Source organism: Ananas comosus, linkage group 7 (assembly GCF_001540865.1).
Source record: "Ananas comosus cultivar F153 linkage group 7, ASM154086v1, whole genome shotgun sequence".
NCBI lineage: Eukaryota > Viridiplantae > Streptophyta > Magnoliopsida > Poales > Bromeliaceae > Ananas > Ananas comosus.
This window is the reverse complement of record NC_033627.1, coordinates 749,271-1,024,690: the sequence shown is the minus strand read 5'-3', so window position 1 is coordinate 1,024,690 and position 275,420 is coordinate 749,271. Positions and strand designations below refer to the sequence as shown.

The window sequence follows — 275,420 nt, the reverse complement described above, 5'->3', positions numbered from 1 at the left end:
TGTTAGACCGTTTGTGGTTTTTGTGTTTTTAATTGTTTGTTATCCGTGTAAATTAGAATATAAAAGGTCAATCCACAATCCCGTCGTTTGCACCTTATTGAATTAAAGAAAAACACCCACACAAATGGTCCAAATTAATTGGAATAAAAAACCATTCATTGAAGTATAAGCATACAACTCAATCAAAGGAAAACGAAGGGATCTCTTCATTTTCTATTTCCCGGAAACAGTTCTTCAAAAGAAATCACTACTACAAGTGCTAGGCCTACCACAACAAAGCTGTCTGGGATTTATTCTTTTCATCAGCAGTAACTAATAAATCGTTCGATGGATGTTTCGTTGCCAAAATCAGCTTTACAATGCTCATGCTTCAACATTCACACCCAACATATTATTTTACTGGTGCTCATGGCTGGTTTTACCATTCAAACCGTGTATTAATCAGATTCAATCAAACCATCAAAAGCATGATAGACGCTATTCCGATTTAAGGGAAAAAAAAAAGAAGAAGAGGTCATCCAAGGCCAGAATGCAGAACAAGAATGCATAGATTTAGACAAACAAACAGAAGCAACACTCGATAATCATTAACTATTGTTAACAAGCAACAAAGACACTGAAGTCTCACATAGAGTTCTTGCAGGTGAACTGCAAACAAATATCCAGCTAAGGTACTATTTCCTTCTCTCTCGAGATGCCCGGTCACATAAATCCACTATGATCAAGCATCTGTAATGAGAAACAAAATGTTATTACATCACGAACAGAAATAAAATGCGAGTGACAAAGAATGCCAATATTCTGAACATATAATTTAATAGGAATCCTTCAAAAAAGCAAGGAAAGATCGGTAATAATGATATTTGGCAATTTGCTGCATTACTGCCATGTAGCAACTAAATTTCACCGAACAGCTGGATACATATTAATGAAGGTTTTATATTCGTAACTGTGGAACCCTCCTGGTAGTTTTCCTATATAAGATCCCAAAGCATCAGGAGAGCTCAATATGTTCTTAATGTTCTTATTGAATGACTATCGAGAAGTCCAAAAAATCTACATTGAGCCTATGTGCAAGCACATGAATAACTTGACTATGGATTGACAACAAGCTTTGCAACACATACATCTAGTAACTTAACGAAAACTGTGGAACACAATTAAGAAGGACCTTCAATCCTTATTTGATGTGTAAAAGGATCAAGTTCAACTAGGGAGTCATGCTATTTAATTTCATCTAAAATTATCATCAGTTCCTTTAGCATTGAAAACAATTTTGATAAAGCCGCCTAGTTTCCAAGTCAAAGATCTGTTGTGTTAGCAATTTACAAGCACAGTTCATATCATAGCAAATTTTGGTATGTTGAACTCCGTTTCAATTATATAGGGAAAAACAGTTCTCCATCATTACAAACAATAGGGACAAGAGCAAAGCCTTTCGTCCCAATTGTTTAGGGTCAGCTTTTAAGTATTGTATTCTTCTACTCAGCTATCAACAGGACACAAGCTTTGCCACATCCTTTCTTGTTATCTCTCACTCTGTAAATTTTGATCTTCTCCATCTTTAATGAAACTATTGCTACGTGCTTACCGTTTTTGAAATGTCCAAACAATTATAATAAATTGTAACATGAATTATCCTCTATAGCATGAAGGACAACATTTTTTAAAAAATCTTTTTCGTAATCCAATGGCCCAATATTCTAAATCATACTAAACGATGTTCTTAAACCCGTCTTGAGAAATTCTTCTTCTAGATTATGGGGTATACGAACAGGAATTATCGCAGACCACAAAAATGCACTTACTCTTTTTTAGTAACTCACTATATTTCTGTAGAGGCTGAGTTTTGATTGTCAATAAATTAACAAGGGCTACTCAACGAAATCACAATAATCGGTAGGCAAAGAATACGATTACGATTAAAGGTTTCCTCCTAATAACACGAATCATGATTGATGGTATCTTGTAAGGAAATAGAATAAAAGCTCCTGGATTATAACCAAATCACAAAATAAAATTCTCATAACAACGTCGAAATAAAGCCAAACAATGAGCTGGAATCATGAACCTAGGGTAAGAGAAGGAAAGGAAAGGACCTGAGGAGAAAGTGGGGGTGGGGGAGGTGATGAAGAAGATAAGGAAGGAGATCGCCATTAGAATTCGAACTTGAGCTCCTCTTTCTCCTGGGTGAGGAAGTGGAGGATGTAGGGGGTGACGCGGATAACGGCGATCCACGTCCCCATTATCGCCAGGTGCGTCTTCAGCTGCTTGTACGCCGTCGCCTTGTCCGGGCGCCGCGGTATCGCTCCCAGAAACATCTTCTTCGGCTTCGGCTTCGGCTTCTGCTTCTGCTTCCTCGCTCCTCAACACCCCAAAAAAACAACAAAAACCCTAGAAGCGCCCCGTCGACCGATCGGGTTTAGATTGGGTCGTTTATGTAGGAGAACGGGGATTAAAGACGGTTCAGTTGAACCGGTTACCACGTCTTTACTGTGCAGCAGCAGCACCACAATATTTATTTTGAATCAGCCACATTTTTCTTTTTGAATGAAAAGTTTAATATTAGTGCACCACAATGGTTCATGTTACTGCACTAATCTTATCGTGACATTTTTTTTTTTTTTTAAGAGTAATGCTATTTCTATACCTATAAATATGAATTTTATATCTCTAAACTTTCTATAGCTAAGATTTAGCAAATAGTCTGATTATTTTTCTTCTTCTACTAAAACTTTAAAAAAAAAACTTAAAAAAAAGTTGCTAAACTCTAAAATGCAAGTGTAAAATGTACACCCTTATATGTGCTATACAATTAGTAATCTTCATCTTTTTTTTATATTAAAAATTTTAAAAATTATATAAGTTCTTAGATCAGTGGGACATATAGTTTACAACACGCTTTTTGCTGTGCAGATAGTATTTCTCAAAGAAAAAAAAAAAAAAAAACTATGATCTCCATTTTGTATTTAAGTTTTTATTAGATCTCAAAGCCTTTAATTTTTGCAATTAAATTTCTAGCATGTATTAATTATTTCAATCAAGTCCGTCTTATAAAAAATGGCTAATTTCGATGGAAATGATCAAGTGATACACATTAATAATTAATAATTATCTATAAAACTTAAAAGTTTAAATACCGGCCACTCAATCAAAACACCTATCGCCATGACCTGATACTCACGAGAGAAATGGAACATAGATTTACTATCCTCTCCGGCCCATTAAAGGCCTAAATGCTTAAATATCACACCAGTGGGCCTCAGCTTAAAGTAAAAAACATTAATGTCGGAGATATTGCAGTTGGGGTAATATTAGAAAATTAATGTTATCACTTTATTTTGTGTGAGATAAGTAAAATACTATCTGCTTTATTTATTTCATTTAAAACTAAACTTAACTAAAAATATAAATCAATTAGAATTCAAACTTAAGATTTCGATTACCAACTACTGAGCCCTTTACCACTTAATATTATGGTTGCAGCAAAATAGATGATCAAATTCAATTAGATAATAATAATAAAATAAAATTAGCTACAACATTTTTAATGCGCTAATATTAAGGGTGGAGACACATGGCACTCCTTTACTGCTCTACAAAACGCAAGTGGTTGAAATTTAAATTAATTACCAACATGCAATGTAATCGCGTAATTAAGAGCTCGTATCCACCTGTCACAAATTTGTAAAATCCTCGGAACAGAATTCGATGATACGGTCTTGATAAACCCAAAGTAAGCGGATCTTAAATCTTAATCACCACCAGATTCGATCACCCACCCGTTTCCTATAAGTCACGTGAGCATCACGTGGCCATGACGACGCACTCAGGAGATAATGGGGATCGGAGGATAATAATAGCTTTATCGAACCCCTCCAATAAACGCGCCCACACCCGAGAGGCCCCCTCCTCCTAACTCCACTAATGCAGTGTCCCCCACGCTCAACCGCACATCCCACCCGTCGCGCGAATTTTAAAGCGTCCGAGCCGACCGACCAATGAGCTAGAGGCACGTGTACAGAGTGCGGTTTACTACGAATCTACCACGGAACGCGGAACACAAATCCTCCTCCCCACTGACCACAGTGAGAGAGAGAGAGAGCAAGAGAGAGCACGCGAATACTTAAAACGAAGGAACGAACGAGAGCGAGCATGGCGAAGCTTCGGGAGTCGTCGTCTTTCTCCACCGCCCTTCCCCCAACGTCCATGGCCTCCGCCGCCGCATCGCCGGAGAGCTCCGCCGCGTACGATTTCGAATGGGGCCCGTCTCCGGCGAGCTCCGCCGCGTCCCCGGCCCGGATCACCGCCGACCTCAGCCCCCCTCTGATCGCCATGGTCGCCGTCGTGGGCACCGCCTTCCTCATCGTCCTCTACGCCCGCATCCTCTCCCACCACCTCCGCCGCCTCCTCCGCCGCTGGAGGCGGTGGCGGCGGCGCCATCTCCTACGGCTCCTCCTCCGACTACTACTACTTCGCCTCTCCCTACGGCCTCGACGACACGGCGATTAGGGCGCTCCCCATCTCCCTCTTCTCCAAATCGAAGGCGAAGCACCTCGCGGCGACGAACCGGGAGTGCGCGGTGTGCCTCCTCGAGTTCGAGGACGACGACCCGCTCCGCACGCTCCCCTTCTGCTCCCACGCCTTCCACGCGGACTGCATCGACGTGTGGCTCCGGTCGCACGCCACGTGCCCCCTCTGCCGCGCCTCCGCGGTGCGGCCCCCGGACTCCCCCTTCGTCCCCATGCGCGCCGCGCGGATCCGCCCCAGCCTCGACGATCTCGTGCTCTTCCCGAGATCGCCGCCGCGTCCCCGCCGTCGATCCGCGGCGCTGCGCGCGACTTCCTGCTGAAGCGCTCCTACTCCTTCGGGTTCGAGCGGAGCCTCGCGGCGGAGCGTATGGTGCTCGACGCGTCCACGGCGTCGCCGTGGCGCTACCGCCACCGCAGCTTCTGGAGCAAGCGCTGGCCCTCGCCCTTCGGGAGCGGCGGGGCCTCCTCCGCGCCGCGCGCCGCGAGGGTCTTCTCCTTCCGCTCCTACCGCTTCGCCGCCGCCGCCGGGAAGTCGCCGTTCTCGCGGCGGCGCGGCGGCTTCTTCCCCCTGGCGTCGGAGCCAAGCGCGCGGCTCGGCGGCGCGGGGCCGTCGTCGCGGCGGAGCCGCTCGATGACGAGCCCCTCGGCGATATTCGCGAGGCCACCGGGCGCGGCGGCGGCGGCGCTGGGGTTTGGGTTCTCGTCGAGCCGGATGAGGTGCGGGGATCCCGAGGCGTTGCTGTCGCCGGAGAGGTTGAACCGGGGATAGGAGGTCGACGGCATGACGAGCTCACCGGGAATCACCGGTGGCAGAGCCGCAGGGGGAGAGGATAGGATAGGGGCGGGAGGGGCGCGGGGGCCAGCGTCCCTGCTCCCCGCCTTAATGGCGGGTCGCATGCGAGAATTTAATGTGGTGCCGGTGTCTTTAATGAGGCGCATGAAGAAGAGAGAGATAGAGAGAGAGGGGTCGACCTTTTTCAAACGCTCGTTTCTATAAGCTCTCTTCGGTTGGTGGGACTCATTAATTGGGGCTTCTTTTTTTTTTTTTTTTTTATCGAAAGGGCGTGGATAGCGGGAAAGCTTGAAACAGATGGATGAATCTAACGTCGTGTTGCTCTTTCCCTCCTTTTCTTTTCTTTTCTTGTTTTCTTTTATTTTTCCGCGCGCACGTGCGAGTCGGGATGTTTACGTAGACGGGAACAGGGGCAACACATGGGTCGACTTTATACTGCTTTTAAAATTTGGAAAATGACTTCTTGGTTGATATCCGAGATCCAAATTCGAATTCTAATTGGTTCATATTTTCAGTTAAGTTTATTTCTAAATAAAATAAACGAAGCGGATAACGTGCTATCTATTTCTAAAAAAAAAAAAAAAAATTATCATGTAAAAGGTATGAGGTGTTTTCTGTCTATCTATCTTAATTTAAATAATAATAATAATAATAATAATAATATTGCTTTATAGTTCCGGCGCATCAGAGGGCATGTATTTAAGAAGGATGTAGTTTTTTGTTGGATTTTTGATGATTTTTATGCTGCAAAAGGGTGCAGCAAACTATCTTTCTGCAGAAGTTTGAAATATGGAACAAAAATTTGTCGAGATCATCTGACTTCATAATTTGTTGGGACTGTTCTTTTCTGTCCGGCAGCAAGCGGTGGTGAACACTAGTCAATTTTTTTTTTGAGTTGCTTCAGAACTCTGTGACTTATTAAATGGTGACGGGCGACAACAATGTTACTCATATCTTGGGAGTTGGTAGATAATTTATTCTTAATGAAATAATTCTACGCGACTACGCCCCACATGAAGATGCATGCGGCATATTGTTTTGCTTTGCAAGGTTATAGAATTCTCAACCATATTTAGTGGTGAACATCAAAATTAGAATGTAAACTCCTATTTTTAATTTGAATTGTAATCTTCCAAGTGATAATTTGCAGATGAGCTTTAAGTCTGCAATTCAATGGCGCAGGACGTAAAGAGAGAGCTAACATTTCAAAGGATTTTGGCTATTTACACTACACCTTGTGAAGCTCAAAATTTTTGTTTGGAAGTGCTTCTTTCGTCTGTCGCGGTGACCTACGACGCCAACAAATATTGCTGTTTGTTTAGTTTGTGTTTCATAGACAGGCTAGGCTCTTTGGCCCATCACGCATATTAAACGGGCCTTGATAACTCTGTCGGGCTCAGTCCGTTTTGACAATATAAAGAATAAACCCGGGCTAAAAAACCCGTTATTTTCACGGATATCCTGAGAAGGTATAAGGTATGGGCCCTTGCATGTGGGCCGCTACTGGGCTCGTCATCACTCCTACGTGGCGAAAGTTACACGGGCTGCGCGCGCGCCACGACAACACGGTTTACTCGGCGTCGGGTCGTCCACATCCCGCGCACCTCGGGTCGGGTCGGGTCCGTCCGCATACCGCATACGGTCACCACACGGCTTCTCGCTCTTTGGACTCCTCTAACAAAGGGCTTTTTTTGCAAATAACCCCTGAGAAAATTTTATTTTAAAAATAGTCCTATCAAAATTAAAATTGCAAAAATGGTTCTGGCTCTGCCACCGGGCGCCACGTCAGCGCCACACGGGCAGGGCTGGAGCTAGGGTATTAAGTTGAACACGGTGAATCATTCATTTTGTCTAAACACAGTGAATGATTCACCGTATTTAGTACGTATTTTTGTATATTGAAAAGAGGAATGGAAAGTAAAGATGTCAATGGGTATGGATATCCGAAATATTATCCGAATCCAAATCCGAATAAATTATATATATATACATAATTTATTTTTATTTATTTATACAATATATAAAATATTTAATAATTTTTATTCCTTAGATCTTCATTCAACGGTATAGATTTTTAAAACTCGCTGGGTTTAGGTTTAGTTTCGAGTTTTTGGTCGGATATGGATATATTTTATATATTGTATAAATAAATAAAAATAAATTATGTATATATATATATAATTTATTTGGGTTTGGATTCGGATAATATTTCGGATATCCATACCTATTGACATCCCTACTTCCTATTTCTCTTTTCAATATACAAAAAATACGTACTAAACACGATGAACCATTCACCGTGTTCAATCGGTGAACCATTCACCGTGTTTGAATACGGTGAATGGTTCACCGTGTTCAACTTAACACACGGGTTCCAACCCTATCCGCGTGGCGCCTGCGTGGCAGGCCCAGGGTCATTTTTGTAAATTAAATTTTGACGGGACTATGTTTAAAATAAAAATTTACCAGGGGCTAAATACAAAAAAACAAATGATTGTACTGTGAGGGGGAACACAGGAGTCCTCCATCGTCTCCCTCCCCGGATCTCTCTCTCTCTCTCTCTCTCTCTCTTTCGATCTCGATCCCACTCGCCGGAGGAGGAGGAGGAGGAGGAGGAGAAGACGAAGGGAGGCGGAGGTGGATCTCCGCGCCGATCTCTGAGGTCGATCTCGTCTTCAACCTCCCTTCTTCGATCTCCATCAATGGCGAAGTCGAGCGCCGACGACATGGAGCTGCGGCGCGGCTGCGCCGCGGCCATCGCCGCCTCCGGGGCCAAGGAGGACGTCGTCTTCTCCATCCGAGTCGCCAAGGGCCGCGGCATCTTCGAGAAGCTCGGTCGCCTCGCTAAGCCTCGTGTCCTCTCCCTCACGAGTACGCATCCCCGATCCTTTGCTCTATCGATCCCTGAACCTCGTCTTCTCTATCTCATGTACTCTTTTGTAGCTCGAATTCTTTGACTCTGGCAACTCTGCTTTCTCTTTCATTTTCTTTTGGTTTCTACGCGGTAGATCCGTTTGATTGATGCTAATACGTGCTTAGAGTGCTGCGATCGATTGGTTGCGAGCAAGATTGTTGAGTGATTGGACAAATTGAGACCATAATCTTGACTACTAGGTATAGGAATTTGGTGGAGTTAGTATAGTACTCTGTCCCGCATATGAACTAAGTTTAACTTTTCAGGTTTAGTTGATGGGATAATGCTTACATGTTGGGTAGTGTGGCAGAATTTGCTTTGTACTTAAATGACAATTTGTGATGCAGAATAGACATAAGACGCTCATTGCTCTATTTAGCAGAGGTAGAAAGCAGTTGTTACGCATCTGTGATCGAGAGCAAAAAAATTCATGTAGAACTGAATTGCATTAATAGAGTTATGCCGTAGTTTTTGGAAAATAGCTGTGTTCTGACATTTATGTGTGACAATCTTAGCTTCAAGAGGGACTAATTGGAAGTTTGAGTATGTCATTGCTTGATGAAACACTGCATGGATAAAGAGATGCAAGGTGATCTTACAGTTGTTATAACATCTTTGAATTGTTCACTTGCAGTTTCTGGGGTCAGCTTAAGATTGTATTTCTTGGTCAGTATTTATTTGTGTCTGGATTCTAGAACTGGATCATTTGGACCGTATGGACACGAGGTTGCAATATGTTTGACTATGATGCTCTATGTCCATATCATGGGTATAGCTAGTGCTTGCACTGGAGCACTCTGAGTTATAGAGGTGCGAATTACATAAGGGATTGATCATTCTGAATCACGTGGATCATTTGGTCCGTAGCAAATGAAATAGTAGAAAGGCTATTCATGGTGTTTGGCTTATGCATTCTCTAGAATATTATTGCTATTACATTGTTTTCTGAAGCACTTTGAATGGGCTTATATGAATAGATACGAAATATACAAAGCTTATCTTGCTGTTGCTCGTTTTGGCCAATTGGTTCCAGCAACCGATGCTTAGATTTTCATTATCGTTCATAATATTCTTTATATGTTATGTCATTTAATTAGTTTTATTCATTGCAGCTAAACATTCACCCAATGGTGGGGAAAATAAAGCTTTTCTCCGAGTCTTGAAGTATTCATCGGGAGCAGTTCTTGAGGTTGATTTTTCTTTTTAAAGAATTATATGTAGATAAACCATTATGACATTGTAATTGCAAGATGTTGTGCGATGTAATTTCTGTAAGATTTCATGGCTGAGATTACATGAACACATCCCTTAGTATAATATGTATCATTATGCAAAAATTAACTTACCGAGTCAAACTTGGTTATCCATGGTTGTTTACCCACAGTTTTTTTTATTTTTTATTTTGTGATTGTGTACTAACTACCCATATTTAGCGTAGGTTGATCTTACGTTTTGTGTTTGTGGGTCTTCCAATACTAGCTTAGTGCCAGACCTTACATATTTAGCACAGTTCAGTTTCAGCAGCCTTTGGAGTTTTTGGAATATCTAAGTATGATGACTGGTAAACTTTGGTGCGGAGAACTTTTAGGATCAATAGATTTGCCAACTTTGTGAACCATACATAGCAACAAGAAAGCCTTTTCTTATAAATATTATATGTTACAACATGAATGATTTTCCTTTACTCAATTATCAAGCAAGGTCCTCTATTAAATGAGCTTTTATAATGCCTTTTCTGGCTAGCAACTTCTCCATTAGTTTTGGTCTTTCAAAGCACTTTCTACTTAATTATTTTGCTGTTCTTGATGAGTGCATCATGTAATTTCTGTTTTGGGAGATCCACTCTATCGCGGTCAATTTTAATGTGACTTGTCTTTTAGCGGACGAGGTAATGAAACTATTTCCTTTTTGTTTTTTTCAGTCCACCAAAGGATCATTAAGTCTTCATTTTAATGTCTTCAGTTTACTAAATATGTGCCTCATTGGCTCATTCTTAGAAATACGTATTTCAACTCCTTTAATTTCTGAGTTCCCCTCCGTTATATCCAGCTTAATATTTTGTAACATCTTCGATTCATCAACGGTATCATTGTTAAGAAATCTATACCATGAAATTAATCTTTAAACATTTTTAGTTGATTCATCTATAACCAATGCATACAAAGAAAATAATAATAATAATGCTAATGCAATTCAGTTATTGTAGGAAACTCATTCATTTCCCCTCGATCACCCCTCATTGTAGCTGTAGCTCCATAATGCATATCCTTTATCGCATCAATTATTTTTCATGGACCCAACAGTAGCTTTTCTTAAATCAATTATATTAAAGACTCTTTTTCTGTTTCCTACACTTCATCAATATTGTTGGTATCTTCTCTGTTCTATCTACTTGGCATGACAGACAGGTTTAAATTTTAAAATCCTTGTTTTGCGTCATAACTTCTGTTTTATTTTCCTCGCCAATATATATAGCATCAGTCTGCAAATCTGTACCATAATTCCTTTTATCTAAAATGGCCTGCACAGCTTTTTTTATGTTTTTTTTTTTTATAAAACACATAATTGCTGATTATTTATCTGAATAACCTTCTATGCATGCCCAGCCTGCAAAACTATACAAGCTGAAGCATCTTACAAAGGTGGAAGTTGTTGCAAATGATCCTACTGGCTGTACATTTATTCTGGTAATAATTGTCACTTTTCATTCCTGGATTCATCATGATTTTTGTGATTGCGTTTTGATATGGTAGTTCAATTTTCAAATTGCTAGGATGAATGCTAGGCATATTTAATGATCCTCTTGCTTTATGTTATGTCGTGCAGGGATTCGATAACCTCAGAAGCCAGAGTGTTGCCCCTCCACAGTGGACAATGCGGAATATAGATGACAGGTGATTGGTCTAAAAGTAAAGTACTTTATTCAATGTTTCTTGACAGTTTTCTTGCTGATATCACTTTTTGAAAATGCACTCAAACTCTCAACACACATGAGAGAAACATAAACAGGCATATATATGTAGGTTATATTCATTACATGGCATTTCTCCTTTCCTTGTTTTTGACTAGTTGGAAAGAAGAAAATAGTGAAGACTTCCACTTGACCTTTAATACATCTGTCTCGCTGTATGTTTGTTGATGAAGTTTATAAAGACGTCATCTGAGAGATTTCAACTAACCTCTGGACTAATCCTTTTTTTTCACTTTTTGCTTTTTATTTTTCTGTAGGAATCGCCTGCTACTTTGCATTTTAGACATGTGCAAGGAGATATTGGATCGTCTTCCTAAAGTTGTTGGAATTGATATTGTGGAGATGGCTCTTTGGGCACAGGTGCAATTTGTATTTGAATCTCCTCTTATTATCTCACTTTTATTTTATATTAAGGCTCTCCATTTATCATACAACACCTGTCTCAGGGTTAAACACTGGCAATACCTGATAACCATTCCTACATGTCAAAAATATGCTTATTTGTACTTTTCATTGGCTATCTTGTTTATGAATGTGATTCAGGAAAATACACCTACAGTTGCTAACCAAGTTAGCAAGCAAGATGGCCAAGAAGGATCAGTTGTACCAATTGTGACACAAAGGGAGTTGAAAGTTACTGTTGAAAAGGACCTTGTCTCACAAGCAGAAGAAGAAGAAATGGAGGCCCTTCTTGGCACGTATGTTTATTCTATGCAATTTCTAGCTAGTAACTTCAAGTTTCCTGCTATTTATATTATGTAACACTCCTTTTATTTTGGTGATTGGGGGGTGGGGAGTTATTGAACTTAATTTTACTTAATATTTCTGTGCCATTCTTCAGTGCCATTGTATATGTTTAGAATATAAATGTTAGGGAAGACTTAATTGGTGCAGGTATGTTATGGGCATTGGTGAAGCAGAGGCATTTTCTGAAAGAATGAAGCGGGAACTTCTTGCTTTAGAAGCGGCAAATGTCCATTCCTTGTTGGAAAATGAACCTCTAATGGAGGAGGTACCTCTATTTTTTGTCTTTACTGTCTTGTAGTCTCTCTTTTCATATGGGCTTATTGCAGTACATCGTCTTCTCCTCTCATGCCTATTTTATTCCATGAGATGATAATTTTAGATGTTTTGATGGTTCCCCTTACTATAATGCTGTGACTTTGAAAAGATTTTTGAAGTTTTCATCAAAATCTCCTAATTTAATTCAGTGAATCATATGACTCGTGCAGGTATTACAGGGACTAGAAGCAGCTAGTGCATGTGTAGACGATATGGATGAGTGGTTACGCATTTTTAATGTGAAACTCAGACATATGAGAGAGGACATTGCATCGGTATGGTTTTGTTAATCATTTTGGGTTGTCTTGGGTTGTCTCTCATGGCCAGCTGCGATTGAAGCATTGACTCTGTGATTGTGTATAATCCCTAATTTTATCGCCTGCATTATGTACGTTATGGATGAAAGCAGTGGCCCTGTCATGCCTTCCTATGCATACAGGTCCTAGTGGAGCAATATAACACCTGTGCTGAAGCCCATCCTCTTCTCTACCCATCGTTAATAGATTAGAAGGACATGGAAGTACAGGAGGGTGTTTTGGGGTTTGGGGGGGAGGGGTTGTTTGGGTGGGGATATTTTATTTGATCACCAACACCTTGTCCCTGTTTGTACATTGTTCTTTCATCCAAAAATTGGAAGCTTCATTTTTCTAGATGGCTGTATCTTGCAGATTGAATCCCGGAACAACAAATTGGAGATGCAGTCTGTTAGTAACAAAGCTCTTATTGAGGAGCTGGACAAGCTACTTGAACGCTTGCGTATCCCTTCAGAGGTATGAAGTGAAACAATGGTTGACAACTTTTTGTGTTAGCAATGGCTGTCACATTTAGCTTTTCTGTATAACAATTGTGTTATCTTCATCCTGCAGTTTGCAGCATCATTAACTGGAGGTTCATTTGAAGAAGCCCGCATGCTTAAAAATGTTGAAGCATGTGAATGGTTGACGGGGGCCATACGTAGTCTTGAAGTGCCAAATTTGGATCCATGTTATGTTAACATGCGAGCAGTAAGCTTCCTTTATGTACTCTGATTTTGATATTTCCTTTTGAGTTTCATTAACTTGTATAGTTATGCAGCTATATCAATAGACAATGAACTCATTGTACCAAGAACTTACTTTTTTGTTTTTTGTTTTTTTTTGGGTTGAAGTGTAGGAGAACCCTGTTGAATGGGGCCAAAATTAATGAAATTTGGTGTAAGGATGGTTTTGTTGAATAAGACAAATATATCAGGAAATTGTTGCATGTTTTATTTGTCTTTACGTCATCTATACTCTTCTCGTAGCCTGAAAATCTGCTCCAGTTTAAAAATTAATTCATTTGACATAATAACGGAGCTAGTAGTCAATCAATTATTGACCAAATTCTCAAGAGTATTCAGAAATGATCTTTAATTAGTTCATCTTATTCTCGTGCATTTTGTGTTCACTGAAAGTAATTTCTGCTTTTTAACTCTATACAGGTTAGGGAAAAACGAGCTGAACTAGAAAAATTAAAAACTACATTTGTTCGGCGAGCATCAGAATTCTTGAGAAACTATTTCTCTAGTTTGGTGGACTTCATGATTAGTGACAAGAGCTATTTTTCCCAGGTACATTAATGTCATTATTTTTTTTTCCTGCAATAATCTTGTTCTGTTTACTTAGAAGGTTTGCTTTAAATGAAAGTAGCGAGGACAGTTAAAAAGGCCCGATCATGCTGACCTGCGGTACAGATGCAGGACTTATGCACGACTTCTGCAGCACCTAAAGGTTTTTAACCTTCCGGAAGTTTGTTTTGAAGTGAAATTACAATGTATTTTATAGCAATATAATTATTTTTTAACCTTTGCTTTGTGATCTAATATTCAGAGTCTTGACAAGAATTGCTTGGGCCCTTTACGGAAGGCATACTGTCAGTCCCTTAATCTACTTCTGCGTCGAGAGGTCAGAATACTAATATTTTCTGTCCAACTGTTCATAAAGCTTTTTTTCATCTTTTGAATCTATATGTCTTTTGCGGTGCCTATTTTGACCTTTCAAGGTTTTTAGAAAACCCTTTAAAATAAAATTCAAGGGGTATTTAATCGGATATAAGTATAGCAGGGTCATTGGATGAGAATACAAATTTTGAACACAGTTTATCTTGTTCCACATAGAATCCATGAGCGTGAGAATACAATTCAGTTAGCATCCAGCGTTCATGTTAATGAACTTCATGCTCATTTATGTGATTCAGGCACGTGAATTCGCAAACGAACTTCGTGCGAGTACGAAAGCATCTAGAAATCCTACTGTTTGGCTTGAAAGTACAGGATCCAGTCAGACGGCAAGCAGTGCGGATACTTCTACAGTTTCTGAAGCATACTCGAAGATGCTTACTATCTTTATCCCTCTTCTCGTAGACGAGGTTATTCTTTTGCTTAATGCATGATTTTAAAATCTTAATAAGGTCTGTTAATGTATAAAAAAGAAACGGAAAGAAAATCTCATTATCACTTATTACTGTTTTGCAGAGCTCCTTTTTTGCTCATTTCATGTGCTTTGAAGTTCCTGCGCTTGGTGCTCCTGCTAATGGTATCAAAAGTGGATCCAATAGTATTGGTACAAATGATGATGATTTGGGCCTTATGGATCCTGATGCAAATGATATCAAACATGGTAGTGTGCTTTGTTTCTTATCACTGCTATCATCATTGTCAGATTCCTTTGGATAAAATCAGCAAATGATTCATCCTAGTAGTCTTGATACTAGCTTATCTTCCGATATGTTTTCCAGATAATAATATCACTGAGTTAGGAGCGCTTAATGAAGCTCTGCAAGAACTGCTTGATGGAATCCAGGTAGCTTTGATTTTGTCAATTGAGTTGCAAATCTTAAGATTATTCTGTTGACCTGCAGAAGTTTTTCTTTACCCTCTGAAGCAATTTCATAGAAGTCTAACATATACTTTTTGCAATGTTAGCTGCACAAAAGATTATATATTCAGATATTTTGAACTTAAATTTGATGCTTTGTAGAACTAAGAAATTTATAAGGCTGTAGATTTGGCAATCATTACATTTTTCTCTATTTTCTTTTTTTTTTCTGACTAGTAAAAATTTTGGAAGCATGTCTCGATCTTTAGCTTGGTTATGGTGTTGCCTAGGAGAAAAGCTTTCTAACTTCCATCTAGATGATGAATTCTCCTGCAAGGGTCTCTTTGTAACATCTACCATTTTAGGGAGTTACATTTGTTGTTTACGTTTTGACTTTGGGTTTTTGTTACAAATATGATTGATATCAATATAATTGAAATCGATATTTAAGGTATCACTGTGTTTCCTGCATTTTGGATAAAGTGTAGACATTTGGTTCTGAGGGCTGTAACAAACATAATGTGAATGAAAACCTGTTTCCTAAGGTTCTCATTGTCCTTCCAATTTGCATTGGAGGAGTTGAAACTTCGTTTTTTCTTCTCACATTCATAATGTAATATAGTATATGTCCCTCTTCGTCTTTTAGGAAGACTTCTATTCGGTGGTAGATTGGGCGTACAAGATCGATCCTCTGCGGTGTATATCAATGCACGGGATTACAGAACGCTATCTCTCTGGTCAGAAAGCTGATGCTGCAGGATTCGTGCGTAAGTTACTCGATGATTTGGAGAGCAAAATATCTTCGCAGTTCAGTAGGGTTAGTATTCTCTGCAGTTTACAAATATTGCATCATATCTTTAATATAAGGTAATGTTGCTTCAACTTGGCATATATTATCTGCTAAACTTGTTTAATTGCTCATATTTTGCAGTTTGTTGATGAAGCATGCAATCAGATTGAGAGGAACGAACGTAATGTACGTCAACTAGGAGTTTTGTCCTATATACCAAGGTACTCATCTTCTTTTAAAATGACTGATGCGCCCACAATTTGATTTGATTCGTCAGAGGTGTTCCTTTTAATATTCTTATGTTTGCATAAGTCTGTGATGACAATTTGGTTGGGTGAAACATTTATTTAGGAAACTTTTCTAAAGCTTCATGGTGTAGCAGCAAAGAATTGCTTTTTTTCCGACTAAAGTGAGATGTCAATTATGTTGATTTTTTTTCATGTTTAAATTCTCGTTAATAATGATAATAAAAGCTACTATATGATATGAAGTGTCACTATGTTGACTAATCTCCAACTCCGTAAAACTTTAGCTGTTCGATCTTTTGCGAGTTTTGTTCAGTGCAAACTTTTCCCATAATATTTAGATTTGTGACTCGCATCACGAATGGATCAAGCGTGAACTTTTTCCATGCTGTTTAGATTTGCAACTCTTGCATCACGAATGGAGCAGTACATCCAAGGGCAATCAAGGGATCTGGTTGATAAGGCATACACAAGACTAGTGAGTAGTTTTTCTTGACTGTGTTGGCTCTGTATTTTTTTTACTTTTTTCCTTCATGAATGATGCTAGCTCCAACTGGACTAAGCTACATAGTAAGCAACTGAACTATGCTCGAAGATCTTTGCAACAGAATGATACGGATGAACAACTTTATACTAATTTGGTTCCATCCTTTATCTTCTTATTGTTACTTGGAACTGGTTTGGCATTGTGGAACAGATTAGCACAATGTTTGGAACTTTGGAGAAAATTGCGCAAAGTGACCCTAGAATTGTGGACATTGTGCTATTAGAGAACTATGCAGCTTTCCAGAACAGGTGTTTTTCTTTTTCTTTATTGTCCTCTTTTTCATTATAAGTTTGTCATCATTTATTTTTTGTCCAAATTATTGGTGGGTTTGGATTGATTTCTTATGTTACAGAGCTATTTCACTTGCTATATTCTGCCGAACTAGTTTTGCATTTCTTGTAATTTTTACTAGTCATTTAAGTTTAAGATTCACTTTCGAACTTTTTTCTGGATGCAGTCTTTATGACTTGGCAAATGTTGTGCCTACCCTAGCTAACTTTTATCATCAGGCCAGTGAAGCTTATGAACAAGCTTGCACTCGTCATATCAGTTCAATCATTTTCCTAGTGAGCATTTATCTTCTTATCCTGCTACTTGTCTTTCCTTCTTATATATCATGGGAATTCCTAAATGAAACTATTTCCGTAATCCTTAGTACATATAGAACTGAAATCGTCTTTTTTTCTTTTCTCAGCAATTTGAAAGATTATTCCAATTTGCCAGGAAAGTCGATGAATTGCAATATACAATATCCCCTGAGGAGGTGAGTTAATTGTGTGATCTTGCTTCATTATAGTTCGCTTCTTGTGTATTTTGTTGCCCGTGAAGGCACATATATGAAATTTATTTATTTATATATTGTTAAACATGCTCCTTATATCAGAAACTCAAAGACTTAATGTTTGACGCGTAGGAGACTCAACAACAATTTACATTGCTACTTTTTTTTGCTATTTCAAGTAGTAGTAAAACATATTTTATCATGCACATTCGTCCAATGGTGACTTCGTTATTGGATTTTGGAGTTACCATTTGGCTTCCGCACAATTCTCAGGGATAAATTAATAAGGATTATTATGCACGTACAGTGCGAGTATAAATACAACTATGTGTACCCTAAGTTCCGGATTAGCTCTTTGTTGATTGAATCTACTTGAATATCCTTTATTTTGCTCAGTTGTGCTGTTCTTGCATCTAAAATCGTAAAAACTTAGTTGCCATCTTCTGATAAATGTGCTATTATCGGTCTTCGTATATACAGATACCTTACCAGCTTGGGCTATCTAATGCGGATCTCAGAAAGGTGTTGAAAACCAGCTTGTCTGGAGTAAGTAAAATTGCAAATATCATTCGCCTTTTTCTTCATGGTAGTTTACACTTGGGAAACTGGCTGGTGCGTTGCTCCTAAAAAGATAAAAAGATAAACTGACTAGATAACTATAAAATGCTGCGGAATCAGCTGGAAATAACCTCAGTTGCTTCACCAGTGGTTTCTTTGGCATTATCATTATGTTTCGTATATTCTTGTGGCTGTGATATTGTGAGCATGGATAATTATCTTACGTCTTACTTTCAGATTGACAAGTCCGTTACTGCCATGTATAAGAGATTGCAGAAGAACTTGACTTCTGAGGAGTTATTGCCTTCCTTATGGGATAAGTGCAAGGTATATACATCGTTGTCTTCTCTTACTTATCTACTAGCTTGGGCACGAAATTTGCTGATGACTTTACAGTGACTTCTGTTTCTAAACATTGAGAAAATTAGTTCATGTTCAAATGCTTCTATTTCTATACCTATGAATAGTTTTAAAGAAAGATGATTTTGCAACTACAGAAAGAGTTTTTGGAGAAGTACGACAGCTTCGTGCAAATGGTGTCGAGGATTTATCCGAAGGAGAACATACCTTCAGTGGAGGACATGAGGGCTCAGCTTGCTTCTTTGTAGATATGTGTGTAGAATGGTGTATAATTTCATGTTGAGATAGTGTAGTTCCCTTTCCTTGCTCTACTATGTTATTGTATTCATTAAATTCTTGTATTAGATTTTGCGCACCTCATTTCAAAGGTCCTTTTTCTGTATTTCGCTGGGGATTTTTACTTGGTCCTTCTATATCTGTTTCAGAGGTTGAGCTATTTGGCGCGCTGCTTGGAGGTATGTAAGTGATATGTTATGCAAGTTTTTTGCAATATTGGCAAATTTGTTATTTGCGTGAACATTTCTGTGCAGCTATTTTGGCGTATTTGCTTATATTTGGTGCTCGCAAATCTCTTGGATTAATCTAAAGATATTTGTGTTGAAAATTTGTTGGGATAATGGAAGATATTTTTGCATCTAAGGTGTCAGATGTATGTGCACGTAGCGAACTGTTAGGAGTTCTTGTTTATGCACTTCAAAAACAAGTGAGTCACTAATAAGAAACCCTCAACCCAAAAGGCTTATGTTGTTGTCGCGATCTATCGATAGTACCTATGGCCTCAGTAACCAACTGCACCGCCCCCCCTGGTCCATCATTTCTTGCATTTCTGTTAAGTACAATTCTAGTACCAGAAAGCAACACTGAGACAATCCAATATTGATATAGCGGGGTTAAGCTACTTAATTTGTTTCTCATGTAATTACATAACAAACCTCTCCTTAGAACAGTAAATGATTGATCCTATCAATAATATAATAACACCGAGCTACGCTGCGATGCAACAAGACTTAAAGCTTGGCATAAGTATCTTCTGCCTTCGATCACTTGCTATATTGAGTGGGAGGATATCCAAAAAAACAAAAGAAATAAAAAGAAAGGAAGCCTACTCTTTCAACAGCAATCTCAATTTCGACTCTAATGCTTCTCATGTCAATTTGCAATAACTCGAGAGCCCAACGAGACGACCATGTCAACTTGTTTATCAACTTGTCTATCAACAGCGATAAAACTTCGACCCTAATGTTATAATTCCTCATCCGTCTTTAGATTCCATCTTTGGGTGCTTATATATGAGAAAGCAGAGTCCCCAGTTGAGATAAGAGAACACTTCATAGGTGAAACGGTGCTATTCCTATCTTTCCTTCCTCCACAATGGTATCTCCTCAACAATGGTTCCTCCTATTGTAGTCTCTCTTGCAACGTCTCTAGGAAGAAGTTAAAAGAGAGAATTGTAAAGAGATGTTTGCCATATTTTGTGTGCTATATGAGCAGCAGCAGTTGCCTTTGTTTGCTATTAAACCAAGCTATTATAAATAGGGAAATAAGAATAGAATCCGAGGATCTATTTTAGTATTAGCAGTAGGAGGTTAGTCGGATTTGGTCATGAGGCCAATGAGTTGGAGACTCGATTTTGGTTTTATATCGCAGTTTTGTTTGGACAATGTTTGCATAAATATTTAGGAAAAAAATAATTGTTAAAGAAATAATACATCTGGGTCAAAGATTGGAGGGTCATTTTTAAGGGATTCATGGTTTAGAAAATTAGGAGCTAAATGACACGATAATCTGTCGTGTTCAGTAGTTTTGCAACCACTCTTATCCTCAAAGAGTTTAACCAAAAATAATGTTAAATAAATCTGATATAACTCATTACATCTGTTAAGAGGATTTTTAAATCTTTTTTTTTTTACTAGATCGTGAGTTCGATCGATCCCTACATAGCCGTATTTACAAGCTAAGAAATATTTGTACGACGTAGTTTTATCACCGGTTCAAATGTTACATCACCAGTTAAATTGTTACGTTACAATCGCGTGTAAAAAAATAGTGGACCATGTTTCTAACCCTAATTTCATAAATGCTCAATTCAAATTCAATGTAAAATTGAGTGAGTTTATTTAAAGCTGATCATCTTAGTCATTAGATTGTACAAAACGGCCCAAAGGTCCAATATAAACAGGAACGGGTTCTGACGAGAATTTGACACTACGCACGCCCACTTAACAAGAATCAGGGCCCAAAAAGGCCCATTAAAATTAGGCCACTATATTAAGTAATGGGCCCTTAAAATCCCTATATAGTTATTAAAAAAAGGGAAAGTGAGATGCAGCTCAAAAGTGCTTGAAGAGCAATCATTGTATTACCTTCCTCATACCAATAATTTTGATTAGCGAAGAGAGTTTCATCACTTTATCATCATCGCCGCATCAAACTTCCCCCAAACCTAATATTTTCAAACAAAAATACATTTACAGGAAAACAAACCAAGGCAAAATAAATACATAAATAAATAAATATATCCGTGATTTTCACGAAAATTTGTTTTTATAGATTAATACTTTCTTAATCTGCTGTGACAAAAAAAAATAAAAAAAATAGGTGGCATTCAGAATGAGTAGGAGGGTTTGGATTCATCAAAGATGAAAATCTCAGAACACCAAAAGCTTCATCACCATGCCCTTGCTTAAGCCAAAATAAATAATAATAAGGAGGTTTTTTCGGTAACAATTAAAAAAAAAGGATTATACTTTCAAATAAAATTTAAGAAAAACATCGAGTTGCGAAGAAAAAGGATTAAAATCGATAGGAGCTTTCTCTCAGACAAATGCCTCGATTTGTCCTCATAAGAATGGAATGGATTAGATCGGACTCGTCATCTATTTGATTTATTCATCATCGAGAAACGCCCCTTTATTATACAAACGAGATTACAAAGAAAAAATAAAAAAAAAAAAGAGAGAGAAAGAGAGAGAGAGAAAGAGAGAGAGAGAGAGAATTTGATCGAGTATACGCGAGAGAGAGCGGGGGTGGGGAGAGAGAGAGACGATTGCGATTGGATGCGAATGTGAGGAGGATCGCCGTGAACGGCGAAGTTAAATATAGATGGAGTAGGAAGCTAGGGTTACGTTTTTCCCATGTTAGCGAAATTACGAAAACACCCCTCCCTCCTTCGTGATCCAATCCACACGGGATTAGGTGCGAATGGATTGGGCCCAACATTTGTGTCAAGTGGACTAACAACAGACCGGTTAATATGTAGACCCGTAACTATTTATGGGTGGGACTCAAATACTGGGCCGGTTCTCTCGGTCTGGTTCGGTTCAGCGGGCATTTGAATTGACGAAGTTGTGATTCACCGTAAATTAAATTTGTTAATATCGGAGACATTTGTTTTGCCATCTATTATAAATGCACTAATCTGGTTGGCAGTAATAGGCGTGAACTTTTTTAAAAAATAAATTCTCTTTGAAAATGACTAGTTGATGAAAAGATTAATATTTTTATTTTCATTAAACTTGATTTTCAACTGAACTATAGTTAAGCCAATCCAAATTCCCCGAAGTACCCGGTTGGATCTGAACTTGTTAGATTGGGTCCAACAATCATTTAACAACTTATCGAGGATGCAGCATCCTCTTCGTTTGAGGAAAACAAGGTAGACCCCATGAACATTAGTGCAACTGGGACCTGCAAAACTAAAGAGGAAAACTACATGAAAGATATGTTTATTTCGACCAGTCACCTAGCCCTTATTTCATTAGCTTTTCCTAACGATTATGGGTCAAATGGAACTCCTCAACCTATCTAGGCACACCAATATATAAATTGCTTGGAAGTTTAGCATATTTGGAGCATGTCTAAACATTGTATTTAACCAAATCAGACTACATCAGTTGAACTACCATGCACAGCTACACACAGGACATCACCATAGCAAATTACTGGTAATACATTCAACAACAATTCAAAGTTCCATGAACATACTAACACACTCCACAGCATCTTCAACACGGCGTCGAGACAAATGGCAAACACTATACTAAATCATTATTGACAGTAGGGATTGGAAATGGCTTTAAAGGAAATACAGCACCAAGCGCCAAACAGGGTACGCGAACAGGAGGATGATACCAATAGTGTTTGACACGCCATGACTCTTTGTGAATGCATTTCTGAAGCCGCCAGAGGCCCGGATGTGCTCTTGAAGGAGGTAGCAGCCGATGAACAAGCATATGAAAACGCCGACCAAGTGGTCGCGAATAGTGTGGGCAAAGAAGTTGGGGGCGACCACAAGAAGAAGGATCAGTGCACCGGGCATCTCCAACCAATCTACTCCACAACATAATATTCATGTTAGTCACAATCGAGTTGCATACTGTTCTATTGTGTCGATTAAATTAACATGGATTTTTATTTTGTTTTGTTCAGACATTTTCTTAACTACAGTAGTCTGTGCATCTATGCAATAGTCACAAGATGGTGAACATGTGATTCAGGTTAGGCTAAATGCAATAAACTCAATACGATGATGACCTTGCTGAACTAGAGAAAAAGAATACATGCATTTGCTCACCATCATTCTAATCATCATCAAATTTAAAGAACGTTCAGAACTGTAGGACGAGAAAAAAGAAAAAAAAAACTGCAGCTTCAGAAACTTCCTTCTTACGATCCAGGTTTGAAAAGGAAAAGAAAAAAATAAAACAAAGCTTAAGCTACGATGATAAATGATAAGGGAAAGTGTTCCTGGACCAGGATTTAGGGATAACCACTGACATTGGCTCTTTAAGACAATGATTGTTGCGTTAACTGAAACAGGTTATTGGTTAAAATCGTAAGATATAGCATTTGTCTATTTATTTAGCATTATTGGTGCATAATACGAGAGTTCTTTATCAAGCTAGACATTTAGCATTCATGGTGAATAATAGGAATAGGAAAGTTGTTTATCAAGCTGGCCAGGAATCCAAACCATACCTGGGAAGTGCCGAGGAAAGAAGAGTCGCAGTACAACAACAATTAATGCAATCCATTTCCCAACCTCCCCTCTGCATTATTCAAAAATAATTAGGGCATAATCACAACAAAAATGAAATTTACATAGCCAACAAGTAATAATCACCAAGTATCTTCTCATCTGCTTCGAAGTTACTGAAACATGATCTATCTTCTAACTAGGGTCAACCACAAACCACATGTAATTTGATGATCCAATGACTAATTACTTTCCAAATGCTTATGTATGCATCACATGTTCTTTCTCCTTTGTTTGTTAGATACTCATTTATACATTTATCCTACTATAAGATGTTTCAGGGTAGTAAAAATGATCTAGAGTTATTTTTTCCCGCTAAACGAAACTGCAAAACATCGTATAGATCGCGCTGACCAATATGCAGGGAGAATCATATACAAGAGTATCTAAACATGGAGTTACTGAAGAAAATGAGGATTTACGATTAGAAAATAAGCAATTACCTAAAGAAAGAGAAGAGTACTGAGGGAAGGGTGAAGAAAATGTAAGGAATTAAAAGACCAGTCAGCATGTTCGTCCTCCAGTTCGTCCGATCCAATATCAAGAGGTATCTGCAGTCACAAAAAACCCCAACAGCTCAGTCATCTGTTCAACTAACAAGCTTTTTGTTTTTACCGACCGTTTCTAGCGCAAGTGGCAAAGGATTTGGTGGTTGGTATCCGAGATCAAAGTTCGAATCATAGTTTATTAACATTTTCAGCTAAGTTTATTTCTAAATGAAATAAACGAAATGGTTAGCATGCTACCTTTCACTCAAAAAAAAAAAAAAAAAAAAAGCTTTTTGTTTCCCCCCCAAACAAACATGCCTGAAAAACTGTTTTCATTATATGCCGAACCAAATGGTAGCAAAGATAAATTTTCTTCAACACTTCTTCCATCACGATGCGTTAGAAAGTAAGATCCTAAAAAGCTCCTTCAGAAAGGGACAGAAAGGTACTGCTCAATATAAGATCCCAAAAGAAGTTCAACAATCTTTTGCGAGAAACTTTCTATAGATATCTTAGAAAACACACTCTTTATACTTTTTTAACACAAACAAATTGCAGTTAGCAAAATAATGATAATAATAATAATAATTAAGGGATGAGGAGGAGGGAAGGATTGTTTGAGCTCACATTGCGGCGAAGGAGGCGAGGAATTTGAGGAAGGTGGTGCCGAAGCCGAGGCCGCTGCCGAGGCGGAAAGCGTGGTTAGCGAGCCTCCGCGCGGCGACGCCGATCTCCTTGAGATCCGACTCGATCAGATCGCCGTACACCTGATCCGACTCCATCGCCAAGTACGCCATCTTCCCCATCTGTCCCAAAACCTCTCTCTCTCTCTCTCTCTCTCTCTCTCTCTCAAATTTTACGAAGAAGAAGATGATGATGTATGTAGACTAATGAATTTTGCTTAGAAGGGAGGATTTAAAAGCATTTATAAAAGAACGGGGGAGTGAGAAGGGGGACAACGATTCAACGAAGTGGGCGGTGGTGAGAGAGGTGGAAGAGAGAGAGAGAAGAGTTTTGGAATAGCTCTGGACTTTTCCTGCTAGCCAATGGACACGTGGAGTTACGTATGGTGGGAGGAGATGACAGGGACGTTGTCGCCACTCTGCCCCACCCCCGCAGGCTTCGTTTCGGCACCCCTTTTACTCGCTCCGGCCTGCTCTTCGGGGCTCTACTGGAAAGGCGTGGATGATTATTATTATTGTTGTTATTATTTTACCATTATTATTAGCGGTGTTGTTTAGAATAGAATTTTTAAGAAAAATGCGCTACGTGGCTGTGCCTTGTCCAGTAAAGAAATGACAGCTGGACTGGACCGCAAGAATCTTTTGCTATCAGCGGCAGATAATCAACAATTTAATGAGAATAATAATGAATAGTTACGCAGATATGGAACAACTATTTTGTGATGGAGACAGTTTGAGATTTGAACAAAATCTGCTTCAATCTATTCTATCCAAATTAGGAGTGAAAATATATATATGGGATATTATGACTCGACTCTGAATTCGAAACTATATCATATTTGTATTATAATTTTGCTATCCGGCTCTTGACTCTTGAGTTTTTATATTCAGAAGCGGATTTTAGTACACATATGTAAACCGACCATTTCAGAGGAACCCAATACTGTACAGGATCTCATTTTATCCTCGAGGCAGGTGTACTAGCACGTGGAAGTCATTGTCTACGCACGTCTTTGGGATAATTCGAGTTAGAGAGTTTCGTATAGCTTCCCTCTCTTTCTTCATCCCTCTGCACTAACATGTTGTCAAGTGCCGCAGCAGCTGCGCATCCGCGCTTCATTTCAACCGCCGGGAAAGGCAATTCCAAAGCTCGTCGTTTCTGCGGCCCCTTCTTCATAAACAACTCTACTCCACAGCATAAGATCCCATCTCCATCTAATACAAATTCCATCTCCATTGCCCAAAATTCTCCGCGAAAGATATCTCGCGTTGATGGAACAAAACATCTTATGCATGAATTAGAAAGACTATGCAATGAAGGGAATGCAAAAGAAGCCCTTCGACTAGCAGAGCAAATGGAGAAAGAAGGTTCTCCGACCCACGTAGCCATTCTACCTCTTCTGCTACAAGCCTGCGTTGAAACCCATTCTTTGGCCTTCGTAAGAGAAGCCCACAAGCTCGTGTCGAGATCCCAATTGACAAATTCTAAGCTAGTTCTCAGTAGTTTAGCTTCTGTGTACTGTAAACTGGGAAGCATTGAAGATGCCCGCCTCCTGTTCGACGAAATGCCGCAACAGCCACAGCCAAATCGTACGAAAGTCTCTTCTAAACTAAAGCCAACTCAGAGAACGGCGGCTAAAGGCGAAGTGGATCCAAAGAGGAGAGAGGCATATGAGAAGGTGAGGGAGTTGCACAGGGAGATACGAGCGATAGGGTACGTGCCGGACACGAAGTATGTTCTGCATGATATTGACGAGGAGGCGAAAGAGAAGGCGCTGATGTATCACAGCGAGAGGCTCGCGATCGCATACGGGCTTATTAGCACGCCTCCGGGGACCACATTGAGGATCATGAAGAATCTCAGGATATGTGGCGACTGCCACAATGCAGTCAAGTTCATATCCAAGGCGGTGGAGAGGGAGATCATTGTCAGGGATAACAAGAGGTTCCACCACTTCAGAGATGGGGTGTGTTCTTGTGGGGATTATTGGTGACGTATGTATTGAACTGATAACTGTGTTTCTGTTCTATTTAGATAATCATCCTTCCGTACTAAAATTGAGCGTGTGATGCTGCATTAGTAATTTATTCGCCAGACCATTCTTTTTCTTCTTTTCAATCAATTCCTTTTCTTGCAAACAACCGTCCTGATGATTGAGAACATCCAGACTGGGGGTCATTTTTATCACTAAACAGAATGATGATTTTTGGGTACTTTCATCATTAATGAGGTTTCCGCTTTATTAATCATCAATCCGTTGTTCTTCTCATTCATGCTTTCCTTGGCGGTTTTCGTGAGAAGAGGCAAAATGACTTGAATGTGCTAAAAGCAGCTTTGCTTTCGTGCCAACGCCACCAAATTATTTGCTGAACCGTGTTCCAATGAACATTCCCATGAACAACCAGACAGGGATAACCTTTTCAACTTGCTTCGTAATTAATTCATTTTTTCCGCGTGAATTGGAATTTAAACATGAAAACAATTCTAAAATTTTTCAAAAAACTAAAGAAGAAAAAAAAAATCGAATTGAAGCATTCAAATCCATGAGGATGGGGAATTCTAAGGGCTCTGCTCGATCCGAGGCTTCTGCGGCGCCACCACGGTCCGCTGGTGTGAGTCGCACACCTGTGTCGGGAACCTGCACCCGATCCGCCGCGCCACGAGCGAGCCCCAGCTCCCCTGCGGCCGCTCCACCGTTCGTTCGGCTCGCCGCGGATCTATCTTCTCGATGGCCTTCCTCATGCTCGAGCACTCGCGCTCCAGCTCGTGCACTCTGCTCCTCATGCTATCCATATCCAGCCTCAGCACCTGGTTCTCTCTCACCGCCGCCCGCCACGTGTCCCCCTCCCTCCTCGCTGCGGGGCCCACCTCCTCCTCAACCACCTCTGCGGGCGCTGCATCCTCCGCCGCAAGGATTGTCCCCGCAATCGCCCGCCGCAGCTGCAGCTGCTCGAAGAACAGCACCTGCACCACCGCACGCAGCGGCAGGCGCTCGTTCTGCGCCGCGTGGGTGCACGCCTCCAATGTCAGCTTCTGGCAATCAATCACGCCGCTCACTTTCTCCTTCTCCTCCTCCGTCAACCCCGGGTGCGCCTAATCAACACACACCCCAAATGCACCGTTAAAGTTTTCAACCATAACGACAATGCAAACAAAACGCTTCCTAAAATGCAACCGTTGATCACCGTACCTTCAGATAGATATCGACTGCACGGTAGAGCCCGTCGTCGAACACGCGCGCGTGGTCCGGTAGAGCCAGAGCGAGGTCGCAGAACTTATCCGGCTTCAGGTTCGCGTCCGACGCGATTTCCGAGAGGTACGCGTCGATCAATTTCCCCACGATTTGTAGCGGGCGATTAATGTTACCGGGCGGTGCCCTCACCCCCGCTTCCCCCGCGCCCACCTCCTCCTCGACCGCTGTAATCGCCGAACTTTCGCCCAGGTTCTCTAGGAAATAGTGAAGGATCCGCTCCACGCAGTCCACGTCGTACAGCGTCTCGACGAGGTACGAATAACTCGGCATCAAAAGATCGTCGAGCGTGGCTTGTTCCAGCTGCGACGCGATCTTCCGCTCCAGGGCGGTTCTAGAAGCTTCGGAGGCTCGGAGTATATTAACGGTTCGGAGGAGGCCGAAGAGGAAGCGGGTGGTTGTGAGCCCCGTGGTTTTCTCTGGGGGGAGGTTCGAGACCACGGTTTCTAGAAGCTCCCGTTGCTCGGGCTCGGAAGCTAATGGGGCGGAGGAGTGGCGGCGGCGGCTCGATCGAGAGAGGCCGGGGATGGATCGCCTCGCGTAGGTGATGAGCGATCCCTCGATTACCTCGGAGCTCAGATCCCGGGCTCTCATGGCGGAGATAACGCGCTTGTAGGTGGGGAGGCTCAGGATCGCGAGGTCCTCGAACCAGGAGTCCACGGCGGCAGCGGAGGATCGGATCCCACTCTTGCGGCCGATCCCGTTCCACAGCGCAGCGGCGGAGCTAGGGATCTTCGTCTCTCCCTCGCCAGCGGCGACAGCGCCCTCCGTGATCGGCCACCCGAAGAGGGAGCTGAGATCAGAGGATCCGGCGCGCGCGGCGATAGAGTCGATGCACCGCTGCGCGAGGCCGAGGTCCTCGGCGAGGGGGGAGACGTCCTCGCAGGATTTGAGGGCTCTGATCGAGTCTTTGATGCTCCGGAGCACGGATTGGGCGAGGAACCGCTCGGTGCGGGAGTCGAGGTTGTCCTCGGCGAACTCCTCGGTCATCTCGAGGTACTCAGCGGCGCAGCGGAGGGGAACGGCGCTCCACGCCGTGATCTCGACCTTCACGCCGTAGCAGAACTTCGCCGCGGCCTCGAAGATCTCGGAACCGCCAGGGAAATCGGGGAGCGAGATGCAGTGTAAGCCCTCTTCTTCTTCTTCTTCTTCTTCCTCCTCCTCCTCCTCCTCCTCCTCGATCTCTCCCTCTTCTTCTCCCTCTTTGCTAGCTCCTTTTCGAACCCTAGGGTTTTTTTCACGTTCCGTTATCATCTGGTGAAGCTTCTTGCTCTTCGACATCAACGGGAACTATAAGAAAAGAAGAGGCATTGGAAAAGAGAAATCCCAAAATGGGGAGAAAATTCGCAGCGGATTCGAACTGTAGATCACCTTGTGGAGGTGAAAACTCATCTCCCCCACTTCAATCACCACATCGCTGGGCAATCCCGTAGTGCAAAACCTACACCAAAACATAGGTTAATCCACAGACACAGATCAGCAAAAAAGGGAAACGAAAATAGCATACAAACTACGAGAGAAATAGAGAGCTCACCATGCTTGGCCTTTCGAGCTGAGCTTCTCCAGCGCCATTCTTTTCCCACCAGAAACCTAACCCTTAGCTTCTTTCAAAGTTCTCTACAACCCATAAACACTCCTACCACCACATGATATTTCCCTACTTAGCACAACGAAGCAGTGGAGGTCCTAATCTCGAACTCGATCGATCGATAAAACCCATACAGAGGAAAGAAAAGAATCCGTTTGGTGGGAGTCGACGAACAAGAAAAGAAACCGTTTTTTAGGTCGGAGGGGGTGATTCCCAACAGGGGAGAAGGGACAAAGAGCGGTCCAACCATATTGTTCTCAAAAGTAGTTACTGGGTTTAATTTAATTCTGTGTAAATTATTTGTTTAATAATCCTCTCCTGCTGTTGTGATGCAGGCTTTGCTTAATAACCTGAGAAGTGAGATTCTCACTCAAAAGGATGAAAAGCACTGCTGCACTGGGCATGGTGATTTTATTTTGTGCTTGCCAACTGGCTTTTTTTTATTTTATTTTTTCTTTATCTCGGACGAGTTATTTCGATCTATTTTTGGAAATTAGCATCATTCTCATTATTGTATTTCTGGTACCTAATTGCTTATTTTCTATTATTTTTTTGGTTTCAGTTTGTTTTTTTTTCTCCTTTTCTAATTTATCTGTTGAACGTCATGAGACTTTTGCAGACAATTCAGGGCTCATCAATGCTCATCCACCATTGCTGTTGCGCATTAAAGGTCAACGGATCCTCTGCAACCCAGGCTGTATAGGCTAGCATGTGAGTATGTCAAATTTGAGAATATGTTATTCAAATGTACATTTTTGAATGCATAAGAAAAATTAAAATTTTATTTTAAATGTTGTTTCTAATATTTTAGATGACAGTGAGAATAGTCATCATCCCTATCCCGCGGCAGTTTCTGTCATAAATTTAAAGTTTTCCAAAAGAAAATTTTCTAATCCACTTCCAAATGTTCTAGATACTTCTTAATCACTGAAGCGGATAAGTATGAAGTACACGGTTTTAAACTAGATCTAAATTAGTAAAGTCTCTAAAATCACGACCAGATGTGTGATTCAATTTGCTTTTCAAAATTAGTGCAACCAATTGGATAATGCCGCATGCTTCTATTATAGCTATTTCATACAAGTTGGGTGTGGAGAACCCGCGAGTCGGCGACAGCATTAAGAAAGCGGTGACTGAAAGCCTGAAACTTCAACGGGAGGGAACAGCCGGAATGCATGAAGAGATGAGGCATGTATCTCTATATCTCCCAATTATAGAATTCCATTTCAAATTAAAGTTATTTAAAATATCTTTATCCTTGCAGCTTTGACTCTTTGCTTTGTACAGTAAGTGCTAAAAGTTGTGCGACAGTAATTAAAAGCCCTTTTTCTCGTGTTACAGTAACTTTACCATACCCCATAAATCTCCACATTGTTTCTCGTAGGATGAATGAGACCATATGAAGATGAATAATGGATGATAATATAGAATATATAGTACTATCATATATGTACGTCAAAAATACAATTACAAGCTGTCATTTTGTCCCTATCAAAATGGAGACATTCAAGTAGGTGCAAAAGGATATAAGGTTTAGAAGCACTCTTGTGTGGGAGCATTAAGTTTCTTGGGATAACCCCACAGTGCCTTCCGGTCGTGAGACTATTCATGCTAACTTGTCCCTTTGATTTTATATACTTGTACAGCAAGAGAGTGCACTATTCCGTTTAATCAAAATGCTAATTAACTTGCTAACCTGGATTGATTAAACTTGTCTGCATTTTATCAGATTGCCTGTGGTATGTGGATTTTGTAGTATAACAAAGCAAGAAAGACAAATGAGCTTACAAAATATTTAAACTTCAGATCTCCTACTCAAGTACTATTTAGAAAACAACAGTTTCCTTGAAAAACCCTGCTAAACTATATGGATTAAAGAAAGAGTCAAAGAGTTCTTTTATTAGCTCTCTTATTTAAATGTTGTCAAAGACTCTTCTCTCTTTAATTCCCAAAACATGCGCTGGGCCCTGGGTGATATAACCTTCAACCTGAACCTGTCGTGGGTGTGAAGTAAGATGATATACGAAAAGCTTCAGTTACCCACCAAATCAGCCAGGCGATCCCTTCCTTGCTAGGCACTTCACTGACTAACTGTAGAAATTGATTATTTTTTTTTTAAAAAAAAAGAGCCTCAAGGAAACAGTGTGTTACATAGTTTTTAACGCAGAGGTTTATTGCTTTGTTTATAATTATAGCCTTGCAATTGGATGCAGTATTAGCTTCAATATTCTCTAATCTTTTGAGTAAATCACCTGCTTGATGAAATGAACTTTTAAATTTGAACATGACTCAAATCGTGATTTTCTTCCCACGTCTAAACAAATTAACTAATAGTTTAGAAGCTATTTTTTCTATTATCAATGAACTAAATGATGCATTATAATTCAACCTACTACTACATTATGCATGCAGTGAGATTTCACCTATTAGATGGCGCTTCTCCAGTTTCCAGAATTGGTACCCATGGAGCAGAGTAAACCATATATGGGAAAAGAAAGGAGGCCGAGGTAACAGTAATTTTTCTTATCTTGGTTCTGTTAACTTCCTTGCTTAAAGTGCTCCTCATGCTGTTTTTTTCATGCAATGATGGTCTCATGCACATCATTTTGCCATGCATGAGTGGTCCATATAGCTCATTATAACTGCATTTAGTCTCCTTAATAATGGGTTAGGTGTTTGGGCCCAGAACAGAAACGGGTCGAGGTTCTTGAACAGTGCCAGAGTTTCCATTATCTCTTTGCAGCAGCTCATGCTGCCCATGCCACAGTTCTATACAGGTTGTACTCTGGGACCAATTAGAACGCAACAAATATATGGCTATATTTAGCTTCATGTCATGTGGAACTTGAATTCCCACATAATACCCTTAACCTCAATAACTATTCGTAGGTCGCCTTCTTAAAATTCAATTTGACCACTATTTGTGGTTACAATGCGGGATGGTTGCTATGCAGATAGGGATGGGTATATATGATAAATTTTTCTAATTAACAAGACTCTTATGAGTTAGTAATTGGGCCCCGAAAACAGCAGATATGGTACTTGATGCTTTTATTATTGACATAATACATCTGGACCCCCTGGCTAGAGTGTAACCCATTGTGCAACTAACGATTTTATTCGAACCAAAAACAATGAGAATAGGACCTTTTTTATGGTAAGGCACAAAGTGATTCTCTATGCAATTCTCTATGGTAAAGGGATGAGAATGTGACAATAAACTTAAGGGGAGAGAAATCTTTCAACCAAACACTAACCCGTATCAAATTGGTGGTACAGCACGCATGCACCACATTCTCTTAAATGGATAGCCACAAAATGGATGTGTCAGTAGAGTAGAACCGTGTGCATCCAACAATTATACCATGCATTTATGCCCTTGTGTCGCACTTGATTACGATTTAGGTATGAAAGGTAGTTGCCAGTTAGAAAAAGTGGCACTAGTAATAATGTTGGAGTGGCTTAAGCTATCACTCTCAATAAAAAATCAGTCCCAGTGTGACTGATCATCCTCTCAGACCAGCTACTGATCACTCTCAATAAAAAAGACACAATTAATCATGGTTCCATGCGAATAATTTGCATGAGCGTCTTCATAATTCTATTCTAGTTTCCTGTTTCCAAAAATGTGCGTTTATAACTTTGTGAAGCTCACCCTTTAGCTTATCTTAGACAGAAGACGAATTATCTTATTCATTTTGATCTGAGGCAAATGTTGTTGTTGGAGTCAAGGTTTATCTCTCTTAATATAATATGTTTTTAAGTTGGCATTTTACTTGGAGTACATGCTCATTTGACTGTTTCTCTCCTTTCTATATTCTATTAGCAATGTAAAAGATAGGTTTCTTTTTTCTTTCCTTTTCCCGCATTTATCAGAGAAGCTAATGATTGCATAAAGGTGCACTAGCAAACATTTCAAAATACTGGCAAACACTGCAAATAGGTCTTCATAACTTGGGAATATACCCTTCGGATTTAAACAACAACGTCAACTTAAATTGACTTGTTTTTCACTTGAGAATAGCTGGATCTCTTATTTTTCTATGACTCAAAAAAGTAACTTTATTGAAAACATTATTAGGCCCCTTTTTTGCCGCAAAAGGATTATTAGGTTCTTCATTTGCCGCAAAAGGATTATCAGGTTCTTCAAAGCTAGATAACATAGAAGAGATTTCCGTTGGCAATCCACTTCCTGCTCACTTTTAAGCAAAGCGGCCTAGGCATTCCATCGTCAAGCTTTGGTCTTATCCGCACGCATGTCATCATGAAAAGAAAACTAAAACTAGTTAAATTATAATCACGATAGACCGTGCACCAAAACATAGATTTTGAGAAATAAAATTAGAAATAATAATAAGATAACATTAATTTTGTTATTAAGAGATCAAAATTTTACTCCGTCACAAAAGATAGAGAATGACTTGGAGTAGTACAGCCTGAAGGCAACGAGGTGCCAGAGGGCGAGGGCAGGGCGACGCCCGGCCATGATCGGCACATGCAATGCTTCCCCTTCTCTGTGCTGTTGTAGACGGAGACGGCATGCTTGCCACAGCCTCCCCATGTAACCTTCCCGCACCGCTTACAATCTACTTTGTAACACATCTCTCTCTCCTCCTTTTAGCTCTTCCCTTGATATGCTTGCTGTGTGTATATATATATATATATATATATATATATATATATATAGAGGCTGTATCGCCTTGGAAGGTTATTTATTTCCAAGATGCCCTGCCAATGTCGAGCCAGTCAACTCTATTGGCTGCTCGGCGTCTGGACGAGTCAATTATGGATAAGTGTTTTTTGAAATTTTTATTAAACAATCCTATGCCTATGGATAAGATTGATTTACTTTACATTTCACATAAGATTTTGCAGAAAAAAAGGTAATATTAATAATAATAAAAAAAGAGTTTTGCTTAAGTATAACTGGGACGTCTTAGTAAGTATAAGTAAACGAGATAGTAGTATTATACGGCACTCTACGCACATGATTAATCATTTGATAGTAGTATTATGGGTCCCCACTCCCCAACATGTGGTTAGCAATACTAACATATCTGTTTTTACTTTTGTGTTGAGGCAAGTCAGAGCTAATAAATAATGACCACATTTAATAAATTTATTTACTGGCTGTTAGTATTTGTGTGCTGATATGTATAAGGTAAAAGCTCTAATTAATTCCTTCACACACTTCATAAAACTACAAAGGCTTATCAACTAATAAGCAACAGTGCACTTATTTACGGGATTCAGAGCATTTCCCTCCTTTCATTTAATTCCTTGACACAATCCTTACCTTCTCACGAATCTCAAAGACGACGCACGGCAGGAGATCGCGCGCACGAATACGGCGAAGGATCGAGTGGCTTCGGGTTGTTATCGTCGAGGATCTTCTCCTTCCTCCGTGCAAGCGAGACCCATGGCGCGCGTGGCTTCGGGCCCTCTCGGCCTTCTCCCGGGCCTCCGCCCTCGATCCACACCCCGCCTCCCAACTCTCCGCCACGGGGCCAAATCCGAACCCGCCGATCCCCAAATCGAACCCTCTCCTCCTCCTCCCACGGTCAGTGCTAAACCTCTCCTCATGCCCATCTGGATTGATCTTAAAAAATAAATAAATAAATAAATTCTGTATATGAACCTTTGGTTTGCGACATGACATGATTCGTTTGAGTAGTTTCGTTTTGTCAGGACGAACAAATTGTCGAGAGTAAATCGGTCGATGACAGTAGTCAGCCAGCTAGTAGTGTTTCCCAGAATGCCGGATTCGTAGAATTCCCGAATAAAGATGTTAACAGAAGGATTGCGCTGGCTTCGACTACTGCCGCAGTTGGGCTCTTCTTGTCCACAAGACTTGAATTCGGTGTTTCGTTGAAAGATCTAGCTGCTAGTGCTGTACCGTACGAAGAGGTCGGTTACATTTCCTTATCATTTGTGCTCCACTCTTCTTGTCGCCAGATTCTGATGTGAGGGCTTCTAGTCATCAAGATTAAACTGTTGAATACTGAATTCATCACTCGAGCCTTCTTCTTATCCACAGCTAAGCCAGAATTTAGGTGCACAACATGATATCGTGTGCTTTCTCTGTCTCCTATCTTTCTATCTGGCATTGTTCTTAAATCTACCCCCCATGAGAATTTCTCAGCAGGGGATAAGTTGTGGTACAAAGTTAATGCAGAGATAAAATGTGGATCTGGAGCTTTCGACTGCCAAAATATTAGGCGTAAGCTTCTTCTTTTCCCCCCCCTAGAGGGTATATCCTTCTTTGGTCTTCTGGATGATGGATAATCCTTGTTTCAATAGTGCTGTATGGCTGGAGCTCTGTTTAAGAACCTACTAAAAACTGCTAACAGCTTTTTCATTGAAATCTCTCCAGCTGCTTCGGCTGTGTTAATAGCAAAAGCTTCAAAATTGGGTATTTGGTTTTAGAAACAGAAGCTCATTCAGCTATTCCCCGAGTATAGAAGCCATTCCACAGCGAGGCAAAAGAAACGCTTTTTGAACTGCTTACTTTGAACTCTGTTTGGTTGGTTCACTCTTGCTAACCGTAGTCCGGGTGCTACAGGTCGCCATTCTAATAGCACATTTCTAGGACTGTTCGTTTCTGCTTTTTTCGTCGTCTCCTGATTGGCATCGGTGATCTGCAGGCTCTATCAAATGGAATGCCTACTGTTGTCGAGTTTTATGCTGATTGGTGTGAAGTCTGTCGAGAATTGGCTCCGGACATCTATAAAATCAAGCAGCAGTACAAGTAAACACTTTCGTATTCAATGTTTTCTATTGCAAATACCATGTGACAAGCATGACTTAATATTGTATTCTTTGATAAGATACATCTCATAATATATGCATCTTACACAAGAACTTGAAATTCCATCTTTGCATCAGCAGCATGTCTTTGATGACACAGCCTGCTTTGTTCTCTTTAAAGTTTAAAGTGAAAAGTGAATTACGTTCACAGCTGCTGCAACAGCTAAAAGACTAATCTTAATACGATCTAATAGTTTGTCTGGAAATATCACCTCAATTGTTTTAGTTTAGAAAAGAGTTCTTCGACAATAATGGTAGATATATTCATGGTGCTTTTTAAATTGTTAGATGCTTGTTTCAGATTCTACTTTTCTTACAGTGCATCTTCCATTCCAGGGATCGTGTCAATTTTGTTATGCTGAACGTCGATAACACAAAGTGGGAACAAGAGCTCGACGAGTTTGGAGTGGAAGGGATTCCCCATTTTGCCTTCTTGGACAAGGATGGAAACGAAGAGGGAAATGTTGTTGGCAGGCTCCCTAAGCAATATTTTCTTGAGAATGTTGCTGCCCTCGCTAATGGGGAGCCTACAATTCCCCACTCCCGTGTCGTGGGTCAGTACTCCAGTGCTGAGGCCCGAAAGGTCCATCAAGTTGTTGATCCTCGAAGCCATGGTTGAAGTTGCTCCATATAAGCATTGGCGACAACCGGTCGCTGTCATATTACACAAGTAGGTTCTTGACTCCCCCCTCCCCCCCGCCCCCCCTTCTTTTATTATAGATTATGTAGGCTAGAACTTAGAAGAATACTTTCTCAGATCCTGTTTGGCATGGCTGGGACATCAACAAAAGGTGCTGATTATATACTCTTTCAGACATTACATGGTTTTTAACGAAAGGTATTGCATTTAGTTAATCAACTCTAAATGCAGACCTTTCAAGCTATTGCACAATTTTCATTAGTTTCAAAGGAAACTTTTGGCTGCAAAGGAAAGAAACTACCGACAAAGTATTATAATAGATTTAGGAACAAGAACAATCTTACTTATTCTTTGTTTTCTCCTACTTTTATTACAATTTGTGGATATAATTGACTTCAGTTTCCTTTTGAGCGCTGACATGCTGATAATCTTTTCAGGCTCGCTCCGGGCTCCTCCTGATTTGCTGTTCGTTCTACGTGAAGAAAAAAAAAAATCTCATTGTGGATTAGATCGATTGATTTTGTAGAAATCCACCTAGAGATATTCTTTAGAACCCGGAATGTTTGTATATTTGTAAGTTTTATGTTAGCTTGTTAAACTCTCTCTCTCTCTCTCTCTCTCTCTCTCTCTCTCTAACTGATATTCAAGTAAAAATTCAATGACTTATTCCAAAAGATTAGAAGGACAATAAATAAAGCTGGAAAGCTTAATATACTTCAGTAACTGGCATTCAGGGATTATTTGATTTAAGTAAAAGATTATGTACTATATACTCTTTGCGCCTTTCTCAATTTTCTTGTAAAGAAATGTTTTTTTTTTTTTTTTCTTGAGAGAAAAAGGTAGTACGTTACCCGCTTTATTCATTTAACAGATAAATTTAGCTACAGGGCTTGAGGCAACGTGGCTTCGAAAAATATAGAAGACAACCAAAACAAAAAAAGACAAATAAAACTTAAAATAAAAAACTATAAAAAATTAATGCTTGCACTTCTCACTCAAAATCATTTAAAATCAAGACGATAAGAAAGAAATGTTAGTGTAGGTTATAATATTTTAGATGCTACATCCGACACTTAAAAATTAGAAAGAAAGAAATAAAATCGCTTGCAACACGGTCAAATAGATACTCGGCAACTTCCCCGTTTTTGATCGCTCAAAATCATTAAAAAAACGAAAAAACAGAAAATGGAGCCATAATATATCAACTTTGCATATTCGAAAATAGAGAATTGCGACCGACCGCAGGGGTAGTGTTGAGAGATTATAATTTTTTTTTTTTTTGTCTTTTCACAGCACGAAACGCGGCATGGATCCATTGGTGGAGGGAGAGGAGCTGTGCTCGCTGACCCACAACACCTCCTGCACCGAAACCGGCGAATCCACTCTCGCCTTCTCCTCCAATCTCACACCCCGGCTCCTCCTCCTCCTCCTCCTCCTCTTCCCCTCCAACTTCTCAACCGCTTCCGAGCCCGAGCCCAACACCTCTACAACATCCTCTTCTTCCTCCTCCTCCTCCGATGCGGGCGCGGGCGGGGGCGGGGGCGGGGGCGCGCTAAGCCTGATCCGCTCCAGCTCCTCGGCCACCTCCGTCATGCAGGGCCTCACGTCCTTGTGAAAAGCGAGACACCGGAACGCCAGCTCCGCCACCCTGCGTACGGAGTCCATGACCCACTCCCCCTCTCCCTCCCCCTCGTCGGCGGCGTCGGCGTCGGCCGGCGGAGGCGGCAGGTTGACCTCGGTGGGCGGCCTCTCGAAGTCGACCACCTTCAAGGCCGTCAGCATCTCGACCAGCACCACCCCGAAGCTGTACACGTCGCTCTTGTCCGTGAGGTGGAAGTCCTGGTGGTACTGCGGGTCCAGGTACCCCGGCGTCCCCTGCGGCGCCGTCGACACGTGCGACGACTCCGCCGCCACGCCCGCCCGCGACAGCCCGAAGTCCGCGATCTTCGGCCGCAGCTCGCGGTCCAGCAGGATGTTCGTCGACTTGATGTCGCGGTGGTAGATGGGCGGCTGCAGCGCCGTGTGCAGGTACGCCACCGCGCGCGCCGCCTCCGCGGCGATGCCCAGGCGCGCCCGCCAGGGGAGCCCTCCCCCTACGCCGCCGCCGCGGCGCAGGTGCTGCGCGAGGGTGCCGTTCGGGACGAACTCGTAGACGAGGATCTGCTCCCCGCGGTCGACGCAGCAGCCGAGCAGGCGCACGAGGTTCGGGTGGCGCACGCAGGAGATGAGCCGGATCTCGTTCATGGCGGAGGAGGACCGGGAGCTGGGGTCGCCGCAGCGGATGCGCTTCACGGCCACGAGCCCCTCGGGGAGCTTGCCCACGTACACGGTGGCGTAGGCGCCCGTGCCCAGCTTGTAGGCGTCGGAGAAGGCGTTGGTGGCGCGCTCCATGTCCTTGTACGAGTAGACCGGGACGGGGCACGACGCCGCCTCCGACAGGCGCAGCAGGTGCTTCGTCTGCTCCGAGGAGGCCGCCCATTTGCGCCGGCGAGCGGCGCTGCACAGCAGAAGAAGCAGGCCCAGCAGCAGAGAAGCTCCGGCTACGATCCCTGCTTCACACCATACGACAAGCAGCCATGCAACAAAACTATAGTTAAAAAAGCCAATCCATGACGACCGTCCCTAGCACAAGTGGCAAAGGGCTTGGTGATTGGTATCCGAGATCTAAATTCGAATCCTAACTGATTCATATTTTTAGCAAAGTTTATTTTTAAATAAAATAAACGAAGCGAGCGAGTAGCGTGCTATCTATCTCTCAAAAAAAAAAATCAATCCATCGCGTTGCATACAACAGACGCCCATCTCACAACTGGGCCAGAATATTACGTTGGGCTTTCTCGGCCCAGCTGTTTCCCAACAAGTGGCTTTCATGTCAGATTCTGCTGAATCACATATTGTACATGCCATGATTTTTTTTTTTTTTACTTCTTCTTTGCTAAATATTTTAACCAGTGAAAAGCAGAATAAAACAGACCCAAAATCCTTAATATACGGTAAATCCTGCATCTTTGGTACCTACGGACGTGTGTTTGGGCGCATGTAGGTGTTCGCTCTTTTACTATTCAGTAGCATTAAATTGGAGCGAGGAAGAATTGAGTACCTCCAATGAGAAGGCCAACCTTCGCACGGCCACCGCAATCGCCGAATTTCTTCCTGTTTGAAGCACCGCATCTCCCAGCCGCTGCAGCATTAAAACTAATAGAAACTAAATGACTAAAAAAGAAAAACAGTAGTACTCTGTTGAATTCCTATGTATATATGACGACATTATACTGTTTCAGTACTGATAAAGTCGCATATACATTTATTATACCTGTCGGAACTTAATTGTTCTGAAATTATGAACGTAAAGCTGCAAATGTTTACGCATACGACATACCCCTCTACGTCTTTATCATTAGAAACAACTCAATCTCCCCTCTATGAGAAAAGAAAAGAAACACCGATTCAAAGTTCATTAGCCAAGATGAATTTTGGGGGGGGCGTAGGATGAACGTCCCCATGCCATAAATACATGTGGTTGGTCGATGGCAGTTGACTCAGCTATCATCAGAATTTGTATCTCAGCGAGTAATCCCATCCCTTAAATGTCTTAACTATAACACCCACATGGCGTAGAATTTATATCATCACCTACATCGCATTCGATTTGTAACACCTAGTAACAGGTTAATCGAAAAGGTACATTTCAACATATGATCTTATAACATAACACTACTGGTAAAAGCAGGTTCAAGTTATTATTTAAGTATCGACTGGGTTATGAATCTGTTTTGCCATTAGTAACGTCAAATTCTGATAACACCACTATATGTTATCACAAATTTTAAGTGCAAATGGTGAGGAAATTAACAATAGTCAACAAAGTTAATTGATATGGCGCCAAAGCTTGATTTGGTACGGACGGGGGCAAAGAATCATTGGCCTCTCACCCCAACCACAGAAACGGGCCCCAAAATTCGGGTCAATTATTTGGCCCTAAAACATAATATAATACTAAAAAGATGGAGCAGTTCTTCTTTTTTTTTTTTTCTAAAAAAAAAACACAATAAATATGTTAGATCCATCATTTTGTACGTGAATTTTGAAATCATTTTAATTGTATAATCTTTGCTTACTCCTACTTCAGTTTCAAAATTAAGCGGTTGGTTACTAAGCCAGCCGCAAAGGAGGAGGCTCATGACTGACTCACCTCTGACGCAACCGTCGCCGTCGGCGAACCCGTCGCCGACGAACCCTGCGTCGCAGCTGCATCTGAACCCCGTGGCATTGCCCGGGACCGCCACGGGCGCGCACGTGGCGTTGGCGGAGCAGCGGCAGGGGCCATTGAGCCACCACCCGAGCTCGGCGGCGCCGAACACGATCGCGGGCATCTGCGCCCCCTCGTCCCCGCCGCCCGGCGAGTACAGCACCGACGTGAACACGTAGCCGCAGCCGCTGGCGGTGGCGTTACCGGGGGACAAGAACCCGTCGGTGCGGCCGCTGGAGTAGCAGGTGATGTTGTCCCCCTTCTCGCCGCAGCTCGCGAGGTCCTTCCGCTGGGATATCTGCGTCGCCAGCGAGGTCGGGAGGAGGCACCGCGACGCCGCGGCCGTCGCGGTGCAGTTGCGCAGGAACAGCCCGTTCCTCCACGTCATGGCGTAGTTGGGCCCGAAGAGGACTCCGATGGCGGCGCGGACGGGGCGGTCGCACGAGGGGGCCACGTCCAGGAGCAGGCTATCCGGGGTGATGTTCCAGACGGGATAAGTCTCGGCCACCAGGATAGAATTGGTGGAGTTGCAGGTTAGGCGGATGCCGCATCCCGCGGAGAAGCCGAACGGATAGGGGACGGTGGAGGAGCCGCAGGTGCGCCTGCAATTGGCGGCGGCGGCGGCGGCGGCGCCCGCACGAGGAAGAATAAGGTGAGAGAAAGCTATACAGAGGAGGATTCCAAGAAGCATTTCTTTTCTTCGGTGATAGCAAGTTGAGAATAAGATTAACTAACTTGGGAATAAACTGGATTAGATAATTAGAGGAGGCTGGGGATCGTGGGGGGGGNTAAGCAACCTATGGCGGCATCATGTTTACAGAACAGGGACAAATAAAATTGATCAGCAACAGATACGTTGGGTACGTCAGCGTTCTAATTCATTACATTCTAAGAACTCACATTGATTAGATAACGCAGTGAGCAAGAAACAGTAGCGTCCCATTAAGCTCCCCTCCTATAATTTTTTCCTGGAAATTATTTCTAGCTAGTAACGGGATAGCGTGGACGGTGGAACTGTTTTTAAGCAGTGCAGGTTGCGGAAAAGAAAAGAAACGTTAAGTAATGAATATCTATTAAGTAATCTTTCCATATTATTTACTTAGTCTACCTTGTCCCTTATTAATACGACGTTAATATCTTGGTGGTACCTCAGAAGGATAATAATAGTTTAATTAGATGCACTGATTGGAATTATTATTCATTTTTATTTACAATTAATGTAATAATACGTGGCATGATTTGACCTTAAAAAATATCCAATACATAGATAAATTCCCTGATAAAAGAATGGACAAGGTAGACTAAGTAAATAATATGGAAAGATTACTTAATAGATATTCATTACTTAACGTTTCTTTTCTTTTCCGCAACCTGCACTGCTTAAAAACAGTTCCACCGTCCACGCTATCCCGTTACTAGCTAGAAATAATTTCCAGGAAAAAATTATAGGAGGGGAGCTTAATGGGACGCTACTGTTTCTTGCTCACTGCGTTATCTAATCAATGTGAGTTCTTAGAATGTAATGAATTAGAACGCTGACGTACCCAACGTATCTGTTGCTGATCAATTTTATTTGTCCCTGTTCTGTAAACATGATGCCGCCATAGGTTGCTTAATCTTGATTGATCCAAATTTATTAGTTATAAAATTTATTTGTGCGAACTTGATCTGATACTTAGAGTTGAGTTTGATTAAATCCAAGTATATCAAATCCAGATTACTTAAATCTCGTATTTTAGACTTCATGGATTCTGATCCAAGGCTATTAAACCCTGATTTGTACAACCACAAAAAAACAAACCAATAACAACTACACGTGACCAACCATCCTAATGCAAGAGACAAAGGATTTAATAGTTTTTTTTTTTAGAGAGATAGGTAGCATATTACTCGCTTCGTTTATTTAATTTAAAAATAAACTTAGTTAGAAATGTGAATCAACTTGAATTTTAACTTAAAATCTCGGGTACCAACTGCCAAGTTCTTTGCCAGTTGTGCTAGAGATGGTCAGTCAAAGGATTTAATAGTTGATACACAAAGTCTCAAATTTGAAACCTAATTGGTTTGTATTCCCAGCTAAATTTATTTTTTAAAAGATTTAAGTGAAACGAATAATATACTAGTTTTCTCTCAAAAAATATATGATAACAACTAATAAGTTCATGATTTAAGGATGCCGAATATTGAAAGCGGATCCTATATATTTGTTTTCAATGTTTTGATGTTTGAACAAGTTCCTCAGTAATAAACTATCCATTTCGAAGATAGTAATTCCATAAGGAATAATGGAATAATGGAATTTCAATATCCACAGACTCCTACCCTAACTAATTTCACCGTTCCCAACTAAACACAACGGAATAACATCTAGAAATGAAGTTCTCAGATAAAATATTATCAAACAATCCTTGGAATCGGAATTCTCAGCCCACTCACTGCCTTACAGAGAGAGAGAGAGATGATAACTAACCAAATTTAATAATTTCTATATCTCCCTCTGTTTAAGCCTGCATGTCTAATTGAATGTCCAATCTCTCCTCGGTCAAAACCATTGAATTTTGAAGCAACAGCGTATCTTTCTTCGTCCTAGCCCTGTGGGTTCTTTAGCACATTTAGTTGATTATATGTGTTATTTTCTAACACAAAACGTAGACCACCAGTATAATTGTACGAACAACAAAGATCCAATTTCCTTATCTTAGGGGAAAAAAGAACAAAGAAAAAACTCTTATTTTTTGAACAGAAAAAAGTCCTAAACCAAACTAGGAACTTTCAGCGTTTGTTGGTCACCGTTGTCCCCTTGAGGGCGAAAGAGTAAACTTCAAAAAAAAAAAAAGGGGTTATCGTGTACGGAAAAGTCTCTTGTAACAATTATCCCTAACAATGAGATTGGCACATATCCAATCTCACAGAGCTTGAAAAGATGTTAAAGAAAATCTTGCTTCTTTTATTTTTTTTTTTTATTTTTCGTGTATTTTTTTTATTTTTCGTGCATGAAGCAATTAGATCTTAAACTTAAAACTCCAATTGCCAATCATAAAATGCTTTGCTAACTATTCTCATTTATATGTTAAAAAAGATTATCTCCCGATGCAGCACACCTACAAAAATGTGCCCCCTGGTTTAATTTGTGTTGTAAGCGTGCCCTAAAATTGCTATTTTGGTTTTGTACAAGAACCTCAACCTTAGCCTCGTTAGAACTTGGGTATCGATGGGGATTGGAATTTGATTCATGTTAATAAGTTTAGATTATATTTTGAGTGCCTTTAAAAAAAAAAAAAAAATCTATACTCGACTTGCAATCTATTCAAATTTTGGTTCTAGAGTTTAAAACGAAACATGATGCAGGCCGCCGAGTGCGGATCCAAAATCAATCAAAAGCCAAATCGTAACAAGATCAATAGAGAGATTCGTACTAGCCTTTTCTTAAGTTTCCACTACTGGAAATTCATCATTTCCTTCTCTCCGCGTAGTACCAACATTAACTTTTACCCATATTTGAAAGGAAACTGATATTTATAGAGAAAGCATTGTTACTCAAAGAGCAGTTAGATTTTTGTTCACTCAAGATTTCAGCCCTTTTTATTCCACGAATAGCACCATTACCTAGTTTTAGGTTACCGGGTCTCAACTAGATGAATCAGCTGGAAACCATGTCCAGCAAGTGTTCTCGTAGATAAGTTTATTCACTAATGTTGAAGGCTACAACTAATTAACGTCGTAGACATAAGATGGTTGCTATTTTGCTTCATCTACAAGCCTATTTACTACCACCTTTAATGGAATTCTTATACCATGATATATTACAAATAATTGCCAACATCATAAACAAGCTGTTCCTATCACGATTGCTTATATAATTGCACTAGCTTCCTAAGCGAGGGCCTACAACGGATAGGTACAGGTAACCTGCAAAATTAGCAGTTGACTAAATGATAATAGTGACAATGATCTTCTATTCTAATCTTCATTCCATAACGTGGAGCCCTATTTGAGTAACCTGTATTAAAAACCCTCCAAAGGTCTCTTTCTCTTCAAGCTGTGTTATCACCATTACCACTCAGCTTGTTCACTATCCTCCAAACTAAACTCGGCAATTTCTGAAAAAGGATCTCCGTATTGACTAACCTTCAACACGTCTTCATCAAATAACAAGAAAGAACCGTGTTGTTTAAGAAATCACCCTTGAGGAATTCACACTAGCCCTAAATGATGAGCACTTCCCATCACTAGCCCTCTAAGGTAGCTCGGCAAACAACTAACCGCAAAGTATGTTAGGAAAAATTACATCGGAGATCCTCAAACCTCCGTCCAAGTTTCAAGTTAGCTCTTAACCTTTCAGACTTTGGCCTCTATTGCAACACTTGCTCTCTCTGGACAACTTTGAAATGGAAAAAAATCCTCATGCAATCGCCCAGTAATAGGCTCTGGACCAAACAGAAAAGACTCTAAAAGGTGGAGGATACAGTGGACATATATACCCAAATATACTCTACGAGCAACAAATCAAGCCAATTCCGGTGTTACTGGTAACTTTGTCCAACCCTGAATCTCAAAAAACTTCAAAATGTTTGAACGGACGGGCTAAATGGAAATGTCTTAACTTCAAAGGAAATTATAATTACTTGCTAGTGGGTCATTTCACACAAACTTTCAAGAACGCATGACACGGAGAGGGTCCACACCTTCGCCATTAGTGGAGAGAGGATGAGTATGGGGACATCACTATGAAGTGGAAGTAGTTCCAACTTCCTTATTGGAACCCACCACTATGTTTGCATCATTCTCTGTCTCTTATAACTTTTTTCAGAATTTGCTGTACCTGAGCAATGAAAATAACTATCATTATAAACTCCAAATGGTGCTCCAATCAACATTTAACAATATAAAAAATTATTAGCCAAAAGGAAAAAAGGTGTTCTCTTGAGCTGCTTCTGTGTAAAATATTCCCTTCTTTCGGTACTTCTAGAACAAATACAAAAACTAAGATAGCACACTTAATTAATGAGAAAATTAGTTCCTACCAATTATTGGATTCTTGTCCGCTAGAAAGTAGATCATATGGTATCACGGATCAGTTCAGACTAGAAAAGCGACATATCAGGTGGTGGCCCATAAACTGTTGTCCATGATAGAGGAGTAATCCATCCACCCTCTTCATTACCTGAATAAATCCGAGCAAAGAAGACCATAAGAATGAAATGAAACAGAACTACCAAATTATAACCTCTGAAACCATACAAAGACTGGAATAAGTACAGAGGTATAACTTAGAAACCAGATAATATGACATTTTCTATAGACTTGAGTGGTAAAAAAGAGCTTGATTTTGCGGCATGTCCAGTCCAGGAATAAAGAAGAGGAAACTAGAATTATAAAGCTTTTTACCAAATTTACCACGAAATTTGTCCGGGTTCAGACCGAGAAGCTTGCAAGCTGCTGCAGCCAGCTGGAAGGAATCTGTTATATTATCCCCCTCCGAGCAGTAGCAAAGTAAACAAGTAACTCTCAAACCTTTTGCCTAATCAACAGGTTGGAAGTAAGAACCAAATAAGAACTGTAAGGAGAACAAAGCGGAAGTACTTTGGAGTAATGAATAAAACATGTGAAACCTTGCAGCAAGAGAATAACGCAGCAAAAGGCAAGCCCGGATAATAGTCATCTTCAAGCAACTCATCTTCATCACTGATCACGTCTTCTTGGGGGGTGGCACCTTCAGTGAGAGAAGTCAGATACTTCCAGCGTCTCTGAGATGGGTTATATTCGGCAAGCTTTTCAAACCCTAAGTTTTCACAATCAGTATCAGTTCCATCATCACTGACGCTTGAGATATAATATATCTGCATCCCGCTGAAAATGGGTACATGTAACATCACAAAATGTACATCAATGTGAAGCAAGCATGACAGAGGGAGTGAAATATTAAAGCAGATGGAGTAAGAAGTACAGCTTGTGCACCTGGAAGCATCAATGTTTTTCCTTCTACCAGAATCTAAACTTGAGAGAACAATGACATGCTGCTTTCCACTCCTGACTAAGAAGTTGGCAAACTTCTTTGCGAATGTAACCATCATTCCCTGTATAAATGCGCAGCCTGTAAGGTAGTTCCTATGTGACCAACGGACAACCTATACTAGAAAAGATCTCACATTGCAAAAAACCTTCATGGAATAAATGGGCAATGAATTATTCAGATCAAATTATTTATCTCATTAGTTGCCTAGATGATCTTCTTTCAGAATATTACATTTACAGTTGAAATAAAATCAGCACATACAGAAGAAAAGAGAAAAATTGCTCATGGAAATGCCACCTACCGCTGTCCCTATGACTACTGGAAAAACTATATCTGCACTAAGCTACTTTGTCACTCATCCACCAAGCAATCGAAAGACTTTTAAGTTCAACTCCTAATTATACTTTGTTCCCAGATTTATCTGCATATCAGGGAACAAAGGTACCAGCATTAGCAAAAATTGAAAAGCAAAGAACAGAAACCTCTTATGTGCCCGACCTTTTCTTCTATTTTCAGAACCTCTAGACCATGTTCTCTATTGTCGTCAGAACTCAGAAGCAAGATCATAGTACACAACAAGGCCAAAGCCATGAGGGTCTAAATCCGACATAGGAATCATGATAATTATTTTACCTGAACATGGGTATACATAATTAATGCATGTTGCAAAAGCACAGCAGAAGGCTCCTGAGGAGTCAAAGTCTTCAACATGACAAGAAAATTCAAAATCTAGAACACGGAAGTAACCCTACTTGGAACACCTTACAGAAGATCCATTGTCAAGAAAGATTGAATCTCTAACTTTTGAAAAACCTAAAAACTTGGAAAATCAGCACCTCAATGCCAGGGAGCAAACTAAAGAATATCACAATACTCCTCTTCCATTTCTAGCATCCGCATTTATTCAGATCAAACTATATTCTGCGCATAGATTTGCATTAGGAGTAGAACATGCAATTCTTCATTTCCAGTTAAGGCTTTTTCAGGAAGTGTACCAGGATATCTATAATCTCAAAGGAACAATATGTAGTACCGCCGAAAAAATCTTGCTAGTAAATCAATTGGAAATTTGGTGTAGACTTTATGCAAAATAATGAGTCTCTCAAATCTACTTTATGGTAACAAAAACTGACAACAGGCAAAGAAGTACTATTCTATTTGCCCTGCTCTAGTAAAATGCACATGGAATATCAGACTCCTACTTAATGAAAACCTAGCCTCTGGTGCAATTGATGATTCCTAACAATGTTAGGCCTGCCCAACGGCTCAAAAAAAAAAAAAAGATGACTCCCGACACAATCTAAAAACAAAAGAAAGTAGTAAACAAAAAGAGTTCGGCTATAATACTTTTAAAAGCACCAAGCACTTGGTGCTTGTAAGTTTTCCGCCGTTAGATCTCCTTTTAACCATTTCCACCCGATAGATCATACTATTCAACCAACCACCCACTCAACCCTAAGGGACTACTATCATCCTAACCGTACATCCCTTAATCCAACGGCCAAAAACTTACAAGCACCAATGACTTGGAACTTTTAAAAGCATAGGAGCTAAATTCAAACAAGAATGTGAACATGGTAAAAACACTACTAGGAGTAGAGAATTAAGGGTCTTACCTTGATAACTGGAGATCTTTGTTGAATAAGAGATATTGCGTGAAGCGGAGACTCATAAGCTGCGTTCAGCAAGCATGTTCAGTTAGTCTTAATATATTATGAATCATGAGAAGAAATGGAAAGCATAACTTCAGAATCCTCAATGCAATGAAAAGAAAGTCGTTTAATATGATTAACTAACTTGTCTGACTTGTGCTTCACGTTACTCGTGAAATTTATTGCTCTACATTGTGTGCTATTCCAAAAGAGCAAGAAACCAATGCTGAATGAAGTCATTAGACATAGAGTGAGACTCATTCGAAAACTAAAGCAGCATACTAACATACGAGAATACTATAAGCAGTTAAGCACAACAGCTTATCCACCAAGAAAGCAAATATATTACCAAGTTCTTCAGTTTTGTAATATATTGGTCCAATCCTCATATCGACAGTACTCTGAAGCAAATCCTAGATCAAAGTTTAAAGACATGAATTGATGAACAAGAAACCAATGCTAGAAACAACATCCGTGAATGAGGTCAAGAAGAACCCTACTGTGACAATTTGAAAACACCTCTACAGTTTGAAGCCAACTGAAAATCCCCTGATTCTCATTTTTCCACAATAAAATTCTGATAAATGTAGCTGAATCCCCGAATTAAGAACACAAATGACATTCGCTAAATGAAAAATAATATTCAAAGTACTCTTGCGGCTAATTTTACACGCTAAATTGATACTTAGAATACCAATCACATTTCAATCGTTGATACCGCACTCAAAAGGGAACATATGAATCAACAACGCATAACTCGCCATTGGGAACAATCAATATACTGAAACACTTTGGCGAACCCATCATAGACGATCCAAGATCGAGGATACAACAACGCAAGAGATCAAGCAAAGAGATTACCCTCGAGAGGAAGCGCGAGATCGCCCTCGGCGACGGGCCCGTACGCGTCGTTCCCGACGCAGGGCAACACGGACGGCGCATCGAGCCACCCAACTCTCTTCGCCCTCGTCGACGCGATCAAGAGGTCGACCGCCAATTGCCCTACGTTTCCGATCGAGAGCCCCGGCTAATCGAACACCGCAAACGATCCAAGCAACAAATTAAACACAAAATTAGAAGCTAAAATCTCGCAAAAAACCCTAGGAGGGAGACGAAGAACTAGGGTTTTGGGGTCGCGAACCAGGAGAAGAGTAGGGCACTCGGGGGAGAGGCTTCGGCCTTCGTCTTCGGGAGCGAATTCCATCCTGTTGGGGGCAGTTTGGTTTGAGAGTGAGAAGCGAGTTTGCTGAAGCTTTTGAGTCGAGGTAATGGTGTAAATGGGCCGTCTCGGTCCGGCCCATTTATAACAATTAGTACTTGCACTGTTCGGGATAGTTTGGTCACGTGTGCAGTGGGCCTGGTTATCATTTATCGACCCCCATTGGAGCAGAGGATTTTCACAGTAATGGGCCGTTTGGTGCGCAAAGGGAGTGTGGCTAATGCACAGCAATATATTTTTTTTATTTTTATATGAGACTACTGAGATTATATTTCAATGGAATTGAGCTCCTATACTTTTAAAAGTACAAGTTATTAATACTTGTAAATTTTCAACCCTTAAATTACGAAATATATTGTTAGAATGCCCTCAGGGTTAAGTGACTAGTTGTTGAATAATATAATCTAACGAGTATAAATGGTCAAGATGTTAGATTTAACGATGAAAAATTTACAAGTATCAAGTGTTTGATATTTTTACAAACATTGTAACCGGACTCTTTCAACTGAGGTATTATGATATTTAGTATGTAATGTAATTTATTATGAAAATAAACGGACTGAGCCTAAGCCCTCCTTATAATGATTAAATTTTAAAAAAAAAAGTTTTATAATTTCTAAATAGCTACTCCGCGAATGCTGGTGATTTAAGCAAGTGACTAGGTGTCTACCCAACATTTAGTGCAAACGATGCAGAATCCAGCAAAGTGAATGGAAAAGTATTACATTATTCATGGATTCCACTTACTTTGTTAGCAAATTAACATGGTTCCACTTACATAACCTCCCATAGGTGACATTTTGAATATTTTTGTACATAATATTTCTTACATGACTCCTATGAGGGTAGAAATTAAATTAGGAAATCCCTTATTGGAGCTTTTGATTCTCCCCACTTCTATAGTGGCAACTGGCAAGTATATATCAATTTTAACCTAGTTATCATTCAATAGATTATCATATTCGATCTCTCCTTTATTCCATGAACATATAAAATTTCAACATCTTGAAAATAATTAAGTACAATAACTTATCCACACCCACTTAACAAGCTCCTTGATTTTTTTAATTGTAGATATCTCTTGGTTCGCCCCGGAGTAAACTCCATTTTGTAATTTATAATATTCTATCACTTAACAAGAGAGCCAACATATAATTCAACACTAATTATATATTGCCTTGATATCTCTTTTAAATTTTATATGCTGTGAATTTGGTTCTCGCTTTAAAATATGCCCATATATATCTACCCCTACAGTACAATGCCCAGTTGGTATTTTACTTTTTTTTTTTTTTAAGAGATAACCCCTTGTTTTTTTGTGTGTGGGTGCTGAATATTTAGTTGTTTTTTTTTTTTTTTTTGAAAAATAGGTAGTGAACTATCTGCTTCATTCATTAAGCAAAATGAATTAGACATACCATATTATTAGGTTATGGATTTGTAACAAAATTGAGGTGCCATACATATTAATTGAAATTTATTGTTGGTGCTTCGTTTAGTATAAATAGCAAAGATAAGATGGTTTTGTTCCTTTAATAGACTTTGTATTCCAGCTAATCATTCTCATCTCAGACATAAACTAAGAAAGTATGGGTTCTAGAAGAAAATGCTACAGGAATATTAGACAAAAGCTTCGAAAAATGGAAAGGATTTGGACCCAAAAAAAAAATTTCAGATCAAGAATGAGATGTACTAATAAATAAATAATATTTGAAGATTCAATTTCATCGGTTATTTCAATTTTGCGCATCGCTCCAGATCACACCATTTGCATCACAGCTAGTTAGTACTACTTTGTGCCTTTTTTTAATCGCTTTAGTAATTAAGCCCCTCACTTATTAGTTAAACTCGGAGATTAAAAAAAAAAAACCAAGTATTAAATATGCTCGTAATTTGGTTCTCTGAACGAAGCTCGGGTCCGTCAATTGCACATTTTTTAAAGTAGGTCCTTTTTTTTTAATCATTTAATAAGATAATGATAAGAAGCCACTGGTATATATATACATTTAAATAACACAAATTAACGATTCATTAAACATGTAATTACTTAATTAAAGATATAACAACCATTTAGACAACTCCGTTGCTCTCTGATGAGGCCTCATATATATTCTACTAGCTAGCTAGACAATGTACAAAAAACGAACATGACCCGATCCGCACCCGAAACCGACCGATCACGGCGACGAGAAGGCGTCGTCGAGCCACCCGAGAGGTGGCTCACCGACGCCGACGTCCCTCTCGTGCATCAGAAAGGAGTGAAGTGCGTTACGGACACGGTTGGCGCGTTTACGGTGGCGGATGCGTTGGAGAACTGCATCCTTATCGAGCGACGTCGACCAACCGGATTCGGTCGGTTTGAGGTAGAGGCGGCTCGACACTGGGCTGCTGTTTTCGGCCACCGCCGCGGTTTCTTCGCCGCGGCGATAGACGGGAGAGGAGGGAGGGGAGGGGAGCTTCTTTGGAACTACAAAATCCATAATTTGAGTGTCTTAATTGAATTCTAAGCTGCAGGGCTAATAAATATGGAGAGGGGGGGGGNGGGATGTGGAGGGAGGGGGGGCAGTGGATCAGGGTTTTTATAGAAGATTTGAGTGGGCAAAACCATATGCCACAGCACGTGGTTTCTTTCTTTACTGATTAAGTGCCTTTTTCTAAGATCGGTGTAAATTATACATCTCACTTTTATTCTAAAAATAAAATTATTTTATTATTTGTATGGGCGGAACTAATAAAAATTACTGGTAAAAAAAAGTGTACATTATTAAGTGTTTCGCTTTTAAAACTTTTTAATAATATATTTTTTGTGGTGTCTTATGACTTGTGAATTAATGTTTTATTTTTCTTTCCTTTATAGTTATTCCATCATAAGTAAAAGCAATAGTTAATAAGGGATTATGGGTCAAAAACTTGGCCTTAATTATGTACACCTTAAGAAGGTGTAAAAAATGAAAATAAAAATGTTTAACTTTTTTTTTTTTGAGAGAGAGAAATAGGTAGCATACAACCCGTTTCGCTTATTTTATTTAGAAATAAACTTAGCTAGAAATATGAATCAATTAGGATTCGAATTTGGGTATCGGGTACCAACCACTAAGTCCTTTGCCATTTGCTCTAAGGACGGTGGGTTAAAAATGTTAACTTTTGAGTTAATAAAAATTGCGTTAAGATACCACCAAAAAAATCTTATTCATTTGAGCGCTGATATTTTATTACTAAACTTGTCAATCTAAAAGCAAACTTTACAATTTGCATGCTACTTTGGATGCACGAGTAACATCTCTTAAAACATTATGCAAAATTCAAATAGGTCAAATGACCCGAGTACGTCTTAAGCCGTAAGATGCGGCTTCTTCAACGACAAGTGATAAAAAGCCAATTAAGCTCCTACATAACTAGTACATGAACCAAACCGTGTTTAGAGATCGAGCTTAATTATAATTGTTAAGAATAATACAAAAATTAGACTCGTAATATATTACTACTGTTATTAGAGGGTTTTTTTTTTTTTTTAGAGAAAGGTAGTTATTAGAGGTTTTTAATCTAATAAGAGGTTAAATTCTTTAGCTGGGTCTGAGCATTTTAATTAACAATTATTAATTACCTAAGTAGGAGATTTTGTTTTTTATCCACGTAAAAGAAAATAAATTGAGAGGGTAAGAATCCATCGGTATTTAATACTGCGGGTTTTATGATGCGAATCATATCCGTTAGATATGAATAATAATGAAGCGCTTGTCTTCAACTGCTGAGATTAAAAGATACTGCCAAAATGGACGGTTTGAATCGTTTGATGCCATTAAACGCTCCACTTTACGAGGATAGAGTATTTATTGTTGGTGATTAATTTCTCAACTCTTTGTAATTGTACGTCGGTGTTCGTAGCACCTATAAAATTGTACGTATTTTGAATACTGTGGATATAACATCTGTATCTATCCATTCAAATACATATTTTTTTACTATTTTTATTAATTAATTTGTTTGAATACTAAAAAAATTGTACGTCCTTTGATGGAAGAGGTTACCAATATATTTTTTATAGTAAAAATTTAAAAGTATTTTATAAATTCTAGTGGAAAAGAGGTGTAAGATTTGTACTTAAATATAGAACGTGTATGTAGATTTTACTTTCAGATTAGTTTATTTTATGTGCTTCTCTTGCTTAGTTTGAATTCGCCTTCTATAAATAAACTTTTGTATATATATCATATTTAGAGTTTTAAAAAATTCAAAAGATATTTCAATTGTCGAAGTAAGTTTGTTCTGGTGTTCCAGCAGCTATTGGTTGATAAAATTAAAAGGAATCCGTTTGATAGGAAGCAACATATATGGCAAAAAAAATCATGTAAACCATATGCTGCCACTACAACAAAAACGGTCTATTAGCGACACTTTTAAATATAGGTACATGTTAAAAAAGTGCTGCTAGCTAAAATTACTGACACTTTTAAAAAGTGTTGCTATATGTGGAGTCGGTAGGTATATAGTAACAGTTAAATAGTGTCGCTATAACCTAAAAGAGTGCTGCTAATTTACCAACACTTATTTAAGCATTTAGCAACCGCCGAAACTCTATCTCGTTGGCTGTGGTGGTGGAGGAGGACAACAGTAAAGGCTCTTCGTCTAGAATTTCACTGGATTGAGTGAAGAGAGAAAAAAAGATGGTAATTGATTTTTCTTTTTTTTTTTCTTTTCTGTTTGTAATCGGATCAAATGGACTGGGTGTGGTGGGCTGAGTAGAGTAATCTTTTATTTTTGGTTGGATTGAGCTTTATATTTAGGCATTAGTAAATGTGTTTTTAAGTTTTAGTATAAATGGGACACTTACTCAAAAGTGTCCCAAACATGTGTCTCTATAACCTAATTCTGTTGTAGTGTGAGAATAAATTTAAAAAATAATAATATAGAGGAATATATAGGCCATGAATTGAAATTCAAAATCTCTTTGAATAAGAAGGAATTTGGACTAGCTTGGATATTAATTATGCAAGGTCATCTGAAAAGCTACTTTGAGTCTTTGACAGAAAAGAAAAATCAAAAACAGTTGTAAGTTTCGTTTGGGATTGTAGGAAATTTGCATTAGCTACAATTAAAAAGTATGATAAAAAAATTATTTGTTTTTATACATAATATTGAATTTTCGTTTTTTACAATAAGTATGTTATAATATATTTTTTCAGACCTACTAGAAAGCATGAAAATATATCTATATATATTTTTTTCTCAATTTTATTTTGCCCAGTAGAATTAGATGGGCTACAATACCAAACGAGCCCTTGGATGCTTCACAGGTGGTGCTTCGCACAAGGATTCCAATTCTGATGTCATGTTAACTATGGGCACTTATGCTGAAACCTGGGGCGCCTTTCATAACATGCGAACATGCGGGTCACTCTCAAAATCTCCATCCGCAAAGGTTCTATGCACCATTTCATTTTCGTACATTATTCTTTTTAGAGTATCCATCTTGTTTTTAAAAAAGTAAAATTAATTAAAAATATGAATCAAATGTTCTGAACTTACGATCTTAACTATCAATCATCTAGTCTTTTGTCATCTAGTCTTTTGTCACATGCACTAAAAAGCTGAGTCATTTCAAATATTTTTTTTGAGAGATAGGTAATACGCTAACCGCTTCGTTTATTTCATTTAGAAATAAACTTAGCTGAAAATATGAATCAAGTAGGGTTCGAACTTGGGTCTCGGGGCTCTTTGCCACTTGCTCTAGGGATTCGAACTTGAGTCGTTTCAAATATTGATGTTCTCCAACTAGGATGTATCAATTATTGCTATCAACAAGACACTAACCCTCAGCTTGGGCTGGAAATGGGCCTAATCAGGCCTAGTAAGTTAAGGCCTGTTTTGGGCCGCATGAGTGCCTTATCAAAGGATGTGGACTGGAATCAACTGCTTTACTCTGTCAGATATAGGCCCAATAAAGCAGAAATAAAAAGAAAATAAAAGAATAGAAAACCTTGGAGAAATATTATTCTTACTTATTGTTAACAAAACCAGATTATTATATGGTGACCAAAAACTGCGAGTTATATTTAACTCCAGGAATAGTGATGTGCCTCATTCAATTTCCTCTATTATTTTTTTTTCAGAAATAGATAGCATGCTACCCGTTTCGTTTACTTCATTTAGAAATAAATTTAGCTGGAAATGTGAATCAACTAGAATTTGAACTTGGGATCTCGAATATCAACCACCAAACCCTTTGTCACTTCCCCTATTATTACTCTGAAAAATTGCAAATCATTGATGTTTTCCTGCTGGTACCAAGGTGAAATAACATATTGACTAGTAATTTTATCTATAACATAGAAAATATTCTCGTGCAATTTAATTTTCAGACCAAATTGCAAATCAGAAACTGCAAAATTAATTCTGGTTTCGACTGTTCCGACATAGCATGAAAAATTAAGATCCAGATTCTATGCTATGCCAGTATAGATGCACCACGGTACCACATGATTATCACCTAAATGATCGATTTGGACCATAGGGGTTATATATTGGAGGTTAATTAGAACACAATTTTGATAAAGCCCATACATTACTTATAACAATTGAAATAATTAGTAAATATTAGATGTTGCTTTCCGATTAAACAAAGTGAAACAGAGTCAGCAAGACGACTTTCCTCATCAAAACTCTCTGAGGTTTGATTTACTTGCACGCAATAAAGGAAAAAAAAAAAAAAAAGTTGACCATACATACGCAAGAGTCCTTCTCTTCCCCTCCTACACAAAATTATTACTGCTTCCTCAGAAGTCAGAATCCAGCAAACTACATTAATTTTTCTTAAAAAAAAAAAAAAAAACTGTACACGCAAAAGGCAAAATTTATCAAGCTGCAGCACGTAGAGTATAATATATATGTATAATTAATTACAGATTAGATTAACCCCTTCCCCTTAATCTTAAGTGACAGCACGTGCCCTCAAGCGGCAGCTCGCACGTGCGCTCGCGTACCCCTCAGATCCTCCTCGCCCGCCTCCAACCCGTATCCTCCGCGGGGCCCAGCGCCGCTGCTCGGCCGCCACGTGTCCGGCTGCGCCTGCGCCTCCCCCAGCAGGTGCGCCGGCAAGCGCCACACGCGCGGGGCCGGGGCCGCGCGCTCGGGAGCGTCCCCCGCGTTCTCCCACACGCGCCAAACCTTGACCGACCGGTCGAGGCTCCCGCTGTACACCGCCCACCGCGGCGCCTCCCCGTCCGGCCCCGCAGCCCCCTCGCGGTCCTCCTCCAAGGCCACGCACTTGATGGGCCCCGCGTGGCCCACCAACACGGCGACCCTCGCGTGGGCCCGGCCCACCTCGTCCCTCCTCCACACGCACAGCGTTTTGTCTGCGGACCCACTGACGACCAGCCGCCCCGCGGCCGCGAGGCACAGCACCGCCATCTTGTGCCCGCGGAGCACCCCACCGTGCGCCATCCCCTTCCTACAATCCCAGTAGTTCACCGCCCCATCCGACGCCCCGCAATACACGAGCCCCGCCTCCCGCGCCACCGCCAACGCCGTCACCGCACTCTCCCCCTGCAGCAGCGTCTTCACTGCCACGTGTCGCACCACCTCGCGGCCGCGTGCCCCCTTCCCCGCCTCCCGCCTCCACACCTTAACGGTCCCGTCCGCGGAGCCCGTGAACACGAGCCCCTCGCCCCCAACGGCCACCGCGTTAACGGCGTCGTCGTGGGCGCTGATGGACTCTACGCACCTCGAATCCGAGATGCGCCACACCTTGACGGTCTTATCCCACGACCCGGAGTACAAGAGCCCCGCGTCCTCGTCGAGGCTGAGGCAGGAAACGGCGTCGAAGTGACGGATCCAAACGGCGTTGCGGTGGCGCCTCACCTCCACGTAGTTAGAGGGGTTAATGGAGCTCTTCAAAAAGTCCTTCATCTTGGGTAGGGTCCCTACGCGCTTGTATGCGGCGGGGTCCTTGGGGGACACTCTCCACACGCGTATCTTACCGTCCTGGTGCCCCGTGAATATCTTGTCGCCGTGTATGACTATGGCTTTGACCAAGCCGCTGCTCGACTTGAACCCGGCGAACTCGCGCCCGTTCTTCCACACGCGAATGTTCCGACTGTCCGACCCCGTGTACAGCAGATCCCCGGAGGCCGCGAGGGAGTACACGTGCCCCTCCTCGCGCACCAGCGAGCCCACGAGGCCCGTCGCGGCGGTGGGGCCCCCTTCCTCGTCCGACGTCAGCAGGCCGGGGAGGTGGGTCCAGGGGGACTTGGCGAATGGGGACGCGGCAGCTGGGTTCCACGGGGAGAGGCTACACGGGGACGTCCCCGCGCTGAGCGGGTTGCGGTCCGAGGCGTAGCCCGGGCTCGCCACGGGCGACGCCGCGCCCGCGTCGTTGCGTGGGGAGTCGTCCTCTTCGCTGTGGGAGTAGCGTAGGAGGTTCAAGAGCTTAGCGCGGGGAGCTGGGCTTTGAGCTCCGCTGGGGTCTCTCATGGTGGATAATTAGATGATACCACGAATACGAGCTCCAGTTGAGGAGGAGGAATCTAGCTATGAGAAAACCCAAGTCGTAAGAAAACCGAAAGGTCCAAACTCCAAAGTCGAAACTTTTGGCGAGAGATTAAGAATTAAGAAGAAGATGCGAAGAGGAGACAAATTAAAGCGAAGTATCGAATGAGAAATGTCGAGGTATTGGGTACGTGGGGACGGAAATATATAGCGGGAGGGAAATGAGGCGTAGTCCATGCACCTGTGCTCCGAAACGCGCCCTTGTAGCCGCCGCGTGTCGGTTAGATGGCTTATAGCACAAGGCATAGAATTAATAATAATAAGGACTTTTTTTTGCATATAGCCCCATGACAAATTTTTATTTTAAAATAGCCTTCTTAAAATTTAATTTGTAAAAATGATCCTGCGCCTGCCACGCAGGCGCCACGTAAGCGCCACGCGGGCAGGGCCAGAACTAATGTGTCAAGTTAAACACGGTGAACCATTCACTGTGTTTAGACACGGTGAATGGTTCACCGTGTTTACTACGTATATTTTATATGTTGAAAAGAGGAATAGGGAGTAAGGATGTCAATAGTATATATATAATTTATTCGGGTTTAGGTTCGGATAATATTTCGGATATCCATACCTATTGACATCCTTACTCCCTATTCCTCTTTTCAACATATAAAATATACGTAGTAAACACGGTGAACCATTCACCGTGTCTAAACACGGTGAATGGTTCACCGTGTTTAACTTAACACATTTGCCCTGGCCCCGCCCGCATGGTCCTGACGTGGCGCCTGCGTGGCAAGCCCAGAGCCATTTTTGCAAATTAAATTTTGACAGGACTATTTTTAAAATAAAAATTTTTCAGGGGATTAAATGCAAAAAAAAACCCTAATAATAATAATACGGTCGCCTTTGAAACGGGGAAAGTGAAACGGGAATGGGAAACGTATTTTGCGGCGACCGCCGACCGGACCGGTAATGAGGTGGCGTTTCCCCCGTTTCCCCACTTCGTCACGACGAGCGTTTGGTGACCTGCATTTACTGACGTGTCGGTTTCTTAATGAGTTGCAAATCGCAATAATGTTTTGATGAGGTGTCAGGTTATCGTATATAAGTTTTTTTTTAATTTTTTTATACTCAGTAGCTATTAAGCTCACCAGTAGTTAGGAGATTAATTAATATAATTAAATAGAGATTTTTGGGGATTTATTTATATATTAAGCGTATTAAAAATTAATGTATTTGTTTTCTCCTTGCTACATTTTGCAAAGATTATTCTAATCTTATTAGTATTTTGTTGAGAAAAATAAGCCGGCTAATTGTATATGACGTGTGCAGCATCCCTATAGTTTGGTGATTCATTGCGGGTCTTTTTGAATAGTAAAGGAGCAAGCAAATTGAAAGTGCGAGAAGTTTATCGAGTTTAATAATCATTTATGGCCACAAAAAAAAATTATTCATGGTGTTTTTAAAGATTAAAAATCATTTTATATGTTAATTTAGGACGAATCAAATAGCAAAATATACAGTTACTGTCAAAAATAATTATATCCTCTCTCTCTTCTCTTCTCATCCCATCAGCTATTCTTTTTTACAACACACTTCGTTTAATTTTTTTTAGAAATAAACTTAGTTAAAAATATAAATTAATTTGGATGTGAACTTAAGACCCGAGATACCAATCACCTAACCTTTTATAATTTGTGCTAGGGATAGTCGGTAGCATGAAGAGAAATATTATGTACATTAGTGCAACCAACTATAATGTTATTAGATTAGTGTTTTGTTATATGTTTTTTTGGACTATTATAATGTTTATTATATGCGTTTGTTAATATCCATATTGTTACACGTGAATTTTTTCCTATATCGAGTACATGAGGAGAAATTGAATCTGAACATTATCGGCTATGGCTTTAATTGGATCATACCTAAAACCAGCCGCTAATGTTTACTAAATTTACTTCCAAAAAACGAAAAAGAAAATAAATTGTACTACTCCACCAATGGTGTTTGCTTTTGTCTTCATTGGTACGTTAGTTTCATCAACAGTGTCTTTTAGCCAGGGCCAAGGAGATGTTTTCAACCTCTAATGAGGGGACACGTCACCAATCACGTAAATGCAATCATAAAAGCTGTGAGAGAGACACTGGCCACACTGAATCACACTAAATCAGATTTAATAAATTTGATCTGTATGTCAATAAATTCTACCGTTCACTAGAAAATTAGTTTTGTTTTTTCTTCCTTCTTTTTTATAGACATTGAGTATCTGAAGCGTGCGTCAGGCCAACTGATCAGTTGTCTAAATAACCGATCTTGTTTTTTAGACTACTTATAACCACTTAATTGTGTGGGCAATTTGCACATTTGAAACCCTTGATAATCGGGAGCATTGATAGGCAAGTTGAAAAAAATTTGTGGACCGTCCCGGAAATAAAAGCCGTTGCAGCTGTTGTAACTGTTACGCCGCCACAGTAAGACTCCAAAACCAACAAACGTGGGCGGTTCGTCAAACAAAATACTTCCCACACTATGTGCATTCATATATCCAAGCACCATCGCTTTATCAACTCTCCTTCATCACATAAATGTGGATTCCATATGGCTCACCGAGCCATCTTTTTTGCTCTAAAGAGACGAACAATTAGCTTAAAACTTAATAATTTAATAAAAATATATGATAGGTAGACAAAAATAGGCATGTACGGATGCACCGAGAGCAGGCAATAATTCCTCGCATGAGACGGTGGAGGGACTGCTACGGCAATTGTCCCATCGCGGAGCCCATTAATTCATGTTGAAGATCCATTCACCCAATTGGCTATTGTAACACTATCATATCTAAGAGTAAGATACGAGAACACAGACAAATTTTCAATGCACATGCAGGAGCCACGCATGTTCGAGAAGGGCGCTGTTTCTCCAGAATCTCCTGCAGAGGAAAAAAAAAAAAAAAATCTTGTGCACAGAATAATTTCACCACTCATCTATAAACAGTGTTTCTGAGCTTTCAGATTTCGACTGCTGTCGAAAGTACATACTACTATGCAACAAATGGATTTACGATAAGATCGTTTCATATGTGGTGGGGCTATTTTGTACACCCGAAAATTGCACGAATTGCTCATCTCATCTCATTTCGTTGGCAGCACAGCATTGTCTTTTCCAATTTATATTAGTACGAATCTAATGTTTCTGAAGGACAATGATCTCCAAGGATTAATCTATTTTTTTTTTTTTTAGAGAGATAGATAGCATACTATCCACTTCGTTTATTTCATTTAGAAATAAACTTAGCTGAAAATATGAATCAACTAGGATTCGAACTTGGAACCTCGAGTACCAACTATCAAGCCCTTTGCGCTAGGGACGGCTGGTGAGGATTAATCTATCGTATCATGACATATTTGTTGAATTGAGTATTCATGCACGTATGCAAGTCGAATATTATTTTAGGAATTTGGATCCTAACGAGTCAAGCACTAGTTAGCTAATCGATCTCAAACTTAAATGATTGTCTTGGCCAGAGCTTTTGTGAAAGTAGTACTGTTTATGCCGACAACCAAGCACTGAAGGTCCTCCCCGATGTCGCTTATGATATAGGCTCCATTTATGATTGGGGTCATGATTAAGAATTTTTTTGCTTCTTAAAAATAAATCTCTCTGCTGGAGAAATTAATTAAGCGCATAGAGCATGGCTAAAAAGCATAATATTTTATTTATTTCTATATATGAATAATAACGTGTCCTGCAAAATCGCGTTAGTCCTGTAATTTTAAGAAGCCCTCATTACCAAATTGATGCTTATTCGTATATTTAATTACATATATGTAGATTACTAATTGAACGTTTTACTGAGACATCAAGCTGTTCATTGAACATTCTCGAGTATTCAAAGAACATAAATAGATCTATATAAACTCTACTGAGATTACACAGGCATCAGGTATATTTTGTTTTTATCATTCTTTAAAGTAATTACCAATCATATCTAATATGTCTTAAAAATAATAAGACTTTTTCAAACTCCACACTACAACACCAGAGAAGTCAAAGTCAAACCTTCCCGTTGTGGTCATTAGCCTACCACTTATTTCCTTCTTCTTCTTCTTTTTCGAACGCGATTATTTAGCCCACGTATATATATTAATTCAACACGTTTTAAGAAGCTTTGGTGATGATGGGCTCTTTCCAACCGCACGTGATTATTTCCCGCCTAAAAGCAACGGCTGATAACGTCCTAAAACGCCACCTGTATTTAGAGACGTTGGATAGGTGGATAGGATTTTGATTTTGTGCGGCGGCGACGTTCGCCACGTAATTTATACAGGAAGATACGTACATGCAGTTGCTTGTAATGTTTCCTCTCATGCTGTACACACACAACATTTGTGGGTTCATGGACACGTATATACGTGCTTGGTAATAGGGGGTATACGCCTACGTACGCGTGTCGAGTGTAATTAAATATTTGATTAATAATTAACAAACGAAATCATAGTTTGATGTATTTTTTTCCGACATTGTCATGACGTGGTACTCTATTATTATTGAGGAGAAAATTGTTTTAGACAGATATTTTATATAAATACAATAAATATAAAATAAAAATTGTCGACCAAGAGGTGAGGGATTGGACCCCCCCCCCCACGCACATATACCNGATTAAATAAATTGACGGTTATTTAAGTGTATCAATTTGTTTTTAGGATTATATATAAATGTATCAATTTGTTTTTAGGATTATATTTAGAATTATGTAACCTGTTTGGTTTAGAGATATATGAACCATAACCTTTTTTTTTCTATGCTCTCGAAACTATTCACCCATTTCACTGCTACAAAAGTTTCGTTGGGTTTTTCTTCCAGTACGACAGAGAGCCCAAGGTCCTTATTTGGAATAAGGTACCAACCTTTTCTTAATTTAATTGCCCAATAAAGTCATTTTTAACCTTATTGGGCGAACATCGGATTTTTCCATATACACGCACCCCCCCCCCCCTTACTATTGCATATATTATTGGTTATTATAGATTTCTAATTGTATAAATTAATTTAAAATTATCTTACTTACTGCATATTGCACTGCTCTGCACAAAAAAATTATTATTTCTTAATTATAATTTTGTATTGTAATTATATTTGAAAAAAATTATATTCAAATTTATCAAGTATTGTATATGTATTATACAAAGAAAAAAATTCACTGTATATATACGGGTAAACTTGGCATTTTAAAATATTTCAATCAACTTTACTAATTATTCTTCTCTTTTTTCAAGAAAGTTACCCAACATCATTTTGTCTATTGCAGAGAAAAAGTAAAAATTTTACCAAACAAAAAATTACTTTCATTCCTCTCTATCCTAGAATAGCTCAATATTCTAGGAATAAAAAAATTTAACCCTGAAGAAATTATCCTATTACCAAACACGGCCTTAAAGTATTTATTTTCAACTTGTACGAAAATATTGAATATTTTTTAAGTTTGTATAAATACTTTCTATCATCATTTTAACTTAAAGTTATAATATTTATTTTTGGTTCGCTTTTAACATCTTACATGGCTTAGGCTTGAAACTCTTCTGGTATTGAGAATATTTCCTAATGCTACCGAGCCGAAAATCTAAATTGGGGTGCAAACACATAAACATATATTTTTTCAATTTTTAATAAAATCACTCTCATCATATTTTAATAGCAGTAGAGTACATGCATGATGAATTTTCATTATCAAAAATAATAGAACATTTTTCTATCAAGTTCTCTCACTTCACACACATATCGTGCCCATGTTGTCAAATGGATCCTTTGGTCAGAATTATACTGTAAAGCACACCTATTTTTATGTTTTAAAAAGCTAAATAAAATTTAAGCATTTAGATGCTTCTCTTTCTCTAATGGTACAAAATGAAATGATAATTATCGCCATTGTTTGAAAAAGTTTAAATGCTTTCGGATTATCTACGCTAATCAAAGTATGATAATGATCTAATGTATTTGAACACTGTAATTTAAACTAGGTCTTATTTAATGAAATTGGTGAAATACAAATCCTGCACAGAATTCGATATAAGAGACCACTTTCTCATTTTCAAGAGATCGAGATACAAATCCCACGAAGAATTGTATATAATATATAGCTCGCTTTCTCATTATCAGGAGAGATTTCATTTTCATTCTTTATGAAGAAAAGAACATAACAAACCAGCAAAGCTTATTTATTAGGTGCCAAGTGCCATGCATTCAAATATTAAGATGATATGACAAATTAAATTATGTGATACCTTTCCAATCTCTCGCTGTGCATCTGTCACCCTAAGAGTATTAGATTAGAGCTACAAATCACCTTTTCCTATATGATTTATCAGAGCTACAAATCTCTCATTTAACAAGAAACCTTTCTTTTTGCTTGTTTTTCTCTACAGAATTAGCCTAATGAGTTAATGCTATTACGATGCATTCAGTTGAGAGATTACATAGAATATTACTCCCAATTTAAATACAAATTAAAATTTTGATGTATATATATTATGAGAAATTTTTTTATCTATCAGTTTAAGCTCTCCGACTTGGCAAGCGTTTTTTTAAGACAGTATCAAACTCAAGAGAAATCAACTTAAATTTTTGTTAGGCCGTAAATAGATGCTATAGGCAAAAGTGTGGTGACTGGATATCACGCTGACGTTTGGCTACTTCCCATTAATTATAATATCTAGGATTAGCTGTTCACTCTATATATTATTTTTTAAAATTATCCAAATAAAAGAAATTAAATAGTAGCTAGCTATTCTTTAATTAAAGCACCAGCACTTTTCTCAAACAATGCTGCTATTTTGGCTGTATTTACAAAATAAACAATGCGACAAGATATTAATGACTAAGTCCAGTATATAAAAATACACAGTTTGGTAAGGTTTGATCATTAAAAGATCACACATGTATATAATTTATTGACCAGTTAATAAATTACACTCTACAATATATAATACAATCTAAAGATCTTCGGAATCACCGGCCCAAATAAATATCTGCTTATAAAGATACACTAAGATATTCGATCCACATGTTTTTCGCTAACTCAAACAAGTCATTGATTAAGCCTCGGGAAATCTTAAATTAAATAATGAGATACTAATTAAACATGATCAGGTAGATCTTGTGACGTAGCGTAAATACCATTACGTGCTATACAAATTTATATTGTAGTTGCTAGATGCATGATTTTTGGGGAACAATACTCTTTAATACCAACACATGATCCAGTAATTAAGTCAAGCAAATCAATTTTGTAGTTTTGGCTTTTTAATGACAGCTGTGGAATTCAAACAATTTGGATAGAGTAAGCTATAGAGACGTGGCACTAAATGTTGTATGTCATTTCAAAAGCATGAGAGTGAGTAATAAATTAATGTTTTCTCGTTAATATAATATTAACGGATGAACTATACTTCACTACATCTTCTAACTATAGACCATGCACGAGTAAACCTAGGAAAGAGTCTAGCATGGTACGTGTAACACTAAGAGGTATTAACGCAGCAAAGCATGCAACGCGTTACATTCTTTTAGGCGATTGAATTCGATGACTTTTTAGTGTACCTAGCTAGCTATATTTTGTGTTATTTGAACCGGGAGTACATAGCGATATTAACATAACCAAATTTCACCATTACATTATAAAAAAGATATGTTATTATTAATTTGTAATACTAAACTTATATAAGTACTTACGTATTGTTTTTAACTAACACGTAAAGTATTTAAGTTAAATTTCAGAAACTCTACGTTTTTACACTGCATAAAATAGCTGTTTTACTTCAAACACAGTTAAATTATTAAAACGAATAACAGCCTTTTTTTTTTTTGAGAGAAGATAGCATGCTACCGCTTCATTCATGAAGAGTTTGAATTTAGCAAATACGGGAAGCAACTAGGCTTCCACCGAACCGAAAAAAAAAAAAAAAAAAAAAAAAAAAAAAAAAAAAAAAAAAAAAACTAGATGCAATAGGAGTTCCACAGTTCGAAAAGAGATCGTAAATCCAACAACACCTGCCTCACAGTGAACTTCTTATTTTCAAAGATCCTCCTATTTTGTTCTAACCAAATCGCCCACCATGTAGCCAGTATGATTCCAGCCTCCCTCCTACCAGTTGCCCCCCGTTTATTGCTGCAGTCCTTCCACAGGTCGCATACTGATCCGCATGTCCGTAGACGGCTTTTGTTTGGTAACAGGCTACCTAGCAGCTCATGTGACACATAACAGTTCAAAAACAGATGGTCAATAGTTTCCAGTTCCTCTAGACATAGGGCGCACCTGACCTCACTAGACCATCCCCGTTTTAAGAGATTGTCTTTAGTAAGTACCTTCCGCATCAGCACAAGCCAGGCAAATATTTTAACTTTGAGGGGGGTTTTTGTTTTCCAAAGCATTGCGAAGTGCGTCTCTATTATCCCACCGTCCTATAGGAAGTAATACAACGATTTCACTGTGAAAACCCCTGAATTAGTCCATCTCCATCTAACCTCATCTTCGATATCCAATGGGGTAATAGTGTCGACCATAAGTTTCAAAGTTAGGATTGACTCTTCATCAACTGTAGAGTCCGGTGTAAACCCCTGTAGAATCCAGCCCCACCTCCAACCCTGAGTAGTGGAAACGTCCCTTACTCGATGGTTTTTCCTAATCACAGCGTTGAAGATATTAGGGAACATCGAAAGCAGTGGGATTTGTGCACACCATTTATCCCTCCAAAAGCTTACAACACTTCCATCACCAATTGTGTACTCTACCCCACACTGAAAGATGCTGCTGGTCGACAGCACACCTTGCCACCATTGAGAATACGGTCTGAATGAGCCCCTTCCCTAAGAGGTGTCCTCCTTTTGTAGTAAGCCCCCTTTAAGAAGGATCTCCATTTCGTAGTATTATCCGTTAGGAATCTCCACCACCATTTGGCTAGTAGCGTTACATTCACCATCTCCAGGTCCTTCACCCCTAATCCTCCGTCTCTTTTGCTCCTACAAACCGTCTTCCATCTGACCAGACAATAACCCCCCGCTATTGTACTCCTTCCTTTCCAGAAAAAGGCTCTTCGAAGAGTTTCAATTCGTTTAATTACCCATTTCGATGCTCGGAATATGGAGAAGAAATATAGTGGCAGGTTCAATAGAACAGCATTGACGAGGATTAGTAATTAGTGTTTTGTACTTAATTCTCACTTTATGGATTGTATATATAATACTGCAAATGCGACCTATTTCATGAATAAAAATAATCGTTGTATTTAAAAATTTAAAGTTTTTTTTTTGTACAAAACAAACCCACTACTCGTGTTAATCTTGGTGAACATTCTAAGATACATGTAGCTTAATTGTATGGAAAATGATAAGCCCGGCATGTTTCATATTTGTTCTTTTAGAAAAAGATAGCATGCTATTCATTTTATTTGTTTCTTTAGAAATAAATTTAGCTGAAATTATAAAATAAGTATAATTTAAACTTGAGACTTTGATCGAATACTAATCATCAAATTTTTTATCACTTGTGCTAGAAACGGTCGGTGACGTGTTTCATTTTCTTTATTGGTATTTCGTTTCACACCTCTATATATCCAAACTTCTTAAATTATTACTGTAGCTCGCAGGGCCAAAGTTTGTGAAAGAGTGCACGTCAATGCTACGATCGCATGATGCGCTCTTCAGCGACAAAATATGTAGCTACTTCCTACGCCATCAACTTATAGCAAGTCAATAAAGTTAAAGAGTTTCTCTACTTAATGTTTGCTTATAATATATGTGAAAGCAAGATAGAACGCAATAAAATTTATAAAAAAATTAAAAAATTACAATTGCGATGCATATATATGATAATTATATAATTTCTAAATCCTCACTATAGTGCCTGATCATGTGTAGTTATTTCATATCATTGAGGTAGGAATTTGTCAAGCTTAAGTAAAAATAGTTTCAAACGAACCATTTGAGGAATGTATATTTCGGTCAACCTAAAAAATTAATTCTCCTATATAACCCCTTTTAAATTAATTGAACTTCAAACTTGTAATCTTTGTTTTTTTTTTCTTTTTTCATAAGAAATTAAAAAGCATTAGGTGGTGTTTGGTTGTCTGTAAAAACACCCTAAAAATTTTTTTTCCATTGAAAAGTAATTTTTTCTTGTTTGGTTGCTTGTAAAAGTAGTTGCCGGAAAATTTTTTTTACGGATTCTGTGTAAAAACCTAACTTTTCGTTTTCCGCCCACCGCGGGCGGAAAACGAAAACTTGATCCCAAAGTCGGGGCTCACAGCGTTGAAAAGAACGTGGTCCACGAGAAAGTCTGATTCTCGTGGACCGCATGAGTGGTCCAACTGTGGACCACTCACTCACCCTCTCTCTCTCATATATATATATATATATATAGAGCAGGGCTGCTGTGCTCTCNTATATAATATTTTATTTATAAATTTGTAATTATTTATTAATATTTCTAAATATATTATATATGATGTAATATGTTTATTATAATTTTAAATATATTTAATATGTATATAAAAATTATAATAATATATAAAATATATTAATTATTATATATTAATATTATATAATAAAATATATTAAATAGTTTTTCATCTATTTTTTTCTTCCAACCAAACAAGCTTCATGGAAAACTATTTTTTTTCCAACAAACCAAACACTAACGACGTAAAATTATTTTTCTACCGAAAATTTTTTTTTCACCGAAAATTTTTTTTCCACAGTTTTACGTGGAACCAAACACACCCTTACCTTTTTTTTTTTTTTTTCCTTCAGAAATAGCATTATTTCATGTACTTCATTCTAGTTAGGCTGATGGATGTTTTGGTTGACTTCATCTGGTTACAAGCAACACCAAAACATGTACTGGATACAGGTGTACATGTTTGCTTCAAGAGGCCAAACTCTCAACCACTCTAGTCTTTTTTGACATTAGATGCTTATCTTTTCATTCATATATGGACTTTTAAAAAACCAACTTTTTTTTTTAACTAGAAAATGACATGGCAATTGAAGATCATTTTAATTAAGAGAGACACATCTTTCAATTAAATATTCTCATCTTATGGTAACATCAACTATATATCTTTGCCATCCATGGAAGTTAAAAAAAACTGAATTGCCTTTTCATGCAACAAAATTTGCCACTTTATTTGCCCTTCCATGACTCATCATACTTAGTGATATTCAGTACTACTTTAAATCTTATTTTTGTTTTTCAGAATATCATCTGTTTTTCTGTTTATCTAAAAAGTCAGTCATCAAGGTGACATAAGTTCCTAGAAATATTATGGGAGAGCTCTCATCATATTCTTTGATTAAGTCTATGCATGATCTCAATAATTAGATGCGTACTATATATGCTTCTTAATTTGATTAAGACTTATTTGCTTTTTTGCCCGAATATTTTAGAGATCCATTCACATTTGAACTAGCTAACTGGGAAGAGAACGCATCCGTGCCTCGACTAAATTTTTAACTCACTTAACATTAATTGTACTTCATGTGGTCATTTTCTCAATTTCCAGTGAAATAATTAAAGAGCATTATTGATAATTCACTAATTAATTTAATTTCTAAGAAAGATACTTTGTATATAGGATTTACATATATGTATGGAAAAGAATAGGTTGCTTAATTATTCGATGAATATATGTTGTTGCAGTGCTTATTGTTCACAATTTAATTTTGTTATACTTAATTATTTGCAATATGTATGTACAGTATTCATGCTAGAAGGTGGAATGTTCTTAACTTTGAAAAGGTTTTTAGTTATTGCAATGCTTAAACCATGCAATCTGTGTTAACAACCAATCATGCACATTGTCCATAGTAAGCATTTTAAAGAAGATTGTTTTTTAATTCCCCCATTGTTTCTAATTAGTTGGTGGTTGTACAAGAATTAGCACAATTTAATATCGATCAAACCTGCATTAGAAATTCGGTTTTGCGTACAATGATAACATTAATATAATTTTGGAAAGATTGATGGAGATGCAATTTCATTTTATCACATTAAATATGGGAGTTAACCTTTAAATTCATGCTTCGTGTAACTTCATTTGAGATAGTATGTACCTAACATTTTTGAAAGAGAAATAGTACCTAAGTACACCGACCCACTTTGTGGTCCTCACCATTTTATTTTGCCCCTCGACAAGCTTGATGTAATATTATGCAATTAAATTAGGGTGTTATTAGAGGGTATGTGAAATAATGAAGAAGCTCATCTTTTTTACCTGGTCATGAAGTAGATAAATCATGTGAAATTATTATTTTCAAATACAGTGCCTTATAAGTTCGACTAAGCATGCATAACTTTGAAATTTCATTATCTCACAAAAACACCCACAATTAGCATAGAAAAGTCATCAGTCTCAGCGAAAGAGGGGGAGCCATATATAGGTGATGAATTTCAAATTACAAGTTTGAAAAAGAGCATTAATATGTAAGATATAAATTGGCCAGTTATCCGTCAAACTTGCTTTCTTTATCCCATCTCTATTTTCAATCCCTGTACTATTTATATAAAATACTTTTAATTTGCAACCTACAATCTAGTTGGAATTAGGCAAAGTGGTGATGCACATAGAGTAGATCAAATCAAATGGGTGCGTGGTCGACGAGCAGATGATGTGATGGACACGATCCAGGTAATGGTCTCTCTTTAAGAAGATGTTGACGATTTTGCCTATGACTTACCACAAACATCTTCGAGCCATCAATTAATCATGGATATGTGGCATATCAAGTTCTCAATTTCGCTTTCATCTCTTTGTATCTCGATTCACAACCACACACTTGGAGGACAACAATTCCTAGCTAGTCATAGTATCTTTAATTTTAAGCTATCAAAGAGAAGAAGAGTAGTGTGTGTCAAAGCTCCTTTGTCTCCAGCAATTATTTGGGCACACCTCAGTGGTTTCTACTTGTCTTGTGCCTCCTCTCTGCGGCGCCTCCTATCAAACAAAAAGCAAACGTTACTTGTTTCGCGAGCACTCCACACTCCTGAGGAGAGCTTATGCAATGTGTACGTTTGTTGCTAAAACATTTTTGAGAGAGATAGGTAGCACGCTACCCGCTTCATTTATTTCATTTAAAAATAAACTTAGCTAGAAATGTGAATCAACTAGGATTTGAACTTAGGTCTCGGGTACCAACCACCAAACCCTTTGCCACTTGCTCTAGAAACGGTTGGTGTTTGTTGCTAAAACATGTAACATGTTGTGTGGAAGATTTATTAAACTCTCGAACTCACAAAACTGAAAGACCTAGAACTGACTAACCACCATTTTATTCGAAAGAATGATCTATTTTGCAACAAGTAATACATGAGCTCATCAGCACTTCACTAATCTTACACATATATTATTGTTCTTTTTGTTCGAAATTTTTCATAGCAAGATGGTGTGCTTTGTGCGTGCAGTATTTTCTACATTGGTAGCGCATGACCAAATTTAAATGCACCGAGCCAACAATAACAAAAGAAGGCATATTTTTTAACATTCTAACAAATGGAGAAAGCAAAAAATATTGTTAGAAATGAAATTTGTAGGAAGCATCATGAAATAACTTAGTAATCGGGGTCTCGCAAATCGTGCCACAGTAAGAATTTGGTTAAAAGTTGAAATAGTAGGCCCCAAATTGGGCCGTGTTGGTAATGTGGGCCCAATGCCTGGACCAAAAAGATAGTCTTAGTGCTCTGCTCCGTCACGATCAAAGAGGCCCATTAGAACCAGACTATTAATATGAACTCTCAGGCCGAAGCCCATTTATCTGGGTCTGGGCCGAGACCCATTAAGCCCAAAATAGCTGTTGGATAAATGCCACGTGTTACTCTGACCGGATCAACGCTTCTTCGCGGTGGGCCCCACGCGTCCCGAATCGGTCCACTGCGCTGAGAGATGCCTCGCGGGCCCCACAGGTCAAATCATCACCCACGTCACCCTGTTCCTCTCCGAAGTGGAAAAATTCTAGAATGCAACGGGTATATTAGTGACGTGGCGTAACAAACCAATCAAATTAATCCTTTTAAGAATATATGTCCCATCATGATTGTAAAAAAGTATTTTTATTGTACTTTTGTTTGAAAAGAAGAAATGTGATTGGCTTGTTATTGATGACGTGGTGCAAGTGTGACAGTGTAGAATTCCTCCTCCGAAGTGACCGCCCTATGCGCCACCACTCGGTTTCCTTTCCTTCCTTCCCTTCCTTTCCGCCCTTTGCTTCCTTCTTTCGTCCTCACTCCAAAGTCCCCCTCACTCGCGCGTGCTCAAAAAGTTAAAAGTTAAATACTTCCCCCCTCCCACCCACCCACCCACCCACCCATCCCTCTCCTTTCTCTAGGGTTAGGGTTTCCGCCATGGTCGCGCGTGGGGTTCCCGCAAACTAGGGTTTCGGGAGACGGAGGAGAAGCTCGGCGATGGCGGAGACCGCGGACTACTCATTCGCGGTCGAGTACCATGGCCCCCCCCTCCCCTACGACATCCCCAAGGCGATCCCCATCGAGATCGAGCGGATCCCGGTGGCCGCGGTGGCGCCGCCCTCGGCCTCCGACGCGGCGGAGGCCCTCCCCGTCGTGCACCCTCTCACCTCCCCCCTCAGGAAGGCGGCTCCGACCCCTGCGGTGGAGCACGCCGCCGCCGCCGCCGCCGCCGCCGCCGCCTCACCCACCTCCGTCATCGAGAACCACGCCGTCATGGACGGGCCCGACGCCGAGGCCGGGAGCTCCGGCTTGCTCGGCTCCTCCTCGTGCCTCGACCGCTCCGCCGAGCTCACCGAAGGGGGCGTGGAGAGCTCCGGCCCGGTGGGTTCGTCCTTGCCTGATCGGATCTCGACCGAGTCGGCCCTAAGCTTGGAGTTCGACTTCCGATCCTCCGCCTCCGAGAACGACGACGACGACGACGACGACGACGAGGGCGTCGCTCCCCACGCGAAGAAGGCCCTGGTGACTTTCCAAAGCTCGGCCCAATCCAGCGGTTCGGCTTCTCCCGCAGTGGGCTTAGCCCGCCAAAGGAGGGAGGAATTCGAGCTGAGGGGAAAGAAGGGCGCATGCTATCACTGTCTGAAAGGAAGCCGATTCGCAGAGAAAGAGGCCTGTTTGGTTTGCGATGCCAAATACTGCAGCGGGTGTGTTTTGAGGGCGATGGGTTCGATGCCGGAAGGGAGGAAATGCGTCTCTTGCATCGGCTTCCCTGTATTGGAGTCGAAGAGGGAAAGGCTGGGGAAGTGCTCTCGGATGTTGAGGAGGTTGCTGAGTTCACCGGAAATTGAGTTGGCGATGAAGGCGGAGAAGAACTGCGAGGCGAATCAGCTGAGGCCGGAAGATATATTTGTTAATGGGAAGAAGCTCACTCCGGAGGAGCTCGTCTTGTTGCAGAACTGTTCGTGCCCGCCCCCGAAGCTTAAGCCCGGTTACTATTGGTACGATAAGGTCTCAGGTTTCTGGGGAAAGGTGAGCTGAAAACTACCATGCACTGATTTGTTTCAATGTGTAACATCTAGTGTTGAATTCAGTTGGTTGAGTCTTTGTTGTAACAGAAAAAATGGCTGCAGAATAGTGTGCCAAAACACTTCTCCTTTCTGTGTGCCCCCCTGAACTTCAATTGTTAATCGTTTTTCTTTTTTCTTTTTCTAAACATGTTACAAACTTACAATTCCCTCAAGATTGCATGCGAGTAGATGGGAATGCATGGCCTCACAAACTTTCTTAGTCTACGCATATTTAGTTTTGGATTTTGCTATTTATTTATCTTTGCTTTGGTCATTCATGAAGCCATACATCTGGTGTAAACTTAACAGGAAGGACACAAACCTCACAAAATCATTACCGCACATCTTAATGTTGGCGGCAGCCTCGATTCTAGAGCAAGCAATGGGAACACCGGCATCTTTATAAATGGCCGGGAGATTACTAAAGCTGAGCTGCAGATGCTTAAGGTTCTTTGAATAAATCTATTGGATCTCTTTGATATTTGATACAGAATTAAGACTGTGTAAATGAGTTCAAATTGCAGTGGGCAGGAGTCCAGTGTGCTGGGAATCCTCACTTCTGGCTGAATGCTGATGGAACCTATCAAGAGGAGGGGCAGAAGAATATAAAGGGGCAGATTTGGGGCAAGGTTAGCCCTTATTGTTCTGTATTTGTGATATTTGCTTTCGGGTTTTGGGGAACATGTAAAAAAAATCTTTATGTCTTATGTTTGCCAGCCTATAATGAAGCTGCTTTGCCCAGTCCTTTCATTACCCACTCCTACTAAGGCTGCAAATTCTAATGGTGATGAAGTGATTGATATGGTTAGAGCTATTCCGGACTATCTTGAGCAAAGGACTGTCCAGAAAATGTTATTGGTCGGACTTCATGGATCAGGGACAAGTACCATAATTAAGCAGGTAACCTAGATACAGCCGACTGATGCACAAGCAAAGAGATATAACACACAAATCTCTATATAATTGGATTTAATGCATAGGTATTTAATGGTCAATAAACATTTGTTTGTTTAATACCTTTTCAGGCCAAGTTCTTGTATAGAGGTGTTCCTTTCTCAAATGATGAGCGGCAAGATATCAAGGTTATTATACAAAGCAACATATATAGCTATCTTGCTATATTGCTTGAAGGGCGTGAAATGTTTGAAGAAGAGAGTTTGGCTGAGAGAAGGAACAGCTGCCAACATTGTCCCTCAGGCACTATTACGATCTTCAGTTATTTTTTGTTAATAATTTTTCTCTTGCCACTTCATCAGTGATTAACCTATTTGTTATGTCAGCTGTTTTTCATTTCTTAAGATTGACCCAAAGGCTATTTGAATATTTTGTTTAATGCTATAGGAATAGCATCACATTTCATCATATAGTTAATGATTGTAATAATGTTTCCATCATATGTTTAGTACTTGCAGAATAATGACAATTAAAGTGAATTATAAATTTGGTTCAAATTGGCAACATTTGAAGTTGATGTGTGACATGTGTCTGATTTCTTATATTCTATTATAGCAGTAGTTCCTGAACGAAACCATGCCATATGTGGTTTCTACTTTAAGCTACATTCCTTTATCTTGAGGGGGCCACTGAAAAGTTACTAAACTAAGGATGGTTATCTTAAAAAAACACAGAGTAAAGCAAGTTTTTGGTGGAGCGAACTTCTTATGAATTTTCAAAATTGACTCTCCATCTAAATCAGACTATAAATTGCATCTGCTCGTCCATAGTGCAATATTACTTCTCCAACTTGGACGTTTCATTTATTTTCATTTATAATCTTAGACATACTTCTAAGTGAGAAGATTCATTTATTCAGATTGCCATTTTGATTCCTGTTGGAATGTCATTACTGTCATACTTGGTTGGCACTATGTTCCTTGAAAGTTCCATTGTTATTATTATTCCAGATCTTTCTTTAGTTAATGTCTCACTTTATTATTTAATTGCATGGATTTACTGGTCAGTTAATGTGTGACCAATGCTTGATCCTTTTTTTCCCCCCATTTTGCAATTTTTATTCAATCCTTAGTTTTTACAACATTGGGTAAAACCTTTTTTATTGGATTGAATGTCTCCAGTTTACCTTGTATAAATATGCAAACTGGATTTCATGTGGGGAGCTTTTGAGTCCATGAAAGGACATCTTAGTCCAAAAAAATTGCAAAGATAAATAGATCAGCCCAAGATGATATTTATACTAGATGAATTTTTACATATTGCATAGTTAGTTGCTGCAGTTCTGAGAGGAAACATGTTGGCTGCAGGCAATTATGAATCAGACGATTGCAATAGAGTGACCGACTATTCCTTTAGTCCACGGCTGAGAGAACTCTCTGATTGGCTTCTCAAAGTCATGGCCTCAGGTAACCTTGATACTAGTTTTCCAACTTATGCTTGCGAGTACGCTCCCTTAGTCGAGGAACTGTGGAATGATGCTGCTATTCAAGCTACATACAGACGCAGAAGCGAACTACTAATGCTTCCAATCACAGCCAGTTATTTTCTAGAACGGGTAATGTGCTTTTTGTATTATTCTTCTTGTGTTATTGTTATTGTTTTGACCCTTCAAACATGATTCCGTTACTGAAAATTCCATTTTGACGTTTTTCCCCAGTCAAAATGAAATGCTGCTTAAAATTTGCTTTCTAAGATAAACACTATAATTCAGGCATACAATAGGACCAGGAAGATCCTGAACTTCAAATATTTTTAAGGTAGAAATGTGGCATCCGGGTTACTGAAAAACTACGTCTCTTTAGGTTAAATAAATTAGAGCCATATGTTCTCTTTTCATGCATTGCATTTGACTTTTGGACACTAGGTTTGCAATTGTATTTGCTGCTTGGTTTTCAATCTATAATGTGCATGTTCAAAATTGATGACAACCTGGAGAAAAGATTGGCATGGAAACAATTAGATTCCAGGCAGAGCTAAGTTATTACGTGGAAGGAGAAATGAAATGCTAGATAGAAAATATTGTATTGACTTTGTCTATTCTTACTCAGTTTGCACATAGGCAATACTGATCATTAGCAATGAAATTATCTATACATGCGAGGCTCTAGTTGCTTTCGATTGAGATGTATTTACACATGAGTTACATTTATGATGTGTTTTATTATTCCTAGAAGAAGCATATCGGAACAGAAAACAGAAAGTATTATGTCTATTGCAGTAATGAGACAAGCTTTCAAGATCAGGTATGACTGAAAAGATCAGCTGCTACTGAGCATCTTGTCTTTTAGTTTCTTTGTTTGAGCTCAGTATTGTTTTGGACAGCTGGAACCCAAACTATTTGAACATCATGATGTGGAGAACACGAACTCGAAATGTGTTGGGTTGCAAACATATGTTAAATCAGACCTGAAGGACCTGAACTTGGCTTAAATTTAAAAGCCTCCTAGATAATCTGCAGTCAAGCCCGAGCACTTAGGTTTTTGGGGTAGTAGGCTCGTTTGCATTTCTTCCTAATATGGCTTTTAGGAAATATAATTGTTCTATTTTCTTGGATTCACTATTTTTTTTAGTCCAATTCCTTGCTAAAAAGAATTTTGTAACTTCTCAATAGACAATTTAATAAAGATACCGCACATGTTAGTTAAAAAAGGGTAATTTCAACCAAGGCTAAATTAATGCTGAGTTAGCTGAACACTATCCTTTCTCAATTAACCACGGTTAAATTGCTTTCACTGAGCATTAACTGTCGCATGTGATCAAGCCTACCTGGTTACAGGAATGTAAGCCTCGCTGAGTAATGGAAGCTATATTTTCTCAATGAGCTAGTTGAAAAATCCATATTTGGTAGTGAAAGATTGGGTAGAGCCGTAAAAGTCCCCCTCTAGAGTTTCCATTAAATACATAGTGAACACAATTACAAAAAACACCTTGTATACAGATTGTGTTAAACTAGATACTGTACAAGTAAGGTACAACTGGTAATAGCTTTAATCACATAAACATATAAATGATTAGACTCTAACATCCCCTCCGCAATCTGAATATCCCGAGGCTGGATGTGAAGATTGGTACGAAGCGTAGTAAGGCAAGTAGTAGACAAATGTTTTGTGAAGATATCAACCAACTGTTTATCAGAAGGAATGCGAATTAAAGAAAGATTACCTAGTTGTGCTTTCTCGCGCGGAAAATGATGTTCTAGTTAAATTATATGAAACAACCGTAATTCTCTAAAAGCCTAAGCTAGTAGAGAATAGTATTTTTTATATTTTTATATTTAATATTATCCCTTATGTCTGGATTTGAGAGTTTTTGATAGGCTCATGACGTGGAATTAAATTAAATGGTGGAAATCAATTATGCTAGGAGCCTGGCATGATTCGGACTTAGGACATTTTGCTTTGATACAATTTAAATCAAATGAAGCAATTGTAATTCTCTAAAAGCTTAAACTTTTAGAGAATGGTGTTTTTACATTTTTTTTATATTTAACAGATAGTATTCAATTAAAATAATTTCGAAGACTTTATGATTGATTCTTGCTATTTTCAGGTTGTTGACATATCTAGAATGGAGTATGAGCCCTCTGATAAGGATATCCTTTATGCTGATCGAATAACTTCATCCAATGGAATAGCGTGCACAGATTTCTCCTTCGGACCGCTGGCTTGTGATGGGCATGCCATTGATGGTGATCAGCAGGATATGTTGTTAAGGTAAGGTGCATATATCAAATTATACTTTCTGTACAATAATATGAACAAAATGAAAATAAATATCATGGACGAGCTTTCAAAACCCTTAAAACTTAGAATGTAGTTTGAATCGAGTATTTATGCCTGCTACTTTATTGACCCTTAAAACCTGGTATGTAGAATGCCCAACAGGATTCTTCTGCATGCAATTATATAAAAATATACAATAGGGGTTCCAAGTGCATGAGGGATCCACCTTGTAGATTCTTGGTAGTGCTAGGTGGTCATTGCTTTTAAATTTTATTACTTCACGTCTTGTTACCGGACGGGCTTTTTTGTCTTTCTGTGCTAAGCATTCATATGAGTTTTGCTTATTTTTGTCCTTCGGGTGAAGAGGGAATTTTGTGTAAATGCTCATTTTCGTTATTCCTCTTTAGATTTCTGAATATGCTAATGTTTACACTAATCTGGTGCTATAGGTACCAGCTAATCAGGATACATACGAAAGGGTTAGGCCAAAACTGCAAGTGGCTGGACATGTTCGAAGATATCAAAATCGTCTTATTTTGCATCGCTTTGAGTGACTACGATGAATACTACGAAGATCCAAATGGTGTGCTCATCAACAAAATGATCGAAAGCAAAAGGCTTTTCGAGAACTTGGTGACTCATCCAACATTCGAAGAGATGAATTTCCTGTTAATACTAAACAAATTCGATCTTCTAGAGCAAAAGATAGACACATCCCCACTGACCATCTGCGAGTGGTTCAGTGACTTCAATCCAGTGGTGAGCCGAAACCAACCCAGTAACACCCGGAACCCTAACAGTGGTGCGACAATGGCTCAACAGGCCTTTCACCATATTGCTGTTAAGTTCAAGAGGCTCTTCTCCTCTATTACTGGGCGGAGGCTTTACGTGACCTGGACAAATGGTTTGGCCCAGGATACTGTTGATGCGGCACTTCGATATGGGAGAGAGATTTTGATCTGGGAGGAAGAGAAGCCGATATTTGGGTCCAGCGAGTCGATTTATAGTACAGAACCAAGCTCCTATTCTAACTGATTGTATGAAGTGGGGAGCATGGTTTGTAAATAGATGTGCATCTTTCTTCATTTTTGCTTATTTGTTGCTTAGATTTGTCTACAGTGTGTATACATTATTCAAAATACTGGAATGAAAGAGGAAAAAAAAGGTATCCACCAGTGTTTATAGCCCTGTTTTGAGTGTTAAGAGGCAATTTATCAGTTGCTGTATTGTTTGCAGTTTCGCAAACGGTAACATTACCCGTTTTAAACAGTTGCTCTTTATGCTGTGACCGATGTCTGCTTGCGGGAATTTGCTTGATTAAAATTCATTGCTGTTGAACTGTTATGGATCTAGGTTAATGAAATAGAGATTTGTGTATTTTACAGTTGATTCCTTTAACTGTTGTCTTCTCACGGTGAGTTTTCGACCTCGCTGGTTTCTAACTGGATTTGTAGTGCAGAATTAGCAATTTTAATGTCTGTGCGCGTTAAAATTGCCTTGATTTGTAACAACGAATTCAATGATAAATTATGTCATTGAAATCCAGAAAAATAATAGAAGATCATTGGGTGCCCATTAGAAAACAGTAAAGTTCAACTTCTATGTCACACTGATATATTATCCAGGGGTTCGAACACCCGATTAACCTAAAGTAATAGTTTTTTTTTTTTTTCTTTACAATAATATCATACCATATACCATGTTAATTTAAAAAAAGAAACCACACAAAAACAGAAAAAATCACATATCTATATACATATATGAAAGCTCAGTTCTGAGCCACATGGCGGTGAAAGGAACGGGCGGCAAGCGCGGTCACGGGGGTGCGTGCGCGGGAGCGGGCCGTGGCGCGCGTACNCAAATAGTACATAGAAGAAATCAAACAATCTATAGAATTACATTCGATCCGCGATCGACAATAAACTGGCTCAGCTTGGCGTAAAGCGATCCATGATCAAACACAAACTGGTTTCGGAGAGAGTCTTGCATCTCTTCTTCTTTTCGCAAGTCTCTTCATTCTTATCTGTCCGAACTTTTTCATTCTCTTCCATTTTATCTCCTCCCCCTTCTTCTGTGCCGCGAGAACCGATCGACTCGACTTTGCAGCTTAGTGATCTCGAATTCCACTTTTCGGGCTTTGCGAACTCGCCGAACCAAATTCCCACGAAACTAGACATTCTCACCGCGTGGCTTTCTCCTGTAAAAGTTTATCAATGTAGGAGATGAAGGTTCCATGGGGTGGGAACCTTTTTCTTTATATAACGAATTTGTAACTTGATTGATTGGGTTAGCAGGAGGGAAACGCAAGCCAAAGGTTTTCTGTGAAACAGGGACTCTTCTAACGGTTTGGCGCAAATTACGTTGCATGGACCTGGCGTAGCAGAATATATATACATATACATATATTAAAAACAATATTTTTTCTTTAGTAATCTTTCCTATCTATGATAGTTAAAAGTTTTTGTTAACATGGTCTAGCCAGTAGCCACACATGATAGTTTCAGTATATCAAACAAAAAAAAAAAAATCCTTGGGTGATCGAAAAAAGTTATTATTATCACCGGTGGTTGTCGTCAAAATTATAAATAAATAAATTAATAGAATTTATCGGTGGTGGTCGAAAAAATTATACTAAAATAAATTAATAGCAGCTGTTACTTTTAGGGCCCGTTTGGTTCGAGTTATGTAATATTACAAAGTATCTCGATATATCCAGATATGTTGGATTTTGGCGTGAGATTACTATTAATGCTGCATTAGAGCGTTTGGTTTAATACAGTAATGTAATACTAGATTACAGTGTTTATAGCATTGATATGTTTGGTTCAGTTTATAAAATTTAGTAATCCTGACATAAAAGTATAGCTTTTTCCAAAATTGCCCATGTTGTAGTCATTTGAATATTGATTTTTGCGGAAATGACGAATGGAGGGAAGGAGATCGTGATGATTACTTGGGAGGACGACGCAATAGAAGATGATAGGTGTTCGTGCGCGAGAGAGAGAGAGAGACGTCGAGAGAGAGCGAGAGAAAGCGGCGTGCGAGAGAGAGGGCCGGGACGAATGCGAGAGGGAGATGAAAATAATACTGTTAATTAGATTTGGGTTTGTTGGAGGGTAAAATTGTCATTTTACATAATATGTAATATTAACGGGTTTCAGTAATGCAAGATACACAACCCCCCTCCCGTTAATATTTTTGATGTAATCCTGCTCGATTTGTAATGCTACATTAACGACTAGATTACATAGCGGATTAACCAAACACAGTTATCCTGGCAGGATTGCCTGTAATCCTGTCAGGATAACTCGAACCAAACGCACCCTTAAAGAATTTATCGCCTCTACTTAATGGAACAAGTTTTTAATTTGCCGAAAAAGATTATCTCATGCACTGCATTTTAGTTCACGCGATATAAAATTTCATGTACGTTTTATTAACTATATTTCTGAGTCTTTTTGGGTAACACAGCACTCGTCCCCCAAGATCGTAACATTTTCTGAATTAAATTTCCTCATTATATTCCACCGAGTAAATTAAATTTACAGACGATGTGGTAGACCTGGCTTAGGAAAGAATCTTTGGTTTGAGGAGGGCGAGTGAAAGGGAGAGAGTCCAAATTGTTTTGGTCGCCTTTATCCGCAAATGGCGTGTCCAATCCGATCGAGGGGTGCGACGCGATAGGTCACGGTCGAATTGGTCGAATTGTCGACAAATATCCGGATAGAGGACGTGGCTCCACAGCAGATGCTTTGTACCAAAGCAATAATAATTGTAGGCTTTTGGTCACTATCTATCTGTCTTTCTATCTTTCTCATTCTATGTTTTTATCTTTCGGCGTCGGAAATTGGCCCCGCTCGGAAATGCCGATGGCGCGTAGGGATGGCAGCACAGCAGAGCAGAGCAGAGCAGAGCAGGTTCGGAGAAAGGCCTAACAGTTCTCAGGAATTAAAATAAGGTTTCATACCCATGTAAAATCTAGTTTTCGTCAAACTATGACTATTTGATCTTGTATCTAATAAGCAAAATTTATTAAATAGCTGTAGTTCTTAAACATAGTTATAAGAATGAGGTGGGGGTTTAGAGCAGGTTTGGGATGGGTTTGGATGCGGTGTTCCGGACGAACTTCAAATCCTTTTATTCTGAAGCTGAAAATGTATAAAAACATATGCCAACTATATATTATTTTGAATTGATTATTCAGTTTTTAAATATTTTGATTTTATTATTCAACCTTTCATTCAAATAAATTGACATTGCTCTTTGGTAGAATGATTGATGACACAATATGTGGTTAACATCCTTCACCGTATGCTTGCACGTTAACCTCTCGTTTTGATGATTTAGGACCCAGGGAAACAAAGTTCTAACAATGGTGTGTGTACCTCTTTTGTTGGTTGTTTATGTTGTACATAAAGAAAGAATCTGCAGACCATGGTTCTGGGCCATTTGGCCCACACAGAGTCACATCTCTTTGTATGGTGCACTAATTTTTAACGATTGCAACATTTTCTCTATTACACAAGGAGAATAAAGCAATAAAATGCCCTTCACATCCGGACGAGCACAAAATGTACGATATAGTCCTTGAATTTTCTACTTTATTGTAACTCGTACGTCAATTTGAATTATTCTCACAATGCCATTCACATGCTCTTTATCTATATATCCAAAATTTCCAACATTCATTTGAATAGTGCTCTTTTTTTTTTTTGCTATTTTTCATAAACCAAAATGGCAATTTCATCTTTTCTGACCAATATTCACTGCACTTAACTGATATTAGGTAATCAGGATAGAAATAATCTAATTCAGCAATAATTTAAAATTGAGTACATTATTAGCTCATATCTTATGATACAACACGAACCACAGGATACAATTAAATCTCAATAGCCAAAACAATCGACTAGCAGGGACAAAAGGGCCTCTGAGTCAGGGCCCATGGGCTCGAAAGATTTGCCTCTCCCGGCCCATTTAGAAGTTGGATCTCTCGAATCAGAAGCCTCTTCGGGAATATTGGGCCGGCCCATATATTCTCTTGGGCCACAGTCGTTGTAGGCTACCACGGCTCGGCCCTTCTCGCGCAGCTTCTCTATCTCCGCAGTCCATATATCAATTAACCCAGACATTTCTAGAGAGAGAGAGAGAGCAACTAAGAGAGAGAGGAGGAGGAGAAGCTCAAAAAAAGGATTTAGGATAGAGTGGCACAAAGTTATTTGGTATTCGTGAGGTTTAGAGGGGGGGGATGTTTAANCCATATATTCTCTTGGGCCACAGTCGTTGTAGGCTACCACGGCTCGGCCCTTCTCGCGCAGCTTCTCTATCTCCGCAGTCCATATATCAATTAACTAAGAGAGAGAGAGAGAGAGAGAGAGAGAGAGAGAGAGAGAGAGGAGGAGGAGAAGCTCAAAAAAAGGATTTAGGATAGAGTGGCACAAAGTTATTTGGTATTCGTGAGGTTTAGAGGGGGGGGATGTTTAATTTATAGCGTCGAAGAAGATGTATGAATTTGATTATTACCTTAATTATTTTAGTTTTAGCCTCAATAGTGGGAAATATTGCATTGCCTGGACTTGGTCCACCACACCATCTATGAACCAGTTAACTTGTTCCATCGCAACTTAGAATCCACAGCATCTAAGTCCTAACATGGTAATGTGATGGCTTGAAGGTTTTTTTTTTTTTTATACTAAAAGGCCCAAAAAAAAAAACCTTTAATTTCTTTTTTTGACCACTCTAATTTCAGAATGATAGAGAAAGAAAGATTGTAAGTGCTTTTGAAATTTTTTTAATCTTTCAAAATATAAAAATAGTGGTGCTTTTAGACACTACATCTTCAAACTAGGCTTAGGAGTTGCAGATTTTGATTAAACTAGAAATATATAAAGTGATTTGGATGGCGTTGATTGAGAGTTACAACAGATGAACTGAGACTAAATCAATTGGTCGACCGCTGAAGTGGTGGGCACGGTCCATCGAAAAATTTCTCAGATGTTGTTGGATTAAACAGCCCCTTGTATGAGAAAACTAAGGCTTATGCATTCAACTTCCAATGGCACCGCCCACTGCTTTATTTTTATGTGCTTTGTCAACATTAATTCTCACGTTTATATTATATTTGATCTCTTTTTTTGACAAAAATAATAATCTAAATGCTGCTATGATTTATTTTAATATTTTTTTAGATGGTTATGGTGATTAGTTGGTGACGGCAGGTTAAGAAAATCCGACGCAAGCTTGAATACCTGTTATTATACTTGAGGTAGCTAATTAATAACTTATAAGTGGTACATCTCAAAGTCTAAGATTATCATTTAGGTCATAAAACATTAATTATGTTACCTAACCAGAAATTAGCATTCAACTAGTTTGTGTACAACTTTCTTATGTTTCTGAGTTTCAGTATTCATTTTTGGTACCTCGAAACTTTGGACATTTGATTTTATTATATAGCATGGAGTATATTATATTTAATTAAAGTATAATTAAAGAGTTAATAGTATTTTCAACTCTTTGGCTAAATTAGTTGTTATAATTTTTTTTAGATAAAATTGTTATAAATTTTATTGGCAAAATCAAAAAGTTTTAAAGGAATTTGATGGAATGTTCTAATATTCAAAGCAAAGGAAGTTTGAAAAGTAAAATTCAATACTTTTAGTACTTAGATATCCATTCCAAACTGTGCATGCTATAGTACTCCACACAAAGTCCACAGGTTTTTCCTTCTTTTTTTTTCTTTTCTTTTTTTTTCCCCCTCTTTGGATTCTTCTGAGAAGAAGAGACATGCATGAGACATGAATTTTTGATCGTAGAAATCAAATCAAAGCAATATATTTCTACCAACTGTGCAATAAACTCTGGTCACAGCTCAATTCCGAGTTGATGGCAATTCTCTTAATTTTGTTACAAGCAAAAGTTACAACAAGCCACACGTACACACTACCCCCTACAGCTTAATAATTAGAAGGATTTTCTTTTTCTTTTTTTGTTAATAAGAATAGGATAGAGGAATTAAGCTCCTCCGAATTTTCACAAACAGTTGAGAAGGGCAAGTTCTTTTGAAGATTCACCATATTCCATTTGCCAACTCTGCCTTCCTAGGGTGATTTCCAGGTTCGGCACCGTAGAAAGAGTCATGCTATGTTCATTGTGTAGGAATGGCATATTCCCTCTCCTTGTGTTTAATTCCTCCTCTCCTATTCCATGAGGGGGATGAAGAGCATCCCTTTCTTCTTCCATTCCCTATTCACAGGATAAAAAGTAAAAACTTAACATGTCAGTATATACAACCCACGAAAACGAAACAAACAAACAAACGAACAAACGAACGAATGAAAAAAAAACAAAGGATTTGATGTTGTGTAATTAAGTACAACATTTACCACGCTCTTGTCGATGGGGAGACAAATACTGAAAAGCTCCATAGGTGCACTAGTTCAAGACATATATATATATCTACGGTAACCTACTCTTATCTATTTTCCCATACAAGCCAGAACAGTAGTGCACTTATTTATTAGGGATTTAATGAGCAAGCATTTACTGTTCTTAATTGTAATAGAACAGTAGTCGATCAGTACGTCCGGACAATGGGTAAGCATCTTTGTCCACACTCCATTTTCATCTGATCGATATCCCTTTAATTTGCACCTAGAGATGTAATTAATTAATGGGTAAATAAAGTACCTCATCTACATGGCAATAGAAACCATCAATTAATAGGTGGATGGGATGTTATAAATGCACGAGCAGTGTTATATTTCCCATAGACTCCAGGAATATATCTATACAAAACTTTAAATTGAAACGATAAGAGTGTATGCATATATATATATATATATATAGGTACATATACCTTATTTCCTTTGCTTGAAAATTTATCACAATTTAGATATGCGTACGACAATGCATTCTGTTGGAGTGATGGATTCCAAGCATTCTTCTCTTCTGTCGACAAGCTGGGGCTTCTGCATTTGAAATAGTTACGCATGTAAAGGTTCCAGAGAAGCAAAAAAAAAAAAAAAGAAAAAGTGAAACACATTAAGGTGATCTAAGAAATGTTTCGTATAGAATGTGGAAGAGCTTTGTTACTTTACTTTAAGAAGTAATACATTTACACACTTGACAAATAATTATTATGAAAGCTCGCTATTACTAGTTAAAAGCCGAAAAGAGTTTCTGAGCCGGAAGAAGCAGCCTAACATGAGTGTCTTTTTTTTAATATCTCTGCTTAGACAACATTTTCGAAAAAAGCTCCAGTCATGCCAATGATTGACTCACCGCACAATTGATTAATTCTCTTCAAAATTAAAACAAGCTAATATATAGATCATATATGGAGAAAATAATAGGCTTAAACTTCTTAGTGTTTAGATTCCTCCACGACATATAATCAAGAGGAAAACATTACGTACGTGTTGATTATATACCAAATCAAATGAACAGTGCAATGTACTGTTTGGTCCCTTCACGCTCGCCACTATTGTAGCAGTACAAACCTTTGGCCAAAGTAATGAATCATTTCCTTGTCTTTTCTTAATGTTTTGTCAGTTCCTACCATCACCTTTGAATTTGCAACCAAGGTACAAGGACAATATGGCAAAATGAAGGACTCATAAATGAGAGTTAAATTTCTCCAGCTACTATTATTAATTGTTCCTTTTGCCTGTTATATATGCATATATATATATTTCTGTGACAATTTTAATTATGTACTCTCCCATGCATGTGTGAGAGGATCATCAAAAAGGATTGGCATTCTCTAAGTTCTATCGACTTTATTTTGTTACACACGGACTTTCAACGACAGGCCTTAACATCATTCTGAAATCGATGGAGCATGAGCTCTCAAAATGATGAATGAAGTACATGCATGCATGCATCAACAGGCAAGTAGAACTGTAACAGCTAGATAAAAGGAGAGGGGGAATATTCTATGCATGGAGAGTGACATTATATATCATGTTTATATATACCTTTATGATGGTCGGTTTAGATTTGATGTACCTGATCAAATCTAGTGAGTGAATGAATAGTGATTAAAGCTAATGAATTTATTTTCTAAATCAGCTATTATATATAGAGAGAGAGAGAGCTCCATATGGAAGATTTTATTAGGGCCGGCTTATATTCTTTTATTAGTACTTTCAATTCAGATTGATTTTTATAAATTTTGTTTTTTTGTTAACAATACATGGATTTAATAATGTGACTTTAAACAAATAATATTGTAGGGGAAAAAGCATGATTCTTTTTTTTTAATGTAAGGTCCATTAGAATGTTAGTTTTGCCAGTACTGTCACATGAATAATCAACAGTTAATTTCTGTTAATATTTACTTTTATTTGTTATAATTAATTTCTGGCCTCCTATTTTGTTTTTTGATCATAAAAATATCTACTTTTGGCATACATGAAGAATAACTTACTTATTTAGCTGCAACATAATGTAAGATGTACAAATATAAGTTCTTAATTAGTAGAGGTTTTCTTTTATATTCCTTTAAAAGAGCGAGATTGCACGTTTTACAAAGACACTGTTACTAATTTACCAAAAAAGGCACCAAGCAAAAAAAGCAGATCGATTGATTTCTTAAAGGCAAACAAAAAGGGAGGTCAAGATAGGTAAAAGCCTTTTATTGTCCCAAGTATATATGCAAGAGAAATATTGGATTTGGATTTCTATTTTCATTTTTATAGGGGGAAAAAAAGATGTTAAATTTGACAACAACAAAAAATGCTGTTCTTGAAACACTTGTAATTACTGTATTCCTTCAACTTCTGAGGATACTCCCAACACTTTTCTAATATTTTTATAAATTGGTTCCCAGCTGGACTAATAGTAGTCAAATCTGAAAATAGGATATAAATATGCATGGTGGTCAAATTTCCCAACCAATCTTAAATATACTTCACAATGCATTTCCCATTCAATAGCCCATCTTTGGCATGCAGTGACCCTCATTATCTATTCTTAATAAATACTCCTATCCTGGCTCTTTATAGCCAAGAATGAAACATTAATAGGCATATATAAAATGTTGAAACACATGAAGCCCTTCTCTGCAGTTCACTATTCATTGGTGAAAATCTTAACATACTGGGCAGCTAGATGACTAGTTCATCTGACCAAAAAACAAAAAAAAGAGTCAGTTAAGGATCTGGAACCCTGACATTTTATCAAATGGTCTCCATCCCTACCCAACTGTAAAATCCAGCCACAAACATGGCAGTGGACTAAATAATTACTAAAATTTCTCTATCTTGACTAACGTTTATCGGCGTTGATGCACCGAAAATGACCATCTTAAAACATATTGTAAACGCCGGGCGAATTAATTTACTACTGATTTGATGCCTAGGTTTATCTCAAAAACAAAACAAAAAATGGTACCTTTTGTTTTTTTCTTGCCATATTTTGAAGCATGGAGAAATATGAGAGGGAGGTATAAGAACACAAACCTAGGGGACTTGAGCAGTGTTGTGGGTGGGGTTGGTGTAGTAGTAGTAGTAGTAGTGAGGGGCTTATAAGAAGTGTTGATCTCTGCAGTGTCACATGGTAGTACTCCTACACCTCCCTCCACTTGATCTCCTCTCCCTGTCCTCTGGTTCAAGCCCATATCTATCTGGCCTTGGCCTGCCAACATTTCAATTCATTTCATCCACCACTAAGTTACAAATGGCTGTGGCTTTATGGGACACAGAACTAATAATTCAGAGAGGAAAGGGCCAAAATAAACCCAACCCATCACCCAGTTTTTCTGGTATATAGCTCTACAGATGATGACTAGATGATGGCATATAATGTCTCCCCTATTATACAAAGATCATAGGGATATTTTAATATATATATATATATATATATATATATATATATATTATATATNAAAAAAAAAAAAAAAAAAAAATCCAAGTACCTGTCCCTCTGTCAGTGCTCTTCACTGTTCTATACATCTGCAACAACATGTACCCACATGAAAACTATCAAAAATAATCCAAAGAAGGATCAAACAAAGAATGATAAAGAAAAGAAAAAAAAAAAAAAAAAAACATGCTAGCTAGCAGATTACTCCCCCCACAGATGCCATTTTGTCCCTAGTACTTGTACCATGTATGTAAAAACCCACTATCTTACCCAACACAAATCCCTTACACTAATTATGTAGGACAAGCTGTGATGTATAGCGAGAATAGCTACCTCTGCCTCCAGGAAAAAACTAAAGAGAAAAAGCATCAAGCTCTTTATCTCACTGCTTGGTTCAGAAAAAGAAGAAAAGTAATAAGCCTTTTTCTGGTCTTCTTTTTTCACCTGTAAGTGGCTCTTCACATGAGCCAGTGTTAGATCCTTCACGTTCATCAACTCCAAGACCGATTTTGGCGTTGCTCCTGTGCATATAACACCCACATATTAGAAGGATTCAAGATAATTAGAGAATCGCATTAGCATAACAGCGAACCAAGCATGGGATGAGAAATTAAAAGAGATAAATCATATATGAATAAAACCACCATGTAGTTAATTATATTTTGTGAATATCTTACTCTCGTGGCCACCGAGGAGCTCCACCGCGTGCACGAAATGGGAGTGGAGGGTGGTGGTCCACCGCATCCTCGGAGCCCTAACGCTTCTCTTTCCGCCGTGACCCGGCCTCGAATTCCGCTTGAAGCCGTAGATCTGTGGGTGGTGGAGATGGTGGTCGCGGTCGTGGAAGCTGTTGTTGTTGTTGTTGTCAAGGTGTTGTTGCACTAGTTGGTGATACATCCGGCCGTGTACCTGATCCGTTGCCGGGGCCTCGAACCGCAGACTCAGCTGCGGCTCCCCGAGGCTAGGGTTAGGGTTAGGATCGGGCCGGTGCAAGAACCCTAGTTCATGGCTCACCTCACTCCCACTACTCCCAGAATCCTCCCTCAGCAGGTTTTTTCTCATCGATTCATCGATAGTAAGTGACGATGGCGGGCTAATCTGAAGGGAGAGATCCGGGAAGGTTGTGGTTGTGGTGGAAGACGATATAGATTCCTTTGCCATTGCCATGTTACAAAGGAGAGTATGGAACTAATGAGAAGAAGAAAAGAAGAGCCCAAGATCAACACATTCGAAGGAGATGTATGTAAATTAGAATGAGAAGTTTGGTGGATAGGGCCCTGGGGAAAAGGCGAACGGTGGGGGGAAGGGGAAAGGGGAAAGGGTAATACAGTGGAACAGTAAGGTGAAAGAGAAAGAGATGGTGGGGAGAGAGAGAGAGAGAGAGAGAGAGAGAGAGAGAGAGAGAGAGAGAGATGAAAAGGAGAGGGAGAGAAGTTGGGGTGGATAAATAGAAGTGTTTGAGTGATTAGGTCATGAGTGGCTTATGATTTGTGTTTAGAGCAAGAGAGAGTGTATTTTAAAGGAGTCACTGGAGAGAGAAAGGGAAGAGGTTATAGGCTTCATAGGGAGTGTAGAGGCCTATAGTAGGGCATTGAAGGGATAAATTATGGTGTAAAAGGGGAGTGAGATGTTGAGGAATTGCAGTGTCCCCAGGTGGGAATAAAATGCAAAGAGAGAGGGATAGAAATGGGGAGGGGGATATTTTAAGTAAGCAGAGGTATAATACCTAGAGAGAGAATGTGAGATGTTATTTCCTCTTCCATGAAATGGGAGGGGAGGAGTGGTAGTGCAGGTATTAAATGGAGGACTGAGGGACAGAATATGTGCAGAGAAAAAGGAAAGCTGGAGAGATATGAGAAATTATTTCATCATGCATCCAATACACCATGTATCACCCATAGAATCCAAGTCATAAAAAATTCTAAAATTCTAAATTTTACAAATCTATTTTTTATGAATCAAATAATTAATATCTCTGCTTATATAATTAGTTTTCATAAGAATTGGTGCATGTCTAACAGTTAGGATAAGCTTAATTCATACACTTATTCTTTATAGATCAACTAATGTCGCTATTTATATATATGTTGGTCTTTAAGTCCTATTACTAGATATTGAATTAAACTAATGTAGATTTTGATACTAGATCGATTTTGATGTTAGAGTATTAGTAGTTAAATATAGAGTATGGTGCATGGTGCACCAAGTGCATTCCACAATATCAGGAGAGAGAGAGAGAGAGAGAGAGAGAGAGAGAGAGATTCTTGGAATTTGAGCGCTAAATACACTTGTATAGAACCTATTCACTTGACGTCAATGGTAGGAACCTAAAATGCGCACTATATACTACTACCTCGTAGGTGCGCTTGAAGTGGAAACGAGTGAGGGGAAATGGGAAAACGGGTGGTGAAAGTGAAAATCTGAAAAGTTTTTTTTTTTTTTTTTTTAAAAGGGCGAAAAAAAAAAAGAAAAAAGGAGCAGGTACAGCTCCAAGAGACGAGTAGTAGTCAAGTCATATATAGTGCTTGTTTTTCACCCAAGGAACTGCTGACGTGGTAAAGGGTTTAATAAGTTTGAGAAACAGTAACGTGATAGGAACAGGGCCTCTAATGGTCCCCCATTTACTCCTAATTGATTTTTCCCTGTGCTTGATATTGATTGATTTTTTTTTTTTCTTTTGCGAGAATGATAACATGCTGCTGCTTCATTCATTTTCTTTTAAAAATTAAACGTAGTTGAAAATATGAACTAATTAGAATTTAATTAAACTTAAAATCTCAGGTACTGATGATCACTGTGTTGTACTTGCTTTAGGACATGCACTGACCATCAACCATCAAGCTCTTTGGTTCTTTTGGCGAGGTCATTATTGGCTTTTGAGTCTACAAACATTGCTTTTAGTTTGTTGAGTAAAGAGTACTATAGTCTCAATTGAGTACTAGATTTAAGATTTTAATTTTGAGGTACTAAAATTTAAGTGGATAGTGACTATTTAGGACTTACTTGGTTTGACTTGGATTTTTATTAATTTACAGAAATTCCTATTTGAATAGAACTGTTTAGTGAACCTTAATTACCGGCTTTTCACTGAAATTGCTCAATTATCTTTTTGTCTATTTGACTTAGAGACAATCGACAGTATTTTAAAGCTTCTAGTTTTGAAGTTCATCTCTGCTTTCGTTTTGATAAACCAATAGCATTTGATTTTTTATTTCCTTTTTTCGGGGCCAAGGATCTAGTTTTTTCTTTCACTTCTTGTAATGTTGTTATTAATTGTTCTTGTAATTACCTACCCTGTTGCCTAAGTTGATATATCAGAAACCTTCCTTATAAAGACTTTTGGCAGTTAAATTTTGATACTATTTTTAATTGATATATCAAAAAACTCTCATAAACCAATGATGTAACGTCTATTTTGGACATTACTGTTACTCTATCCTATATCACAGAAGTTGATTGCTAACCAACTGCTTTTGACCTTTCGTCATAACCCAAAACTGTGTCGAATTTTAAAAAAGAAAAAAAGTGTATATATATATATATATATATATATACACATATGTATCTTAGTTTTCAAGCAAGAATTATTTAACTTTCCAGTCCTAAATATATATAATTGTGATGCTATGATGCTATCTACGTCCTTGTAGGCTGCAATTAATCTGGTCCTGCTTTTACGACCTTTGGACTCAAGTATTAATGCCTTTATGTTTAGCAGTAAAAGGTTAGAGAACCTCTCTAATTGGTACCAAATAAATGCTAGAATGAGTGTTAAGAGATCCTTAATACAAGTAGAGATATAAATTCTCAAGTATCAAGCTAAAACGAGCACCAAATATGATCACTTTAACTCTTGCTGAATGATCAATCTTGATTTGGGTTGGGACTTATGCTAGAATCAAAAAGACGTGGATTTGATTTTATACGAGGTTACCGTACAAACGTTGATTAATTAAATTCGATATATCTGTTCTACCAATATCTAAGAATCGATATTGCAAGATATATATTCTTACTCTCACGCGCTAGGTTTAATCCGTTAAGCTTTGGAAGCGGAGAAGAACGTTTTAGTGGAAAATGGATGTAGAAATACGTATATTAGAACCAAACGGTGTTAGTCTTTCACACGTGGGACGTGAGGGTGGAGGTCTCTATCTCGCACGGGTGAAAGTTTCGCAATCCCAGCTCACACCCTCCCACTCGCTGACACCGGGTTGGGATGTCCGGCGACATCGGGGCTACGAGCCACGTGCATGCATGGCCCCCTTCGCCCGCCCAATCCGGACCCCACGTTCCCTCTTCAACGGCTACCATTTGTCCTCTCCCTAGATCCCCCTCCATCATATATACACGTCCACAACGACCCTCCTCTCCGTGTACTCCAAATATATTCTCGAGCCCCTCGAGGCCACGTGTCGCCCATCCAGCGATCCCCGCTGCCCCCACGTGCCACCACCCCTCACGGGAATATAATTACGGACGTGTATAAAACGCGATATTCCCGCCACGTATAACATTATTCTGGGGATAGGATTAGCATGTATATTCCGCTCGTGCACTGTACGTACGTAATTTCTTATGCGGGTGGTGCTAAAAAAAAATTAATAAAACAAAGGTAAAGAACTTTTGGGAGAGAGTGAGCGTGAGGTTATTACTTATTAATGGAGAGAGTAATCATTTGTTAATGGATTTCGAAGCTGTGGTCAGCGCTTCTTGCGGTGAGTTCTTTGGACTATATATCTATATATGCGACTTTTTTTTCTTTTTTTATTTCTGTGATGTATTGGTGTTATTATTCCTTATATTATTAAGTATTGATTAACGTGTTGGATCCTTATGAATGGGGGATTAATTAATAATTAACAATTGAAAGGGTTGGAGATTGGAGGATCGGCGATCTTTTGGTGGCGAGGAGGCGATTAATTGGTCAATAAGGAATGCTTCTCTCTCTCCCTCTCTCTCTCTCTCTCTCTCTCTCTCTCACACACACACACACACACACACACACACACACACGTTGTAATGTGGGATGAGATGAGGCACGGAGAAGCAAGAGAGAATGTTGGAGTTATTCATTATTGGAAGGGAGATAATTAAGCAAGGGGAAGTGCTTGGTCACGTGCAACGCACGAGTTGCCTTAAACCTCAACAAAAGTACAAGAGAAACCCTCTTTTAGATTATTGGGTGTTGAATATGTCAAGTGTTAATTGACCAGCTCGGACCTAGACCCAATTGCATGCGCAAGAGGTCTAAAACTCAGGTTCGAGTATAAGCTTAATTAGCGTAAGTTTTATCGATTAGATCTGGTCACACCCAGCACCATTTCATTTTACACTATTATATATATCCAATCTGAATTAATTTGTCTCAACATTTTGGATTTAAATGTTGTTAAATCCAGAAAGGATAGCAAAAGGCGAAAGTATTGCACTCCAAACTTCTAATATACGTTTGATACGTCTTCTATAGAAAAATAATAAACATATGCATGTTCAACAATAAATACAACTCTCGTGGTTGAAAGCTAAAGAGTTTTCAAATTTTCAAAAAACAAAAAAATCCTTAATCCTTATATTTTTATTGAAGTGATCGAGAATGATTGGAAAAATTATAAGAAAGAAATCAATCATTGACACTTCGTGAAATAACTCTACATATATAAAAGTTATTTTGACTAAGTCTTCGTTTCAGATTGCGCAGAACGTGCGGTGAGAAAGTACAATAAAAAAATATTCTGTTTGTTTTTGTACGTAATATTATGTTCCGCAGATCGCGATGAGTCGGTTACGATATATTTTTTACGGTTCCACCGAAAAACGCATAAATATATTCCTATATATTTTTTCCTCAACTCTATTTTATCTAATAGCGTTAGATAAATCTCAATACTAAACTAAAACTTAAGCTACTTTTACAAATTAAAGCATTGGCAGAGCCAAAAAAAGTCCCAAGTAACATAAGCAGCCACATCATATAAATATATAAGGTGCTTGCTTCCCAACTTGTTGCATCATTTATTTTTAAAAAATAAATTTCAGCGCATCATTTATTTTTCAAAAAAATAAATTTAGCTAAAAATATGAATCAATTAGTATTTAAACTTAGAATCGCAGCTATCAACCACCATGCCCTTTGCTATTTACGCTAGGGACGATCGATTAAAAAATAAATTTTAGTCAAAAGGATCAAATTCGACTTTAAATATTTTTTTTTAAAAAAATTATGGATTAAAATGGACTAGGACTTAGTTCGGTATTGTCCATCTGACGCTATTAGGTGAAATAGATTTAGGATTAAAGTATATAGAGATATGTTTTCTGCATTCTCCGGTGATATCGTAGAAAATATATCGTAATCGATTCATCGCGATATACGGAACGTAATATTACGTACAAAAATAAATAAAATATAAATATTTTTTTATCGTACTTTTTTACCGCACGTTACATAATTTTTCTGTAATTTCAAACGATTATGATGTGACTAGTTCGACCTCCGGATTGAAGCCGATATTGGAAACAGTGATTGTGGGTGGGGGTGCTACGGATGGTCTCCAATAAGAGTCGGTGCTGACACCAGTTAGGCATCACTGAAGTCGTCGACGTGTACACCACGTGAGCTTCGCACCTTCCGGACGCCCCACCGCCCTTTTCTCTACGGAACGCTCCAAAGCCGGTCGACCTGGCCCACAAACCACACTTGTGCGCCCCATCCCCTCCTCAAACACTATAATATGACCCTAAACGTCCTTTTTTTTTCTTTTTTTTTCTTTTTCTTTTTTTTTAAAATCTCTTGGTCACCCAATCATATGAACTTTTTGCCGGGTTTTTACTCTAGCCCTTTACTATAGCGTTAAAATTGAACATTTGATGCTCTAAATTCAAAAGCATTTCACTTTTCTCTTATTCTAGTGAAAAATTATTACCTATTCCGTACGTTCCTCTACATCTATGCGACATGCATCATTCATTCGTGAACCCCATCACATATTCTGATCAATTATGACAGATATGATTAATTGTTCATCTAAGGGCTTGATGGTTAGCATTCAAAGATTTCAAATTTTAAAACTAGTTACTTTATATTGCTAACTAAGTTTATTAAAAAAAAAGATGAAGCAAATAATATACTATCTTTTTTTCTTAATATATATTTTATGTAAAGACTGAAGTAAAGACTTATGAAAATTCTTTTGTTAAATATCAAACTTCAAATTTTAATGGCCAAGGTAACATTTATTTGGACTTTGGGATAAAATTTTGTATGAGGTTTTTTTTTGTGTAGTTGAAAGTTAGGAGATTGATTTTTACTCCTTAAAAAGCTTTGGCATTCCTAATATAGTAGGGTACATAGTATATCTTACTCAGGATGTAATTTTTTTTTTATTCTTATAAAGATACTTTGAAGGTCTAATATAATATTTATTTTAGATATTCAAGTACACTCATCGTCTGCCAAATATTTATGCATCCAAACGAGGCCTGACAGTTGTAGGCTTTAGGAACGTAGTTTAACGACACGATAGTGAGCTATTTTCTATTTTCCTAAGAAGGCTAACCTCAATTATAATAAATTAACCATTAGTGACTTTTCTACATGGTATCTGAATGCAACAATGCAAAACAGTCAAAACCAGAGGACTCTGCACAAAAATCAGCATCAATAATTGTGCTTTTTGGGTTGATGAATGGCAAAAGTGGTGCACATAATAATGGCTAGGTTGAAACCATGAAAAAGAGAAAGAAAAAGAAGAAGAAAAGAAATGGTCCCATATGGAAAAGGATGACCCACGTAAGCCATTGTCCTTCACAGTTACAACAGAGCCGGACCTGCCATGCACAGCAGGACAGAGGAGTGTAAGTAGTAGTGTTCCTTAATGCACTCTTCTTGGAAAGAAAAGCATCATCATGTTGGAAGAACATTCCAAGTATTAATTCGTTTAACAACATAACCATTCCCATGATTCCCTCCCTTGTATATATTGAGCTCTCTCTTTCTCTCTCTATAGCTTGGTTCCTGCAGTCTCATTATTTTTTTTTTTTTTTGAGAGATAGGTAGCACGCTATCCGTTTCGTTTATTTTGTTTAGAAATAAACTTAGCTGAAAATGTGAATCAACTAGGATTCGAATTTGGGTCTCAGATACCAACCACCAAGCCCTTTGCCACTTGCTCTAGGGACTGTCGGTTGCAGTCTCATTAATTACTTAGTGGAACTATATGTTTGGTGGTAGCTCCTTGATCTCTTATTGCGGTGTTTTCCAACTCCTTTGAAACTTTATTATTATGATACATATAATATGATCAGTATATTCCTGACAGTTTTGGTCAGATTTGAAGTATTAGTAAATCTTCACGGCCCTTTTGAATTTTATATATATATATATATATATATATATATATATATAAAATTGGGTTTCTATACTTTTAAAAATATTATGTTATTGGTACTTATATATTTTTGACCATTGGATTAAGAGATGTGCGGTTAGGATGATGTGAGATCTCTAAGGTTGAGTGGGTGGTTGGTTGAATAGTATGATCTAACAGATAAAAATGATCAAAATGATAGATCTAACGATAAAAAATTTACAAGCACCATAGCCGAACTTTATATATATTTATATATATTACCAGAAAACACCTCTATTTTGTTGAATATTAAAATATAAATGTTTAAAAGCTTAAGTTTTTTAAAAAACAATGATTTTTCATATAACTTAGCTATCCAATGGATGAGGTTTGCCTAGTAGTCATATATCAATACAACTGCTAAAAAATTTCATCCATTAAATGAGTGGAGCGTATGATCACGTACACCCAAAGAGATGTATAAATGGTATGATATCGAAATAAGAGATTTTAAACTTTAGTTCCGTCATTATTTTATAGCTTAAATTTTTAAATAATAATAATTATTTCATATAATTTAATACGTCTAATGAGATGGGACCTTCTTAATTTACAGGACTTGGATAGCCCTTCCTTCTCTCCCTAATGGCTTCGTGCCGTAATTATTTTTTTTGCTTACGAAAATGATGAGAACATAAAGCTAATGTTAGTAAGTGCTTTTTTTTTCTGTTTTTTTTTTTACTTCACTTTCATTTCAATTTTGCTTTCAACCACGGGCACCTTCGGTATAAAATGCTTGGCAAATAAAAATAGTCTACATATTTTGCCACAGTGCATAGTTTCAATAAAATTCTTGATTCAAAAACACTAATAAATCTACAACACACACACAAAAAAAAAAAAAAACTAATTAACTTATTTTTTTAGCAATAACATTTCACAAAACAATCGTTTTGCATTCCCTTGCATTTTTTTTTTTTTTTTTCGCCACACTTCGAGGTCCTTGCTGTCTCATCCATATAGCTTAATTCACTTTCTTTCTCAATGAAGCGGGTAACGTGCTACCTTTCTCTCAACAAAAAAAAAAAAAAGTCCATCACTCAGCAACAATAAAACATGTTTTGTGCTATCGATTTTTTTTGCCGTTAAATCTATCCCTTTGTCCATTTTTATCTGTTAGATTGTATTATTCAACCAACCACCTACTCAATCTTAGGGAGCCAGTATTATTCTAATCGTATATTTCTTTATCCAAATGCCGAAAATTTAATAACGGCAAACGCATGATACTAGTAATATTATAATAACGTAATTCTAGATATGTAAATATATAATTTAGATTAACTTTTTAGTAATATTATATCAAAGATAATTATAAATTTTTTTTTTATTAATTCTGTGAGATGGCGAATTTGATCTTACTGAGGCCAGAGAAAGTAAAGCTATGGGTGTCACATGAACAGCAGAGCAAGCGCAAGGCGCGGAAGTGGGTGGAGAGGGACAGGGAGTCGTTCCATGTCGTACAAATCCAATATTCTTCCACGTAATAATTAAAAAGTTTTTCTATTGCATCGATCGCCTGCGATGCGCATTCCCCAACTTCTAGAAATCGCACAAAATAAAAATCTCCATCACTACCGGCTGTTCTCAGTACAAGTGATAAAAAATTTGATTATTGATATTTAAAATTTCAAGTTTGAATTTTAGTTGATTCATATTTCTATCTAAGTTTGTTTCTAAATTAAATAAATGCATTTTCGATATTACCCCAAATCCTAGATAACCTATATGGAGTTTTGCTAGAATACTCTTGATAGTAAACAACGCTCGATTTACTATCGATTTGTTTTCAACGATGATAGAGCTTCCAAATTGACGATCGGTATCGTTAAACATGATCTAAATCATTTAAACTATTTGAAAATTAAATTTCACGTATTTTCGATATTGTTCTCTTTTGCATTAAGTGAACAGAAAAATAAATGGCTGAAAATGAATATCCTTCAAAAAGTGATGATATAATTTCTGTATTTAAAATCTAGAGTTTAGATATTGTTTTAAATAGTTTAAAGAACTTTTTAACAAAAATTTAGTTGATTTGAATTCTTCTATACCGTTAAATGAGCAAACACACCATATCAATCATTAAAATTACAGATTTGTGAACTTTTGATTGTTTAGTTAGTGATGTCGAAAAATCATGAAATTTAATTTTAAATAATTTAAATAGTCTAAATCAAGTTCAACAATACCGATCGTCGATTTAGAAGCTCTATTATTAAAAATAAATCGGTAGTAAATCGAGCCATTTACTACCGATAATAGCCGATTAAAGCTACACATATATGCATATATATTTATTTATCCTCGGTATTAACTCTCCACCACTCACACCGCATCCATTGCTCCTCTCCTCCTCGGTGCCCAGGAATTCAAACTCTTCTCTACTTTTAAATTTTTAATGTTAAAAACAAATTTGATAAGATTAACATAAAATTACAAGCCCTTGGATAAATGAGATATAAAATTTATACCTAATATATGGATTTAAAAAGTAGGGGATAGTAACATAAAATTACAAGCCTTTGGATAAATGAGATTTAAAATTACAAGCCTTTGCATTTACCATTTTATTTAACTAATTAGGGGATAGTAACATAAAAGCTTAATTACTGTATAATGCTGTGCTTTAGAGATTTTTGTCTTATTTTCCATCGAAGACATCATTAAACTATACATCCTTCTTCTTTTTTTTTTTTTCAATTTCTATGCCATAAACAATAAATTTATAATATAATTTTAAATGAAAGCTAGGAGCATCTTTATAACATAGGATATATTCGGCTCCCTTTAACAAAAAACCTTTAACAAAAAGATAAAATAATAGTTAAAAATAAATAGACTCATTTTATTTGTTTTTCAGTTATATATCAAGCCACTGCCTATTAAAAGAGTTATATATTCTTTTTTGTCTAAAATAATAAATTTGTTAATAATGGTGTGAAGATCGATGAGAAAATTATAGTGTAATAATGTATTTGAAAAAATATATATATAATAGCAAATTATAAATAAATCGAAATAAAGTACAGATACCGATAGAAAATAATAGTTTAATTTTAAACAATATAATACAGTAAATAAAAGTACTATTAATAGTCGACTTAGTAGGGTGTTATGCTGTGTTATGGTGTATATTTTTTATTTTTTAGTTTACTTCCATTTCAATTCACCAATCTCTCTCTCCCCTCGTTAATATAATGAAGCAAATGAAGAGAAAAAGATATCTTAAAAGCAAAAGGACCACTGAGACGCGTGCCCAAGGCTAACGTGCTTATATGAGGTATTAAATAAGCTAAACCCTAGTCAAACCCCAACATCAAGCACTCAATTATTGAGCTCCAAAAGCTCTTCTCCTTTACACCTCCTAGAGTTCCCCCCCCTTCTAAAAAAAACTTTAACACAAAAATAAAATAAAAAAGAAGCTCAAAAGAGAAGGAAAAAGGATCCCCACACTTTTCTACCTGCCTCAACTAAGCCCCATGAAAAGCGCACACAAAAGTATTAATTATATTTTGTAGCACTCTTAATTAAGTGGTCACTCCCTAGGTATGAAATGAACATGAATTAATGTGGATACATACATATGTTTATATATATATATATATATAGGCTCCCTATGCTCTACTTATTTTAAACACACACACACACACACACACACACACACACACAATCTCTCTCTCTCTCTCTCTCTCTCTCTCTATGTATATATGATAATATTTTTTATGTATCAATTTTAGATCTCTCATTCTCTTCTCTCTTTATGTCTCTTCTTAAGCCCATACTTCAAGGGAGGGAGTAGAAAGTGTATGTAGAGAAGGAACATGCGTTCATGTCTATGCTCATCTGTCGCCTCGTAGGTTGGAGAGCCCTTTCATCCTTTTGCAGGGGCAAAGCCCCAAAACCTCTCAATTTTTGGGGGCTTCAAATGGTGTGGAGTGGTTGAATATATAGAGTAGAGATTAATACGGATTAATGATTTACATCTAAAATTTATTTATTGAAAGTGTTGTGAACTAAATTAATAGATGAGGAATGCCATCTAAGTGGTTAATATTTGAATATTAAATATTAAAACACTATCTTTTAATAATTTAAATGATAAAAGAGTTGTTTAATATATATGAAAAAAAGAAGAAAAGTAACTACTGCAATTTTATTTTTCTTTTATCAAATGAAGCTCATATTGTTAAGTAGGATCGAAAAACAATCTAACAAAAATTAAAAATTTGAATCCCTATATATTTTTACCCTAAACAAAAGATGAAAATAAAAAATGTAAACAGTGGTCGCATGAAACACTCGTTTGGATTTCAAACTGTTGGAACATAGCTTCAAAGCACCTACATGGTCTTAATCCTTCTAAATTTATTCTAAAACAACAACAACACAACACTTCAAACTTGTTGGATTTGAAATATTTGTCGTGTTATCCATGTTAAATAGACCACAATGATCTCATTAATTTGATTGCTGCATGTTCATTTCATACACCAAAATTCTCCATCAATCCAATACCTTATTTCCTTATCCGCAAATAAGTACCATCAAATAGCACAAAGATAAGAACTAATCAACTTAAAATGTCGCTTTCAACTTTCCAACAATGCCAATATGGATCAATACGCCCCTTTTCACTGAGAAGAAGAAAAAAGAATCAATACCTCACAATCATCTTTTAGTTTTTTAGTCATTGTCTATGCTTCAACATCAAGAACCCTGTAGAAATTCTTATTTCCTTTCGGTCATTAGTTGTCCAAATTAAGATCTCTAAAATTAAGTTTGTTTTGTTTTGTTTTGTTTTGAGGGTCATCTATCGCTCTTAGACAAAATAGAGTTAAACAAAAAATATATAAAGAAATGCTCTGCTATTATTCAGTACAGGACCAGATAAAATATATCTGAAACTGACTCGGTGCGATATGTGCAATGTGGTATTACATAATAAAACAATAAGCAAAGTATTTTTTTTCCATCGTACTTTTTTACTTTTTTAGCACACGTAATGCAATTTGATCTGCCGTAATCTCAAACCCAGTCTAAGTGTATTAAACCCTCAAGAAACTGTCAAAATCTCAATTTCCAAAGCTGTGTGTCACATGGACCCAGGAATGTGTCTGTGTCCATAAACTAGGTCTCCTTATGATCCTAATTAAATGTGAGATCGATCCGATCCCCTCTATTAATTTTCTCCACACTTTTTGACCCAATTTCCCAATTCAATTATCTGTGCTTTAAGCACTGTTGTGCTGTACTGCACCCTCTATGAGTAATAAATAAAGTTGAGATCTAGGGACAATCAAAAGCAGCTTAAAATGTCTCCATCTGTAGACAAATCCTACTCCATTTGTATTAAGGAAAGTGATGCGGCCGGGCTCTATATTCAATTCTGCGTGACGTAAATGAATATGTGGGAGTTTGAGAACTTTAATTGATTGATTAATTCCTTGGGGCGTATTTTATGCATTGAGAGCATGTTGTGGTGTTGGAACAGGCGAAGGAACAATGTTGAATTAATACTGGGTCAACTTCTGATCGATTTGTATAGCAATGCATGGGACCACATGGTCTTAGCACACACACACATGTACACACACCAAAAGTGACCCTAGGGAGCATGAGCTTGATCTTTAATTTAATCCATCCGTTCGATGAGAGATCTACGGTGGATATATCAGTTTCGATCACTTAGTTGCTTTGTTCAAAGAAGCTAAGTTTAAGTAGGTTGAGATAATTAAGACTAGGAGCAAGATCTTGATTTTTTTTTAACTTTTTTTTGAGAAATAGATAGCACGCTATCCGATTCTCATTTATTTCATCTAGAAATAAACTTAGCTAGAAATGTGAATCAATTAAGTGAATCAATTAAGGATTCGAACTTGAGATCTCGGGTACCAACCACCAAGCCATTTGCCACTTGTACTAGGGACGGTCGGTGCAGAATCTTGATGTTCAATGACTATTTTGGAGTCAATACATGAATTGATGTTCGTAGTCCAAGTACATGCATTTGGGCCACAAAACCCTTATATCTGTTTTTGGGCAAGTACATTTGGGCCACAAATAAATACGAACCATGCATATATGAAAATATATTTGCATGGGGTCAGCTAGGACATAAGTAAATAACTAGAACACTCCAAAATGATTAGTAGATTTTTACGGTCGCCTGTGTGTCAATCTGATATCACATAGATAGGTATATTTATTCATACATAAGAGAAAATTTCCTAACCCAAAATTGAAGGTTAAGAAGGTAATACCTGCTCAATAATCGATCGAGCCCTCCTAGTTCAAATCTTTTACCCAGATTCTATAAAACTTTCATAGTTTAGCTTCATTTGATAGAAGCGAACAAAAGGAATAAGTTAAGTTTAATTAATAGGAAATATAGGAACTAAAAGTGTTGAGTTCAATTTGGTTCAGGTCATTTGCCACGATTAACAAACTCAAAGAGTAATTTAGCTATTAATTGTACTCTACAATTAAGCAGCATCAAATTGCTAATACATTTATTTGTTGGATCTGTGGGAATATACATAGGCAAGTAATTAACAAAGTATAGCTTATTCAAATGAGTGTTTGAGTCTTGAGCAGTGTGATCATATTTTGGTGTTTGAACTCTTTGCTATCAAAAGAAATAACATATGGTGCCATCTTGAGCTTGTTAATTTAGAAGCCTACATATGATTTTTCCGATCCAAATCAGGATTTTGGAGGACACAAAACCACCAAGTTTAGGAGACATAGTTTTGGAATGCACTATTCATGCATAGCTCCTGATTTGATTGAAAAGGGGAGCATAGACTTAGGGAGCAGTGTTGAGATGCATGTTGGGCATTGGGGATAATAAAGAAGCCAAAAAAAAGCTCTAACCCATATGAGGCCAAGAATAAATTACAGTAGCACCAACTCATTGCAAGCTTGGGAGAAGGGACATCCATGGAATTTAACTTGCACTTCATGTCTACTTATAGAACAGTGCTATCGTACACCTACAATATATATGTAAATCTTACGCTTCAGCCTTTTTATACCTAGGATATTTCACGTAGTTAGTAATTTTCTTTTCGACTACACAACTTAAAAGAGGTTTTTTAAATCCTTAAAGAGGTAAGGGTATAAGATCTATGCCGGCCCCCATTTGGATAGCAGAAGTGGTCACGAGCGGATAGTATCACATTATTAATAGTATTCCAACACAACTCTGTATCTATATATATATATATATATATATTCTATAATTTTTGTGATGTTTGATGTGGCCAAGAAAACCAGCCCCAGTTGGCCCAGTAATGGGACCCTTCCAACCTGTTTGGTTGCGCCATTTCATAAAGAATTGGAAGTCGAATATTCCTTTCAATTCATTCGGAAAGATTTGGTGGGATTTTTTATAATACATATGACTCCCATTCAAGTTCAACGATTTTCAGTTGGATTTAGTAAGAATTCATTTGCTAAATAAAATAAAAGAGAAAAGGATTATTAATACTTTATAAAGTTTTTACCACAAAATAATCATTTCAAAAGAAAAAGAAAAACTTTACGGCAGCATTTGGTTCGGGAACAAAGGGGGGAATAAGCCTTTGTTCCCCCTTTTGTTTCCAAACACTGTGTTTGGTACTCGAGAACAGTAATTTTTGAATTCTGGAATAAACTGGTATAAGCCTGGAACTATTGTTCCACCATTTTTCCAGAAACAAGTTTGTTTCCAGATGGGAACATGATTAATTAAAGTCTAAAAATAATTTTAATTATAGTATTAAATAATTAATTAATCTAATTAATATATTTAAATTATTATTTATTACTTAAATAATAAAATAATTAATTAACTTATTATTTATAATTAATTATTAATAATTTAATGTATTTTTTAATACAACCATTAATACTTCTATTAATCTAATTAATTTTCTAACTAAAATAATTTACTAACTAATTAAAATTTTAAATTATTTTTTTATAATTAATTAATTAACTAATTAATATATTTTTATTATTAAATTTATTAATTTATTTTTAAATAATATTTTGATGTTAATTTGTTAGATAAAATAATTTTAATTTAAAATCATAACTCTTATTTTCTTTGTTTCAATCTAATCATCCAAACACTATTTAGCTTATTACTAGGAACAACCTAATTTTCATTCAAATGCAAAATTGGTCTAGCTCCTGTTTATACCTGAACTTATATCTATCTCTGGAATAAACAGTTCTTACTTATGTCCGAACTAAACGCAGCCTACTTGTACATCCCCATTCTAGAGTTCACAAAAATTTATATGTAACTAGTAAAAAAAAGATAATTAATATGACAAGTAAAAAATAAATAATTTTTGAATAAAAAAGATGCAAGAGATATAGCCCATTTTAGGATGTATTTGTAGCATAACTCAAAGAAGTTTAAGTATTTTTGCTGCATGTTAAATTTATCAGATAACTCAAAGAATTTAAAAGAATTTAAAAGAATTTATCAGAGTATAGTAATCCCACCAACTCACCACCACCAAGGCACCAACTCACCTACCAACTTCAATTTATGTACGAACTACGAAGAAGCATAAATGCTTCTTTTCTTCTCCATATCTGAACTACGAAGAAGCATAAATGCTTCTTTCTTCTCCATATCTTTGTTGGCATGTTGTACTAGTTATTCTCACGTTTAATTTCCATTTCCAAATGAAAGAGAGTTGTGACAAGAGCTGCAGAGAGTGCAGAGAGTGGGGGGAGCATTTTTATTGGAACCATCTGGATAAACGTAAGATGCATTTCTTCAAGTTTATGGTGGGAGATTTCGCACAATGCATGGTAACACTCTGTTCATATATGCTCCATCAACTTCACTGTGTATGTTTTACTCTCACTTCTATTGTAGCCTTTTAATCATGTCAGAATCTGATGGGTTATCTGCGAAATACGACTTTAATAATTATGTTGTTGTAGTTAAATCAAGTAGAAAGAGATCAAAACTTGTAGTTTTATCTGTTATCTGCCTTTTCTTCAGTTCTGACTATCTAAATAGAGAGTTTCCAGTATCTGTGTTATAATTTCTTTCTCAGTTATTGTGCTTCCTCATGTTCACAACTCACTCGGTAACGAGAATGTGTAAAATGCATGGTATCTGATGCCACAGAGCATGCCAAAGAAGTTCGTGAACCACTTCAACGGGCAAATATGCGAACACGTCGATCTAAAGCCTCCTAGTGGTGACATATGGCGAATCGGGCTTACGAAGCTTGCAAATGAAATAGTCCTCCAATCTGGGTGGAAGGACTTTGTCGATGCTCACCGCATCGAGGAGAATGACCTTCTGATCTTTAAATACTATGAGAGCTCTTCGTTCGAAGTTTTGATATTCGATGGAAGCGGTTGCGAGAAAGCCTCTTCTTTTTTCGCGAAGAAGAACGATCCGCCAGTAGGTGAAGCTGATGAAATTCCTCTGGAGGTAATCAACAGAAAGGAACTGATTGAGCTTCGCTCGTCGGGCAGTTCTAGCGAGGACGATGCAAAACCTGAGATCACTACCAAGTCCTTGAATGGTTCCAAGAAGATGTCGAAGCGAATACTCAGGGCCGGTTCCGGAAGTGGAGAAAAAGATGCAGGGACATATGTGGAGACCTTGGTTCATCGAAAGAAGTATAGAGTTTCGCCGAGTAAGTTCCCTTGCTCGTGTTGTATATGTATAACATTAGCTTGATGCATACAAGTACATGTTGAGCTCAGAACACTGGCTCTCCTATGTGCTTAGTATCAATGTGTTTGATGGGTTTAAGATGCTTGGCATTAATGCGAAGGATCTATAGATAGGTAGGGTTGATGAAATGTGTTTCAAATATGATACCAGATTCTGATAAATACGAATTTTTGCTGCATGCCATCTGATTCATTACTTGGTAGGAAAATATGCTGGGCCTTCGAAAGGTGTGAATTATGGTGTTAAGAAGGATACTCCAGAGAGGGATGAGCATGGGCAGATGCCCTGCAATGCTCCCTATTTCTCTCTGAGAAGCCTACAGTTAAGTCCGTCGCAACATAAGAAGGTATCAAAGTTGGCTCTTGGTCTCTGTCCAAACCCTACTTTTGTGATCTGCATGTATCCGACACGCGTCGGCAAGAATTGCTTTTTAGTAAGTTCAGTATGCTTACCTTCTTTCTGCCGTTTTATGTGAGATAGTATCTGACTAAATGCTTCTTCCAGTAAAGTTTATTGATTAGCCAATGTAGCTTACTGTATTCCTTTTTCATCTGCAAAAGAACATCCCGAGAAGCTTTGCTGCTGCACACCTGCCGCGAAGATGCGAGCAGATCATCCTTAAACGTCCCAATCAGAAAAAGAAGTGGATCACTTCGTACGTTTCCACGAGACAAGTGAGAGGCGTATATGGAGGCATATATGGAGGTTGGAAGCACTTCGTGATCGACAACAATTTGCAACAGGGGGATATCTGCCTCTTTGAACTAATGAAGAACAAGAAAATGCTCACGATGACTGTTTATGTGTTCTAGCCGTATCACCGTCAATCTGGTAAACTAGGGCTTGGTTTTTGACAGGAATTTCACCAGGTTCTTTAGCTTATTAGTTTTGCAATTATCTCTGAAGACTACACTAGTGTAGCTTGGTAACTCAACTAGATGAGCGACTTCAAACTGTTGTGATCAGGTACCTTTCCCTGTGAATGTTGATATGTAACTATGATGGTTAATGTACTATGAATGCTTAAATTGGTTAACCATAAGCTTTCACCGGATTGCAATCTTGGCAAATATTATAACTGATCTTATACTATTGCGACTTCACATGGTTTTGAGATTTCGGCGAGACTTGCATGTCTTTCCTGTTTCTCGTTTCAACAACACAACAATTCCAATGTTCCAAATCCAAAAGGGATTTAAAGCTGGACCGGTGAACAACATCAAAACAGAAAAAATTAAACACAAAAAATGCTTCAGCCTTGGAGAGACCAAGCAAAACACAGCAGAGAGGTGGCTAATTAGAGTTTTGGAGAATAAAATTTCCCCTAAAAAGAATAGTTTTAGACGAAAAAAGACAGTACCTGCCACAAAAGAGTAGAATGCTTTTACACTAGCTTCGATCAAAATCTAGTTTAAATGAATATCTGATACAAGTTCCATCAGAAGACTGTAAGAAAGTAATCATAACATTATTCATCATGTCCTCGACCATGAAAAATTCTCAAAATTCCTGATTAGAGGAAAAACTACATTTCAAACTTTGCAGCTAATAACATTAGCTGAAACGGTTCCCAGAAGACACAATATCAAAACCAGCTACCATCCTTTAAGAAGGATCTACCAGTCTACTTCCTTCAAGTACCTACAGAATAAGAGTGATAGCGTTAGCAATCAGAACATGAAATGACCAAATTGCGCCCTTAACACAAATTATATGAGAGAGACAGAGAGAGAGAGAGTATCAGCTGAGAAACTTAATGCTCAAGAGCCCAATCAAGCAAATTCTAACTATGACATATAGAAAGGAGCTAATAAAGTGTGAGAATAAATATATGCAAACTTACTGTCATGGTTACAACATGCCATTTCTTCCATTAAACAAATATGTGCAACCAAAAATAAGGAAGAGAAGAGGAAAATAAATATCATAAGTTAATGCCCTCTAACAATGGATACCATAACTCTATATTCTTTCTTCACTAGTACATATTTCTGTTCTTCAAATCACATCTTATTCATATATTTACTTTTGGAAAATAAGTTTGGAAAAGAAAAGGACCTACAGTGCCCGAAGCAGCACTTCCTCCTGCCTGGGTGCAATGTTTGCCTTTTTCTTGCATCACCCATCTTTTCCATTCCTCCCTAACAAATCTCAACCCCAGTCATCCTCAATTAACCAAAGTTAACTAACGCAAAACAAGTAACTTATTATACAAGCTCCCTAATTTCCTTGCTCATGCCAAGAAAAGCAATGCCAAAAGATCAAACAAAGCATCAAAAGATTCTAAAAACATGGCAAACATTGCTAATTATCAGCGTCAGATTAAGTATCTACGCAAAAGAGATGACTTACAAGTAACAATTAGATCAAATAGTTAACAGAAAGTTATTTAACCTAGTACACGTAGCATATCAAAATGTCTATACAAGGATTAGCGGTTAATCCCTGTATCTTTTATTTCAAACTAAAGAGCGATAACAAACAAAGAATGTGAATCAGAAACTATTTAATGTAAAATAATAAAAATTCTCTAATCAGAACTTAAACCACAGAGAAGAAAATACTTGTAGACTACACCGAAAACAAGTAATTATGAAATGATCTGATGTGCTAAAATCAAGAAAGCCGCCATCCATACCAATCAAACAGGACCTGAAATCTAGTTCCCTCCCAATTAGTGATCTTTCCTAGTTTCGCTTTGCAAATTAAAGTAACCATTTATCATGGAAATAGCACTTTAGAAAAGAGGAAAAACCTACGGAGTTTTATGACAAAGGAACCCCATCGGATGCCGCCTGGTCTCCCGCGTCAACCATCTTTCCCATTTTTCCCTATCAAATCTCGATTCCAACGTCCTCTTATCAACCAAAATTTAATCTCCAAGCAAAGAAAATAACACAAACAGAATAGATGCAATAGACCCAGTAGGAAAAGAAAAAAAGATCACTATTGAGCACTCATCGTCGACTAAAAGAATGATTTTGATATCTAGGGTTTTTCTCTTAGTTTCAGGAAAATCCATGATCCTAAGGTAATGAGACTGATCAACAAGACTCACAAAGAGGAGACAACTAGCGATCTTGACAAGTGCGACGGAAGGTACCCTGAGAGAGCTCACAGCACGCCCTCGCGGTGACGGATAGGTGCGAGGTGAGGCGAGGAAGGGCCACCACGCTGTGGATCGGGAGCAGGGATTGGGCGCACCCCAACGCCCCCACGGGTCTGCGAACGCAAAACCGCTTCAGTCGATCGAAACATGGAGGGTTTGGAATATCGGGTTGGAGATGCTAGGGTTTACCTCGTCGGGGCGAAGGGGAGGCGGCGGCGCGGGGGCCGAGGTGCGGCGGCGAGCGGCGGAGGGCGGAGGCGTGCGGCGGTGGAGGGCGCGGTTGAGAGAAGCGAGCGCGAGATCGAGCCGCGCCACGCCATTTTCGTCGTCGGAGGAGGACGAGGACGAGAAGGAAGGTGGGGAGGGAGGAGGCGACGGCGCGTGGTTAGGGTTTAGGGTTTATGATTTATGAAGGCGATGGCGTTGGTTATCGGATGCTAAGATTCATTTGATAGTGGGGGAGGGTTTCCTAAAAAAACAGGATGTATAATATTCTCGCAACCGATTTATATGGCCTTCTCTTATTTTTGTTCTTACTGGAAAATAACCGTGTATAGAATTTTGTTCGAGCAATTAATTTCAGCTTTAAAAAAAGAAAAAAAAGAAAAAAAAAAAAGAACTACGTTGACGTGTTAGTGCAAAGTATCAGCAACATGCCAATAAAAGAATCACAGTGCAAATAATTTTCAGGGATGGTGAAAACTCTGCAAATAAATTTTTATGAAAGAAACCAGTAAAAACTCCATATTATACTATAGAAATGTTCTACACATTCATTTATCAAAGCCACCATCAGAAGATAATCTCTCCCCAAAGGAGGTTGAGTAGAAGACGACCGGGGAACAATGATTGTTTCCATGGCTAGAATTGTGTTGAATTGTGTTTAATGTTAATAATAACAATAACAGTTCACGTTTGTTCATCTACTAATATCTTCTTTCTACAGAACGTGTCAAAGATCAACAGAGATTCTTCCATTTTTCATAGTGCATCGAATGTGAGAATTGCGTTCACATGAATCGAGCATTATGCATTCTCAAAGAACTTTTCAAAGCAATTTGTGCATGAAAAGAAACCAAATTGGAAAGGTCTCGGTAAAATTGACTTGTCTCTAACCAAACAGAAAAAACCAAAAAGAATTTTTTGTAAAAGAAATGCTACCTCCAAAACTTTCAATAAACTACAATTCGTGCGTAACAAAGCCAACGAAAATTAGGAGACTAAGCTCACCTTAATCTTCTACAACAGATTTCTTGGAAAAAAAAGGGGGGAAATTATGCCAAAAGCACTTAAAAATGTCTTTCACTAAATAAGCTCCGATAAGCTTCGCTTGTTATATCGGTTTCTGACAAGCAGAGAAGAGCTGCCAACTGATCAAGGCCATGACTAATGAGGAGACGAGTTCAAAGCCCACGACCTTTGGAGTATGCCATTCCAGCGCCCTCCGAAGATAACTGCAACATCAAGTGTAACACATGCGGTCGCACAATTACAATATAGTTCAAGTTTTATCATGTTTCCTAAAATTTTCAACACTGATGACAGAGTCGGAAAAAAATACGGATTGAGTATCCATATTTACCAAACATGCATCTGTTTATCCACTTTGTATCCTACAAAGAATGCTGTGATAATACTGAATAGAAATATCTCTTTAAAAAAAACGAAGAATAGAAATGATTACAATTGATGAATGAGGCAATAAGAGTGTTTTATCATAACCAACAGGTAGGTTTTTCCCTTTTCTTTCCCTAAATTCCACCAGGTGATTGTACCATAATGTACTGAAACATGATAGACTATTAGCATCGATAAGATAAAATCATTTCAATGACCCCGAATGCAAAGACCGTTTAGTCAAGCAATATCTAGTTATACTACATATTGAATAAATCTAATTGGAAATAAAAGAACTAGGATTCAGCTTGTAATGAAATAAGACGGAAACCAGGTGATAGAGGGCATTGTTGCAAGGATGACTGCACAAGCGTAAATGATCGGAACCAATGTTCTGGGCTTGTTCTTCCTCAGCCACATCAATGATCCCAATGCGGCAAGTGACAAATTCATTACCTGATAGAAAAAAGAGAAACTATATTAAAACAGAATCACAAGGTACCCATGGTATGACTGTTCACAACATATAGCCCATCAACTCTAAAAGCCAATAAACTACCTTGGATCAAATTATGAAAAAAAACAGAAGAGAAAACAAAAAAAAGAGGTCTGGGTGAATTAATATGCTAGTTGGCTTGAACAAATCGATGGCTGAATATTATGATTACTTCATGGAGAACTAGATGAACGAGAAGCCGATCTGGTGACTATTTCCATAACAATCAATCTACAATGTTCGGGAGTAAACGAAGTACCAGATTTGCATTTGCCTCAAGGCCTTGAAAAATATATTCCCATGTGAACTCCAATCCCCTAGCCCCTACCCAGAGAGGAGCCAGCCGGTGCAGAACTGAATCAGCAAAAGCCCACCCTGCAATTTGACCAGAGACGACTTTATCATACTGTTCGGAAGCAAAAAAATTAAACAGCTATCAAAACAGAGGCAAAATACAACAGAGAAATATAACATGCCATAGTACAGATAACTGAAACTCAATATATGTTACGTTTGAAAGTAGTAGATGGTTATGTAATAGAAAAGAAGAAGAAATGGCAAAGCTCAAGCAAATTAGAGTAAATTTGTGACAGATGACAAGAAACATAGAACAGTTTTTTCATTCAATGAAACAAGAAGAGAGAATGATGGGCTAACAAAGACCTGACAATAACTACCATAGGAAAATGCACTGTAAAAGGACGTCCTAAGAGAAAATCTAGCAATAGGTAGTATAGAAAAGGACAGCATAAGAGAAATATGAAAATCTGCGCCCCAACGTAATCTTCTCTATGGCACATATTGTGACTTAGGAAAAAACTACATCAATTTTACAGCAAACATGTAGCTCACAGATGGAAATAATGTTTTTAGGCGGCAAAATGTAGTCATTTGTTTGAAAAGATCAGCTAATGCAACTCACCAAGTCCAACAGCCTGGAATTTGTGATTTTGCGAGATATTTCTGTGAGTCAATTGCGTCAATGCAAAATACAGTCCAGCAACATCTATAAACCCAATCAAAACTTTCAGCAGTTCCTAGAAAAAAAAATAAATCCTTAGAATCTAAAAGGAAAAAAGAAATAAATATACAAAATACAGAAAGGAAATTAAACCTTATGTTCCAAGTACAAAGTAATATTACCTGATAAGGATCAAAGGTATCATTCTCAGATACTTTCAGAAATGTTGCAAGGCAAACAAGCTGCCAAAATTGAATAACCATGTCAAGGAAAATGTGTAAACTTTTTACAAAGAAAAAGAAGAATCATATAACTGAGAAAGCACTTGTAAGAAATTAATTTTAACCGGTAGACAATCTGAAACAAACAAGTACTACAGTAGAAAAACTCATTTTTTCAGGAAAGATCAAAAAAGCATCAGATGAATCCTCAAACAGTGGAAATCATGTTCTTGATACTTTACTTTGATACTTCATTCCTCAATGAACACTTTCAATGAAACTGTTTATCAAGTTAATCAAATTGTTTTTCTATAACTAACTTGATAGACATGACAGACAAAACAGTATAACCAAAAGAGAAAAAAAAAAAAAAAAAAAAAAAAAAAGGGGTAAAGAGGAACATTGTAAAATAACATCAATGGTGAATGAATAAGTATTTAAAAGCTCTGATTCATCTAAAGACTTTTCTGGAAATTCTACAAGAAATTTCTTGACATTATATGCCTCAACAACACTAGTAGCTTCTTGGAGGATTTTGCACACAACCAGCTGATCAAAAACTTGTAATGTAACCAGAGAAGTTTATTGGAGATGCACTGAAGAAAAAAGATTCACCCTACAAGGGATTATAGCTCTTACTATCAAGTGTTTAAAAGGCTACAGATATCAAAGAGAATACAAACCTTCACCAATGCTGTCCCAAGATATACAAGAGCTGCTTTAACAGAAGTTCCAATAGTGTCATACTCGGATCTGTTGATTGTGGATGACAAACAGAATCAAAATCATGTACCAGATTACCGATCCAGATGACAGTGAATGATGAAATAAATCTAGAACCCTCCTCTATCTAAAAGTGTCTGAAAATAAACTTAGGGCGTGTACATATCTGCCCTGTACAACATAAACAGAACTTTGTCCTCAAAACAAGAAAAAGAAAATTTTCAGGTAGCAAAACTAAAATAAGGAATAAAGAAACTAAATTCATCACGTGAGAAACTAATTGCAAACATAAAACTAGTTACAATAAAGTGACCAAACCATGGGTCTTTAAACGTAATAAATACCAATTAATATAGAATTATGCAGAAATCTTGGTATGAAAGCTAAGAATTTTGAAGCTTGGTCCAATATTTGTCTGCTCAACTCTGAATAGATCAAGTTCATAGTTATGCAGAGAAGTTTGATACCAAGCAGTAGCCCCTAAAAACGATAAAAGAAAAATTAACAGCCCAAAATCTATTCCATGCAAAATCCAAATAAACCCAAAACTGGGTTATCTAATTCTCGATCCATCTATCACTTTCCGCAACTTCTCCTGATCACAATTTCTATAATTTCCTCAAAATTGCAAATCCCTTTTGCTTCAACTACTTGCTAATCAGCATGTTCTGTGCAGGGGCCAAATCATGCATTAACAGTCCCAAATTGCAAAAGCTGCAAACTTAAACTTCTTCTGAAATATATGCACTTATAGTCCAGCTTACGCAATCCAAAATCCACAGATCGTTACTCCAATGGTTAAGTCACATAAAATCGCATCTAAAAAGAACAAAAGAAAAGGGATTAACAAAGCCGTAAACGTCCAAATAATCTAGTTGTTCTCTAGATTGATATAAATCAATTCGATCCACCATAAGATCTCGCGGAATCGCAACGGCGATCTAAGCGCAACTAGGGCTTAAGAGATCACATCGTAAAACGAAGGATTCAGAAGCAAATAGGGCGAAAGATACATCTATTGATCGATCGAAAAGAGGGGAAAGGAGGAGAAGAGGGGAGGGGGCTCACAGGGGAGTAGCGGAGTAGTAAACGGCGTGGGGGCCGAAGGTGAGGAGGGCGCAGTTGAAGAAGTGGAACACCGTCATCGTCTCCGTTACCGTTTCCCCTCCGCGCCGTCGATGGATCGGGGCGAGAGAGGAGATGGAGCTGATCCCCCAGCGTCGTAAAATGTCGTGGCTATGGGAAGTGAACTTGTTCATGAACTCGGTTCACCACGTCATCAGTAGACGCCCAATCTCTCGCGAACACTACGATGACGTGGTGAACTCGGTTCGCGCAATGATTAAATTTTTAACCTAAAGATGCCCGTGGGCCAAAATTGGATCTAACACGAGGCCCATGAAATGGCCATAGCCCCAAGTGGATTTAATATTAGGCCCATAAAATTGGACTTTTTGCATACAGATCCCTGCCATATGTAAAATTTTGCACATGTCCCTGCAAAGTTGGTATTGCAGCATGCCCCTAATAATGAATGCCCCCTTTTTAAGTTTTTCAACAAGCCCCCAGAATCTTAAAATTATTGGGAGGCAATAGAAATAAAAGGTGAAAGATAAGGAATAATTAATGGATGCAAAAATAAATAAAAATAATGGGCATTAGAATTCTAATTTTAGCACATAGTTTGACCTTAGGAAATGAACAAAGAGGTTACTAAGGCTTCTGTATTTACGAGATCCAATCAACTCTACCCTTCTAAACTCCATTTAACATGTAGAATTTCATTTTTATATATAGCAACTATTTTGTAACAATACTATTGAAAAATATTTGATGAACCTTTTCGATACTTTCGAGCTTAATTGAGCCAAACACGAGAGATAAGCTAAGTAGAAGATCAAAGTTCAACTTGTTCAGTAAACAAGAAAAATTAAGCTAGCCCTTGTCAAGCCAAGTTCGAGCCCAACAACAACAACCTGTTTGCAAGCAGCAAGTAGTGAGCTCATTTAACAGACCTAGATAGCAACCACTAACACACAGTTAAGTTGTCAAATTACAGCATGATTTTGAGTCTTCAAACGAAAAAAAGAAGAAGCTCTTTGAACTAATGAAGAACAGCGGCGTGCCCACGATGATTGTTCATATCATCTGAAGTAATTCGGCAACAATTCAAGGATTTCGTGAAGTTCGGTGGCTTCCGCAGAACTTCACGAAATCCTTGAATTGTTGCCGAATTACTTCAGATGATATGAACAGTCATCGTGGGCACGCCGCTGTTCTTCATCAGTTCAAAGAGGCAGATATCCCCCTTCCTCAAGTTGTTATCGGCCGCAAACCCCTTCCAACCTCCGCAGATGCCTCGCCTATCGCTTCCGAGGATGTACGACACGAACCATTTATTGGTCCCATTGGGTATTTTTAGAGCAATCTCGTGACTTCTCGGCTGAAGGTGTGCATCAGCAAATTTTTTTGGTATGTTCTGCATATCAGGATTAATTGATCTCGACTATCAATCGGTTCAAAACTAAACGGTATATAAGATGACATTATTTCACAAGCAAGGAAGATATCGACCGAGACAATCGTCTATCATAAAACATGTTTCTTACTACAGTGATTGAACGAAGCGAGAGGCACGTTGAACTTACCACGAAGTTACTTTTGGCAGTGATGTTGCTCCAGTGCATGATCGCGACGAAAGTAGGATTTGGCCGAGCGGCCAGAGCCAACGCCGACAGCTTCTTCTCCTGCCAATCGGGTAAAGGGGGGCTCCGATAAGGGAGCTCCAAATGCAGCTCGTGCTCACGCTCATCTGAAGCGGAAAACTCACTCTTTTGATCATGTTCAGCTCCTTTCGAAGGCCCGACATCTTTCCCTGAAGCATTTTTCGATCATGATCGAGTACATCGATAAGTAAATGACTTCGAAAATACGAGAATAATTCGATCATTTGCACATAAGAAAACTACCAACAAGAGCATACATTTATCTAATTGACGACGCAACGGTATCGTAGTAAAATAGAGCTCTTTATATAATTCAATGCATCATATCTCACGAGCAAAATGAAACTTACTAGGCCTGCCGCCACAATCCAAGCCGGTGCGCCGAACGCCACAATTCGCAGGTTTCGCATGAACCTCGCTAGAATTGGTCGAGGAACTGATAGCAATCACTTCATGAATATTCTCCACGCTGATGATCTCCACAGAAACTGCATTGCTTTCTCCCATCTGAGGATCCTTCTTCGTCGCAAAAAGCGAAGACGCTTTCTCATGACCACTAGCGTCAAAGATTACAACTTCGAAAGAAGAGGTTCCAATCAACTTGAAAAGCAGCAGGTCGCTCTCCTCTACGCGGTGAGCTTCGACGAACTCCTTCCAACCAGACACAAGAATTATGCCGTCTGGAGACTTCGTAACGCCGACTTGCCAAATATTACCACTCGGAGGCTTAAGATCGACGACTTCGGAGATTTTTTCGCTGAAACGGTTCGCGAAGTTCTTCGGTATTGTCTATGGCGTCAATAATAAGACAACAATTTGTTAACAAGAGATCTATAATTGAAAAGGAACAAAAAAAAAAAGAAAAAGTATAGAGTAGAGATATTCTTACTGACTTTTTTCAACTATAATAAGAAAGTTGTAGTTGGTTTTGCTTGCCATTTTTTCGACACTTTTGTTGGGTTATAGTTGAAACTAAAAAATCTCTATGGCATGTATAAATATAATCAGAAGCTATAAAAGGAAACACTCAAAATGCTAATTAACAAAACTAGCTAGGACTTCTCTAAAAAGCATGTTGGTTAAGCAGAGGATTTTTACCATGCGTTGTGTGAAATCTCCAACCATACGCGTGTAAAAACGTGTCCTCTGCTTGTCCAGATGGTTCCAGTAGAAATGCTCCTTCCACTCCCTGCATTCTCTGCAGCTCTCAAAGCCCTCAAACATCTGGAACATCGAAGTCCCCCTCCTAAGAAAAAAAAAACAAGTGTAATTAATGTATAGATATATAAAACATTTTATTACAACAAGAAAAAAAATAAAACATCACTGTATGAACAAAGCAAAGCATGATCTTAACTGGGTATTCTTGTAGTTAAAAGCCATTGTTGTGTAAAAAATCAGAGAGAGAGAGAGAGAGAGAGAGAGAGAGCTATTGTGTAAAAAATCACAAAGAGAGAGACTACTCTGTAGCTTCTCCTTTTTCCCTTTTTTATAGGGTGGCAAAGAGGGGGGGAGTAACGGGTGGTTGGTAAGTGAGAATAAATGGAGGATTTTTTTTTAAAAAAAAAGAAAGATAAAATATACAAATTTATAGATTATTTTTAATCAACTACCAAACATTTCAAATTTTAGATTTTATTGTTCAAGCTTTCATTTTGTTTGAATACTTAAATCAATAATATTTTAACTTCAATATTTTTATTTTTTAAAAAATAAATAATAAAATTAAAATAGTCCATTGTGTACATTTTTATTTTATTTTGCATGGTGTCAATCCAACTTTTTGGGGACCACTGAAATGGTTACCATTTTTGTTCTCCTGAGAAAGAGGAGTAAAGAGTGCAGTTTAACTGCAAAACGTACGGACCATGTACTGCCCCAATATTGCGAGCTGGTCCCTAAACTTTTTTCTTTTATCATGTTAAAGCACCATTCCTCACCTTTAATAAAAATTCAACCTTTTGTTACGAGTTAAAAAAAAAAAATCTATTCATCAAAATGAATGAAATGTTGCAATTACAATTCATAGAAATTTTCTCTCAAATTATCACTTAAAAAGCTATTGATGTAAATATCTAAAAAAATGATGCTGCATTAAATAAATCAGAATATTAGATAACAAACATCTTAAATTCATTTTTAAAAAATTTTTCTATTGTTATATTTTATAAAAATCAGTTATCAGTAGCTGATCAATCTAGATTTTATTGCTAAAAAATTAAAATATTAAATTTAACAAAATCTGTTAAATTATATAAAATAATTTTTTTTTGTAGATTAAACTACCATGCAAAGATACTGTGGTGTCAAATTTTCAACATTCTTTTTAGGCTTGGACTCAAAATTTTTGAATAGTTAAATTAGGTGAAACAACCTTTTTTTTTTTTTTTTTTTTTTTTTTTTTTGCCCACTCACTTTAAGCTAACAAAGAAGAAAATATTTATATTTTATATTCAACAATATTATCAACAAAAGTTAATGTACATGTATTTTTACGAATTTTAAATTCCCAGCAGGTACCTCAACAATTAATGCATCTACACTTTGTACCTTTTTTCTGTTTTTGTCCTTAGTAGAGTAGAAAAAAAGAACCAGAGTGGAACAACTTCACCAGGAGCGTGCGAGGGAAAGTTGGGGGTTAAAAAAAGTGAGATAAAAATCACGTGGCGTCCGCAGAGAGAAAAAGATATGGGCGCAGTCGTACGGTCTAATTAATGGCGAAGATTCGCGGAGAGCTGTACGGACCCGTACGGCAATGTTACTCGAGAGTGTTGGGCCTTTTGGCCCTTGGCCTGTTTGGGGAAAATGTTTATTATTTATTTTAGCTCTTTGAAAAGTTTAGCAATTCTTTTTTTTTCATTTATTAATTATAAGATAAGATGAACATGAATGTGAGATAGTTTGTTTTGTCACCTCCTATATTCTCATTCATGTGTTTTTCTTTCCGTTGAAGAAGCTGTAAGTGATTGAGATCGAGTCTTTGAATTTCGTGTAAAGATATATAAAGTATGAAATATTTTTTTGTTGATTTATATCATAGAATTACTTAACAAAACAAACATAAAAATTTAAACATTGTACGATATTTCAGGATTCCGTACAGTTAACATCGTATTATGCAAACCGTATATAACAAGTAAAACTGATTACACATACTTAATTGTACCACAACTAAAACCAACAATATGTTTTTCATACGTATAACAAAACAGTAGCAGCTGCTACAAGCCTGAGAGAATCCACTTAAATATCAAACATGCACATAAACCATGTCCTTGTCTTTAATCAAGTTTTAAGACACATAATTAATACTAGCAGAGTCATTCTCCGAAAAAAAAACAGAAAGAAGCCAAATCATTCAGATGATGTGAACGGTGAGTGTTAGCGTTTTCATGCCCTTCATTTGTTCGAAGAGGCAAGTATCTCCCTTGCGCAAATTGTTGTCGTGCACGAAATCGCTCCAACCTCCGTAGATGCCTTGCAATCTTGTCGCGAAAATATACGAACACGTCCACGTCTCTCTCTTGTTTGGAATCTTGAGGATGATCCGCTCGCTTCTTCGCGGCAGGTGTGCCTTAGCAAAGCACTTTGGAATGTTCTTTTGAAAAAAAAAACAGAGAATCTAGTATGAGACATCACATATATAATAATCACTAGCATACATGGTTGGAACATAGCAGGTTGTGAATCCTACAACCTTTACTAGGCATTTAAATGTTACAATTTTATCTTTCGTAGAAGATTAATGAAACAGTACAGAAGCAATTGCCAAAAAGAATAGCTAGGAATGTTGGACTTACCAGAAAGCAGTTCTTGATGGCGGCGTTGCTCGGATACATGACTGATGCAAAAGAAGGATTTGGGAGGAGGGCAAGGGCCAACTTCGACACTTTTTTGTCTTGCGACGGTGTTAACTGCAGACTCCTAGACGAGTAATAGGGAGCACTGCCGGGCGTCTCTTCCTTGCACTTGCACGACTCTTGGGACTCACTCTTTACAACATGTTCGACGCCTTTCGAAGACTCAATATATTTTCCTGAACCATTTTTTTTCCATCAAGTTTATCAAGTTCATCGTAATTGAGTTGCAGATTCGCAATTATACGTGTTTGATCCAATATATGAATCTTACCAAGAAATTAATATGCATCTAAATGATCTTATTGACTCAACATTAATGTGACTCAAAAATTTCTACACAACTGCACAGTAGCATGTCAGAGCCCTTTTTCGAATAATTCAGGCAAATATGATCACTAAAAGATAACTACAGCCATTTCGAAGACTCGATATATTTTCCTGAACCGTTTCTTTTTTCATCAAGTTATCAAGTTCATCATAATTGAGTTGCAGAATCGCAATCATACGTGTCTGATCCAATGTATGAATCTTACCAAGAAATTAATATGCATCTAAATGATCTTATTGACTCAACATTAATGTGACTCAAAAATTTCTACACAACTGCACAGTAGCATGCCAGAGCCCTTTTTCGAATAATTCAGGCAAATATGATCACTAAAAGATAACTACAGCCATTTCTGAAATCTGTCACTGAAACTGCAAAATTGTGATATATGAACCTAGCATGCTTTTCACCTAGCAACATAACATTCTGATAGATATATAGTCTAGCATAAGATTAAATTCTGATAACAATACTCGTAAATCACAGAACAATTAGACTGATTTTATTTCTAAAAGTTTAGAGGAACATACTAGGCCTGCCCCTGGGCCTCTTTGAAGGGACTTTGTGCTTCTCATTTGTTCCTGAGATTGCCCCACCATGGCTCGAGACATCACAGTCGATTCGATTTGCCGTCTTGCTGTTAGCACATAATGTCTTGCGAGAGATCTTCGGTGCGACGTCATTCTCACTGGAACTGCCCGAAGAACAGAGCTCGATCACCTTGCGGCGCCGATTCCCTTCATTTCTTGTCTGCGCAGGAGTTGCACCGTCCCCTTCTCCGGTTTTGCGGGCATCCTTCTTCGCGAAAAAAGGAGAGGCTTTCTCACAACCACTGTCGTCGCAGATTGCGACTTCAAAGGAAGAATTTCCGTTGCACGTAAAAAACAGAAGATCATTCTTCTCTATCCGATGAGCGGCGATGAACTCCGTCCAGCCGGATTGGAGAATTATGTTATCCTGAGACTTGGTCACTCCAATTTTCCATATGTCGCCACTAGGAGTCTTTAGATCAACAACATTGGATATTTGCCCATTGAAATTATCCACAAACTTCTTTGGCATGCTCTAATAAGATTTGTAAAGTAAACACCAGTATAATTCAGTAGTACTAATTAGTATCTAGTAACTCAACATATTTTTCTTTTCATAATAATTATTACTGCTGAAAATATAAACAAGAATATTATACTAAAAATTCCAATTTCTTTTCAAAGCCGATCATGATCATGGTCCTAGCTGTGAATTTTTTGTGGAGTTTCAAAATTTGAAAGAACATGATATAGATTTAGGAACCATACAGGAGATGCAAATGACTCTGATTAATTACTAAGTAACAAAGTAATGCATCTTATTTATGGTTATATATGAGGAGAGTTTTCTTACCATGCATTTTGTGAAATCCTCAACCATGACCTTAAAAAAATGCATCTTGTGCTCATCCAAATGATTCCAATAGAAATGTTCCTCCCACTTTTCGCACTCTTTACAACTCTTATCTGAAATCTTCTTCATTTGGAATTAAAACCACACCTAGTAAGAAAATAAGAAGGATCTTAAAAAAAATAAAAACGAAATCAAGGACAGGAAAAACAAATTAAGTCCACAACTTCAAAAGGCTTGCTATGCTTCTAGAGCAAGAAACCATGCACATTAAGTATGGTGAAAAGAAGAGAGAGAGAGAAAGTGATATTACAAAACATATCTCATAATACCAAATGGTTTTCACTTCAAACCCCTGAGAGAGAGAGAGAGAGAGAGAGAGAGAGAGAGAGAGAGAGAGAGTGTTATGAGGGTAGGTAGGAGAAGAACAAAAAAAAAGCTTTAATATAAATGGATGTACGTTTATGAAGAAGTTGGTATTTGCACTCAAAGCTCTGTTTTTCTTTCCATTTTCTAATACTGTAGTCACATGCTAGCAAAAGGGTAATGTGTTTTTAGGGTTTTCGTGTGGGACGAATTATTATGCACCAAAATGGAAGGTGCAGGTAATGCATGGAAAGCATGGGCAGGTACGCAGGAAAAAGAAGGAAGAGGACGCATCTGGTAGTATTTTGGTGGAAGTGGTGCACCACGTCATTCCGTGAACCGTGCTCATCTAGCCGTTGATCCGACCTTTTCACTGTGTGATTGGATGGAGGCCTAGAGCGATGCTTGAGAAGGGTGATCTTGTGCACCCGGTGCACGCGAAGATTCGATTTTCAAATCTCCTCTCTGTTACAAGCAGGGAAACCAAGAAAATAAAATCCAAAAAATCCCTGAACCGAAAAAAAATAAATAAAAACAAGAGAGAAAAGGAAAAAATATTTTTAACAATCCTCAAATCTAAACATCTAACCATTAAAAATTAAGCTCAAAAGTTCATACATAACAAAGAAAAAAATCGAAAAAAAACTTGAACAAAAACAATCACCTAAATCACTTTCTCGAATGTGAACTCCCCATCCATACAGTGTGATTTGATCTGGTGAGACATTATATATTACCCACGAGATTTTTTTTTAAAAAAAATTGACTTAGAGGGTCAAATGTGGTATACCATTTTCCACGTTTAATCATATTTTTTTATATCTATCAACTACTGCAAAATTTGTAAATAAATTAAAAAATATGTAAACAAATATACCAAATGAAATTTTCATGAATTTTATCTAAATAGGAATCCATTGTAAAGAGATGGATCTGGCCCATATTCTGAGTGTCCCCCTACCTTACAAAATTGGAAGGTTAAAACGTTAGTGGTCTCACCTTGTTGGATTGGGCTTATATAATTTTTGGCCCAAACTCCTATTGCCCAAACTAAATGGGCTCATATGCGGCCCAATTAAAGGCCCAAGAGTGGTGGGCCCGAGTTTAAAACCACTCCCTGGACGCATCCTCGGCCGTTGAGAACGGAAAGACGAAAACACCCCCGACATTGCTCACGGATCCGCGAACACCCTCTCCGTCCTCCTCGAAGAGTTTCTCGAATGTCCGAGGGCATTTCCGTCTATTCACAGATCCCCGCCCCCGAGCTTCGATTTTGAACCTTTTTAGGGTTTCTCGATGGAGGAGTCCACGTTAACAGCGGGGGAATTACGACCCCAACCCCAGCCCGAGACGCGAACGCAAACGCGAAAGCGAACGCAAACGCAGGACCAACGCGGATTTCCCAGACGCAAAATTGAACCTATAGCCGCGCGGGCGCCCCCTTCGTCGGAGATGGCCGCGTTCCAGAGCCCGCAACTGGGGTCGCCGTTCCCTTCCTTTGGCCAAACGCAGCCGCAAACGCAGTTCCAGTTCCAGCCGCAGCCACAGCCGCAGTTCCAGTTCCAGCCGCAGCCGCAGCCGCAGCCGCAGCCGCAAACGCAGTTCCAGTTCCAGCCGCAGCAGCAGCAGCAGCAGCAGCCGCAGCAGCAATTGCTTCTCTACACGAACGATCGGGCGCCCGCGGGGTACAACACGAAGTGGGAGGATCTCCACCCCGACTCCCAGAAGGTTCTCCTTCAGATTGAGTACGTAGTTCTTTTGATTTTGATCCTGATCACCTTCATTTGGTGTTCCCTTGAAGTTAGGTTTAGTGTTTTGCTTTAAAAATAAGCCTTTTTTTTGGCCATTTTTCTGTATGGGGTCAATGGGTTTTGCTTAAAAGATGAGTTCTTTGCTATTATTCTGTTCTGGGTTTATGGGCTTTGCTTTAAAGATGAGTTCTTTGCCATTCTTCTGTTTTGGGTTCTTATTGAAAGTTGGTGCTTGTGAATATTGGCCTGAGTGTATCATACCGCGTTGTTTCCAATTGAGCGTTATTTTTGGAATTTTCACCTTAAATTAGTGTTCTCGGTACTTTTACAGAACTAGTTTTCCATTGTGTACTTTACTTTTGTTTGTTCTATCAGAAAGTTTTGATTTTTATGCTTCTTGAATCATTACATTGGTTGGTAGTTCATTTTCTTTCCTTTTGTTTTCTTTGTTATCTCCTAACTGCTATGTTGAAAATGGAAGGCCTTGTTATTTTCTTCTTTATTCTTATTTTTTTATGCATTGGGATCTTCTGGGTATAACGAACCGTCAAAGATAACAGCACTTATGGGATTGTTGTGATTTAAATGCTCACATAGTTGTTTCCTCCAATCTATGCTTCTTTATAGCTAGTTAGTGGATAATTCAAATTACAAACTGTTGTGGGCTTATCCATGTTCAAACCATGAAATGCTGATAGCTGAGTATAAAACCTGAAATTGTAGAGAGAGAATACGGGAATACAGGGATGAAAGCGAGAGATTGGATCAGTGTAGCCGCCTTTATGATTCTTCGGTCTATAATGACAGTTTTGAGCACGATGCTGGTCGAATTGTTCAGGTATGTCTATGACTATTTCTATGTCAATTCTCTTTCTGATTTCTTGTATTGTGCTTCTTTTCAGGTTTTGTTCTTTTGATCCTTCTTTTTCCACTTTTCTGTTGTTGGTACCCTTCTGCAAAGTTGCTTTTGTTATGAAATACGACGGTAAACGGATTTGTTACTTTTAATAGCAGTGGTAACTGTGAGACAATACAGGAAAGATCAATAGCAATGTTGCCATGATAGAGCTGATAAAATGTTAGTACATTTTTTAAGTACTTCTTTCTCTGGCGGTTTGAATATGGAGTCAAATCATCAATATAGCTATTTCAAACCCAATGTTGATGGATGGTATCGACCACATGCTGGAGCAATATGTGGTGATGTGAGTCTGTTAAAGGCATGTTTATCACTACCAGATGATTTCACACACACTTCTGTATTAAATCTATGATTTGGTAGGTATAGTTAATTAGTAAGTTCAATAAAAGCATTAAGTGCCTTATTAGTGTCTTATACTGTCATGAGTGTGTTCCTGCCAACGTACAGTGGCAAGTAATGCAAGCAGTAGTGATTGTCTCTTTAGGGTGGCACATTTTTTCTTTAAAAAAAAAACTTTTGTGCTGATAGGATATATTGCTTTCCTTGCGCTGCTTATCCTTCTCCTTCTCTTTGTTGGATATTTCACTTTTGAACATAGCCCTCTTTATATGAGAAACTATGCATTTCGTACTCCTTCAGCATTCATCTGTTATTCTTCTATTTTTTTGTGAAAAGAACTTGTGCAGTTTGTGAAACCAGCCATCATCTTACCTTAGTCATCATCAAACTTCTTTTTACTTTATTGTGTTGAACTGATGATATATAGAATATGTATGCCACATTTAGGAACTTGGCGGAATCACCACTGCAATGGAAAGGGAGAGAGCTTCAATTCAAGAACTTATGAATGTTGTTAATGATTTGATGTGGAAAACGGAATTCGCCATTCGTTCATACATGATGCTGAGACCTAGATTTATTCGTCCATATGTTGCTACTCCTGCAGCTGCTGGCTCTGCAACTAATCCAATTGGAACAAATACTTCTGGTCAAACCAATCAGCAAATGGCCGTGGGGCCCACTTATGATTTCTATAGTGGGGTACCCAAAAGGCCATCTCCCTTCATGCAGCATACAGTTGCCAGGTTCGAGAAGTACCTCGGAGAGTGTTGCAAGTGGATTGAAGAATTAGAGCAGCTTGTTCAGATGGACGTTAATAGAAAATCTGCAAACTCTTTAGAAGCTTTGCCAAAAGTTATGTCGAATTTGCATGATTATTTCATCTATGTTGCATCCAAGGTGTGGCAACATTACTTTTCACCATATTGCTAATCGCAAATCTTCCATACATGAATCTTGTGCTTGTAGATGCGCATCAGATGATGCAAACAGAAGTCCTCCAAAGGGCCTGTCTGGCTTGTTTGGAGTTTTTGTTGAACTCCCCCCAATAGCCTCATGTTGCAACTTAAGCAGAAGCTCAAAACTGGGCTTTTGTTTTTGAGATGCAGAAGTTCATTTCGGCTTCTTCAATCGCAAAAGCTTAGGACATTTATTTGTCAAATGCCAAGTTGCTGTTTTTCGGGGTAGAAGTTTTCCTGAAGCCAGACCAAAATGACACGTAATTATGTTTCTATGTAGAAGTATTTAACCAGCGTAACCGTTGCTGTACTATGGCTTTTGTCAATCTTTCTTCGTCTATTCTCCTTTTCATTCATTCTTTTTCCTGATATCCTGCCAACTATTTTACCCTTTATTTCATCACTTGTATTCTAGAGGAGTTTCTATGCTTGACTTTTATTGCAGCGTGATGACATTAGCATGATAAATTGCGTGGTTGGTATGATGATTTATCACATGACACAAATTTTTTGTCTCAAAATTGATTTTACCCCAGGTAGAGAGCCTTCACCAGTACATTGAATCTATGAAGGCTGCATACCTTGCAAACCAGCGCCGTAGGGGCGAGGGGAATGACCCGTTTATTGAGGCCAGTAGAAGGGAACAAGCTAAGCAAGAAGTTGCTGCACGAAGAGTTCATCCAACCCTTCACTTACCCACAGCTTCTCCGCAGCCACCAGCACCCCAATCAGCAGCTTGGATCACTTCGAACACATCAACCTCCTCATCAAGTGCACTCCAGCCATCTCCCGCCCCTTCTGCAGCATCTTTGGGAAGTGGGTTTTCAACTTTTAACACTCCAGCTTCTTCTGCTCCATCTTCGAGCTTTCTCTTTTCGACTCCAACTGCTTCCGCCCCATCTTCGACACTCTTTGCCTCTTCTGGATTTTCACCTCAATCGACACCATTTGGATCCACTCCATCGGGTTTTGGAGCTAGTGCGCCATCCTTTGCATTGACCCCTGCCGCAGGGGGCTCTTCACTCTTCTCCACACCATCACTCGGTGCAGGTATGCTAATTCATTAACATCTCCAATTTCATTGGTTTTGCACGTAATTCATTTGAATGGGAGGATCATGTTAGTTAATGCTTGAAGAGTTGTTCAAACCATCTCAGCTACCATAGAAATGGACGAAAAATGGAAAAAGAAAGGAGTGAGAGCTTTCTATAGATTAAATTATAACAAGAGAAGGACAGTAAGGGTGTTTTTGGTTGTTGCAATCTTAGGAAGTGCTCAAGTGTTGTCTCACTATATTTCAGCCTCTTAAGTTGGAGATCGTACTTTGCTCCTTTCAAGCTTTTGGAGCCTGACGTCGACAATCTGAAATCGCGCTTTTCTCAAACCAAATGCACAGTAACTGATTACTTATTTAAGGAGAGCACTTTAAGATATTTAGCTACGGCCAATTTAAGTTGTCCTTCTGTTCAGCTCATAGAAGTTGAAGAGCGAACTTTTGCTTTGGATGTGATTGCCAAAAATAGCTTGAATTGTTGAAAATCATATCATGAGCTCTTTCTCTGAAACTAAGTGTACCAAATGTGATTACTGGAAAATTTTCCTACTTCATCTTTTTCCTTTGGTAAGCACTTTTGACTGAAAGTTGTCTATCTTAACTGCCTCCTGAATTCTCATCATTTCATCTAATTTTAGGTGTTGCAGTTGGTTCTGGGACTAGCTTTGGTGGTGCATCTGTGAGTATCATCATTTTTATCCCAATGTTTTATCTGTACTTTTTTTTGTCCTGAGTTAACTCTTAACGAAAGACTTTTGCTTCTGTTTTCTGCAAAAGCTGTTTAAGTTATCAAGCCTCAAATGTTCCTTGTGCTTTCTTTTTCCTGCTTAACATCTCGTCGCTATTTGGTATATTGCAGAAATCGTCCAGACCCAAGTCTCGTACCGCCAGGCGCTAGTAGCATCAATAAGGCATGTGTTCTATTATCTTCCTTCCATTTTAGCTCCTTTTGTTTTGCCAACTAAGATCACAAGAACATCGCCATATGCTTAAGCGATTAAGCCACCCTGGTACTGATTTAATGTCTTAGTAGGTTAGCTACCATCGGAAAATGCTGGTTTTGGCGAAACCATGCTCTTAAATATTTGTGGAATTGTGGTTCTGGACACCATCTGCAGCTCATATGTTGAGATCTATAGTTTTCAGGATCAGTTTTGACTCGTCCATAGTATGATCGACTCCTTAATTTGTCTACCAACATGAATGCTGATCATTTTCTCTTTACATCGGCAGGATGCTTATCCAAGAGAGCCTGCAGAGAAGGCAACATTATAGAGCTTTTGTATCCAGACGAGGAGACATCCTTCCGCCGCATCTTTGCTTAAGACACGGTGGAGAGGATCAATGGCGTGCGGAGCCGCTGTCGTCGTGTACCTTTACTGCCTCTGTGAATGTATGTTTATATATGCTCAATTGGAGTTCCATAAGCTTTCGATCGGTTTTTAGCCTAGGTTCAAGATAGGCATGTGAGCGCCCCCCCCCCTTCCCGCGTGGACACACCAAATCCTCGAATATGAACGAATTTGCATCTTTTTTCTTTTTCATGTTGAATCAGTTTCTTTTTAGATTTCGCTCTCTCGTGTGCTTATCTGTGAATCAGAAGAATCTAATACGAATTTTCGTATAAATAAAGTTCGCAATTTTAGATAGGATTTGGTGAGAACTCATTTCGTGGTAATGATAATACTTCAATAGAATGTCATCATCTTTGGTACGATAGTTTGCCTAAATTGTCGGAAGGTGGTCCTAAATTGAATTTTTTACGCTCTCCAGAATATTCTTAATAAATTAATTAGATTCGTAGGATAGGAGTTATGCTTTCTCTATAACAAATTTTTGTGTATATAGTCAGTGGCGCAGCACTTCAGAGTTTATTTTACGTCATGGGTGATGTTGAAAATTGGAAAAAATAGAGGCTACTATAAATAAGGCTGATTCTAATATTAATATATAGATTCAGAGAATGTGGACGTTATAAATATTAACATCTATCAAAAATAGATCAATTAGTACTATTTTTCGGGAGAAAAAATATATATATATAAATTGCCAAGATTCTGATTCTCAAAAATTTCTTTAAGAAAGTGTAAGATTTATTTTTTACTAATTACAATTTGCCCTCTCGTCGGCATAAATGGGCGGAATTGCTACTGTTGAAAGAATAATTACTATTTAGATTTATAAAATTTTTACTAAATTTGAATGAATGATCCCACAAAATTGGCTCAAATCAATGTCATTAATTCATTTCCATACAATCGCCCCCCTATCCTTATCAGCTGCAACATATATGTTACAACGAAAGTTAAACCACCAACGACGTACCGGACGACGTTAGCCAACCAATGCCGCGAATGCGTCCAAGTTCATTGCACCGAAATTCCACTACAAATACGCCTCAACACCTAACCCCTCTCCCCCACCTCAATAATTCATCATCCTTCTCTCTCGACGAAGAACAAGCAGAAGAGGGCGATCGAAGAAGCTTCAAGAATGGTGGAGGTGGATCCGGCGTTCGTGCAGGCCCCCGAGCACCGCCCCAAATCGAGCATCGCCGCCGCCTCGGGGATCCCCGTCATCGATCTCTCCCCGCTCCTCCGCTCTCCGATCCCCTCCGACCTCGCCGGAGCTTCGCCGGAGGCGGCGGCGGTGGTGGCGGAGGTGGCGGCGGCGTGCCGCGAGTGGGGGTTCTTCCAGGTGGTGAACCACGGGGTGCCGATCGAGGCGGTGGAGCGCGCGGCGGCGGCGGAGCGGGCGTTCTTCGCGTCGGCGCCGGAGGAGAAGCGGCGCGTGCGGAGGAGCGAGGCGAACCCGCTGGGCTACTACGAGTCGGAGCACACCAAGAACGTCAGGGATTGGAAGGAGGTGTTCGACTTCGTCGTGCCGGAGCCGGCGGAAACCCCCAAGGTGTTCGGGGGATCGCTGGTGCTCAAGAACAGGTGGCCCCAGCATCCTCTCGGATTCAGGTAATTCACAAAAGAAATAAAAAAAGAAGAAGAAAATTTCGCTAACATTTAGTATGTACAAAATTTATCTGAATTATGGCGCATTTTATACAGAGAGGCGCTCGAGGAGTACAACAAAGAAGTGGAGAAACTGGCCTTTAAGCTGCTGGAGCTCATAGCACTAAGCTTAAACTTGCCGCAAAAGCGGCTAAACGGCTTCTTCGCGGATCAAACTAGCTTCATCCGGCTCAACCACTACCCGCCCTGCCCGTACCCGGACCTCGCCCTCGGCGTCGGCCGCCACAAGGATGCCGGAGCCCTCACCATCCTCTACCAAGACGCGGTCGGTGGGCTCGACGTGAAAAGAAGGTCTGACGGCGAGTGGATCCGGGTCAAGCCCATTCCTAACTCCTTCATAATCAATGTTGGTGATATCATTCAGGTACTAACTATGCTAAGCTAACATGTGGAGGGTCGTCTCCGATTGTGTTCATCTGAATCTATGCAATCCAATTTGCTCCTAATAGTTGGATTATGTTGCAAAATTTGGAGCTAGGATTGAGATTGGCAATCCGTCCCTGGCTCAAATTTCCTTTGGCACAAGCCACTGTGACATGTCATCCTGAACTGAACATGACCCAAACCATGCAACTTGTTGGATTGTTTTGTTTGATATATTATACACTGAGAAAAATTATTTATCCTTCTATTTGTTAAATTTGATAGAAAGGAAAGGAAAGGAAAGGAAAGGAGATGATTTACCTGACCATTTAATTCCTTGTCTTCAGAGAATAAGAGATACCCAACTACACGAACTTTTTATATAAAACCTGAATAGTCTCGACTATTCTGATCTAAATTGACTCGATCTGACTCATCGACCTGATTCAATCCGCTGTGATAGCACATACTTGTTATCTGTTATCTAGTGAGGAGTCAATAAATAACTAACCATTTGGATGTTGATAATGTGATAGGTTTGGAGCAATGATAGGTACGAGAGCGCCGAGCATCGAGTGTCCGTGAACTCGGAGAAGGATAGGTTCTCCATCCCTTTCTTCTTCAACCCCGCGAGTTACACCAATGTGAAGCCGTTGGAAGAGCTGGTCGACGAGAGCAATCCCGCGAAATACAGGGAGTACAACTGGGGGGAGTTCTTTAAGACTAGGAAGGATAGCAACTTCAAGAAGCTGGAGGTGGAGAACATCCAAATTTACCATTTCAGGAACGTTGTTTGATTAGTCACTACTCGAATATGTTTCAACTCCTAGTATGAGGAGTTGATGCATGGGAGTTGCCCAACTTATGTGACATAAATAAAGGCCGCATTTCTCATTTTATGTTTGATATATGTCGCACATTATGGTTTGGTCTCTGGAGTTGGCTACAAACTTTGCTAGTGCATAGCATGTTTACATTATATTTGTATATAGTATGTCTTAATTATCATGCTTTTGGGATATGCTATGTGAGGGTGTGTCTTAATTACATTATTATTATATATGTATGGGTCTCTTTATTTAATCTCATATTTCAATTAAGAAATTACTTTCTTTTTCTCTCTTAAATATTAACTCTTTAGATGGAAACACGGTATACAGTCATACTGATGCATGAGATTATTGGAATTTAATGAATATAGATACGCAAGAAATAAAACATGGCTTTAATCGAACCTAAATTTTGACATGCTAATTAATATGACGACCACCCACGTACTTTATATTTCCCCACAAATTTATTTGCTACTAAGCGAGCAACAATTTTTACGTGACCATGTTTCAATTTGAGTTAAAAAACTTGCATAGTTATTTTAATTCCCAAATGACTAAACTAGATCGGATCAAATTGCGTAAGAAAATCCCCAACAAGATCAATAAAAGACTTTCTTTCTTTTTTTTTTTATCGAATCACAAATCGAATTTTTTTAAACCTATGTTTTCTTTGACCTGGATCGGATCCGAAGTCTGAGCCGAATAAGCCCAACCCAGATAAAACTGGCCCAGGCTAAATTGGTCAAATTAATTTTGTTTTCTATCCGATTTTCTGCAAAAAAAAAAAAAAGAAAAAAAAAGCGGGTGTTTGCCAAAAATTCCCCAAACATATTTCCCAAGCCTATATGAAGTCAAATGCAAACTAGCCGTTGGACCACACACCCCTCCGCATTTAAAAACGGAATCATATTTACTTACATCTTTGATATTTCCATGTTTTCCCCAAAATACCCCCAAGATTCAAACGACAATTCCCCCGCACCCTCAATTTCAAATCATCGACGAATCATAGCCGTCCATTTCCTCCTCCTCCTCTTCCCCTCCAACCCAGTTCAAATTCCGAGTACCCCCTCTCGCTTACACTTCCTTATTTGCGCGAGAGACACAAAAGAAACCCTTCTCCTCTCTCCTCTCTCCTCTCCTATCCCTTCTCTTATAGGATTTCTACTCCCCTCCCCCAGATCCGATGAGATCCACCCAATACCCTCGCCTATAAACCCTAGAAATCGAATCGGAGCCTTGGATTCAGGATTCGTGGGCTCGGGATCCTGTTCTCGAATTCCTCTTTCAGGTAATTTTGGCGGTTTTTTTTTTTATTTTACGAGCTATTTGAACTGATTCTTGATCAATATTGTTCGTTTTATTGGGACTTTTTGCTTCAGAATGTTGAGGGATTTGAGATTTTTCCGTCGGAATCATGGGGTTGTTCCTCCACCGGAGGGGAATAATGAGAATATTCCGGCCGATAGCTCCGAGCCCTCCGGTTCTGTGCTGGATTTGGACCCCTCGAGGGCTCCGTTGAATACAATCCAGGAACCAGTGCAAAACCCTAACCCTAAGCTGGGTTCGGATCAAGGCACGGTTTTTCGCAGGAAAGGGGATGCAACAACCCCTTCTAAGAACCAGATCAAGGGTTCGGATGCGCATTCGACCTTCCGTACACCAGAAAAGCCGTCAGCGGCTGCAAGAAACCGCTTTGGTTGGGCCGGTAAGAGCGAGATCGGGCCTAATTGTGTTGACAATGGCGATGAGCCTAGTCACCAAGGACCCAACCAGCTGCCCCCGCTGAGCCGTGTGTATGGTACAAATACACCTCGTACGTATCGGACGGCCGGGAAGGCGTCTTCAATCCATTCGGATTGCAGCTCCACTCAGAGCACGCCGACCAAGAGCGTAACGAAGCCGACATACAGTGGTTTCAGCGGCTCCCGACCCCCAATTGGTGCGGGTAATCGGATGATGAGCTTCTCCATGGCATCAAAAGGGATTCCTATATCTTCCGCGCCCCCAATAGTTGTTAATACACCTGAAGTGCCACATTTTGAACTTAAAGAGGATCCCTCCTTTTGGATGGATCATAATGTGCAGGTAATTTGTTATCTCTAGAGATTCTCATCATACGATAGAGCTTCACCTTCATTTGTTAGTTGCATAATTTAATAACTAGCACTTCAACTTTTATGATAGAGAAGGACAAATTGGTGCAATAGGCATCCTCAGTAAAGTGTTTGGTATTCACAGGTTGTCATTCGTGTCCGTCCTTTGAATAGCACGGAGCGAAGCTTGCAAGGTTACAACAGATGTTTAAAGCAGGAAAATGCGCAGTGTATTACATGGATCGGACAACCCGAAACCCGTTTTACATTTGACTATGTTGCATGCGAATCAGTGAACCAGGTCTGAGTCCTCATGACAAAGAACAGCCTCGTGTTTTTTCTTAGTCAGCTGATTAGGCCTAACAACCTATACATGCAGGAAATGCTTTTTCGAGTGGCTGGTTTGCCGATGGTTGAGAATTGTATGTCAGGCTACAACAGTTGCATGTTTGCTTATGGCCAGGTACTTCTAAACGTTTCTTCTATTCCTTCAGCATATTTGACGATTCCATTTTATAGAGTTTGGCAGTAAGAGATAACAAGATAATTTCATAGACCAGAAAAGCTCAAGTCCTTTTTAATTATGAATACTATTGTATTCAAACTTTTATTTTTGTGTCTTTAGACAGGCAGTGGGAAAACATACACGATGCTTGGTGAAATTGGTGAATTGGAAGTGAGGCCTAGCCTAGATCGTGGAATGACCCCACGTATATTTGAATTCTTGTTTGCAAGAATCAGAGCGGTAAAAGAACACTTCCTTTGAGGTCTTTTGTAACAATTCATCTCTCTACATGTTAGAGGTTATACAATTATTAATACTTCAATATAGATTAGATGTAATTTTTCCCATAGAAGATCAATTTTTCCTAATATTTCAAAATCTAATGTATTATTAAATATACACTTGATTTTATTATACCTTCTGTTGACAATGTTACTCGCAACACATGCTTTGCTGCTTCAGTTGAAATGTCAGAATATTCAATCTTTTGCTGGTTGTAATGCTTTTGCCGTTTGAACTTCAGGAGGAGGAAAGCAGAAGGGATGAGAAGCTCAAATATAGTTGTAAGTGTTCCTTTTTGGAGATTTACAATGAACAAATCACCGATCTTCTCGATCCTTCATCCGCTAATCTGCTTGTAAGTTTTTAAACTGCCTTCTGAGAAAAGTTTGTTGTTATGCCTATGAAAATGCTGTTACTTATGAATGTCACATGTTCTGAGCAGTTGCGAGAAGACATAAGGAAAGGTGTGTATGTTGAAAATCTGACTGAATATCAAGTTGAAAGCGTGAATGACATTCTGAAACTTCTTATCCAGGTACATGTGTATCTAATTCTTGTGTTTACCTAATTTGTTTCGGCAACTTAAGCCCTGTTGCTCTCACCATCTAAATTTCTCAGGGATCTGCGAATAGAAAAGTTGCAGCAACAAATATGAATCGCGAAAGTAGCCGCTCGCACAGTGTCTTTACTTGTGTCATTGAGAGTAGATGGGAGAAGGATTCAACTGCTAATTTAAGATTTGCAAGACTAAACCTTGTAGATTTAGCTGGATCAGAAAGGTAAAACTTAAAAATGGTGTAATCCATAGGATATTTGATTAAGGCTGAACTTTTGGGGTATTCATTTTATATAGGCAAAAGACATCAGGTGCCGAAGGAGAGCGTCTAAAGGAAGCTGCAAGTATTAATAAATCCTTATCAACACTCGGGTATAAAAATAATATATTTCTTTCTTGAAAGTACTAAACTTGTCCATTTCAAGACATTTCCCTTCATTCAAAATTCCCATCTGATGTTTGATTTATATAATTTCAGTCACGTAATAATGATTCTAGCTGATCTGGCTAATGGGAAGCAAAGACATGTTCCTTATAGGGACTCAAGACTGACATTTCTTCTTCAAGTATGTAACAGCTTTAAGTTATTCAATTTATTGAATTAAAAATCCACCGTTTGCTGGTTGCCAATTAAAGATTGTATTTCTTACAGGACTCACTTGGTGGCAATTCAAAGACGATGATTATTGCAAATGTCAGTCCATCAATTTGGTAGGCAGCTGCTACCTTCTTCGCTGCATCATTTGCCATGTTACAGTGTTCTTGATGTTTCATGTAATTACTCTTTCCTGTTGTTCATAGCTCTGCTAGTGAAACACTCAGTACCCTCAAGTTTGCTCAGCGTGCAAGACTCATTCAGAACAATGTAACTTTTCCACTTCTAAATTATTGCATATTAAGTTTGTTGTTTTACATGAAAAAAAATCTCACTTTATCTGACTGGTTCAATTTATTGTTTCCCTTTTCAAATTCAAGGCTGTTGTGAATGAAGACGCATCAGGAGATATACTAGCTCTACAGCATCAGATACGCCTCCTGAAGGTTGTGTGCAAATTTTAGATCATACATATATTTTCATATATAGACTTTAACCATCTGTATAGCAAAATTGAATGAGAGGTCATTTATCAGGAGGAACTTGCAGTATTGAAGCGTCAAAATGTCTCAAGATCTCTATCATTTCGTACAGCAATCTTCGAGGATTCCGAAGGTGAATTTTGTAATGCTTTTGCTATAGAAGGATTACCAGAACTGGCTCAAGAGAATGCTGAGGATTTATGGAGCAATGAGTCTCTGCAGAGTGTAAGAGTTTCAAACAAACAGGTAAACTATTCATGTATATAATTGAATATATTTTTTGTTATTTGGCACTTAATTGAAAGTTATACAATAATTCTTTCTAATGTATACTGCAGTTGAAATCACTGGAAGCAACGTTAGCTGGCGCATTGCGAAGGGAAAAGATGGCAGACACTACTATTAAGCAATTAGAAGCTGAAATTGAGCAGCTGAACCGTCTGGTAATTTTTTTATTATAAGAAAGAAGTTCGGTGAAATTTTACTGCACCATTTTTATCAGGAACTAATTTTGGCAATACATTTCTAATAGGTTCGTCAAAGAGAGGAGGATACACGATGCACTAAAATGATGCTTAAGTTTCGAGAAGATAAGATTCATCGAATGGAGACCCTTCTAAATGGTGAAACAGCAACAGACACATATTTGCTTGAAGAGAACAAAGCTCTGTCTGAAGAGATACAGCTGCTTCGAGCAAGAGTTGATAGGAACCCAGAAGTGACTCGTTTTGCACTAGAAAATATCAGGCTTTTAGACCAACTCAGAAGGTAGTATCTGGCTTTGTCAGGAAATTTAAACCTGTATCGCATCATCTAACAATATAATTAATTGTATGCTCATAGGTTCCAGGAGTTTTATGAAGAAGGAGAGAGGGAAATTCTATCAAATGAAGTATCTCATTTGCGCAATCAGGTCTATAAGAGAAAAACAAATGAACCTTGGTCTTTATATATATATAATCTACTAGGATATTTTCTGGTAAGCATTTTGAGAATAACAAGCTATTCATGTCATGTTTTTACAGCTCATACAGATCCTTGATGGGCGGTCTGAACTTGATCAACAACCTATCTCAAATTCGGTCATCCAGGTAGAATTTATGTAACAATTCTTTGTTTTTTTGCAGTTTACTCTGGAAATTTCTATTTTGACTGAGAGGCTTTTTATGTGTTCAGGATTGTAGACACCCTCAATTTGGTTGTGCCTTCAGTGAAAATGAATCTTTGTCTAGAGAGGTATTACTTGTCTGTTTACATAGGACGATCTTATAAGTACTTCCTATCCATTTCCCTTTCCAGCACAACATGCATTATCATAGACGTCTGTTCTAAGACAATTTCTATACATTTTCAGTTGACAAGGACTTCCCAAGAGTTAGAGAATTGCAGAAATAATCTACAGTCATGTTTAGAAATAAATGAACGGCTCACAAGGTAACCATGCTGTCTTAGTTTCAAATAAACTTCGACTATTTATTCGTATTTGGATTCATCTTTAACCAATTTTTCTCATCACTTGAGCAAATGACCCATTCCCTTGCAGGGAGATAACTGATCTGCGTACAGAATTAAGCAACGCTAAGACTGCGAGCCAGGATGTGAATTACAATCCTCCTTTTATGGTATTACGTTCTCCACTTGTTATACTCTTCCGATAACATATAGAACTAGAAGCTTTAATGATTTTCCTGTATGTTGTATACTACAATCTCAGGAGTTGTGTTCATATTCATCCCCAAAAGAGCCTCGAGTATGTGAAAAGATGGCATTATGCTCACATGAAGACACAATGAAGCAAAATGAGGAAATTCTGAATTTGCAGTTGGAGTTGGATATACTCAAAGCAATTCTTGCAGAAGAGAAAACAACTCGTATAGAAGCAGAAGAAAGAGCTAGTAATGTAGACAATAAGCTCAAAGTAGCAAATGAAAGAGCACTACAATTCAGCAGGCAGCAGGAGGTCGTAGAGTGTGAACTGCATAATGCAAGATCTGTCATTGAAGCTCTTGAATCACAACACATTCTATTGATCAATGAGCTAGAAAGGCTAAGGGAGAATACCTTCCAAAATGGAGAGCTTTTGAAGAAACATGGGGAGCCAAAAGGCCACTCACTTAAATTGGAAAATGAGGATTCGCCTTTGCAAGTCAAGCTGAAAAGAATGCAAGCCTCACTGGACAAGGCGCGTACTTTGAATTCGAGGCACCAAAGTGATCAAGCATCACAGACATCGATTGAACGAGAAATGGAAGAAGTTCGTACACAAGTTGAGATTGAAACAGCTGAGGTGATTGTTTGCTTACAGGAGGAGCTCTTAACTCTTCAACAGCAAGTTGATGCCAGCAATACAAATGAGATGTTAGCTAAGCAAAGTCTGACAGAGTTGGAAAATGAGAGAGAAGTGCTTCTCGAAAAGCTAAATTTGGCAGAAGAAGATAATGAAAAGCTTACAAAGCTAGTTGAGGAGAGGGAGAATGATATTAGAATGCTGTCCGAAGAATGCGAGAGATTAGCACATGAAATTGCAGACGTTCTTGGAGATGGAAATGTGGCTCTTGAAGAAGCTTCTGATCAGATTGCTTCTATTTTGGAATCATGTCCTCAAAGGAGTTGGATTGGGGAGCAGGTTGGGCGGATGATCAAAAGTATCTCCGAAAAGGATGAATTGATTGAAGAGCTTCAAAAGGGCTTGGAGGATGCACAGAGCATAAGATGTGACTTGGAATGGAAATTGAGGTCCTTAAGAGGAGCAACATTGGCTATCACTGAAGCACAACAGCAGGAAAATAGTGATAAAGAAAAGGAAATTCGTTTGTTGAGATCACAGTTATCTGAAAGGGAATGTACTTTAAGTAAATTAGAAGACAGTATTAAACTGAAGGAGGGCATAAGTCTCCTGTTTGATGAATCCATTCAACTGAATATGGAGAAGGAGGTTCTTCTATTATACTATATTCAGTTGCACAATGATTCAGAAAATCAACATCACTGTATGAAAACACAACTGGAGAAAAATCGGGAATTAATTAGTGAACTCTTAAAACAATCTCAGGAGCAGGAAGAAACACTAGCTTTGGAACAACTGAAGAAGAAAGAAGAAGATACAGCGTTATCAAAAATAGCGGAGGATCTTTTGAAATCAAAGAGGGTGGTAAATGAGCTAAAAATGAGAGTGCCACAGTCAAGCATGAATGTTATGAATGAACAAGACAGCGTCGCTGAGGACAAGGTAAGATGATGCTTTTGTTATCTGTCAAGTAAGGTGAACTTTATTATTAGCATGTCCAAATCCTCTTTTCACTCTTTTGTATAATCTACTGCTCAGGTGCTCTTTTTTTAATTTGCTAAATTAAAATTAGGGCCGGACTCAAAACTTGTTATCTTGTTAACAGTAATCTATTTCATTTGGCAGTTTGATCATGAATTTCAAGACGATGCAACATTGAAGAGTAATCTTGAGTGTGTGCCAGGTGGTAGCACAAACTGTTTGGCCGAAAATGGTATGAAAGTTTCTTATGATAGAGGTTCTATCATTCTCCTTCTAAGGAATGAATTAGAATCTGCACTTGACAACCTAGAGGCAGTACAAGCTGAAAAGGTTAGACTACTAAATGACAAAGAAGAACAAAAGAGAACAGAGATACAGAACAGGGCAAGGATTGATTGTTTCTCTGCAGAAGTCATTCGACTGATGTCGGAAATTACTGACAAAGAAAAGTTTTTTGGAACTCGTATGATGCAGTTGGAAAGTAAGCTCGAAATTGTGGAGAAAAATGTTGTAGCATTTAAAGAATGCTGGCACAGAACCAAGGAGGTAAGATTTTTTAGAGATGCTTTCTGGACTTACACTACTATATATGGCTTAAAGAGCGTCTCATACCAATGCTATATAAGTCCCATAACCTTGCCCTGTTATATGATTACTGTTTCAGTTGCTTTTAGTTAGTTATTTTATGGAATACAGCTTCTCATTTTTAAATAGTTATTTTATGGAATACTGCTCATTTTTAATATTTAAATTTTTCTCTCTTTATCATTTATATAGTACTTCTACAGCCTACGGTTACTAAGAATACAACCCAAGTGCAGTTAACGAGACAAATAACAAATTTTCAATCATGGCAGCTGACCTGAGCTTTAATTCTTAAAATTTGAACTACCACTCCACCAGCTCTCTGCCAAGTTGGGAAAGCTCATTTGCCAACTGCAATTGGTATATCCAGGGTACCCATAGAATTAATCTGTTTGACGTTTTGGCAAGTCACTAGTAGTACGATATCATAGTTACTGTACAGACAATCTACCAAATATTTTATTCTCTTCTGAAAGTTCAACAGAGGATAAGAGAGCAATTTTTGCTGTATTGTAATATATATATTGTAATATATATATATATATATATATATATATATATAGAATTGAGCTCCTATGCTTTTAAAAGTACCAAGACATTGGTACTTGTAGATTTTTAGCCATTGGATTAAAAGATATGCGGTTAGGATGATGTGGGCCCCCTAGGGTTGAGTGGGTGGTTGGTTAAATAGTATAATCTAATGGCTGAAAATGATCCGTGAAGTAAATCTAACTGTAAAAAACTTACAAACACCACGTGCTTGGTGCTTTTACAAGCACCATAGCTGGACTCTATATATATATATATATATATATATATATATATATATATATATATATATATATATATATATATATATATTTATCCACATAAAGTTATGCCATGCCTCAACTTTATAACAGTTCTAGGTCAAGTCAATCATATTTAATGTGAAGCAGGATCTTAGTATAATATCTGTATGCATCTAAATGATAGGATTGTGTCTTGGGTAATGAGTGCATTTGATTGTGTGTAGTTTCAGACCTTTTCCTTTGAAGTTCTTATTGACACATCAAATATTTGTAAATCTCATGTAAACCCATTATCTGTACACAGATTTGATAATTGCAAGTTCAGAATTCTTCATGCTAGTTCACCAACCATTTCATCACTTCTTAATTTCATTGCCTTTTTCAATCTAACTTCAACAAAATTAAGTTAGGAGTCCATATCTAACTTTTGAGAGCTCTTCTTTCCCATCAGGCACTTGAGCTTGAGATTAGTGATGCAAAGGCCATTGCAGCCCAAAAAACATTTGAGGCTTCAAGCCTTCTTTCTAAAATCGAGGAGACCCAAGAAACTATAAGAGATGCTGACATTATGATCAATGCATTAGTAAAAGCAAATGAAACTGCAAAACTCGACATAGAAAGGTATCAGCAAAATGAAACAACATTGCACCAGGAAAAGAATAGCTTAACAGATGAGGTACAGAGCTTGCGGTCTTCCCTCAGTAGGAAGGAACAAGAATATGAGTTTATGGAGAAGGAACTTCAATCAAACTTCGTCGAAATAAAGAATTTAGTTATGGATCTAGAGGATTGCTTTATGCATATAAAAACTTCTCTTGTAGATAAATTCAAACTTGTAGCTTGTGACGTTGAATATGTAAAGTCCCAGCTTGAACACTACACAGGCTCTGCAAGGTCATGGTTAGAGGAAATTTGGTCAGAAATCATTGGAAAAGACTGTGCAATATCAATTTTACATCTCTGCCATATGGGAATTTTGTTGGAAAGAATTACTGGGCTTAATGCTGAGAAAAATTTCCTCCAGCAAGGGTTGTCGGAATCTAATTCTGTAATTTTCAACTTGAGAGAACACAACATTAGATCTAAAAAGGAACTCGAAATGTGTAGTATTCTCAAAGGGAAGCTCCTGGTTGACATTAATAACAGTTTCTCTCGTATATCAAAGAAGGAAGATGAGACGGCAGAATTTAAATCTAGGTTGAATTCATTTGAGAAGAAAATTCTTAATCTACAGTTGCAAGAAGAATCGATGTTCGCTAGGTCAAACTCCATGTACAATGAACTTTCAGTTTTGGTGAAAGAGCTTGATGATAATAAGAGGAATGTCTTAACATCAGTATTAAGGGAAAAGGAAGACCTTTGTCAACGGCTGGAAAAAGCTTTGATTATTAATGAAATGTTCAGGGACTCATTAGGGCGAGATTTTGATCTTCTCATCTATGATTCTTATTCTGATTCTAAAAGTAAGGACCTTTTGGACGCTACTTGTATTGGATCTTCTATTGATTTTGATATATACAAGAATTTAGCAAATTATCATACCGAGTTGATAATAACCAATTTGTTAGTAAAGGACATTGAGTTGCTCGTAATGGCATCTGAGGTGGAGGAAAAAGTTGCTCATATTCATCACATGGCTCCACAAATAGCTGAGTTACAAAAACAAAGGGATGAATTCTGTGAAGAATTTCAAAAAAAGAAGAGAGAAGCAAATCTATGCAAGATAGACATGGATGTGAAAACTAGTGAAATGCATTCCTTGCATATAGAAAATGAAAAATTGACGAGCAATCTGCATAAGCTGAAAGAAAGCCATGCCAAAATAACAGAGGATTTGAGTAAGAAAAGTGCACAACTAGAAGAAGTAATACTTTCTCATGCAGTAATATCTAAGGAGCTTGATTCAAAAAACAAAGTGATTGACACTCATTTCAAGAGAACAAATGCTTTGAAATCTGAGAATGATTCATTGAAACAAGAGATATTGACGATCATGGGTAGATTTGATGAAGCTTTTGTGGTTCTCAACTCAATTGTTAGTAACAGCTTTGGTTTAACTCAATCTGTGGATATGATAGTGGACAAAATTTTTCACAGCATTAATAACCATATTGATCAGATGTCGGACAGAGTTCATAAAGATCTTTTTGAACAAAAAGATTTGGTATCTAACTTTGCTAATGAGTTAAAGTTCATCGAACTGTCTGTGAAGGAGTTGAACTCTGAGAATTATACCCTCCGGTGTGATTTAATGAGGAAAGATGAAGTATTAACGGGCCTACAATTTGATCTGAGTTTACTGCAGGAGTCAGCATCAGTTGCAAAAGACCAAGAGGAAGAAGTAGAAGAGATGGCTGCTGCTTTAGAATCTTTGGAAATTGAACTCCAAGCTAAATCATCTCTACTTGAGAAGGCCATTTCTGATAAATTGCTCCTAGAAGCTGAGTTACTAGAGAAGAGTGAAAGGATAACTTCTCTCGAGTCAGAACTTGCTGAAAAGATTTGTATTTTGGACTTAGTGTGCAAAGAAAAATCTGAGATAAAATCTCAATTAGAACACATTAAAGGGTTGAAAATTGCTATAGAGGAAGAGCTCGCAAATAAAATTAAGGTTGCTGAAAGGCTAGAAGAAGAGTTATTTGAAATGAGCACTTTGCATGGTCAGAGAAATTGCTTTCTTGAAGATTTGCAGGACAAGCTTATAAAACTTTCAGAGGAGCGAGATCATCTTAATTCTGAGGTGCTTATGTTGAAAGAGAATTTGGAAATGGCACATGCTCTTGCTGAAGAGAATGAAGCTATTGCCACTGAAGCTCATCAGGTGCCTAAAAGCCTAATTAATAGACTTCCAAAAATTTGCTCTACCATTGTTCGCGTGTTATTCCCTTTATGCTGGTTTATAGATTGCAGAGGTGAAGAAGGCCTATGCTGAAGAAAAGGAAGAAGAGATTAAGCTATTGGAGGGGTCTATCCAGGAGCTTGAGTGCACTGTGTATGCACTGGAAAACAAGGTGAACATTTCTCGATCTGTTTTGTAAATTATGGGCTCTGATTCTTTTGACCTTCAAGTTCCAGCTGTGATTTGGGTTGCTTTTTCTTTAAGGTGGATATCGTGAAAGCAGAAGCTGAAAGACAGAGGCTGCAGAGAGAAGAACTGGAAGTGGAGCTTCAGGAAGTGAAACAGCAAATGCTCACAGTACCGTCGAGAAACTGGAGTCATGTAGGAGCTGATAAGAATGACTTGACCAGGTTTATACCACGACAGAATATATAGACATAGGTTAGGCAACAAAGTACAATTGCTCATGGAGTGTTTCATCACAGGAATTATGAAGAGAAGAATAGTGAACTGCTAGAGACCCAGCAAAGCATACAAATTCTTCAGAAGGAACTTGCTGAAAAGGATGCAGAGGTGTGATTGGAATATAAAAATAGTATAATGGTGGTTCAGTAAATATTCTAATTGCTGAATCAATATCACAATGATTTTAGCAATCTTGTTGTCGATGGTTATGACTGCTCTCACCTTCAAAGCCATTTACTATTGCTACCTAAATATATAGTCCATTGTTCCTTATAGGACCGTAAAATTCTTGTATTCTATTTTTGTTACTCACATCCTTGTGCATGAAATGAGTTGTCTATACTTGCCAAAAAAAACTGAATTTGTAGCTTCTGATTGGGTGATGCATCACTTTATGTAAGCTTTTCTGTGTAAACCATGTGTTCATGTAGATAACTATGTGTGACCATGCCTTGCTGTTATTGTACAGATTACCAATTGCAAGGCACACATCTCTGAGCTTAACATGCATGCAGAGGCACAAGCAAGAGAATACAAGCAGAAGGTACCATTGCTTCTATGAAAATGATGTTGATTACACTAAAAGAGGCAGTTAACTTTTAGTTTCTACTTTCCGCTCTCTGCTAATAATAAAATTTGAAATCCTGCACCAGTTCAAGGAATTGGAGGCCATGGCGCAGCAAGTTAAGACAGAAGCCACATCATCAGGCTCCTTAAATATAGTATCGACCAGAACAGAGAAAAGTGTAGGGAAACCTCGGGGTTCAGGTTCCCCATTTAAATGTATAGGCTTGGGATTAGTACAACAAATGAACTCGGAGAAAGATGAGGAACTTACTGCAGCAAAGCGTCAGATAGAGGAACTTGAAGCTTTAGCTGCGAGCCGGCAAAAAGAGGTATTGTACCTCTGACATGTTTAACTTACAAATTTCTCAAAAGGCTTTTACATACAAATCACACAAATCATCTTTTTATGTATGTGCTGCTGTAAAATCTGATGTTCTATATACCCCTCGAACGTGTAGTTTCTTAGAAAACTACGGTTATCATAATTTGGGGAGATGACAAATTCACTTGGGTTTTTGTTGCAAAGTATTTTAAAAGGAATATATGAAAATTCAAAATTTGTAGGAACACATGTAAATACATAATCTTGTAGCGACATGTGTAACTATCTCTTTAACAATGGCAATCATCAAATACCAATCATCAAATACTTGATTGTCATGGATTTGTTATCAATATTGTGCTTTCATTGCCAGATCTTTATGTTGAACACTCGACTAGCAGCCGCAGAAAGCATGACTCATGATGTGATTCGTGATCTCTTAGGGGTCAAGTTGGATATGACAAGCTATGCAGTAAGTTTAGAAGCTTTTTTACAGTTCTGATTTATCTATCTGTTAGCATCTTTAACTCATAACTTGAAATGTGGCTCATATATATTTTTTGTTGCTTTAACCTGCATTTGTGCTAGTCATTATTAGAGAACCATCAAAAGCCAAAGACAAAAGATACGGCTCTTTTCAACTGTGAAGAATCCCAAGGGAATGTACGTTTCGTGAGATCAGAATAAAACTATATAATTTTCCTTCTTTGTTGCTCTTTATATATTAACTTTACACATTAAATAGGTGGAAGAGATGGTCAGGCTGAAGAAGCAGCTCAATGAATTCATTGAGGAGAGACAAAGGTAGATTGCATTTGCTGTTACATCTTCAGAATATTCTGTTAGTTTTAACCCCCTTTAGCAAATGGAATGCTTCAAATAACTGCAATTTTAATCTTATAGTTGGATTGAAGAGATAAATCAGAAACACGCAGAAATGATGGCTGCTCGTATTTCAGCAGAAAAGCTTCGGCAGCGAGAACAGTTCCTTGCCACTGAAAATGAAATGTTGAAGGTTTTGGCAGCACCCTCTTAAGACATCTTGTTCTCTTCCTCTTTATTTAATATGTTTATTCTAAATTCACTTAAAAAAATTTGCTAGGCTGACAATGTAAACTACAAAAAGATGATCATGGAACTTGAAGATGAACTGAAAAAGCTCTCTAGCCAGCAAAATCTCCAGTTGCGTATTCACCATCATGCTAAAACTAAGGTATTGCATTTTGAGTTTCTAATCTGCTAAGTGATTAATATGCAGTTACATATTTTTCGTTGCCTAAGTTAGTTTTGTTACACTTCAACAGGAAGAGAATAACTTATTGAAGCTACAGAATGAAGAACTAAGTGAAAAGCTGCGGAGGTCAGAAAGTATTCTTGTTCGCGTGAAAGAAGAGCTTGCTTGCTATAGATCAGCCAATGGCAAAAGCCCATTTATTGACATAGACGAGGAAGAGCAACTGCAGAAGAAACTAGAAGTGCGTATACTTTCTTAAGTACAAATGAACCCACACTGATGCTAAAGCCTTATAGATGGTAAAAGTCTTGACGTTATTGCCACATGTTCATTAACAGGAAAGCGAAGAGGAGAGACTCAAACTGGCACAGAAACTACTGAGTTTATGTACCAGCTGTTTAAAGGTCATATCAGGCATTTTTCTATTATGTTAAAAAGTTGGCTTCTCGAGCAAATTCGGGAGGATTTAAACAATTACATGGTTCGAATGATATTTTTGCAGGTTGCTGGACTAACACCGCCAGCTTTCAATAATAATATAAACGTCTCAGCTGCAGAAGAAGCACTTAATCTGCTAAAGGATCGCATTACTTCACTAGAGAATGAAGTGCATGATTTAAAACTGAAGGTATACTATTTTCAACTGAAAAATAAGTCAAAAATCAGTGCAACAGAGTACAAATGCTATGTTAACTCAAAAAATTTTCAGCAGCAAACATATCAGAATATTTCTTTCGATTAGATCTTGTAGGTCGGCAGTTGTGGCTCTCAGTGCATACAATTTTTGCTGACATCAGGAAATATAACTTTTGCAGTGCAGACTATCACATGAAAAATTGCGTTTGTCCGAGCTCGGGTGGGAATCCTCATCAGTTTGCTCAAAGGTTGAGGAGAACAGATCACAGAGTATGTGCGGTTCTCCACAAATATCTTCTTAATGCCCGAGGAATGGAAGTGTAGTTGTATATAACACTTGTTAGCTATCGGCTGACAACCTGTAACGGTATCCCGAGGGATCAAGTTAGCCAGAGAGATTAGCATCTCAGTGGAAACTCCGTTGAGTTTTTTGTTGTTGTATTCTTTCAAATATTATATATAATGCAATTATTCTTTGCTCTCCTACCACCCTTTTCACTTTGGTGGTTGTCTCCAACTGTATATCATAAACAGTCCATGTTAAAGGTAGAGTTAATGAGAGAAACATGTCGAGTTCGATAGGGAGTCAGATGCTGTTCTTTTTTGCGAAGGATGGGGAGGGTACCACGACCATAGCAGTAAATTGCCATTTTCACCTACATGGGCTCTTTCTTTTCCATGGAATTATACAGTAAGTGGGATTAGATGGTTGCATAGCAATCTCAGATATTCCGACTAGCAAGAAAAGATAAAAATTAAACAACTGCTACAGAAAATTAAATACATATAGTGCACAGAGTGAAGAATGAAATGATTAGGTCCTTAAATCAATTTTCAATTTTTAAGGATTAAGGAAACAGCATGTATTGACTCTGCCCCATTTGACCTCTGTTAAACCAATTTTTACTCTATGAGGTAATTTTTAAATTGTAGCCAAATCCTGAATTCTAGACGACGGTGATAATGGGAAGCAAACAAGCTAAAAAAACAAGTGATGTCTGTCATGTTCAAACCTTATTTTCAACTTTAAACTTGCTTGATATGCAGTACTAATTATGTACAATTTTCATCATAAATGAAATGAGACAGATCACCATAAACAAAGTTACAGGCTAAATCCAGTAAATATTAATGATATTACAGTAATCTCTGAAGGAGCTACTCAACAGAGTTCTCATCTCATCATTCTTGCATATAAGATGCTGTGCTTTTACAAACATACCCTCTGCACACTCTTAAGAACCACCGCAAAAAAAAAGAAAAGAAAAATGGAACAAGGAAACAAAAACAGACCTTTTACTCACTGCAAGTGCCAGAAGGGTCTGCATTCTTGACAATCCAGGGATGCTTCAAGATCTCTTGAAGAGATAGCCTCTTTGATGAATCCTTGACTAGAAGCTGCATAACCAAAATTAGACACACGGAAACCACATAATTTCAACATTTTTAGAAAAACACAGATGCGATTAAACTCACTTTGCGAATAAGGTCTTTAGCTTCAGCAGAAACATAATGAGTGGAAGGGAATTTAAGATCCACCTTCAATATCCTGGTAAAAGTTGAAGTTCATTAAACACCAAAATATAAATAAAGAGATGATATTACCAAGTGAGGTTATTTACCTCTTTAATGTGTCGAATTGGTCAGCAGCTTCGAAAGGGGGAACACCATAGAGAAACTCATAGCAAAGGATGCCTAGAGTCCAGTTATCGACAGCATGGTCATGTGCTTTTTTCTCCACCATTTCCGGTGCAAGGTAATCGATGGTACCACACATGGTGTGCCTCTTAGAATTAGACTGAACTGCCCATCCAAAATCTGCAATTTTAAGTCTACCCTGCAAAATACTAAGCTATTAGGATCAATCAAAGTGACCCTGCAAAATACTAAAAGTTTATTCAACTGTCAGTTACAGGGATCGCTATATAATGGGATTATGATAGTTCTTAAACTGATATTTCTATATTAGTATTATACAATGTTCCTAATTAAAAGTAAGCATTCAGAATAGAAACTTACATAATTTGAACCATCCTGATGAGTTCAAGCCACATAAGTTGATCTAGAAGAGCTATTCAGAGCATTTAATGCCTCTGTAAGATATAGCTCATCAGATGATTCAGATCCACAAATACAAGGTCTTTATCTACGGAAAAATCCTGATTGGTATAGAAGTTCTACTATTAAAGTGCAAGGGTTGAACCAGTAAGCATACAGTAATTTGGTCAATTAAGACCCAGTTTGGTAAAAAAGTGTCATATGGTTGGCTATGAGTTGGATTAGCAACCGTTTATATTAATATTACTGTTGTGCATTTCTCCATATGTTGAGTTAGCATTCCATACTAATATATCATGTAAAAAGTAAGTTCCTGTTGTAGGTACGCATTTTATAGTCTATGAAGAACCCAACTTGAGTCGGAAGGAATCATGTTTCCCTGCATTTCAAGAACTATAAAAAGAAAACAACTAACTGAGTTCAGCAACTAAACATAAAGAATTATCATATCAAAACCAGGCAAATCACTCCAACAAAGGAAATTAGAAAAAAAACCAAGCACAATCTCAGAAAAGACGAATAAGAGGAAACAGGAACCTCAAGGTCCAGCAAGAGATTCTCCGGCTTGATGTCCCTATGAATCACATGCTTCTCATGGCAATAAGCAAGTGCCCCGGCTAGGCTCGCAACATACTGTCCATAAGCAAAACCCTAATTAGCCCTGAAAGCCCTAACAGCAAAGGGCATAAGAATAGAAGGATCGAATCGAGCTGAACCCTAGAATTGGGAATCTGAATAAAAAACCCACCGTGGCGGCTCTCTTCTCGGAGAAATGGCGAAGGCTCCTGAGGAGCTTGTAGAGCTCCCCCTTCGCGGCGTACTCTAGTACCAGGAACACGCGGGTGTCGTCGTGGAACCACGCGAAGAGGCGGAGCACGTTGGGGTGGTCGAGGCCGTGCTGGATCTCGATCTCGCGGCGGAGGTGGGCGTGGAACCGGTACTTGTCGAGCTTCGCCTTGAAGATCACCTTGATGGCCACTACATACCCGCTCTGCTCTCGGATATGGATCAAATTAGGGTCGTGGGGTGAGCACCATGAAATCAAGAAGAGGAGGAGGAGGAGGAGGAGGAGGAGGAGGAGGAGGGAGAAGGAGAACCTGCTTCTCGCGGGCGAGGTAGACCTTCCCGAACTTGCCCTCGCCGATGCATTTCCCGATGTCGAAGTCGCCGAGCCCCCACTCCTCCGATTTCGCCATGGGAGGGAGAGGCCGAAGTAGGACGAGGAAGAAGACGAAGAAGAACTGGGGGGAAGAGAGCGGAAGGGGTTCGAAAATCGAAACTTCAAATCGAAGGGGACGGAGAAATTCTAGCATGCACCAGGTGCACAAGTACAGTTTATAACAAAAAAAATTCGATAAATATCATAAATAAATATAATAATAATAATAATAATAATAATAATAATAATTATGCTGAAATAATTTTAAATATCAATAGTATTAAAGGAAATATTATTAGTTCTAAAATATACAGGTTTTCAAAATTCATCCACATGTAAGTGCTGAGTTGAATTTTGATATTGCGATCCCCTATAATTTTTGTAGCGCGGTGTATGAAATATAATGCACACACCAGGTGCAGGCATTAAATTCTACAGATTTGGTTAGTTTATGGGCCGGGTAATTTAGGTGCGGTCTATGACAGTACTGGGCCAACATGGGCCCACAAAATTGGACCCAAGGCTTTCACTGATCCAGAGAGAATTTCATCTGCGCCTGGTGTACTAACACATATCTCATACACCAAGCAGTATCTAATGAGGTTTGAGGTTGAGGTGCACGGTCCACCTGGTGCATCAAGGAATTATTACTCGCTCCCTAGAGCCCTACAAAGCGAACCCCTTCACTCTTCGCTCTGAGAAGGGAGGTAGCAAATCTACGATCTATCTCGGTTACATATTCTCCTCTCCGTTCACTTTTACCATCTCAAAATCATATTTTTGTCCTTTTTCTTTCATTGAGATCACAATTTTCCAGGGTTTGTTGTTTTTTTTTTTCCTTTTTTTTTTTGCACCACAATTCTCTAGTTGAGGGAAATGAGCTCGACGACATTTGGATCCGTTTCATTCAACTCCGGGTGGCTTCGCAAGGTGAGCATTTTTTCGAGCTATAATTCATTGAGAAGCAATTAGACAGAGAAATTTTTTAAAAAAAGTTGGGTTTTTTAAGCTAAAAATTTGATCTTGATCATAGCATGGAACCCTAAGCTCGAATTCAAGGCAGTGCGATGGTTCTCTTCTCCGTGTGAGAGCATCAGTGGCTTCGTCGCCGCAAAGCTTGCGGTCTACGAAGGAGAAGATCGATGCTTCGGAGAAATCGGTTCGGATTGGGGTTTTGGGTGCCAGTGGTTATACTGGAGCTGAGGTATGGTTTCTTCTTCTGCATCATCTTTTAGTGGTAATTTTACTTATTTTTCCACTATAGTTCGAAGAGAATGGAATCATGGAACTGTGACATTTAGTTGATACAAAATTACTTATCAGAGATCTCTTTTATCCTTTTTCTCTACAGAACTGTAAATTGTGGCTTTGCTTCATTGTTTAGTTATCATTTGTGGAGTTCCTGTAATCAACTTATTTAGGAACTACCGATTCTCTTCCATTGTTGTGGTTAAAATTGTACCTTTGTGTTTTTTTTTTTTTTTTCCAACCTTCAATTTCAGTGCCTAATATGTGGTTTCTATAAATGAGCTGAAGTTTCGTAGTTATGGAATTTAGGAGTCTAATGTAGTTTGGACCCTGAGACATACTTACAAGGTTACACTATCTAACATTAGGAGTCTAATGTAGTTTCCTCAAATTTTGGACAAATCATCTATATATCTCGTGGATCTGTTTTGTGGACTAACTTTTTCAACATTATATGTGATATGGGTCTCTCTCTCTCTCTCTCTCTCTCTCTCTCTCTCTCTCATGGTTCACTATTTGTATATTTTCATAAACAGGTTGTTCGGCTCCTAGCAAACCATCCACACTTTGGTATCACAACAATGACTGCTGATAGAAAAGCTGGTCAACCGATTGGATCGGTATTCCCCCACCTAATGACACAAGTAAGTTTTCATACTCCATAATAGATATAATTTAGTATTTTGTAGCTAAAGAAACTTTTCATTATGTACGAGCAAATGTTTGTTAGGTTCGAAGGACATGCTTATCTCTGATTGCCTTTTTATTTCACAGGACTTGCCTGCCATGGTTGCAATTAAAGATGCAGATTTTTCCAATGTTGATGCTGTATTCTGTTGCTTGCCGCATGGAACAACACAGGTATCTTTTGCATCTAATTCACTCTCGAAATGTTGCTTATTCGAAGATTTAAAAATTCGTCCTTTTAATTACATCTAACTCTAAAAATTTGTTCTTGCAGGAGATCATTAAAAGCCTTCCTAAGCAGCTGAAGATTGTTGATCTCTCTGCAGTATGCATTGGGTGCACTTATAGTACTTATTCGAACATCTGATTATGCACACAAGGAGATCTTTGACATCTCAATTTTGGGGAAAAATGAATCTTATAATTTATTTAACATTTTCCCAGGATTTTCGGCTGAGTAACATAAATGAATATGAAGAGTGGTATGGCTTGCCACATAAAGCACCAGAGTTACAGGTACTGAGCTATATTATTGCATTTTTCGACCGTGGATTTGTCGGTTGGTCCATATTTAATGCCTGATTTTTACTTTGATTGCACGTAGCGGATTAAGTCTATAAGTAGGTTGGTCCATATACGATGAAATATGTTACATAAGGCTGGTTTTTTTTATTGTTTCTTTTCTTTTTGGGCACTCATAGCACAACAAAGTAGAATGATTCTATTGAAAAATAGTAGGATGGTATCTAATTTTCAGCCGAGATCATTTTGAACATTCTCGTGATTTTGTTTTTACTTGGATAGAAAGAAGCTGTATATGGTTTGACAGAGGTTTTGAGAGGCAAAATACGAAATGCACGGCTTGTCGCAAATCCTGGATGTTATCCCACATCCATTCAGCTTCCTCTTGTTCCACTTATAAAGGTTTGAACTCTATTTTCTCTCAAGCAATGTACGTCTGTTGATCAATGTATAGTAGTTTACATTCTAGCTTTAAACCAATTTGTAGTAGGCCACATATCCAGCTCAATTTTTTTAAAAATGAAACACTTTTGAGTGCTCTGCCGCAGCATAGAGTAGTGGACTTTGTTTGAATATTAACATTCTGCCATTCTCTTTTAAGCTCTCATTTTTAATTTTAGAGCAGAAATTAGTTAAATCGCACCATAACACTAACTAGATATATCTTTCTTATGTAAATGTTTTATTGGAGATTGAAGAAATTATCTATTTTTTTTCACATTTCACTTGTTATATCATATTTTTCTCTCTTATGTAACTTATTTCAGGCAGGCCTCATTGAACTGAGAAATATCATTATTGATGCCAAATCTGGGGTCAGCGGAGCAGGTCTGAATGCACCATATTCTGACGGCTTGTTTTAGAAAATATTTAGTAGATTGTATATATTTCAGCATCCGTTGAACACCTTGTATTCTTGTAACACTCAAAATATAAATATTTTAGGGCGTGGAGCTAAGGAGGCAAATCTTTACACCGAAGTTTCAGAAGGCCTTCACTCTTATGGAATTACCAAGCATCGCCATGGTTCTGAACTTCCATTGCTATTTTGATAGTTTCGTAACTATTCAACATTTATATTCAGCTCTTTAATATGTGTTGATCGGCCTATTTATTTGCTTCCATGTGGCACATTATATTTTTATTAGCTCATGTTTATATAGCTTTTATTGAACTTCGTGATGTTATGTTAATCCTTTTACTATGCCAGTTCCTGAGATTGAGCAAGGACTTTCCGACGCTTCACATTCTAAGGTGACCGTGAGCTTCACCCCGCACCTAATGCCTATGGTAAATTTTCTTTTTACTAATCTCCTAGTTAAGCTTGTTTAACAGATTCTATCTTGCGCTATGTCGTATATATTTAACATGTCTTATACATTGATGTTGAATAGAGCCGTGGAATGCAATCAACCATATATGTCGAAATGGCACCTGGGGTGACCACTGATGATTTATACCTGGAACTATTGTCTGCTTACAAGGTATGTTCCTTTGAAATGTTATGAAGAGAAGCATTGTATAATTCTGCTGAATCTTTACTTGCTTCATGTTCTTTTCTTGTTTTTAGTCCAGTTATTAAATGCCAATATTCCCTTCAGGATGAAGTATTTGTCAGGTTACTGGAAAGAGGAGTTGTTCCTCACACGCGCCATGTTCGGGGTTCGAATTACTGCTTCATGAACGTATTTGAAGATCGGATTCCCGGCAGAGCGATTATTATCTCTGTTGTATGTATATTTTCAGATGTCAAATATCATCAAACAGTAAAATTTGCTCACCTCTTCTGGTGTATTATTTCTGATATTTTTGTCTATATATAAATATATGCTGCAATCCTATGCAGATTGATAATTTAGTGAAAGGTGCCTCTGGCCAAGCACTACAAAATCTCAATCTGATGATGGGTTTTCCGGAGAACATGGGGCTCGATTACCAGCCATTGTTTCCTTGAACATCCTGCATTTTTGGTATGCCTTAATTATTTGGATTTCCATGTATAGAATTTAGCTGCAACTTTAAGCTGATTGTAATTGACATGATTTTGCAGGACTAGGAATGAGGGACTCATTGTTTTGTTGGCTTCAAATTGGTGATTACAAGTTAAATTAAGTCGCGGCAAGTTAAGCAAGTCCCTATATGGTGCCAATTTTGTATTATTAAACATCCTCAGTAATGTTATAGTACAGATAACATAATGCATTGTCTGATTCTCTTTGAATAATCCATACGTTTTCTATTTAGAATGATGAAATTTTTAAGTGTGTGAATGCATGTATCTTTTCTTGGTAAGATGATAAATATGATGAACAAAAGATAAATGTGACAAATAAATGCATGTTAAAGCCCCAGTACAGTAAGTTAGAAGTTTCAGTTTACTGAACTATCCTTACCACACTCCCTAAATTGTCTAACCAAGACTCCGATCTTAGTGCATTTAATTTCAATGTAAAAATCAAAATTTTAAGCTCTGATGATGTAGGATTCGTATAGGAAAGTGTAAATGCCATTTGTACTTCTGGGACAGCCCCCAATACATAGTAGAAGATGTGAAAATAAATTAAGAAAAAAAATATATACCCATGCAATGTATTACCAAAAAAAAATTTAACTAAAAAAAAAAAAGAATGTTATTGATAGTAGAGAATAATATTCCCCATCTATTTTCCAATCTTTAAATGCTGAGGATTTACCATTTGGGGATGGAAAAAAAAATTGATAACAAATATTATTCATTTACTGTCAGCAAATATATATATATACAGAGAGAGAAATGGAGAGAGAGAGAGAGAGAGAGAGAGTTCGGCTATAGTAAAAAGCGCAAAACATTTAGTGCTTATAAGTTTTCAACCGTTAGATTTATTCCTTTAATCAATTTTATCTCTTAAATTATACTATTACACCAACTATTCACTCAACCTCTACGAAATTACTATTATTTTAACCTACAAATCTTCATACCAAAAACCAAAAATTTATAAGTATTAATGATTTGATACTTTTAAAATCATAAAAGCTCAATTTGGGAACGGAGCACCAACTAAAAGGGTAAATTAGATTTTGTTCACGTTACTTACAGGCAGAGTGTGGTCCCTTATACATATATATATATATATATATATATAGCCAATGAAACTTTTTTATATGAACTTGGTTTAAAGAATCCAACGTCGATTTGCTAGATTATATATACAAAGTTACAAACTAGTTATACCTAGATATAGGTGTATAGGTAATATGGCCCAACAAAGATCTCGTGGCATGCTTTTGTCGATTACGAGCCTAATAATAGAATCTTCCCTTGATTGAAACGCAATTAATAAATGGAAAAATTAAATTTTTTAAAAAAATATCATGTGGACCCTCAACTACAGCAGAATAGAAGAATTTTCCCCGCCAGGCATGATTACCATTGCTCGATCTTGGTGAATTTTTTATTTTATTTTTTTTGTTCCCGTCCAATTAGTACATTATTTTGTAATTGCTTTGCGCGTGATTAATTAATTAACTAATCTATGGAAATCCCACTTTTAATTGCCTGATTATTTGTAGCCTAAGCTAGGTGCATGGATCTTAATTAACTAGGGAGATGGATATCTAATTGCAAGGCTACGTACACATTAATTAACCTTCTATGCTCTAGGTGTGTCCCAAACTCTTTATTAGTACTTTCACATATTTAGTACTTTAGAAGGTATGGGCTATAATGTTTTAAATAATATATAAATATAATAGCCCTTATGTCATTGGTTTTCTACGTCTGATTGTCTCGTACAAAAATTATAGATACCTCAAAATACTAACAATATTTACTTAGCTTCTATCTTCACTCTTTGGTAGGACTTTGGATTTTTTTTTTTTTACCATTTTCTTAAATTTGTTTTTGAGGATAAATACGTTTAGACACTATTTTTACCCATCATCTATAATACACACCAGCATATTTCAGTTTTATTTAATAAATTAAAGTTTAATCATTAACTAGTAGTTAGATCTGCTGGTGTTCTATTCTCAAATTATACAGAAATTATCTGAATTGTGAATCATTTTGAGTTTCTTTTTAGAACTTTCAAATTTTTGATTTTATTACGTACCCAAGGTTTCAATTTGTTTGATTTCAATTAATCAACGATATTTTCACTTCCAAATTTAAACTGATTAGTTACTTTATAATTACATAAATTATATATAAAATATACTAATTAAATATATAATGATAAACGACGCATCATTGGACAACAGTAACACCAGGGGATCTAAATTAAACAAGTTTTGAAGTAGTCCACAAAGTTCACACTACTATTCACAGTACAACAAAAATGTGCAGTAGGATGTTTTCGTTCACAGTGGTGGTGTGAAACCCTAGGAAAGGTGAGAATGGTAGAGTTTGCATATGCCTGCTAAGAAGGGAACAAGAGGGATTGGGCCCCACTTACAAGGGAATATGTTATGTATGCATGTTTGGAGCCGTGATAGGCGAAGTAGTACTAGCACTCTGCATGGGTATGTATATTTTCATGTCATGTCATGTCATTTTGGCTTGTCACGTCGTGTCATGTACATGGCAGCCACTGACATGCATGGCCACATCACCTCTCTAATTAATGGAGCTTGTGACTATTCCCCTTCCACTCACGTACATCATAACATAATATATGTACTCTCTCTCTCTCTCTCTCTCTCTCTCTATGCACATCCTTTTCTTCTTTGTTCTGTGTCCTTCAATTAAAGAAACGTATGAGCAAAAAGAAAGGTGAGAGGGGAGGAATGAGAAGAAGAAGGAAAGGAATCTATTCTAATCATGCACAGAGTCTCTCTCTCTCTCTCTCTCTCTCTCTCTCTCTCTCTCGTGTTCTGAGACCTCAGTGAGTGAAGTGCGTGACTGATTCAGTACTGATTAGAGAGAAAGAGAGTGAGTGAGGGAGAGAGAGAGAGAGAGCCCGAGTTTCGAGGAGGTCTCATGCCATTCTCTCTCTACCTCTCACTCACTCTCTCTCTCTCTCTCTCTGTGTCTAGAGAGAGAACTTTATAAGTGTTTCTTTGTGTTGCTTTTTTTTTTTTTTTTTCTGAACGTTTTGGTTCAAGAGAATAAAAGGATATGGTGCGGGAGAAGTTATTGTATGCACTCGGTGCATCTGTATGTCTCGTACACTGTACCTATCGATCGTATTATCACGTCTCGAGAGATTTGCGATCGATCTAAAGCTAAATAGTTAGATGTAATAAGAAAAAACCTCTGTAAAATTAATAAAGAAAGATTATTGCATGTCCTTCTATATATCTTCTTCACCGTAAACATACTAAGCTTCTGCCTCTATAGATACAATCTCCTCTACAACTAAGGAGCAGCTCCTTGTATACTTTTTTTGGTTTGGTTGGGGTGCAGGGGATGTACGAGTGCACGGGGTGCAGGGAATAATTATCTTTTTGTGGGGTATAATATATGAGGTCGTTTTCGTGAGCCGGCACGTTCTGGTGCAAATGTTTCCGCACGGCACGCGCGCTCAGATATGGAAGGAAGAAGAAAGGAAAAGGCCGAAACCTAGGAATTGGGTCCTATGTATGCATTACATGGAACTGAGACTCAGATTTTATTCCCTGCACCCGCTCTACGACGCCATCCGTGGTCCGATCAGTCAAAAAAAGCAACACGTGTTCTTTAATTATTGTCCTCTTTGTTCCAACGAGGAGATTAATAGTGTTGTTCTCCGAGGCTACATCGCTCTATAGTTTTAGTTTTATAAAGAGTTCTTAAATACTATTGATCCATTGAATGATCGATATAGTATTAAAATGAGTTCTAAGACAAAAAAAAAAAAACACTGATGCGAGTGTCTCGTACACACAAAAAAAAGAAAAAAAAAATCGACGTATAATGCGTGCTCTATTTTTTATAATTTTTTCTTTTTATAATTAAGAAAAAAAATAAAAATACATCAAATTATGTACACAACTATAAAGTGAGAAACACGGGGGACAAAATTTCGCTGAGATGGATTGAGTTGAGGCTGGTCCCCGAACCGTCAAATCGTCGGTGCCCGAATCTCAACACAGTCTCTGTATTTCGAGGCGCACAATACAGATCTCGAGGTCGAACTGAACGGCGGATATTAGAGGGCCTCGGTGAATTGCAGCGAGATCGATCACGTTTTATCCCGGCCATTAATTAACCAACTTGGAGTCCAAAAGCGGAGGCTAATATTCCGTGCTTTAAGATTCGCGAACGGTACTTTTGTACAGGGCTACATATTCCCCTCAATTATGCGCGCATTATTATATTGTTACATCGAACCTAGACAGGCAGAAGAATCAGCGTAGACTCCTAGGTGTCATTCTCCTTTACACGAATTTCGACGCGATTAGGCCCCTTCCATTTAGGCGTAATCATTAGTGTCTTTGAACGACATGAACTAGCTCGGAATGGGTACGTAGTAGTAATACTTTTAATTCCATAAGAAAAATTAATTCACAAACTATAGGATATATAGCATCGATCTCATAGCATTTCTTTTAATTAGTAAAGCGTTTTATCAATCTATCTTAAGATTAAGTGATTGAGTGTGTGATTATGACATAAAAAAGTGATTAGATTAGGTCCCTCAAAATATTCTAACCACACCAACCACTCAAAAAATAATAATAATTCAGAGCTTAAAGTGGAAAAATTCCAATTAACTCCGTCCACACATCACACCTACAAAAAATGAGTCAATCGATGATTCCATTTTTAGATATATTTGACGTATCCGGTGTCTTAATGCGAATGGAATTAGAGCATCATTTCCATGCAAAGACAAAGTAAAAATTCTACGTGATGTGAGTAATTGACTCTCGTACAAAGTACTCCCTGTTCATGGCTCATAATGCTTGATTAATATGACTTGTTGATAATAATTAACAATAACTAATATGTACAAAATGATGATGCGTGTTGCAGGGCGCTATTTGATTTGGAGCTACTGTTTGACACATGCAAACAAAAGCTTGTACTCTGTAGAAAAAGTGTAGGCCACTATCCTACAGAGAAATTTTTCCAGGAACTGATGCACCACATATATAATCATATATATAATCATAAACTTGTGCCCTCCATCCCATCCCATTATTTTATATAAAATATATATATAAACTTATTATTCCATGTAAAAAGGAATGACAATATCAATTAATATGTTAAAAATATATTTTTGACATCATTCTTGTATTCTATATACTGTGAAACAACCGTTGTACTCTAAAAGCTTAAGCGTAGAGATTTTTAGATTTTTTAATCGGCTCATGACGTGGGCTTGAGTTAAATGGGAGGAAATTAATATGCTAGGAGCCTGGCGTGACTCGAACTCAGGACCTCCTGCTCTGATACTATGTGAAACAACCGTTGTACTCTAAAAGCTTAACATTTTTATATTTAACATATATCACTCTTTATTGTCTTTTCACCGTAACTAAAGAATGCAAATTTTTAGTTAATTATGAGAATAAATTAAAAGGTTGATAACTGTGTGGTCTATACCTGATGTGGTGGATGGAGACCAGGCTTTTTTGTAAAAAAAAATTATTTGCGCCTCAGGCAAGGGCGACTAGGAGGGAAACAGCATTAATTTGTAACTTCTCTCTCTTTGTCAATCTCCTCTATATATATAATTCATCGCTCAACACAAAATCCAATCGACAACACTCCCCACAACTATAATTAAACCCAACCTCATCCCCCTACCCCTTTCACACTCACCACTCTCATCACTCCAAAACCCACTTTCCCCTTCCCTCCCCCACCAACTCCACTCAAACCTCTCCTAATTCTCTCCCTCTTGCTAGCTAGTTCCAGTTCCAACTTAATTATATAGTAGGAAGAGGAAAATATTTATTTATTTATTTAGAGATGATTCAAGAACTACTAATGGGTGCAGGAGTGGTGGAGGAAAATAAGATCATCCCCAACATCCCCTCCACCGCCGCCGCCGCCGCCGCCGCTGCTGCTGCTGCCTCCTCCCCTTCCTCCTCGCCGGTTTCGGCTGCAGGCACTTCGGGTATCGTCACCGCTGCTGCCGCCGCTGCGGCGGCTTCGTCGGAGCCGCTGCGGTGCCCGCGGTGCGACTCGTCGAACACCAAGTTCTGCTACTACAACAACTACAACCTCACCCAGCCCCGCCACTTCTGCAAGACCTGCCGCCGCTACTGGACCAAAGGCGGCGCCCTCCGCAACGTCCCCATCGGCGGCGGCTGCCGCAAAGCCAAGCCCGCCACCTCCACCTCCGCTGCCGCCGCCGCCGCCGCCGCCAAGCCCCGGCCGCCGCCCTCCGCCGCCGTCGACTTCCCCCCCTGGGCCGCCGCTCCGCCGCCGCCGCCGCCGCAGCACGCCTCAGCCCACCTCATGGCCCTCCTCAGAGCCACCGCCATCCCCTACCCTAACCCTAACCCCATCATAAATCCCTTGCGTTGCAAGGAGGACGTTGCAATCCTCAATGCACACAAGGTGTTCGACGCAATGGGCGCTACACAGAGCCTGACCTTAGAGCCTCTGAATAATCACCATTCATGTAACAGCAATGGCAACAGCAACAACAATAATAATTATAGTAATGTGTCGTGGAGACACAGCTACGTCCACGGTTACCACCAACCGCTGCTCGGTGGGAACGCGCAAAGCGCAGGGGTCGAAGAGCTGCATCAGAGATTCAAGCCACTCGGTGCTACCTACAGCGACCAGCTACAAGCGGTGATCGGCAATATGGGCGGTGGATTGGGTGGTTCTTCTTCTATGTTCTCTTCCTCTTCTTCATCCTCTTGTTTGTTTTCTTCTACTTGTAGTGCTAACATCGAATCGACTGCGACGATAGCGAATGCTGGTGGTAATAGTACTAGTATTTTGGAGCCGATCTCGCTCGCGGGAGGAGAATTGGGGTACTGGAACCCGGCAATGGCGTGGTCGGATCCGCATGCTACTATCAATGGTGCATTCCCTTAGAACACCAATTAGTAGTTCATTTTCTACCTATGTATCTGTTCTTTTTTCTTTCCTTTTTTTTTTTTGGTGCTCTGTGGGCAATTAGTGGTGCTATACATGAAGGTTGGGGGGTACTATAATATAATGTATTACTATATATTAAGAATCTTTCCTTAGTTAACTCTGCGTCAGTGTTTAAATTTGTATTAATTGTGCCTTGTGTTGAATGATCAATTAAGCTATTAAGAAAATGAACCATATATATATAGGATAAAAACTGAATAGATTAAAATATAGGATATTGTAATTAAATTTAATGAATTTTTTATTGGCTTCAAGGGGCGAGCACTCTGCTCTATAGCTGGAGAGCTGGTTAGACTGAGTTACGTTTAAAATGACGGGATTGAGATCATATCAGGTCGAGTCATATTTAAAATGACGTGAGACTTGTTGAGCCGAATCATAATTGAGACCCGCAATCAAGGCCCGTAGACATTGTGTCTGGACGTTTTAAGTAAATTGATTGTATATTCCTAACACTTGAAGCTTTTGAGGCTAATGATTAACGCCAATCATCCGACATTTTTATTTTTTTTGCTTTAACACCAAAATCACTTTAATTTGTTAGTAACACCGCTAGTTGCACCTTGCATTACTGTTGAACAATGAGAGAGAGAGAGAGAGAGAGAGAGAGATTTAGTACTCTGTCTTTCGCTGGGTGTTAGAGAGGAGAGAGAAAAGAGGAGAGATGATGAGGATGGAGTGCTTAGAGATTCTTTCTCCTTGTTGCTGTGCAGTGAGAAAGTAAAGAGAGAGAACTTAGATTCCTTCTTCTTTTTTCTTTTTTTTTTGCTTTTTTTTTTTTTTGATTTCTCTGAAGCCCTGGGTGCTTCACTCTGTAGCCGAGTTTATTTGCGTAATGAATGAAAGAGTAGCATGCTATCCTTTCTCAAAAAAAAATATTAAAATAAAGAGAGAGAAGAGAGAGAATTATATATTATGTATATATATATATAGCTATTGTAAGTGGTTTGAAAGCAGCCTTTGGAAGGTGTGTTGTGTGTGCTAAAATGGCAGGTGGATTCGATTCTCGCTCGCTCCACCCAACACCAAACACTGCATGCAGCAGCAGCAGCAGCAGCAGCAGCCGCCTTCTGTCTGTTTGCATGCCCAGCTGGGGAGGCTCGGCTGTCGCTGTCGCTGTCGCTGCCGCTGAATCCCCCGTCCAACACCATGAGTGAGATGAGAAAGAAGAGAGAAAGAAAAGGACATGCATGCATGATGCTTATATTACTCTCCAAAATTGGACCTTACATTCAAATCATTCCACTTGTATCATGTAAGACGTACTCCAAAAGGTTTAATCGAAAATAATAAAATAATTTTATATTCAAATGATCATGTAATTAATAAAAAAAATTTCTTATGTTGTTTGTGTGCAGTGCAATGTCAAGACCCTTGAATATTCATTCAATAGTGTTATTTTTATATAGAACTATAACAGAAAATATCAGTTTCTTATTGAGAGGAGAAACTATTCCTTGTACTCGGTGTATTTGTACACAGTGAACCGCCTTTAATTTGGGTCTATTTGGATATCAAAATAAGTTTCTCCCATAGTATGTTGTGTACATTTTTTTTTCAAAAAAATTGGGTGATTAGTAGATAGAAGAGTTTCATTTTAATTCCTAGGAAGGTTTTGATAGCCATTATTTTGTAAGAACGTTGCATTTTACCAATAAGATAATTCATCTTATTTTTTATAAAATGACTTGGAGGCTGAATAGAGCATCGTAGATTCCTAGACATTTGATTGTAACTCGTCATCTATATATCAAACACTACAAAATTCTAATAAAATAAAAGAGATGCAGTGAATGAGAAGCTCATGCCTCAAACAGAAACAGACCCCTTCTTGGATTCTAGACCTGCTTTAACTAGACCCGATCCATGCGGCTCAATTTGTTGGACCGGATTTTGCCTCAGAGGCCCGAGAAAATCCGGAACGGATTAAGCTCGGGCTCAAAACATACACATGACGTCAAAAGCCCAATCCATAGTGGTAACCTATCCATTATTTGCAAAATTAATTTATACCCCAATCATCCAATAACTCTTATTTTCCTACTATGTTTAGTTTTTTATATTAAAAATTTGGCTAAATTACAGAAAACCCCCCTGTAATAACCCGTTTTTTCACTTTCCCCCCCTGACATTTAAAAACCTACACTTTGCCCCCTTGTAAAATGAAAAATGTGCACTTCACCCCTTCCGTTAGGGTTCCGTTAGGGGTTCTGTTAAAAAATATTTTTTTATACCGAAAATACCCCTCTGCCTCTTCTCGGATGCTTCGCTCCCTCCGGCTCGCCGCTTCGCCGCCTCGCCGCCTCGCCGCCTCGCCGCTTCGCCGCCTCGCCGCCTCACCGTCCTCCACTGCTTCGCCCTCGCCCACGTCCCCTTCGTCCTCCTCCGCAGCCTCGTCTTCGCTCTCGTTTTCCCTGTCTACCTCTCCATCAACACCCATCGCCGAAATCGATGGGCGGCGACGGTGTAGGAGGAGAAGGGAAGCAGGTGGAGAAGAAATTTGAGAGGAATCGTGGCCGATTGAGGTGGAAAACCGGCGGATCGAAGGGGCGGCTGAGGAAGCTCAGGAAGAAGACAACAATGNTCCCAAAGACATAAAGAAAAATCAAAGAGGAAACTCTCAAATTTGAAAAGTTCAGGGACTGAAGTATTAATGTCAAAAATTCCGTGTCGTACTATAATGCATTTTGCGCCCCCTCCGCCCTCCACCTCCTCATCCTCCTCCCTTCTTCTTAAAAACTAAAAAGAGAAAAGAAAAAAAAAATTTCCCAAAATGGACCTCAGGGAATCCATCGCCCACCAAACGGCGTTCTCGCTCCGTTTGGCGAAGAGCGTCGCCACCGCCGAAGCGGCGAGCTCCAACCTCGCGTTCTCGCCGCTCTCCCTCCACGCGCTTCTCTGCCTCGTCGCCGCGGGATCCAAGGGCCAAACCCTAGACCAGCTCGTCTCCTTCCTCGGCTCCGGCGCCGCCGCCGCCGCCGCCGCATCCGTCGCCGCCGCCGCCGCCGCCGACGCGGCCGATCTCACCGCGCTCGCCTCCCAGGTCGTGGAGATCGTCCTCGCCGACGCCTCCGCCGTGGGCGGGCCGCGCGTCGCCTTCGCCAATGGCGTGTGGATCGACGGCTCCCTCTCCCTCAAGGACTCGTTCAAGTCGATCGTCGCCTCCGCTTACAAGGCGGAGACCAAGTCGGTCGATTTCCAAACCAAGGTTAGAATCATCGCTTGATCTCACAGCCCTAGCTGTTGATTCTTCACTTTGATTAGGCGATTTCCTTTTTCTTTCCGTAATGCGTAGTTATTTCTCGGTGATCTAGGGTTTTAAGGGTTAGGATACTTCCTCTAGTTATCAGTCAACATCTTAGCATTTCGGATTGTAAACCGTAATCTTGCTGGAACTCTTGCTGAAATAGTATTAACAAATTAGTCTCCATTAGTTTGTAGGACTTTTGACATTCTATATCACGGAACTTGATTTTTGTAGTCAGAATCCTGATCCTTGTTCATTCCCACTTCCGTTTGTATCTTTCCTCTTGTAGTAATGTCTTATAACGCGGCAAAAGGAACTACCATGTTGCGTGTAAAACAGCTTTTAAGTTCTTCGGAGAAAAATGTTACCATTTGGAGGCTCGACGTTGACCTACGGAATGGGCTAACCTATGCAATGTGATTCGTTGTATTGTTCGGATGCCGTGCATAAGTTACTTAGACTCTCTACATCAATTGCTTCTATTTTATCGAGTGACAGGAGTTAATTTAGTCTTTTAGTAAGTGTCATGTTTACTTTGGATTAATTGGCTGAGTGAATAAGTTAGCATGGTGGGGTTCCCAAAGAATCAATTTCGCAAAGAGAATCTAATCATCAAGTAATTTGATGGCATTGTGTCCCTATGTTTTGCTAGAGATTTTGTTTTCCTTTATATTCAATTCAAAATTGGGAGGAAGCTTTGGATCATAGTTTGAGAGTCATGAAGAACAGCTTTATACTACTGGTTTGAACTGCAAATTCAGCCAGATTTCTACGTACTTCTAATCTCGTTTTCCCTCTGACTTCTCATATTGGAGGCGTACAATATTATGCGTAAAGAAGTCACTAATCAAGTTCTTTTTCTGTTTGCTTAGGCTGCTGAAGTCACTGATCAAGTTAACTCATGGGTCGAGACTGCAACGGCTGGCCTTATAAAAGACCTCCTTCCCCAGGGTTCTGTTAACCAGAACACTAGGCTGGTGCTCAGCAATGCTCTTTACTTCAAAGGAGCTTGGACTGAGAAGTTTGATGCATCGGAAACCAAAGATGATGAGTTCCACTTACTCGATGGAAGCTTAGTACAAGCACCTTTCATGACCAGCGGGAAAAAGCAGTTTATCTCTTCTTATGACAACTTTAAAGTGCTTAAGCTTCCCTATAAGCAAGGCGACGACAAGAGACAATTTTCTATGTATATTTTCCTCCCCGAAGCTAATGACGGCCTGTGGAATTTAACCGAGAAGTTGGGTTCCGATCCCGAGTTTCTCAACCGTCATCTCCCGAAGCAAAAGGTTTCAGTGGGAAAGTTCAAAATTCCCAAGTTCAAGATATCATTCGGGTTTGAAGCTTCTCAAACTCTGAAAGCTATGGGGCTAACTTTGCCCTTCAGCGCTGGCGCAGATTTAACAGAAATGGTCGATTCACCCGTGGGTCGCGACCTCTATGTTTCATCAATACACCACAAGTCTTTTATCGAAGTTAATGAGGAAGGAACGGAGGCTGCCGCCGCTTCTGCTGCAGTGGTGATGATGAGGGCATTGGTGAGGGAAACTCCAGACTTCGTAGCCGATCACCCATTTGCGTTCTTGATCAGAGAGGATATGACCGGGGTTGTTCTATTCATTGGTCATGTCCTCAACCCATTGGTGACCGAGTAAGAAAACTAAAAAAGTAAGAATGTACACGCCTTACATGAACTATAGACCATTTTGAATCAGGCTATCCAACCTTTCAAAGTTTTGATTTTGCTGCTCAACTTTTTAATTTATTTGATTCGAATCAGTTAACAGCACTTTAACTTTCAAATATAAACGAATATTATTTACTCACAATAAATTTGTAGTTGCGAGAATTATCTTTCAACTACATTAACTAAATCTATAAAGATAAACGATGCATTCAAATTTGAAGTCCAAGTGCTGTCGGTCGACTCGAATCAAACAAATTAATAGATTAGATAGTAAAATCAAAAGTTTGAAAGATAGAATAGTCAATTCAAAATAGTGCATAGTTCAGATAAGTTTTGTACGGTTGTATCAAATGAAAATCTAACTATAATGGTGGTATTGTATCTTTTTGTTTCCTTTTTCAATCAATCCTCTGAGTGCGCCTAGAGGGTCTGTACTTTTTTGCTCACTCTGTAATCTGTTTGCTAGACTCTTCTTTCGTTACAATGCTAATCTTTGTATACTTTGCGAGCTAAATCTAGTATGTGTCCGTTATGTTAATGCATTCGGTAAATAGATAATTTTTAAAAATGATTGATGGTGGATAAATGGCATGAATCAAAGCAGAAAATTTCGATTTTCCAACCTAACCGGAATAATCATTGTTTGGTATACCACACCTGTCCATCAGCCTGATTGGTTTTGTTGTGGAATTGATCGATTGGTGATTCAATTGCAAGTGTTTATTTGGTAATTGATGAGACCACCTTTTCTCCTGCTATAAAGGAATGTTAGCACATGATGGATGGAAGAGTTCCCTGAGAGAGGAGAGGCACCAAACTTTGTTTACTTTGTCGGGTGCGTGCTCGGACCAAATACTCACGTTCTTACTTTTAACCTTTTTTTTTTTTTTAAATACTCATCATGNATGAAAAAGAAAAAACCTTATTATACCGACCGTCCTTAGAGCAAGTGGCGAAGGGCTTGGTAGTTGGCATCTGAGATCCAAATTCGAATCCTAGTTGATTCACATTTTCAGCTAAGTTTATTTCTTAAAAAAATAAACGAAGCGGGTAGCGTGCTACCTATTTCTTAAAAAAAAACTTGTTATTGTTTTTATTTAAAGCTGTACTAAAAGATTAAATTATAATCTTGTTTTGTTTTGTCATTATCCGAGTAAAATTAATTAAAAATGCCTTCACAATTTTAAAGTAAAAATTTCTCCTAATAAAAGATTTATGTGGGCATCCTTGAGGATAAAAAAATTATTATTATTAGTAAATTTTATCTCTTTTGAATAAAAAAAATTATTTCAGAAGCAGAAACTAAACAAACACCTTGATCCTGATCATCATTGTAATCCAAAAAAAAAAAAGAAAAGAAAAGTTGCATAGCGTTGAAGCGATTTTGAAGTAGGAAATAGCGAGAGGCCCCATGGCCCAACTGTGCAAGGATCGTGAGCCTCGTGGGTTCGAAGGACATCTGCTGACTCAGACCAGATCAGTCCACCGGGTGTGGTCGGTGCCGACTTTCTCGCAAGTGCATTTCTGTGCTTCCGAGACCACGGCAGTGTTTGGTCTGTAACTGTAAATAAAAAGATTCTTTTCTAGATTTTGTTAAAACTATCTTTTTACCTTCTTTTTTTTTTTTTTTTCTAAAGCCAAACACTCCTCCTAAAAATTTATACGTACGGATTAATTTCTCCACACTTTTTATGAAAATAAATTTATATTGTCCAATATATAGACAATATGTACCTATTTTATCGCTCAGTAATCATAGAATAAATTTTAAATAAAAATTTTTTTTTGCATGTAGAGTTGCGGAAATTTTTATTAATTTAGCTGGAATATTATTGAATGTTCTTTTTCATGAGAGGGGGATTGAAAATGTAAGACTCCTTTTGCTCAAAAAAATAAAAAAACATTCTTTTGACAAGGTTTTAGCATACATTGCACGCTTAAAATTCAATCATTTATATTTATAATTTGAATTACTAATTGTAAATATTATTATTATTATTTTTTGCTAAAAGTATTAAATGAAATAAAATTGTGTCAAATTATAGTCAGCAGAAGTTTTCTGCTAGAGACAGTAAGCAGTTTTTCTTACCACGGTCACTGAGGTAATAAATGGAGGCGTAAAAAGTGTCTGACACTTTAATTCTTTATTTATTTATGTCTTATAACTTATAAGCAGTGACAACAAATATGATAGTACAGTGATAAATTACTATTCCATAGTTTCGGAAAACAAAAGAGAGTTATTTAATCACCTCACACAATAAAAGACAGTGGTTTTAGTAACAATTAAGACATCAACCTCCAATGTATAAATAAACAATTAAGAAGGTCAAACTTAAAAACTGACCACTAAGAACAGAGACTTATTAATTACTATGGAGATCCCCATTTTCCAATTTTTCACCAAGATTGAGTTTTTCTATCAGAAATTTTATTTTTAAAAAAATGATACATATTTAATCTGTCAAAATCAATCAAACACTTTTTACAAAATTGTAAATGTTGAAGCGAAATAATGCTATATTTTGTGTAATTTAAATCAAAGACCAGCGTAGTGAGAATGTTATTAAAGACAACTCGCAATGAGATATTATTAATAAAATTTTAAATTTAATTAATTTATTGCCAATAGTTTACGTTTAACCAAAGCTTAAGAAATAAAATTTGCTTGCTCACACTTTGCTGTGCCCTTTACATTTCGGGGTCCGGGTTATACGTTGGGCCAATTTTTTGCACTCGGATCCCTTTCACTCTCATATTTTACAATTTAGTCCCGAAGAAGCTATTTGGACTACTCACTCGCTTGTCCTCTTCCTCCTCTTCTCTTGTAAACTACACTCCACACTCCGGATACAAACAAAAAGTCGAAGCCCTTCGGAGAGCTCAGAGCTTTTAGCTGCACCCGTAGAAGAAGATAAAGTGAGAGAGAGAGAGGAGTGGTGATGGGAGAGACGAACCCACCTCCGGCCACCGCGGCGGCGCCGCCGCCGCCGCGGATTCAGGCGGTGGGCCCGCTGAACGTCGGCGCCGGAGCCATACACCCGCCGCGGGACCAGCTCAACTACGTCGAGTTTTGCGTCCACTCAAACCCTAGTTGGGGTAAGAGCTCATCAATTCCTTGTGCTGCTTCATGAACTACCCGTTCATCAGATTCTGTGGTTTTTGATGTGTTTTGCTCGTTTTCTTAATTGGGTTTTTTTTTTCCTCCTTTGGTGTCTTTTTGATTTAGGTTTAGTTTGTTGGTTTTTTCCTTTTTTGTCCTATGCGTTTTTCTTGCTTCTGATTACTGCGTTTGTGGTTTTAAAGCTGCTGCTGCTTTTTTTCCCCCTTTATCTGCATCATGTATTTGTGGTTTTAAAAACCCGGGTTTTTACTTTTTTTTTTTTTTTAACTCATGTAAAGTTAGTTGACCAGTCGAGTGTTACTAAATTATTTTATTTCCCTCGGGTTATGATTTTCTGTTGGTAATTTAATTTGCTACCAAAGTTTACTTTTTTTTAAAAAAATAAATATTAAAATTTGGGTGCTCCTCCTGAAAAAGGGGAATCAGTGCTAAGAATCTTGGAAAGTTGATACTTGGATTGGGTTTTATTTGGAGTCTTGAGATCTAGAGCTTTAAATGTCTTTTTTTTTTTTTTTTGCTGTACTCTGTACTCTAAAAACTGATTGGAGTCCTCTTCCAACCTGTTACAAATTTTAAGAGTTTTTTGTGGTAATAGGTATTTGAGCAAGTACCAGGTTTCCTGTTAGTTTTGCATCATAAGTTTTTCATGCTCAAAATCCTACCCAGATGCTACACAGCAGAGGAGTTAATCTTTTATCTGGTTTACATGAAGCGCAAATTCATGTTTAGCGGAATTTCGCTCTCCATATATATATGACACATGAACCCACAATCTCGGTCTCTCCGTGACTACTTTGATCACAATTTACATGACAGGAATTATACTCCTTTTCCAGTTTCCTATTTCATGTCTCTCAGAATTCTCTTATCTATATGAATGTTAGCAGAATGGATAACCTTCGTTTACGAATTGTTGGTTTTCATTTTCAGTGGAAGTAGCTGCACTTGCATTCCTGCATTACCTCGTGACGTTGGGATCTATCGTTATGCTCTCTACTCTTATTGTTCCTCTAATGGGTGGAAACAATGTAATTTCCTTGACAATATATATCCATTATATACATTATCATGTTGGATATTTTCGTTTGTAGATTCATCATTCGTCTCCATGTTCGCATGATATGATTTTTAATAGGGGGATAAAGCACGTGTGATTCAGACCTTTTTGTTTATGAGCGGAGTGAATACGCTTCTTCAAACATTAATTGGAACACGGCTTCCTACAGTGATGAATGCTTCCTTTGCATTCATCGTCCCAGTGATGTCAATAATCAGTGACTTCTCGTCACGTGGATATGATGATGAACACCAGGTAAACCGACAACAACTTTGTCAAGTTTGGAATCACTCTTACTACTATCGTTCTTTATATTTTAGTCTCTCTTCCTTGCTAATATTGGCTTAAGTCCTTGAAATTTGACATGTATTAATATTGGCTAAATTCCTTGCAATTTGACCTGTATTTTCATTTCTTCCTCAGATGTTCAGTTGTAACAATTTAGGCCCGAATTTCACTGTAAACCGTTAGACTTTCAATTTAGTCCTCATTGTTCGACGTTGATTTTAATTTCACCCCTAAAGTTTGAGGTTGCATTGATTTACATTCTCAGAGTTTTTTATTTTATCAAAGAAATGGCTAATGATGGTGCTGAAGTGGCGTGTGGCACTTTTTCATTAAGTATACTAAAGGGAAGACTTAATTGTTGTGCAGAATAAACTTCAGGTCTAAATTGTTATAATTGAAATTATTAGGCAGAAACTGAAATCAGGTCATAGTTCAGGGGCAAACTTTGTAATCATCATGAAAATCCTTTTGAGTCGAATATTATTTTGTTTGTGGTCCACAAACTTAATCAGCTACTTCCAGCTTTTACTGATCCTCCCTCAGGGTGTTTGCAGAGGTTTCTCCACACCATAAGAGCCATTCAAGGAGCCCTAATCGTGTCTTCATTTCTTAATTTGTTAATTGGATACGGCACTGTATGGGGGAGGTTCTCGAGGTACGGGATCATCATCATGTCTAACATTTAAATTTATATTAGCATCCATAGTAATATAAATTTGTTTCTTCGTACGATTGTTAACAACTAGTTGATGTTTCTACAGATATTTCACTCCAGTAGTTATAGTCCCTGTTGTGTGTGTAGTGGGGCTCGGGCTTTTTGAATGGGGCTTTCCTCAGGTATAGGAATTTTTTATTTCAATAGGGTTATTACAGAGATCAATTAGCTTCGAGGTTTAGAACGTTTTCGTATATTCACTTGTTATCTGTTCAGGTTGGAAAATGTGTGGAGATCGGGCTGCCTATGCTAATTCTAACAGTTGTCGTCCAACAAGTAATGAGTTCAAAGCATTACATTATGTACTTACACCAGGGAACCTCAACTTTTTGGGCTAAGTTTTAGTTTGGTCCCCATCGTGTATATTATTACAGTTTAGTCACTAACTTCTGTGTTTTGACGGGAAAGAAACATCCACTTAATCTTCGTCCAACTGCCAAAGCGATTTTTGGACTTCTAATTTAGCAATTATATGGGCAATCCTGTCTGAAAACCCAAGGAATTAAATGAAAAAATAAAATAAAATCAGAACAATATGCAAAGTTCAGGTGCCCCATTGTAACAATTTAAAGATCAGGGACCAAACTGAAACTTCCGGAAAACGTTGGGCAGCATTCATGCAACTTAAACAGCAGACTAACTGCTTAATGTTCTTCCTACAGTACATGAAGGGCATCCATGAGAGAGTAACCTTCTTGTTTGAGAGATACTCATTGCTTTTATTGATTGGAATAGTTTGGGCTTTTGCTGCTATTCTTACTGCTTCTGGTGCATATAACAATGTCCCTGATAAGACTAAACGGCATTGCCGAGTTGACAGGTCCTACCTTATGTCGTCTGCTCCATGGTATGATTCAAATGAGAATTTGTTGGATCCTATTTTTCACGGATATCAATGTAGAGTTGGTTTTTCACTTCGCTAATATTATCGCTAACGTGTGATTTTAGGATAAAAATCCCATACCCTTTCCAGTGGGGCTCTCCAATCTTCAGTGCAAGCCACTCGTTTGGAATGATGGCTGCTGTACTTGTTTCAGCTGTTGAGGTGAGTTTTGAAGCCCAGTATGCAATAGTGCCAATGCATTCAACTGGTTGCATATTATCAATTTTGGGGTGTCTAATCCTCCTTAAAATTTCTTGAAGTCAACTGGAGCACATTTTGCAGCAGCTCGTCTAGCAGGGGCTACTCCTCCTCCCAACCATGTACTTAGTCGAAGCGTAGGATTACAGGTTTGTTTTGTGAAGAAGAGTATCGACATATAGATCCCCCAAAAAAATTCTATTTACTATTTTTATCCCTGCACCATCTGAATTGTCCTGCATTCCCCTTGTCTTACGCATATAATATATTACTTTCAAATGTGCCCTCTTTATTAAACATTTTCTGACACAAGCATCTACGCGCTATGAATTGGACGACTCCCCAAATAAGTGGTTTTTCTTCTTTTAGAAAATTCGGTTTTGTGAATTATATATGTGAATATTTGAGTACAGGGCCTAGGGATTCTTCTTGAAGGTATTTTTGGGGCTGCAGCTGGCTCAACTGCATCAGTGTAAGTAAATCTATCTTTTCTGTCCATTTCTCTTGTATTATTGTTGTTCTCTCACAGATAGATCGTGATCTACTGCATTTTAGTTCCCAATTTTTTGAGATTGAGCCAAGTGTTTGAAATTGTGATACAGTGCAAATGTTGGGCTCATTGGATTGACACGAGTTGGAAGTCGGAGAGTCATTCAGATATCAACTGCTTATATGATATTCTTCTCCATTATTGGTATATCTCTCAGAAGCCTACTTGGTATAGTGATACCCTTCTTCATATTCAATATCCTCAACATCTAATAAGATCTTCGTTAACAGGGAAATTTGGGGCCTTTTTCGCGTCTATCCCACTTCCGATTTTTGCTGCAATATATTGTGTCCTTTTCGGGGTTGTTGGTGAGTTGAGGCAAATATTGTTCTTTCTCATCATTAAATAAGTGGCCTTAACATTTTATTGTTAACTCTTTGACCTTATCAGTGCTTTTTTTTTTTTCACTTAATTGCCACTTTTACCTGTTGTAGCTGCTGTCGGTATCTCCTTCATTCAGTTCACAAACAACAACTCCATGAGGAATCTCTACATAATAGGCCTTTCTCTTTTCCTCGGGGTGTCTATTCCTCAATATTTCAACGAATATACTGCTTCAGCTGGGCATGGACCAGCCAAATCTAATGCAGGATGGGTAAGCCATAGTTCACCAGCTTATATGAATCTTCCTTTATAAAAGATAAAAAAAGGGTGCTTCTCTTTCTTCATGTGCACTAGATGTATCAAAGCATGATCAGTCTTCTCTGCCTTGGAGCATACTTGAAGTGAATGAGCTAAACTATTCATGCCATTAAAAATTTCTTAACCAACTCTTTGAAATTCGAGTTATGGTTATCCATAGAGCAGCTTCACTTGAGGATGAACTATTCTGCACTGCTAGGTTTTGGTGGTTAAGGAGATAACCATTGGATAATCGAGTTATCACCTAAGTGCTATCAAAACTCAACTAAAAATCAAGTGAACATGGACAAAAATCAAATGAACAGGTGTTTTGGTTAGACCAAGTTCTTGTAACCTGGGAATAGCTGCTTCAGCTTTTCAAACCAACCCCTCGAATAGCATTACCCCTCACCTCATCTGCTATTATACCCATTATTATTACCATTATCTTTCTTTGTTCGAGATGAACTGGTGACCAGGGGAAGCAACAATAAACTTCTTCTGACCTTATTTCTTGGTTCTTACTTTCTCTCCTTTCTCTCTTTATTTTCAGTTTAATGATATATTAAACACGATATTCTCGTCCGCGCCAGCGGTGGCCATGATAGTTGCGACGCTACTTGATAACACACTTGATGCGAAGAAAACAGGCTCCGATAGAGGTCTCTCGTGGTGGATTCCGTTCCAACGCCACGGAGGCGAACCCAGAAACGACGAGTTCTACAGCTACCCCATCAGAATGCACAGATGGATGTTCTTCAATAGATACCCCTGAGAAGTTCTCTTCCTGTGTTAAAAAGAGTGGTAATTTATGTTCTATGTTTGTTGTGGATTGACTTTAAAAGAAGTTTCTGTTTTCGCACAGCTCTTTGGGAACAATGAGAGAGAAACATAGGGTAAAAATATTTTGAAACCCCCTCAACTATAGGCGATTTTGATTTGGACCCCTAACGTTTACTGTTCATTTTATGAGACTCCCTAAACTTTTGTTTGTTTTGATTTCAGGAATTCCATTAAATTTGATGCCTCCTTGGGCTATAAAGCAGTTAGATTGTACCAAAACTCTGTCAAATTTAGTGGAATCTCTGAATTATCTTTAGAATTAACTAACATTTAAACAAACAGAAGTTCACGAGAGGCCAAACGAACAAATAAAGTTTAGGAGTTTATTTCAAAATGGCCTATTTTTGAGGGGGGTGCGGGGCTGAACACATTTTGCCAATGTATAGTGTTTTTTATCTAGTGTTTTTTATCCGTAGTGTTTTTCATCTTGTTTGTAAAATACCGTCGCTTTTTTTTTTTTTTTTTTTTTTTTTTTTTTTTTTTTTTTTTTGTGGCCCTTTTTTCCGTTAAAGCTCGTGTTATGGATGGGAACATGTTAGTTTGTTCTGGTGTGCATAGGGGCCTTGGTTTGGCCCATTAATCGTTATGGAATTTAATGGGCCAAGTTGTAGTAGTTTCGCAGGGTACACAATAAAAGAAAAATAAAAGGCTATGGGCCCATTAATGGCCCATTATGGCCCATAAAATCCCATGGGCCATATGTTGTCATAGAGATTAGATGATGATGAATGTGGTATTAAATATATGATGCGTTAAGACTGGGAAAGAGGATTATTATAAATAATAAATGAATAAAAAAGAAGAGTAAGTCACGTGTTAAACTAAAATTTATTGCAATCATGGAATTAAACTTCAAAGCTATTTGAATTGGGTCAGTTTGTTACTCTTTAATTTTTTTTAATGTTTTTAAGGGATAATTTAGCAGTTAATTTAGCTGCTACGCGACTATTCTCTCTCACATTTTCTCGAAGAGGTGATTTTGCAACTAAATTAATACTAACAGCATTAATTATAAAATGGATTAGTAACCTGCTAGTTATGCAAATGATATGGTTAATTGATTCAGCTATCATTTTAATTTTTTCGTTGAAAACATATTTATAAACTTAACAAAGCAAATAATTGAAACGAAAAATGGAAAAATTAAATTTTATTACAAGTTTGGTAACCAGCATTCTAATTTATTTACCCTTAAAAGAGAGTTGAAAACGTATGCAACTAACATGAACTTCAGGTTGTTTGAAAATAACTATCTGATTTTTAAAACTTTTGATTTTATTGTCAAATTTTTCATTTTATTTGATTTTAATCTCTTATTAGTTCTAGAGAGCTCTTTCATAAATGCGGCGCATTTGTACATTCATATACCGCACCTTTCTCAGAAATTATTTTTACCGGATTTTTTGGTCTCTACCATTCAATTAATTGTAATTTTCTTTTACTTAAAAATTCAACGATTGAATTCAGAACATGAGACCATTAAAAAAAATTAAAATATAACGTACAAGTATCTGAATACAATAGATGAAGATAATTACTTTCTAAAAACTAGATTAAATTATTTAAAAGATTTCATGATAAAATTAAAATTTTTAAAAGTAGGATAAATTATTTGAAAATAATTCAAAATTTTGGGTACAAGGAAAGCTACATCCCCAAGATGGGGACAAAAAATAGCTGGAGGAAAAGAATACGAGTCCAAAGATTTGACCAATTTCATTTCACCACCAGTTAGGCATCTCTAGCCTTACACTACATAGCCGCCTTGATATCCTCCTCCTCCTCTTAGATTTACATTAGCCACAATAATAACCAAAATTAATGCCAAGTGTTTCCTTTTCGCAAAAAAAGATAAGAAAAAAAAAATAAAAAAAGAGTGCCAAGTGTTTCCCTTTCACAAGAAAAAGAAATAATAAAAAAAAAAATAAAGAAAAGAATGCCAAGTAGTTTTTAAATATAAAAATAGCTAGATATTCAAAATTTTTATTTGTTAAAATAGGCCGATAAAAACGGTGAATAATTCATTCACCACTTTTATCCTAATTTATATATTTTCTACATTCAAATTTCAAAAAATGTTAGTATTGGATACTAAAAAAATAGTTTTAATCTTTTGAAAAATATGGTGAATGATTTATTGAATTTAAAAAACGGTAATTTATTCATGGTATAGGTGTAGTTTTGTAAATAATTTTTTTAGAAAATAATTTTTATAATTATAGCACTTTCTAAGGTTAATAATAGAAAAAAGTTAAATGTTAGGTCATGACGTGTTATACATGTAGTGATAGTGATGCAAATGGATTTGGATTGGTGGAGTTCCCATCTCGATCTGCCCCGAATGAGGCGGCAAGTGAAAATAAAAAATATAAAAAATATATAATCCGTTTTGAATCCGCTCTGATCCGCCAAGTAAATGGAACGGGAGGCGGAAGATTCTTTTCTTCTTTCAATCCGTTCAAATTTGTCAAAAATTCGCCAAAAATACGCTACCGTCCTGCCTCGAATGAGACGGTAAGTGAGAGTCAAAAATAAAATAAAAAAAAATCTTTCTATATTCATTCCGTCTCGATAAGAAATAAAGTGGAAGGTGAGAAAACCCTTCTACCTCCGGATCCGTCCGTTTGTATTTAGGCAGAAATGGAATTCGTATGGCTGTGCCCAGAAATCAAAGAATACCTACCGGGAGTACGAGGTAGTAGCGAAAGAATAAATGATCGATGCAGACGAACGGAGTGAGAATCAATAGATCGTCCGTTCGTCCTTTCGGTAAACAAAGGAAAAAAGATAGATGTTTGTGTTCTTCTTAGCTAGTTTAGGTACCATTCAACATAACTAAACCTTCTTTGACATCTGTAGCAGCTCGAGGACGCAAGACATAGAGGTAGTTTACACATGAATGAAGGTGGGAAAAAAAAAAAAAGGAGAAAATTATGTGTGCGTGTGTGTGTGTACGTATAAATACATGCTGTTAGATATGTCTCGAATTCTAGTATCGCAAGATTTTCTAATCCTATTCTATTTTGATTATTCCATTAAGTTAAATTTAGATTATGCCTGATTTTATTGAGATATTCATAATCTTAGTGGATTTGTATTCCTAATTGTATTAGGATTTAACCACTATTATAAATATATCCTTTATACCATTGATTTGGTGCGAAAGATGAGAGAGGGAATATGGGTGTATTTTTTAGGATTAGAGTTTTGTGAGAGAGATATATTTTGTACACCACTTTGATTCTAATGAAGATTTCTGTTCCGTCTTCGCCCGTGGACGTAGGCCGTTGGCCGAACCACGTAAATATTGTGTGCTTTATTTTTCTTCTCTCTTTCTCGAAACTTTTGGTATTTTCGCATCCGACGAACTAGATTTTCTCGGTTTTAGTTCTAACACATGCTTGTATCAAAATTGTAAAATAATGCTAGAGGACCATCATGAATGTCATAAAGAATCCTGATTAATTGAATTTTCGAGTGGACCAAATTGATCTTTTAATTTTAGGATCCAATTAGATTACTTCGAGTAATGGCTAGCGAGCAGATCTGCTTTGTCAGAAAGAAGCTTAATTAATTTAGTGGACAATCAATAAAATTTATTACATTTTTTAATATTTATATTCAGTATAAGTGGCAAAGAAATTGGTGATTGCTACTGGAGGTTTCAAATTTGAAGCCGGATTACTTTATATTTTCAATTTAAAAAAAAAAAATAAACGAAGTCTGTAATATGCCGGCTACCTTTCTTTCAAAAAAATATTTATATTCAGCAATTTTTCTCTAAATAAATAAAAAATATTTACATTCAGTACTTTCTCTCACGTTTGAAATAAATTGGATTCGAATTCAGGACGTTCTATTATGATATTGTGTAAAATAATCATTTATCTCTAAAACTTAAGCTGCCAAAATATAATATTTTTAACCTATATATATATATATATAGAGAGAGAGAGAGAGAGAGAGAGAGAGAGAGAGAGAGTGTCCCACTATGATGTTTTTAAAATTAGTAAGCACTTAGTGTTTATAAATTTTTCACCTTTAGATCTATCCTTTGATCATTTTCACTCGTTCGATCATACTGTTCAACCAATGATCTATTCAATCATAAAATATTATTATTATCATAACCGCACATTTCTGAATCCAAGAGCGAAAGACTTACAAGCATCAATACTTTAATATTTTTTAAAAACACATGAGCTTAATTCCACATTATATATATATATATATATGTATGTATGTATGTATCAATTTATACCACCCTAAATCAGTAGGCTATGTGTGAAAGCGTTGTTATATGCCTGGTCATCAACTTTGACCCTTGACTCGAAAGGGCGGTAGAGGAGTGGTGGGGTTGCTATTGTTGACTCAAAGAAAAAAGAAAAGGAGGGAGGAAAATGTGGTGCATGCATTGGCATATGTGGACAAGCACACATAGATAGGACAGCAACAACAGAGAGAGAGAGAGAGAGAGAGAGAGAGAGAGAGAGAGAATCTTAATATTTGTAGACTTGGATGTGATGCCTCACACTAGTCAATTAGTGGGTGTTACTTCTAATCTTTTTTGAACATTTAGTTTGTGGGGCTTCTTCTAGATAACACTAATTGATTGAGAGAATAATTATACGGATTCCTTAGCTATGGAGGAATTCTACATTGTCACACTTGCATCACGTCATCAATAACAAGTCAATCACATTTCTTTTTTTCAAACAAAAGTACAATAAAAATATTTTTTTACAATCATGATGGGACATATATTCTTAAAAGCATTAATTTGATTAATTTGTTACGCCACGTCACTAATATACCCGTTGCATTCTAGAATTTTTCCTTAGCTATGAGGGCCAAATTAACTGATGATGTAGATGCATGGTGCAGTTGTGCATGCATGTTGATGAGTGTTTCTACAAATATCTCACAAATTCTCCTTTTTTTGCATTCTATAGATAAGACTTGAAGAGTGGCTCAGCTTTTTTTCATCTTAGCGGCGTAATTTACTGATGTAGATAAGCCAACTTATCAATAATATTTTGTAAATAACTTTATTTATAAATGAATGGAGTTTTAAAAAAAGATTGTTAATTCTATCTACAACTGTCTTAGTATATTAATTTTCCGGAGATAATTAACATAGATAGTAAAATTAGTTAGCAAACTTTACGGATCAGTTGATTACTAGTATTTTCTGTGATCTCAGAGGTTAAAATGTCCACTTGAGCCACTCCATATTTAAGCATCCCCTGATCCACTCCCTTTTTTTTTATTATTATTATTATTATTATCAATCATCATCGCAGCCGCCCTAGTGCGTGTGTACTGTACATAGTGGAATATATTGACAGGTCGCTTGATCAGGACCATGCATCTCAACAAAATGGCATGTTTACAATGTTGCTGTTATTGATCACCATCTATAAATGCCACATGGTCTTTGGGGCATTTAATCACTATATATATATATATATATATATATATATATAAATATATATANTAGCTAGATCATACTATGTCGAAAAAATTACCGCCATTATGATTATCTTCTGTACTAGACTAGTCCATATATATATATATATAGAGTTGGGCTAAAATACTAATGATAGTAAAAAAAAAAATTTTGCTATCAAATTTTTAACCTTTTGATTAATTATTTTTATTATTTCTAATTATTGGATTAAATATTATAACCCAGACCACTCAACTCTTGGGGGACCACTCAACACTAAAAGACTAATATCATCCTAACCTTATAATTTTTCATCCAAGAGTTAAAAATTTGATAGCAAAAAGAATCTTTTGCTATCAATAGTATTCCAGCCTAGTTCTATATATATATATATATATATATATTGGTGTAGGTTTTGTCGGTTGGAAAGAGAGAGAGATAGTCTCTTCAGAATCTTTCTGATGATGGCAATGTAAGAATCTAAGTCATACAACGCCAATAGCTTGTTATCTTGTGGTTTGTTTGATTAAATTTAGTCGGTAAATAATAACTAAATTTATTGATTGAATCTCAACATTATTGGTAAATTTTACGCTCTGTTCCTAATGCCGTCTACTATTGTTTACAGAACCACAAAGACGTGTTTATTGTTCACAGAATCTGAATTTTTACGCACCAAATAAAAATCAGTTTATAATTCCATCATCTAAGTTGTGGTTCGAGCTTCAAACTGTGTAATTCGAGCTGAGATTTAAACAAAGAATAGCTTGCATAGGTAGCATAATGTCAGAGCTAATTCTAAACTTTTTTTTATTTTGCATAATTCTGAATTAAAATTTCATGCCAATTGTGAACGATACAAATTTTTTATGTATTATTTCGTACGTTATATTTTCTTATCAGATCGATCTGAAATTGGTAACATCAAGCATCACTAAAATATCCCTAATCTAGGTAGAAGACTTTCTTGGTGACAATGAGTTATCACCTCCTTGCGTAGGATATAAGGATTTAGAAGGACAAAGCGATATTCTTGTAGTAAGCTAGAAAATAATTTGGTAGTAATTAACAACAATTGTTAACACCTGGCATTATAGGCTTCATTGTGGATAAATTTTATGGATCACGTCTGTAGACTAAGCGAATCAAAATTCAATACATTTGCGTAATTTTTATATATAGTAAGAAAATACTATCGGACATTAATTACTGTCGGCTGAGTGAAGTGACAGAATATGGTGATACCTAATGAAGGGGTCAGACATACTAGATTAATGCCTACAAATTAAATGAGTAAAAGATAAAGAATTTTCAGGTTATAAGATGCGAATCTACGAGAAAAAGATTTAGAAAAAAAAAAAGAAGAAACATTCTAAGACTCTCTTATGTGAAATGAACCAAGTTATTTCTTGACACCAACAGATTAAATCCAATCTTTTCCTCCCCAAATCTCTCTCCATCAACTGTACTCTAATCATATATTAAAGTTAGTAACTCTCCTTTAACACGTGCAAAACTAATGCGTGACATAATCTCTTACCTGCCCCTTGGCTTTATTTAATCTCATTGACACTGATGGTTTGACCCTGAGTATTATCCAATTAATTTTGTGTTATTAAATTGCCTGTAGTCCCACGGAATGTGGAGCCAGGATGTAATATTGCGAACTAAAATTTGAGAAATGTATTCTCGAATTATTGAGTTCATAACTTGATTCGAATCTAACAGGCTAGGAACAAAAGATCTTCTGATCCAACCATGGTTACTTTTTTTGGTTACTGCTTAGTATTGAAAAAAATGCTCTGAGAATTAAGTATGTTGCTCAACTAATGGTTTCTTTCAGGTTCTTGCAGTTACCAATGCTTTGCTGGGTGAAAAGAATCCCTAACTTTGTTTCCTTTTATGCTTTTTATATATTACTTTTACATTTTCGCTTTATTGGCATGTTTTGTTTTAGGAAAAATTTCAAAAACCCCCCCGGTGGTTTCATGCATTCTCACTTTACTACCCTGTGGTTTAAAACCTATCAATTTGCCCCCCTGTGGTTTCATTTTTATCTTTTCGAAAGCTTTTTCGTTAACATTTCGTTAAATTATATACAAAAAACTTCAGATAACCATCTATATTTATCGAATATTCACTTTAGTATTCTTTAATTTTAACTTTGTCACTGATTTAAGAAAAAAATAATAATAAAATTGATAACAAAAAGAGAAAAACGAAACCACAGGGGGACAAATTGATACGTTTTAAACTACAGGGTACTAAAGTGAGAAAGCACGAAACCACATGGGGGGTTTTTGAAGTTTTCCCTTTGTTTTAGTACATGAATCGTAACTCAGAAACTCCACATACCACCAAGGAGACCTTTCATAATCCTCATGCATCATTAACTCTGAATAGGTAAAAATGTGCAAAAACTTAATACGGATTATGAATCATTTTGAATTGCCAACCTAACTTTTTAAAATTTTAATTTTACTTCTTAATGTTTTAANTCATTTTGAATTGCCAACCTAACTTTTTAAAATTTCTATTTTAAATCTTAATGTTTTAATTTGTTTGACTGACTCAAATTAAATAAATTATAAATTTAAATAGTAAAATTTAAAATTTAAAATATTAAATAGTCAACTCAATATAATTTATAGGTCAAATAAAATTGGTACGTTTATACCAAATTAATGTAGGATGGTACTATGGCCGCCCATATGCAGTGCATGTTGTTGAATGCATAAACATTTTATTTGATATCTCTATTTCTTTTACTTAAATAAAAATATATAATTGATAGATAAGAAGTACAATTGTGTATTTCTCACAGCATATTATTTTTGGCTTTCCTGTCAATTTCATCAAGCCAAAAAAATTTATTGCACGGATTTGTGGGCTGTATTATCCCATTTAATAATATATAATATATGCTACGCAAAACACTATAGAAAATAAAAAATAAGCAACTAAACAATAATCGCAAAAAAAAAAAAAAATCTAACATCTAAATTAGTACTAATAACTCATTCGAATGCTTAAATATACTCTCTTTATTTAAAACAAGTACATATCCGGTGTCTGTTTCTTATTCTTTTTAATTTTTCATAGTAATTACACTTCACTCTAAATATTTTTCTTTTTTAAACAAATGTGTGTATAGTATGAGTAAGGCTGCTATTATTCTCTTATAAGTATAGAATCTTTGTACTCATAAGTTATTTTCGATGATAAAGCTTCCGAATCGACGATCCACTCCGTTAAACATTATTTAAAGTATTTAAAATTTTTAAAAAATAAATTTTATAATTTTTTGAAATCATAATAAAGTCAATCAAGCGGACATAAAGTGAACGGCCAAAATCGAACGAGGTTCTAAAAATGGATGATCGGATCCTTCAATTTAAAATTAGAGTTACTGATCTTTATCTAGCTAGTGAATAGAATTTTCTATCAAAAATTTAATCTATTTCAATTCTTTTATACTGTTAAACTAGCTAGTAACCCATATCGGCCGGTAAAAATTGTCAATTTTGTGATCTTTTGATCCTAAAATAAATGATGTCGAAAAATTATTAAATTTAATGTTTAAAAATTTTAAATGCTTTAGATAATATTTAACGGTATGAATCGTCGATTCGGAAGCTCTATCATCGAAAATAACTTATGAGTACGAGAGTGACAGTACGCGTAAGAGTATAGTGGCCAGACTCATATATAGTCTATACAATGTCATGGATAACATCACATCCGGATCCGAATTCGAACCCGACCCATTAACACGCCTTAACTACTCGCGCTACTCGCCCCCGCTTCTCCCAACACTCCCCGGGCATGTGTTGTCCCTTCTCTCTCTCTCTCTCTCTCTCTTTCTCGTTCGTTCCCCCACGCCTTCGTCCTCCTAATTACTTATATTTTCTTTTCTCTTTTGCGATTGCTACACGATGCTGCGGCCCCCGCTCAATTCCACGGCGATTGTAGAATAAGGGGAATAAAGTAAGAATAAAAGAAAGAATAAGAGAGGATTTATCCGCACCATCTTGTTATTCGGAACCCCACCGCCGCATGGATACGCTCTTCCCGGGGGAGGTGGCGACGGAGCTGTTGAGGGAGCTCGCGAAGGTCGTGCGACGCGCCTACGGGTGCCGCGCCACGGCGGAGCAGCTGAAGCGCGGCGTGGAAGCGCTTCTGCCGATCGTGCAGGAGATCCGCTACGCCGGGGTGGAGCTGCCGCAGCCGCGGCAGCGCCAGCTCTCGGAGCTCGCGGAGCGCCTCGCCCGCGGCCTCGAGCTCGCGCGCGCCGCGGCGGCGGCGCCGCGGTGGAACGTGTACCGGTCGGTGAAGCTGGCGCGGGAGATGGAGAAGGTGGAGCGCTGGATCGCGCGGTGGCTCCAGCGCCAGATGCCCGCGCACGTGCTCGCCGACGTGCACCACCTCCGCGTCGACGCCGAGGTGCGGATGGAGCGGATCGAGCGCCGCATCGACCACGTGGAGGCCGCCGCCGCCGCCGCCGCCGCCGCGGCTGCGCCTGGGCCGGTGGTGGGGGTGAGGGCCCCGTCGTCGGCGGCGAAGGGGGCGGGGGAGATGATGATGATGATGCAGGGGCTGGAGATGGGGGTGGTGGTGGGAGGAGGGGAGGCGGTGGGGCCGCCGATGATCGGGGCCGGGGCTAGGGTTGGTAACGAGCGGGTGAAGGAGGTGTTGATGGGGGGTGCGGGGTGGGGTGCGGTGGGGATTTGTGGGATCGGGGGCAGTGGGAAGACGACGCTCGCCAGGGAGATCTGTAGGGATCCACAAATTCGACGTACGTACGGGTTCACAATTCCCTTCCTCTTCCCCTTATAAAAATATATATCTCCTTTTATTATCGTCATATTTCTTATTCAATTTTCCTTTGTCTCTTCTTATCCAATTTAGGGTCTTGGGTTGGGCATTTCTTAATGCTTTTCTCTTTTTATATCACGTAACTAAAGGGAGAAATTTTCCTCTTTTATGTCACGTAGATGATTGGGGTGTTCATTTGTGTGATATAATTTACTAAAATCCTTTTTACTCGTGCTAAATGAAGCTTGATCTGTGCTATAAATGTTACCAGTTTTGCCAACAGTTCCTAGTTTGCCGATAATTATTCCTAACTGCTTTCATGATCTGTAGATCATAAATTTTTTATGGCTCTTATCCCTAAATAGATTTATTTTTGACCGAAATTTTCAAGTAGCGTAACCGAACCATTTTTAGTTTTCTTCTGATGTTATTTATGACTCTCTTTTTCTTTTCAGATTACTTCAACAATCGGATCTTCTTCGAGACGGTTTCGCAATCTCCGAACCTGGAGAGCTTGAAACTGAAGCTGTGGGAACAGATCAGCGGAAACATCGTTGTTGGTGCTTATAACCAGATCCCTGAGTGGCAGTTCAAGTTGGGACCGGTAGAGAGAGGGCCGATCCTTGTAGTATTAGATGATGTGTGGTCTCTGTCTGAGCTCGAAGAACTCATCTTCAAATTACCTGGGTGCAAAACCCTAGTCATCTCCAGGTTCAAGTTTCCCACCGTGATCCGCTATACTTATGAAATGGAAATGCTTGGAGAAGATGAGGCTCTGTCCCTTTTCTGTCATGCGGCGTTTGAGGAACAATCTATTCCTCCCACAGCTGATAAGAAATTGGTGAAGCAGGTACCAACCACTATCTTTATCTTTTTTTTGGTAAGATTATTCCTATATATCCAATTATGTGGTGGATCTGCTGGAATGATGGAAATAATAATTCGCTCATCTCCATTGAACTCCAGTTTTGTTCTTTTTTCCCCTCTTTTGCCGGCTCGTTTAATTCGTTTTTTTCAACTTATATAAAGACCTCTATGTAAATTTACCGTGGAAGAGATTGTATGGCAAGAACACAAAGATGGCATGTGGGATCGCCATATGATCCTCTACAAGGAGTTTCTCATAAAATCCATCCAATATATATTTAAGCACTTTCATCTTCTAGAATGAGTTAATTCGTTAAAACAAGTTGCTTTTGTTATACTGAGTATTTCTTTTTTTTTTCCTGAACTGCAGGTCGTTGCAAAATGCAAGGGGCTTCCTCTTGCTCTAAAAGTGATTGGCGCCTCTTTACGGGGTGAGCCCCCAAAAATATGGGCAAGTGCTAAAAATAGGTTATCTCGGGGACAGACCATATCCGACACCCATGAGAACAAACTACTAGATCGAATGGCCACAAGCATCGAGCGCCTTTCAGGGAAAGCAAGGGAATGTTTCCTTGACCTTGGCTCATTTCCAGAAGATAAAAAGATCCCCCTCGATGTTTTGATTAATATTTGGATGGAGATACATGATATTGATGACGAGGATGCTTTTGCAATACTACTTGAGTTGTCAAATAAGAACCTTCTCACTCTTGTGAAAGATGCACAGTATGTTTGAAAGAATTCATTTCAAATTAGATTGAATTTTGAATGTTCTTGAACTACCTGTTTCTGTATTTGATGAACTGATCTAAGGTTTGTTGCTGTGTTTACCATTCAGGAACAGAGGTGGAGATATCTATAGCAGCTACAGTGAGCTCTCTGTTACTCAGCATGATGTGTTACGGGACCTGGCTCTTCACATTAACAATCGTGAGGCTTTGAATGTTCGGAAGAGATTGATTATGGCGAGGAGAGAAGAAGCACTTCCGCGGGATTGGGAAAGGAACAAGGATCAACAGTTTGAGGCTCAGATTGTTTCAATTCATACAGGTAACATAGCAGAATTAAGTTCCGCATTTCTATGCTGTTCTCTTTCTTTCTCTCTTTTCTTCTTTCAGAGTATGCAATTACTTCTTTAGAAGAAACCCATTCAATGTGATTTTTTGGCCGACTACAGGTGAAATGAAAGAATCTGATTGGTTCCAAATGCACTTTCCGAAGGCTGAAGTTCTCATTTTGAGCTTTTCCTCAAGCATGTACTTTTTGCCCCCATTCATTGACACCATGCCGAACCTCAAGGCTCTGGTCCTGATCAACTACGGCACCTCAAGCACGGAACTGGGCAATCTATGGGCCTTCACAACCCTTAACAACCTAAGAAGCCTCTGGTTTGAAAAAATTAGGCTCCCGCCTCTACCAAGAACCACAATCCCTCTTCAGAACTTAAGAAAGATCTCTCTCGTGTTGTGTGAAACAAACAGCGGCCTTAACGAATCGAAAGTGGACCTCTCAGTGACATTTCCAAAGCTCTCAGATCTCACCATCGATCATTGCATTGACCTAAAGGAGCTACCTTCAAGCATTTGTGAAGTGCGCTCACTCAATAGCATAAGCATTTCCAACTGCCATGATTTGTACGAGCTACCAAGTGAATTGGGTAAGCTCGAATCTCTCGAAATACTTCGACTCTATGCATGCCCATCTCTGAAGAGGCTTCCGCAGTCGATTTGTCGGCTGAGAAGGTTGAAGTATCTCGATATATCCCAATGCATTAATCTGGGAGATTTACCGGAAGAGCTCGGTCACCTGACAAGCTTGGAGAAGATCGACATGAGAGAGTGCTCGCAGCTGAGGAATCTCCCTAGGTCGTCGTCCTCACTCAAGTCTCTTGGCCATGTCGTGTGTGACGAGGAGATGGCTCTGTTTTGGAAGGAAGCGGAGCGGAACATTCCGGATCTCCGGGTTCAGGTAGCAGAAGTGTGCTACAATCTAGACTGGCTTGTAGAGTAGCGGCCTCCATTTGATTCACTCCCCGTAGATTACGTGACCATGTACAACGATGTATAATTATTTTATTATAGTTTGGTTGTATGATATAGCACTTATGTAGTAACTTGTTGGCATAGAATCTGCAGAGACTAATTTCTATGAAATTATCCCGAGATGGTATAAGGCATCACTTATAGGTGTCTTTTTGTTTATCTGAATATGCTGTGTCAGGCCATTTGGTTTGGATGAAGTAACTAGAGTAATTGCACTTGAACAAGTATGATGTGGGAGCAAACTAGTAGAAGAGGCCAATTAATTACATGGCTTCCTCATTGACAATTTCTGAATAGGCGAAGACGTTTTCTGATACTTTAGTAATCATGAATCCACTAAAACCAATGAATTTCCAATAAAAGCCACAGAGACTAACAGACCACTAGGCTACATATATGGGGAGCACATGATTACTGTAATAACATCTTCACAAAGTTCGCATAGAAGTTTTGAGTGAAGATTGTTAAATATCTTCATAGATAACAAACAACAAACAGGTCGTAAACAAAGAAACAGAACATAGAGATTCTCCAACCCTGCAAGCGCACACAATGCAGAGCGAAGCAGCCGCTAACCATAAATTACAGATCCTTTTATGACTTTAGGGGTGGATTCAAACCCGATCGAATCCTCCCCCACGAAATCAGCTTTAAATAGAAGCCACGGGTAACCACCTGCAGCTTCTCCGCATAGTTCTCCACATAGTTTTACATGGCGTATACGACTTCTCCACTGCTGTCGACATCGAGTTCGGGGTCGGAGTCGAGATCTTCCATGTCATCATCATCAATATCGAGACCGTCCGTCAAGTACTGGTTTATGCCGCGAGTGCCGGCAGCTGGAACGGTGGCTTCCGCCAGGATCTGCATGATCTCGTCAATGCTCTGCATGGGCTGGTCGGGCTCCTCGTACTGGCTGCTCATTGCGTTATCGTCCATCAGACCAGCGGGGAGGTTCTTCAAGAACCACTCATGGTTTTTGATCTCGGGAATTGTTATCCTCTGAAAAATATTCCATGATGAGATTCGTTGTCCAGAGGATTATAGAGTGAAAAATTACCCAAGATAATAAGTTAGTCAATGTATTTTGGCGTAAAAGAATACACACCTCCAACTGTACTCAAAATGGAACAGATGGTAACAGTATGGAGGGAGGGGCAAACTAAGACACTAATGTTCTAACATCGCAAGATTTTATTCTGCTATTGCAGAGATATTACTAAGCACGCCAACAGAATGATATAACTTTGATAATCTTGTAATCCCTGGGCAAAAGTAAAATTGGCAGGATTACTAGTTTAGATTACTGCTAGTGATAAATTTATCCAAATAAGCAAGTGCTAAGCGTAAAATAACATCTACTAGGTTTAACTAAGGTAGAAAGGTAGAACGTTGACGGCACCCAAAAGCAAATTTAATTCCCCCTCAATAGACCAGCACACAAGTTCTATATTGCGACCAGTTCTATTTTTTTTTTTACCTCAGATCCTACGAAATAATTTCTTCCAGATAGTAACAAAATGCATTTGGCTTAAAACAAAAATAAGTACATAGAATTTTGCTCAAAATGGAACTGCTCTATATGGTAGAGAGTCACAAAATAGGATACCAGACTTCAACATCATGATGAAGATTTTAGTATTGCAGGAATAAGGTACAAGCTAGCAGGTGTAAGTACCCCAGTCCAATGTAGCATAGAAAATTTGATACCTTAGGCTGCATTTGGTTCGGGTATAAGTAAGAACTGCTTATTCCAGGGATAGATACAAGTTGAGATATAAGCAGGAACTAGACCAATTTTGCGTTTGGATGAAAATTGGGTTGTTCCTGGGAATAAAGTAAATGGTGTTTGGATGATTAGATTGGAACAAGGGGAATAAAAGTTATAATTTTAAATTAAAAATATTTTATCTAATTAATTAACATCAAAATATTAATTAATAAATTTATTAGCCATGAATATAATAATAAATTAATAAATTAATAAATATAAATAATAGTTACTGAATAAATTGATTAAAATATTAATTTTAATTAGTGAATTAATTATAAATAATAAATTAATTAATTACTTTACTATTTAAGTAATAGATAATGACTCAAATACATTGATTAGATTAATTAATAATTTAATACCATAATTAAAATTATATTAGACTTTAATTAATCTTGTACCCACTTGGGAACAAGCTTGTTCCAGGGGGAGGGGTAAAACAGCTGTTCCAAGGTTATATTGGGTTATACCAGCTTATTCTAAGGATAGGAGAACTACTATTCTTGGGTGGAAAAAATAGCATTTGGAAACAAAAGGGGGAACAAAGGCTTATTCCCCACTTCGTTCCCGAACCAACCACAACCTTAATATAGAGTACTCACCATAGCAGGGTTGGCTACGAAAATCCTTTGGATTAGGTGCCGGCACTCGGGGGATATGTGAACATAGTCTGGAATTGAATATTGAACTGCTAATATACGCTGCAATAAAAAGTAATTCAGTCAGCTCATAAAATATATACCATGCGCTGAAACATTTTAAGACTGTACCTGAATTGTCTTCCGGAAGTTTTTAGGCTCTTCTGGATCTTCAAAAGGATATGCACCCACTAACATCACATAAAGTGTAACTCCACAGGACCACACATCAGCAATCTGCATCAGTTGCAAGAAATTGTGATCTGAACTATTAAAATAGTAGCATTTTAAGATGTGCACTTCATAGTCAATATTTAATTCCTAATAAGCCAAACAAATGTCATATTATTCTTGCTGATTCTGTTCGAGTTCTTCACTATGTATCTAAATATTCTCCAATTTAAAGGGCAGATTAATAAAGCTTCCGCTCAACTACTATGATAGTTATGATGGCAAATTTTGGCAAATTAAGTAGAAAACATATAAGAACATGCATGAAACTTTGTCAAGCATAAGAACCGGTACTTACGGACACTGTTGTAGAATACTTGTGGCACTGCTAGATCTGACAACAATATCAATTGGTAGAGGGTAGGTTTTGACAATTGAATGAGCTTTGAAGCTAGCCTTTCTTTAAGCTGGAGTTTATCTTTCCCGCAATTTCAAAATAGTTCTATCTGATTTATGAAAAACCCTTAGAAGATATAAAACACATAAATCTAGACTTCTTTGCTACAATTTTCACACGAAACCACAAATCTTCAGTTACCAAGATTAAGGAACAGGTCACCAGTCAGTTCTCTGTTGATGTATACGATAGACTACTCCACCGAAATACCTAATAGCATGTAATGAGAGGCAAAACTAATGTGGAAAGGCAGCACCGAAATTCCATCAAATAAGCATGAATTAACTGCTACCTGAAGTATATGTTTCCTAGTATTTTTGACACAAGCAAATATTCTAAATTCAGAACTATCTACCAGACTAATAAAGCAAAGTCAATCTTATATGGATAGAACGACCCTTCGCCATTAACAAATGTGGTTATCCTTGTTGGTGAAGGCAAGGCAAAAAACTTTTGCCTTTCACCATAACCAATAAGGATAATCACGAAGAGAATTTTAAAAAAAGTATTATTACTAGTTGTATCTATCTATATAGATTAAATACATGTCAGATAATCCATAATGTGGCCCAAAAAAGTGTGAATAGTCCATAAGGCAAAGGGGGCATTTGAATACCTTGCCATCATATTCCTTCTTCAGTAGAACTTCAGGTGCGATGTATGCAGGAGTTCCAACAGTTGACTTTGGTTGTGAATGAAGAACGGATGACTGTAAATAAAGTGAGGTTGAAATTCTGATAAGAACAAGCATCAGAGGATGATGAAAAAAAGGTATCATTACTGATTCCATAGTGTTCCGACTAAAATTACAAGCCAACAAAATAACAACCACCATTTAATTAGGTGGGTAATTTTCTGCCAGTAGCAGCAAGGTTTCACTATAGGCATGGCAAGGGCATAATTTAGTAGATCACATTTTAAATTGCCTTGAAATTACAATTAGAGCTACAATATTAGCAATATTTATGCATTCTCACTGGCTTCGTATACCTTGGAATAGCCAAAATCACATATCTTTAGACGAGGAGCATCACTTCCATCCAACAATGTGTTCTCCAGCTTCAAATCACGGTGACATACTTGCTTGATAATAAGGCAGCACACCAAGCAAAATAAGATCATCCAGTCAAACAGGAGTATTTGTAAAAAAAAAAAAAACAAATGAGTCGGGGAAAGATCATTATAAATACCATCGAGTGACAATAGCTAACTCCTGATATAAGTTGTTGGAAGAAGAAGCGAGCCTACAAGGTGAACAGAAGATTAGTCGATTTACAGACATAACAAAAGGATAAGAACAGAATTGAGTACTATGCAAGCATAAACCTCATCCTCGCTGAAGCGGCCAGCGTTACATATGCGCTCAAAGAGCTCACCGCTAGAAGCATATTCCATGACGATAGCAAGATGTGTGGGAGTTAGAATAACCTAAATTAGGGAGATCAATGAATAAGCATAGCTCTTCCTGATAACATGCAAATAATACCTTTAAATCTCATCGTACCTCTTTGAACCTAATAATATTCGAATGCCTTAAAGATCTGTGGTTAATTATCTCACGCTGCACGTTTTCATCAATCTATAAAACAAAGAAAAAGTGAGCGCAGAATTAATCAGCCATAAATAACAGAGTGAGCAACCCGAAAGCATGTAATGATGGAGCAGGAGCACTTGATTTGAAGGAATAGTCTCAATTGCAACCCTGAATGTGTAAAGGGATTCCTGCCTTGGTGATAACAGAACGAGGAGCATGAAGAACAGACCAAAAGATTTCTTAATGATAGAACAAGCATGCCGACGATATCACGGATTGCGTAAACATTCAATAGTTTCCGAACTTTCCGCTGCTGACAAACAGTAAACAGGTTCGAACAAAATCAGCTGAACGACACAATGAGAACAAAGACAGTTCAATCCTCGAAAGCCTCTTATTTAGATCAGTTGTTTATGCAGGTAACATTAGTTCCCGCATGAAACCTCTTATAACAACCTAATAATAGTTCCGCATCATTCATCAATCAATCAACATAATATCGCAATAATGAATCGAGAAAGCAAGGTATATCAAGAGCTAAAAGAAAGAGCACAAATTTTTAAGTAGAAAGAGAGAGATACTCCCGCCGACCTTCTCGCCTCTCTCGATATACTTGACCGCGACGAGCTCCTTGGTTTGCTTGTCCCTCATCAACCTCGCAATCCCGAAGTTCCCCGCCCCGATATCCTTCACCAGCTCGTACCGGTCGCTATCGTGCATAATCGGCATGTCCATCCCCGGCCCCACCGTTACCGCCGCCCGATCCATCGCCATCACCCTCTCCTCTCCTTCTCCCTCTCCCTCTTTCTCACTCTCTCTCTCTCTCTCTCCTCCGACCCTTCTCTCACATCAAAAAACCCCTCTCCTCCTCCGCCGCGCTCCCACGCCCTACCGGAGAAATCGAGGCGCGGGGGCGCGCAACGTGGCGCCGCGACGACCCCTCGAGGCGATCCGACCGTTGGTGGGATCACGAAGAAGCGGTGGGAAGGGGTAGGGTTTGGTGGAGGAAAGAGACGTGCCCCCACGGCGATCGCAGCGAGACCTCGTGAGCCCCTTCGCCCCGCTCCGCTTCGATCTCGACCTCAGATCCCTTCGATTCCACCCGCTTTTTATCTCCTTTTCCTCGATCGTTTTAGGGCTAGGGTTTCCGATCGGGGGGTTAGAGGCGATGGCGAGAGCTCTCTCGTGACCTCCCCTTTTTCACTTTCTCCCTTTCTTCCCCCCCGGACGGAAAAAAGGAGACGCGACGCAGATATTATCCACTTTCGTTGCCGACGAATTAAATAAATATCTGGTAAAAGTGCATAGCGAAATTACCGAACTACCCTTCGGTGGACAAATGATTGGTGGACTTGCTGCGAGGGTTGTACGATACTAAATGGACGAGGAAGGGAGTTGACTGGTGGAACGGGCTGAGGATCCGACGGTCGTGATTTTGTTGTCGGCTTCTCGCTGAAAATTTTATATCATTGGTGTTACAGTAATATCATGCAAATAGAAGGTATAACATAACAATAATAACAATAAATACGACACCGCCGAGATAAGCTAAACTAATGATTACTAATTATATAATGCAGTGTTGAGTCATCATGTCGCCTCGAGCATAATCCAGGCCTTCAAATTGGACCTCAAGGCCCCTTCTAAGTAGATTCATTCCGGCCCACTAGATCAGTGGGCCTGCATAATATAAATATATATATATATACAATAATTCATGAAAACTGCTCCAATCCGAATATGGAAAGATTGATCCTCTATTTTAAATCTAAATTTCATATTATTTTAATTTAATTCGAATTTTTTTCTAAGATAACTACAAATCTAGTCAAATACTAACAGATAATTCATAACATGCCAATTTTAGGATTTCAAAAAAAAAATATATATATAGAGGTCGTACGTGAAGCCACGGCACCTCCTTCTAGAAAACTCTTGAAGAATTTTTAAAATGATGATGTGAAAATATTTTTTTTTAGTGATGGCATCTTTCAGTGAAAAAAAAAGGTTTTTGATAGCCAAGAAATTACGTTACATATTTACGTGTATAAAAAAGGATAAAAAATATTATATTTATTTGCATATATAATATCATATTTCATATATAATTACTACATATTTTCTACAGCACTAACTAAAAATAGATAATACTTTCTACGAAGTATATCTCTATATATTTTCGCTGTAACTTGTTTCAATACCAAACGAAGTCCTAAATAGTTATCTTATATTTTATATTCATCTTTATCTAAAATTTTTAAATATAGTTGATTAAAAAAATTTCTTTAAATATTTTTATGATACTAAATTTAAAGTACCAATAACTATATAACTTTTTATTTAAACAAATATTATATTAAACTTTCAAGATTGTTGCTTATCTTTTTTGTTTTTTTCCTTTATAGAGTACGTATTATTATATTCTATATATGAACTGTAGTATAGCTGATAATCTACTAATCATCATATATATCCTAATAAATTTTCAATTTTGAAATTAATTTATAATTACATATAGCTGAGATTAGTTATCGTTCCATGTATCGTATTGATTAAAAAGCTAGTATATATAATAATATATATATAATATAATAATAATAATTTTAAAAAGAGAGAAAGGGACACGTGGCAAATTGTTGTGGTTGAAATTATATTAACCGCCCGTATAATAATACCGTTATACGGGCGGGAATCTCCGGTCCACGTATTTACCATTTTACACTCGGATTTATCTTGTTTCTTCAAGTACATCCCTTCCTTTTTCGTAATCCTTCTGTCTAAGCTGTAACGGTATAAATGGGAGAACCACCCTGCTACTATTTCCTTCGAATGAGAGGGAGAGAGAGCGTACGTAGATCTAAAAGATGAGTTCGTCGATGAGTGCAATGAGTTTAGAAGATGGGGTAATGGTGAAGATCTCTATCGAGCCTGTTTTCTCAAAAAAGTCTGCAGCAACAGGCAAGAGCATAGAGAGCATAGAGGAGGTTATGAAGGTAGTGAAATGGATTGCTGATGTAGATTCCGAGATTAAAAAGATGATGGTGTTTTCGAAAGAGTTCGCTCTGTCGATAAATGTGCTTTCTCTTTGTGAGCTCTATTTCTATTCTTTGTATTAATATTTCTTTCTTTTCTTTTCATCTATGTTAGCGATGTTTTAAAGAGGAAGGATCTATCGTGACAGTAATAATTATTTTTACAATATCCAACCATATTGACTTTTTAAAATGTTTCAAAAAAAACTAGAGGTTTTTTTGATTGAAAACATGATGTTATGGTCCATGCAGTGATCAATTTGATGAAGGAAGAGATAAAAAGTCATACAGCAAAATTTATGCACAAAACATTTTTATCTTGGAAAACATATCTCGACGAAACAGAGTTAACACTGCAAAACAATCACAATAGCAAGCTTGATACGAAGTTGGTGACATCAATCCAGAAGCACATCAATTCTCAAGAGGTAGAGAGCAAAATTATACAGATGTGTTTTTTTTTTAAAGCAGATTTTACGAATTTATTATAAAAGAATCATTTGAATCTTGATTGATGGCAGAGTAGTGAAGAGAAGAGTCATCCGCTATTTAAAGATGTATTGGCGGTCGATCCGAACTTGAAGAAGGAGAAGGAGATCACGATGATGCCATCCGATCTTTCTCTATCATCTTCTTTTCATGTCGAGAACTCTTGTTCGATACTCAGATTACAGCAGCAAAGAAAGACGAGACGCAGCTGGTCCAAGGATTTGCATGAGCTGTTTCTCGTCGCCCTTAAACAGCTTGGTGGTTCCCAAAGTAAGTTGAGGCATTAAAGTTTGCACGATTTGAGCACTTCCTAGCAGATTATTTTTTTCTGCAGCTTTCTAGAGTTTTGTAAAGACGACACCGGTGATTTCTAGCAACATATTCTTTTGATGATTTGTGGAAAGAAAGCATAGATAAGGAGGAGAAGTTTTGATGTTGCAAAGAAATGAATAACGTACAATCGCGTAGTTCAAATTTCTGATCCGACTATGTTGTTCTCTATTTGTTGATGCAGCAGCCACTCCAAAGAGGATAAGAGAAGTGATGAAGGTGAATGGGCTCACAAATGATGAAGTGAAAAGCCATCTACAGGTTAGTTATTGTTGATTATAGCAGTTCGTATGCTCCTAGTCTCTTTTAATTTTTTCTGCTCTGCCCATTTACGAGGGCGAACAGAGAGAATAAATGCGTAAGCTTAAACTTTTAAAGCAACACTGCTGTTTATATGCCATTTTTATTGATTCTTTCTCGTATCTTTCTCCCTTACGATGCATCTTTCTTTTAAAAGTTCATCGACATAATCCATTTTCTATCTTTATCGATCACACTTAACAAAGTTCTCATTTTTCCATCAGAAGTATCGATTATACTCTCAAAAGAACGCGAAAGCATCACACATTGTGGATCGATCACTTCGTCTGTACGGAGGAGTTCCTCGAGAACATTATGCTACCTGGAATCATACTGCTTCGAGGTCTCCTGAAAGCCCCTTGGAGTTCGAGAAAGTTGATGATGAACTCTGCTTTAAGGAGGAGTCGGCGGACTCAGGGAAAGATGTTCGAAGTCAACAAGCACTTACATTTCCGGTGAAGGGGACATAGAAATATGAAAAATATATGTTACTGAGAGATTAATATAATTTTTTTCTTATTTAGATAATGTAGAGACGGTTGAATTAGAATAAAATATCACAACGGAAGGACAAGTTTTTGTGGAGTGCACCGCACTCCCTGAATATATTTGTTCTGTTTTTTCGTTTTTGTTTGATTTATGGAGTTGTTGCAGCATTTATTGAAGAGTGAGTAGAAAGGTCATTTTAAGTCTTATTTTCTTGATCATTGAATTCATACTGAGCTTCATGTTTTGCCCTTGATTTAATGTATGGTGATTGTGTTTCCATCTTAGGGTAAGATCCTGATACCGTGACCTTGGTGAGATTTTTTTTTTTTTTTTTTTTTTTAAGATTTTTGGATATGTTTATCATTTGGGTATTGAATTGTATTTTCTGGTAACACTTTCTTCGAAGTTTATGCGCAGAATTCATACTTTTAATTTTAATTTGTTCCTGATTCTTCTTTGTCTTTTGAATACAAATTTGTGAAGATGCACAACAAAAAGGGATGTAACTGGTGCCATAATTCTGTATCAACCAAATACATTAAAAAAAAATTTCTCAAAAAAACTGCATTAGAAATATTATGCACCGATATCATGCTTCTATGATGCATGTCATCAAACTATCGTGCGGTTGTATTTTTGTTAGCTTGCAGTTAAGTTAAATTATCGGAGGAAAAAAAAGAAAAAGAAAATCTTCATATCAAGTTTAATCTTTAAGATAATAATTATTATTACATGTAGTAAAATAATGCTAGAATCCAACTGGTCTCTATAATATCTAACTAAGGCTTCGTTTGGTATTGCGGAAAAATTGCATTACGTGCGGTAAGAAACACGATGGAAAAATATCCTGTTTATTTTCCGTACGTAATTTTGCGTTCCGTATATTACGGTTACTCGGTTATGATATATTTTCTGTCGTTCCATCGGAGAACGCATATCCGTTTTTTCTCAATTCCATTCTATCTAATAGCGTTAAATCCATCTCAATACCAAACTAAGCCTAAAACATAATGGAAACAACCCGGAGAATTGAAATTCTCCTTGGAATTTTTAAAAATTTTAAATATCTTCAACATGCGAAAATCAAACATCACTTAAAATATCTTTTTTTAAAAAATTTTTAGTAAATGTTAGTTAATGGTTAAATATTAGGCCTAATCTATACGTCCCACCAAAATTATACACGGCCATTAAGAAGAGCCCACAATCCGCTCCATTGGGCCTCCACACTACGCCACGTACTTTGTGCACCACAGCATACATAGACCGGGCTTTTTTAATTCCAATCTCTAGGATAGACCGAGACGATATTTTCGGTCCGCCAATGACGTGGTGCACTGAGTCCTCGCATCATTTCACCTGCGATCGGGCATATCGCGATTCGCGAGATCAGGGGCGTCCGCATAAATCCTACCCCGCGGGGCTTAGGTGGCCGCCACCGTCCGCATAATTCATTTCCCGCTTTTACTACACTCCTCGAATTGTCTCGACGATTTCATTTTGGTTCCTCCTCCTTTGGTTAGGGTTTCTCTCCATAAGAGCTTTTTCTTTTTATATAATTTGGTTTTGTTCTTGCTTCGGACGCTTGAATCGATCTACAAATTAGCTGTTCTTCTCCGGATTTTTGTAATTTTGATTGATTTATATTTTTTAGGGTTTAGGGTTTCATCTCACTCGCCAAGCTCCACTACTCTTATACATATTGGGGATTTTTTTTAATAACCAAATTTGCTTTAATATATGATCTAGCTTCCTATTAACTCCCTTGTTTTTTTTTTTTTTTTTTTTTTTTGTTGTTGGTAGGAGCTGATAAGAATGAGGGAAATTGTGACAATTCAAGTTGGCGATTACGCAAATTATATAGGTTCTCATTTTTGGAATTTTCAGGTGAGATTTGGTGATTTCTGTGTAATAATGTTTATCAATTTCTCTTACATAAATAAACGTTTAGTTAACCAGTAAGATTAAGTGAAGGAGCTCATAATTTCGAGCATGAAATTTTTACTAGCATTTCTCTAACTCATCCTTTCATAAATGCATCGCGGATTGTGTTAAGAATGCAATAGGCTATATTATTTAGTAAATCAGGCATATGATGTATGTGCATTTAAGTCTCGGAGATCTTCATCCTCGTGATTACATTGTTTATTGACTCGACGGCTTTGTCCGTGTAGGACGAGTTGCTTGGATTGGCTGAAGATCCCGGTGCTGATCCAGTTTTCAAGAATGGATTGTTGGATATGGACGTTTTCTATCGGGCCGGTGAAACACAGCAGGTGAATTTGGGCATAGAAAATCGTTTCTTTAAGAATCTGAGAGATGAATGATTTCGCTGATCTTTATTTTGGGGTCATTAATTATTTTCTTACGTATCCAGTCCAAATGCTCCAATATAGTTCAGTCATTTTTCAATTTTTTTGATATTCTGGGAGTACTTGAGCTACTAGTATTTTGCAGGGTATCTTTACATACTGCCCTCGTATGATATCTATTGGCTCTCGAGGTAATAATATAATGCAGCTGGTCGTTGATTTCTCAAGTTTCATATTCGTTTTTGTATATTGGTTAGGTGTTATAATTGGTGGAGATATGTTCTTAGTCTTCAATATCTTCTTGTATGCATTTAATTCAGCACTTTAATTTACAACTGCTAAGTAACTAGTTATTATAGATTACTGTGAAAAGTGTTATTACCCATTTTGTATCTCTTTACCATATTTTTGCTTTTATGTGTATTATGTATATGTATAGACATGTTTATTCTTGATGCAGTCTATATTCTACAGCTGCATATAATAATTAACAAAAAGAATAAATAAAAATTTATTTTGGTTTGAGGGAAAAAAAAATACAGTATAGCGTAATTCTGATGATTCTTTTGTACTTTCATATATTTTTTTGGAAGTCTGAATTCTTTCTTTCTTCTGTCATTTGTCCAATAAGTTTTTTTTTTCCCACCCCCTCTTACTTTACTGTGGCTCATATAGCAATGTCTTTTGTAGGATCACTTGGTTCTCTTAGTACGTCTGGTACTTTGTATGGCAACATTCCTTCAGCTGATTCGATGGCCATTGCTACATGGTAAGCTAGTGTCCCTAATTCTTGTTTTGCTCGTTGATTTGATAATGGTATCCTTGCTGAGAAATTTTTTCATGCTCAATGTTCTTGTCTACTCCATTGTGTCTGTTTTCCCTTTCTGTTGCCCTTAGTGAAAGAGAAACGGGTTCTACAAGGGGTCTATATGATTAAATTTTTGTTACAAATTCATGGATTGATGCACTGGTTTACTATGTACTATGTAATGAAAACTAGTTATGTTCACTGATGGAAAGGCCAGTATACAGGAAGTTCAATCATCAGAATGCACTATAACGTAACAAACAAAATCTCTTTGGTGATAACATAGTGATTGATTTTGTTAAAGAATTTCAAATATTTTTTATTTTTTTTATTTTTTTTATTTTTTTTTTGTGGTCTTATATTGGGAAGCGAGGTTTGGAACCTAGGAGCAGGAGCACGCTCAATCCCCTTTTAGCTAATACTTTTATAGTAACTTGTGATTAGTAGATACTAACATACAGAAAAATTCTGAAGAATCAGAGTTTGGAATAAATAAACTTATATCATATAAAGATGCTAGAATCAAACAAAACAAAACTTGTCTCTTTTCCCTTTTTTAAGCTTTTAGTAAGAAAATGTTTCTAACTTAACATTATAATCTATTTTCTAGTTTGCTAATTGCTCTGCTATACTTTGGGTCTCTATTTTCCAAATGAAAACCGTAGAGTAATTTCCATGGAATTTTCTATAATTGTGTTAAAACTTTTTCTTTTTTTTTGAAGTTTATAAACTATCCAGGTTATGTTTGTAATGGAGATCTGAATCATATCTTCAAAAATGAAAATACTGCTTTATTTGGGATATATATTTCTCGAGTATGCTCTGCTGACCTTGAAAAGACTTATGGTATGAGTTACGTTCAGGACCGGGAATGCTGCAAGATCAGTCGCAGAACCTTATAAGAAAAATCTGTTTCTCCAAAGTTTATCTGAAGAAGACCACGATGATTCAGGTATACCAGCAAGTGATAGTAAAGAAGGGGACTCTTCACACAGAAGAGAAAGAGATAAGGATCGTATTGAGTGCCTAGAAAATGGTGTTAATTCTTGGACTGATTATTCCAAAGTTCAGTATCATCCTAAGACCTTATATGAATTGAAAGGATCATGGGCAGATGTTAATAAGTTTGACGACTATGGAATTGGAAGGGATGTTATTGCAGAAGGGTCTCATGCAGAAGAGATGAATGAGAGGCTGCGGTTTTTCATTGAAGAATGCGACCATATTCAGGTTGTTTCTTCTCCTGTGCAAACTCAACTATAGTGACATGCCATGTATAATCTTCCCATTTATCAAGCTACTGGCTACTTTTGATGTTAAAATGTATCTGATCTTTTGTGCTGTTTGTCTGTATTGTAATCGGTAGGCTTTGGGCATGCTTTTCAAAAATTGCTTTTCATAATTGCTATATCCTTATAACCCATCTACTTTGTTTAGGGCCAAAGTACTTTGTTGGCCCTTGTCATACCTGGCATCAGTGTGTTGTAATTTCCATACTAGCATTTGACCTTCCTGTTAACATACAATGTACTCCTTTATTCGAGCTCTGCTCTTGCAAAAAGTGTCTAAATTCATTATGGATTACACAACATCTCTGTAGGCCACATATTTTCAGCTAGATAATTGTCTGGTTATAATTGTGGTAATATTCTGCAAGTTCTGAATTTTCTGCTGGTTTTCCAGGGTATCCAGTTCATTGTTGATGATTCAGGAGGCTTTTCCAGTGTTGCTGTTGAATATCTAGAGAACATTGCTGATGAGTACGCCAATACACCTGTGTTGCTTTATAATGTGAGAGATCCAGTTTCCCATGCATTGCCCATAAACCAAAGGGGTTTAATTACAAGAGCTCTTCATGATGCTGTCTCGTTTTCAAAGCTTGCCTCCTTTTCCAAGTTGATGGTACCAGTTGGATTACCTTCTTTGAGAAGTATGGATGCTTTTGCCTATGTAGATAGAATGCTTCATATGCTTCTTCCATGTTCATTTTGACCATGATGGTATGATGTGTTGAAAATTGCATGCAATCACACTTCTCCTATCCTGTGTTGTTTTATTTTAGTTGGAGCTAGATAACTCATCTACTAAAGGACTCTGGTTTGCATCTTGTAAATTTCTTCCTTGTGAGATGTAGTCTAAAAATGGATTAATATGCTCTATGCAATTGGTTGAAACTTGAAAATGAATTACCGCAACAGATGGGCAAATTTGAAGTTGATGCGCTATAGCTTGACCCCAGCAATTGTAACATCACATTAGAAATTTCCTAGAGAGCTTTTTAAATCATTTGGGACTAAAATAGAAAGAAAGGAACAACGTTTGTGAATTCAGAAATACAGAGCACTCTGCCTATAGCTAGTCAAGCCCAAGTTACATGTTATTCTTGTCATAGATTGCGGGAACATTTCAGCCATTTTTGTATGTTGGTTATACATGTTTGAATTTAGGTTTTTAACTCTCTCGATGGGCTTCACCGTTTCTCATGGAACTTAATCTTTGCTATTTATGCAATCATCTTCTAAGAAGTTTGATAGACTGAAAAGTTTCAGAATTTGCCGGGCAGCCTCTTAATTTTAGCATTTAGTGCTGACTTACAAACTGACTACCTAATGCATCAGATGTATTTGCTTTCAGTTGATTTAAAGTTCATGCATACCATGCATCAGAAGCACCATATTCTGAATTTGCCATTGTTCTTGTGACTCATTGTATTTGATAATGAGAAAATACAGTCAAAGTTACATTATTTGACATGCAAAAACTGCAGCTCTAATCTAAGATTGTCTCTGCTTTGCAATGAAAGGCAACCTGTCTCCTTTACTCCATGTGAAAGACGAAAAGCTTTTCTACTCTAGTGCAATCTATGCTGCTGCAATACACTCAATAAGTGTTCCATTTCGATTGGAGCCACTTAGGCCAAGTACAAACTCAACGTATGCTTCTGGTGCTCTCGAGATTGGTGAAATTGTCCATTTATTAGCTGGTCAAGCTAGGCAAAACCCTGTGACTATTTTGGATTTAGCGATGCCTGCTCCATCTTTTACAGGTATAATTAACAAGCACTTATGTTTTTCCTACTATTCAAATAAGTTTCTGTGCTGATAATTTTGAAATTCAGAAGAAAACAACCGGGGAGCTATATTGAAGTATTTGAACCCTTTGACCCCTGAAATTGGAGAGGATGATGAAGATCCGTATGCAGTTGAATCTGTAACGGTTCATGGAGCCCTTCATTCAGGTACTTTATTTTTCCTCCCAATGTTTAGGTAATTTTCCCAAATGTTGTGTTATGTTTTTCTCCCAATCATTAGGTAATTTTCCCAAATCTTGTGATTTTTCTTTCTTAATTATTTCTGTTCTTAATGTCTCTTTAGATAGAATAAACGTCTCCATGATGCATTTATTAGTTGTTTTTTTTTTTTTTTTTTTTTTTTTTTTGGTGGTTACTACATTTTATATCGTTGTTGTTGTAGGTTGTAATCGGGCTTTGATTTCTCAAGTGAAGAACTCCATATGTGCTGAATATGAAGGCCGATCTATAAAACTCAAATTCTTACATCTTTCCATGTTCCTCTGCCCGCTCCCTATCCCTCTACCATTTCCGTCCATCTTTACGAGCCGTGTAGGCCGACATGGTGAGCTTTTGGAGCATGAGTTTGAAGGGGGAGAGCCAAAGGGATCACTTGATGTTGAGTCTGTACCAATAGCTGCTCGGCTTCGATCAAGTAAGGCAATTTTGCCTTTCATAGAAACACGGTATATGAATCTCCACAAATATGGATTGGCAAGAGGTTCACGAGGTGACGAGTTGCTTCGAGACTGGGGATTTGGGAGAGAGGAAGTAGAAGACATGGGAGAGAATATGTCCAGAATGTTGTTGGCGTTAGATCCTCTTTCGGAGGAGGCATCATCTGACTCAGATTAGCGCTCAGCGCTCGCTGTTCTTTTCAGACACGTCAATATCATGCAGAGACCTGTTGTTGTCTACAACATGATCATTGTTCTAAAATAGTCTTTTCAAATCAAGGACATGTTCTGAACATCTCATACAAGTTTGGTATGCTGTTGCTTTCACAGGTAGATATGGTATGGGAATGTATACGGTGTCATTTTAGACGCAGAGACTTTGAGCTAACATGCCCTGGTAATTTGTCAGCAACTTTCACTCTCTTGCAGCACTACAAATGAAAGAGATGCAATTTGAAGTTTTGAACTAAATTAGTGGAGCCTGGTTCAAACTGAAAATCAAAATTGGAACAGCAAAGATCTTTTTTTTAAGAAAGAGGAAAGAGGAAATTCTCGGAGGCTAATAGAAAAGCTATTGATCTTTGTTCATATTGAACTACAAGATCAAGCACCTCCTCGAGCCCCCGCCGAAGTACGGCCAGATCCAGTTCGACCGACTCAACATCAACAACAAATGCTGACTCGAGGGCCTCATCAATCCGTCAGATCTGGTGAGCTCCTCGCCTTCCCTCTCTCTCTCTCTCTCTCTCTCTCTCATTTGCTTCCCGTCGACAGGCCCCCCATGGTCCCCTTTCTCTCCTCCCCAGATGTATGCAGCGACAAAGTAATCCGTGCGGTGCGATGAATAAATATCTAGAGAGAAAAAAAAAGTGAGCAATAAAAAAAAGCAGGGATAGAAGAAACAACGATAAGGATGAGATTCATCAGATTCATCGGCAAGATAATAGTTAAAGAAGTGAAAGAAAAACAGTTCGGCTCAATACAGAGGTGTGATTTGATTCAATTCAAGCAAAAAAAAAAAAATCCAATTTAGTTCTAGCAAAAACAAGAGGGATCCGCCGAAAAAGACCCTTCCCTTTGTTCGGAAGAAAAGGAGGATCCGGACAAACTTAAAAAAAAAAAAAATGTGAAGGACTTGAGCGGGTTCCGTGGAGGCCACACTAAACAATGATTAGTTTGATTTAAGCAAAGAAAAAGAAAAAAATCAGTTCAGTTCAAACAAAAAAAGAAAAAAAAAAGTGAGGAACTTGGACTGGTTCGGGGTGAACTCTATATCCAACAATAAAGAAAACGTTATCATGTGGTAAATTTAGGGAGAATAATTTATAGGTATAAATATAGAGAGGACATGATAATATATCGCTGTCGCCATAATGGCATATTGGCATGTTGGACCCATGCGGTAAGGTCCCTGTAATTAATCTCATTAATGCAAGGGAATGAAATGAGCGCCCATCAAAGCCAATGTTACTGTACAATCATCATCAATATTTAACCTGCCAATGCTATTGTACAATCATCATCACCATTTAATCTGCATACATTTTCAGTATCGTTATCGACGAGACAAAACAGACGGAAATGTAATCATGGAGTGGAAAAAAATAAAAGCAGGGAGGTGTGACCAAAACTATCCTCCAGATATGCTCATCTTCATATCACCACCATCCAACACATTCAAGAATTTGCGTGCATAGTATATAATGAATAAAGGTAGTGTACATGAAAGGGCATTAGATAACGGGTGATTTACAATCCCCTGTATGTTGTAGCAGGGGCTGTAACATATACTACATGAAAAATGCTGCTCCTGTTGTGCACTACCATTATGGAAACGGAATAACAGATCAAGAAGGAACTAGTTGAATGATATAATTGTAAAAGCCATATGAATCAACTTCCTAACTATGATGAAAGACCGTACAAGACATGAATAGAAAAGGATATCGATCGCTTGTGCACCTGAAATTGGACCAGATGCTTCTCTTGTTCACTGAGGAATCTCCTAACAAAGCAGTTTTTCAGAGAAGCTGCTACTGCATACGCAAATTTGACAAGCCAGGATTGCCTTTTCACTTAGCACCACAATCAGCAAGCATGGATCCGAACCAATTAAGAAAATCCTCTATAAGAAAGGGAACGGAGTATATTAACAGAAACAACTGATCCTGTCAATCCAAATTTGTACAGAATATCTACACAGTCAAGCCTCTGTACAGCTGGAATTAATCCACATAAGAGCTTTGCCGGTAACTTAAGTAGTCTCAACTTAGCACTTCTTACCCTCTGCTTAAATTTATCATATTCCAAGAGAAGGAACTTTTTTTTCATGATTAGCTACACAAACATATTTTTCACAATCTGATCACTGTGGCATATAAATGCATTTCTCACTTTCTTATCTTTTCATTTTTGACTCGAAATTTGCTGCCCATTGCCCTTGAAAGGCTTAATTTAATTCTGATCATTGCTTCCATTTCTTCAAAGATATAGCACCTTTTTGCAGCATGACAAAATCAAAGGTGCGAGCGACTTCTATCCAGTAAGGAGGGTTACTCAAAATCCTCAATTATCCAACCATGTAACTCTGGCCGTCTACCATCGTTTCTTTGATTGGTTCCTAAACCCATCTTTGAGTCATACAGTTCAAGTTGCTTTTTAACCCAAGGAGGGTCATGCGGATTAAGCCATAGGACTTCACCAGTTCCCTTGTGTTTAAAATCTGGGTGCCTTATATTCGGCTTTGATTGTCTGTTGTCCCACCATTCGTACGGGTTAGCAAAGAAGACATGCCACAAGTGAAGGCGTTCTCTGTCCTTCTCCGCAGAATCAAATGCACCTAAAACTCAATTGGGACAAATAATAAGATGACTCTTAGACTATTAGAAAAGCACTTCGTAAGCGTGGTTCTCTTTAGGAAATTCAACTGATGTAGAAAATTGTATGTCTAAACATATTTCTCAACAGCTTATAAGCAGAGCTACAAATTAAAAGGATGATAAACTTACCGAAAGTGGGTCCTGTTAGTTCTTTCTGCACCAAAACCTCATGCTTGTGTGAAGTTTGTTTTTGATCATTGTGCTTTACATAATTCAGATCCATGACAAAAACCTGTAAAAAAAACATTAGAAAAGATTGTTATAATAGGCAGAAGTAGACATAAGTTAGAACCAAGATAAAACATTTAAGGGAACAAAAGATACTCATATACTGAGAAAGAAAGTAGATAAACTCTCGCATTTCCATTCACGGGCCTTATATAAACCATTTTTTAGTGAAGCAACGGCAGATACAAGGAGAAAAATAGAAAGAACACAAAGAGGTTAAGCCATGATGTACCAATTAATAATGCACCAATAATCAGGACATGAAAAGAAGAAATGCGCTCCCCAAACAATAAAAGGAGGAGATTGTTAGAGCTGATATTAGAGACAGCCATTCAAACAATCATCTTAAGCCGATATTTCAACCTTATGATAAAGCAAGAACTAACAGATCTCATTAAAAAGAAGGGGTCAAAAATTGATTAAACTACTAAATATTGAACTAAAACAAATTTCCAAATAAAATGCAGGGAACCAGGAAAATAATATGGCATGCTTCAAAAAAATGAGTGACAACCTTGTAGCAAATTTCATGGCTGCCACTAGCATTGACCTTTGCATAGGAACCTAAAGGACCAGAAACATAAATAAAATCATTTGGTTGCAAATGCCTCAGAGAAATTTCCGCCAGCTTGTCCCGCATTGCCAGTAATATCCTGCTCCATTTTATCCACAGTAAGCAACAAAAAGACATCCATTCCAAAATGAACCAAAATAAGCTGTAAATAGACAGTGGAAGTAGATCTCCAGAAACGTGGAAGCAGTCGAACAGCCAACAGAAACATCAGAAAACTGTAGTAATTAGATCAGAGACAGAATTTTGTGATTGTTAGAATTCACATGCACATGTACCCATCACTAATAGCTAGCCGGCCAAATAAGCAAGTGTGGGACCTCAAGATCAAGATATATGATTATCTTTCCCACATTAATCGTAATAAAAAGACGACTCAAAATGTGTTTCATACGGACTTTGAAAAGATAAGTAAGCAATCGCGCAGCGTCATGCCCCCGAAGGTTCAGGGACATTCCAATAGACAACAAAACAATGTCCTGAAGATTATTGTGTGAAAATCATTTACCACAAATGATGCCTAGATATTTCTGGGTATGTCGGCCATTACGATACCTCATGTTAAAATAATAATTACAAGTGTACAGATGGGAGCAGTTAAATTGACCAGTTGCAGCATCTTAACAAAGGCATTGGATAATTATACTCTGCATCCATTCTATTTAAGGACGCTTCTAAGTCTTTCGAATTATATCCTCTCTATATTAGTGACAATTGATACAGTATCGCAGCGAGGTAACAACTACAAACACGTCATATCAAACCACTCCAAATCGATCAAAACTTAAAGGAGATGAAGCAACTACGTAGTGAATCTCACTCGAAAGAAGAAGGAGAAGAAGAGGAGGAAGAAGAAGAAGATGCTCCATAAGCCCTCTGCCTCTTCACCTCAAGAAAGGTGTAGGCCCAGGGCTTCTCGTGGTCACGCCCCGCGCGCCTCACGGGGGCGACCACCGTGCCGATGAAGCTGCACGAATTCCGACGAATCCCTGGGGCTCTCACCGTCGGCGGCGCGCGGAGCATCGATCGCCGGTACGCCATGCTCTCCGAGCCGCCGCCGCCGCCGAGGGTTCGGTGGACAGGCAGAGAGGGAGGCGAAGGCAAGGGGCGGAGGAAGCGGCGGAGAGAGGAGAGGGAGGAGTAGGAATGTGGCGGCGTTGCCATGGCCGGGTTTTGGGGATTAGGGTTCCGGCTATCGCCGATTTTGGAGAGGGGACCGAATTAGGGCATTTGCCTTATGGGGCCGGTAATGTTGATTTTGGAAGCTTTTGCTTATATAGCAAATGCCTCGAGTCTTAACGCTTTAAGCTTTCCATTTTAAGATGTTTTACTCTTCACTATGACGGGCATTATTGGTAAATCTTCGTGAAAGATGTAATATTTGATAAATTCTTTTTTTTTTAAAAAAAAATCGTCAAAAGAACAGTAAAAAAAAGGGCAGGAGATATTAAAAGAATGAGATATATTGTTTTTATATTTTTAGTTAAATTTATTTCTAAAAAAAATTAAACAATATAAGTAGCTTGAAATTTTTCTCTTAAAAAAATTAATTGGGCCTTCTAGCCAGAATTAATATAAAGTGAAAAAAAAATCAAAATTTCTTCATTATGATAGATATTCTACATGTTTTCTAATGTGTAAAAATTACATGGCAAAGCCCAAAAACGTAATCTCTGTAGTTAGAAATTAATGGTTTCTACTTGCACTTTTAGCAAAGAGATAAGGCTGAAAGAGTCACGTGCCACTAAAATATTTAAATATAAGTTGTTTGACATTTTGAGTTATATAAAATAAAAGATAAAAGCAATTGCATGTTAATCCCTCATTACTAACAAATTTATCGCAGGTCACTTATAGGCTTAGTTTGGTATTGAGACTTATCTAACGCTATTAGATAAAATAGAGTTTAGTAAAAAGCATATAGGGATATGCTTCTGCATTCAAAATATATCGACTCATCGCGATATACTGAACACAATATTACGTACAGAAACAAATATAGTATTTTTCTAAACGTAACGCAACTCCCCGCAATCCCAAACGAAGCCTTAATGGCACCACTGCACATATTGAGTTTAGAGACAGAATTGGACAGAGTCCTGAGAAACATAATAAATCAGGTAAAGCCCTCTTGCTATGAAGTTTTTTCTTATATATGGTGTATTCATACATTCGTGTACTATTTATCTATCAATCGTTTCAACTTGGATCTAATTTGAAAATATGTTAATATCCGCAGCTAACGGGCATCATTCCGTATTGGCTTTAGAGAGAGAATTGGGCTGTCCCGAAAAACGTAGCAGATCAAGTCAAGCCCTCTTGCTAGGTATTTCCTACACCGGTTCATTCATACATTCGTGCATTATTTATCTATTATGCGGTTCAACTTGGTCCTTAATTGGAAATGTGTTACTCAAACACATTTGCTTCTAATTAGTGTGCATCCATACATTAGTGCACTGTTTATCTGTCATCCGGTTCAGTTTGGATCTAATTTGAAAATACATTACTCAAATACATATGCTCCGATACTTTAGGTTTGAAAGCCTACAAATTTTAAAATGCTCTGAAAAAAATATTTAAAATGATTTTGAGACTTTTAGAAACATTAGAGCTTCGAAAGAAAGCATGGACGTAATTTCCAAATTTGTCCTTTACGGCAAGTATTCGTGGCGGTGCACAAGTGTGGGTGGACCCGGTGCAGGGCTTAGATTCGTGCTAAGCTTGTTCCAATCCGACGGCCAGAAAATCTAGGCCCGATCTGGACGGCCAGAGAAACCGCACGTTTACTCCGCCACCACATCGGATCACGGTAGCATTTTCCCCGACCCCGCCCTCATTATTACACCGCATTGTTTATTAATCTTTTCTGTTTCCTATTATTATTATATATATTAATTTTTTCACAGCTATTTCTCATTTATAAATGACGTAGAAGCAACGCGGAGAAGAGGAAAAAAAAAAAAAAAAATACAACCCTCACCATCGATCCTTCTCTCTCTAAGGTCCTTCTCGATCGCTTTATATATATATATATATCTCTCTCCTCAATCCATGTTCCTGTTCATTCTTAAATATATTAAAAAAAGTAATTACTAATAAATATATCATATATATTTTTTTTCTTCTTCATCATCTATATATATATATATATATATGTTTTTTTTTTTTAATTTTTTCTACTCGCTTTTGGGATCTGAAACCCGCTCTCCTCGCAAAGAGGCGGAAATCCATCCGATCAAAGCGGAGTCCGATCTCTCTCACAGCGGACGAGGTGTTCACAAACGCATACACACTAACAACCCCCATCTCTCTCTCTTTTCTCTCTTCTCCTTCATCTTCTTCTTCGTCCTCTCCATTATCTTTTTTTTTTTTTAAAGATAAGATTTGAAATTATTAAAATAACTTTGCAGGAGCAAAGAAAAAAAAAGGGGCAAAAAAAGAAAAGAGGAAAAAAAAAATACTGCGAAAGAAATCTCGCTCAGTGGATGGATCGGAAACTGGGAGATTTCTAGAACGTGATCGGCTCATCTAACCTTTGTAGTGATCCTGGGGTTCGATCCAATGGGGAAGAAGAAGAGACGGAGTAGTTAGCGGGATCTGATCGAGGTCGCGGGGATCGATATCATCGGTCGTTTCGATCATCGTCATCACCACCACCATTATCGAAGAAAAAGAAGAAGAAGACGAAGAAAGCGACGCCGAAGATCGAATAGGGGGAGGAGCCGAGGAGGAGATCGATTGCACTATCGCAAGGTACGTGACGAGATCTCGCAGGTTTCGGAACGGGATCCCCAAAAGCTGACGGGGTAGACCTGAGAAAGGAAAGGCTAACCCTAACCCTAATCCTAGACGACCGCAAAAAGCACTGGGAAAAGCAAACCCTAACCCTAGCTCTATCTAGCCCCTAGAATTAAAACGCCTGTGAAAAGATCTGCACTAGGGTTCTCTCTCTCTCTCTCTCCTTAGCATTAGCATTTAAGTGAGCTGTTGTTCTTATATATGTTTTCTTTTTCCTTTTTTGGGGGGGAGCCAGGTTGGACGATGTCGTCGTCGTCGAACTCGCCGTGCGCGGCGTGCAAGTTCCTGCGGCGCAAGTGCACGCAAGGGTGCGTGTTCGCGCCGTACTTCCCGCCGGACCAGCCGAACAAGTTTGCGTGCGTGCACCGGGTGTTCGGGGCGAGCAACGTGGCGAAGCTGCTGAACGACATCAGCCCGGCGCAGCGCGAGGACGCCGTGAACTCGCTGGCGTACGAGGCCGACGCCCGGCTCAAGGACCCGGTCTACGGCTGCGTCGCCTACATCTCCCTCCTCGAGCTCCGGCTCCGCCAGCTCCGCGTGGACCTCCACAACGCCAAGAAGGAGCTCGCCGCCTACATCGGCCCCGCCGCCTTCGGCCCCTTCCTCCCCTCCGCCCCCGCACCACCCCCCCAATTCCACCACCCCCAATTCCAACCCCCCATGATGGGCCTCGGCCTCGCCGCCGCCGCCCCGCAGCTCATGATCCGCGATCATTCGCAGTCGCAGTCGCAGTCGCAGATGGTGGTGGACGCTCAGCCGATGGTCGTGGTGGCAGCAGCAGCGTCGGATGCGGCACAGCGAGAACAGGAGATGTTCAGAACCTACGACCAGCAGCAGCAGCAAGAGGAGCTCGCGAGGCTGAGCAGCGTGTACGACGCGCGCGGGGTGTATAACCATGCGGCGCAACTAGGCGGCGGGCCGACGGTGGCGATTGCCGGGTCGGCCGGTGGGCTGTCGCTCCTCCCGCCGCAGGCTTATGACGGCGCTTTTACGACGACAAACCAGCAGCAGCAGCAGCCGCAGCAGCTGATGCTGGAGCATCATCAGAGAGCTGGGAGCGACGAGGGGAGGAGCGGCATCGGGCCGTCGTCCTAGCGGCTGGAGAAGAGACACAACCCTACCCCGGCCTCTCGATTGCGGCTTCTCTCCTTGCGAAGAGCCCAGAAAAGTTAACATCTTATAAATGTTAATTTGTACCATCAAAATCTCTCCCTTCTTCAGCTCCCAGCGAGGAAAGGCGATGTCCTTCTCTAAGTGGTATATAAATAAATATATGTGTTATTTTTCTCTCCATCAAATTTCTACCACTATATATCTTTTGGGTGTCACAAGAGTTTATTACTGACGCTTTGAAAGTGTACTCCGTGCAGGTTTTGATCTTCTCTCGTTCCCTTTTGCTCAAGCGAAATAAAGAGAGAGAGAAAGAGAGAAATAATAGAAAGGATCCAAAATAGTGGGGAAAGAAAAGGGAGAGGGGCGGGGGGCAAATGGTGAAGATGGTGCAGCTGCAGAAGTAGCAGCAGTCATAAGCAGCTGCAGCAGTAGTCGCATGCAAAAGAAATAAAACCAAAGAACTCTCTCTCTCTCTCTCTCTCTCTCTCTCTCTCTACCTTGCAATCTGCTGGAAAAATCTCAAAACCTTTTTGCTGCTACTCTTTTTCCCAGCACTATTCTACTTGGCTTTTCTCTGTTAATTTCTGCAAAGCTGTGATTTTTTCCTTTGCGTTTGGCTCTTTCCGTTTTGTGTCTATACTCTACTGCATATACCTCTATTCTAGGTGTAATACATTTCTTCATTTCTATTGTTATTTTTATTATTTTGTTCCTGTTGGTTTTTGATGTGATGTTGCGGCCGCTGAACTGCCTGCTCCCGGAAGTAAGTACTTTGTCAATAGTGAAATTAGGCTTTTATGTGTAATAAATCTTTCTTTCTTTTCTCTGGGTTCTCAAATCTCAACGGGGATTACCATTTTTTTTTTTTTCCCTCAATTCTTTTATTCTTTTTGGTTCCAGTAAGTTTTTAATCCAGAAATTTCGGTTGTATTTTTTGTGTTATTAGTTTATTCTAGGCTTAGCTTGATAAACTGATATTATACATATATATAGTAGTTGTATCTATGATTCTTCGTATGATTCGTGAAATACTTATAATATTATTAATAAGTCAGTTATATATACATATACATATAATATTTGATGATTAATTTGGCTTTTTGAAGATAATATCTATTAGTTGTCACTGCAGCGTGAGGGAAGGGTGTGTTTATGGGGGTAGGGAGAGACTTAGAAGCAAGTCCAATCGTCCATCATCATGTAGTGATGTTGACTGGATTTGATAGATGGGGATTCCTAAGAGGTGCAAGCAATGCTTTGCTAAGCAATCACATGGATTTCCTCACCCGAAGCATCACCCAAGTCAAAACAGCCATAGTCCTCTCCCTTTCACCAGACATGGCTTCACAGTGATGCGACTCGGAAATACATGCCCTCTCCCTCACACTGTCAGATACCAGTCTGTGGCTCTTTGTGCAAAAGCAAATTAAACCTCTCTCTCTCTCTCTCCTGTGTATCTTTATGTGTGTCCGTAACAGGTTCTTAATCTTAGTTTTGGTTATTGGATTGTTGAAATCGATCTATGTTTTGCTATAAAAGCAGCTGGACCATCTTCTTAACTCTTCTGACCATATATATAGCTTTAATTAATAAATAATAAAGTTTAACTAATTACTAACTTATTGTAATCTCTGATATATAGATATATGCATATATGCAGCTTTTCTATGCACATAAAATAATGAGATTAAATGCCCATAATAAGGTCTTCTCTACTTCGTCTATGTCCTACTTGCTTTTCTTTATTTGAAAAAAAAAAAAAATGCATACTATTAATTAGATTTTTTTTGGGAGCATGTGTTGTTGTGACAGCAATTGTTCCAGTTGTTTGTTGAGAGGCTTTGCTTTCACCCCACAAGTTTTCAATCCTTGCAAGCAATACCGAGGTTTCGGTGCACGTGCAAAGGCCCCAAAAAAAAANTAACCAGACGCGCGCTGTGGGCTATTTTTTGCCGGCCCGGCTCGCCGCGCGCAGTCCAAAAAAAAAAAAAAAAAAAAAAAAAAAAAAAAAAAAAGACTGGGGCATTTATGGAATTAAGGGTGAAGGTGCAAGAAGAATATCTAAGACTTAGAACATACTTAATTCAGTGCCTTTTTTTTTTTTTGCCCTCTCTTTTTGTAATCTAGCTAGCTTTTAGCTTATTTCGTAGCTGTTATGATTAGTCTTCTTGATGGGGCAGTGGAAGGTTTGACTATATATATATAGCAAATAACAAGCCATGGGAATGCCAGCTTAGTATTTAAATATAATTTTTACTACTGTATAGTTTTTATTATAATATATGGGAGGGGTGGCTCAGCATCAGAAGCATATGCTTCAAAGTCAAGAAATGGTTATTTGGAAGGTCTTTTCAGATAGAAGTAGGTAGTTTGGCTAATAAAGGGGCATGGAAACTTAAAAAAGAAAAGAAAAGAAAAGATGATCTATATATTGTTTAGATACAAGATGCCAACTATAGAAACTCTTCTTTTAGTTAGTTACTGCTTTATTCACAACATTTCCTACAGTGTGGTTGGTACAAGGAATAACCATGGAAATTTCTAGATGAACAATGAGAAAAGAAATATATAAATTGTGTTTGAGAGCTAGGGTTTTTAGATGATGCCCCTTCAAATTGTTACTTAATTTCAGGAACTAACAATGAGTTGCTTTCTTATTATGTCCTAGAGCTGCTTCAGGTAGATATCATCTAAAGGAAAATATACAACTTCACTCAATTGATTGGTTGCTACTTAACTTAAGAAATGAGATAAAGATGTATTCACACTCAATCTTTTCATGTAATTATAAAATACATGCTTTTATTACATCTCTCAAAATTTTGATTAATAAACAGCATCTTCTTGCCTATACACCATGTTAATCTCATTCTCTGTATTTTTCAGTGAATTTATATGCGTGAGTGAGCAAGCTTAAGTAATAACTTAATTGTGTGTACGCAATATGTATTGTTTGTTTGAAAATGTCTTGTTCTAGTACTTATATGCTAGTATATTAACAATATATGAAATTAGAGGAAAACCAAAAGAAAACGAACATGACTTAGAAAACATTGCAAAATTTTACGAATTATAACACTCTATCATTTTCAACAATAATATATTGTCTAGCATTAAGTCAAATTGACTATCCTTAGGAAAAAAATGATAGAAAAAATAAACGTAATTGTTTGAATATGAGGCAAGTTTTAAAACTGCACACATCTAACAATTGATACAAAAATGATTTTCCACTATAATGGAAATGAACTCATAATATATATAGTTTTTAGTCGGGATTGTTTTACCAAAGAAAGATTAGTACTGACCTGTGTCAAAATATATAAATTTAATCTTTGGTAAATTAAAATAGAGTTTCAAAATTATGCATTTGGCTTTCGATAAAGGGTGAAAAAAAAATTATTAACAAATAATGTTAAACAAAACAGCTTTCGGGGGATTTATTGTCAAATTTTATGAATCATAAGAAATTACATTGGTCCTTAAATTCTTTTTCCTGATAATTATATTGTATATATGCACAATTTAGACCGCTCAGGTATATAGCATTGTATTTTAATACATAATAAAATGTTATATTGAAAGAAAAAATTTTGCTCAAAACAAAAAAAAAAAGAGAAATATTTGAAACGAGAAACCACCCTATATATGTTGGTTTATTTGTATTAGGAAATGACATAGTTTTTCCACTTTTTGAAGCTTATATATTAATTTTTACAACATTAATATTAGATTAGGTGTAAAGATTAGGACGAAGTAGCAAATTTGGAGTAGAGAAAATATAGAATTAGTTGGGTATAGTTGAGGATTCATAGGGATCTTTACCTTATTTTGCTCCTTGTACACATTGACCAATATGGACTATATATATTATACTTAATCATAAATAAATAAAATAGAGAAGTTATTATTTCAAACTCTCAAATTCTTACATGGTATTAGTGCACCGATCTTGATATCAACGAAACCCTAACAATTTTTCTAATTCACGATCTCCACTCACCATGACCAATCAGAAAATGACGTAGATATATATTATTTCAAATTCTCAAATTCTTACAATTAACTTTTACCCTGAAAAACATCACCTGCTTATAGCAACCAAAAATGAAGTCAGGCAGGGAAACATTCCTTGTCGAACATTCATGTCATTTCTTGTCGAACATTCATGTCATTTCACTTTCGCTCGGTGTCCTAGTTTAACTTTAATGCAACCAACAACCATGAAAAACTACCTGCCCACAAATTAAATTGCAAGTTATATTATGAGATATAGTTATCTCCCCTTCTAAACACCAAAAAAATAATAATAATAAAAAAGGAGAAAACTAAAATCATCTCAACCAGGCATTTTGTGGGTTCCACAGTTACAAGCTTATAGAAAAGGAAAAGAAAAAAAATTATATTACCGCTCTATTAACTTAAATTGCTTACATTGCCTGATCTCTTTAACAACTCATATATACGCGAAAGAGCAAAAGTTAGAAGTGTGACAAACAATATTCAGAGTTTTTCATGTGATATACAATATAGAGTAGAGCTAGAATACTTGTAAAAGTATCACCCAAGTGATACTTGTATATTTTTAGCCCTTGGATGGAGAGATGTGAGTTTGAGATGATGGTGGTAGGTGGTGGTAGGTGGAATAGTGTTTGATCCAAGGACTATTAGTAATCAAAAAGTAGATCCAATGGCTAAAAACACACAAGTATCACTTGGGTGATACTTGTAAAAGTATTCTAGCCCTACTCTACAATATATATATATAGGTTAAACATGTTTTAGAGAGTGAAGATATGTTTTTGAAGGTATTTGATAGATTTTGCTGAGAAATTTGATACTTCTTGTTCGAATTATTTTGATGGACGCGTTCCGAAGTTTTTTCGGTGAAATCGCTTTCCCTTTTCCTTCAAGATGGTGAAGTATTTGTTAAAAGGTATGATCGTCAGTGGAGATGAGATCACCGCTCAAAGTCAAAATTTTCATATGGCTAGTTCTAAAAAATAAGGTGTTCACTGTGGACAATTTCCAAAAAAGGGGTTGGAGCGGTGAAAAGAACTGTGTCTTCTGCTTAGAGGACACAGAGACTGTCGATCATCTTTTTGCCGAATGTTCTAGTGCCACGACTCTTTTGGAAGGTCTTCTCCCAAACAAGCGTCATTATCGTTATTGCTCGTCTGTTAAAGAAATTTGGGAAGTGAGCTGTAGTAAGCGGGGAGTACAGGGGGGCAGAGAATTGACGCTCATATCCGCAACATGGTGGGTTCTCTGGTTAGAGCGGAACAGAAGAATTTTCGAGAAGACAAAACGCCCTATGGGGTTCTTGCTGTCAGAGATCAAATCCCTTAAGGAGTTATGGTGCCAACATCCGTGTAGTAAGCCCGGGTGAACACCTTTTTCTTTTTTCTTTTTCTTCTCGTGTCGCGAGACCTTGGATGCTTCACTTTGTAGCCAAGTTTATTTTCTAAATGAACGAAGTGGTAACATGCTACCGCTTCTCACAAAAAAAACTTTTATTTTGTCCAAAGATTATTTCTATAAAATTAACATTGTTAATTAGATAGCTATTTATTACAATGTGTTAGGCATTGGAATCATCAAATCTATGTATGTGATCGATGAATTAAAATTAAACATAGCTGATCAATAAGTTGTGTTCAATAATGCAGCACCGTGGTCCCTTATCACTACTATGAGAACACGTACGATCACTGTGTGATCTTTGCTGGTTCAATGCATTAACCAGTTCCTCATGTCGCAATGATCATATGCATCCTGGTCGAATTATTAAGAGGTTTTAAAATTTAATTTGTCGTCTTTAAGCTTCTTAAAATGGTCGTATTTCCACTAACATAAACCAGTGTTTAAGTTTGGTTCTATATAACCAAAAAAAGATTCCAACAGAAATTAGAAGTCGAGGAGAATCGAAACAAAAATAAAAATTTATAGGTTTTTTTAATTAAAAAATATTAAAATTTAGTGGCTTGATTTAAATTAAGAAGATTCTAGGGTTGGGTATAATTTGGGAGCATGTAAATGTTTTGTAACAGATCATGTCATGTACCTCAGCTGAATTAGTTTGGCGTTTTCTCATATCCTTTAATTGCTTTTGTGGACTTAGCTGCTCAAATTGGAAGTGACTTGTTTGGAAAGGGAATAAGTTTGTAGCTTTTGGTTCTGAGCACAACTTCAATAAGAAGCTCCTCAATTAGTTATAATTGAGATAATTTGGTGATTCATATGATTCATTCTCTGTCGAATCTTAAAGATTTGTTTCAATTTAAAAGTTTTTCATCCGAATTGTAGTACAGTATAGAACGACGAACTTAAAAGAGGTCCAATAAAGTTGAATGAGGAGCTCCTCATTCAAGTTTTTTTTTTCCCCCCTTTTTTGTGGTATATGACCAAAATCAAATACCAAACAGATTTTTTTTTTAAAAAAAAATTGAAGCTTTTATATATTTTGGCAATAATAGAAAAGAAAATAATAATAATAAGATAGGCGGCATGAAACTATTGGTGCACGATGAAATCGGAAATAGATACATTTAGTACATATAGTTGCAATTATATTGTAGTCTTATACTACATGCAAATTCAAATCTTATATTTGGTTTGATGCGTTTGAATTCATCTGTTGTAGTTGGAATAGCATGAGGAGGTCTAATTACAAATAATTTTAACAAAAGATAAACTTACCTTATTTATCTACTGCATTCGGCCAAACGATAAATATGTAGTTGTAAATGCCGCATCTCTAAATGCGTGCATCTTCAAACATACTTCATTTCTAATTACATCCAACATAGAGAATCAGGACGAAGCCAGAAATTAAAATTCGAGGGGGCCAGGATTTAAATTTGATACAAAAAAAATTCATTCTCGGATAATAGAAAAAAAAAATTGTCAGATTCACAGAGCAGTTATTAATAATAACAATAATGACAATATCGTTGACTGACTCAAATCAATCAAACTGGAAGATTTGATAGTAAACCAAATTTTTAAAAAATTAGTTTGGGCAAACTCTATAAGTTTTTATCTTGAATTCTAATGAGAATTGGATACATGACCTTTCTCTCTCTCTCTCTCTCTCTCTCTTTTTTACAATCTCTTTGTTTTTTCATCGCTTGGAGCAAGAGCCAAATATTGTTCCCTGTCCCTCTCAAGTACGTTCCTTTGTTTCTTTAGAAACAAAGCTAACAAAGTACTCAGATAAAAAGGACAAATGGGAGAAAGAAAAAGATTTATTCTCTTCACATTCTTTCTTTACAAAAATATCTTTTTAGACAAAAGTAACATATATTCGTTTCGTTTAATTCTTTTATAAAAAAAATTTGTTAAAAATATGCAACAATTAAATTTCAAACTTGGGACCACAAGTATCAATCGCCATGCCCAGAGAAATGTGAATAGATCCAATAGGAAAAAAAAGAAATGAGAAATAATAGAAATTTAAAATGAAGAGGTTATTATTAATTTATTATATGCTGATGGGTGATTTTTTTTTTAATAAAAAAAGAAAAAGAATGGGACCACAATCTAAGACCTAACTTACCCAAAATAGCGGGGGGATCTAAAATCTGGCCCATGTTACTGGGCCAAATTGGGACTTGAGGAAATTCAACTTTGGATATTTTGGGCCATGTACTAGGCCCAAATCTCGAGCAGTTAATAGGCCAACAGCTAGGAACTGGCCCAAAAGTAAAACCCTCTACACTGCGAAGTGCAAACCCCCCAAACCCCCCACAAGTGCGAGGAGAAAGCACGGAGCAAGGGCAAATGGTGCGGTGGTGGCGCGGCGTCGGCGGGGCTCTCCGAACGGCTGCGGCGGCGCCGCCGTGGCGGCGCGCGTCCTCGGCCGAGTACCACCGCACGATCCAGGCGGTGCCGAGGGAGCGCACGGGGGGCCGCGCGGCGGCGAAGGAGCGGGCGGACGGGCGGATCCCCGCCGTCGTTCTCGGCGTCTCCGGCGACGGTGGCGGCGCCGCCTCCGCCGCGGCGGCGGCGGCGGTGATGAACGTGACGACGGAGGCGAAGCAGATCCGGGAGCTCCTGAAGGAGAACTCGGCCTTCTTCTGCTCCACCCCCATTCGCCTCCAGGTCCGCGCCGGCGCCCGATCCGCCGTAGTTCTCCAATCCGGAACCGTGCTCCCCATGAAGGTGCGATCTAAGAGCTTTGATTCTTCTATGATTCTTCTATCTAATCTATGGTATATGTAAGGATTTGTGATTTATTGGTTTGTTATTGATGGAGTTTGTTATGTTATCTAATGGAATGTTCTCTTATATGGCAAGGTATTCAACAATAAGATTATAAAAGATAGTAAAATTGAAACTTTTGAATAGAATTACATACTCAAATCACCCCCTTCTGACCTGAGCTATTATATATTAAGTAGGAAGAATAGAGCACAATTTAGAGAATTTCTGAAATGGTACAAATTGGTGAAATGAATGCATAGATTAACTTCAGGAATATATAATTTTCTAAGTATTTTAAGGTCGGGCAGTAAAAATTGAAACTTTTAAAAGTTCGCACACCTAGGGAAAATGCTTTATACTTCTTATCAGCTCTATACAGCTTTTCTTTCTCTTTGTGGTTCTTCTTGTGAGTTTTTAGTTTGAATGGTTGGCGCATGATGATGGGGCTTTGGTGCGTGCAGGTGCGTAGGGATAGGGAGAGTGGGAAAATAATGAACTTGGTAATGGCATGGGCTGAGAAGGGGATGAATCTGAAGGTGAATGTGCCGGTGGTCTTCAAAGGGGAGGATGTCTGTCCGGGGCTAAAGAAAGGTGAGCCGGTTTTAAATTTCTTGCATTCACAAACTCCTTTTCTTTTGGTTATTATGCATAAAAGTAGGTTTTAGGTCATGGTTTCATGTTCTTCGTGTTGACCACATTGTGCTGCTATTAAGGATTTCGAATGGTGATTATGTCTATTGTAGCTCCGTACTTGTTGAAGATTAGTAAAATGGATGTGTCCTTTTTTTTTTTTTTCTTTTCTGAGAAGTCCATACTTGATAGTTATTTTATGATTAGCGAAATAAAAAATAAACAGTAGAGGATAGTAGGATGCTGGTTTCAAATCGAATAAATTTTAGGAGGCTTCTTAGAAGTTGCCAATTTGGAGCTATATGTTGAATGAGTGCTAAAATATGTCTTAAAAAAATGAAAATGGGAGATATCCAGATAAATGATTAATAAAAAGTGTAGCAACGTCATAATGAGCCAAAGTGCTTGCATATTTTGGATTTATTTTTCTATAGCAGGTTACATCTCCATAATTTTTTTTTTTTTGTTGAATAATATCATTGTCATTGTCTTTTTGTTAATCTGTTTTCCTTCACCTTCTTAATTCATCAGAGTTTTACTGTCAGTACATAGATTGCTATCTTTTTGCTTAGAAGTTCCATTGATTGCATTTTGAGTTAGTAATTTTGTATACTGCTATCCTAGCTCTTACAAGATGCTATCTGTGTGCTCTAGAATGTTTAGATGATGTTTTCTGTTATGATCTGTGTCCATAGGAATGATATGTTTTGCTGGACAAAAACTTTATATGGTTTGAATTGGCCATCAAACCAACTAGTCCTTTTTGATATAAAAATCATTTTCTGAGAAAGTTGATTTTATGAACTAGATTGAGTTGGATGAGTGGCATACAATGATACAACCCCCTTCATACAATCATCTGTAAGGGAGAGATGAGGAGGGAGTGAGATTATGATGCTTGGTTTAACACTTCACGAACTACCGATTTGTGAAATATGTTTGCGTAAACTTGTTACTTGACAATTATTATACTCATTACAGTTGTTGCTAAAGAGCACTTCCAACTTCTCTTGGCTGATAGTGGTTATTAAATTCGATTGCATTGTTCTGTGTCAACATATCTATGGTCTAATTTATCTCGTAATATTGGGGAAAAAAAAACAGGGGGATATCTGCACAAGCTAAGAACCAGAGTAAAGTACCTGTGCCCCGCAGAAAACATTCCACAGAAGTTTGAGGTGGATCTGACAAATCGTGACATCGGGGATAAAATTTATATGCATGAGATCAACGTTGATCCATCGCTTAAGTTATTGAGTAAAGATGAGACCACACCAATCTGCGAGATCTTAGCAACGAAGCCCGTTGAAGCACAGCCTGAGCAAATAAAGGAAGCCGCAGAAGCAGTAGGCGTTACAGAAGCCTAGTTTTGTTTGTTGGCCTAATGTTTTGTTCTCTACTCCAAAAAGTGCTTCTCAAGCTGGAGAAATCTTCAATATGTACTCGTGTATGTGTGATTTGCCGATTAGAGGCTCCTTGTCGGTGTTTAACTGTTGTTATCAGACTTGGTCGTTCACTTAGCAAGGAAACCTTGTTTACATTTGATACGCAACTCTTGTAGCTTGAAGCTCTCAGAAAGCTTATACCATTATGCTATCGTTTTAAAATTTCTCTCTTAATTGATTTTGATGGGGTGTTTACTTTTTTTTCAAGTATTCATAACACTAACTTGGTTGCGGGGATCGACTGATTATAATCAAGCATTTTAGCAGGTTCGCATCCAGGCATCTTATTACATGACTATGTTTGTTTATACTGTTTTTGGGATAAAAATGATATGAGACTCGTCTCAAAAGAAAGCAGTTTTGAGTCATTTAGACGTAGATGCATGCAGATTCAGGTCTGGTATTTGTGTCGAGATGTGTAATTTCCCGTCTACCCACATGAACGGCAGATATTTCAATCTCAAACTGCTGTAGTTTGCGAATTGCTACCGGTCTCAATAAGGATCTGCAATTGATGGGCCAACCCGGAATTTATGTGGATAATTTATTTTGGGCCAAACTAGTTGGAACATCGGGCCGAACCGGAAGTAATGGTACATTGGGCCGAACCGGAATTCTTTGGACATTGGGCATAGCGGGCAGTTTGGGAATATTGGGCCGTTCAAAAAAAAATCCAGCTCTATAAATAGCGAAGGCGCACTCAATCGAAGAGTGCGAAAGAAGCCTCTCCATTTCCTTTTGGCGCTATTCCTCCCCGCATTTCCTTCTCCACTCGGGTCTCGTTGAGGAAGAAGATGATGGGAGCGAGCTCGGATGCTGATCGGCCATGGCAATCGTATCACACCGTCTACACCAACGGTAAAGCAGGTATCGGATCACACCCCAAACCCTCTCGATCGTCTTCATTTCGCCTCCGCCGATCTCGCATTAATCCGTATTTTCTAGCAAATCGAATTCATCTCTTTCGATTTTTGTCGTAATCGAGGTTTCCGTTCTCTTATTCTTTCTTCATAGATTGATTATGCTATGATTCTTCTTTCTCTTAGATCGCAAGATCAGGGCTTCTCTGTGTTTGGAGGAGCTCTCGGAGTTTTTTTTTTTACTAGTCGATATCGTGTTGGCGATTGTGATAAGAGGCTGAGTCTTGATCTTTTTTTGAGATTTTTTGTGTTTAGTTTGACCGTCAATCCAATTTATCATCAAATCTTGAACAGATCTAAGATTCTTGTTATTGTGTGGTTTAGCATTTGTTTCTTACTTTAGGGTTGCTAAATGCATTCAGATTCTTTTTTGAAACCTAACATGAATCCTCAAGAAACCTTGTTATTTTCTTTTTCTTTCTCGCATTTTGTTTATGTCGTTAGATCTCACCAGTCAGCTAGTTCTTTGATTGTCTATATGCAGAATAACCATGTCTCTTTGCTCGCCTTATCTGGTTTCAACATGATTAACAATCAAAAGTTACTGATATGTATTTAGCTCAGGTTATGATAAGTTGTTGTTGATATATCTTGCTAATGCTTATTGTTCCTAAAGTTCCGTTAGGCCTTTGGATGTGTTAGTGATATATATTTAGTTCACTTCTTAATTATGATGATCAATGATTGTTAGGAATGGAGGGGGTTGACAAAGAAAAAGTACAGAAAATAATCTATGAGATGAGCAAGGGTTCAAAATATTTTGAAAACGAGCAAAGGAAGGAAGCATTTACGAAACAGAAAATAGAGAATCTGCGTACACAATGTGCAAAACTCACAGACAAGGACGTTTCTCATTTTCAACTGGTGCGTATATGCAAGATCACAAAATCATCACCCCCCCACCCCCCGGCTCGGGCTCCCCTGAAAGTTCATTATAAAAATTAATTTGCTTTTGCTAATTTAGGCATATTATCCATCATCTCCACTAGATTTACCTCCATGATTAGCACTTCTTCTATTACTGTTTGTCAGTTCTAAACAATATGGCTTGTGTTGACAAATTGTTGATCAAATATAAATATCTTGAATATGTGCCATTTCTTAAATCACTGATTTTCCATTTCTTGGAGCTCTAATGCGTGTAACTACGGGGCCCCTCAGGTTGCTGATAGAAAGATTGTAGAGCTGGAAGCTTCACGTGATCTTTCAAAGACATGGCTGCATGCTGACATGGATGCCTTTTATGCTGCTGTTGAGACATTAGAAAACCCATCACTGAAAGGAAAGCCATTGGCAGTTGGTAGCATGTCTATGATATGTACTGCAAACTATGAGGTACATTAAATTTTGTGCATCAAATTTGAAAAATGCTTAGATCTTGGATCCAAGAATGCCATGGCCGTCCAAGAACATCCCCGTCTATGGCTCGCATTTAAAGATTTTAGTTTTTCTTGAGTTGGTCTCATCTGATCATGTGCTTGATTTAGCATCACGTCACCTTAGTCAAGCATAGTGTATTGAGTACTTAACTCCATTGCTATGCCTAACCACATTTCCTTATAGATTTTAATCTATGCTTTGTTTGACGCAGGCACGGAAATATGGGGTTCGTGCAGCAATGCCCGGTTTTATTGCATGTAAATTATGTACAGACTTGGTTCTCGTCCCTACAAATTTTCAAAAGTATACTTATTTCAGTGAATTGACTAGAAAAGGTTTGGCATTCTTTTTTTTTGATGAAGTACCTGCTAGATAGGTCATATGACGTACCTGATATTTACCTCTCTTTGGATTTTGTGTGTTTTCAGTTTTCCAGAAGTATGACCCTCACTTCATTGCCACTAGTCTTGATGAAGCATACATCAACATAACTGAAGCTTGTGCTGAAAGAGACATTAGCAGCGAGGAAGTAAGTTCTAACTTGTTCATCTGCCAGACTGATGCCTTAACATAGTGGATTCAAATTTAGTGGTTCTATTCTGTTAGGTTTTTGATATATTTGTTTCCCACAATCACTATCTCCATAAACTTTTGCTAATAAAACTGCTCCGTTTTTGCTTTATGAAGGTTGCTGCTGAACTTAGAAATGCTATATACGAGGAAACTGGTCTTACATGTAGTGTTGGGGCTGCTCCAAACCGTATGCTCGCCAAGGTTGTCTCATATATCTTGTTGATCTTAATAATATACTAAAACTGTGAAAGAAGTTTCATGCTGATCGTAAAACAACCTTGATTCTCCACTTGTCATTATAATCTGTTAATCTGATGTCTAAGAATCTATAAGAAAATAAATTGAGACTGAAAAGATCAATTTTCGAGCAATCATTTTTTTTTTTTTTGGGGGGGGGCGCTTGGGGTGGTGTTAAATTTTGTGACATGATCTTTTATGCTGAATAGGTGCCAGATTTTTCCATCTATTATCTGATTGGTACTTGCTAAAAAATTTTCTTCAATACTCTTTTACTTCTGTAAGGGCAGAAGTGACAATTTCTACTGCTAAACTGGACATGAAAATTTCTACTGTCAAACTGGACATGTCTCTACTTAAAGCAGAAACAAGCATTGTGGACTATTCTAGATTATTTTCTTTTATTTTAGTAGGTATATATAGTTTAAACTATGGTTATGCATTTTTCAACACTGTTGACTTCAAGAGATACTTTTCCATATAGTTTGGTAGGTTTTCTCAGCTGTTATCTTTTTTTTCTCTTTTTATTTTTAAGGTTTGCTCAGATATCAACAAGCCTAATGGGCAGTTCATTTTACCAAATAACCGAGAAGCTGTGATGACCTTCATATCATCATTACCAATAAGAAAGGTACTCTTATCTTCTTTAATAAACTTTTAAGCTTCATATGACATTTTGAAGTCTTTCTAATTAATGGTGAAGGCAAATGATTAGTTCACTTGTGCAAGCACTATAGCTTACCTGATTATGCTGGTCACCAGTATATAGTGTTTTTCTTCTTAATCTTAATTTAATGTGGTGGGCAAAGGTGTGGAAGATTCTTTATCTTCCTGTAGCTTGGAAAGTTTAGGCCTTGTTTTGTTACACTTCAGCTTTTTCAAAATTTTAAACTCAAATTTTGTGGGATCGAGTGCACCGGTGGGTGGAGTTCTCTGTTCTTATTATTGTGGGTTAGCTTGGAAGACCCATCTTACTCGGATAATATCATAATAAGTAGCAAGAAAAAGTGTTACCGTTAAGTTCTTGCTTTTTGTTGCTAAACAGATCCCATTAATCTGTTGAAAAGAATTTACAAACAATTTGTTGTTTTCTGGCATACTTTTTGTGACATAAAATTTGAGGTTACAAACATAAAAAAAACGAAAGCATAACGAAAAGAGGTCTTAAGATTATTGCTTTTGTGATTAGATGGCATTATTTTGAAGTTTTAATAGTTCATGTTCTGGAGTAGTTCTGTATGTTCAATTGTTCTGGGAGGTTCCTCAGAAATGCATGAAATCTAATATGTTGCTTAAAGATCTTTCGATGCAGATAGGTGGTATTGGGAAGGTGACAGAACATATCTTAAGGGATGCACTTGGAATCACTACTTGCCAAGAGATGCTGCAAAAGGGTGCTTTCTTATGTGCGCTGTTCTCTGATTGTTCGGCTGGTTCGTATGCTAGTAACCTCTATATTTACTCATGTAGATCATTCTGCAAAGTGGTGATTTAATTTGGCTGGAAATACTCTTTTAAGACCTTTCTTTGCGTCATTATAAACTAAGCCCACACAAATAGAATAACAAAAACGGGAAAAAAAAGAAGGAAAAATGGATTAATGCCATCTTTCAAGCTTGTCCAATAGATAGTGCTTTTACAGAACTCACTGGTGTTCTATTGAATATTTATGAGAAACTATGCGTCGGAAATCAGGGGCTGCCGCCTAAAATCTAGTAGGTAGTGCTAATACATCTAAACAAACCAAAATCCAGTAGGTGCATACTTGCTTCTTAACCGCTGAAATTAATATGTCTGGAACTGTGGGTTACTTTATAAGCAGACCTATTTACACCTGAATGTGGCAAGTGGTATTACCTGTAGTATATCCTCGATTTCCTTGTTCAAGTTATCATGACCATTGATAAGGCCATATTTCCTGATATTAAGAGACGCATTTTACAATTTTTAATGTCTCTATGTAAGTATTTAGGCTTTCTTTAATGTAAAAGGGATTTGCATCTATCACCTTTCTACAAGTTATTAACTTGAGCTTCTTTAACTTTCATAACTAAGTAACATTTTTCCTTTTTCTAATCCAGACTTCTTTCTATCTGTGGGACTTGGCTTAGGGGGAACAGATACCCCTGAACATAGGTTGCGCAAGAGTATCAGTTGTGAGAGAACTTTCACTGCAACTACAGATTCAGCATTGCTTTTCCAGAAATTAGGTATAGATATTTAGTCTTTTCTTGGATGTGCCTCACCTGATTGCCTATGTATTGGTGTCTGAACTTTTAATTGAAGATCCAAAACCACTACGATTGATATAAATTGCTTGTAATGTAGCGTCAGTTGATTGGGTTGGTGTTTTGCACTGTTTCCTCGAAAGCATGATTCTTGGCTTCTTGGAGAGCCAAGAGATTGTCTCCATAATGTCAGAATTCTGTCTTGTTTCTGTACATAAGTTGATAATTAGCTTTTCTCTTCTGTAATATATTATGCTTTGCATTGGAAATGAGATTGCTAGATGCCCTTTGCAAATGATAGGTCAAATGAAGCCGGTGTGTCAAAATTCAAGCCACACCATGGTTTGTTGCATATATGTTTTGTTTGGTAGTTCTAATGGGAGTTCAACTTATATGCTGCTTGTTTTATCTTGTTGTCCTTTTTTATTCCTATTTGTGTTTCATTGGCATAATGGAGTGGCTGGCCTTAATAGAAGAATAGAGATCTTCAGAAAATTGATTGTGTTTTCATGTGTCATACTCATATTTCTGTTCTTTTAGTAGATAGTTGCCAAGAAAAGTAGATTGTACTTAATAATGGGTTTCATTCTGTTCCTTAGCTCATTTCTGATACACTATAGGATCTCCTCTCTTGGCACATGTACATGAAATGCGGTTGATATAACTGAGTATTTCAGATAAAACCTGTCCACTTCATAATGTGGCAGTGGAAGTTCTGTTGCCTTTTGCTATCTCCTTTGAGGATATATAATAAATTAGTTGCCTTTTTAATGGTCTTCTTAGTGTTGATTGGTTGATGTGGTTTGACTGTTCTGGAGCGTGATTTGTGAATATTCTGGTTGATTATCATATCCCTTTCCGTTTTTCTTTTTCAGCTGATATTGCAGAATCATTGTCACGTGACATGCAGAAGGAATCTTTGTGGGGGCGAACATTGACACTAAAATTGAAGACTGCAGCTTTTGAGGTCTTTTGTCTTCATTCCTATCGTTGATTTCTTCATTTAATTTATTGTTATCTCAAGCTTCTGCATTTTTATTTTTATTTTAATTATTTTTGGCGGGAAAGTCTGCAATTCTTATTTAATTTTCACAATCTAACCTACCTGCGTTGAGTTTAGTGTCGCAGGGTACCATTTGCTTGTTCTCTTAATATACGCTGCATGTGCATAGTAAGTGGAGCTATTTTATTACAGCTGATGGTAAAATGAGCAAATTCCAGGTTCGGACAAGAGCAATGTCTTTGCCGAAGTATACTAACTCGAAGGAGGATATCGTAATGTATGGTTCCAGGTTGCTAAAGGCTGAGCTTCCTCTTTCTTTGAGATTGATGGGTATGGAGAAATGTTTAAGAGTTTTCTTTATGGATACTACTCTGATAACTCATTCTTGTGCCCTTTAATAGTTTAAATTTGGCCATATGTTTGAACATATTGATGTTTAAGTATTTTGATGTGTATGCAGACAAGTCAAGCACTTATTAGCTAATGTCATATCTATAGGGACGAAGGGTGCTATATAAGTTGGAAAATGTGCAGGAAGTTCTTAGAATAGGTTGATTTAAGCTCACAATCTAGAAATAATAGTTTTTTTTTCGGTTTTACTCACAAAAGAAAAAAGTCTTTAAATGATATCTAGCTACTTTAGTTGCCTAATTGTCCATCTAATCAAAATTTAGAAATGATATCTTGTTGCCTACTTAGCTATCAACTTCTTGTTTCAATGTCAAAAAAAAAAAAGACAACTTACCACCATCCCACCATCATTTGTTCTTTTTATAAAGAAATCACTTGTAAGGTAGTGTTCGTGGGAAATTTTTATGGTTATTGTTTCTAACTTATGTAATTGTTGCGATCATTTGGATTTTGTTTCTAGCTTCTGTAACTGTCGCCATCATTTAAACTCTTGGGGCCTTATTGATCTAAGAGTTTGAAGCAAAGAATGCACTTAAAAGTTTAGATGATTACTTCTCAACGTTTTTCATATCTAGATATTTCATTGCGTGTGTGTGTGTGTGTTGGAATTGCTTATCATGCTCTTTTATCTACACTGCTCTTCAGAAGGAAAAAGGCTACAAATATTTTGTTCATCATGCACATTTTTTTTATTTATTCTTCCTTTCTCTTTAGCGTTCAACATTACATATCTTGCTATCAAATTCTGTGATTACTTTGTAAAAATAAAGTGTGTTCATATCTGAGGAGATGCCCTTATTGTGCAATCATTCTTCCTTCTGTTCTTAATTTTAATTTCAACTGTTAACTATTTATAATATTATATCTTTTAAGGCATCCGTTTTTTTTTTGTTGCATTTTGTTATCTGTTTCTTACTGTAGAAGTTTGCTGTTGCCTGACCGGTGAAAACTTATGAGAGGAGATTATCTCAACTGGTGGAGTTTTAAGATGTATACTGTAGAGTCTTTTTCTTGATTATGCTCCATTTAGAAATTTATGTCTTTATGACTCATAACATTCAACTTCATTTAACAGGATTGCGGGTGTCGCAATTCCGTGATGACAAACATAGTTCGGTTGACCCCGCCCAGAAGACACTCACTAAATATTTCCTCTCAGGAGATACTACTTCCAGTGATAATAACACACTGGGCACCAGGATGATTGATAAGCATTTGGTTGATGATGTTGAAGGTGATCTTTCAGCACATCATGAAAGTTCCTTAAATGACAGCAAATTAATTCTTCTGGATGAAAAGGATAACTTATTGGAGTGTAGTGAGCTAACTGTCTTAAACAATGGCACCTCATCGACTAGTGAGGATGGTTTAAAAGATAAAGATGATGTTCGTTTCTTAAAGGTGCATACCTGAACCCCTATCCTTTTCCCTCCTAATTTTCCTTTCTAGGTTCAGTAGTTTCGTTGCCTCTTGGAAAGTTTTTCAGCACATCTTTTAGGACGTTTCTATTAAACCTAAGTTAGCAAACCAATCAAATGGAAATTTGAATATTGTTGTGCTACAAATATTTTTAGGTGTACAAGTGTTCATGTTGCAATTTTCTATCTAACTTGGACTAAGGAATATCATCATTCACTATATAAGTTGGACTTCATTGCAAAATTTTCCAAAGCTAGTGATATGATTTATTTATCATTAAAGGCTAACATTTTCCTCCTATGCAGTCAGAGAGCAATGAGAAAACTGATGAGCTCAAGAACTTCCAAAATAATGAGACAATTGGCTTGTCCAGTCAAAACAGCAAGCCTTCATGGATAGATGGCTACATTTGTTCTCGTTGTGGAATCGAACTACCTTCAAGTTTTGAGGAGGAGAGGCAAGAACATACTGACTACCACCTAGCCGAGATGCTTCAGGAGGAAGAAGTTATGCAAAATAAAAACCTTGTGAAGGGAAGGTATTACTTTTATTTACTGCTTCAACTTTAATTATGTGTAATAGCTCAGGAATCTGGAAAATGTGGGAGCTTATCATGTTTATACCAATTTTATCTAATGGAGATAATCAAATATCCTCATCTCTGCAAAATTATCTTTTCACACATATATTATGTATCTTGCAGTAACTGGAAGATTTTGCACAGATATATGTGTAGAAGCTCCTCTATAAGAGATATATACAAGCTATCGCATCACCCAAGTAAATCAATTAGAAACATAGACCTTCAGATTAATCTAGCTTATAGCCATTGCATGTGTAGATATTTCTTTGCACGTTATGTAAAATAAAATTAGAAAGCATTTTATCTTCCTCCTCTTTTTCAAATTATAGAAATGGTATAAGTAGCTTTTGTGTACACAACAGTATGACTTCCGGTTTAAAAATGCATTACTGCCCGGGCCTCTTATCAGGTCACTGCAGAAGCTGTGCGATGCTTCACCAAGTGCTAGGAAGAAGCAGAAGGCTTCTTCTGGTAAGGGTAAACACATACCTATTGATGCTTTCTTCATAAAGGGTAAGAGCCTGTAACTTTACCATTTTTTTTAGGGATGTATATATGTTAGTGTGCCATTGTGTTATTTTCTTATTTATGTGGTATGTTGTGTCTGGTCCAATTGTAGGGAGAGATTATTGTTCTTTCCCATGTTACTCAGGAATCTTTGTCCTGAGACTTGTACCAGAGAGACAGAATTTCTTTTTTCCTTTTCTTTTTTGCATTCACACTTTCTTTTCTTGTGTGTAAATTAAACATGTATTAAGTTCACGTCTCTCCATCAGTTGCTGTAATATGTTAACTGCAGTAATTTTTGTTATTTTGTAGAGGTGTAAATTGCTTTTAAGTCCTTGAACTTATTGACACTTCCACACTTCTTCTCAATCTTTCAATTTGAGTGTTCAACACTGCAGACTTTTGATAGTACTTTAATTTGGTCCTTGTCCTTTTATAGCAAAACTTAGTTGCCTGCATCTGCACCTGCAGTGGGGCTTTCGTGTTTATATGCATTGGTCATCCCTCAGTCGTTGATCCTGTCTCGTATTTAATACGTGCCATACATTGTCTTGTAGTTTTTTTCTCTATTTAGAAATAAGACAATTGGAATGAAGGAGATGAGATTGATTGAGGACCAATGAATTTGTGGTGCACAATTGCAAGATGCACAGAGAAACTAGGTGCAGGAAACAATTTGTTCTCTAAGGCAAGGATTAAGGTGAGATACTTGTAAAACTAGGAGTTTGACATGTCCAACATAGAAGCATGAGGACCAAAGTGAAAATTTAATGAAAAGTTCGGAGACTACCGGAGCAACTTATTTTTGTGGAACGTGTCTCATTGTCTCAGGTATTAGAATGTGGGGAGTTAAACCTCTCTCTCCCTCTCTCTCTCTCTCCCTCTCTCTCTCTTTCTGTTAAGTCGAGTATAGTTGAAAGCTGGGTGATGTTTTGATTTGCGCTTTCGGCCCATGAGCTGCAAATTTGCATGTGCTTCAGAGAGACCCCGATGGCTCGACAGAGCTAATCTGTGGAAACGGGTACGCCTGGTCTCAGTTCTTCTTTTTGGTATTCCCTCACTATCGCTGCTAAGTTTGACTCGTGTAGCTAACTCACCCAAGCCATGTGAATTTCCTGGAAGCCGACCAGGATTGGTACGTCTGATCTGTCGTCCTAATTTTTTTTATGGTGCATCTGATCTATTTCTGATGATGATGTCCATCTATTGTATCTATCTGAATCATGCCATTATCGTTGCTATGAATGAGAATGCGTCAAAGTTTCTATCCTACTACTCGAAACATTGAAATGTCGCGTGGGGGAGGGATTCTACACCGTCACACTTGCACCACGTCATCAATAACAAGCCAATCACATTCCTTCTTTTCAAACAAAAGTACAATAAAAATATTTTTTTACAATCATGATGTGACATATATTTTTAAAAGGATTAATTTGATTGATTTGTTACGCCACGTCACTAATATACCCGTTGCATTTTAGAATTTTTCCACGTGGGGGCCCTTGTACGGTCGCACCTCACTCCGTATCAGTATATCATGTAAGTCTGACCTTAATAATAATAAAAATTTCTTTTTCATTTCACTCCTCGATATATACAGCATCACTAATCCAAAGAGCATGAGATGCCAGCGACTAAGCATCAAGACAAAACTAAACAAATACCCAGAATGAAAAAGACAGGCACGATCCCAAAGTTAAGAATTAGCATCTTTCTTTTGAGCTGCCTTTGCCCCTCTCCCTCCCCATCCAATCAGACGGGAGAAGCAGGCAAGGTGAGACGACTGGAAGACGACGAAGCTGCCCTCTAACGTTGACTCCGGTTGTCCCTCCTTCCGTTCTTGTCCTTTACGTTTTCTCCTCCACTACTCGATTCCTCTTAACGTTGACTTTTCCCCCACACTTCCGTTACCGATCGATTCTCTACCCGCTAACGCAACCCGCTTCCTTTCATCCGAATGTATTAGGAATCCCTCGTTCATAGAGCAATCCCAATCCCGATCCACAAATCCCGTCGCTCTCCTTTTCCGCGCTNGCACCCACCCTCTTCTTTTCATATTTTTAATAACTATTTATGATTACATCTGACGCCCGTGATTTCCGGGGAAATTTTTTAAGTAGCTGAGCTCTTCGGAGGGGGAGCTGCTGCTGCTCCTCCTTCTTCTTCTTTAATTTGAGAGAGATTTGAGAGATTAATCTCGCGTGGGTGTCGTTGAGAGGAGGAGGAGGAGGAGGAGGAGGAGGAGGGGGGAGGAAATGGAGAGCTTCTTGAACGAGAACTTCGGTGGGGTGAAGGCGAAGAACTCGTCGGAGGAGGCGCTGCGGCGATGGCGGAAGCTGTGCGGCGTCGTCAAGAATCCCAAGAGGAGGTTCCGCTTCACCGCCAACCTCTCCAAGCGCTCCGAAGCCGAGGCCATGAAACGCACCAACCTGGTACTACTCTTTCGCTCGACCCTCTTTATCTGCTCTTCTGATTCCGCACGATTTTGGCGTGGGTGGGATCTCTAATTTGTGGGATCTCCGGATAGAAGTGCTAATTAGAATAACTAGTGTATTAGTTGCTCCGAACAGCTTCGTTTTTGCAGCAGAAGCACCGCCTTAAACTTAGGGCTTCTGCTTCGGAGGCTCAAAAATCTCCTCTCTGCTGCTTGCTGCAGCTTTAGCCTCAAATCTCTCTCTTTCCCAAACGATCTACTATAGATTGCTATTGCTAAAAGAACGAGTAAAACCTCGGCCAAACGGGCCGCCCTTGGTTTTGTAGATCAGCCCGCCTCGAAGATGGTGGGTGTTAGTCTGTTTGAGTGGTGAAGCAATTGCAATGACTGCAACCGTAAATTACTGATATTGAATCAGCTGATGATATGAAATCTTTTTACGAACATTTGCTGCACCCCTAAATTAACAGGAGAAGTTGCGGGTTGCTGTATTGGTATCTAAAGCTGCGCTTCAGTTCATACAGGGTAAATGAAATTGTTAAACACGACTTATCCTGCTTCTGTGTTCGGTGGTTTTATGCAAGTTTACCGCCAAATTTTAATTGTTTGAATAAAATTTCAGGCATCAAATTGCATAGCGAATATGTCGTGCCTGAAGAAGTCAGTGCAGCAGGGTTCGAGATTTGTGCAGACGAATTGGGTTCCATCATTGAGGGCCATGATTTCAAGAAGTTGAATATGCACGGTGGAGTAGATGGAATCGTCGACAAGCTCTCAACCTCGGTCACTCACGGGCTAACTACGTCCGGGGACAACTTGAAGTTGAGGCAACAGATATACGGAATAAATAGGTTCACCGAGGGCAAAGCGAAAAGTTTTTGGGCATTTGTCTGGGAAGCATGTCAGGACACAACACTTCTGATTCTGGCATTATGCGCCTTTGTCTCTCTAACCGTGGGCATTGTCATGGAAGGATGGCCAAAAGGAGCGCATGATGGCCTTGGAATCGTTGCGAGTATTCTTTTGGTTGTATTTGTTACTGCAACAAGTGACTATCGACAATCCCTACAATTCAAAGACTTGGATAGTGAGAAAAAGAAGATCTCAATACAAGTCACTCGGGATGCGTTCAGACAGAAGATATCAATATATGATCTTCTTCCTGGTGATGTAGTCCATTTAGCAATAGGAGATCAGGTTCCTGCAGATGGGCTTTTCATTAATGGGTTTTCTTTATTGATCAATGAATCGAGCCTAACAGGAGAGAGCGAGCCGGTCAATGTTAATTCAGAAAACCCTTTTCTTTTATCTGGGACTAAGGTCCAAGATGGGTCTTGCAAAATGCTGGTCACAACAGTTGGGATGCGAACCCAATGGGGTAAGTTGATGGCTACCCTTAGTGAAGGAGGAGATGATGAGACCCCATTGCAGGTCAAACTGAACGGTGTTGCTGCAATCATTGGGAATATTGGTCTTTTCTTTGCGGTTGTGACATTCGCTGTGCTATCACAAGGCCTTCTAAGCAAAAAGTATCACCAAAATGAGCTTTTGAATTGGTCTGGGGATGATGCATTGGCGATGCTGGAGTACTTTGCTATTGCTGTCACTATTGTCGTGGTTGCTGTTCCTGAAGGATTGCCGTTAGCAGTGACCTTAAGCCTTGCGTTTGCCATGAAGAAGATGATGAATGATAAAGCACTGGTCCGCCACCTGGCGGCTTGTGAGACTATGGGCTCAGCTACATCTATTTGTAGTGACAAGACCGGAACCCTGACGACCAATCATATGACTGTTGTCAAAGCTTGTATTTGTGGGAATATCACGGAAGTAGGCACTCCGGAGAAAGCTCTTAGTTTGTGCTCTCAAATTCCGGAAACTGCAGTTAAAACTTTACTGCAGTCTATATTCACTAACACAGGTGGCGAAGTTGTGATCAACCAGGATGGAAAGCTTGAAATTCTAGGAACACCAACGGAAGCTGCTTTATTGGAATTTGGCTTGTCACTGGGTGGAGATTTTAATGGACAGCGCAAGGAAGCTAAAATTATCAAACTGGAACCTTTTAATTCAGTGAAAAAGAGGATGGGTGTAATAGTCCAGCTTCGAGGAGGGGCTTACCGCGCTTGTTCTAAAGGTGCTTCAGAAATAGTATTGGCTTCTTGCGACAAGTTTATAGATTCTGAAGGTAGTGTTGTTCCCCTTGATGAAGCTGCAGTCAAACATCTGAACAATACTATTGAAAGTTTTGCTAGCGAAGCGCTTCGAACCCTCTGCCTTGCTTATAGGGAAGTCGAAAATGGCTTTTTGGATGAGCCGATTCCAGTTGAAGGTTACACTTGCATTGGAATTGTGGGTATCAAAGATCCCGTCCGCCCAGGTGTGAAGGAGTCTGTAGCAACTTGTCGTTCTGCTGGAATTACTGTGAGAATGGTCACAGGAGATAATATTAATACAGCTAAAGCAATTGCTCGTGAATGTGGGATTCTTACTGATGGGGGTCTAGCTATTGAAGGTCCTGAGTTTAGGGAGAAAAGTTTGGAAGAACTGAATGAATTAATACCGAAAATTCAGGTAACACTTTCTTTTCTTCTGCATATTCTAGTGTATTTTTTAAGTTTATCAAATGTCTCTACATTGACTTCTGATTTTCCATTTATAAGGTAATGGCTAGATCTTCACCGTTGGATAAGCATACTCTAGTAAAGCATTTGCGCATGTTGTTCGGTGAAGTTGTTGCTGTGACTGGTGATGGAACAAATGATGCTCCTGCACTTCATGAGGCGGACATTGGACTAGCAATGGGTATTGCGGGGACTGAGGTAAGTTTTATGATACTTTTCTTTTTGTGTGTAAAAACTGATTCAATTAAATAGCATGCTTCGAGAGCAAAAGAAAAGAAAGCTCTTCAGCTATGTCGGAAGCAAGAAAACAAACATGGGTTTTTTGTGCCGAATACTGTATGGAAATTATTGTTATTCTGTTCTTCGACTTTGTGATTCTTTATACACTGTAAAAAAAATATACCACTTGTTTTGTACAGGTGGCGAAAGAGAGTGCTGATATCATAATTTTAGATGACAATTTCTCCACTATTGCGACTGTTGCAAAATGGGGGCGTTCCGTGTACATCAACATTCAAAAGTTTGTACAGTTTCAGCTTACTGTTAACGTCGTCGCACTTATTGTTAATTTCTCCTCGGCGTGCTTTACAGGTGCCACTTAGGAATATTGTCATGATTAGTTGTAATAAAGTTGTTATGTAAATTTTTTATCCTCATATTTTTTAATTTGTGATCTAGGAAATGCGCCACTAACTGCTGTCCAGCTACTATGGGTCAACATGATCATGGATACTCTTGGGGCGCTCGCATTAGCCACTGAACCACCTAATGATGAATTAATGAAGAGAGCACCAGTTGGAAGGACAGGGAAATTTATAAGCAACACTATGTGGAGAAATATATTGGGTCAATCTTTCTATCAGTTCATCGTAATGTGGTACCTCCAAACTCAAGGGAAGGAGTTATTTAGGCTTGAGGGCTCCGCTGCTGATCTTACACTAAACACCATTATGTTCAACTCATTTGTCTTTTGTCAGGTGAGTTTTGTGCTGTTAAGATTTCTTTTCAGTATTGCGTTGTTATATTCTTCAGCTTATTCGGTTTTTGCAATAAACCACCTAAACAAAGGCTATTGTTATTTTTGTGCTATGCAGGTGTTTAATGAGATAAGCTCAAGAGAGATGGAGAAGATAGATGTATTCAAGGGCATGCTGCAGAACTATGTTTTTGTCGGTGTTCTTACTAGCACCGTTATTTTCCAAGTCATCATAGTTCAATTTCTTGGTGATTTTGCAAACACGGTTCCTCTCTCCGGATCGGAGTGGTTCGTGAGCATATTCTTTGGCTTTCTCGGGATGCCTATTTCTGCAGCTGTTAAGTTAATTCCCGTCGGAGCTTCATGAAATCAATTAAGAAGAATCAAGCATGAAGGTCATAAAGTACTATATTCATTTCCTGAGGCTTTTGGGGACAAGCAGTTTCATGCAAACAATGCTTCTTCTGAAAGAAAAGGAAAAGGAAAGCAGGATATGAACAAATAGCAGTAAGTTTTGCGGCCTTCTATTAGCAGCAGTAAAATTTGGAATATTTTGCTACTCACTTTTTCTGTAAGAGTTCATTTAATTTAGAAACTTTCCTTGAACATACGAGCAACTGACCTTTCTTTTTTATGGGTCTTAAAATTGTTTAACACTGATTCAGGGCCTTAACATTAGTGCTGTCAAATTATATGCTGTTCATAGAAAATTTTTCCTTGTGGTGATGATACCTTCTGATGCTACATATTGGGTACGAGAAAATACATATTCCAGTTCCTATACTGTTACATAGCTTCATTGTTGCAGCCTTGATAACAATTTTAAGATAAATTGATTATTTTTATGCTAATCACCTAAAAAGAAGCATGAGAAAATAACCAGTTTATTTGTGATTTCTTCGATATGCTAAATATTCTAGTGATTCAGATTGGTGAATTATGAGATGGTCAAATTTCTTTTTGAACTGCATCTATTAGAGGACAATATGAATGATATTTAGATTTAGAATCGTGCATTCAAAGACTCGTGATACGTTACGGGGACAAGTAGGCCAACATATTTATTTAGGTGGATTGGAGATTGATTGTACTTATTTCTATTTTCAAATTGGACCTCTAACTTTGCATTTGCAAAACAGAGACAAAAAAAAAAGAAGATACATATACTCTTCCTTCAATATTTTGCGGTATGATCTTCTAGCCTATCTTAGCTTTGACAAATAATTAGTTTTTATTTCAAATTAAGTATTGTGTGATAAATTAATGTTCACTCTGACTGATATTGTGGTTTTTTTTGTTTTGTATTAACTAGACTCTGTTATGAACAACACATCTTTTACTTTTCATATTTAAGCCTTCATTAGGCAACTAATTGGAGTTGAGGAAGTTATGGCATGTAAATTTGATCTTATATCATATCAAAAGCTTTGAAAAGCCATTATTTTGAACCTCAAGGTTTAGTGTTCCTTTCTTTTTGTCTAAATCCCCGAAGCAACTCAATCAAGTTAAGGAGCAATTAACAAATAAAATGAGCACGCCTATATATATAATAAATAACAGAGGAACATGTAGCTTTAATTAGTTTTGAATACTCATCTTATTCATTTACAGTCAAAAAGAGTTTTAATTGGTTCCCTGCTTATTTGGTTTTGTGAAAGGACTAAAACTGCCTCAATCTCGAGGTTGACTAGCCGTTGATAAAACATAATATAGCCGGAGGAGAAGTATTTGATAGCCACAACACACACTTTTAACTATGAATTTGTGTATTTTGATTTGTTTCACTTAGTTATCAGAAATTTGATCCTTTTATTTATTTATTTTTTACCCCTGCATTTTGTCCTGGAATACCCTCTCAGCTGGAATCTTGGTCAAATTTTTTTATGTAGCTGGATAAAATAAACTAGTTTGTAGTGATTATGATGATGAGACAGTACTTCATAAACTCAACTCTCATGAATGGGAAAAATTCTAGAATGCAACGAGTATATTAGTGACGTGGCGTAACAAACCAATCAAATTAATCCTTTTAAAAATATATGTCCCATCATGATTATAAAAAAGTATTTTTATTGTACTTTTGTTTGAAAAGAAGGAATGTGATTGACTTGTTATTGATGACGTGGTGCAAGTGTGACAGTGTAAAATTCCTCCATGAATGGAGCCTGTTAGCAAAATTTATTTGACAATATTTTGACCTATAGTTCACAAACTCTATGCATAATTTACCCTTTATTAGGTATAAATAATCTATCTAAACATATAATTAGTACAAATTCTTCAAAAAAGAAAAAAAAAAAAAGACCCAAAACTTTGATTGTAAGCATACAGCAAAACATTTCTTTTTGTGGATTTGGAAAAATCGTAAGTATGGTCCTCAAACTATGAGACATGTTACATTTTAGGTCTCAAACTTTAATTTATTATAATTTCTGATTCAAACTTTTAGAAATATTACAATCAAGTTTAACAATACAATTTAGTTGATTAAATTTTAATATATCGTCGATATAAAAACGATGTGACATCGTAATTATTGATGCATTATTAATTATAACACTGCCTCGTCATCTCTATATTAACGATATATCAATATTCTAAAAGTTAAAATTAACAAAAAAAAATGTAACAAATTAAAATTTGAGGACCAAAGTGGAATAATTCTCATAGCTTGCGGACGAAATGTGAAATTTACCCTTTGGATTTTAAAAACTGTTCTTCCAATATTACCCCTCAAATTTCTACTATTTACAATCGAACCCACTGCACATTGGATGCACACCATACTCCCCTCCCCTGCTTATTTTATCAGTGCACCCCCCCAACACTGCTTTCATGAACTACTAAAAGACAGATCATCATTCACCAAAAGCTTCTACAAAACAATGTTTGTTTGACCTGGTCAAATCTTAGATATCTTATCCCTTCCAATATATATATGTTTTTTCCTATGCCTTTGACAGAGCCAAAATCTTTATATTACTGTCTCCAATGGGAAGTGATCCTTTGGCCTGCCCATATTGGTGGCAGAGGCCACACCAACTGAAGCAACCCCCCAACTTTTGTTTACATCCACAGTGCTTCTGTATAAATTCCAACTGCTACCCATTTTCTTCTTTAAAAATAGGTAAAAAGAAAAGGAAAAAAAAAATCATGTAGAACCCCTCAACTATAGGTCATTTTGAAATAACCCTCTCAACTTCCAAGTTTTCTTTATCAAGTTTAATAGCCCTAATCACTTTTTGGCAATTAAAACAGGACTAATTAGGGGCTAATAACTAATAAACTAATTAAATAATTTAAGTATTAAAAAAAAAGGAAAAGAAAAGTTGATCCCCATAGTTGAGGGGGGCCATCCTTACATTTTTACCCTTCATTGAAAATGCTTCTCTATTGGTGCTTTACTACAAGCTAGAGAGAGAAACGCTCTTCTAGGTGGTATCCCTTTGAACCAACAAATTTACCAAACCTTGTCTCTGACTTTGTTTTTGGACTGGACAGAGAAGGGGGGGAACTGGGAAGTTCCAAAATATTTCTTCTAAATAAATATTTGTTGGTTTTAATCAATCACAGCCATCTGATCAGAAATGAATGGTGATGATAGGATTCAATACCAACTTTTTGCTGGCTTCTGCAGGGCTTGCATACAGCTTCTTCTTTGACATAACAACAGATCCTCACAGGCTCTCATGGAGCAGAGAATCCTTGGCATTTTCTCTGCCAGTGACCTGCTAGAATTTGTGCCCCTCAGAAGACACAAACTCAGCTGAGTGTTCAAACATTATCTGCACTGATAAAACATGTTAAATTGCAAGCTATTTTAGGATGTCTTATCCTTCTTTTCTAGCAATCTAAGTAGACTTCTATTTGTTTTATTTATTTTGGGTGCGAGCTAGTGGGCTCTTAAGCCTATTATAGTTGTGTATCATATGGACATAGTACAAGAACTCATCGGTTAAGATTCGTTTTACTCATAGTAAGTCCAACAAGATTCATTTACTAATCTATCGCGCTTTGCGCACTCAAGTACACCTCGCTAATAGAAAATGATGCTTTTCTGCAAGCGTGCTATTTTTATGCAGTTATATTTTGATCAACTAAGCAAGCTACACACAATGTTCATAATTATGACTTGTTATTTCGAATACTGTGAACTTCGTTCTAGATATAGTTACCTTAGCAGATAAAAGGTTTAGCATGTATAGTTTTTCCTTAATGAAACATGAAATACTCGAATTAGTTCATGTAATAGGAACAAACAGTGAGCTCAACATGAGCACAAACTAAAAGAAAAGGCTCACAATGAACTGATGACTAGGCACAAAACACAATCATCAACTTCCATTTCTGAAAAAAAAAAAAAAAAAATCAAACCAATCCAATTACATCCACTCACCTCTTTAAAACCAGGCCAATGCAAGCAAACACAAATGTACTGAATCACCCACAATCTCACTGCTTTACAGCCTTTCTCTCAAGTGCTCAGAGAAAGAGCACCACTGAAAATGGACAAGCTACAGGGCTGCAATACAAGCTCCACATCAAAGACTAGTTGCAATCTCCATTCTCCAATGACCCCAATAAGACCCACACCCACAATAGACAAAAATAGATCCATGAATGAATTTTGAACCCAGAAGAGGCAAGTTTCCAGCACTGTACACAGAAGAGTCTTCATTGGCCTCTTGAGGGTCCCCCTCCTATGAGCTTTCTTGTGTTGCAGTCAACTTTTTTACTATGAGTAAAGTTTCACCCTTTAACCTTTCCTCCTTTCCAGTATCTTCTCAACAGTTCCAAAGCCAAACACAATTTTCACAGTGCACTCAATTAAAATGAAGGGAAAAAAAAAAAAAAAAAGAAGCCCCAAGCCAGTAATTTGGTCAGAAAATATAGGGAAAAAAAGAAGAAGAGGGAATGGGTATTTAACAATAGTTTTTAGTAAAATAGGAAAACCAAATCAAACCAATGGACCTCAATTAATGTTGGGTAATTGTAGCCTTCTCCTCTTATTGCTTGTGGAGGTAAAAGAAGCAGTATCTGTCAGATCAATTACATGAGTAACACTTGTGCAATTTTCTGATAAGTCTGAAGAATCCAATCTCCTTGATTCCTTGTGCTTCTTCTTTGACTCCTGATTCATTGCATTATAGCAAGCATACACATGCTCCTGAAATGAAGAATTATTTACTTCTCACTTCAAAGTGAAAAAAAAAAAAAATCATCATCTTTTACTGCTTATTAACCTTTCCCTCACTATTTGCTTCTGCACTCTTCAGCAAAACAGAGAAAATGAATTAGTCACAAATGAAATGAGTTACCTTGTCTAAGGACCCACATAGAGAGAGAGTGGCCATCTTAGATTCCACTAATTCCTTTGTCAATCCTTCATTGGATGCAGCTAATATGGCAGCTGCAGCTATAGTGGAGGGCCTATAATCCAGTATACTAATCACTGCAAACACAGCACGACAAATATGACAAAAAAACATATATAAATACCACACTAAAACAACCCACTAATTCAATAAAAATATCTCTTATCAGAATCAGAAAAGAAGCTCTTTTTTTCCCTTTTTTTTTTCCAACACAAAAAGGAAAAGAGCAAGGAAACATTATATGCTCATTGCTTGTGATCAACCTTCAATGATTGCAAAAATGAATCCAACGGCTTCGTGGATCGAATGCTTTGATCCATCCCTGCATTGAAACTTATTCACGAAGTAGCTCAGATAATCGAACGGAGTAACCCCGATCGCGCGCCATTCCAATGTGCTCAACACAAGAAGCTCCATTCTTAATATTGCATTGCTCCTAAACGCATGCTCTTCTATCCGATACTCCGAAAGTAAGGGGGCCCTTTCCTCTTCGATCTTCGCCGCCAACGACAAGCACGCGATCGATAACAATTGAATAGCCCATGATTTCTCCTTCTAATGAATGCCAATTAGTGAAGTTATCAATCAAAAGGGCAAAGGATCCAATAAAAGAGACGGAACTAAACAACTAAACAGAAGAGCTTCATGGATCAGCTTACTTCAATGGTTCGCCGGAGACAGAAGCGATCGAAGAAACTGATTGCCAAATAAGCAGTTTTATAGCTGAATCCAAAGCAGGCCCTTGTCTAGATGAAACCGAAATAAGCACAAACTCATAAAAACAAGTATTGGGCACTAAAGATTGGGTTTTTAAACCTCAAAAAGATTGGATTTTGAGGGGACTCACCCTTAGAATCCATCGGATGGAATCGATGCGTGATGCTACGAACCAATCCTGGGATAGCATCGAAGGGGCTTCATCACAAGAAGAGGGAGAACAGCAGCGGCTTGCGATGTTAAAGTTGGTCTCTTTGGAGATCAACTTCTCCACGTACTCCTCATCGCTTTGGGATAAAGGTTGCTCTTTTAATAGGAGGAAGAGCTCGCCGTCTTCGTTGGAGTCGTCATCGGCTTCCAAATCGGCGCCGTCTTCTTCACAGATGAGAGTGGAGATGGAAACAGAGCAACCCGAGGCCTCCATTGGGAATTTTTTTTTTTTTTTGGGTTTTCTCTCTCTCCCTTTGTTGTTGCTATAGTTATATTCTTGTTCTAATAGTAGTATATCAATGTTACTTCAACCGGTGCTGATGCTAATGCTTGATGGAAGTGAAGGGAAAGGGGAGCTCGATTACGTGTGGAGAAAAAGAACCAAGTATGAAAAAGAGAAAACCAAAAAAAAAAAAAAAAAAAATGGGATTTGGATGGATACGAAGATTACGGGCCAGGGAGGGTAGGGAGGCGCAGATATAGCGGGGAAGGAGAGTTTTTTTGGGCTGAGTTTGGCCCCAGCCGTTGGAGAGAGAGAGAGGGAGAGAGAGAGAGAGAGACAGAGAGATAGAGAGAGGGGGGGAGGTATCTGAGCTCTCTCCTCTTATTAAGGTATGTATGAAGCTGCTCTTGTTTCTGTATTCAGCAGCAATAATTTTGTATAGAACGCTGGTCCAATAAGAAAAAAAAAAAAAAAAAAAAAAAAATCAAACCAATCCAATTACATCCACTCACCTCTTTAAAACCAGGCCAATGCAAGCAAACACAAATGTACTGAATCACCCACAATCTCACTGCTTTACAGCCTTTCTCTCAAGTGCTCAGAGAAAGAGCACCACTGAAAATGGACAAGCTACAGGGCTGCAATACAAGCTCCACATCAAAGACTAGTTGCAATCTCCATTCTCCAATGACCCCAATAAGACCCACACCCACAATAGACAAAAATAGATCCATGAATGAATTTTGAACCCAGAAGAGGCAAGTTTCCAGCACTGTACACAAAAGAGTCTTCATTGGCCTCTTGAGGGTCCCTCTCCTATGAGCTTTCTTGTGTTGCAGTCAACTTTTTTACTATGAGTAAAGTTTCACCCTTTAACCTTTCCTCCTTTCCAGTATCTTCTCAACAGTTCCAAAGCCAAACACAATTTTCACAGTGCACTCAATTAAAATGAAGGGAAAATAAAAAAAAAAAAAAAAAGAAGCCCCAAGCCAGTAATTTGGTCAGAAAATATAGGGAAAAAAAGAAGAAGAGGGAATGGGTATTTAACAATAGTTTTTAGTAAAATAGGAAAACCAAATCAAACCAATGGACCTCAATTAATGTTGGGTAATTGTAGCCTTCTCCTCTTATTGCTTGTGGAGGTAAAAGAAGCAGTATCTGTCAGATCAATTACATGAGTAACACTTGTGCAATTTTCTGATAAGTCTGAAGAATCCAATCTCCTTGATTCCTTGTGCTTCTTCTTTGACTCCTGATTCATTGCATTATAGCAAGCATACACATGCTCCTGAAATGAAGAATTATTTACTTCTCACTTCAAAGTGAAAAAAAAAAAAAAAATCATCATCTTTTACTGCTTATTAACCTTTCCCTCACTATTTGCTTCTGCACTCTTCAGTAAAACAGAGAAAATGAATTAGTCACAAATGAAATGAGTTACCTTGTCTAAGGACCCACATAGAGAGAGAGTGGCCATCTTAGATTCCACTAATTCCTTTGTCAATCCTTCATTGGATGCAGCTAATATGGCAGCTGCAGCTATAGTGGAGGGCCTATAATCCAGTATACTAATCACTGCAAACACAGCACGACAAATATGACAAAAAAACATATATAAATACCACGCTAAAAAAACCCACTAATTCAATAAAAATATCTCTTATCAGAATCAGAAAAGAAGTTTTTTTTTCCCTTTTTTTTTTTCCAACACTAAAAGGAAAAGAGCAAGGAAACATTATATGCTCATTGCTTGTGATCAACCTTCAATGATTGCAAAAATGAATCCAACGGCTTCGTGGATCGAATGCTTTGATCCATCCCTGCATTGAAACTTATTCACGAAGTAGCTCAGATAATCGAACGGAGTAACCCCGATCGCGCGCCATTCCAATGTGCTCAACACAAGAAGCTCCATTCTTAATATTGCATTGCTCCTAAACGCATGCTCTTCTATCCGATACTCCGAAAGTAAGGGGGCCCTTTCCTCTTCGATCTTCGCCGCCAACGACAAGCACGCGATCGATAACAATTGAATAGCCCATGATTTCTCCTTCTAATGAATGCCAATTAGTGAAGTTATCAATCAAAAGGGCAAAGGATCCAATAAAAGAGACGGAACTACACAACTAAATAGAAGAGCTTCATGGATCAGCTTACTTCAATGGTTCGCCGGAGACAGAAGCGATCGAAGAAACTGATTGCCAAATAAGCAGTTTTATAGCTGAATCCAAAGCAGGCCCTTGTCTAGATGAAACCGAAATAAGCACAAACTCATAAAAACAAGTATTGGGCACTAAAGATTGGGTTTTTAAACCTCAAAAAGATTGGATTTTGAGGGGACTCACCCTTAGAATCCATCGGATGGAATCGATGCGTGATGCTACGAACCAATCCTGGGATAGCATCGAAGGGGCTTCATCACAAGAAGAGGGAGAACAGCAGCGGCTTGCGATGTTCAAGTTGGTCTCTTTGGAGATCAACTTCTCCACGTACTCCTCATCGCTTTGGGATAAAGGTTGCTCTTTTAATAGGAGGAAGAGCTCCCCGTCTTCGTTGGAGTCGTCATCGGCTTCCAAATCGGCGCCGTCTTCTTCACAGATGAGAGTGGAGATGGAAACAGAGCAACCCGAGGCCTCCATTGGGATTTTTATTTTTTTTATTTTTTTTTTTTTGCACTTGTGGGTTTTCTCTCTCTCTCTCCCTTTGTTGTTGCTATAGTTATATTCTTGTTCTAATAGTAGTATATCAATGTTACTTCTACCGGTGCTGATGCTAATGCTTGATGGAAGCGAAGGGAAAGGGGAGCTCGATTATTTGACCAGAAAAAGAACCAAGTAGGAAAAAGAGAAAACCAAAAAAAAAAAAAGAAAGAAGGAAAAGGAAATGGGATTTGGATGGATACGAAGATTACGGGCCAGGGAGGGTGGGGAGGCGCAGATATAGCGGGGAAGGAGAGTTTTTTTGGGCTGAGTTTGGCCCCAGCCGTTGGAGAGAGACAGAGAGATAGAGAGAGGGGGGGAGGTATCTGAGCTCTCTCCTCTTATTAAGGTATGTTTGAAGCTGCTCTTGTTTCTGTATTCAGCAGCAATAATTTTGTATAGAACGCTGGTCCAATAAGAGAAAAGAAAAAAAAAAATGATAAGAAGGTATAAAAAAGATTTGGACCTCAAAATTAGAAGATCTAATTCTGAATCTTATACAGTCAAAACTTAAGGAAAGCATTAATATCATATTTCGCCAACTAATTCTATTTCAGATGACCCTCTAACCTTAAGAACAATAATGCATGATAGAAACTACTGGGCTAGCTCAATGATTATTTTTGGTTCGAACATTCAACGTATACATTTGATGGTGTGTGTATTATAAGCACTGAGCAAGGACGCTTGTCATGCATGAGAAGTTTACGTTTTAGCTGCAAGAGATACTTATCTAATAAAGTATTGTTAGTACAATAAAGGGGACACTTAATGGAATTTGTCTTGTACTAACAATATTAAAAATAAGGTTTCATATCTGCTAAAACCTGATTTCTCGTAAGTGCCCTAGTTGACCAATCTTTTTTTATTTTTTAATAGTGATAAATAGTTGAGTTTTCACCATTCTTATTATTGTTTAAAAGAATAGATTCTGGAAAAAAAAAAAAGTAATGTTATAATTGGTTTATTTGTTTCTGAAATTTTCTTTTTCTATCCCTGTATACGATTAGATGATAATAAACAACCGCTTAAATTCCTTAGATATGGTGTTAAGTCACTGTCAGTGTTAATCAAGTTATATTTCAATGATGGGAGAGTTGGAAAAGTATAAAAAGGAGTAATTAACGATGTCCCCACACAAATGACAATGGGTGCCAATGTTGGACCATGAACACACAGCTGCATAATTTAGGGTGTATGCTTTTCTAATACCCAGCACAGCCTCCTCCTTACGTTTCAAAAAGCTCTCTACCGAACCTATGAAAATTTTGAACCAAGCCTACACGTATATATAAATTAATCTCACTATAGGTCTGGTTGAACTTAATAAAGCTAATGAAAGATGGACCTGCACTTGTCTCTATCAGGCTCAAGGAGCCTAACGGATCGACAATACGAAATCACCTTCTGGCGTAGTATACCATTATAAAAACTTTGATTTATTTATTTAACATAATGCTTCTTTGAAAAGCGCTGCTCAAAACTCACTAGATCTTTGAATTTGAAGAGACCTAACCCTGCAGGCATGTGCATTGGGAACAAGCTTGCAAGTTTGATGCATTGGAGAGAAGCAGCACTGGAAATAGAAAGAGAGAAATAAAGGGAGTCCAAATGTTGAATGTGCAATTGCCAAAGCCATGTGGAAAATGTCAGAACCCCAAGCCCACAACATTGTTTCCTTCGCTTTCTCATTTAACTTCCATCTATCTACCATTCCCCTTCTTAAATGTTTGTAAACAAGGACGGACAAGGCAATGAACCATCCCTCTCTTTTGTCCTATACCTCAGGGTTCCCAAAACTCCAACTCCAATAAATTTAGATATTTTTGATTCATAACCTCTAAATGCATAAGCTTTAAAAATATATATTATGTGCACATCATATAGCCGTAAAATTTTTATCTAAAAGATCGAATCTAATATAAAATAATTTTAAACAAATCTTAATGTAACAAATGATTTGAATTTAGATTCTTAAGAACTCTTTTAAGTTAAAGAGTTCCGCAGAACCCCTGGTGTATAGAACATGGTGCACGCAGTAATAATTCTCATCATCAACCCCTCAACAAATGAAGGGGTACTCCCAAGTCCCAAGGTGGGGTACAACTTATATGTGTGATTGGTCGTGTCAATGGGTCCTCCATACTCAGAAAAGAAGGGTGACTGTTTCAATGCACACTTGCAGTTGGAGACACATCGGCCCTTTGCTTGTTCCATTGAAGCAACCAGGTTTATATATTTATATATTATTCATATATATACATATAGTGATGAATAGAGAGAAGTATACTACGCCCACAAGTCATAGTCCGATTGAAGCCCATACATACACGAAATACTAGATATTATACCTATGTACTTAATGAGACCAAATTTTAACATGGATCTAGTTCATCGGACTTTGTTGTGACTGGGTTTTGCAATTTTGCTTCTTACTTTTTAAATGGAATTGGGTTCAACCTTGAGCGGAAAGTGTGAGCGTGTTAAAGGAAGACGAACATGTCCCTCCTCGGAAAACCAGAACCGACTCTGTTGCATTTTTTTATTTTGTTTCAGCAATAAAAGCAAAAAGTATTTAGATTTGATCGTTCCATTCATATAGAAGTTGGGATATTCATATTCACTGACAATACTAACTATTTATTTGTCAAATATCCTAATTATGTATATTTTGTTGCTGAGAGAAGTTCTTCGAAAAGCCATGTAGCTCATATTAGGATGACAACTGATTTCAAATTGCTATGGCATATGCTTGGCAAAGATAGTGCCGCATTGGGAGACAAAATGACCAGCCTTTTGTGAAGCATCTCAAAATCATCCAATAGCGTCAATAAGGCTTTTATATGGTAAACTTCCCTAAACATTCATATACCTTGCATTGCATTTGAGTCCTAGCAGTTAAAAAAAATTATCATAAAATAACATTTTTATTTATGACTTGATCAAACTCTAATAAACCATAAATTTCACAGAAAGTTGTAAAACGATGAATTCATTAAAAAAAAAAAAAGAACAGTAGTTTCAATAAAGGACGAAAAATCTTATCACGAAATGTTCAGAATATTGTAGCAGTCGCGAAGTAAAAGCATGACACGCTATAAGCTTTAAAGATTAAAATGTACGAATATTACATTTGACATATTTTCTTAATTTATCTAAAAAAATTTATAGAATTGATATTGCCATATTCAGTATTTGTCGTCGGTTGTGAAATCACAGAAACCAAAAAGAATTTTTTTAGATAATTAATCCGAACTGCAGGGACGAAGTCTCAATATCAAGATAGTAGAGGGACTTGAAAGGGGCTTATGATGAATAACATGGAAATTTTGTTTTATCCACTTCAAAAGGTCGGGACCTCAAACTACCAAAGAGGTGAGAGAGAGAGAGAGAGAGAGAGAGAGAGAGAGAGAGAGAGAGAGAGTGGTCCAGTGGGGGGGAGGGGGTCCCTAGGTTTGACCAGGATGTGCGAGCCGAGCCGAGTCGAGTGCGTGGCCGCGGGCGAATGGTCCGATACGGCTCCGCTTTCGCACTCGCCCCTCCGCACACGTTGCCTCGTCGGGGCGAGGCCCCCGGCCCCATCCTCACCTGTGTTTACTTTTTATGGTCCCCGCCGATTCTCGCAAATTGCCTTTCTTTCACGAAACGGAAAGAGGCTTTTTTCCATGCTCCCTCAAAAACCAAGGAGAGGGACACTACAATAAGTCTCTACACTGGATAGTTTCAAAACTATTTCACTCACAACCTGATTGATTTATCTCATTTCAAAAAAATATAACAATAATTTGAATATCGAATATAGGTATACCCTCGTAAACACTGCATCATACTTCTCACCTATTAAATACTATAAATTTTTTAAATATGTAAAAAATATATGATGAATAATATATTCATACATCCAAACAAAGCATAAGGAGACAGGTTGGGTGTCCGAAAAAGATGCCCGGTACCAAATAGTAAGAAGCATGACCGGCAATCTAAAGGCTTGGGTTCGAGATGCCATGTGTCTGTATATTTACAACTCAAGACCTTCGACACTGTCCCAAACGTCACATAAATTTTCCTTTATGATGGCAATCTAAATTTGTCTTCTAAATCTCCTACAAAGTGCTTGGCTTTCACGCATAAACATATTAATCTTATCTAAAAAGAATGATCTAGAGACTGAATATAACATTTCATTCTACACAACTAATCATACACCATACTATCCGTTTACTGCATGATCCTTACAAAAACAAAACGATACTGAACAAAATAATTCATGCATGCCACATAAGTATGTTGTTTAGCGCATTGCTTTATATTTAGCACCAGCAACATAGTTATTAGTAAATATAAGTGCTCTGATTAGTTATCTACGACGGCACAGCAGACCCATCCCAGCGTGCCTTAATTAGCCCCAGCATGGCAGATTGGAAAAGGTTTGGCTTTGGTAAGATAGTTTATGGGGCCTGATTATTTCTCAGGCATGAATTATGACCAAGGAATTCAAGCTAGTACAGCTTCTAGAACTCTACCTAGTCAATAACAAACTTCTACGAGACCAGAAAAAAAAAAAAAAAAAAAAAAAAAAAAAAAAGGGGGACAGTTCCAGGGTAAGCGGGCCTGGGCTGGGCTCCCACTTCCAACAGGATTGTTAGGAGCGTACCACGTGGCCCACGAGGATCCTCCCCAAAACATACCAAACAAAAAGAAAAAAAACCAAACAAGTAAATCATCTAACGGGGAGAAGATGGGATGAGCATAAGGCCACATAGATGAGTGTGTACACAAAACACTACAAAACCTCCTTATTTTTCTATAAAAACACTGCAAAATCTAAAAATCATCAATTCAGTGCCCCAGTAGTATATATGAAAAATTCCCCTCCTTTTTTTTTTTCAATATTTATTTGTCAATTTTTCTTAAATGGAAGTTCAAATCTATCATCAACAATCATTATTCAATAACTATTACCTATTGACGGAGGATCCAAGTTATCAAGTAGCGTAAACAACCCAAATTGATGGTTCCAATGCTCCTTCCTGATTGAAACTAAATACTCCCATCTGCGTCCTTGTTTGTCGGCCGGTTTACTTTGACCATGTTTGTCCCTTGTGTTTTTGTTCTCCGAATAATTAATGAATGAAAACCGTTATATGACCATTTCTATTGATTTTCCCCTTCTTAGTTAGACGCATACATAGTAGTCATCAACAGGTTATAATATGTGACCAAAGACCAACTCCATCTAAGAATTTAGTTGAAAGCAACAATTTGACCTAAAATATGAGACCATTCCTTTGGCCATGGCTAATACGCTACTACTCTTTCTATAAATACTCTCTTCTCCTCCCAAAACCTCCCACAACCCACTACTCTTAGCCTTCTATCTTCTTTAACTTAAATCTACCAGTCCCTTCTACCTCTAACACAAAAAACAGCCAAAAAAAATGGCATCGCAAACCATTGAGACTTACCGACAAGGCGCCGAGGTCGTCCGTGGTGATGCCGTCTGCAAGAAGAAGACCGTCGAGATGCTGGAAGAGCTCGACCTCCCAAAGGGACTGTTCCCTCTAGAAGACATGGAGGAGTTTGGTTACAACCGTGAGGCTGGGTTCGTGTGGCTAATTCAAAAGAAGAAGAAGGAGCACACCTTCAAGAAGATAAAGCAGGTGGTGTCGTATGCGACCGAGGTGACGGCCTTTGTGGAGAAGGGCAAGCTGAAGAAGATAACGGGGGTAAAGACGAAGGAGCTCCTGCTGTGGCTCACTGTGGTGGAAGTATACATCGCAGACCCTTCTAGTGGAAAAATTACCTTCAAGACCGGCACAGGGCTGTCTGATAGCTTTGCCGTGTCTGCTTTTGACCTCGGAGAGTAAGATTTAAATATGGTGGAAGATTAAAATTTAGTATCGCCGAGGCTTTAGATGACGAATACTCACTATTAATAACAATTGGGCAATATGGTTTGCTCTCCGTCTTTTAAGTTATGCGTAGTCGGTTTGGGTTTACAAGTTTCTCTATCAGATGTAATGTTACCTTGGTCTTCAATAAGAATATTACTCAATAACTAAGGCTAATAAATCAAGTATTTGAAAAGGAATTGGTCCAAGCCCTAACTCCTAAACAACAAACAACATCATAGCAACAACTTCTTCCAGAAAAAGAGAAGAGAGATGGATAACACTTTGGTAAACAATATGACTGTGATTACCTCTCTCGTGGGTTTCCCTTCTTCTAGCTGTAAAGGCCCCTGGAACTAGCATCTTATCTTTAATCCTCAGAAGGAATCTGATTGTTCTATAGATTCCTGGGTGTACATATCAACAGTATGAGCATATGTTGGATTGCTTAATCTGTATTGCAGCACGAAGACCAACTCATGCTTTTATCCCTCTTGGTTTTTCTGTGCTGCAAACAAAATATGTGGAGTAAATGTCATTATAAATAGAATAGGTAGTTAGCAGAGGATGATAACATGAAATGCTATATGGCACTTATCATGATAGATCAGAGCAGCAAGTGACAAATCCAAAAGATATATACAGCTTACCATGAATATAGAGTCAGGTATCATCATCTTGGTCGTCAAGCAGGTAATCTTTGATTTCTTCTCTAAAAACAAAAAAGGATGAAAAATTACTAAAATGAAGCATGCTAAGACGCAGACAATCAGAGCACAGTTTAACCGGCTGAAACAAATTAAAAACACAGACAATATACGATACAAGAATGAAACAAATTTAGATGCAGACAATTGCAGCTCACCGCTCACCTCAACTGACTTCGGTTGGCAAGCATACCGTCCTTCACTCTCCTCATCATCAACTGTGGTAGTAGTGAAAAAAACTTTTCATAAGCAGCAGCCCCATTTGGTAAAATCTGGAAACAACAGCTTTGACAACAATGAGTAAAAAATATTTCAGCTCTTGTTCGAGCCTCGCCCTCAGTACTCCTCATATTGTGGAGTTCTATTTCACTGAGCGGACTTCCACAAATCGGGCAAAGAACCTCAGATAAAACAGAATCACTGTTGTCCGCATTCTGGAACTTGGGTCGTAATCGTGATGGCAGGAAATCGTGATAACCGTTTGCTGAAAACTTATTGAAACAAAAAGGCTTAAGCTTTTCTGCTGTTCTAACTATAGTGCGCTCTCTAGAAGGATTCTCTTCCTGCCAATAAATAAACGAACAGCTAAATAAGCATATGAATAAGCACCCCCTAAATAGCTACAAAATTTGCAACAAGAGAAAGTTATTAAACATGGTCTTACCCGCAATCGAGTAACAAATGATGAAACTAAACCATTAATGCCAGCAGAAGGCCTATCAAGCAGCTGCTGAGTCTTCAAACTAAGCAATCAATAGGTCAGGGAAAAAAAATAATATAAAAGCATTTTTTTTTATTTTGAAGGGGGAAAAAAATCTTACCTATCAAGATGACAGAGCAGGCTGAGCTCTTGTGCAAGACAGTCGCGAAGTGGAAGAACCACTGGGACTTCCCACCTCGTGTCAACATAGTGCACATCAGCAGGTAAAGAATAACCTTGACCCTGTCAAAAATAACAATTAGTTTAAGTGATTTTCCATCATATATGACATAAGTGCATATTTAGCCTAGCTTCCGAATAGCTGTTGTACTCCAAATTTCAGAAACTTCCAAACACTAAGCATTTAGCTAAAACCACCAGCATAAAACTTCTACTGTGGCAGGAAACTAAAATGAGCTTTGAGTCTCTACGAGCAAAGGCTCCAATTTGAAGCCACAAAGAAGATTTTAATAGGAAATATTATTAGTGCTCTTTCAGACAGCTCCACACAAACAACACTCTGCAAAAGCTCCAGCCTAACTAAACAAGCAATTAGTTGAAGGTCAAATAATGTGATAACTAGAGTAGAGCAAGTATTGTATCAAACCTTCACGGTTGCAGAAATTACGTGGCACGCTATTGCTGAAGTGCATGATCCCAATATTAGTTTGCTATATCCATTTTCAAGAGCAATCTGGAGGGCATCTAAGACAATACAGAGTGAGAAAACTCGAACGGCACCCTTTCCTATCGATAAATAAGATCAGTGAGAGGTAAAAGACCTTTTGTAAAGAAAGCATGCGCAAATATTGCAGAAAATCTTCTTTCCCAGTGTTATCAGTAATCATATCCAGTAACTCACTCAATCTGCTTCGTCCATCCTTTGAATCCGAGGAACAAATGTTCTCAATAGGTTTAATATGAATCCCCTTATAGACAGATGAAATACTTGACACAATCAACTGAACATTTTCAATTGCCTTTTCAATTTCGTGTGATTGCTTGAGAGAGAAAATGCTCTCGTCAATAAAAGCAACACCAACACCAAAAACTGGTAAAGCTTGTGAATTACTAGCATCCCAGCTCTTCACTAGTTTGGACTGCATCTCATGAATGAACTGTAGAGCTACTCTGTAACGTATAATTTCTCAGTAAGAAATAGATTTACGCACATTAAGTTTATCTTAGTGGAATAGAAAATAAACTAGTACAGTGACTTGCAATCTGGCAGATGCAGCCAATGTTTAACATATGTAAATACCACCATTTTGGTATTAATCGCAAAAAGAGAACAGAAACCATCAAATAAGGGGTAGTCAACAAATAACTGTTTATTATATATAGGGCTAGCCCTCACAGATCAAAAAACATGCAAAATGCACTGACACAGCCTGCCCGAGATGAAAAGACCGTACTTATAAGGGTGGTCCAGATCCAAAACTGTATGAAACGATGGTGCCGAGTAGAACATCAATGTTAGTTGCTCTACGCATCTTTTCAATCAATGTACTCGCACTTGATTTCAATAGATTTTTATTTGGATAGGCCAGTTTCTTCTTCATACTTCTATTTTTCTGTTTATGATGTATCAAAACAACAGCTTTCCAATTTAAACATATAACTATATCACTTCTAGCAAGAGTAACTGGTAAAATAGAGTATAATCATTTCTATGGTGTTATGTTGCTCATATATTAAAAAAAAATACATTTTATATCAGTAATGATAGATTCGCATTAGTTAATTCATTATAGTAATTCGCCATTCTCCTTTTTTTTTTCATTTTTTGTTTATAGGTCTCTGCAGATGAATCTTCAATTACGCCCCTAATCATCGTATCAGTTTTGCACGCAAAAACGCACAAATTAGAGAGCAAACAACGACGATACCAATTGATTTAAAGTAAATATTTCCAATAAAAGTTTAACTCGAAAAAAGTTAACCTAAATCAGCAGGAAAATAAGGGGGAATGAGTACCTAGAAGCGGGGCCCCCGGAGAAGGCGACGAGAAGGTTATCGGTGGGCGCGATCATGGCGTTGGAGGTGACTGCAAGCTTAAACTTGCCGAAGAGGTAAGCGCGGAAGCACGCAGTGCAAGCCCCGTTGCAACCCTCCCGCGCGTCCCCATCGCCGCACTTCGAGCACCGCGCCGCGTTCGCAGCGGCAGAGGCCGCGGCGAGGGATATGCGTCCGACCCTCTCCCGCGTTTCCTCCTCCACCTCCTTCGAGCCACAGTTGAAGTCGCACGTGCCCCCACACGACGCCATGGCCCTCCTCTCTCTCTCTCTCTCTAGCAATGGAGGAAGACGACGATGAAGGAGAAGAGAGAGAAGGTCTAGGTTTTAAAGAGCTCGGATTGGACGGTCGTGGAACAGGAACATTGGCGATCGAACGGCGTCTAATTCGTTACCAAATAGAGTTGCTAATCACTATTGGGCCGGGTCGTCTTTACAATACTAAATGGTTTACCTTAATTGGGCTTTAAACAAAGAAGCCTAATTTAGATTCCGGCCCAATTCTTCTTCATCCCTGTTTCCCGGCTCTATCTTTTTCCCGCCAACACTTTTCCCCACATGCTATTAAACCCACTTTGAGCTTTGCACATACCATCCTAATTACTTTCCCATCCCCCCCTAATTCCACAAGAAGAAGAAGAAGAAGAAGAAGAGGAAGATGCTTCTAATGGAGTTCTCCTACCTCTACCTCATCTTCTCTCTCGCCCCTCTCGTAACCCTCACTGGTACGCTCCCCAAACCCTCTACATCCCTAGTAATGTCTCTCACTTTCCTGTAATGTTACCTCTTTTGTGTTAAAGATGCAGGTGAAGAGATTACTAAGCTTGTAAACCCCCATGAACAAAGCACATTTCATGAATCTCCTCCTCCTCACGCAAAATACCCACTTCCCATTACCGCCATTCTCAATGAATCCGAGCTTTTTGTAGTGTCCTCAAGCGTGTTGGGAGCTGAAAACTGGCTCAAAACCCATGTAGTCCCCCTCCTCCACTACCCCGCAATCCCCGCCATTGTAGTGGGTAAAGGTGTTCTCTGCAACGGGAACCATGAACACCAATGGGGATTGGTTTTGCCCTCACTTGAAAATCTCTACTTTTCCCTTGTGAGATGGGGGTTAGTGCCAAACATTGAAGTTCATGTTTCCGTATCCTCCGATTGCTTTCGCCGAAGTGTTAGCATTCGAGATGTACTGCACCCTCTTCTGAGGTTTCTACGAGATTCCGACTTGGCTCATCTAATTGACCCACCGCAGAGTGCTTTGGTTAGAGACACTGCTCGAATGCGAGAAGCGAAACCCAAGAAGAGAGTGTTGTTATCTTCTTTGAGCTTCCCCTCAAACCCTATCAATCGTAAAAGCCCCTCGCCGATCCAATTTGCGCCGGTGCCCGATTCTTCCTTCTCCTTCGTGCCCAGCGCCTCTCCGTCGGAAATCCCTTTAGGCCCAACTCCTTCCCCATTCACTTCCCCTGCAATACCTCCTACCTCCCCGCTCATTTCCCCTGCAATACCTCCTGCGTTGGTTCACAATCCACGACGAACACCTCATGTGCACCGAACAAAACCCCCCGTAAAAGCCCCAACTGCATCTGCGTTCCCACCATCGCCATCACTGTGTCCTCATAACGGGGAAGCGCACACAATGAGGCTGTGGTGCGTGGCTAAACCAACTGTACCGACCGACAAGTTGCAAGAGGCAATGGACTATGCTTGCGGGGAGGGTGGGGCCGACTGCGAGGAGATTAGGCGGGGCGGGCACTGCTATTATCCTGATACAGTCGCCGCCCACGCTTCCTATGCTTTCAATAGTTATTGGCAGATGGCAAAATATGAAGGAGGTAGCTGCAGCTTCGGCGATACCGCAATAGTCGTCACTACAGATCCAAGTACTGGACATTATCTTCTCTTACCTTTCACTCTTAGATTCTGCGGTTGTGCCTGTTCTATAGTTAACCGGTTAAATGCTTTCGAATTTATATCATTACCCTTATCCATATTCAATATATGCATGCGTGCCTATTGTTTGGGTTACCCTAGTTTATGTGAAACTACATTGCTTTGTCCGTATATATTACATGTTGAAAATTACAGTTTGCAAATAGATATATCCTCTATACTTTTTGACAAATTGCGGGTTTGTTTGTCTGTAGGCTTCAGTGATTGTTTGTACCAGATTTGTGTTAATAGTCTTACTAAAACAAACATTGTCTCAAAAAAAAAAAAAAAATCTTCTTTTCAGCATGCATCTGATTAAGAGATTTATATGTCTACGAAATTTCGAAAGCGTTTTGATTTCAGAAAACATAATGAGCACTCGTTTTTACATACCTAGTCATCTATAACTCATCTTTGAAGGTTCACAGATGTATATTTCATCTAAAACTGCAGCTTAAAAGTATCAGAAATTGTTCTCAGCAAGAGTTCATGATAGCTTTGATCTGTTCTTGATATTTTATGGCTATTTTAATTGATTCATTGTGTTTTCTCGCAGGTTATGGCCGATGTAGGTTTCTGATCGCATGATTGGATGGCAGGAACTTTGATGCTACCGATAGTATCTTTGCTTTTGCTGGTGTGCACTTTATGCTTATTTCATCCACTGGACATATGAGCTTTCTTTATGCTTTTGGAATGCTTTTAACTATCTATGTTGCACAAGAAATGTTGGACTCATTATTATAAGTATTTGTAAAATCTGCATATAACATAGGGTCATAAATTAGTAAAATCTTTGTTTCTTTAGAACTATATGTGTAGAGTATGAATATAAGGATTATAAATTGTTTTAAAATCTGAATATGATATAGGTTCATAAATTAGAAGGAACTTAAGTTTCTTTACATAGGGATCACAAATTAGTTTTGAATATGAATATAAGGATGATAAATTGCTTTTAAAATCTGAATATAATATAGGTTCATAAATTAGAAGAAACGTTGTTTCTTTAATTAGGATCAATTTACTCTGTTTCTTAATATAAGGATCATAAATTGGTTTTAAAAGCAATGTCCCAAGCCACTCTTTTCCTTATATAAGAATCATAAATTGCTTTAGAAAAGAAAAAAGTTTATGCCTGAATAAGGATCATAAATTAGTTTAGAAAAAAGTAATGTCCGAGATCATAAATTAGAATTAAGTTTAGGAAAAAGTAATGCCAGAGATCATAAATACGTCTAGAAAAAAAATGATAACATCCGAAGCCACTCTTTTCTTTATGTAAGAATCATAAATTGCTTTAGAAAAGAAAAAAGTTTATGCCTGAATAAGGATCATAAAGTAGTTTAGAAAAAATAATGTCGGAGATCATAAATTAGAATTAAGTTTAGGAAAAAGTAATGCTGAAAAAAAAAGGAAAACATCGGAAGCCACTCTTGAATATCAGAGCCAGGTTTCGATCCTGGGACCTGTGGGTTATGGGCCCACCACGCTTCCGCTGCGCCACTCTGATTTGATACTATAACTTTAAACTATTTTGTATATATCATATGTAAACATAGGACCATATTATTATACTACGACTTTATCGTGTTCTGTGAATCTGTGCTTCGAATCTAATCTTTTTATCAAACGCATAAATAAAAGTACTACATATGGAGATAAAGTTGCCACCCTTATCTTAAGCTAATTAATGACTAAATATATATGCAATCGCGAGCAAACATGCATGGCTTATCCCCCCAGGGAGTGTTGCAGTACAAATACAAAACTTCTCAGGGTGTGAGTCATAAATGGTAAAACAGAGAAATAATACAAATAATAATAACAATAATACATATTATTGGTATAGATTCTGTTTTTGAAGGAATGAGGAATAAATAAAGAAAATTATACCTTTCGGTGACAAATCTATAAGAGGTAATTGATAATTACTTAAAACCAAATGGCATCAAATAATTTTAGGTAAAAATGTATGGAGGCCTCCTCAACTATGTGCAATCTTGAAATAGGCGTCTCGACTTTTATTTTTTTGATTGGCACCTCCATTACCTTCAAGTTTTTTTTTTAATATGAAGTTTGCTAATTAGTTAAGTTAAAATTTTGTTAAACATGATGGGTTTACTAGCTGTTAGCCATTAATTCTTCTGATTTGATAAATCATAGATTATTTGATAAAATTCATGATTTATTTGACTGAAATGGCTGAATTCTAAAGAATCAATAAAAAATAAAAATGAAGTTGATGGGGCCATTTCAAAATGTTCTAGAGTTGAGGGGTTCTCCAAATATGTTTACCATTATTTTATCATGCTTCTTTAATTTATAAATGCACAAGAATCATGTATGGCTGGTGGAAAAAAAAATAAAATAAAATTTTGGTCCGTGCAGCGAATCTAATCCTTCTCAATTAAAAAAAGACATAAAATAATTTCTAAATAAACAACCAAAGTTGGTTCAAATCTCTATAGTCAATATATAATCACGTCCCAAGCATGCATGGCTTAGCCTCACACAAAATACATGAAAATAGAGAATTGGGTTAGGTGTGGCAAGAGAAAAAAAAAGCCATTAATTAAGGTCTAGAGGAAAAAACAAAAACAAGATAAAATATTTCACTATTATCCAATTATAAGTTAGATATATATTCCATCATTATCCAATAACAGGTATGATATGTGCAACGTACTTCACATTTTAATTTTTCAATACAAGCTCTAAAAATGTCCCACGAGAAAAGAAGATTCAGGAAAAAGTCATCGAAAATAAGTTGGACACAAAAGTCGTTACAAGAGAAAATTGGAGACACAGAATGGAGAAGAGAAAAAGCATTTTCGCCTGTCAGAGAACTGAGAGAAGATTACAATTCGAACAATTATAGCAATAAAAAAAGCGCCATAGATATAATTTTACAGGATTTAACAGAGTACATATGTCAAACTATTTTTCCTCTTTGCTTTATTGATCTCCAAAGACATGTAATGCCAACTTGTAGATTGGACCGTATATATATATTGTATGCCACATTGCCTTCATGTGAAACAAGTAGCTAAACAAAAGCATGTGAGTCAAAATGCTAAATTTTACTGGAGAAGGAAATCACAGTAATCTAGTATATATGAGGCCTATTACAAACTGCCTTTCCTTGTTACACACATTTCATGTGTAAATTTGAGGACTTCATCTGATACAAATCTATACAGGTGATCAACCAGTTCTCTACTGTAACTTTTTTGGGAAAAGTAAAAGGAAAAGAATTTGATCCGAATCATGTATTCTTAAGGATTACCACCCAGAGTGGCTTATTGATGATAACCCCATTACATTCAAGCAGTTGTTCCTTAAGGTGATGTGTAAGAAGACTTATTTACAATGGAGCTCCTCCCGCCGCCTTTTTCTCCATTCAGTACACAGATTTCACCTTCATTGCTGAGATGGAGACATTTTTAAATCAATCCCAATGTTCATCCCATTGTAAGCTATAGGAGCATACATCCATAGTTCATCCGAGCTCAAGAGCTGTATTAAAAATAAACAAAGATTAGATTCACATCAGTATTGCACTCTCTTCGCGAACTTATGATGCAATAGAATTTCACATAGGAGTATGAAATAAACTCTTACCTTAATTTGTAGTTGCAAGAACTTGACATAATTGACAGCTTCTTCGAGCATTGTGCTGATATCAACCTGTAAAGACAAAACCATCCTTTAGCCATCCACATTTCTTGTTAAACAATTTTGACTGCACCAAAAGGTCACCTTAAACGCTTACTTTGGTTCCATTAGGAACAAGATTTTGTAATATTCTCAGCCTCTCATTGATTCTTTCCCTTCTTTTCTGCATTCAAATAATAACAGCTTGAGAACATGATAATTGAAGAGCTAGCAAATCTAACTTTATAGTGATAGAGATAAAAACCAGTACCCTTGCATAGAGGCTTTGAGGGTCGGTTGCCGACCCACGATTAGCCCTAGTTTTGCCGCTCAAGTTAAGGACAGAAGACCCTTTAGAGCAGGAACTTGTGCTCCCACCTCCATTCATCTCTTGAGAAGCATTTGAATCATTATCAGAGCCGTAGCTACTGCAGCTTTGCCCATGCAAAGCCTCATCATCTCCGCTTTGAATGCTATTGGCAGTTCTCTTCACTTCTCCCTTCTTTGCACTTTGAACCTGCATTTTCACCATACCATTAAATATTGACATAAAATGTATTAAATGGTCTAAAAGCACTTAGACATAAGGTTGAATATCCTTATACTTACTTTCTCAGAATCCCGAGCCTTCTTCTTAGTACTCACAGCAGTGCTGTCAAATTCGCCATGATCCACAAAGTTCTCTTCCTCAACACTAGGAAACTTTCTTTTGGGTTGAGTCGTCTGTTCAGAGAGGTCAATGAATTCTTCACCATATAAAGGGTTTAAATCTATTGGTTCCGAGCAAGTATTGATCCCGAGGGCCACATTCGAGCCATTTACATAACAGCTCTCATAAACAGAAGAGGGTAGAATGAAACTACTATTACTAGTACTACCACTAAGACTAACTTCTCCTTGAGACAGATAGTACACATTAGGGTTGGAATTCTCAGAACAATAGTATGACTCGGTAGCATGACCAGACCAGAAGAATGATGGGGCTCCGAAGCCCAAATCTGGGTTATCTGGCTCACACTGAAAAGGGAATGGGGCAAGCAGTTGGGCCATTATTTCAGACTCAGATTGCATTGACGGACTGTATGAGCTCCAATTGATCTCTGAAACCACTTTTGTAGGCTCCATTTCATAAGACATTGGATTGGAGGGAGGTAACTTTGGTTCGAGAAGTGTTGTTGTCAAGTATTAGCTTGATAATTCAATAGGCAAGCTCTTCATTGGTTATTTATATGCATCTCCTTGGACAATGTTGCAAAAGTTAGCAAGTTTGACTTGCACTCACCTCAACAATAGTTGTGAATTCTTTATTCATCACTATTAAAGATTTCGAGTCCACGGCAGGTTTGAATTGGCGATACAACTCATTGGGCTCTGAGTATCTGCAATGATATGAATAAAATATTCAGAAATAATTAAATTTAGAACTTCTTGTGGGTAGATAACATGATGACTAATTCCCAAAACCCACTTACCTAGATGTTGGCTAAATGATTGGAATATGATCTCATTCATGATTAGTGTGAACCCAGAATAACTTTAAAGAGAGGATTGGATAGAAAGAGTGAGAAGTCAATGATCTGGCGATCAAGAAAAAAGAATGAATTTGTAGAGGAATTCTGTTGGTGGGAATAAAGAAAACGAGCACAGAGAGAGAGGTCTGCATGTTCGTGGGGAGAGGTTCTGCAATTCCTTACAGTACCTGAGAAAAAATTGGGTAGCATATCCGGTGATCACGGTGCTTGTCTCCCCATAGGGAGGGTCTATTCACCTACCCATAGTTCCATTGCTTCTGCTCACAGCCTCAATTAGGCTTCTTCTCCTGTTTTTGAGTACAATCATTAGTAGCAGAAACAAAATTTGCTGAGTTGGCCTTCAAAAGTTATCATCACATACTTGGTAGTTGCAAGAAGCTATTAGCAATGGTGATGCCTATTGTGGGTTACTATGAATGAAGAAAGGAATAATAATTCTTATTAAAACTTAAAAGAGTACAAATTCATGGTCCCATTTTTGAAAAAATAAGATGTTCTTATCCCTTCGATGAACTGCAGAGGGAATTACCGTGTTTTACAATTAAAACATGAAAAAAAAAATGTAATTATTGCAAAAGCGAGAAACTATTGGTTTAGTCCATTTCTCCTTGACATAATAAGATGTAACTAATGCAACCTTTTAAAGGAATGATGTAACTAATCCAGCAAGAAGAATCAAGAAAATGAAAACCAATCTGTCGTAATGCTCATTAAAATTAATGAGAACTTTTTTATAACTTTTGGATTCCAAAGCATTGGAATGTAAGATTTGCGTTAAATAAGTTCTCGGATCTTGAAACTGGTTACCACTCTCTTCAATGATGATGATCACAATATTAGTAGAAAGTGACAGACAAATTCCCTAAATACGGAGCTTTTAAAACAAACAGACTACAAACGACTATGATTTAGATTACAACAATGTGATAAAGATTTAGGACCTCTTCTTCTCCCATTCTTCCGAAAGGACTCAAGAACAAATAAAATAACCAAGGAGATGAACTAAGATGTCGGCAATATCTTCGCCGGTTCACTGCATGATGTAAAGGTCTTAAGATAAGATTCCTTATATTTTCTTACCTTTTAGCTGTATATATGATATAACATAAACTAAGCCAGAGAGTTTTTTATCAGCAATTCCACATTGGTTGTTGAGAATACATGAACCTCTAATCTACTACCACAAAAAAGAATACAAGAGAGGGGATTGAACTGAGACTATTCCTTTTACCATTTTTTTTTCCCCTTGATTCTGGGTTTTTCAAAAGTCCATCCTTATTGGCTCTGATCCGCCGGCTGGCTTGTAAAAGCTGTTAACCCCTAAATAATATCCCAAAGGACAACTTCTGAGGACTAAAAATTCTTTCAAATAATTAATAAACCAAAATCCTCTAATAAACTCAGCAAATAATTAGTGTATCAAATTATTCTAACAAACTATGCTATTAAACATCAAGTTCTGCTAATTATTATAATATGTATGCCAATTGTTAAGCCACACGTGGGTTACCTGATTAGGTATCCGATGTTGGAGATTATCAATATCTTAAGACGCAGTGGTGGTTTTTCACAAATTTCCTGGACTTTCAGAAAGGACTTATTCTTTTTTCTTTTCTTTTCTTTTTTATGACCAGATTTGCATTGCTGGTGGGCTTTAAATTTTCACTTCACATGGAAGAAAACTTAGATGTTCCAACTTCTGTAAATATTGAATATATTATGCCACTTCTCATTGACATTAGTTGTTAATTAGTATCATATACGGAGTTCATTCGTTGACTTTAAGGCAAATGACAACAGTTTAGTGTGCTTGAATAATTATTTCTTTGCTGATGAAGAGCAATATGTATGTTAGCTGAATCCCAGGCATGTCTTATAAGAAGAAAACATAACAATAAAACCATAATATAATCAACCATGAGTAATTAATATGCATCAATATACTAAACCCATCTGTCTGAGCAGTCAAAATACAGAATACAGGGGAAGGTAAGTGCACAGCAAGTCAATCAGAAATCATAATTGTTATGAAATAAAAACTAGGATTTTTTTTTTTGAGACGCTAAAAAAAGCTGTCTTAACACCAAATTTAGCTACCAAAAAGAAAAATTTCAATAAAATTTTGTAAAATAAAACAGATGGAAAATGTAGCATGACATGTACAAAAGAATGGACAGCATAATCAACTGTAAGGAAAATTACACCACCTCAAAAACTTAAACAGAACAGAAGAGGCAAAGGTTTATCATATCTACCATTTGTTAATCCATAAATTCACAAGTCACAACCAAAGTGAAAATAAATAATAATAAAATAATCATGGTTTGTTTGGAATAAGCTGACATAAGTTGAGTGTTTACAATAAAAATCTAGGGAAGCAAAAGCACTAGAGATACACAGAGAGAAATGAAGTTGAGGCAATAAATAAATGTGAAAGTACTTCAAACTTCAACCTCCAAGGTGTATATCCCTAGCTATGAAATGAATATGAAAGGAAGTTGCAATTCCAAAAATCTGAAACAAAATTCCTTTGCATTTTATTTTAATAGTAAAATGCTTACACCTACAATATTATTGTATTACTGAAAGTACAATTAGTGCGAACTTATGCCGACAATATTATTGTATTACTGGAAGTACAATTAGTGCGAACAACATGGAGAAGAATAATATATGCTACAAACACACCTTTGACAAAACTCTGTTTCTCTCCTTTTGCTAAATTGTCGGGCCCACTTGATTTTCTTTAAAGGTTGAGCACATATTTCTTTGTTTATATAATAGTTATATATTAAAGTAATAAGATAAATCATTATAAGCTTTAGGTGAAGAAAATTAACTTCACTTGTAAATTAATGAATTCAAGCTTACTAAAATACCTTTAGTAGTTGAGACCTAACTGTTAAATTAAATGAAACAATAGTTTTCTCTGAAAGCTTAAGCTACTAGAGAGCAGCATTTTTAATATTTGATTTTCAACGCTCCCCCTTATTTCTAGGCTCAAAACTTTTTGATAAGCTCAAGGCGTGGATTTGAATTAAATAGAAAAAAATTAATTATGTAAGGAGTCTGGCAGGACTTAAATTCAGGACCTCCTATTAATATCATGTTAAATTAAATGAGACAAATATTTTTTCTCCAAAAGCTTAAGCTACTAGAGCGGTGTTTTTAATATTTATACTCAACACTAACAATCATATAATCTTCCATCAGTGTACCATAAACTGAATATGCAGGACCCAGCTTTCCTTTATTGAACTGGTATGTTCAACCAGCCTGAATCTGCCTGCTAGTCTGGGTCACAAGAGAAAGTGGAGGTTAAAAGAAAGATAAAAAATAAAAGTAAGCCCACATGAAAGGGTGCTCCACAAGGTCACCGCCACTTATCTTTCTTGTTAAATGTAAGGCCAATCCACAGATTAATCAAAACAATACTACCAATATAATATGATGAGATTAAACAATTGATTCTTAAAAATACATTTCGCAGATAGGACTTCCACGTGCAATTGTAAATTATCATCCCAAGAATGTATACTCATAGAAAATACAATTTCTAAATTCTAAATGCATATGCATATAAGTTAAGAAGACGGAACAAAAGTAGTATACAAATTGTCATCTTTTTCTTATGTGCTATAAATGCATGAAGGTTGGAATGAAAATAGGTCATTTAAAATTGTATTATCCAAATTTCATATCTCCGTTTTGTTGTATATTAATTATGCAGCATAAATCTAGATCTGGTACTAGTTTTCTTACAGTTGCTAGGAGAAGTAATGTGTATAATGAAGATTTACATCCGTACCATATCCATAAATCTAAAATATGAGAAACACAAACTTGTAAGATATCAAATACTATACTATAATACATGTTTTTTTGGACCCACTAGAGAGTTACTATTTACCAAGCAATGGTGTATATTATATTTAGGATCAGTAGGGACAAGTCTTTTTTACTATGAGACACAAATTAAGAGAAATAATGTCACCAATACAAGGTAAAAGACATAAAAAAAATTCCTGTGTTTTAAAAAAAAAAAAGTCTAAATATTTTGTTCCATATATTGTTATATTACTTTATGCATACTCAAGCATACTTCAATTTATCTGACAGATATCCAGCTTCTAGCCTGTATCAAATTAAAATTTTCCAAGATTACTAAACAATTTAGTGTACATCAATTGTCACCCAGAGTGTACATAACTTTCATTCAGTAGTAAGAACTTTTTATGCTACTCCTGCAGTCCATCATTGAACATAACATTATTATTCAGATATAGCCAACTTTATTTTATAATCCAACAGCCGATGGTCTGCTTCCCACCACCTAGGAACAATTAATTTGTCCATTTAACAAAATAATTAACTATCTTAATCATCAGATATATAACATCATTCATAATTTACTAAAAATAATATAAGAGCACCAGGTCTGTAGATAGTCAAACTAGCATCATTTACCACCTAACTATATATTACACATTATCCTGTGATGTGTCGAGATGTGGGAATGACCTGACGCATAAGATGTACAACAACAATTATTTTTGACATGGAGTATCTCATATAAAGAAAAGTTCTCCACCTTACCTCGGATAGTGCGTTTGTGCACAATTTACTATGGTACTTATTACGGCATGTCTTAAGTTGAAATCAAATTTCTACCACATAACCAACATTCATATTTCTCTGGTCCCAAAGACAAACCTGAGTCCAATCTGACTGAGGAGAATCTAAGGCAGCCTTAATAGGCTACCAGTCATGTAAGCAGAATAACCCTGTATAGCAAAAACCATGAATGTAACTTTAAGTGGTAAAAAGATCAACTCAGCTTCTTATGGTTGTATTTGTGATGTGGTCAATACATAATAATTTATATATCGTGTAACATAATTTCTATTCTTTGCTAATCGAATAAACAATTGGGTTGGAAAAACTAAAATTCAAATCAATCAATAATACCTATAATATTCATAAAAAAAAGCAGAATAAAAAGTCAGAACACTAGCAGCATAATAAGGAATAAATATGCAGGTCAAAACAGAAAAAGCAAATAGAAAAGCATGTTCTTTTCTCCACCTTAATTATAAGTCAATAAAACTACAAAGACATCTTTGATTAAGCAGTTAAAAAGAAGGTAGGCAACCATATTAGTCGCCTACTATAACAATCATCTAGATTACCTGCAAGCTGTTAAGCTGTATTCTTTGCCTAAACAAGCCATTTCGTATTACACAAGCAATCAAGCATAATTTAGCAGGATGAAGTGCCCCGTGGTATAATGCCTGGGGCCAAGAAAATATCAACATTAGTAGCACATAGAAATGCAGTCGAGCAGATCGATCATTAAAGTACTTGTCTTCTTCCATTAATTAATACTATTTTGAAGAGTAAGTAATCTGGATCAAAGTAGCAAATAATGTCTTTTGATTCACATGGCTCAGCAGTAAAGTTTCCACAGATTCACATACAGATTACGGAGTGCAGAATAATGACTTGTAAATCTGAACTTAGAATTTAATAGAAGATAGGAGCATTTCACATTGTGTGCAACAGAATATTTAATCACATTACAGCAGTGATTAATCAGGACAAAACCCGTGACCTAGTTGGACACAAAAAAAACCAGGTCAGGTTTTGGCTCGAAACTTTTGTAAAGTCCAAAGCTTTTGGCAAAAGGGATATCAGGCATAAAACTATAGCAATAGCGACACATAAAGCTCAAATTTTTCCAACAAAATTCACCTCAGGAAGGAGCATTGTGGACAAACCAACGGGTAAAAAGAAAAAACAAAAGCCCCTTTTGATCAGCGACAAGTGAAGCCACATATAAAAAACCAAAGGAGTGATAGCGCGCTTAATGTAACAAATCCCTCTACCAAACTACATTCTTCGATCCAATGCTCAATGCGAGAAACAGGAATCCTACAAATGATATGCTACGAGGTTCCTGATGATAATAACAAATGGTAGTGGCTGTAGCACTGCAATTGGCATCTCGGAAGCGTAAAATGGGGTTTTTGATCAGTTCCACTGGAACCAAAACAAGGATGATATCGAGAAATCGGGATCGGGAAAGTTAGGGTTTTGGGATTGAGAGGAGGCGATGGATAAAGAGTCGACGAAGCGGGAAGAGAGGAGGAATGGGGAGGGAGTGCGAAGCGGGAGAGTCGAGCGAAGGGATCGCTCTGGAGTGTTCCTTTTACTAGTCAAGCCCTCTTTGGCCCATAAAGGCCCAAAATAGCCACATCTTGGGCCGGCCGTTTAAAGTGGAGTTCTCTTTAGCCTAAAGGCCCAAAATAGTTGTTTTTTGGGCCGGTCCATGTACCAGAGACCCCGTCGCGATTCGCCGTTACGCGGGGTGAGGAGCTGATCACCGACACCGTCGGATCGAAGGACACAGTTCGGAATCAAGCGGAATGGTTGACCGTTGACCACCAGCTGGCCGTGACGGAGAAGACGTAGCGCCCAAGTCTCCTCGTCACAGCTATTCCACAAAATTAAAATATTTGATCAATCAATTCTCTATAAAGCATCATTTCAATGTATAATTATCAATTTGATTGGTTTACACAAAAATTACAATATTTAATAATTATCACATGTGTTTTATAGTAGTTCTCCGTGCATATTATTTTGTGGCATCAGATTGGAATGATATTTTGAAATTTTTTGCTATCTTCTCCATCTGACTAATTCAACAATGACCGGGGAATCATTATTCTCCCTGGTCAAAATTTATTTGCCAACGTGAAAATAATTGATTATATTCGTGAACGCTTAGACCTGAATAATTATTTGACACGATCGTATATTTTTTATTAAATTCTTAGAAATACATGATCTTCAAGATCATGTGAAGGCTAATATATCGAACAGCTTTTATGCTTTACAAGCCGTTGCGTCTCAACTTAATTAAGGATAAATTTAGACTTCTAACTTTGAAAGAAGATCGCAGAATATGTACATGATTGCTTTTGCACTGTAAGTGAAAATTCGTTTCCGTACTATTCATAACACCGTTTACTATTTATTTTATTGAAATTTTGATGAATATATATAATTAAAGTTGCACCCTTGTGCTAAGTCGACGAATGACCATTGAACGTTAGGTCAGAGGAATCTGATCCGCGTGTAATTGGGGGGAGTACGTGACCACCTTCGCATATCCTTTTGTGTTCAAATGTGACTTTCTCGTTTTAAATGTGACATTGTACTATTCAGAATCCTTATCCCCTTAAATTGGAAGGAAGAATATGTATATTGCTACTTCATACACACACGGTTCATGCATCACGCCAACTAACAAGGACATTTATTTTTTCTTTGTGACCGAGTAGAAAATGATAGAATGGAATATTATAGTGATTGATACTGCTAGCTAATTGGGATTATCGAGTGCAATTACTTGGTGCTTAATCCGAGTTTAAGCAACATAGCTACTATTCCGATCATCTTGTATTTACCCCTTTTGTTCTGGACTTAAATTTGTTTTGGAATTTAGTCCGCAAAATATTTCTGCCGTCTAAAGGAGCTACGTTCAAACAGAGCTTCAGGTCTACTTCAGTTGAACAGTGAGTTTAAAAAGACTAATAACATTTTCAAAAATAGGGTATGAAAATTTTTTCACTTAGAACATCTAACTAGGAATTCAAAATTTTACTTTTCATATCAACAAATTTATAAATACAAATCGACTGTCCCTAGAGCAAGTGGCAAAAGACTCGGTGGTTGATACCCAAGGCCCCAAGTTTGAATCCTAATTAATTTACATTTTCAGCTAAATTTATTTCTAAATGAAATAAACGAAGCGAATAGCGTACTACCTATCTTTCAAGAAAAAAATTTATAAATACAAAAAAGTAATGTTTACTAGTCAAGTTAGGCATTAACTAGTTAAAACGTTAAACCATATTAATTAAGGCTATTTAATGACTTATCTCTAAACTATTTTGTCAAACCCGTTTGGTGTAAGATTTACACTTGGGAGTTTGAAAAAGCGGTACGGCAATCAACTTTATCAAAATTAGAAATAGAAATAATACCTAACTAGACCATGCCACTGATATTCTAAGAAACGAAAATTCACGTTATGAACGCTGCATTAGACTTGAAAAATGTTGTCGTCAAAATCTTGACCCTAAGAACCCACCCAAACCAAACTGGTCCGAAGTAAAATCATGTTATCGGTCGAGTTCGATCGGATCCTATAACATATCGGATTCGGGTTCGGAATCTACCGCACGCGTCCGTGGTGTTATGGTGTATCCGATGCTTCATGTGAACAGGGCCACTTTGGCCACAAAAGGAACAGATGCGTTGCTTCGTGGACTACATATATTAATTAGGACCACGCACACGCAAGAAGTGTTACTACACGGCTCAGCAAGATGAGCCAATAATTTCGCTCACAAATTTATAGTTTCTAAAATTGATACAATAACGTCGCTAATAAGTAATAAATGTATTTACGAACAACTATTTATATCAAATCAGAATTTATTTAGTAAGGAAAGAGATTAAATTACAGGTGTACGCCAATTTCCAAGTGGTAGTAGTGAGCCACTGACACACTACCACTGAACGAGTAAAAGCCATGGAGGCGGCGAGAAACACGTGCTTCCGACGAAGCCGCTGGTTACCAAAAACAAAAAAAAAAAAAAACAACCCAACGGAACCGCCGTTTCTAGAAAAGTCCACCCCAGGTTAGCCCACGGCCACCGCCTCACACGCCAATAACACCCACGTAGGCCCCTACGTCATACTGTTGGGCCCCACGAGTCAGCCTCACATACCTGTATTTATGTACAATCCGTGTTGACTAAAGAACGAGTCCATACTCTTTTATATTATTATTATTATGTTATGTTCTATGTTCTATGTTCTATTCCCGGGGCTCACACTCTCTCACATTGCTTCTTCTATATATGCGATTTTGAGCACCATTCATTCATGCACAGTGACACTCCGCTTTCTAGTTGACCCACGACTCCTTCCTCGCTTTGCTTAGCCACCGCAACCACCACCTACAACAGCTAGCTAGCTACCCCAACTCCGACGCAACTTCCCACCTCCCCCTCTCCCTTTTTTTTTTCTGTTCAATTCATCTCCCTCTTTGTATAAAATCACCCACCCCCTCTTTCTCTCTCTCTCAAACTCGACCACTATAGTACGTCTCTCCTCACCAGCACTCCTCTTCACTACTACCACCACTACTGCTACTAATATTAAGATTCTTTCTCTCATCGATGGCAATTGATGCTTTAGAGAGAACCGCGATACCGCCGCCGCCGCCGCCGCTGTCGACGGAAGAAGCGAGCGAGGAGGAGGAGGAGGAGGAGGAGGAGGAGGAGGAGGAGGTCTTCCCGCCCCTCGAGGGGTGGGCGAAGCGGAAGCGGTCGAAGCGGCACAGCCGCTTCTTCCCCGACCACCGCCAGCCCACCGAGGAGGAGCACCTCGCCCTCTGCCTCGTCATGCTCGCCCGCGGCGGCCGTTACGGCCCCCACCGCGTCTCCTCGCCACCGCCACCACAGCCGCCGCCGCCGCCGCCGCCGCAGTACAAGTGCTCCGTATGCGGCAAGGCCTTCGGATCGTACCAAGCCCTCGGCGGGCACAAAGCAAGCCACCGGAAGCCGATCTCCGGCGACGATGCGCCGGCGGCGATCGCCGGCGCCGCTGCTACGTCGGCGGCGTCGGGGTCCGGGTCGTCGACTGGGGGGGGAGGAGGAGGAGGAGGATCGGAGAAGGTGCACCGGTGCTCGGTGTGCTCGAAGACGTTCCCGACGGGGCAGGCGCTCGGCGGGCACAAGAGGTGCCACTACGAAGGAACGATCGGCGGCGGCGGAGGCGGGGGGAGAAGCGCTTCTGCTACCACCGTAGCATCTGAGGGGGGCAGCTCGAGCCACCGGGGGTTCGACCTGAATGTCCCGGCGATGCCGGAAGGGTTTGAGGGTGCAAAACGATACTTTGCGATGGCGGCGGCGGCGGCGGCTGCCGCGGCGGAGGAAGAGGAGGTGCAGAGCCCGCACCCTTTCAAGAAGCCCCGGCTCCTAATCCCGGCTTGATTCTGACAGCAATTTTAAGTTTTCTTTAAGTTTTCTTATTACTTTTTTTTTTTTTCTGATATTATTCTTTCTAGATGTTGGATTATGTATGTGTACAGAGAATTATTCATTCTTTGTAGCAGTTTTTGGCTTTTATTAGTTCTCCCTTTAAAATTTTTTCGGCCAATTTGCATAAAAAATTTACTTATTTTGGACTTTTGCAAAAGCGGGCCAATTTTTTTATTTTTGCAGTTTCGGTCTGCTTTTTTAGCAAACTGATCAAAATACTCTTATATCTTTTTCTCTTTCCTCTTTCTCTCTCCTTTTCATTTCTCTCGTTCTTTTTTCTTTCTCTTCCCAAAGAGCGGCGGAGATGGAGCGGAGACGCACTTATACCTTTTTCTCTCTCCTCTTTTTTCTCTCGTTCTTTTTTTTTCTTTCTC

At 38.0% G+C, this 275,420-nt stretch overlaps 39 protein-coding genes, 1 long non-coding RNA gene and 1 other non-coding gene across 73 annotated transcripts; 22 read left to right on the top strand and 19 right to left on the bottom strand.

Annotated features, from left to right (window-relative positions):
- On the bottom strand, positions 395 to 2,408 carry LOC109712352 (mitochondrial import receptor subunit TOM6 homolog). The gene is made up of 2 exons (XM_020235876.1): positions 2,100 to 2,408; positions 395 to 729 (listed from the first exon to the last, which is right to left on the bottom strand). Exon 1 carries the CDS (start codon positions 2,319 to 2,321, stop codon positions 2,157 to 2,159), a length of 165 nt encoding a protein of 54 aa, XP_020091465.1. The 5' UTR covers positions 2,322 to 2,408; the 3' UTR covers positions 395 to 729; positions 2,100 to 2,156.
- On the top strand, positions 4,140 to 5,658 carry LOC109712386 (RING-H2 finger protein ATL65). Its single transcript, XM_020235936.1, is given in 3 exon segments — positions 4,140 to 4,445; positions 4,447 to 4,793; positions 4,796 to 5,658. Coding segments are annotated over 3 exon segments (1,143 nt in total). The 5' UTR covers positions 4,140 to 4,155; the 3' UTR covers positions 5,302 to 5,658.
- Positions 7,875 to 18,906, top strand: LOC109712935 (exocyst complex component SEC3A-like). Its single transcript, XM_020236753.1, has 25 exons — positions 7,875 to 8,196; positions 9,352 to 9,428; positions 10,846 to 10,926; positions 11,066 to 11,133; positions 11,468 to 11,570; positions 11,754 to 11,908; positions 12,105 to 12,222; positions 12,443 to 12,547; positions 12,941 to 13,042; positions 13,139 to 13,276; positions 13,732 to 13,860; positions 13,940 to 14,020; positions 14,120 to 14,194; positions 14,487 to 14,657; positions 14,764 to 14,908; positions 15,027 to 15,091; positions 15,753 to 15,923; positions 16,038 to 16,117; positions 16,538 to 16,619; positions 16,839 to 16,936; positions 17,146 to 17,254; positions 17,383 to 17,451; positions 17,950 to 18,015; positions 18,265 to 18,354; positions 18,525 to 18,906. The coding sequence occupies exons 1-25, from the start codon at positions 8,028 to 8,030 to the stop codon at positions 18,633 to 18,635; spliced, it is 2,658 nt and encodes an 885-aa protein (XP_020092342.1). The 5' UTR covers positions 7,875 to 8,027; the 3' UTR covers positions 18,636 to 18,906.
- LOC109712653 (cold-regulated 413 plasma membrane protein 2-like) lies at positions 22,313 to 24,941 on the bottom strand. Its single transcript, XM_020236355.1, has 4 exons — positions 24,538 to 24,941; positions 23,866 to 23,973; positions 23,365 to 23,435; positions 22,313 to 22,716 (listed from the first exon to the last, which is right to left on the bottom strand). Exons 1-4 carry the CDS (start codon positions 24,714 to 24,716, stop codon positions 22,463 to 22,465), a joined length of 612 nt encoding a protein of 203 aa, XP_020091944.1. The 5' UTR covers positions 24,717 to 24,941; the 3' UTR covers positions 22,313 to 22,462.
- LOC109712652 (pentatricopeptide repeat-containing protein At2g22070-like) lies at positions 25,147 to 26,732 on the top strand. Its single transcript, XM_020236353.1, has one exon. It carries the CDS (start codon positions 25,673 to 25,675, stop codon positions 26,585 to 26,587), a length of 915 nt encoding a protein of 304 aa, XP_020091942.1. The 5' UTR covers positions 25,147 to 25,672; the 3' UTR covers positions 26,588 to 26,732.
- On the bottom strand, positions 26,957 to 29,761 carry LOC109712650 (BTB/POZ domain-containing protein At5g66560). The gene is made up of 4 exons (XM_020236342.1): positions 29,379 to 29,761; positions 29,216 to 29,285; positions 27,785 to 29,134; positions 26,957 to 27,687 (listed from the first exon to the last, which is right to left on the bottom strand). The coding sequence occupies exons 1-4, from the start codon at positions 29,414 to 29,416 to the stop codon at positions 27,154 to 27,156; spliced, it is 1,992 nt and encodes a 663-aa protein (XP_020091931.1). The 5' UTR covers positions 29,417 to 29,761; the 3' UTR covers positions 26,957 to 27,153.
- On the top strand, positions 29,977 to 37,598 carry LOC109712651 (thioredoxin-like protein HCF164, chloroplastic). 9 transcript variants are annotated; one of them, XM_020236345.1, is made up of 9 exons: positions 30,503 to 30,620; positions 31,845 to 31,939; positions 33,868 to 33,993; positions 34,748 to 34,992; positions 35,107 to 35,339; positions 36,077 to 36,180; positions 36,576 to 36,909; positions 36,997 to 37,030; positions 37,317 to 37,598. In XM_020236345.1, the coding sequence occupies exons 2-7, from the start codon at positions 31,863 to 31,865 to the stop codon at positions 36,856 to 36,858; spliced, it is 1,068 nt and encodes a 355-aa protein (XP_020091934.1). In that variant the 5' UTR covers positions 30,503 to 30,620; positions 31,845 to 31,862; the 3' UTR covers positions 36,859 to 36,909; positions 36,997 to 37,030; positions 37,317 to 37,598. The 9 variants fall into 9 exon arrangements, with proteins under 9 accessions (XP_020091941.1, XP_020091937.1, XP_020091936.1 ...); XM_020236348.1 differs by lacking the exons at positions 33,868 to 33,993; positions 36,997 to 37,030 and adding an exon at positions 29,986 to 30,143 and having other exon boundaries at positions 34,762 to 34,992; positions 37,317 to 37,486; XM_020236347.1 differs by lacking the exons at positions 33,868 to 33,993; positions 36,997 to 37,030 and adding an exon at positions 29,998 to 30,143 and having other exon boundaries at positions 35,121 to 35,339; positions 37,317 to 37,486.
- On the bottom strand, positions 37,850 to 41,909 carry LOC109712649 (wall-associated receptor kinase-like 14). Its single transcript, XM_020236341.1, has 3 exons — positions 41,072 to 41,909; positions 39,980 to 40,060; positions 37,850 to 39,428 (listed from the first exon to the last, which is right to left on the bottom strand). Exons 1-3 carry the CDS (start codon positions 41,817 to 41,819, stop codon positions 38,167 to 38,169), a joined length of 2,091 nt encoding a protein of 696 aa, XP_020091930.1. The 5' UTR covers positions 41,820 to 41,909; the 3' UTR covers positions 37,850 to 38,166.
- On the bottom strand, positions 45,511 to 50,072 carry LOC109713421 (proteasome assembly chaperone 2). Of its 4 annotated transcripts, none has more exons than XM_020237484.1 (8): positions 49,938 to 50,072; positions 49,658 to 49,823; positions 48,761 to 48,819; positions 47,087 to 47,256; positions 46,741 to 46,978; positions 46,517 to 46,649; positions 46,153 to 46,292; positions 45,511 to 45,950 (listed from the first exon to the last, which is right to left on the bottom strand). In XM_020237484.1, exons 1-7 carry the CDS (start codon positions 49,998 to 50,000, stop codon positions 46,213 to 46,215), a joined length of 909 nt encoding a protein of 302 aa, XP_020093073.1. In that variant the 5' UTR covers positions 50,001 to 50,072; the 3' UTR covers positions 45,511 to 45,950; positions 46,153 to 46,212. The 4 variants fall into 4 exon arrangements, with proteins under 4 accessions (XP_020093073.1, XP_020093074.1, XP_020093075.1 ...); XM_020237485.1 differs by having other exon boundaries at positions 46,526 to 46,649; XM_020237486.1 differs by having other exon boundaries at positions 47,087 to 47,205.
- On the bottom strand, positions 56,781 to 58,701 carry LOC109712393 (protein JINGUBANG-like). Its single transcript, XM_020235943.1, has one exon. The coding sequence runs from the start codon at positions 58,482 to 58,484 to the stop codon at positions 56,964 to 56,966; it is 1,521 nt and encodes a 506-aa protein (XP_020091532.1). The 5' UTR covers positions 58,485 to 58,701; the 3' UTR covers positions 56,781 to 56,963.
- Positions 72,835 to 79,980, top strand: LOC109713375 (extra-large guanine nucleotide-binding protein 1). Its single transcript, XM_020237432.1, has 8 exons — positions 72,835 to 73,986; positions 74,334 to 74,471; positions 74,549 to 74,653; positions 74,742 to 74,924; positions 75,050 to 75,221; positions 76,286 to 76,533; positions 78,528 to 78,691; positions 79,150 to 79,980. Exons 1-8 carry the CDS (start codon positions 72,955 to 72,957, stop codon positions 79,733 to 79,735), a joined length of 2,628 nt encoding a protein of 875 aa, XP_020093021.1. The 5' UTR covers positions 72,835 to 72,954; the 3' UTR covers positions 79,736 to 79,980.
- LOC109713374 (probable transcription factor KAN4) lies at positions 85,537 to 91,229 on the bottom strand. The gene is made up of 6 exons (XM_020237431.1): positions 90,244 to 91,229; positions 90,011 to 90,087; positions 89,619 to 89,655; positions 89,164 to 89,338; positions 86,559 to 86,670; positions 85,537 to 85,945 (listed from the first exon to the last, which is right to left on the bottom strand). Exons 1-6 carry the CDS (start codon positions 90,731 to 90,733, stop codon positions 85,733 to 85,735), a joined length of 1,104 nt encoding a protein of 367 aa, XP_020093020.1. The 5' UTR covers positions 90,734 to 91,229; the 3' UTR covers positions 85,537 to 85,732.
- On the top strand, positions 106,549 to 108,724 carry LOC109713313 (B3 domain-containing protein Os12g0592300). The gene is made up of 4 exons (XM_020237318.1): positions 106,549 to 106,791; positions 107,117 to 107,636; positions 107,881 to 108,110; positions 108,238 to 108,724. Exons 1-4 carry the CDS (start codon positions 106,591 to 106,593, stop codon positions 108,487 to 108,489), a joined length of 1,203 nt encoding a protein of 400 aa, XP_020092907.1. The 5' UTR covers positions 106,549 to 106,590; the 3' UTR covers positions 108,490 to 108,724.
- On the bottom strand, positions 109,039 to 111,804 carry LOC109712938. The gene is made up of 3 exons (XM_020236759.1): positions 110,976 to 111,804; positions 110,781 to 110,899; positions 109,039 to 109,318 (listed from the first exon to the last, which is right to left on the bottom strand). Exons 1-3 carry the CDS (start codon positions 111,104 to 111,106, stop codon positions 109,311 to 109,313), a joined length of 258 nt encoding a protein of 85 aa, XP_020092348.1. The 5' UTR covers positions 111,107 to 111,804; the 3' UTR covers positions 109,039 to 109,310.
- Positions 109,740 to 110,756, bottom strand: LOC109712939. Its single transcript, XR_002217005.1, has 3 exons — positions 110,736 to 110,756; positions 110,437 to 110,508; positions 109,740 to 109,818 (listed from the first exon to the last, which is right to left on the bottom strand). It is a non-coding gene; the product is annotated as an uncharacterized LOC109712939 (long non-coding RNA).
- LOC109712937 (transmembrane protein 147) lies at positions 111,926 to 116,037 on the bottom strand. The gene is made up of 7 exons (XM_020236758.1): positions 115,873 to 116,037; positions 114,765 to 114,834; positions 114,043 to 114,102; positions 113,822 to 113,936; positions 113,159 to 113,274; positions 112,735 to 112,859; positions 111,926 to 112,240 (listed from the first exon to the last, which is right to left on the bottom strand). The coding sequence occupies exons 1-7, from the start codon at positions 115,947 to 115,949 to the stop codon at positions 112,120 to 112,122; spliced, it is 684 nt and encodes a 227-aa protein (XP_020092347.1). The 5' UTR covers positions 115,950 to 116,037; the 3' UTR covers positions 111,926 to 112,119.
- On the bottom strand, positions 117,028 to 123,512 carry LOC109712720 (B3 domain-containing protein Os03g0620400). The gene is made up of 9 exons (XM_020236463.1): positions 123,102 to 123,512; positions 122,249 to 122,783; positions 121,331 to 121,566; positions 120,891 to 121,128; positions 118,888 to 119,014; positions 118,629 to 118,776; positions 117,881 to 118,319; positions 117,453 to 117,679; positions 117,028 to 117,283 (listed from the first exon to the last, which is right to left on the bottom strand). Exons 1-9 carry the CDS (start codon positions 123,228 to 123,230, stop codon positions 117,044 to 117,046), a joined length of 2,319 nt encoding a protein of 772 aa, XP_020092052.1. The 5' UTR covers positions 123,231 to 123,512; the 3' UTR covers positions 117,028 to 117,043.
- Positions 124,765 to 130,138, top strand: LOC109713348 (nuclear pore complex protein NUP58). Of its 2 annotated transcripts, none has more exons than XM_020237387.1 (7): positions 124,765 to 125,209; positions 125,939 to 126,053; positions 126,924 to 127,376; positions 127,972 to 128,485; positions 129,137 to 129,168; positions 129,349 to 129,400; positions 129,723 to 130,138. In XM_020237387.1, exons 1-6 carry the CDS (start codon positions 124,917 to 124,919, stop codon positions 129,385 to 129,387), a joined length of 1,446 nt encoding a protein of 481 aa, XP_020092976.1. In that variant the 5' UTR covers positions 124,765 to 124,916; the 3' UTR covers positions 129,388 to 129,400; positions 129,723 to 130,138. The 2 variants fall into 2 exon arrangements, with proteins under 2 accessions (XP_020092976.1, XP_020092975.1); XM_020237386.1 differs by having other exon boundaries at positions 129,128 to 129,168.
- LOC109713171 (protein DMR6-LIKE OXYGENASE 2) lies at positions 130,896 to 132,958 on the top strand. The gene is made up of 3 exons (XM_020237159.1): positions 130,896 to 131,455; positions 131,549 to 131,876; positions 132,412 to 132,958. Exons 1-3 carry the CDS (start codon positions 130,983 to 130,985, stop codon positions 132,670 to 132,672), a joined length of 1,062 nt encoding a protein of 353 aa, XP_020092748.1. The 5' UTR covers positions 130,896 to 130,982; the 3' UTR covers positions 132,673 to 132,958.
- LOC109712380 (kinesin-like protein KIN-12F) lies at positions 133,820 to 148,420 on the top strand. The gene is made up of 38 exons (XM_020235929.1): positions 133,820 to 133,999; positions 134,091 to 134,796; positions 134,950 to 135,105; positions 135,184 to 135,267; positions 135,430 to 135,549; positions 135,833 to 135,946; positions 136,034 to 136,126; positions 136,210 to 136,370; positions 136,445 to 136,519; positions 136,626 to 136,713; positions 136,800 to 136,858; positions 136,949 to 137,012; positions 137,123 to 137,188; positions 137,279 to 137,470; positions 137,563 to 137,667; positions 137,757 to 137,992; positions 138,068 to 138,137; positions 138,250 to 138,315; positions 138,401 to 138,460; positions 138,579 to 138,658; positions 138,768 to 138,846; positions 138,939 to 140,453; positions 140,637 to 141,038; positions 142,320 to 144,689; positions 144,772 to 144,879; positions 144,972 to 145,117; positions 145,193 to 145,280; positions 145,642 to 145,716; positions 145,826 to 146,068; positions 146,435 to 146,533; positions 146,650 to 146,724; positions 146,807 to 146,865; positions 146,965 to 147,076; positions 147,164 to 147,274; positions 147,366 to 147,536; positions 147,634 to 147,699; positions 147,798 to 147,923; positions 148,111 to 148,420. The coding sequence occupies exons 2-38, from the start codon at positions 134,092 to 134,094 to the stop codon at positions 148,231 to 148,233; spliced, it is 8,562 nt and encodes a 2,853-aa protein (XP_020091518.1). The 5' UTR covers positions 133,820 to 133,999; position 134,091; the 3' UTR covers positions 148,234 to 148,420.
- Positions 148,949 to 151,266, bottom strand: LOC109712381 (serine/threonine-protein kinase Aurora-3-like). The gene is made up of 6 exons (XM_020235930.1): positions 151,087 to 151,266; positions 150,738 to 150,980; positions 150,527 to 150,622; positions 149,554 to 149,768; positions 149,408 to 149,480; positions 148,949 to 149,329 (listed from the first exon to the last, which is right to left on the bottom strand). Exons 1-6 carry the CDS (start codon positions 151,183 to 151,185, stop codon positions 149,228 to 149,230), a joined length of 828 nt encoding a protein of 275 aa, XP_020091519.1. The 5' UTR covers positions 151,186 to 151,266; the 3' UTR covers positions 148,949 to 149,227.
- On the top strand, positions 151,790 to 155,866 carry LOC109712280 (probable N-acetyl-gamma-glutamyl-phosphate reductase, chloroplastic). Of its 3 annotated transcripts, XM_020235754.1 has the most exons (15): positions 151,790 to 151,855; positions 152,016 to 152,078; positions 152,182 to 152,352; positions 152,933 to 153,040; positions 153,171 to 153,257; positions 153,358 to 153,408; positions 153,528 to 153,599; positions 153,888 to 154,007; positions 154,373 to 154,433; positions 154,551 to 154,631; positions 154,816 to 154,895; positions 155,000 to 155,089; positions 155,207 to 155,371; positions 155,452 to 155,575; positions 155,656 to 155,866. In XM_020235754.1, the coding sequence occupies exons 2-14, from the start codon at positions 152,025 to 152,027 to the stop codon at positions 155,557 to 155,559; spliced, it is 1,248 nt and encodes a 415-aa protein (XP_020091343.1). In that variant the 5' UTR covers positions 151,790 to 151,855; positions 152,016 to 152,024; the 3' UTR covers positions 155,560 to 155,575; positions 155,656 to 155,866. The 3 variants fall into 3 exon arrangements, with proteins under 3 accessions (XP_020091343.1, XP_020091342.1, XP_020091344.1); XM_020235753.1 differs by having other exon boundaries at positions 151,838 to 152,078; XM_020235755.1 differs by having other exon boundaries at positions 151,839 to 152,078; positions 155,207 to 155,335.
- LOC109713121 (dof zinc finger protein DOF1.1-like) lies at positions 161,288 to 162,762 on the top strand. Its single transcript, XM_020237087.1, has one exon. The coding sequence runs from the start codon at positions 161,488 to 161,490 to the stop codon at positions 162,571 to 162,573; it is 1,086 nt and encodes a 361-aa protein (XP_020092676.1). The 5' UTR covers positions 161,288 to 161,487; the 3' UTR covers positions 162,574 to 162,762.
- LOC109713120 (serpin-ZXA) lies at positions 165,332 to 168,108 on the top strand. Its single transcript, XM_020237086.1, has 2 exons — positions 165,332 to 165,844; positions 166,756 to 168,108. The coding sequence occupies exons 1-2, from the start codon at positions 165,410 to 165,412 to the stop codon at positions 167,536 to 167,538; spliced, it is 1,218 nt and encodes a 405-aa protein (XP_020092675.1). The 5' UTR covers positions 165,332 to 165,409; the 3' UTR covers positions 167,539 to 168,108.
- On the top strand, positions 170,403 to 175,919 carry LOC109712967 (nucleobase-ascorbate transporter 3). Its single transcript, XM_020236845.1, has 14 exons — positions 170,403 to 170,669; positions 171,625 to 171,722; positions 171,830 to 172,006; positions 172,594 to 172,694; positions 172,801 to 172,876; positions 172,971 to 173,030; positions 173,417 to 173,601; positions 173,703 to 173,799; positions 173,898 to 173,984; positions 174,249 to 174,307; positions 174,438 to 174,529; positions 174,616 to 174,693; positions 174,820 to 174,980; positions 175,560 to 175,919. The coding sequence occupies exons 1-14, from the start codon at positions 170,513 to 170,515 to the stop codon at positions 175,779 to 175,781; spliced, it is 1,650 nt and encodes a 549-aa protein (XP_020092434.1). The 5' UTR covers positions 170,403 to 170,512; the 3' UTR covers positions 175,782 to 175,919.
- On the top strand, positions 185,121 to 189,187 carry LOC109712464 (putative disease resistance protein At5g47280). The gene is made up of 5 exons (XM_020236036.1): positions 185,121 to 186,093; positions 186,569 to 186,963; positions 187,351 to 187,706; positions 187,819 to 188,030; positions 188,158 to 189,187. Exons 1-5 carry the CDS (start codon positions 185,355 to 185,357, stop codon positions 188,988 to 188,990), a joined length of 2,535 nt encoding a protein of 844 aa, XP_020091625.1. The 5' UTR covers positions 185,121 to 185,354; the 3' UTR covers positions 188,991 to 189,187.
- On the bottom strand, positions 189,391 to 194,864 carry LOC109712467 (serine/threonine-protein kinase SAPK10). Its single transcript, XM_020236044.1, has 9 exons — positions 194,188 to 194,864; positions 193,567 to 193,641; positions 193,389 to 193,490; positions 193,253 to 193,306; positions 193,053 to 193,145; positions 192,679 to 192,771; positions 191,567 to 191,671; positions 191,399 to 191,497; positions 189,391 to 190,024 (listed from the first exon to the last, which is right to left on the bottom strand). The coding sequence occupies exons 1-9, from the start codon at positions 194,368 to 194,370 to the stop codon at positions 189,731 to 189,733; spliced, it is 1,098 nt and encodes a 365-aa protein (XP_020091633.1). The 5' UTR covers positions 194,371 to 194,864; the 3' UTR covers positions 189,391 to 189,730.
- LOC109712719 lies at positions 196,503 to 198,217 on the top strand. The gene is made up of 5 exons (XM_020236462.1): positions 196,503 to 196,683; positions 196,881 to 197,056; positions 197,150 to 197,387; positions 197,632 to 197,708; positions 197,972 to 198,217. The coding sequence occupies exons 1-5, from the start codon at positions 196,503 to 196,505 to the stop codon at positions 198,215 to 198,217; spliced, it is 918 nt and encodes a 305-aa protein (XP_020092051.1).
- LOC109712465 (protein misato homolog 1) lies at positions 199,635 to 205,569 on the top strand. 6 transcript variants are annotated; one of them, XM_020236039.1, is made up of 10 exons: positions 199,635 to 199,754; positions 200,040 to 200,123; positions 200,411 to 200,512; positions 200,694 to 200,739; positions 201,239 to 201,317; positions 202,220 to 202,586; positions 203,040 to 203,286; positions 204,160 to 204,402; positions 204,478 to 204,594; positions 204,830 to 205,569. In XM_020236039.1, exons 2-10 carry the CDS (start codon positions 200,052 to 200,054, stop codon positions 205,279 to 205,281), a joined length of 1,725 nt encoding a protein of 574 aa, XP_020091628.1. In that variant the 5' UTR covers positions 199,635 to 199,754; positions 200,040 to 200,051; the 3' UTR covers positions 205,282 to 205,569. The 6 variants fall into 6 exon arrangements, with proteins under 6 accessions (XP_020091628.1, XP_020091626.1, XP_020091630.1 ...); XM_020236037.1 differs by having other exon boundaries at positions 204,475 to 204,594; XM_020236038.1 differs by lacking the exon at positions 199,635 to 199,754 and adding an exon at positions 199,762 to 199,862 and having other exon boundaries at positions 204,475 to 204,594.
- Positions 206,780 to 210,093, bottom strand: LOC109712468 (protein OSB1, mitochondrial-like). 2 transcript variants are annotated; one of them, XM_020236045.1, is made up of 4 exons: positions 209,602 to 210,093; positions 208,725 to 208,863; positions 208,112 to 208,214; positions 206,780 to 207,948 (listed from the first exon to the last, which is right to left on the bottom strand). In XM_020236045.1, exons 1-4 carry the CDS (start codon positions 209,943 to 209,945, stop codon positions 207,656 to 207,658), a joined length of 879 nt encoding a protein of 292 aa, XP_020091634.1. In that variant the 5' UTR covers positions 209,946 to 210,093; the 3' UTR covers positions 206,780 to 207,655. The 2 variants fall into 2 exon arrangements, with proteins under 2 accessions (XP_020091634.1, XP_020091635.1); XM_020236046.1 differs by having other exon boundaries at positions 206,780 to 207,942; positions 209,602 to 210,081.
- Positions 211,673 to 214,519, top strand: LOC109712469 (LOB domain-containing protein 36-like). Of its 2 annotated transcripts, none has more exons than XM_020236048.1 (4): positions 211,673 to 211,786; positions 212,195 to 212,537; positions 212,818 to 213,839; positions 213,953 to 214,519. In XM_020236048.1, exon 3 carries the CDS (start codon positions 212,826 to 212,828, stop codon positions 213,675 to 213,677), a length of 852 nt encoding a protein of 283 aa, XP_020091637.1. In that variant the 5' UTR covers positions 211,673 to 211,786; positions 212,195 to 212,537; positions 212,818 to 212,825; the 3' UTR covers positions 213,678 to 213,839; positions 213,953 to 214,519. The 2 variants fall into 2 exon arrangements, with proteins under 2 accessions (XP_020091637.1, XP_020091636.1); XM_020236047.1 differs by lacking the exon at positions 211,673 to 211,786 and adding an exon at positions 211,815 to 212,055.
- On the top strand, positions 221,422 to 224,137 carry LOC109712327 (50S ribosomal protein L25). The gene is made up of 3 exons (XM_020235832.1): positions 221,422 to 221,858; positions 222,362 to 222,491; positions 223,635 to 224,137. The coding sequence occupies exons 1-3, from the start codon at positions 221,478 to 221,480 to the stop codon at positions 223,895 to 223,897; spliced, it is 774 nt and encodes a 257-aa protein (XP_020091421.1). The 5' UTR covers positions 221,422 to 221,477; the 3' UTR covers positions 223,898 to 224,137.
- On the top strand, positions 224,700 to 240,063 carry LOC109712718 (calcium-transporting ATPase 1, plasma membrane-type-like). The gene is made up of 24 exons (XM_020236461.1): positions 224,700 to 224,842; positions 225,587 to 225,759; positions 226,057 to 226,230; positions 226,487 to 226,610; positions 226,704 to 226,804; positions 226,963 to 227,049; positions 227,621 to 227,716; positions 228,398 to 228,518; positions 229,167 to 229,295; positions 230,189 to 230,280; positions 230,535 to 230,646; positions 231,803 to 232,128; positions 232,452 to 232,684; positions 233,139 to 233,253; positions 233,676 to 233,761; positions 233,882 to 233,936; positions 234,217 to 234,285; positions 235,456 to 235,671; positions 236,144 to 236,198; positions 236,296 to 238,244; positions 238,334 to 238,492; positions 238,714 to 238,885; positions 238,973 to 239,271; positions 239,389 to 240,063. Exons 1-24 carry the CDS (start codon positions 224,770 to 224,772, stop codon positions 239,635 to 239,637), a joined length of 5,265 nt encoding a protein of 1,754 aa, XP_020092050.1. The 5' UTR covers positions 224,700 to 224,769; the 3' UTR covers positions 239,638 to 240,063.
- Positions 244,243 to 245,786, bottom strand: LOC109712717 (cyclin-D5-2-like). The gene is made up of 6 exons (XM_020236459.1): positions 245,493 to 245,786; positions 245,305 to 245,391; positions 244,909 to 245,200; positions 244,589 to 244,722; positions 244,514 to 244,540; positions 244,243 to 244,437 (listed from the first exon to the last, which is right to left on the bottom strand). Exons 1-6 carry the CDS (start codon positions 245,784 to 245,786, stop codon positions 244,243 to 244,245), a joined length of 1,029 nt encoding a protein of 342 aa, XP_020092048.1.
- On the bottom strand, positions 246,265 to 248,617 carry LOC109713378 (cyclin-D5-2-like). The gene is made up of 5 exons (XM_020237437.1): positions 248,141 to 248,617; positions 247,953 to 248,039; positions 247,557 to 247,848; positions 247,237 to 247,370; positions 246,265 to 247,083 (listed from the first exon to the last, which is right to left on the bottom strand). The coding sequence occupies exons 1-5, from the start codon at positions 248,432 to 248,434 to the stop codon at positions 246,889 to 246,891; spliced, it is 1,002 nt and encodes a 333-aa protein (XP_020093026.1). The 5' UTR covers positions 248,435 to 248,617; the 3' UTR covers positions 246,265 to 246,888.
- Positions 252,093 to 258,108, bottom strand: LOC109713376 (cytoplasmic tRNA 2-thiolation protein 2). 4 transcript variants are annotated; one of them, XR_002217095.1, is made up of 10 exons: positions 257,770 to 258,108; positions 256,575 to 256,923; positions 256,400 to 256,486; positions 255,914 to 256,035; positions 255,757 to 255,835; positions 255,251 to 255,655; positions 255,036 to 255,097; positions 254,697 to 254,893; positions 254,136 to 254,338; positions 252,093 to 254,055 (listed from the first exon to the last, which is right to left on the bottom strand). XR_002217095.1 is itself a non-coding variant. In XM_020237433.1 (8 exons), exons 1-7 carry the CDS (start codon positions 258,057 to 258,059, stop codon positions 255,049 to 255,051), a joined length of 1,374 nt encoding a protein of 457 aa, XP_020093022.1. In that variant the 5' UTR covers positions 258,060 to 258,107; the 3' UTR covers positions 254,542 to 254,893; positions 255,036 to 255,048. The 4 variants fall into 4 exon arrangements, 1 of the variants encoding a protein (XP_020093022.1); XR_002217094.1 differs by having other exon boundaries at positions 254,697 to 254,888; positions 255,258 to 255,655; XR_002217093.1 differs by having other exon boundaries at positions 255,258 to 255,655; positions 257,770 to 258,107.
- On the top strand, positions 253,899 to 254,566 carry LOC109713379. Its single transcript, XM_020237438.1, has one exon. The coding sequence runs from the start codon at positions 253,933 to 253,935 to the stop codon at positions 254,359 to 254,361; it is 429 nt and encodes a 142-aa protein (XP_020093027.1). The 5' UTR covers positions 253,899 to 253,932; the 3' UTR covers positions 254,362 to 254,566.
- Positions 258,395 to 260,510, top strand: LOC109713377 (glucan endo-1,3-beta-glucosidase 12-like). Of its 2 annotated transcripts, none has more exons than XM_020237436.1 (3): positions 258,395 to 258,532; positions 258,614 to 259,690; positions 260,296 to 260,510. In XM_020237436.1, exons 1-3 carry the CDS (start codon positions 258,466 to 258,468, stop codon positions 260,325 to 260,327), a joined length of 1,176 nt encoding a protein of 391 aa, XP_020093025.1. In that variant the 5' UTR covers positions 258,395 to 258,465; the 3' UTR covers positions 260,328 to 260,510. The 2 variants fall into 2 exon arrangements, with proteins under 2 accessions (XP_020093025.1, XP_020093024.1); XM_020237435.1 differs by having other exon boundaries at positions 258,396 to 258,532; positions 258,608 to 259,690.
- Positions 261,181 to 261,252, bottom strand: TRNAM-CAU. Its single transcript has one exon. It is a non-coding gene; the product is annotated as a tRNA-Met (tRNA).
- LOC109712597 (transcription factor bHLH84-like) lies at positions 262,775 to 271,117 on the bottom strand. Of its 8 annotated transcripts, XM_020236236.1 has the most exons (11): positions 270,680 to 271,117; positions 270,118 to 270,219; positions 269,642 to 269,712; positions 268,147 to 268,222; positions 265,096 to 265,215; positions 264,869 to 264,973; positions 264,006 to 264,775; positions 263,668 to 263,913; positions 263,515 to 263,580; positions 263,364 to 263,429; positions 262,775 to 263,258 (listed from the first exon to the last, which is right to left on the bottom strand). In XM_020236236.1, exons 7-11 carry the CDS (start codon positions 264,531 to 264,533, stop codon positions 263,163 to 263,165), a joined length of 1,002 nt encoding a protein of 333 aa, XP_020091825.1. In that variant the 5' UTR covers positions 264,534 to 264,775; positions 264,869 to 264,973; positions 265,096 to 265,215; positions 268,147 to 268,222; positions 269,642 to 269,712; positions 270,118 to 270,219; positions 270,680 to 271,117; the 3' UTR covers positions 262,775 to 263,162. The 8 variants fall into 8 exon arrangements, with proteins under 8 accessions (XP_020091825.1, XP_020091824.1, XP_020091826.1 ...); XM_020236235.1 differs by having other exon boundaries at positions 268,147 to 269,712; XM_020236237.1 differs by lacking the exon at positions 268,147 to 268,222.
- Positions 273,638 to 275,203, top strand: LOC109712392 (zinc finger protein 1-like). The gene has a single exon (XM_020235942.1). It carries the CDS (start codon positions 274,183 to 274,185, stop codon positions 274,996 to 274,998), a length of 816 nt encoding a protein of 271 aa, XP_020091531.1. The 5' UTR covers positions 273,638 to 274,182; the 3' UTR covers positions 274,999 to 275,203.

Bases quoted from the DNA above. Each gene is read 5' to 3' on its own strand.
- LOC109712469 (XM_020236048.1), top strand. From the start codon at position 212,826: ATGTCGTCGTCGTCGAACTCGCCGTGCGCGGCGTGCAAGTTCCTGCGG.
- LOC109712597 (XM_020236235.1), bottom strand. From the start codon at position 264,533: ATGTCTTATGAAATGGAGCCTACAAAAGTGGTTTCAGAGATCAATTGG. The intron at 263,430-263,514 runs GTAAGCGTTTAA...TTGTCTTTACAG, and splicing joins TTGTTCCTAATGGAACCAAA to GTTGATATCAGCACAATGCT. The intron at 263,259-263,363 runs GTAAGAGTTTAT...TTTTTAATACAG, and splicing joins TCTTGCAACTACAAATTAAG to CTCTTGAGCTCGGATGAACT.
- LOC109712652 (XM_020236353.1), top strand. From the start codon at position 25,673: ATGTTGTCAAGTGCCGCAGCAGCTGCGCATCCGCGCTTCATTTCAACC.
- LOC109712937 (XM_020236758.1), bottom strand. From the start codon at position 115,949: ATGACGGTGTTCCACTTCTTCAACTGCGCCCTCCTCACCTTCGGCCCC. The intron at 114,103-114,764 runs GTTTGTATTCTC...CAATTTTGGCAG, and splicing joins TTGGGACAGCATTGGTGAAG to CTTGTTTGCCTTGCAACATT. The intron at 112,860-113,158 runs GTACTTCGTTTA...TTTTTCTATCAG, and splicing joins TTGAGGCAAATGCAAATCTG to GTAATGAATTTGTCACTTGC.
- LOC109713378 (XM_020237437.1), bottom strand. From the start codon at position 248,434: ATGGAGGCCTCGGGTTGCTCTGTTTCCATCTCCACTCTCATCTGTGAA. The intron at 247,849-247,952 runs GTAAGCTGATCC...GGCATTCATTAG, and splicing joins GTCTCCGGCGAACCATTGAA to AAGGAGAAATCATGGGCTAT. The intron at 247,084-247,236 runs GTAACTCATTTC...TCTTCATTTCAG, and splicing joins TATGTGGGTCCTTAGACAAG to GAGCATGTGTATGCTTGCTA.
- LOC109713348 (XM_020237386.1), top strand. From the start codon at position 124,917: ATGGCCGCGTTCCAGAGCCCGCAACTGGGGTCGCCGTTCCCTTCCTTT. The intron at 125,210-125,938 runs GTACGTAGTTCT...CTGAAATTGTAG, and splicing joins AAGGTTCTCCTTCAGATTGA to AGAGAGAATACGGGAATACA. The intron at 128,486-129,127 runs GTATGCTAATTC...ATCTAATTTTAG, and splicing joins CACACCATCACTCGGTGCAG to GTGTTGCAGTTGGTTCTGGG.
- LOC109712935 (XM_020236753.1), top strand. From the start codon at position 8,028: ATGGCGAAGTCGAGCGCCGACGACATGGAGCTGCGGCGCGGCTGCGCC. The intron at 9,429-10,845 runs GTTGATTTTTCT...ATGCATGCCCAG, and splicing joins CATCGGGAGCAGTTCTTGAG to CCTGCAAAACTATACAAGCT. The intron at 15,924-16,037 runs GTTAGTATTCTC...CATATTTTGCAG, and splicing joins TATCTTCGCAGTTCAGTAGG to TTTGTTGATGAAGCATGCAA.
- LOC109713171 (XM_020237159.1), top strand. From the start codon at position 130,983: ATGGTGGAGGTGGATCCGGCGTTCGTGCAGGCCCCCGAGCACCGCCCC. The intron at 131,456-131,548 runs GTAATTCACAAA...CATTTTATACAG, and splicing joins CAGCATCCTCTCGGATTCAG to AGAGGCGCTCGAGGAGTACA. The intron at 131,877-132,411 runs GTACTAACTATG...ATAATGTGATAG, and splicing joins ATGTTGGTGATATCATTCAG to GTTTGGAGCAATGATAGGTA.
- LOC109712393 (XM_020235943.1), bottom strand. From the start codon at position 58,484: ATGAGAGACCCCAGCGGAGCTCAAAGCCCAGCTCCCCGCGCTAAGCTC.
- LOC109712651 (XM_020236345.1), top strand. From the start codon at position 31,863: ATGGCGCTTCTCCAGTTTCCAGAATTGGTACCCATGGAGCAGAGTAAA. The intron at 33,994-34,747 runs GTAACCTTCCCG...CGAATCTCAAAG, and splicing joins GCTTGCCACAGCCTCCCCAT to ACGACGCACGGCAGGAGATC. The intron at 35,340-36,076 runs GTCGGTTACATT...GGTGATCTGCAG, and splicing joins GTGCTGTACCGTACGAAGAG to GCTCTATCAAATGGAATGCC.
- LOC109713379 (XM_020237438.1), top strand. From the start codon at position 253,933: ATGGCATCGCAAACCATTGAGACTTACCGACAAGGCGCCGAGGTCGTC.
- LOC109713313 (XM_020237318.1), top strand. From the start codon at position 106,591: ATGCTTCTTTCTTCTCCATATCTTTGTTGGCATGTTGTACTAGTTATT. The intron at 106,792-107,116 runs GTAACACTCTGT...CTGATGCCACAG, and splicing joins GAGATTTCGCACAATGCATG to AGCATGCCAAAGAAGTTCGT. The intron at 107,637-107,880 runs GTAAGTTCCCTT...ATTACTTGGTAG, and splicing joins GAAGTATAGAGTTTCGCCGA to GAAAATATGCTGGGCCTTCG.
- LOC109712717 (XM_020236459.1), bottom strand. From the start codon at position 245,786: ATGGAGGCCTCGGGTTGCTCTGTTTCCATCTCCACTCTCATCTGTGAA. The intron at 245,201-245,304 runs GTAAGCTGATCC...GGCATTCATTAG, and splicing joins GTCTCCGGCGAACCATTGAA to AAGGAGAAATCATGGGCTAT. The intron at 244,723-244,908 runs GTTGATCACAAG...CTGTGTTTGCAG, and splicing joins CATTTTTGCAATCATTGAAG to TGATTAGTATACTGGATTAT.
- LOC109713374 (XM_020237431.1), bottom strand. From the start codon at position 90,733: ATGGCAATGGCAAAGGAATCTATATCGTCTTCCACCACAACCACAACC. The intron at 89,656-90,010 runs GTGAAAAAAGAA...ATGTTGTTGCAG, and splicing joins ATGTGAAGAGCCACTTACAG to ATGTATAGAACAGTGAAGAG. The intron at 85,946-86,558 runs GTATATGTACCT...TCCTGTGAATAG, and splicing joins TTTCAAGCAAAGGAAATAAG to GGAATGGAAGAAGAAAGGGA.
- LOC109713120 (XM_020237086.1), top strand. From the start codon at position 165,410: ATGGACCTCAGGGAATCCATCGCCCACCAAACGGCGTTCTCGCTCCGT. The intron at 165,845-166,755 runs GTTAGAATCATC...CTGTTTGCTTAG, and splicing joins CGGTCGATTTCCAAACCAAG to GCTGCTGAAGTCACTGATCA.
- LOC109712352 (XM_020235876.1), bottom strand. From the start codon at position 2,321: ATGTTTCTGGGAGCGATACCGCGGCGCCCGGACAAGGCGACGGCGTAC.
- LOC109712718 (XM_020236461.1), top strand. From the start codon at position 224,770: ATGATGGGAGCGAGCTCGGATGCTGATCGGCCATGGCAATCGTATCAC. The intron at 238,493-238,713 runs GTAAGTTTTATG...TGTTTTGTACAG, and splicing joins TGGGTATTGCGGGGACTGAG to GTGGCGAAAGAGAGTGCTGA. The intron at 239,272-239,388 runs GTGAGTTTTGTG...TGTGCTATGCAG, and splicing joins ACTCATTTGTCTTTTGTCAG to GTGTTTAATGAGATAAGCTC.
- LOC109712719 (XM_020236462.1), top strand. From the start codon at position 196,503: ATGGTGAAGATCTCTATCGAGCCTGTTTTCTCAAAAAAGTCTGCAGCA. The intron at 196,684-196,880 runs GTGAGCTCTATT...TGGTCCATGCAG, and splicing joins GATAAATGTGCTTTCTCTTT to TGATCAATTTGATGAAGGAA. The intron at 197,057-197,149 runs GTAGAGAGCAAA...GATTGATGGCAG, and splicing joins AGCACATCAATTCTCAAGAG to AGTAGTGAAGAGAAGAGTCA.
- LOC109712467 (XM_020236044.1), bottom strand. From the start codon at position 194,370: ATGGCGATGGATCGGGCGGCGGTAACGGTGGGGCCGGGGATGGACATG. The intron at 193,307-193,388 runs GTTTATGCTTGC...TTCACCTTGTAG, and splicing joins GCCGCTTCAGCGAGGATGAG to GCTCGCTTCTTCTTCCAACA. The intron at 192,772-193,052 runs GTATACGAAGCC...CTTTATTTACAG, and splicing joins GTGATTTTGGCTATTCCAAG to TCATCCGTTCTTCATTCACA.
- LOC109712392 (XM_020235942.1), top strand. From the start codon at position 274,183: ATGGCAATTGATGCTTTAGAGAGAACCGCGATACCGCCGCCGCCGCCG.
- LOC109712465 (XM_020236037.1), top strand. From the start codon at position 200,052: ATGAGGGAAATTGTGACAATTCAAGTTGGCGATTACGCAAATTATATA. The intron at 200,740-201,238 runs GTAATAATATAA...TGTCTTTTGTAG, and splicing joins GATATCTATTGGCTCTCGAG to GATCACTTGGTTCTCTTAGT. The intron at 204,403-204,474 runs GTATAATTAACA...TTTGAAATTCAG, and splicing joins GCCTGCTCCATCTTTTACAG to AAGAAAACAACCGGGGAGCT.
- LOC109712938 (XM_020236759.1), bottom strand. From the start codon at position 111,106: ATGGCGTGGCGCGGCTCGATCTCGCGCTCGCTTCTCTCAACCGCGCCC. The intron at 110,900-110,975 runs GTAAACCCTAGC...TTGCGTTCGCAG, and splicing joins CTCCCCTTCGCCCCGACGAG to ACCCGTGGGGGCGTTGGGGT.
- LOC109712381 (XM_020235930.1), bottom strand. From the start codon at position 151,185: ATGGCGAAATCGGAGGAGTGGGGGCTCGGCGACTTCGACATCGGGAAA. The intron at 150,623-150,737 runs GTGGGTTTTTTA...GCTTATGGACAG, and splicing joins CCGAGAAGAGAGCCGCCACG to TATGTTGCGAGCCTAGCCGG. The intron at 149,330-149,407 runs GTGAGTTTAATC...TTGGTTATGCAG, and splicing joins CTAAAGACCTTATTCGCAAA to CTTCTAGTCAAGGATTCATC.
- LOC109713121 (XM_020237087.1), top strand. From the start codon at position 161,488: ATGATTCAAGAACTACTAATGGGTGCAGGAGTGGTGGAGGAAAATAAG.
- LOC109712327 (XM_020235832.1), top strand. From the start codon at position 221,478: ATGGTGCGGTGGTGGCGCGGCGTCGGCGGGGCTCTCCGAACGGCTGCG. The intron at 221,859-222,361 runs GTGCGATCTAAG...TGGTGCGTGCAG, and splicing joins GAACCGTGCTCCCCATGAAG to GTGCGTAGGGATAGGGAGAG. The intron at 222,492-223,634 runs GTGAGCCGGTTT...AAAAAAAAACAG, and splicing joins CTGTCCGGGGCTAAAGAAAG to GGGGATATCTGCACAAGCTA.
- LOC109712280 (XM_020235754.1), top strand. From the start codon at position 152,025: ATGAGCTCGACGACATTTGGATCCGTTTCATTCAACTCCGGGTGGCTT. The intron at 153,409-153,527 runs GTATGCATTGGG...ACATTTTCCCAG, and splicing joins AGATTGTTGATCTCTCTGCA to GATTTTCGGCTGAGTAACAT. The intron at 154,632-154,815 runs GTTCTGAACTTC...TTACTATGCCAG, and splicing joins AATTACCAAGCATCGCCATG to TTCCTGAGATTGAGCAAGGA.
- LOC109713376 (XM_020237433.1), bottom strand. From the start codon at position 258,059: ATGGCGTCGTGTGGGGGCACGTGCGACTTCAACTGTGGCTCGAAGGAG. The intron at 256,924-257,769 runs GTACTCATTCCC...TATACGTTACAG, and splicing joins TCCGGGGGCCCCGCTTCTAG to AGTAGCTCTACAGTTCATTC. The intron at 255,656-255,756 runs GTAAGACCATGT...ATTTATTGGCAG, and splicing joins CATTTGTTACTCGATTGCGG to GAAGAGAATCCTTCTAGAGA.
- LOC109712653 (XM_020236355.1), bottom strand. From the start codon at position 24,716: ATGGGGAAGATGGCGTACTTGGCGATGGAGTCGGATCAGGTGTACGGC. The intron at 23,436-23,865 runs GTAATTGCTTAT...TGAATAATGCAG, and splicing joins GTACTCTTCTCTTTCTTTAG to AGGGGAGGTTGGGAAATGGA. The intron at 22,717-23,364 runs GTATGGTTTGGA...GTTGTGGAGTAG, and splicing joins CTTTCCTCGGCACTTCCCAG to ATTGGTTGGAGATGCCCGGT.
- LOC109712720 (XM_020236463.1), bottom strand. From the start codon at position 123,230: ATGAAGAAGATTTCAGATAAGAGTTGTAAAGAGTGCGAAAAGTGGGAG. The intron at 121,567-122,248 runs GTATGTTCCTCT...AAAATGGTTCAG, and splicing joins GAGGCCCAGGGGCAGGCCTA to GAAAATATATTGAGTCTTCG. The intron at 119,015-120,890 runs GAATGATTTGGC...CCTATAAAAAAG, and splicing joins ACTCACCGTTCACATCATCT to GGAAAAAGGAGAAGCTACAG.
- LOC109712380 (XM_020235929.1), top strand. From the start codon at position 134,092: ATGTTGAGGGATTTGAGATTTTTCCGTCGGAATCATGGGGTTGTTCCT. The intron at 135,947-136,033 runs GTAAGTTTTTAA...TGTTCTGAGCAG, and splicing joins CTTCATCCGCTAATCTGCTT to TTGCGAGAAGACATAAGGAA. The intron at 138,316-138,400 runs GTAGAATTTATG...TTATGTGTTCAG, and splicing joins TCTCAAATTCGGTCATCCAG to GATTGTAGACACCCTCAATT.
- LOC109712649 (XM_020236341.1), bottom strand. From the start codon at position 41,819: ATGCTTCTTGGAATCCTCCTCTGTATAGCTTTCTCTCACCTTATTCTT. The intron at 40,061-41,071 runs GTGAGTCAGTCA...TTAATGCTGCAG, and splicing joins CGGCGACGGTTGCGTCAGAG to CGGCTGGGAGATGCGGTGCT. The intron at 39,429-39,979 runs GTACTCAATTCT...GGTGTGAAGCAG, and splicing joins GGTTGGCCTTCTCATTGGAG to GGATCGTAGCCGGAGCTTCT.
- LOC109713377 (XM_020237435.1), top strand. From the start codon at position 258,466: ATGCTTCTAATGGAGTTCTCCTACCTCTACCTCATCTTCTCTCTCGCC. The intron at 258,533-258,607 runs GTACGCTCCCCA...TTTGTGTTAAAG, and splicing joins CCCTCTCGTAACCCTCACTG to ATGCAGGTGAAGAGATTACT. The intron at 259,691-260,295 runs GTACTGGACATT...GTTTTCTCGCAG, and splicing joins AGTCGTCACTACAGATCCAA to GTTATGGCCGATGTAGGTTT.
- LOC109713375 (XM_020237432.1), top strand. From the start codon at position 72,955: ATGGCGGAGACCGCGGACTACTCATTCGCGGTCGAGTACCATGGCCCC. The intron at 74,654-74,741 runs GTTAGCCCTTAT...TATGTTTGCCAG, and splicing joins AGGGGCAGATTTGGGGCAAG to CCTATAATGAAGCTGCTTTG. The intron at 76,534-78,527 runs GTAATGTGCTTT...TGCTATTTTCAG, and splicing joins CCAGTTATTTTCTAGAACGG to GTTGTTGACATATCTAGAAT.
- LOC109712967 (XM_020236845.1), top strand. From the start codon at position 170,513: ATGGGAGAGACGAACCCACCTCCGGCCACCGCGGCGGCGCCGCCGCCG. The intron at 170,670-171,624 runs GTAAGAGCTCAT...TTTCATTTTCAG, and splicing joins CCACTCAAACCCTAGTTGGG to TGGAAGTAGCTGCACTTGCA. The intron at 173,602-173,702 runs GTATGATTCAAA...GTGTGATTTTAG, and splicing joins CTTATGTCGTCTGCTCCATG to GATAAAAATCCCATACCCTT.
- LOC109712468 (XM_020236045.1), bottom strand. From the start codon at position 209,945: ATGGCAACGCCGCCACATTCCTACTCCTCCCTCTCCTCTCTCCGCCGC. The intron at 208,215-208,724 runs GTTGTCACTCAT...TTTTTTTTACAG, and splicing joins GCCATGAAATTTGCTACAAG to GTTTTTGTCATGGATCTGAA. The intron at 207,949-208,111 runs GTAAGTTTATCA...GTCCCAATTGAG, and splicing joins ACTAACAGGACCCACTTTCG to TTTTAGGTGCATTTGATTCT.
- LOC109712650 (XM_020236342.1), bottom strand. From the start codon at position 29,416: ATGGCGCTGGAGAAGCTCAGCTCGAAAGGCCAAGCATG. The intron at 29,286-29,378 runs GTGAGCTCTCTA...GTTTTGGTGTAG, and splicing joins AGCTCGAAAGGCCAAGCATG to GTTTTGCACTACGGGATTGC. The intron at 27,688-27,784 runs GTACGGTGATCA...TGTGTTGATTAG, and splicing joins CAGTCGATATCTATCTGAAG to GCGCACCCGGGGTTGACGGA.
- LOC109712464 (XM_020236036.1), top strand. From the start codon at position 185,355: ATGGATACGCTCTTCCCGGGGGAGGTGGCGACGGAGCTGTTGAGGGAG. The intron at 186,094-186,568 runs GTACGTACGGGT...TTTTCTTTTCAG, and splicing joins TAGGGATCCACAAATTCGAC to ATTACTTCAACAATCGGATC. The intron at 187,707-187,818 runs GTATGTTTGAAA...TTTACCATTCAG, and splicing joins ACTCTTGTGAAAGATGCACA to GAACAGAGGTGGAGATATCT.
- LOC109713421 (XM_020237484.1), bottom strand. From the start codon at position 50,000: ATGGAATTCGCTCCCGAAGACGAAGGCCGAAGCCTCTCCCCCGAGTGC. The intron at 48,820-49,657 runs GTAATCTCTTTG...TGCTGAACGCAG, and splicing joins TCTCGCGCTTCCTCTCGAGG to CTTATGAGTCTCCGCTTCAC. The intron at 46,650-46,740 runs GTTTCACATGTT...CCTGTTGATTAG, and splicing joins CGTTATTCTCTTGCTGCAAG to GCAAAAGGTTTGAGAGTTAC.